Consider the following 288,358-nt stretch of genomic DNA (forward strand, 5'->3'; position numbering starts at 1 on the left):
GGGTGAGCCCAAAAGCTGAAAAGGAGGGTTGAGGGTGGGGGTTGGTAAAGGTGGCAGTGCCACCTGAACCTGATGAGGAGGCGGAGGAGCGGGAGAAAAACCGTGTGCGCCGTTGTCTACAGTGGTTATTCCCCGCAGGAGTATCCACTCTGCGAGATTTGCGGTCGAGGAAGCCCCTAAAACCAGAGGAAGGTCGATCTTGCGACAACAGCCTTTGAGACTTGAAGGGAGCTTTAACCAGAACAGACAATGATTTAGCCGTCTGAGTGCTATCTTTGGTTCTGGTGAGCTCTACATCAGTAGAAGAGTGAAACAGCTCCTTATCAAATGGAAGGTCCAGAACCTTGTCTTGCACCTCCTTCGAGAACTTAGTGGCATGCAGCCACGCTTGACGCGAGGTATCAACCCCAAGCATCAGACCCGAGCCGAGGTGTCTACGTGATGAGCCACAGCCTCCAGGAGATCCTGGGCCAAGACCCTGGCATCGGAAAGGCCTCCTCTGAAATCCTCCAGCTTCTCGACCGGAATGTGCTCCTCAAACTTCGACAGACCTCTCCACATCCGCATGTTAGCTCCCGCCAAATCAATTCTGCATTGGCCTGCCTGAGCTGTAAGGCCAAATTGGCAAAGATTTTCCTCCCTAGGGGGTCCAGGAGCTTGTCCTCCTTTCCCAAGACCTGAGTAGCCGGCGCGGAGGAGGATGCGGCAGGCCTGGATTGCAACGTAGCCGCAGCCACCACTGTGGAGGAGGGAGGCAGACAAGACAAGGCCACTTCTTCCGAAGAATGCAGCCTGTACCTCACGTCAATCTTTGACAAAAAAGTCCCCAGTGTGGCTTTTCCCAAACTCTTCGGATCTCAGCCAGAACGTCCTTCTGCAAGAACAGGCCGGTACGCTCCAAAGGAGACAAGGTGAACGCCCCAGAAAGCATGCCCTCCTGCGGAGCAGGTGCCTCGGGCACCGGAACATCTAAGAAACTCCTGTTCAGCAACCGGTCATGGACAGCTCTGATAGAGCGGGAACGTCCTTGTTGTCCTGATCGCCTTGAGGGTCACCTGACAGGTCAGGATCCTGCTGAGCCGTGTCAGGCACTGCCTTGTCCACTGGGGACAATGGTGGCACAAGCGGAAGCGCAGGGGGAGGTACCACGGGCAAGGGAGGTGCCGGCGGGACCTCTGTCGGACAGGTGGAGCCAGAGGTGCGGGTGGACATATCTCCTTGAAAAGCCCTTTAAAATATTCCCTAATGGGGTCGGTGCGCATAAGCGCTTGAAATTTACCGAAAAAAAAGCATCCTCAGGAGATGGTTTCGGAACCTGAGGAAGCCTCTCATGAGGTGGACAAATCCAGGGACGTAACGGAGAAGGGTGCCACACCAGCCCCTCCACCGACGAATCCACATAAATCAAGGGAGCCGCCCCCGCGGGCAACAAAACATTGTGCAGAAGAGGCATCCGGGCGTTCCAATCATAAACCGGTCGGTAAGGATGCGCACAAGGGACCTTAGGTTCACCCGAAGGACCGAACCCTACACCAGGGGCCGATGGCGTAGTTGTAGGAGGGGGGGGGGTAGTACCTAAAATGGCCGCCGTGGTCGTGGCGGGAACGGCCGCCATTTTGTCCTCATCCGAGGGGAACTGCGGCATGTGAGGAAGTGAGGCAGGGGTCCCCGTCAATGGGTCAGGAGTCTTAATTTTAGCCTTAACGTAAGGAACCTCGGCAGAGGCGGTACTATGAGGCCTGGAATGTTTCTGCGACATACCAACCGCCAACTAAGCCTTCGAAGAACGGGCCTCGACACTGCAGGTAGAAGAAACATTCTTCTTTGCCCCCTCAACAGATCTGGTGTCACCACAAGTGCAGGAACGGTGCGCTTTCACTGCCAGGGCCTTGCCCGGCCCCTCAGAACTGTTGGTATCCTTAGCCTCTGTACGAGGGACGTAGACCCGGTAGAAGCCTTATCGGCACGGACCTCGAACATCCGTTCGGTAACCTCAAGCCCAGCCAAGACCTCGGGGCGCACCCCGGTTTTTTCTTTGAGAAGCCGAAAGAGCGGCCTCAGAGCAAGCTCTGGTACCCCACGACTCAGTAGAACTGGGTCTAGAAACAGCCCCCACAGGAGGGGCCTCGGAGCGTACTCCGGTGGACACAGGCCCCTTACAGAGACCCTTGGAGAAAATTCTGGTAGAATTATTAGGCCCGACAGGCACCTTAGGGCGAACCCCGGTAACAGAGCGATCAACACCACTCCCGGCTCGAGAGGAACCCGGAAAGGTATCCCCCGGCCTGGGTGCTCTGAAAAATAAAGAACTTAGCGGGCGTTTTTTCTTCTCGTCAATGAACACCTGAAAATGCGAAGGAGGAGTCCGTCCGAACACCTCCTCCCACCGCTCCAACCGACGTTGAAGTGCCCGGACTGAAAGGGAGGCACAGTAAAAACAGGAGTCCCAACGGTGTTCAGGACCCAAACACTCTAAACAAAGAGAATAGGAATCCGCCCTCACGAAGCCACGGTGACACGATGAACAGTCTGGAAAATCTAGTTTAAAAGACAAACTAGTAAACGAATGCTAGCGAGAGCCAGAGGGAAAAAGGGAAGAAAGTCTTCCGAGGATGTAAGTGCGTCCGGCCCCGATCGTGCGGAGAAAAGGACTAATGGGCGATGCAGAGCCAAGGTGGGCGGGGTTACGGCTGCGTGCCGGGCCCTGCGCAGGAAAGAGGATGGACACTTTATAAAAAAAAAAATGTGGATGCTTTTTACAAAGTGCTCCGGTCCCGTCCCACAGGACAGAGAGATGTCCCATAAGTATGGAGGAAAGGGGACGGGACGTAGGAGTATATAAGAATACATAGCAGTACACACAAGCACAACCACGGGAGGTGGCAAGGCTCAACATTAAGTATTACATAAACTCAACATTAAGCAACTCTTACCTCCTCACCAGGCCCACCTTCAGGCAAACAGGTGGCGCAGCACTGCCTGGCCGACCCTGGAATCCCGATCGACGCAGTAGAATCTCGTGAAGGTGTGCGTCGACCTCCACGCAGCAACGATCGGTTTGCCAACCGGTGCCAGTGCATGATGCAGCCGGGAGAGCCATCTGGACATGGAATCCTTCGAGCGGGCCTTCCCTTGGTTCACAGGTCCAAAGTTCACAAACAGTTGTGATGTCTTCCGAAAACTGTGCGGTCCACGTAGAACTTCAGCACTCTAGCTACATCCAGCGAGTGCAAAGTCCTCTCGGCCGGCGACAGGAAGAAAATTGGTAACACCAAGGGCTCGTTGAAGTCCGACGGCACCTTGGGCATGAAGGAGGGGTGCGTCCTCAGCACCACCCTCGTCTCGTGAAAAGTGAAGCATGGAGACTTGCAGGGTAGGGCCTGGATCTCTCCCACTCGTCGTGCAGAGGTGATGGCCACAAGAAATGCTTTTTTCCATGACAGGAACTTCAACGGTGCTCAATGTAGAGGCCCGAAAGGCGCCCCCATGCGCCTGGTCAGCACCACGTTGAGCTCCCACGCCGGAGCCAGATGCTTCACCGGCAGGAATGAACAGAACAGTCCCTTCATAAACGCCTTCACCAGGCGATGAGACCACAGGAATGATAGTCCCGTAGTTCTGGTGTAGCGGGAGATCGCCTCCAGATGTATTTTGATCGAGGCATGAGCCAGCCCCGCCTTGGCCAGCGACAGCAGGTACGGCAGCACATGAGGGGCCGTAAATTGTAGAGGGTTAATCTTCTGTGCACGGCACCAGACAGAGAACCTCTTCCATTTGTGTCCATAGCACAAGAGTTGGGCGCCCTGGCCTTTGCAAGCACCTCCTTGCAGTCTGCCGGGATATCGTACCCTCCCAACTCTAGTGCTGCAGGAGCCAGGCCTGCAAGTTCAGCGACCCCAGGTTGTGATGGAGGATGGCACCTCCTTCTCTTGAGAGAAGATCTGCGTCCGTTGATAGTTTGACTGGGGGGTGGGGGAGGGGATGACGCTGACAAGTCCAGAAGGTCCGGGAACCAGATCTGTCTCAGCCACGCCGGTGCGACGAGGATCGTCCTGCACTGGGACCTCTTGAGTTGGTTGACGAGTCACAGTAGCAACGGCAATGGAGGGAACGCATACAGGAACAGGCCGTCCCAGGGGGAACGAGAAAGCATTGCCCATGCTCCTCAGCTGGGGTAACCTGTTGGCAAACCTCTGACGCTTGGAGTTCGCCGCTGTCGCAAACAGTTCAATCTGGGGTTTGCCCCATCGTCAAAAAAGCCGATCCACTTGGTCCTGACGCAGTTCCCACTCGTGGCATGAGCGCAGCTCCCTGCTCAGCAAGTCGGCGATGGTGTTCGTTATAGCTGCTAGGTGGAAGGGCACCAGAAACATCCTCTGGGCAACAGTCCAATGCCACAGTTCCTGGGCCTCCTTGGATAGGGACGGGGACCTGGTTCCCTTCTGCTTCCGGATGTAGAACATCGTGGTGGTGTTGTCGGTGAAGATCCTTACCACATTGCCCTTGAGGGACGGGAGAAACGACCTGAGATACCAGAACACTGCTCGGAGCTCCAGGATATTGATGTGGAGTAACCTCTCCTCCGGGAGACAAAGGACTCTCACGTCAAGATCTCGGTGTGCACTCCCCAATCATCCAGGGAGGCATCTATCGTCACAGTCCCCTAGTGTGCTGGGGTCTGAAAGTCTGCCGGCCGCGAGATGCGCGCGGATGCCCCACTACCGAATAGCTTGGCAGAAGACCTCGTTGAGCGGGATCTTGTCTTCAAAGCTGCCCGCCGCTTGCATCCAACGGGCGTCGAGGAACTCCTATAGAGGACGCATCCGCAGCCTGCATAGGCGCACCAGGTAGATGCAAGGGGACATCATGCCGAGGAGTGACTGGATAGACCTCAACCTGGCCACGTCCATGGCCAGCAGGTGCTGCACCTTGCCCAGGATGGCCTTCGTCATTTCCTCCGACGGGGAAGCCAATCGTGCTACCGTTTCAAGCTTGGTACCCAGAAACAGTGTGACCTGCGACGGAACCAGGTGGGATTTTGGGAAGTTGATGGAGAATCCCAGGTTGTGAGCAGTTGGACAGTCTTCGCTGTGTGCTCGACAGCAAGCTCCCTTGTCCTTGCTCGGATGAGCCAATAGTCCAGGTAGAGGTAAACCTGGATCCCTTGCAGGCGCAGCCACTTTCGCTAGGCACTTGATAAATACCCTGGGCGCCGACTTCAATCTGAATGGCAGGGCCTCGAATTGTTATTGCCGTCCTTGGCCTACGAATCTGAGAAACTTTCGGTGTCCTTTTAGAATGGGGATGTGGAAGTAAGCATCCTCCAAGTCCAGCGACGATAGGACGTCGCCTACCTCCAGCTGTCCCAGCACGTGCTGGAGGGTGACCATCTGGAACTTCTGGGCCTGGATGTATTTGTTTAACCGACGCAGGTCCAGGATGGGGCACCAACCGCCTGTCTTCTTTCTGACGAGGAAGTATCTCGAGTATACTCCGGAGCTCCAGAGCCTCTTCGGGACAAGCTTGATGGCCCCTTTCTTGAGCATCGTCCTTCCTTCTAACAGCAGTTGTGGGATGCGATCTTCCTTCCTGGCCACGGGAGGAATTCAGGGGCACTTTAGAAATTCGAGATTGTGCCTGTGGGCCAGGGCATCCAGCACCCAACGGTCGGAGATTACTCCCACACGCTGACGAACTTCGCCAGCCAGCCTCCCACCGGGGTGCTCAGGTGGGGGCCCGACACTACGGCCGGTTCAGTCTTGCTTGGAGGCCTCCTTGGCGACAGGGTCCTCCTGACTTGCCACGCCCTCTGTAGGCCTCTTGTGACGAGGAACGGGCTGCCTGGCAGTAAGTCGAGGAGCCACCACCAAATACTTTGGAGACACCTTGCTTGCCCCCGGAGTGCCGAAAAGGCGGCCGTCGTTGCTGCAAAACTCCCAAGGCCCGAGCCGTCTGTCGGTCTTGATGGCCTGAAGTGACCGATCTACTGTCTTTCCAAACAGGTTGTTCCCGTCAAAGGGCATGTCCAGAACTCTGGTTAGCACCTCGTGGTGGAAATCTGTTGCCTTGAGCCATCCCCGCCATCGAAGGCAAACACTGTTGCCCAACTGGTGGAACCCGGTGTCCGCGATGTCCGTGACCACCGTTATGGCGTGGTCCGACACCACCTCACCTTCCTGAAGGATCCCCAGGGCCTCCGCCCTCTTGTCATCCGGTACGAAGTTCAGCAGGGGGGGGGGGGGGGGGGGCGATCTTGTACCACAACTCCCTGTCATAGCAGGCCACAATCGCTAGGGCATTGGCCACCTTAATTGTTGTCGCCGCAGACGAGATGACTCGCCATCCCATGGCGTCCTTTCCCTTGCCGTCAGGTGGGGAGGTTGATGTTTAAGCCGTCGCCCCCGCCGCTTTCTTCTTGGCCACCGCCAAGACGACCAAATCCAGGGTCGGCTGCGCCCTAAGGCACAAAGGGGCAGAATTGGGGACCCAGTACTTCTCGTACCGATCCCTATTGGCAGGCGTCATAGACGGGTTCTTCAGCTAAGCAAGACCCTTGTCCCAGATGTCGTCAAGCAACGGCACCGCGAGGACAGTCTTCCTCTTGGCCACGCAACATTGATAGAGGAAGCCTTCCTTCTGTTCTTCGGGGCAGAGCTGAAGAGCTTGGATGCCCTGTAAATCATGGCGTGGAAGGAGCCAATTTTGTCGGGCGGGCAGGCAGGCCCGAGGGGGCGGTGATGGAAGGCCCATCCCGTCTTCACCACCGTCATCATCCGTCCCTGTCGTGGCCGTATCTGTTCCCGTGTCATCCCTAGGATCAGGGGAAGGAGATTAAGGCCGAGCGCGCCGTGGGGGCTGGAAAGGCGTGGGTCGGGGAATGAACTCTGCTTGTTTGGAGGGCTTCCCGATGGGGCCGGTTCTGCTGGGTCATCCGTTGGGGGTAGAGGCAATCTTGTCCTCATCTCCATACATAAGGTTTGGATTGCCATCAAATGGGCCGCCGAGTTGTCCGCCAACAGCTGCGATGGGCACGATGGTTGCTCCTCCTCCTCGGGAGCACCATCAGCGCCACCGTCACTTTCTTCGGCCGCCTCCCCGGGATTCCTCCCGTGGGACCCGACCTCCTCAAACCTCTTGAGGCTTTGCACGACTTCAACCAGCTCCTCCTCAGAGGCTGTATCCGTGTCCGTGATGGCCACCGGCCCTCTTTATCCACTGGGGTCTTATCGATGGGCTGAAAAGAGGATTCCCTCCGTGGTGGCAGGGAAACTCTGGGCCCGAGGTAGTCTCCACAAGCTTCGCCAGGGACACCACAACTCCCTCGATAGAGGTCATAGTCCTTCTCCACGTGAGTTTTGTCTTTGTAAAGGCAGTAGAGGCATCTAGAATGCTTGTCCTCCTTGAACACATTCTGCAATCCGCATCCTGGGCAGTTCCTGAACAGCTTGGATCCGGGCGTCGAGCTTCCTTTGTCCTGGGCCACGTCCACGGGGTAGGCCTCAAAGTCTTCTGGAATTCTCCAAGAAGCGTACTCAACGAAAACTTCACCCTTGAGAGGCATAGAAAATTCCCAAACGGGTCCCCGTTGCTCAGAAGTAGAACCGGTGGAGCTTGAGGCTCGATTGACCGAAAAAATTAGATTAAAAACTTAGAAAAATAACAAAACGCAGTAAAAGCTTGAACTATAGCACGAGGACTCCCAACACTTGAACATGCAGTAAAAATCTGAGGATGGCTGCCAGGGGAGGGGCTTAGGGAGAGGGCAGTCATTGGCTGGGGGGCAGTATGACCCAGAGACCAGTGATTGGTTACTACTAAGAAAGACAGATCAGAAATGAAACAGATACCGTTTCTCTTTACCACGGATTCCCAGCCTGACGACGGGGAATATTCATGAGCATGTGAATCCATGCCAGACCCCATGCTGGAGAATTTGCATTTTTCTCCTTTACAGTCATGCCATACACCTTTAACAGTCCTACAACCAGTTCAAGGGTGTCTGTGTGCTCCTAGTTTACTGTATACCAATAGGTCATCCTGGAAATACAAGACTACTCGTATCCCTTTAAACAGTTTACCAATTAAGTCTCTGGAACATAGAAGCAGCTGACGAAACAAAAGAAATCTTGTTAAACTACATGGTTATGAAAGTAAAATGTTTGCATTCCTCCAGCCATTTGATATGTGCTCCACAGGTCAATGGTGAAACATTGTAGCACCCTGTATCTGATGTAGCATTTCTGCTATGTTTAAAAACGTGTCAGTTACTTTGTTTGCATTCACACCTCAGAGGTATATACAGAAATGAATAGTTTGATCCTACTTTATCACCAACACCACTGGTGCTACCCATTCTGAACATTTTGCTTAAGTTAGGATACCCTGCCTATTCATATACTGCAGCACAGTTTTGGGAAGGCACAGCAATATCACAGGTACCTTCATTACTTCTCTTTTCATAGGTTCTGCACCTTAATTTGATTATGTTTTGTTGGTAAGCGTTTTAATGAACACGCTTCCTGCACAAGAAAGCAACGTCCAAAGTCACCCTATGTGGTACCAACACTGTTTTCATGACCATGAAGTAGTGATATCTTCAATTTTCTTATCTGAAAACAATTGAGATGTCCCTGAAGGATCGTTTTTCTTATATGCATTGTACATATGATTACACCAGTGTATTTGAGTAAAAGGTCCTATATATTATTGGAACTTAAAGACAACTGCTTCTAATTTTTACGATAATTAATCTTAAATTTAATGGAAATGAGTAGTGAATTAGCATATGTTTCACCCAGTTTGACAAGTAGTTGCCATAAAAGTGCAGCCAGTTCACTTCATTCTGAGAAGGAGAGTTCAGGCATAATCCAAATCTCAAATTCACACTATATAATCAGATTTACACAAGCTACTTAAGTGGTGACCACTTTAAACATGAATAAACTGTCTGGCAATACAAATTACTAATTTCGTTAAGAGGGAGGTTATGTGCCTCATTGTAGAGGCAGATTAATGAATGAACTGGTCTGTCCTTTGGTGGGGGGGGGGGGGGGGGGGGGGCGGCACTGATATGGCATGCAGAAACCATTTTCTTGGGTCCGACAACCTGAGTTGAACACAGGACCCATATTGGTAAGCTTTATTCTGAAAACAACTTGCATTTTTCTCTTTAGAGTTCTACCACCACCATTTTAAGTTCCTTGGCTTGAGGTCCATGGACTAGAATATTGGTAACGCACAACAGCCTCCACTACCCCCAGCAACATCTGCATGAACCTCATTAAGAGACTGTGCCACAATGTCGAAGGGGATGCATCAGAAACAGAACACACCCCAGGGGTTAATGAAGGTGTATTTTGTGGTATGTAGCATATCGGTTAAATGAAAAACACTTGTCCCGGTCACCAAGCTGATATGTTCCGAGTCATTGGGTACAGGGCATCAAGTATGGGCTACACTTTAGGCTTCCTAGATCTATGCAGATACAGAAATGTCACCTTTTTGCTCTAGGATGGATGAAGAGCCCTACTCCAGGGACTTCACACCTCTTCAATGATACCCCCATTATGGAGGTCTGCTTTATATTTACCCTTTTTAATGAGGAGTAGGGGTCAACCCCTGTGCCCGACTAGTACTAGAACCCTCTGCATGAGTTGGTGTTGGAAAACCTGCATAAATGAGCTTTTCTGTACAAACATCAGGAACTATTTCAATAGCCATCTTTTCACTTTCAGCTCAATCTCCTCTGCAAGAACATGTGGCTGGCCACCTCCAAACTCATATGTAGTATTGCTAGGTGCCAACTAAGCGAGAAGTCTTAGCTGTAACTCCATTTCTCCAGCGTTGGTATCTCATGGATTCACATGCTGTGAATATTTCCCCGTCATCAGGTTGGGAAACCTCGGTAACTTTAATTTAGCGTTTTCCAATGGAAAAGTTCATCACTTTAGTGTCCCATCAACGTCCTTTTTGGGTGCTTTAGTCCCCACCAATAGGACATGTGGTATAAATAGCCCCACCCCAGCGGCTTCCCTTCTGGGTTTGGTGTTCCATCTACTTTGGAGGTTAAAATCTGGTTTGCCTGTAGGGGCGGCCGGCGGGTGCATGTGAATCCATGAACTATACCAACGCTGGAGAAATGGAGCTACAAGAAACTACTCCCTTCCCCCAACATTGGATCTCATGGATTCACATTCTGTGAATAGATTACATAGCAGTACAACCAATTAGTGGTGGTGTGTGACAGGCAAACCAACAACCGGTACTTAAATCACATACATGAGACAACAACCCTAGCATGTTACAAGCACATAGAAAGCAAACCCCCTGAAGCTGCAGGGCCTACCTTATTGGAACAGGCGTTGGGACGACAGCTCGCCCCACCTGCACATCTTCCAAATGCTGCTGCCCCAGACAGTAATGCCTGGTGAAGGTATGCAGCACTGGCCAGGCGGCCGCCTGGCAAATGTCCACCAGCGGTATGCCAGACCAAAGTGCCGCCGACGAGGCAGTAGACCTCGTGGAATGAGCCTTCGGAGCACTCCACAAATGCTTCCCAGCTTTAGCATGGCAAAACAAAATTGAAGCGGAAACACATCTCGAAAGTCCCTCCTTGGAAATGGCCTGCCCCTTGTTGGATGGGCCATATGCCACAAAAAGTCGCTTTCATTTCCTTAAGTCTTGAGTGAAATTTAGATAAAACTTTAAGGCCCTCTTAACATCCAGAGAATGCAGGGCCCTTTCTGCTGGCGGGGATGCATTAGCAAAAAACAGGGGTAAAGCAATGGAGGCAAGTTTATGAAATGTCGTCGGCACTTTCGGGATAAAGTGCGGTTAGTGGCCAGGAGAACCTTGTCCTTCAGAAACCTCAGGCAAGGAGGGTCAATGACCAATGCTTGCAATTCCAACATCCGAGGTAATAGCCACTAGAAACGCCACTTTCCATGAGAGGAACTTCAATGAAGCCGTCAACATGGGTTCAAAAAGCGGCTTCATCAAAGCCGAAAGGACCACATTAAGGCTCCATACTGGTGCAAACTTCTTCACACCCGAAACAACGCTTTCATAAAGTGCTTCACCAAACGATCACTGAACAGTGGGGCAGCATGGAGTTTTCTCGTGAACCTAGAAATCGCCACCAGATGCACCTTAATGGATGATAATGCCAGGCCCCCTTCCACCAAGTGCAACAGGTACGGGAGAACCTGCGCCAGAGAAATGTTCAAAGGATCAACTCCCAGATGACCCTTGCACCATTCACAGAATCTCATCCATTTATGCCCGTACAAGACATTTGTGGAAGGTGCCCTCGCTGCCTCTAAAGTCAGTCAACATTATTGGCCGATCCCTAAATGCCCAAACTCTGAGTGGTCAGGAGCCACGACGTCAGGCTGAGAAATGCTGGATTGTGATGCTACACCCTGCCCTCGTCGTGAGAGAGTAGATCCGAGCCGCTCCCAACCAAATTGGCTCTTCCAAAATATGCAGGAGGTCTGAGAACCACATCTGCCTGGGCCAAAACAGAGCCACTAGTATCACTCGGCACTGGTACCTCCGAATCCACTGGATGGTCCGCTGAATGAGCAGGAACAGACATTCATACCCGAAGAGCCCCTTGCACAGGAACAAAAACACACCCCCTCCCACCCCCAGGACTCTGGATGAGCCCCTCTGCTGGCAAACTCCAGACACTGCTTGTTTTCCCTTTTAGCGAAAAGATCCAATGCCCCCCATCACCGAAGATCTTTGAGATGTGTTGCTCAGACAGCCTCCACTCGTGAAGCTGGATGGGGTCCCTGCAGAGCTTGAACATTCAGCACTCCGGGCAGATGGAAAGCGACAATGCTGATCCCTTGCGCTAGAGCCCAATGCCAAATGTCCTGTGCCTCCTTCAACAAGACCCAGGAATGTGTGCCCCCCCCAGTTTTCTTAAATTAAACATTGTGGTGGTATTTTTAGTCAACACCCTCACCACCAATCCACAGAAGAAACTACTTTAGGGCCCAGTGCACTGCCCTCAAGTACATTGATGTGGAACATAGCCTCCACAGGTCCTGCACCTGCGAGCCATCGAAGTGTGCCCTACCACCCCAACTGGTAGGAGTCTGCCACAATCATAAACTGGAACTCTAGCACCAGCAAGGGCATTCCCCTCACCAGATTGGTTATGCATTCCCACCAACGAAGGGCGTCCACCATGCTTTTGTTGATCACCAATCCTTGACTCTGCGACCATCTGTTTGCAAGGAAATCTTGCACGGGCCTCTTGAAAAGGCTGCAATTGGGCAGAATAGGGATACACAATGCCATGGCTCCCAACAGTGACATGCAACTTCGGACTGATACAGCTGCGCCCTCCTTCCACTCGCTTGCCTTGGCCCGTAACTTCCGCACCCACTCGTCGGAAGACCACCAAATTTTGCTTGGTAAGAAACTGCACCCCCAGAAACACCAACTCCCTGGACGGCATCAAGAAGGACTTTTCAGCAAATCTCAGCCGTTGCAAGAGCGGCATGGTTGCCACAAGAGACTCTCGTGCCATTCCCAGAGACAATCCCCTCACCAACCAATCGTCTAGGTAGGGGTACATATGATGACCTTCCCGCCGGAGGAAGGCCGCCACCAGAGCCATACACTTCGTGAGTACTGGGGGGTGGGGGGGAACACAACTTCAGGCCAAACAGGAGGATCCGAAACAGATAGTTTTCTACCACAAAACGCAGGAACTTGCAGTGCGCCTTTGCCGCATAGGGATGTGAAAATAGGCGTACTGCAGATCCAACGATGCCAGGAACTCACCCGGCTGCACTGACCGGATGACATCTTGAAGGGTGAGCATCTTGAACTTCAGGCATTGCAGTCTTGTTCAACACCCAAAGATCGAGAATAGGCCTCCACTTGCCGTTGGGCATTTTCACCACGAAGTACACCCCCTCCCATGCCCCGCTCTGCCACTGGAACTGGTTCTATCGACCCTTTCTCCACCTCCTGCCCCAGGATTGGAAGATGCGGCTGCAGAACATACACTGGCGGAATAGACCCCGAAGGACTCCTGAACTCCGAGTGGCCAAGACGCAGCATGTCCAGCACCCTGTGATCTGATGTTATTTTCCTCCACTCAGCGACGTTAATGGCGACTCTGCCCCCCCCAGCAGACTGTCCAAATGGCAGTCATTGTTTAGGTTTAGCTTGCCTCCCCTTAGATGCAGAGGACTGCAAACCCTTCTTCTGCTGAGCCTGGAAGCCCCAGCGTTTTTGCGACTGGACAGACCGCCTATACCGAGGAGTAGCCGAAGCGCCCATAACCACGGTCTCTGGTGGAAGTAAACCGTGCATTCCCCGAAAGGAGCGAAAAGAGCACCCACCCTGCAAGGAACCCAAGGATTTTGCGGTTTGTTTCCTCCTTCATACCCTTTAAGGCTTCATCGATTTTTTCACCAAACAAGTGTTAGGCGTCACAAGGCATGTCAATGACTTTATACTGCACCTCTGGCCGAAAGTCAGTGCACTTTAACCAGGTCTGGCGCCCAAGCACAACCCCATTGTTAATCTGTTTAAAAACCTGACTGCCAGGTCCACAGCAATATTTATGCTGTAGTTGGAGGCCTCCTCCCCCCTCATGCACCAACAGCATTGATTCCTTTCGTTGTTGCTACGGCAGATCTTCAAGAAGCGGAGCCAGCCAATGCCACATTTCACGATCATATCTGGCCATGATAGCCAAGGAATTAGCAGCCTTTACCGTCGAAGCCCCGACCGTCAAGACCATCTTTCCAAAAGCGTCCTGCCTCCTAGCCTTATTGTCCAGTGGCGTAATGTCTTTATGGAGGCTCCTGGCCTTCCGGCTGGCAGCCGTTGACACGGCAGACTCCGGCATGGGCTGTGACACCAAACAGTGAGGCTTAGAATCCAGAGCCTTGAACTTCTTTTCAAGCCGACCCTTCACTGCATAGTATGCAGGCCCTCCTGCCACACATGGTCGAGTATCGGCACGGAGACTACCGCCCTCCTCAGTTTGCCCATATGGTGAAAGAGGAAGCTGTCCTTGCGTTCCTCTTCAGGTGCTAATCCAAACGCCAGACCTGCTTTTGACATGGCACGCCCCAATATCATGTGGAGGCAAAGGTTGCAACGGGCTACGAGGCTACTCCACCTGCACGTCTGTGTCCCACGCGTCATCCCTTTTCAGCAATGATTAAACAGTAGAAAGGGTGTCCAACGGAACACTCAGCCTCTGACTCGGATAGCACGCCTTCTTCCAGATGAGACCATGGACGGCATGACTGCAACCGTGCCAGAGGAGACTTTCTAGGAGCCTCACCAGGCAACAACTCGATCACCGGCACAGCCGGACTCAGAGGGGAAGACAATCTCACATCCAGCTGTCCCAACAAGGATTGAAGCATCGACAGCACCTGCAACGACAGCAGAGATTGCAGGTTAACCAGCAGATAACCGGGCAGCCCAGCTCCTATTCCACTCGAAGGCATCACACACTAAACCCAGAGTCGACGGGTCAACCACCTGCTCCTGTTCCTCCTCCACTTCAGAAGAGAAAGAAAATGTAGTCAGATCCTGCTGCAAAATGTTCTCAGGTAGGATAGCCCAAAGGTGGTGTCCTGCCACACCCCACCTGACGACAAGTCCTTCTGATTCCATCTGTGTGGACAATAACAGCATCGGGCCACTTTCCGTCAGTGTCGTGGATGGCGCCGATGACCATCGTCAAGGACGGGACCGTAGACTGCATCACAACTGTTGATGACAGAACAACCATGGACGAGCTAGTCGTCAGAACCACATCCACAGGTCTTGATTTCACCAGTGAGCCAGATTTTTGGGAAGAACCAGACCGGTGCTTCGAGAACTCCCAGCTGCACGAAGACCTATGATGGTCCCTGGACGATAAGTGCTTCGGCGAAGACCCCTTCGGCTTTGCCAGGCCTTTTACCAAGTCCTTCGACTGTTCGGCCTACTACTAAACCCCCCTGTAATGGTCCGACCAACCCTGCTTGGACAACGAAGAACCACTCTTCGACTGCTGTGGCCTCGAAGACTTCCTGCCTTTCCCCACATCAGACGCAGACACTGCGGCCCGATGCTTCTTCGCCGGCGGATCAGTCGATGCCACTCGGCGATGTTCTGCAGACATCTCCGCTGTACCCGAAGACTGGCTACCTCGGACCAAAACCACCTCAGAAGCCGGGTACGTGCCCCAATTAAGCCAACATATGAGCCATCTATTGTGGTCCTTCACGGTCTTCTGCAAAAAAAAAACCCCTGACCTATCTTGTAGGTATCCGCCAAGTGATTTGGGGGGTAGAGACAGTAAAGACAGTCCATATGGCCATCTCTTTCATACACCTTCAAGCCACAGGTAGCACAAGGCTGAAAAAGACTTCTGGGCTACAGATGACATCCTAAACCACGAACACCAAACGCAAGTGCAAAAAAAAAAAACTTGATCCCAACAATTTGGAAACGGTTGAAATCTGAAGGGAAGCCGTGGGGCAGGGCTATTTATACCACACGCCCTGGTTGGTATTGGTGGGGACTAAAGCACCCAAAAAGGACATTTATAGGACACTAAAGTGTTGAAGTTTTCCATCGGAAAACACCAAGTTAAGGTTACTGAGGTTTCTCAGCCTGACAGGGAAATATTCACAGCATGTGAATCCATGAAAGATCCAATGCTGGAGAAGAGCTGCACACTTTTCCTTGCTACATATACTCAGCTCCATGCAGAATGTCCTTTATAAAGCAGTGGCACCATCTGTAATAACATCCCAGGTCAAAGTCGGCTGATTTGATATGACACACAAGGTGCTCCAAGTCCCGTTAAACAAGTCAAGCTCGATAATAGTGTACAAGATCCTGAATCTTACAGAGCACAGACAACACCTGCTATGCAGACTTCATCCTCTGGTGTGGGGCACAATCTTTCCCAGGAAATTGATGGTCCCAACTGCTGTCCCCTCTATTAGTTGCCCTGCATCATCCTCTTGGACAACCACTACTCACGATGTAAGTGATTTGCGTTACCATGAATTACATCTGGATTTGCAGTCTGAGGAAGTTGCCTAGCTTGCGGCACCCTGTGCATACCTGCAGCTGGGTATAACTGAACTACCCATGGTCCAGGGAGGCTTCCGATGCATTCTATTTTCATGCCCCAGAAGTAGGGGTTGTGGCGAAGGGGTAGTCCTCTTGGAGGCGTCTGCATTAACTTTGGCACTAGACACTTAATGAACTTTGGAGCAGGTTGTTGCAGGTTTTCTGTTCCATGGGCTTGGCTAGTGTCACAGCTTGGAAAAATGAGGGATTGCCTCTCTGCCCGCACTACGCCTAAGCTCACTGCCATAGGCACAAACAAGCGAACGAGTGCATGGAGGAATAGGTTTTATTTTGGGCACCAGTGAGAAAGGCCAGAGCTACAGATATTCCTTGGCATTTAATTGTTATAGGTTGCCAGCATTTGCATCCTAGGAGGAACGTGCCCTGCAAGGCCATGAGGGGGTTGAGAGGTCCCTGCAAAAAGCAATCCCACGAGAAGGAGGGCACGAGCGTCCAAGCCTGCTCTGTCCCAGCTTTAAGGAATAGCTGTCAGATGCCCTCATCTCAAGACCCCAGCATGCCAAGGTACCAGCCAGTCCCAGACAACCAACCATAACATTGTTAGACACCCCGAACCTCTCTTCTCTCCCCCCCCCCCCCGCCCATCATCAATCAGAAAGTCAGAATCAGTTGCCTTCAGAGGCCACACGAGTTGTGCTGCGTGGTGCCAGTAAGGGCAAGAAACTGAAAACTAGGTTGGAAAGCTTTGGATGGGAACGGACATGTCTGGAATAGTGTTGGTGTGTGTAAGATAACCTCCAAGTAGCCACTTACCTCTTGTCTGCAGTACCAGGTTCACCCTAGGACAAAGACTATCGTTTTTTCTGCACATAATGATCCATTAGCTGAAGCTCTAGGTCCGACGATGTGCAAGAAGAGGCCAACATGGGAGAATATGGACAGACAGGGCTGGGACCAATGGCCTGGCATCTCTTATGGAGCAGGTAGCCTATGTATAGAGTCGCGCCACCAGCCACTCGGGTCTGTACTGTAAGTAACTGCATCATTGCTGTATGGCTTTTTAAAGTGTTGCTCATGCTGATTATGCCAGACCGTTCCTTGGCAGCTTTGCTGGTGCATCACTGTTTGAGGAAATAAAACCTTGTTCTAGCAAGGGGTGTGCTGGCCTTTTTCCACCTAGTGGGTTGCATTTTTTCCTGGTGTGAGCTTTGAGGGGTTTCTCTACAACCGCAAAGCCTAAAAACACAACTCGTCAACCATTCCCACTACATTGTTCATGAACATCCTTTGTCCTTCAGACCCTAAACAAAAGACTAGCAGAGTTTTTTGCAAGCATCCGTGTAGCTCTGGTGCACACTGCATCCAAATGTCAGAAATTCTATTATTGTTTCCAGATTAGGGGTTGGGGCCAGGGTTTGTAGGTGGCTCTTTACATTGCATCAATTGGTTCTATGTGCTATTAACATTTTTTAAACCTGTTGTAGAAAGGTGATGGAAAAGAATAGCTTAATTATTGTGCGATTGTAAAAATATCACTTAGAACATTGTTGCAAATCGATATGCTGGAAATCAATTTTTTTTATGTGACAGTAACAGAAAAGTAATACCAATTTACCAAGCTGTGAAACTGAAAACCGTTTGGAAAAGTAGGTGAGAAGAAGAACACCACTTTGTGACGCAAGTCTGTTCTAGGATGAGAGATTTACAATCAAGCCCTCCAGAGCTTTAAAGCCACATTTCCAAAGGTAAGTCGTCTCAGGCCAGTGAACTAAAGCATGCAGGGTGCATTAAACTGAAGTTGTTCTAGAAGAACATTAAACTGATGGAAACAAACCCTTTTAAGGGGTCACTCACTGAACCCTCACATTCCCCTACTAGTCCTCTCTCACCACCCCTTTGCCACAATATTCTTTATTAAACAGAATATAGAACAACATTAGGTGCTACTATAACATTCCCGAATTACCTTTTGGGCTCGGTTTCTGTGAATAACATTGTGGGGAACGATTACATCACTGGCTACCCATCGATTCTCCCTTGGCAGGGCTTGGTTAAGATAAGAGCGGCTGAGTGCTTGTCTTGTAGCTCCTCCTTGGAGTTGAGGGTTGGCAGAGTGGTGTCCTTTACTCTAGTTTGAATTGCCAAGTGAAGCTGCAATCCTGTGGGGTCAGAGTAGGGGGACGACAACTTGCCAAGATCTGTTGATTCAGGATGGAGGCTCCATAAGGAAATTCATGTTTATTCAGGCAAAGGAGGGAAGGCCCTCTCTCTGCTGAAGCACTTAGCCAACGGATCAAGTAAAAAAAAAACCTCATGGGGTACAGCATTCCAAATGAGACAATAAGATGGTCATAACGAGAAAAACCTAGCAACAATGAAGCATGCAAACAGGGTTAGCAGGATGCAACAGCTGTCAACTGCCACTTTAAACCATTCCTTACTTGACCACATGCTGCAAGCGGTGTTCTGCTTGGAAAGTTTCACCATACACTTAGAACATGAAGGAAGCCAACAGCAAGCCATTAAACTACTTGGAATGGCTGGAATTTCGCAGATTTAAACTGCTCAGCAATTGTTGTGGCTGTATGATCTGCCTCTGGAAATACAACTGCCCTTTCTGTGGTAACTTACCTTCTTGCTAAAGGGGTACTTCCCTACAAATATTCAATTTCAAATACTTTTTGCAAAACTCAGGAGTGCAGTTTTAAACCCTGCTAATTGTTTAAGCCGCAGCAAGCCAGACCAGTGGCTTTGCATACCAGGAACAGACATCGGTTTGTGCAAATGTTTTTTATTTTTCCCACATTTATATCACAATGTGTCCACTTAAAGGACCAAATAGCAAAGTTGCTCCTTCTGTGTCCCAGGACCACAGAAGACTATGTACTGTACATTCACTAAGGCTCTGTTTTTTTGCAAATCGCGTCTTTTATGATGGTTCTCCATAAGGCAAACAATATCTAAAGGAATGGTAACAAGTGTTTCTCCAGCATACAAACCACTGGCCTTTTTCCACCCTCTTGTAGTACAGTGACAAACCTGGTTAGCACCCTTGGTTACATTTTATTTTTTTTAAGGATTCTAGCTGAAACGCATTCATAGAAATTTGCAGGTGGGGAGGAGAGACTATTTGGCTGGTGGAGTGAGGAAAAACATCTTAATCGTCAAAGCGCTATTTTTGCAGCTTATCCCTCAAACTGGACAATGACTGAAACCAGACTCAATATATGGATGCCTATGGAATGTGAAGCTTCAACCTGTTAACCAGCCTGCAGTTCAACACTGCTCCATGAACTAAAGAAAATTCTGTTGCACCACGTCATATATATATATATATTTTTTTAAAGAAAACAATGTTAAACAGGGGATGCGTGTTGCAAACTAAACAGAATTTGCACATCTTTGTGTCTCAGACACTTCACTGCCAAAAAGGAAGGGGAAAAGAAACCGGAGTGGGACTAAAATTCAAATAAATATATGCGTACTTGGTTACAAAAACTTTGTTTTAGTCTTTCCCCAGAAAAAGCTTCTTGTACCTGCCCATAAAACAACTCCAGCCCTTTAGGGAGGTGTCAGATCTCAGGTTAACCTCAAGGGGCAAGGGGGGAGTGGTTAGACTAACACTTTTTTTAATAGCTGGTTTGCTATTTAGTTCGGGACTCCTGGACTTAACGACCTTGGAACCTTCTTTTGCAATTTTCATTTTGTTAGTAAATTGGTAGCAGCATTTTACAAAAGAAGGAAGGATCTTCACTGGAGGAACAGGCGTGGCCCATTTCCTTTGTGACCCTCCGATTCACGAGGCCTAGACATCCGAGAGGATCTTCTCCCTACTGAGTGGCATGGTATCTGCCATTAAGTTTAGCTTGCCAGCTTGCAGATCGGAAAGCACAGGTCTTAGCACACCACTCAGTCTATGCAGACATAAGGCAGGACACTTAATCTACCATCATCCCCATGAGGATCTAAAGATATGCACTGCGTCCAATCGTACCAATTACCCTGTGTGTCATGACAACCATTTACACCCGGCCAGTGCTGTTCATGTATTTGGGTGAGGTCAGTGTTTGTGACTTCCCTAGTAAGCCCAGGGAGGTCTGTGGGAAAGTTGTTTGGTACTAACACATGAGTCTTTCGGGCTTCTCGTTTAGTGCTTTCTTCCTGCTTTAAAAATTCAGACATGAAGTAATGTGCACCAGGGATCTGGGCGTTTGAGATGCCAAGCACACTCTTCTGTGTATTAATATAGGACTGGATGATTTCATTCCTGGACAGCTCTTTCCAGTTTGTCTGTTCAAAGGGACTTTGAAGGTTGGTTTTTGGGTCCAGCGTGTCCACCTCTGTCCTGTGCTGCTCAACAAGTGCTGGGCTTCCCACCTGCAGAGATTCTTTCTGGGTTAAGGGTTTAATCTGTCCTGTCAAGGGATCAAATGTGAGCTTCCGCTCTTTTAACTTCACAGACTTGAGACCCCCTTCTAGAACCTGTCCATCCAAATTCACCATATGATGGTCTTTGGCTCTGGATTTGTGTTTCTTTTTGTTGTCCGAACCAGAAGTGGGGTCGTCGCTGTCCATTTTGGCAGAGTCAGGAGAAAGCCCAACACGTGCTGTCAGCAATTCACCAGAAGGGTGGCCGCAAGCAGTTTTGCACTGGGGTGTGTGCGGTGTCCCAACTCCAGGCCAATGAGAACCCTCAGGTGTGCCCTGCTCTTGACGAAGCGGCGATGCAATCAGCTGCACAGGCTCCAATTTCTTTGATGGCATTGGCGGTGTAGAGGGTTGCATTATACAACGTGGTGACTGCACTGGTGCAACATCTGAGCACTGGGACCTTTGTGAGGGGCTAGTCATTGAACCCTTCGGTGCATACGTTGTATGCAGGCGGGCAAGTGTTTCTTGCCTAAGGTGTCGTGGACTAAATGATGAGCAACGCGGACTCCTTGGCTGGAGGGGCACCATCCCTTCGTCTGACTTTTCATGCTGCTGAAGCACTGCAGTCTTTAACAAGGAAGTGCTTGAAGGCTTCGTAAGTCCTGGAGAGTTAGTATGTGGTCTCACAGCGTTCACAGGAATCTTGCTGTGCTTTTCATTTTCAGTGTGGTCCGTGCGGTTCCTTTCAGAGCCAGTGAGAAGGCTCCCATCTGGAGGAGTAGGGAAAGGAGATTCCGGACTCCCACCAATACCATTTGTTGGTGGAGAAGAGTTCTGCAACAGATCATGAGTAGTTTTAGAAACTTTGGAAGGTGGGGCCGGCAGCCCATCTTTGTGGTCAGCTTTTCTTTTCCGGGTTCCAACCTTTTCACTCTTCGGAGAGTGTAGTCTTTGTATATCATTCCGGCTTTTTAGCTCCTGAATGGGTTTTGTTCCCACAGAAATAATTGTAGGCAGTGGTTCTGGTTTACAGTTTGGCGCACCACCATTTGCAGACCCTGGCGGTATCTGCAATCTGTTTGGAACCGAGTCACCCTGGGTAACTGGTTCAATAAGCTTTTGCCAATTCCGCAGCAACTTCTTAGCACGTTTGGCAAGATCCTCATTTTTCGTTTTCTTGCGGACATCGTTGATAAGTTTTCCTAATCTTGTCTCCTACAAGAAATAAAGATTCTTTTAGATGCATATCACAAATTACATGTAATCTCAGTAATATTTAAGCAATACAGGCCAATGAGCATAGTTGTACAATATTTATGGAGACATTAAGGCTTTTCAAGCATCTCAACTAGCAGAACAGAAATTGACAATTTTAACAAATCTATAATTATCTGAAGGTGAAAGTTAGTAGGTGGCAGTTTGATATTTGGGCATGGGTTGATAGGACTCTAAATGCCAGAATCCCCAACTCCTCTGCCACTGGTCAGGCAAATGTCAAACACACTGGTCTGGCCTTTGCTCAATTGCAACCAATGGCTCGACTTGTGCCCTCTCAAAAGGCATGCCACTGGGTTGCTGCCTTTCCTTCTGCTGCCCGTTTACCAGTAGACCCTGTATTGGGGAGGGAAGACTTGATTCATCCAAAATATTGGTCTCTTCCGTGTTGGGCCTAAGTTGTGTGCAGGATAACCAAAAAGCATCAAATATAATTTTCATATGTGAAGTGTCCTTGCACGATTAGTAGTACAGGTTAAATGCAATAAAAAGCATCCTGAATGGAGGTATACAGGGTAGTGCTTACAATAAGACCAGTAATTTCAATAAACGGGTGATACAGTGCTCTGATAAATGAGTTTCGAAACAGTCCAAATGATTGGTGGGAAAACCGAGATCTAAAATGTTAGGGAAATCCGACAGCAGAAAAGATTAGTGGTCGTTAACTGGCAGAGTATGAGGTACAGTTAATGTCTTAAGAATCCAGGAAACATCCCATGAGCGTGGACTTTAGCAGGCGCCAATTCTTGGGAAGCATTTTACTAATATGGGACATTTAAAAATGATATCCACGATTCTAGAACTGTCAGCTCCAGGGATGGCAGCTTGATTGCTGTGCTCCTGTACCTAACCTTTTTCATGCTCCCTGATATTATACGGTGATTATTATTATAATAACTCGTGAAAAATGTCAACCCCTGCTACTCCGGATGCTAAACGGCAGAAAGGTGATGAGAAGAATATTTCTGGTGAGACAAGAGAGGACAAACTCTTTGAGATGCTGAGCAGAATGACACTGGACATTGGAGAAATAAAGACGGCCCTTTTAAAGTCTGAAGAGAAATTTTCCACAGTGGCCAAAAGAGTGGACTCTGTTGAAGATCATTTGAATGTGGTTGATGAAAAAACTTTAAAACTGATGGACCAGATAAGGGAATTGAAGATGGAAAATGAGAGGATTACTCAGAAGCTCTCAGAGCAAGAAAAGTTTTCACGGAGGAATAATCTTCGTTTTGCCGGCTTTCCAGAAAAAGCAGAAGGAAATAACATCATTGATTTTCTAAAAAAGACCTTACCCAATTTGCTAAACATTGATAAAGCTGTTTCACCGAGTTGGAGGGCCCACCGGTCTCCGGGACCTAAACCAGCACTGGGTGAGAGGCCAAGACATATTATTGTTAAATTCCTGAGATTCCCTGTGAAAGAGTTGGTGCTGAGGAAAGCCCGGGAACTGAAGGATCTTGCCTGGGGAGGAAACAAAATAATGGTGTTCATAGACCTGAGTAAGGATATTATGGATAAACGGAAAACTTTTATTGGAGCTAAGATTGAAGCACGTGAGAAGAACCTGAAATACTACATGGTTTATCCAGCAATCCTGAAGATTGTGGTAGATGGTCAACTGCACTCATTTAATGAGAGCAAACTGGCTGAGAATTTCCTAACTGGCTTAGATTTGGACCCAATGGAAGGCACTTCATCTGGTCTGGGGGCCAGGGAGAGACTGAGGAGGAGGAAGGGTCGGTCTGACACACATTAGTCTGTGGTGCTGGCAGATGCTTAATTGCACATATTTTATAATTTTTTATTATTATTACTTTGCTGTTGTTTTTAATGGACAAAAATGGCCGCCGCCTGTTTTCCGTTATTACAACGGTTTCGAACGTTATTTACATGTACCTTTTTCCCGGAATACGAGTGGAGTTGCCTTCCTGGATGGGGAATTTAGAGTAAGGCACCTTGTCCTGTTTTCGTTGCGTACGACGTAACGTGGCTCACATGGTACAGTCGTGATCGGGGTGGTGCGATGGAAGCGGAACTCGGCTGGATCACCTACAGCCTGTAGCCCGTCAGGATCAGTCCATCGGCCACTCGCATGTGCTCGCGTTATGTGGAGCCCCCGTTTTTCCTCTCCGGAACTTGGTAAGCCTATGTATTTCCATAATATTGTTACGGGGAGTTGCGTCGGCTCATGCATCCCGTAGCTGTCCTCCAACGAACTCACTGGTGCTTCCTGCTCATAGCATAACTTGAAAACGCACGTGTCCCTTAAATGCCTTGCTACATTTAATTGTGTGTAACTTGCCTATAATGCCAGTCATTGCCTATAATGACAATGGATGCATCGTAACCCCCAGAGAACCCCCTTCAGGAATTCTGCTGAACTTCGTTACAGGGACCGGAGTCACATCGGAAGGAGGGAGACTCTGGGAGACTCACAAGACCTAAGGTGGTATGGAGGAATTAACTGGCTTTCAGGCACCACCCAATACGAACGTGTTGGCTTTGAGGAATATTCTGGTTATGGGACTTTGGAACTGTGCACTGGAGCTGCAGCTGGGAAATTGGATATGGGACTGATGTTTTGCATGCATTTTTATAATAAGTATGTTATTTCTTTAAGTGGTTATGATTAGTTGCATTATACATTTCATGTAAATTCCACAGTTGCGATGTTCCCTGCTGGTTCATCTCTGGGATGCTGTTGTATATGGGGTACATGTGGTTTGTTGTTGATCTTTTGAAGGGGATGGGGAATGCTGAAATTTCATCCTGATTGACTTTATTGTTACTGCAGTACCCCTGAGGGATGAGTTATATGGTTGCAGATATTTTAAAGAAAGGGGTAGCACATAACTTTCCTTTGAATACGAGAGGTTCTTGGAGGCATACATCTTCAGCGGTTTTTTTTTTTTTTTTTTTTTTTTTTTTAGAGGTGTTTCTATGACTTCCGGCTGCTTATACTCATTCCCTCTTCCATCTTTTTCTATATTTTTTTTTTTGCCCGGAAGCTGTTATGAGAGTTTTATTTTTGAGTCAAATTAAATATGGGTTGAATGCTTTATGTGTTCTATGGGTCTACTTGGAAACTGATCTCTTTTCACACCCTCGTGTCCGGTCTCATAGGGGGGATGGGGTGTAGTACTGTGATTTTTGCGGGCTAACATGTTGATTTCATTGACCACTTGACTCATGTTGACTGTGGGGTTTAAATGGGGAATGGTCTATTGGGTTTATGGGGGTCTAGTAGTTGCCTTTGTATAGACTCTGGTTTTGTGGTTGGGGAATTGTATATATATGGTGTACTGAGTTTTTTTTTTTTACCTGATTACGTTGTGGGGGGGGGGTGGTAAAAAGGGAATTCACATGAGCTGGATTGATTTCGGGGGTGGAATATTATTGTGAATTACTATAAATAAGGTTTGGGTTGGAGATTCGTCTCTGGTGGGTATGGTTCAGAATGGTTTACTCGATATACATAATATGAAATGTGTTAGGTCCGCTGCTTATCGGAGTGGTTTTTTGTGCAAAGATTGTACTTGCTATCTGTTTGTTCGTTTAAATGTCTGGTTGTTGTGTCTATGCACTTTGTTTTTATTTTATTTTTTTGGAACTCTGCCTCTGATCTTGATGGTTACTGCTCCTATGATACTGTTCTAATTTGGGAGTTATGGTTGCGTTAACTTTTGTTTCTTGGAATGTTAAGGGGATTGGGAATGTTGTGAAAAGACGCAAGGTTCTAGCACGATTGTGGAGAAGTGGTGCTGATATAGTCTTTCTTCAAGAGACTCATCTGGATGAACAAACTGAAAAATACTTGGCCAACTCGAAATATTCTAGAGCGGTCTCGAATTGTTAGGATTCTAAATCTAGAGGGGTAAGTATCTTGTTTAGGAAGGGCTTGTTGTTTAAGATTGAAAAGACAGTTATGGATGGGGAAGGTAGAATCCTATTACTTGATGTGCTCCTAGATGGGGAAAAAATGACATTTGGATCAGTGTATGCGCCATGCTCGCCAGCTGTATCTTTTCTTGATCAATTGAGCCTTTTGTTGGATGGTATGGAGGGTGATTCATTAGTGTTGGGTGGTGACTTTAATCTAGTGATGGATAGTAAAATAGATCGTAGATCAGAGTGTAGGTATTATAATGAGAGGATTAGTGAGGAACTCAGGACATTTGTGTTCAAATACAATCTTATTGATTATATGGAGGGAACTCCATCGTGGTGAAGAAGAGTTTTCCTTTCATTCGCCTGTTCAGGATTCTATCTCCAGAATTGATTACTTCTTTATTAGTATGACTTTGAGTGATCAAACAATCACGACAAACATACTAGAGAGAGGTATCTCAGATCATGCTCTATTGGACCTCCAGCTGATTTTGGATAGTAAGAGTACTAAGATGAGGAGGTGGAAGATGCAAGCTGAAATGCTGAAGGATACTTTGGTTGTAGAGGGCTTGGAGACCTTCATAGGTCATTACTTTAATGAAAATTTAGACTCGGCCAGTATTAAGACTGTTTGGGACTGCTTTAAGGCGGTTTTGAGGGGTGAATTGATTAGTAGAGCTGCTCATCTGAAGAAAAAAAAACGTTTGATTGGTGATTTGGAGGACAAGATAAAAAATTTGCAGAGAGTCTGTGCTACCAATGGTTCAGGACAATCCAAACTGGAATTACGTAAGTTGGAGGCGGAATTGGGGACCCATATTCAAAACCTGGCAAGTAAGAGTTTGTTTTATTCGAAACAGAAGTCCTGGGAATCGGGTGATCGTAATGGCAAATTATTGGCGTATAAGCTTAGGGAGATGGTGTCTGATTCATGTGTCACTTCTATCCAAACTGATGGGGGGGGTTACTTTAAATAGAAATGGCGATATTTGTAGTTACTTTAAGGGTTATTATGAGGCATTGTATGGGGAAGATGGAGACCCGACTTCTGATAGGCTGGATACATTTTTTGGAAAAATTTTACTCTCAAGCCTGACTCAGGAACAACGTACCTCTCTTGATGCTGCAATCGAGGTTGCTGAGGTTAGTTTGGCTATATCGCAAATGAATGATGGAAAATCGCCGGGTCCTTATGGTATTGTCTCAGAACTTTATAAAAAATTTGATGTTCAGTTGGCACCTGTGTTGTGACCTTTATAATGATTTTGTAGTATCGGGTATGATGTGTGATTCCATGAAAGAGGCAATGATTGTGGTGATCCCAAAACCTAATAAAGATCACACTAGATGTGGGAATTATAGGCCTATCTCAATGCTAAATGTGGACCTTAAAATTTTCACAAAAATTTGGGCTAACAGATTGGGTTTTTGTATGAGCGATCTGGTTGATGGGTCACAGGTGGGTTTTATCCCAGGGAGATATGGCTATGACAATATTCGAACCGTGTTAAATGTGGTTGATGACCGATTTGGGAAGGACACAAATGAAGTTATAGGTTTTTTTGATGCTGAAAAAGCCTTTGATAGGGTAAACTGGAAATTTCTAGAATTCACTTTACTGAAAATGGGTTTTGGCCCAGTTTTTATGAAGATGGTAGATTGTATTCATAATGATGTTAGGGCCCGGGTGTTGGTTAATGGGGTGATTTCAGATCCATTTCAGTTGTTAAGGGGCACGAGGCAAGGCTGTCCGTTGTCTCCTTTTTTGTTTGATTTGGTGTTGGAACCTCTTGTTACTTATCTCAGACAATGTGAGATTATTAAGGGTATTAATGTTGGGAAGGTTGAAGTGAAAGTTCTGTCGTATGCTGATGATATGCTCCTTATGATATCAAATCCGGAAGTGTGTGGAGATTTAATAAAATCAATTTTTCAAGAAGTGGGTGAATTGTCGGGACACGACAGGTTTTTCCTTTGTCTGGTCGGCGTGTGAATACGGTTTTGAACACATGGAATTGTAAATGGTCTCCAGAGGGGGTTAAATATCTAGGAATTCATATTATTGGGGACTTGAAGAAATTACAGCAATATAATCTGAATTTGGTACATGCGCAAATGTCAATGTTAATTAGGAGATGGGAGAAATTGACTCTGAACCTGTGGGCAAAGATCAATGCAATTAAGATGGTTCTTTTGCCAAAAGTCTTGTATGTTATCCAATCCATCCCGTTGTTGTTGTATAAGAAACAGTTACTTAAGATTGAGAAACTTTTTTCTTCTTTCTTGTGGGGTTCTGGTAAGAGACCTCGGATTCCGAAATACATGCTAGTGCAAAGAGTGGAGGATGGAGGCTTTGGATTCCCTGACTTGATGAAATACTATAACGCGTTTGTACTTAAAAAAAAGCTCATATTACTTTAGGGATAGAGCGGTGAATGAACCAATTTGGTTGCGTATGGAAAGGGGTGTCTGTGCTCCCTTTGACTTGAGATCCATATATAGTATGGATAAATTGCCGATTAAGAGATTGAAGTTGCGCCCGATTGTGGCTACTAGACATGTAATTAGGGAGTGGTTTCGGGATAATGATATGAATTACGGATTCAGTAGAGATGCTTCTATATGGTACAATGCTGTTTTGCAGATTGATAATAAATGTTTGAATTGGCCTAGTTGGATTAATAAGGGTATCCTGAAATTGGCAGATGTGTTGGATGGGAATAGGTTATTAAGTTTTGAGGCATTAGTGAACAGATATGGTTTGCGGCGAAGTGAATTGAATAGATACTTGGCTTTTGAAAATTTGGTAACTTGTAGATTAGTTTTGGCTGATGGGTCTATTGGAAATAAACCGGAGATTGCTACCTTATTGGAAGGTCCGGAATATGGAGTGCGTACTTATATGCAATTTATGCCTATTAATGAGAAACTTCGGGAGGCATGGTCTAGATTGAGAATTACTTGGTCTGATGTTCTGGATGAGATTTCTGAATTAGATTGGAAATACATTCTAAAGGTTAATTTGCATTTGGGTCCTGATATGGGCTTACGGTTAATTCGACAAAAAATTATTGGGAAAGTGTACTGGACACCTGTTAGGATGTTTAGATTGGGGCGCCGACCGGATGATTTGTGTTGGTGTTGTAACAGGGATAGAGGTACTTTGGTGCATTTACTGTGGGATTGCCCGAGAGTGCTGGACTTTTGGACGGCAGTGATTGATAGAATTGATTTGATTTTTGATGTAACTTTGCGGAGGTCGGCAGTGAATGTCATCTTACTTTCACGTAAAAATAGGAGAGGTCGAATTGCGAGTCATTCTTGCTGGATTGATAGGGCCATTATGGTGGCTATTAAGTTGATTCTCAGGGTTTGGAAATCAAGGAAGAAACCTAATGTTGATGAATGGCTGACAGAATTGCATGTGTTGGCGCAGTATGACAAGGTTTCATTCCATAATAAAGATAAGGATGAAGATTTGAAATTGTGGGGTCCTTTTATGGACCTGTATGGCTGATGGGGATATTGCATTGCTTGGTGGTAATGGTATTCGAGGTGTAGAGAGTGGGGTTCCTCTTTTTTTTTTTTTTGTCTCGTCTTGTCTGGTGTGGTTGTGATTCTCTTTGATGGTTGTTTCACTATGGTTGGTTTTCAGCTTGAAATGAACTGTTTAAGATGCATTTGTCAGTTTGTATGTTTCATGCTTATACTCTGTGAAACATTGTTTCTCTTATTATTGTTTATGAGAAAACTAATAAAGTGTTGGAAAAAAAAATGATATCCACACCAGAGACTGGAACTTGCTTTACTGTCATGTAAACTCAACCTGGTAATTACTAAAGTACTGTTTCCCCAATGTCAACAGCTCATAGTAGTCAAAATGTGTCGCTGGAAACCTTTCTTGGTATTTCATAAAGAACCTACACTAATAAGACATTCTTGCAAATTAAATGTTAAGGAGTCACCAGACTTCAGTTGTAACTGGATTTTTAACTAATCTCCACGTCAGCCGGCTTGTTAGTATGTGATTACAAAAAGGTGCCTCAAGCAGAGAGCATAGCCTGGCAGGTTAGCCCTCGAACCATTTAGTGTATCCAAGCAGAGATCATAAGCTGGATCATTGTAAGGAAACTGAATACCAACCGACACAGGCACAAGCCGCAGCCACAATTCTGAGTTAAGTTGTAGAACACTTTGGACGAAAACATTTTACAAAAACAGTTTACTTTATTATGCAAGGTTCAATAAATTCAGCATGCAACTATCCAGCCACATCTGAACAAACATTTTGCCAAGTTTAATCATTGTTTTAATTTCCAAAACTAATTTTAAAAAAAAAACATCTTTGACTGTTTTACATACACATCTAATATTTGCTAGGCAATAAGACAGGGGTAAAAATGTTGCAAACTACTAGCCATCTATGAAACATCAAAATCACTTGCGACCTCAATCACACACAACCATTTTGTATCCGTCAAAACTCAGTTATCACTAGCTAATGCAGAGTACAAATTTGGTGCCCGTAGCAAGGTATTTAAAAAGCTCAATTTCCACAGACTGAAGATCTGTGCGTGGCAACAATGACAAAGCCTCAAGCAATACAGCAGTAAGTAATGGGTGCGAGAGGACTTCAAATGATGGAAGGCAAACTATACAAAAAAAGGCACATGTTGCTATTTTACAGCACCCACCCTACTCTGTGCAACTGAAGCTGCAAGCCAGGTGGGACGAGTTGGTGGGGAGGCATCAATCTCCAAAAAGAATGAAATTTAGTTGCTTTGGGGTCTGTTTGTGTGGGTTTCAGTACAACATTATATTTTCACAAGCTGCACCTAAGTGACCAATTTGTGATGCCGGCTTTTATAATACCAGCTGGATGGACAAAGCAGGAGTAATCTTGCAAGTTGCAAGCTACTAGCCAGCCATAAAAAGTCAATCACCCCAATTCTACACATACCCACAACACACTTGGGTGTAATCCAAACATGTTAGCACTGCCAAATACTGCTGGTATTTCTTGGTTTCTTTGAAATCTAGCGTTCTGCTCATCCCGTGCAGAATTTAACTGTGGTGGTGAACATTAATTAAGGAGCCACTTGGCCCAAGGGTTTTAGTAATGTTTTTTGAATTTGTGTGAAACATTCTGACAGGTCACAAAAGAATAGTAATGGAGGCTTAGTTATTGTACGTTAAGCATAGCAGTGATTTGAGCTACTCTGCATTACATTACAAAATGGCCACTAGGTTTACATAACCCTAAGTGCCAGTTTACTTCGAGTCATGTGACTTATGGGCACGTGACCCGACAGAATGTAGAAATAAAAAACAGCCCACCAAACAACTAATTTCGTCTGAAGTCCCAGAATGAGGGATGGAATGTGTGGCGTAAACTCTACACGGCAGAACTTTAAACAAGTTGTTCAGTCAGACCATGTTGGTTCATTTTTAATCATGTATTTGATATGCGGTTTTAATGATTTAATAAAATTAACGTTTTTCAACACTTTACACAGACCCAGTTCTCTCAAATTTGTGTTCACTTGTTAGTGCTTTTTGGTTATACCAAACATCTACAGCATCAGTAGGTGAACTATATTATATATGGGACACATTACTCGCCGTAATCATTTCTGATGCTTGCATCTGCTTAGATGATTCACATGCTATGCATAGGCTGACATCTGGTGGAAGCTGCAGAGTATTACAGTTGTTTTTGAAACTCGGAAAAGGGACATCGACGGGGCGTGGCAGTAATACTATCCCTAGTGTGACATCCACTGTACCCATGGTCCTCACGACGAGGTGCCTCAGATCGTTTTGTTTATGACACAAGGTAGCATGAAGTGTGGCACGAGTACAGGTGGAGACAAGCAGATATTTGTCGGAGAAGCTCAAACATCCATGCACCTTCTCTCCAAGGGGAGTAAGGATAGGCGCATGTGAATCTAATGATACAAGCATCAGAAATGCGATTAAGGTTAGTAATGTATCCCTTCTGAGGCTTGTGGAATCTAGTTGCATCACATGCTATGCATAGATTAGTGAGCAGTGTTAGAAGGTGGTAGGTTGTCAGAAGGTCCAGCGCCAAATGGATGTTTTAGAACCGCTTGTCCCACCTGTGTATCTGCTTTGGAATGAGTCGATGCAGTAGTGCAAAGTGAATGTGTACTGAGCTCCAAGAAGCTGCTTTGCAAATGGTGTCTAGAGGGACATTAGCGATAAATGCCAGAGTAGCTCCTGTGCCCCTTGTGGAGTGAGCTCTTGTGTGTTTTACTTGAATAGCATAGTTGCATGCACACAACTATCCATCTGGAGAGGCATTTTTGGAAATGCGGTCTCCTTCTCTGCCTGGTGCTACTGAGACAAACAGTTGGTCTGTTTTCCTAAGCGGTCTTGTCTTGTTTACATAGTAAAGGACTACCCTCCTTACAGCCAGTGTATGGAGTTCTCCGTTGAGCTTGTGGGGTTCTGGAAGAAGGCTGGTAGCTCAATAGATGGGTTTACGTGGAATTTTGAAATTAATTTAAGTGAAAAACCTAGGCTGTGTACGTACAACTAATTTGTCCTGGTGTATAGTAAAGAAAGGATCCTGCAACAACAATGCTTGTAATTCAATGACTCTTCTTATGGAAATAATAGCCACTAAGAAGGCAGTCTTGTAGGTTAGGTGTTTAAGACTAGACTTATGCAAAGGCTGAATGGGGGGGGGCCCTCACTCCCATGAGCTTTGAGTGTACTACATTGAGATTGCAGCCTGGCGGTGGGTTTGAAATCAGAGGGTGGAGTCTTTTTACTCCCTCCATGAATGCTTTAATGACTGGGACTTTCCACCACAATACCTTACTCTGAGAGGTGGTGTAAGCCAATAAAGCTGCCGGGTGGACCTCCGAGTTGAATACTAACCCCAAGTCTAACAAGTGGAGCATATAATTAAGAATGTGCGATTCAGTGCATTCTATGGGGCTCATTTATTTAGACTGGCACCAAATTACAAATCTCCACTTGTCGAAATAACAGTCTGGTGTTTGGTTTACATGCCTCTGAGGATATCCATACACTGTTGTGGCAATTTTTGATGTCCAAACGATCTCAGGAGCCATGCTGCCGAGTGAGGTTGAGGGTGAACTGGTACTGCCCTGCGTTGAGGTAGATTGGACTGGCATGGGTGTTTGATGGGAATCACATCACCAGCTTTCGCAGGTGTGCATACCATGGTTGTCTCGCCCACATGGGAGCAACTAGGATGAGCATGATCTGTGAATCTTTCACCACCCTGCTCAGATGGGTTGGGGGGGAGCATAAACAACTTTCCCTGGCCAGCTCATCCATAGGGCGTTCCCTTAGTCTGGCTGGGGAAACCTGGACACAGTCTAGCATGTGTGAAAAAATGTGGTCTACCACATTTGAGTCTAGTCGCCACTCGTGTTCTTGCGGTAGGGGATCTCTGCTCAGAAAGTCTGCTAGAGTGTCAAGCACACTTGGAACATGTGGGGAAGATAGGAACATCTCCCATCTGAGTGCCCATTTCCATACTCTGTGCTAGATTGGACAGATTTGGAGAATGTGCCCCCTGCTTGCTGATGTAGACTATTACAGAGGTGCCTTTGGTTAGGATCTGTACTGACTGATTTGTCAGCCGAGCTTCGAAAGCTTGCAGCGCTTTGAATACTGCTAGAAGTTCCAGCAGGTTGATGTGGTTCGGTCCTGTGATGCAAGTCCACAGACCATGTGCTGTGTGGGGAAGGTGATGTGCCCCCCCCCCCCCCCCAACTGGAGCGTGACACGTCTGCCTTAACGATTGCTTGCACTGCCGCATCGTAGAACGGTTTTCCCTTTAACAGGTTTTCCTTTGTCCACCAGCGTAGGTCTTCTACTAGTGTTAGCGAAACAACCACTAGATCGTCCCACTGACCGCTTGCCAGAGATCATGGTTTTGCCAACCATTCCTACATGGGGTGCATGTTGACATGCATGTGGGACCTGGTAAACGCACAATACCATCATGGATTGCCTCCCTGCACAGTTGTGCTGCCACCACCGCCAGTACTTTTCTGAATACCCTTGGAGCAGACAATTCAGAAGGGCAGCACCTTGAATTGGTAGTGCTAGTTTGCCATCTCGAAACTCGTGTGCTGGGAACATTTAAATATGAAAATAGGCATATTTCATATCCAGTGTTGCCATGTAGTTCCCCCCCCCCCGCTTTAGCAGAGGGATTACTTCCTCTAGTGGTGTCATACAGAATTGTGGCTCGTTTGCAGGGTGCAAATCTAACACTGGGCGCATAGTAAAATCGTTATTTTGGCACAAGAAAGTAAGTTGAACAAATACCCTTTACGTCATTCGCTGGTACGATCTCTATGGCGTCCTTGAGTAACAGCACTGCGACTTCTGAGAAGGACAAGTTCTTCCTTTGTGGTTGACCCGTGTCATGGGGGATGGTTGGATGGTCGCTGGATTAGCTCCACGTATAACCTCCCGGCACGGTCGATAGCACCCACTTGTCTGTCGCTGTTCCCTCCCATGCGTGGGTGAAGTGTGAAATACACCCTCCTACTGGAGAGGCATGGGAGGTGACCTGGAGCGGTTTGTCATTGTTGAGGTGTAGCTCCGCCTCTGGATGTGGACCACCTCCCCCAGCCATTAGATCGCGCTGGCCTCTGGAATCCCTGCGAGGCTTGTCGCACGTTGTTACCCCAGGATGAGCCTTAACCTGGTCCATAACCAGAACTCCTTTGCGAGCTCTGACCACGAAACAGGTGGCTTGTTAGTTAACTGGCCTAGAAATTTTATAGATATTGTACTCCTACTTAGCAGATTTTAATGCATCTTCCATGGCTGTCCCAAATAAGATGTTGGGTTCGACTGGCATGTTCAGGAGTGTTGCCTGTGGTTCATGTTTGAAGCCAGACTGGCGCAGCCATGTGCGGCATTTGAAGATGGTACGTTCGGCAATGATTCTGCTCACATTGTCTGCGGCATCCAAGTTGTTCTTTAATATGCAGCATTGACATCTGCCACTACTAGGGTCAGTTGCAATTTGAGAGGTTCTGGAGCAGAGGCTATTAGTGTCATCATCTAGTCCCACTAATGGCAGTTGTAGCTTGCAGGTAGTGTTATTCGCAATCCAGGCTTGCCCATTGATCCGGACCATTCTGTAACCTGGTCCAATATTGTATTTATTCCTGTGTTGCATTTGTCTCAGCTCCACATTGTAACCTATGCATTGCTACAAGTCTAATGCGCCCAGCTACCCCAGGGTTTGGCTCCGCTATGTTAAAGGATATTTTTACTGCACACTATCACCACCGGAGTGGTCCCCGGGCGGGTCTAGGGAGAGTGGGGGCGAGTTAGTGGGAATGAGCTGAAAAATTGCAAGTTAGCAGTGATGTGCAGTTGGCGGTCTCAGCCCGGTGGGTCCGTTGGCTGGGCTCAGGGTGCTTTCCATTCGGTAGCCATCATGTGCTGTTGTGCAAGTCTATGTGCGGTTTGTTTTGTTGTTGCAGTGAAGTTTGTGCGGTTTTCTGCATTTAAGGCTTGTGGTTGGCGTTTGAGAGCTGTGTGCAGATTAGGGCTGTACCGAATAGCATATTAAGTATTCGGCCAAATAGCGAATAGTTGCTTTATTTAATAAATCATGTTCCAAACTTAAAAATGCATTCTATACTTTTTATCTTTGTTGTAATTAATGTAGCATCTGTATTTAAAGTACAAAAGCCAGAAATAAAGCAGATTTAACCAAAATGGAGGGACCAAATGTACAGAAGATTGTTGCACATTTAGTGCCAATTAAAGTAGGAGGCTTCACAAATGCAAAAGGACTGGCTTTGTGAATCAGTTGCATTGCATTATCTATCCAGTTGCAAAGTCGATGCGGTCGAGTTTTGAAACTTCTTTGCAGCTGACATAGAAATGTATGAAATGGTTCATGTCGGCACATGCAGCACACAAGTCAAGAGGGAATCTGAAATGTGTGAACTCCATCTCACAACCATTCACTGGGGTGAATAGCCTGGGTGGGCCCAAACAAATGCTGCTCACTTTTCACTTATCCTAGCCTCTCCTTCTCGCCTACACCCAAACATATGCAACCAATTCCTGATAAAATATCAGATAATGTTAAACTCAGGACTCAAGTCTTTAAAAAAACAAAAGTAAAAGGGGGCGGGGAGACTGGCGTAGGCAATGGGAAGTGACATGACAGGAACTGAAAGTATCTATGCACTTTTATTGGTTTCTTTTCCAGCTGAAAAAAAGTGCACTTTGCATATAAACATTTGCCAAAAGAAAAGATTTTGCTGTATTGTTGCAGGTAAAGTATAAAAGATGAGCACCTTTTATGTCCAAGAATCTAACAAAACATGCCCTAAAGAGCAGATTACAATACAAGATATTTTTCAGCTGAGTGATAGCAATTTATCTGGACTATTTTTCTAGTATTGCAAACTGAAGTCTTTATTTGCCTTTCTGAGTTCATGTTGCATTGTATTCAAATGAGAATGTCAAAGTATTCGGCAAGAGCCGAACAGCAAGAAACTATTCAGCCGAATACTGATTCGATGCCAAAGTTCAGTACACCCCTAATGCAGAGGGATGACATTGTTAGTGGATTGGTTAGTTGGCATTGCTGTGCTTGCAATTATGTCTGGGTGTGGTGCCTGCTATCATTCACTATTCCATCGAAGTGTAGCACATACTAACATTATTGCTCTTGTCTGAAGATGACGCAGGTTGATCTTGACCACTCTCTATATGTGTAGCACTGGTTAACATTTGCTAGTATGTTAGTGCGTGATGCAATGCAACATTTACAGTCCAGTTAAGAATGGAGTTGGCCACCTTTCTCCCCATAGCATAGAATTTTTACTTTCCTTATCGGGGCACTTCCGATGTAGCTAAAAAGGTGTTCCGGCCCTCTTTCTAGTTGTGGTTACAAATGCGTGCGGTTTTAGCTGGCCCCTGATGTAAAGTGCCAAACTGAAGAGTTTTCCAGCATGCAGGTTGACTGCCAGTGTTTAGGAGAAGGTTGAATCCTTCTTTGGATGGACTGAAGGATAGGAATGAATTGGATGGCAGATTTTTCTGTCCCCCAATATATCATCCTGAAAATCTTTATCCAGCAGAGTCTCTTGGGTTTGCATTCTAAAGTGCTCAACTGCCTTTATAAGCATATCGTCAGAGGGGCTGATTGTCAACTGGTGAATCGGCCACTGGTGAGTCTTGGTGAACTGGTGAGGCTAGGTTATACACCTCGTCCTCATAACAGTCTGTACCTAGTAAGGTTTCATTGTCCTCAGTGTCTGTATTTACATCTTAAAGATCACTATCGAGTGGGTCAACTTGGGGCCTCTTAGCTGGGGGCACGACGAGGCCTCAGTTGCTGGTGGCATGGTTTGTACATTTTGTTATGCCTGTTGGTTCTTCTCCAAGAAGTTAGCCATAAAGGTCATCCTTGTCATCACCCTGTCAGTTTGTTCAGCAGTCCATGTGGCTGAACTTGGTAGGACTCCAGGGTACTGAGGAACAATCTGTACCAGAGGTATAAATTGGCCCTGGGGTGTAGGCTGGCCTTGAGATGTAGATTAGCCTTTGTTCTTTAAGGCCTCTGGTAAGATACTTTCCTCCTGTGATACAGTGCATCTTTCCCTGTGAGCTGTGGTAGATTTCTCCTTGCGAGAGTGACTCCTCTAAGCAGGCTCTCAGGGACATGCGTTTGCAGCAGGTAGGCTAATCAAGAGCTTTTGGTGCTTGTGGCTTTTTTCGATGAGGGATGTCGATCGGCGGTGGGTTGGGCCGCAGCCTCGTCAGACTTTCGCCAGTGGGTTTGGTCACATCTGATGAGTCTTGGGGCCTGTTGTGAGGCGATCGGGACCTCGAGTGCCAAGAGGACAGGGATTTGGTGGACCTCTCCCTTGACACCATGTGTGGGCGTTTGGTAGACAATGGCGTTGATCCTTGGCTATGGGCTTAGTGGGTGTGCTTCCACCTCCGGCTGTCGTCCCCATAACAGAGCTGCCGGCCCGTCTCTTGGGGTCGGGGGCTTGCACTTGGTATTCTAACAGTTCGCCTTTGCTGTCTGTAAAGATTGCCAGGCTGCCATCACTGCAGGCTCCCCCAACGTCTATGGCGGCCTCGGCCTGCATGGTGTGATGGCCTAGTGCTGTCCCGCAGTGTCTACAACTGGGGCAGAACAAAGTTTTCCATAGCTAAAGGAAATGGCAGCCAGGTGAGAAAAGCGTGTAAAGGGGAAAATGCATTCTCTAATGTCGACCCCCCTCCCCCCGAGTCTTCCTACTGTTGGGGCGAAGCCTGGTGCGGCCTTCCAATGGCAAAATGGTCTGTCGAATCAGGGACTTTGTCCGATAGTCGCCCTTCCCACCGCCAAAGATGTAGTCCAAGTCGGTGTAGAGAAAGGACAGAAAGAATATCAAAGTTTAATTTTTCAATAATAAACAGTCAGCCAAAAGGAACTCTGCGATTAAGTGTCCGTCACGATGGTGGAAAAAACAATGAGGGACATTGACGCATGAAGGACCATGGGTACAGTGGACACAATAGTATTACTGGCACGCCCTGTCGACTTCTCTTTGAGTTTTGAAAACTACGGTAATACTCTGCAGCTTCCACTAGATGTCTGCCTATGCATAGCATGTGATCTAAACCGATCCCACAAGCCTCAGAATAATAAGGTTACACTGCAGTGACCACCTTACTCCTAGTCCATAGTCCCCTTTCCTCCATACTTATGGGACATTCCTTCGTCCTGGGGGACGGGACCACAGCACTTTGTAAAAAGCATCACATTTTTCAAAAAGGTGTCATTCCTCTCTTTACGCTGTGTACTGCACGTGGCCGTAACCCCGCCCTCCTTAGCTCCGCCCAGCGCATTGCCCATCAGTCCTTTTCTATCGCCTTTAAGCAATAACAGAGGAGCCTCAGAGGGGACAACGGGCGTGTGTATCAAGGAAAGGGGACTATGGACTAGGAGTAAGGTGGTGAGTAACCTGGTTATACTCCTACGTCCCGTCCCCTTTCCTCCATACTTATGGGAGATTCCCCAAGCACTCCTGACAGGAATTATGGGCGGATGGAAAACTTACTGAACAAGGATTTTAAACACAGCCTGGCAAAACTGAGCATCAGCTCTGGAGCTCAGATCCAAACAGTAATGTTTACAAAAGGCTGATGGAGAGGCCCATGTAGCCGCTTTCGCGATTGTCTCCCAGGGGACATGCGTTTGAAAGGCAACAGCAGGTGCTTTGCCCCGTACCAGGTGTGTGTGAATCCCTTTAGGAGGTTGGAGGTCCTGAACAGTGCAAGACTCCATAATAAAGGCAGCAACCCATCTGGTGGTAGTTGCTTTGGAAGCCTGTTTACCCTGCGGATTACCAAAGGTCACCAATAGTTGAGAACTCCTAAATACAGATGTTCTATCCAGATAGAGCTTTTAAGTTCTTCTAACATCCAGGCAATGCAAAACCCTCTGCTTCCGAAGCAGAGTTTGGGAAGAAGACTAGCAAGGAGATTGACTGATTTAGATGAAAATGAGGGACCACCTTTGGCATTAAAAAAGGATTCGTCCTCAGGACAACCTTATCCTTGTGGAAGACCAAAAAGGGATGCTCCACCGACAAAGCCTGGAGCTCATACGTCTCGAAGTCACGGCGACCAAGGACACTTTCCACAAAAGGTGCTTAAGATCTACCATAGCCATTGGTTCAAAGGGCTTATGGCACAATGACGTAAAGACCACGTTCAGATCCCACGCCGGATGCAATTTGCGAACAGGCGGCAATTTGGAAGGGCGCATTAGACCCCGCAAGGTAGCTTTTAACCACTGGATTTGATAGTGAGTTCTCAGTGCCCACTGGAGGGATCTCATTCTCAGGCGAGCCTCTGGCACTAGGAAAATGCAGGACGCTATGAGGCCTAGCAACCTCAAAAAGTCGAAGGCTGGGAGACGTTGGCCATTTTGAAACTTGGTAACCATCTGTAGAATATCTTGAGCCCTCACCTCTGGTGGCGAGGCTTTTCCCAGGGAAGTGTCCAGGATGTTCCGTGGATAAGTAGGCGGCAACAGCCTAAGTCCTGCATGAGAGGACATGAATGCCCGACTCTAGGTGAGAGACGAAGGACAGCACCATGTCGATCAGCCACCCTGGGATCCAATTGTTTGACTAAGCAACAGTGGCAGAACCAAAGCCATTTGCTCCTGTATTGAGAACTCATCGAATGGGCTTCTTGGCTGCCTGAATAATGCGCATGTTATCAGCAGACAGATTGAGATGTTCTAAAAATCTGAACTCGGGCACCATGCTGCCAAGCTGAACGATTGTGGGGAAGGGTGCCACAGCTGCCGATCTCTGGTGAAGCAGGTCAGGAACCAACATAAGCCTGATCGGTGCACACACCAACAGATGCTGAAGCTCTGAAAACCAGAACCTGGCCGGCCGCCATGGAGCTATGAGCAGAAGAGAACAGTTCACTGTGTTCCTCAGTTTGCATATTGCCCGATGAATCAGAGGCAGAAAAGCATAGGCCCTCTTATTGTGCCAGGGAATCTCAAGAGCATCCCCCAAAGAGGAGGCTCCCAGTCCGTTTCTGGAGGCATACAGAGGAAGTTTCCTGTTAGCCGACGTTGCGAAGAGGTCCACTTTTGGAGTGCCCCAACACTGGAAGATTTGTAAGAGGACCTCCACTTTCAACTCCTGCTCGCAGCGAACCATTTTTCATCGGCTTAGGGCAACCACAGTAACATTCAGCTGGACCGGGATGTATACAGCCACCCGACAGATGCCTTGCTGCACTGTCCATTCCCAAATCTGAATGGCAAGATCCACAAGAGGGGACTTGGTACCCACCCCTGCTTGTTGTTGTAAAACATGGACACCACATTGTCCGTGCAGACACGGACCACTTGGCATTCAGGCCGGTCATTGTCAACCTTGAGCGCCAAAAGCTCCAGGTGATTTATATGAAGGAGCTTGTCTTGGGGCGACCAGCGATCGGAAACTTGAAGGTCCAACGTCACCCCACCCCAGAAGGGAAGAGTCCATCGTGACTCATCAGCGGAGCGGGGTCCTGAAAAGCTGCGCCCACCGACAGATTGCCGAGAGACGACCACCACAAAAAGGTCCGCTCTCATGAAAGCTGGAATCAATATTTTGGAGTCCGGATCCACAAGACGTTAAGAACTCCGAAGAGCCACCTGCGTCCGCCTCATCTTGAGCCAAGGAAGAGCCAATACACACAAGGCCATGAGGCCCAGAAGCCTCTGGAACCACCAGTCCGACATGCTCCCCAACTGCGCAAAGACCTGACACGTGGCCACCAGATTTGCCATTCTGTCCCTGGTCAGGTATACTCTGCAGTCGATCGTGTTCCAACGTAAACCAAGGAAAATCAGGTCCCGAGACCGTCGTGGAGGACTGCTGCCAGTTCACCGACAGCCCTAGGTGGAACAGGAGCTGGAGGAGAGACTGAAGGTTGCTCGAGGCTTTCAAAGGACAATGACTGCGCAGCAGCCAAAATGTCCAAATAAGGATACACGTGATAACCTGATGCTGAAGATAAGCTGCAATAACCAACATCTTTGTAAAGACACGTGGTGCCGAGCTGAGGCCTAAAGGGAGCACTCGGAACTGGAAGTGCTCCTCCCCCACAGAAAACCGTAGCTATCTCCAATGTGGACTCCAGATATGCATATACAGATCCTGGAGGTCCACCACGCTGAGCCAATCACCCTTCTGCAAAGAGGACTTTATCTGACAGGGTGTGATCATCTTGAATTTCTCTTGGGGTAGAGAGAGATTGAACTGGGAAAGGTCTAGTATGGTGCGCAGACCAGCCTGGTTGGTTTGGGCACCGTAAACAGCCGGGAATAGAAGCACTCCCCTCGACCCCACGACCCTTCCCCCCCCCTTAACTCCCAGGGGAACAGGTTCCACCACCCTGATATCCAGCAACTTCTGAATCTCGGCTCAGAGGAAGGACGACCCACTGCCGGAGGGAGGATTGATGGGTGGGGGGGGGGGGGATTTTTTCTCTAGAGGGCGCTGCGAGCCGACGTCCGCCGAGTCCATGTCCCTCGACAGCCGCCGTATCAACGTCATCCTGCCTATAAAGGCCGCGCGCAGCGTCTGTTGCTCAGTTCCGTTTTGCAGCCCACAATAATTCTTTCTAGACTAATCACCCTGAAGGAGCGTAAGCTGCAACAACAAGGGAAGTAGTACTGCGGGGATGGATCGGTCGATAAGGAATACGTCGGAGGAACATCCCATCGAAAGAACGTTACAAGGTAAGAAGTAACTTGTTCTTCAAAGGGATTGTGTCCTCCGACGTATTCCTCATCTTAGATAGGCTCCCATAGCAGTATTCTGTTATTGGAGGTGGGAGTACTGACTTCATGCTTATACTGCCCTTCCAAACCTAGTCTCTTGACTGCAGGAGGAATCCAAGTTGTAAAACCGTGTAAAGGTATGGACGGACAACCATGTGGCAGCCGCACAAATGTCTCTAACCGGCCGATGAAGTTGAGATACCTCTGGTCGAATGAGCCCTAAGATTTTGAGGGGGCTCTTTTCCTGCAAGTTTATAACATTCCAAAATGGCTAAAATGATCCATCTGGAAATGGTCTGATTAGTTATCGGTAACCTCAGCTTGTGACCTGCATAGCCTACAAACAGCTGGTCTGCTTGTCTTATCCTATCCAGTCTAATGTAAAAACTTAAAGCCCTTCTTGGGTCCAGCCTGTGTAACCTCTCTTCCTCTTTCCCCGGATGGGGAGGAGGATAGAAAGATGGAAGGGTAATCTATGCGATATGAAATTCAGAAACAGTCTTAAGGGTAAGAAACCTTAAGAAACAAGAGTGGAGTGGTTTGAAAGGTGTGCCCATCAGGAAAGTTGGGACTAAATTTAAATCCCATAAGGGGAACCTGGAACAGTCTTTGGGGATATACGTTAGTTAACCCCCTTTAGAAACTGTATTACCAAGGTAACTTGAAATAGGATGGTTCTTCCGCAGTGCGCTTAAAGATGGATAGCGCTGCGAGATAGCCCTTGATGGTGCGAACTTGAAGGCCTGAATTCGCTAAATAAAGTAGGAAGGACAAAACCATTGGTGTACCACATGAAAAGGGATCGATATTCTTATCCCTACACCAGTTGCAAAATCTGTTCCAACGGCAGTGGTATAAAGATTTTGTTGCTGGCCTTCTTGCCGAAAGCAACACCTCCATATCATCATCAGGGAGGTCCCAATCCTTGTACCTCAGCCTTTCAGAAGCCAAGCGTGAAGGTTGAGGGTTTTGATGTCTGGATGGAGAACCTGACCTCCCTTCTGTGAGAGCAGATTCTCTGAGTGGAAGTCGAATTGGAGGGCAGATGGACAAGTCTAGAAGGTTAGGTACCACGTTCTCCTGGCCCAATCCGGGGCAATTAGGATCATGGTTTTCCGGAATCTTCTCAACCTCCTGATCATTTGAGGAATGACAGGGACCGGTGGAAACACGTACAGGAGCGGAAACTCCCAGTCCACTATGGGCGCGTCTCCTAGACCACCTCTTGGGGGTTAATTCCCTTGAACAGAACAGATCGCACTTCCTGTTGACACTGGTGGCGAACAGATCCACCTGAGGGGTTCCCCAAAGGGCGAAGATCTCTTGAAGGACTTCCTGAGCTAGTTCCCACTCGTGGGAGACTGCTCTGCCTTCTCAGAGCGTCCGCTGTCAAGTTCTTCTCTCCAGCTAGGTGAACTGCCGATAGAGAGATTCCTTCTTGGATTGCCCAAAACCAGAGCTGCATCGCCTCTCTGCACAGAGATAGTGATCCTACGCCTCCTCTTGTTGAGGTAATGCATGGCCACTGTGTTGTCCATCATCAGGACATTCTTTCCTTGTACAGGTGGCAGAAAAGCCTTCAGCGCAAGTCTGATGGTCCTCAGCTCTAACAGGTTGATATGTAGTCTGGACTCCGATGGAGACCAACGACCGCTGATGGTCAAGTCGTTGGCGTGGGCTCCCAACCCCGTGAGTGAGGCATCCGTGACTACTATCATCTCCGGCCAGGGTTGCCAAAACTGCTCTCCTTTCAGAATGTTCTCCTGACAGGCCCACCACTGAAGGTCTCGAGCCACCCTGTCGGGAGCCTGAAGAAGATCTGTCATTCTCCCTGAGAATTGGGACCACTGAGTTCTCAGTGCCCACTGGAGGGATCTCATTCTCAGGCGAGCCTCTGGCACTAGGAAAATGCAGGACGCTATGAGGCCTAGCAACCTCAAAAAGTCGAAGGCTGGGAGACGTTGGCCATTTTGAAACTTGGTAACCATCTGTATAATATCTTGAGCCCTCACCTCTGGTGGCGAGGCTTTTCCCAGGGAAGTGTCCAGGATCGCTCCGATGAACTGGAGTCTCTGCGATGGTATAATTTGTGACTTCTTTAAATTGAGGGAGAAGCCCAGTCTGAAGGGAGTGGCAAACATGATCTAGCTGGATCTGAGCTTGTTCCGAAGATACAGCTCTGATCAACCAATCGTTCAGGTAGGGGTAGACGTGAATCCCTTCCCTCCTTAGACTTGCAGCCACTACCGACATCAACGTGAAGACCCTCGGGGCGGAGGTCAGCCCAAATGGCAGCACTCGAAATTGATAATGAGAGTTGCCAATTGCGAACCTCAGGTATTTCCTGTGTTTGAGATGGATTGGCACATGGAAATAAGCGTCCTGACGGTCCAGAGATACCAACCAGTCCTGGAACTGAAGGATCTGAGAAAGTTACCATCTTGAATTCGTCTTTCCTGAGGAATTTGTTCAATTCTTGCAAGTCCAAGATGGGTCTCAGTCCTCCGTCTTTCTTTGGAATGAGAAAGAAAGGGGAGTACCTGCCCTTGTTCCTCTCCGCTACAGGTACCGTTTCTATGGCACCTTTCTCTAGCAGGTCTAAAATTTCCTGCAAGAGGAGCGGATCTGGAGCTTTTTGAGAGCTGATCCCCGGTGGATGACTGAGGTATGCATAGGAGAGGCAGGCAGTAACCTTGTGCAACTGTCTCCAATGCCCAAGCATCTGACGTGATAGCCTGCCATTCCGCCAGATGTTGAGTTAACCTGCCTCCTACAGGTGTCTTGTGAGGGAAGTCCTCAGTGGTTTTGGGGCGGCTGATGCAGATGCTGATGGTAAAGAGGCACCTGCTGTGCTGCGGCTTTTGAATATCTACCCCGTCCACCTTGGGTAGTTCTTTGTCCCCTTTGAGCCGGTCGTCCTCTACCTCTTCCGAATGCGGAGTAGAAGTGAAAGGATTTGCCTCTCGCAGAGGTTCCTGTGGGACGAAAAGGTGTCTGACGGATTGCAGCGCCCAGGGATTTTGCTGCTGCAAAACCAGACTCTCAACCAAGCAAATCTCCTGGTTGTTGTACTTGCCGCCATTGCTCTGCTGATACTGTCAGCCGAATCAATGCCCATCTAGAGGGATTCGCACATAGCGTCTTTACCGTCCTTTATGATATTTAGGAACGCCTCCCTTAACCAGACTCTCAACCAAGCAAATCTCCTGGTTGTTGTACTTGCCGCCATTGCTCTGCTGATACTGTCAGCCGAATCAATGCCCATCTAGAGGGATTCGCACATAGCGTCTTTACCGTCCTTTATGATATTTAGGAACGCCTCCCTTTCTTCTCCCTCCGGGATGCAGTCAGCCGCTGTAGAAGCACACTCCCAAAGTGTATGGCTAAATCTAGCAAGGGTGCAAGTAGCATTAATAGATTTTAACGCCATGCTACATGCTGAAAAGACTTTTAACCATAGCATCATATTTTTTTATCGTCCCTGTCCTGTGGGACGGTAGGGTAAGCAGTCTTGATGTCAGTAGAAGATGCTGCCTGTACCACCAGACTTTCTGGGGATGGGTGCTTGGACAAAAACTCCGGGTCTGCAGAAGATACCCTGTATTTAGTAGACAGTTTTTTATTTACTGCCGGGACGACATCTGGGGTTTCCCAGTTCGTCATGATTTTCCTTTGAAGAGCTTTATGAAATAGGTACTACAGGATCCTCCTGTGGACCTTTGTCAAGAATATCCGTGAGGTCATCCTGTTGGAAAGCCTGTGAAGGTGTTGACCACCCCATAAATTCTGTGATCCTGGCCATTAAGGCTCTATAAGGGGTTTCAGCATGCTCCCCCGGGTCTGGCCTAGCGAACTCCACCTCTGGGGGAGTGTTTAAACCACTTGCCTCATGTAAGGAATCATGGAGTTCCTTCAATCTGCGTTCCTCTGAGGATAACTCCTCTTGAACTGGGGTTGCAGATCCCTGCAACTCAAATGTCTCTTCTTGGTCAGATAGTTCTCCCTCTTCCATAATTGAGGACATTGTTCTCAATTGGTCTGAACTCACAAAGGGTGTGAAACCCTTCTCCAAGGCAGAGGGTGCCAAACTTCTTGTAATCGGCCTCGAAAACGTCGATGTCGTCGATGCCGACGAAGGCTTCGAACGTGGCCTCGAAAACAAAGGCGGAGGCCTCGAGGTCCTCGATAGAATTGGAATTCTGCTTGAGGATGTTGACAATCTCGACGACATAGTCATCGAAGACCTGGGAATAGCCACTGGGTGTGCCGCAACCGTGACTTTCCTCGTCGACGCCGGTGTTGACGATGGCGTCGAGTCGACGGACCTGTGTGTCGAAGGTACCTTCGAAAAGAGCGAAGACACTGACCTCGGCGTCGACAGAACCTTCGAAAAAGGATTCGAGGTCTTTGCTTTACTCGAGGGTTCGTGACGCGCTCGAGAAGCTTCCTTCGCCGGGTACTGCGACTCGCTGCGCTTTGGACCTTCGGGTCTTTCGACCAGAGCATCGCTCTCGGCAGTCTTCGAGGGGGTCGAGGCCGCTTTCTCGAAGACGCTCATTTTTTCGGAATTCCTCCCATTCAGCCCGGGAACTATGTTTCGTGGGGCAAGGGATTCTCTTAGGTGAAACAGGAAGAAGGGGATCTTCGGTGTCTCCTTTTCGAGTGCTTCGATCTCGAGGAGTGATGGGACCCGCTTCGAGACCTGGAGCGCGAATGGTGACGAGAAGACGAATGTCTCGACTTCGTTGAGGAAGAAGCTTTAGAAGTCTTACCTTTTTCCAGCTTCCCCCTATGCTCCTTCAGGGCCTTAGCTGTCATGGACATACAGTCCTCGCACTCAGAACAATGGTGTTCAGCTCCCAAATACCACAGACAGACTATGAGGGTCAGTCAGCAACATCTTTTTTCACAGTCTCTGCATTTTTTAAATGCCGGACCGAGGGGTTGTCGGTTCAGACGAGGAAGCCATCGAGTATGGATAGAATATCTCGAGGAAATAGGAATAATTCTCTACGAAACTGAGCAACGATATTCCGAGGCACTGAGTAAGCGCGGAAAAACGGAACTGAGCAACGGACGCTGCGCGCGGCCTTTATAGGCAGGATGACGACGTAGATACAGCGGCTGTCGAGGGACATCGGCGGACGTCGACGTGCAGCGCCCTCTAGAGAAAAAAATTTCCGAGGCCAGCAAAGCTGGAAAGAGCTATCTAAGATAAGGAATACGTCGGAGGACACAATCCCTTCGAAGTAAAGAACTCACCAGGCGTTGGAACACATCCTCCCACTGCTCCAAAATACTTTGAAGCTCCCGGACCGAAAGGCAGTCGCAGTAAAAGCATGAGTCCCACCGTTGGTCCGGACCCAAGCCCTCTAAACAAAGATGGGGGTCTGCCCTAGCGAAGTGTTGCTGACAAAAAAGAACAAGTAGGAAAATCTAACTGAAACGGCATAGATTGACTTGCGACCGCTAAGCAGGAGAGGACACGAAGGAGAAAAAAAAAAAAAAAAAATCTTCCGAAGATGCAAGTGTGTCCAGTCCCAACTGAGCGGAGAAAAGGACTGATGGGCGATGCGCTGGGCTGAGCTAAGGAGGGCAGGCTTACGGCCGCGTGCGGTACCCCATGTAAAAAGAGAGGAAGGACACATTTTTGAAAAATGGGATTCTTTTTACAAAATGCTCTGGTCCCCTCCCACAGGACGGAGGAATATCCCATAAGTATGGAGTAAAGGGCACAGGACGTAGGAGTAATTACATTACTCACTGTAATTGAATTCCTGATACTTGTATCAGCTTAGATTCACATGCTCTGCATTGTCCAACACCTAGTGGTAGTCAGAGTATTACAAGATTTGTTTTCAAAACTCTAAAATCGGACGTAAACCGGGCATGTTAGTAATACTATACCTAGTGTGATGTGTACTGTACTCATAGTCCTTCGTGCGTCAAGGTCCCTTAGATTGTTTCTAACATGAGGTTGCATGAAGTGGAGCGCGAGTACAGATGTGATAAAGCGGAAACAGCGATAGACCAGAAAACATGTATGCACCTTTGAATCCGGAAGGGAGAGCACATACAAATCTAAGCATCTGCAAGCATCAGAAATATTACGGTGATTAACATCCCTTCTGTGGCTTGTGGATCTGCTTATGTCACATGCTCAGCATAGATTAGCAAACAGTATCTGGAGAATGAGGTTGGATGTGAGATGGTACAGCAGCAAATCGATGTTTCAGAACAGCTTGTCCCACTTGTTCACCTGCTTCAGTGTCAATGCAATAATGGTGTGGACGTATGAATGGAACGCCATGTAGCTGCTTTGCTAATGGCATTCAGGGGGAAGTTTGCAATGAAATCTAAGGTAGCTCCAATACCTCTGGTAGAGCCATGGGAGTGAAATGTAAAGTTCTTTTGGAGAGGGAACAGCAGAGTTGTATGCATTTGACTATCCATCTGGAGACAGCTTTTTTTAGTTAAGTTTGCCTTCTCTACCAGGTGCTATGGAAACAAAGCTGGTCTGTTTGCCTTAGGGTTTTTTTTTTTCACATAGTACAAGACGGTCCTCTGTACATCTAGTGTATGGAGGCTTCTTACAGCGAGTCTGATGGATTTTGAATGATGGTAGGAAGTCTAATATATTGAAAAATGTGAAACTTTGAAATGAATGGCGGTGAAAACCTAGGATGTGCTCTCAGGACAACCTTGTCCTTGTGGATTATGAATAAAGGGTCTTTTACGGACAAAGCCTGTAGCTCACCGACTTGTTTTATTGAGGTGATGGCTACCAGGAATGCGGTTTTGTAGGTCAGGTGTTTTAGGTTGGACTTATGCAGAAGATCAAAGGGCAGACCCATGAGTTTGGAGAGCACAACAGTAAGATCACAACCCGGTGGAGGGTTAGAAATGGGTGTATAGCCTCTTTACTCCTTCCATGAAGGTCTTAATGAAAGGAACTTTCCACCAGGACACCTTGTTCTGTGAAGTGGTGTAAGCTGACAGAGCCACCAGGTGTACCTTGGAGTCAACTACTAGGCCGGAGTCTAGTAGGTAAAGCATGTAATGCAGAATGTTTGCTGGAGACCATTCAAACGGATTTACAGATTGTGACCGGCACCATATCACAAACATCTTCCGCTTATTGAAGTAGCAGTGTCTCTGGTGTTGGGTTTCCACGCCTCCTTTAGGATATCGATATACACAGTTGTGGAAGATTTAAATGACCGAACTCTACGACTTCGGGAGCCTGGCTGCCAAGTTCCTAGATTGACTAGGATGAAGAGATGCTCCCTTGTGTTGCGTTAGCAGGTTGTAAGGGCATGGGAGCTTGATAGGGTTGCACATCGCCAGTTTGAGCAGATGTAGAAACCAAGGTCGTCTCGTCCACATTGGGGCAACCAGGATTAGAGACGCTCGTGTCTGGTGCATTTTGTGCAGTGGTTTGTGGAAAAACATAAGCAAACTTCCCTGACCAGTTCATCCAGTGTGTTCCCGTTGGACCCTTGTTGGGGAAACGCGGATGCAAAGTCTGCATTTAGGCTTGTAGCAAAAGTTTCAGGGAAGGGGGTGGCCCCATTGGCAGAAGAATCCATCTAGAATGAATGTTGAGTTGCCACTAGTGTTCTTCTGGTAAAGGGGTGCTGCCAGAGCATCGAGTTCCCCTGGAACAGGTTGAGAGGATAGGAATATGTTCCGCCCGAGTGCCCACTTACATATTTTCTGGGATAGCTTGGACAGATTTGCAGTGTGCGCCCCACTGCTCGTTTATGAAGAACATTGCAGTGGTGTGGTCTGTGAGGACTCTCACAGTCATGGAAGATTTTGCTGAAAGGCTTGTAGAGCCGTGAAAACTACCAGAAGTTCAAAGAAATTGATGTGTTTTGGGCTGTGGTGTGCGTCCACTGGCCATGAGCTGTGTGATAGAGGAAGTGGGCTCCCCAACCAGCGAGTGATGAGTCTGTAGTTAGGAGGGCTTGTGTTGGTGGAATGCAAAAGGGTTTTACATTTAGCAGTTTGTCCCGGGACCACCAGTGAAAAAAGCCTGTACTAGTGTTAGCGAAACAAAACTATATCATCCCACTGACCATTTGCCAGAGACCATTGATTTGTTAACCACTCTTGCATTAAGCGCAGGAGCACATGGAACCAAGTGAATGCATGATAACACCCAATTGGAAACAAAGGTTTGTTCTTTGGGTGTTTTGTCTGCAAATTTGAGGCGACTCCCCGGTAATTAGCCAGTCATCTAGGTAAGGGTACACAGGGATTGACCCTCGGCAGAGGTGTACTACTACTGCAAGCACTTCTGCTAACACTCTTGGGGTTGAGGTGATGCCGAAGGGGAGCACCTTCAACTGGTAGTGTACTCCTGCTATTTCGAATCGCAGGTATTTTCTGTGCACTGGGAATATTGAAATATGAAATTATGCATCTTTTATAGACAATGTTGGCATGCAATCACCCCTTTTAAGAGGAGAGGATTACCTCTTGAAGCGTGGTCACGCAGAATTGAGGCTTTACATATTTGTTCGCTGAGTGCAGATTTAGCACTAAGCACATGGACAGACTTTTTGGAACAGAGGTACGTTGAATAAATACTCTCGTTTTACTGGTTTGCTGGGACAAGCTCTATGGCGTCCTTTTCCAGCAGTCTTTACTTCCTCCAGTAGACTGAACCACTCTTCTGGCGTCATCCTTCTGCGTCTTTGCGGGCGGTTTTTGCAAGCGTCCAATATAATACCCACTTGCAACAGTGGATAATACCCACTTGTCAGACGCATTCCCTCCCATGCATGGGTGAAATGTGAGATGCAACCGCCAACTGTTTGCGGAGCATCCTTGCTTGGGAGGAGTGAATCCTCTTCCAGGGGAGGTTCTGCCCCTTCCTCTGATCTTTTATGGACTCTGAAAATTAGGAGGAAGACGGTCTTTGTGAGCGGCCCCACGATGAAGACTGTCCCTCTGATTGAATCCAGAAGAGCGTTGCGTGCCCTGTCAACGAAACCGCCTGGAGTTTTAACCCCCCATTGGAAGTAGGGTTTGTTGATTAATTGGCAGGGGGACTTCAGAGTATTATACACTTCCTTTGCACTTTTTAGGGTATCTTCAACAGCCTTGACTAAGATGGCATTAGTTTCCACCGGCATGTTAAGCAGGGTAGCCTGGGTTTCCTATTTAAAACCAAACTAAACCAGGCACGGTGCATAAGTGTGCGCTCTGCGATGATGCTGCGTTTAAGAATGCAGTTAGATACCTGCTTGCCTTCTGAGATGGTGCTCAGGACCCGAGACTTTACGGGTTCTGGAACTGCCTCAACTTGGTGTTCCAACTCATCCCACTTGTGGCAGCCATAACTAGCTAGGAGGGTGGTTTTATTTGCAACTCTAGCTTGATAGGCTGCTGAGGATGAGACTTGCCTCCCGAAAGTGTAGAATGTTTTACTTTCTTCATCTGGCGGGGCTTCAGCCGATGTCAGAGTGACAGCCCTCGTCCTAGTAGTGGTGACGAGAGTCAGGTTTGAGCTGAACTCTAATGTACAGGAGGGGGGGGTTCTTTTAGGCGCTGTCATAAATATTCTCAATACAAGGGTTAACCACCCTCATGAGATTTGGAATACAGAAGGCTGTATACACCTTTGTATGGACCAACAGTGGGAAGAACAGATTGGCAGATCTTGTGTCGCCAAGAATGCCCTCCACAAAGTCCTTATCGCCTTGGGCCTCCTGGGTATCAATAATGAAGTGTTCAGTAGCCTTCCACAGCAGCTAGTTGTATTGCAGCTGATCATCAACTGGGTAGTCTGCCACAGGCTCATCTTGGTGGTCAGGCGACTGGATGACAAGTCATAGAACTGATCCTGACTATTGATCTCCCTGTTCTCCGTGGGAGCTGGGGTCCAGGTACCCCGAGGGACTGATAGAGTACATGTCATGAGGGTTCCCGATACAGGGAGGCTGGTGAGCCCTGGACAGAAGTGCCCGGCTGTGGGGGTGCAGATGTGGTTTTTTGGAAGGGGGTTGATGTTTGGTAGCCCCCGACACAGGCATCTGAGGGACGCAAGTTCTTCAGGGTGTCTGTCCATTAAGTCAACAAAGCACGACAACCTCTTAATAATTTGATTGAATTGTTCAGTGGTCAACTCATTGGAAGTTGGCAAACCTGAGGGGCTAGAAATAATTAGGGATGGTGCCTGGCCTTTGCGTTGCATAGCCCCTGTGAGGGTATTTGCAGGGGCCGAGGAACCAGTATCCTGAGATCGAATGGTGAGGAGAAGCGAAGGAGTCAAGGATGCTGCTATTTTCTGCGGCTTTGTCTTTAAAAGGGTATCAGGGACATGTTTTTTTTAATAAGCTCTTGCATCTTCGGCATAGATTTAGGGGACGCTGATGCGCCTTTCGCTGCATGTTTTTCAGCACACGAAAAAAAAAGTTACTTACCAACTGTAACGTTCTTTCGACTGGATGTTCCTCCCATGTATTCCTCATCTTGTGATAACCGTCATCTACAGCTTCGCTGCTTCGGGAAAAAAAAAGAAATTCTCCGCAGAGGGCGCTGTGCTCGAGGTCGTGGCGTCGATTGTCCCCCGACGTACTCCGTACTCTGTCGACGTCACCGATGGTATAAGTAGCTCGAGCTGCGCCCGTTGCTTCAGTTCTGTTTTTTCGATTAAATATATCTAGGAGGAACACCCAGGCGTGTCCCATGACCGATACCTTCTTCGTGAGAGGAAAGTGTAAGAACACGTAAACTGAATGGATTGTGTCCGCCCACGTATTCCTCATCTTGTAATAGGCTCCCATAGCAGCATCAATTTTTGGAGGTGAGAGTACCATTTGAGTTTGTGGACAGAATACAGAACAGCCCTTGCAAATAAACCCTTGTTAGAGGAGGCAGTGTCCAGACAATGTTTAACAAAGGTATGTATTGTTTTCCAGGTTGCAGCTGCACAAATGTCTGCTGCCGGGAGTCCCCTCTAGAGCCGCAGAAGTAGCCATTCCCCTTGTAGAATGGGCATGAAGCCCATCTGGTGGTTCTTTCCCCGCTAATCTGTAGCATTCAACTATAGCTAATCTGATCCAGCGGGAAATGGTCTGTTTTGTTACAGATAAGCCTAATTTTTGACCAGTGTAACCCACAAACAGTTGGTCATCTTGTCTCAATTTAGCCATCCTAGATATGTAAAAATCTCTCCTCTTTGCCCAGATGAGGAGGATAAAACGTAGGAAGTACTATTTTTTGTGACAAATGGAAGTTCGAGACTACTTTTGGCAGAAATGAAGGTTTAACTTTAAGGACTACCTTATCTTTATAAAAAAATAGTATATGGTGGTTTGCAGGAAGTTTGCTAACCCTGCGGGATGATGATAGGGCCACAAGTAGGACAGTTTTTAGGCTCAAAAGCCTGAATTGACATGAGTGCAGAGGCTCAAAAGGTATGCAAGTCAAGAATTTTAATACTAAATTTAAGTCCCAGGCTGGTACATGAAAAGGGACTGGAGGGAATACATTAGTGAGCCCCTTTAAGAAATGAACTATTAACGGTATTTTGAAATATGAAACCTCTTCCGAGGAGCGCTTGAAAATGGATAGCGCAGCAAGGTATCCTTTTATTGTTCCTATCTGGAGCCCCAGATTAGCTAGATGGAGCAGAAAGGAAAGCATCATTGGGGTGCCACACTGAAAAGGGTCCATATCCTCGTCTTTGCACCAGTTACTAAACTTATTCCAGCGACATCGGTACAAAGACGTTGTTGCTGGTCTTCTGGCCGAAAGCAAGATTTCCATTAAGTCATCCGGAAGATCCCAATCCTTGTATCTCAACCTCTCAGAAACCATGCGTGAAGGTTGAGTGTTTTGACCTCTGGATGGGGAACCCGACCTTCCTCTTTCGAGAGAAGATCCTCTTTGCGGAAGACGTATTGGAGGGCAGATGGACATGTCTAGAAGGTCCGGGTACCATGTCCTCCTGGCCCAATCCGGGGCAATTAGGTTCATGGTTTTCTTGAACTTTCTCAAACTCCTGATTACTTGAGGAATCACAGGGACTGGAGGAAACGCGTACAGCAGTGGAAACTTCCACTCCACTACGAATGCGTCTCCCAGAGTTCCTCTTGGAGGAAATTCCCTTGAGCAGTACAGATCTCACTTCCTGTTGATCGCGGTGGCGAACAGATCCACTTGAGGGGTTCCCCAAAGGGCGAAGATCTCCAGAAGGACTTCCTGAGCCAGCTCCCACTCGTGAGAGACCATGCTCTGCCTGCTCAGAGCGTCTGCCGCCGTGTTCTTCTCTCCGGCTAGGTGAATTGCCGACAGATTCCTTCTCGTATTGCCCAGAACCAGAGCTGCATTGCCTCTCTGCACAGTGACCCTACTCCTCCTCTCTTGAGATAGTACATGGCCACTGTGTTGTCCGTCATTATCAGAACATTCTTTCCCTGTACAGAGGGCAGAAAGGCCTTCAGAACTAGTCTGATTGCCCTCAGCTCTAATCGGTTGATGTGTAGTTTGGACTCCGATGGAGACCAACGACCGCTGATTGTCAGATCATTGGTGCGTGCTCCCAACCCAGTGAGTGAGGCGTCCGTCACTACAGTTATCTCCGGCCATGGTTGCCAAAAAGAGTCCCTTGAGAATGTTGTCGTTGCAAGCCCACCATAGAAGATCCTGAGCAACTGCGCTCGGGACTTGCAGAAGATCCGACATATTCTCTGAGAACTGGGACCACTGAGTTCTGAGTGCCCATTGAAGGGATCTCATTCTCAGTCTGGCCTCTGGTACTAGAAAAATGCAGGATGCCATGAGGCCGAGCAACCTGAGAAAAATCGAAGGCCGGTAGACGTTGGGCATTCTGGAATTTTGTTACCATCTGCTGGATGTGGAGAGCTCTCACTTCGGGAGGCGAGGCTTTTCCCGATGAAGTGTCCACGACTGCTCCGATAAACTGGAGTTTCTGGGATGGTATCATGTGGGACTTCTTGAAATTGAGGGAGAAGCCCAGTTTGTGGAGGAAGTGGCAGGTGATTGGTTGATCAGAGCAAGTTCTCCAGAACAAGCTCAGGAACATCTTTCAGTCGTCCAGGTAGGGATATATGTGAATACCTCCTTTCCTGAGACTTGCTGCCACAACCGCCAACAGTTTGGTGAAAACCCTCGGGGCGGAGGTCACCCCGAATGGCAGAACTCGAAACTGATAATGAGAATTGCCAATCGCGAACCTCAGGTACTTTGTGCTTTGGATGGATTGGCACATGAAAGTAAGCACCCTGAAGGTCCAATGATACCAACCAATCTTGGAGTTGGAGAGCCTGAAGGATCTGAGAAAGTCACCATCTTGAACTTGTCCTTCCTGAGGAACTTGTTTAAGTTTCTCAAGTCCAAGATGGGTCTCAGTCCTCCGTCCTTTTTTGGGGATGAGAAAATATGGGGAGTACCAACCCCTGTTCCTCTCCGCTACAGGTACCAGTTCTATGGCACCTCTCTCTAGCAGGGTTAAAATTTCCTGCAACAGGAGCAGATCCGGAATTTTGATGGAATTGGCTCCCGGTGGATGAATGAGGCCTTTTTAGAAAGGGGAGACAGTAAACTTGGGCTACTGTTTCCAGTTCCCAAGCATCTGAGGTAATGCCCCGCCATTCCTTCAGATGTTGAGATCCTGCCTCCCACTGGTGTTTTGTGTAACAAGGTCTAAGAGGGATTTGGAGGCGGCTGCAGGAGTGGCTGTGGGTACAGATGCCGCTCCTGAGGCTGATTTTGCACCTCTTCCCAGTGTTCCACGAGGGAAGTTCCTTTTGCCCCTTTGAGAGGCCTGTCCTCTTCCTGTACCAAAAGAGGAGTAGTATCGAACAGAACGACCCCTCCAGGAAGATGAGCCGGAATAGGGTTTTAAAGGCTGGCGCAAAGAGGCGCTATGTGATTTAGCTGCCGCTAAGTTTTTCAAGGCTTTCATTAGCCTTTCTGCCAAAGAGCCTCGAGCCATCAAAGGGCATGTTGAGGAGTCTAGCTTGCACATCCGGGGCAAATCGACTTCCTCAACCACGCAAATATGCGTAGCACAACGCTTGCAGCCATGGATCTGCTGATACTATGGAGGCATTCCCCCATTGCCTCCTTCCGGTCTTTGACTATATTCAGGAAGCCTTCCCTTTCCTCGCCTTCCGGAATATGATCAGCCGCCACCGAAATACAGTCCCACAGGGTATGGGTAAACCTGGCTAGGGTACAGGTGACATTTGCCAAGTGCCATACTGCCCGACGTGAAAACTTAACGTGCCCAGGCGTCAGTTTTTTTTATTCTCTATCTGGAGGGATAGTTGGATAAGCAAGTTTGTTTTGAAGTGGATGCTGCTTGAATGACTAAACTCTCTGGAGTCGGATGTTTATTCAAATATTCAGGATCCGATCCAGCTGGTCTGTATTTTCTTGGAGAAGTGCTGTCTGCAGCAGCAATGGTTTCTGGTTTCTCCCAGTTTTTCTCCACAGTCCTTTGAAGGGCCCTGTGAAAAGGGAGAACAGGATCCTTCTGAGGTCCCTTGACGATAATATCCGTCATGTCATCTTGTTCAAAAATGGGTGAAGTATTACCCCAACCCATGTATTCAACTACCCTGGTCATAAGACCCCTGTACCCAGCATCTGCATGCTCTGCAGGATCAGGTTTGGCGGACTCTAATTCTGGGGATGTGTCAACTCCACTGGCAGATTGTAGAGTATCACTCAGGTCTCATTCTAGATTCCTGGTCAATAAGTTCTTCAGGAACTTGTCTTGTCCCATAAGTAACTCCCAAAGGAGTAACTTTGTCTTCTTCTGAAGCAGACTCTTCATAAATTGCAGACAGACTTGAAAAAGTCTGATCTGGGCAAAGTAGTGAATCTTTCTTCCTCTTCCATCTGCTTCGAAGGAAATGGCAAATTCCTCGAAGTTTGAGGATGTCGAAGTTTTTGAAGATGACTTCGATAATGGCGTTGAAATTATCGACGTCGAGGGCGTCGACGTAAGTCAAGTCTGACGATTTGGGTTTCTTGGCCGGCACCGGAGAGGTGCTCGACTCGAGGTTTCTTCGACGGTTTTTACGTCGACTCAAGGTTTTTTTGTATTCCTCGACGCTACTGGTCTCAGCCATAGTAGCCTTGGACTTCCCTTTGTCGTCCAACAGAGAGACCTTAGGGGTATGGCTTTTTTGAGGTTCTTTCGAGGGGGTCAAGGCCGCATTCTTGAAAACTTCCATCTTTTGCGGAATTCTTCCCACTTACTGGGAGAATCCGATTTAGTCGGACAACAAATTTCTTCGGTCGACTGATGAAGAAGATGAGGGAGATCTATGTCTCCTTAATTTTTTCGATGCCGAAGAAAGTCTCGATCTACTTCTAGATCGAGATCTCTTAGAGTGCCTATGGCGATCCAATCCCTTAGAATCGGTCGCTATGTTTTTTTGACGAAACCTTTTTTGAGGCCTCCCTCCCCACCGACAGTTTACCTCTCCTCACACAAAGCTTTTTCGGTCATCAATTGGCAGGAGCCGCAGTCGTCGGTTCGGTGACTGGAACCGAGACTAGAGAGACAAATCCGGTGGGGGGGATAGGTAATCTACATTAGATCCACAATCTGCACACTTCTTGAACCCAGTCCTGGGTGTCGAAGGTGTCGAAGATGACATTTTCTTCACAGAAAATAGAAGCGCGCTGTTCGATAGCGAAGCGATCGGAAAAACGGAACTGAAGCAATGGGCACGGCTCGAGCTACTTATGCCATCGGTGACGTCGACAGAGTACGGAGTACGTTGGGGGGACAATCGACGCTACGACCTCGATCACAGCGCCCTCTGCCGAGAAATTTTTTTTCCGAAGCAGCGAAGCTGGATATAACGATTATCACAAGATGAGGAATACGTGGGAGGACAATCCATTCGAAGGATGGCCTTTTTATGCATGGTGTCCGAATCAGCTTTCAAGGCTATTTGGAGGCCTGTCATGCAGCGAAAGCTTAAGTGATGGCTCAGAGGACAGAAGATTTAGAGGCTTTCTCTGCGGACAACACATGGGCTTCAATGGTTGACGGTCAGCTGTGGTTGTGTGCGCATGCTAGGGCCGTAGGGTGTAGTCTCCATTGCAGAGCTGCGGGCCTGCTTAAGAGTCCGGAGCGCACACAAAAGGTGTACCGACTAACCTCGGTCACCTTCGGCATCACTAGGGATGCTGATACGACCCTAGCTGGATTCCCCAGTCACGTCGAGGGAGGCTTTGGGCTGCATGGCGTGAACAGTCCAGCATTTAGTGCTGGAGCCTTTGAGGGTTTTAAGGCAGAAAAGTTTGCAGCACTTGCAATGCTTTTCTGGGTGGTCCTTAGAAAGACAATAGGCACACTTGGTGCATATCCTTCCACAGGAACTTGCTATGGCAGGAAGGAAAAATGTAAAAGGGGTATTTTCCATAATAAATGGAAAGGGCAGTTTGGCGACAAAAGGGAAAAAGGGGTGGCAAGATAGGCCCTCTAAATGATGCAGCTATATGAATCTCTCCCCCCCCCCCGCCCGCCACTCTCCCTACTGTAAGGGCTGAGGCCTGAACAGGCCTGTGAAGGCAGTGTATGCTCGCCAAGTCAGACGGGCGTGGTCAGCGATGGAGCCATCCGCCGAGTGCCATCAAGCAGTAGATGAAGCGGCAACAGGCGGACGGTGAAGGATAGAACGAGAAGTCTACCAATAAACTAAAGCTAATAAAAAAGGTATCACCTGAAAGCAACTCTGCAACTTGCTACCATGGTGGAAAGAAACGGACATCTCAACACACGAAGGACCATCGGTACAGTACATGTCACACTAGTAATAGTATTACCACCACCCTATCGACATCAGTTTGAGTTTCGAAAACAAACCTAATACTCTGCGGCTACCACTAGATGTCTGACTATGCAAAGACTGTAATCCAAGCAGATCTTCAGGCCTAAGAAATATATACCAAGCCACGAGTTGGTGGCAAAATGTATTACATGCAGCCTCTGCTGGTGATTTTACTGTGCTTCTGGAATAAAATCTTTCCATGAGTTTTTAAAATAAAATATATATTTACAGCACTTGGCACTTTATTGCATTTATCATGCATGGTGCACTTTTTGATTTGGTCATCCAGGTTATATGCACCTCATACTATCTGTACTATCATGCACTATGTACTTTGATTGTATCATCATGGGCTTTGTATTGTGAAGACTGCTGTTTGAGCCTATTTGCTGGTGCGGTTTTACCATTAGGGTTTTACTCTGATGGTATCAGCATTTTTTGTATATGCTTTTATATCTATGTAGCCTTTTTATTTTCCTTCTGGCCACTGGCCCCCGCACCCTTTCCCATAGTACTGTGATGCATTTATTTTTGGTCTGTATTCGACCTCGCGCTTCACACTTTAGTCTTAATTTTGCTTATAATAGTGCGCACACTACACGAGATGCTAGCTTTGCAATAAATCCCCACATGGAGTTTATTGCACTCATGTATTGATCATGTGCTTGCAGGGTATAGTGTCCTCATTAGCAATTTGCATTCAGCAGTTGTGGTCCCCCAGCACTCTGATCAGGCTGCATGTTTTGCCCACATGGATTTTTAAACAAGGGACCCACTATTGTTATTGCAACAGGAATTATAATTTTTATTACAATTAGCAATTATACCATATTCTGTCATTTTATATCCATTGTACTTTCTAATTTGTTGTACTGAAACAGCATGTTTACTCTATTGTGATCTTTTATGAGCTTATGCATCATGCTGTGAACCATGGAGTATTAATCAGCGTAACGAAGGCCTAGTAGGGCAGGAAACATGTAGCTGTTCATTTTTCTTGCACAGATTGTTCTGTGATTATTAAACGCGCTCTTCTTTTTAAACAGATTACTTACTGCGTCTGATGCCCTATTGTGTGACCTTGACACTAGTTTGTCAGTTTAGCTATGTAATATACATTTTCAGGCAACCTTTTGGTTCCTTTGCCACTGTTGCCAGCAACACTTACATTGAAGGTGGAAAGCCCCATTACTGCATTGGATTATAGTATAAAATGTGACTCAATACACAGCATGAACCCATCGTTTTTTTAATAAAACAAACCTTCAAAATACAAATAAACCAAAACATGTGGGTTTTGAATTTCTCGCTAGTGAATAGAAGGTGTTCACATACGCAGTTGTGAAGATGTTATTTTGGAGAAAACCTATCAGTGGGGTCCTTGGAATATGAAGGGACATGAGAACTACATACAAAAGCTGTGAGCAAGCGTTAAGTTATGTTAAGAAATTTTACTAGTGGAATACACTAGTTCAGGAAGGATATAAAAAAGCGAAAATATTGATTTCATTAGCAAGTCTTAAGATTTTGTACAACATGAAACTATAACAAACTGAATGTTTATTGCTAAAATAAGATCCTGCTCCTTCCGATATAAGTGTTACTCACCGGAATGACTAACTTACTCTTAGTCCATAGTCCCATTTCCTCAATCCCAACATGTGCGTCCCTAGCTAGGGATGGGAACAATCACCAAATTCTCACCAAAAAACTCCTTTTAAAATGTATACAGGTGCACCCCTGGAAGCATGCGCTCCCCTAACCCCGCCCATAGGTGCCAGACCTCAGTCCCATTTGAAGAGTCTGCTGTATTGAACTGTTCAACCTCGCTGCTTTTTTTTAAGGGGTGTGGGGAGGAAGGATGGTGGGACGTATGGAGGAAAGTGGCTTCTGGACTAGTAGTACATTAGTCACTCCAGTGAGTAACAATTACTATGTCCCGTCCCTTTTCCTCCATCCTGTATGGAGGACTGACACTGCTACAACCGCTCTGGGGAGGAGAGCTTGACACTAAGCGAATGGATTACGAAGGACAGCCTGGCCATTGCAGCGTCAGCCCTGGCACTGGTATCCAGACAGTGCTTGCAGAAGGCCGATGGGGTGGCCAATGTCAACACCCTTCTAATCACTTGCCACAGTACACAACACTGAAAGGCGACAGCTGCTGCCTTGGCCTTGATGGCATGAGTGTGCATGCCCCTTGGTGATTGTGTGTTGAGCCTTGTATGCCTCCTGGGTGGCTGCAGTCATCCATCTAGCTAATGAAGCTTTGGACGCTTGCCGTCTAATCCTTGAGTCACCAAATGTGACAAATCAGGCGTCCGTATTGCAAAAGTCCTGTTTTGTTGAGATAGAATTTTAATATTCTTCTGATGTGCAAACCGTGACAAGCCTATTCGGTGTCTTACTTGGGGTTTGGAAAGAAAGTGAGGAGCACAACATCTTCGTTAATGTGGAAGGTGGAGACCACCTTTGGTAGGAACCTGGTGATAGTGCGGATCATGACCTTGTCCTGATGAAATAGTGTAGGGCTCAGAAGCCACCGGAGCCTGAATCTCACCAACTCTGAGCTGAAGTAAGCCCCACTGGTAGCACCGTTTGTACCCGATCAACATTTTTCATTGGTCACAGCCTGGTTAACCCCACTAGATGACTCTTTACTATTGGACTGGCAGAGAAGGTAAACTTGTCAGTTCCTGTATGCGCCAATGGCCGCTAGATATGTCCGGCAGGTGTAGACCTGGACCCATTATCTGGCTAAATATGCAGAGACAGACACCACGTCCAGTGTGCAGGATAGCAGGATCCCCATCTCTGGACCAGAAGCAGAACCTGGTAAGTTTGCTTTTGTACTGCTTTCGAGGTCTGAGAACCATGGCCTGGCCGGCCACTGAGAGAATGAGATGCAGCCGCGGGGACTCCAATCTTGCAAACCACCTTGTGGATGAGTGTTGTTTGAGAAGCACATGACCACATACAGTCCCAGGGATCTGCAGCATGTCGCTTGAGTGAGCCAAACACTACCCCACCCATCCTCCACAATGCAAACTGCTGCCAAGTCCAGTTGCTCTGCCACAAACCGGCCTGTGACCAGGTGATCCACCACCTGTGAAAAAGTTGGACTCTCTCGTTCAGTTGCTACTCTTAGTCACCGGTGCCCAACTAACCGAGTTTGTCGCTTGGTCAGATTCCCCCAGCAAATGCACTGTTGAGATCCAGATGTCCTGTGCAATCACCCACTCCGACATGCTGGGGACCAGCCTGCATAGTTGCGGGGATCTGGTGCACCCCCGTTTGTTGAGGTAGAACATGCAGGTAGATTTGTCGGTCTGAGTGCAAACTGCACTGCTCCCTATCTGTGGGTGGAATGCCCCGAGTGCAAGCGAAATGGCCATCATTTCCAGCCAGTTGCTGTGATTTTGTTGGTCAGTCAGACCACAGACTGCATTGAATGTGCCCAAGGTAGAGCCCAAACTGTGGAGTTCGGAATGTGTAGTTCTAGTATGATCGCCTGAATGGTCTGCCCACCATGAGGGTCACACCCTGCCCCCACCAAATGAGGTCCTGCTGTAGATGAGCAGGTATAGTGACCGGGGCTCCTTCACCCGACTCATGGTCCCATGATGCGGAAAAATGAAGCTGCAGCCTACTCATTTGTTGCCTGGTTTAAGGGATGGCCAGGAGGCATGCCACCAGTACTCCTTGGCTGCTGGCTTTGCGAGACTGGCCAGGGATTTGGATGCCTGCAAGCTGCTCTTTTTATATCTGGTACCACCAGGCTGTAGTTCCTGTTCTGCCAAGGAAGTGAGCAACAAAGGAATTGATCAGGTGGTGGGGAGGCAATGGTCCGAGTATCCTGCAGCAGGCTTAACCACAGCAGTGTTTGTGTAGAGGAGAGACTCCTGGCAACTGATGAGAACCCCAGTTCATAGAGTGTACTCGTGAGCCTGCCTGCGGAGTACCTGACATGGAGGACTCTCCCCCCAGGACTAACCAGTCGTGGTAAGGATATACATGCAGGCCCTCAGACCTGAGCATGGCCGCCAGTACGTTGATCAGTCTTGTGAATACCATTGGTGCAGAGTTCAGGCCGAATGGCAACTCCATGTATTGAAAATGCAAACCCATGACCCACAACTTAAGGAAGGACCAATGAGGCTGCACTATGGGGACATGGGAAAATGAGTCTCAGATCCAGGGAGCGCATCCAGTCCCCCCCACCCCCCTCACAGTCTCAGCTATAAGAGCCGGCGTCACCATTTTGAACTTTTGCAGAGATAGGTACAGATTCAGAAAGGAAAGACCTAGGATCACTCACAGGCATGCCTGGTATCCTGGAGATAATGCCCCCCCCACCATCCCCTTGTTCTCCACAAGGGAACGTACCCCTGCCAAGAATGAAGGAGTTCAGATCTTGGAGGGATGGGGGGGAATGGCAGGGGAAAGCCGGAAGACAGAGGAGACAAATGAAATGACCCATGGATCCATAAAATGTGAGCGCCGACTGGGGTGCTGTGGATCTGAAAAGATCAGTCCTTGCTTTTTTGGGGTCAGAGGACCGGGAGGGGGGGGTGGGGACTGAAAAAAGCCCTTGTGCAAAGATTATTTGTTTTTGCCCATGTTGGCTGTGCAACCTGTTCGGATGCCTGGCCCGGCGGTCCTGGAAACACCAGAAACCGCCAAAGGATAGCCACCTGTTTGATCAAGAGTGGCCCTGTGTGAAGGTTTTGGCTGCTGGCTTTGAGAGACTGGCCAGGGATTTGGCAGCCTGCAAGCTTCTCTTTTACATAGAGTTCCTTATCAGTGGTGGAGTGGAAAAAGTCGCCTCCCTCGAAAGGCGGGTCTAGGATTCTGTCCTGATCAGGGTTGAATTGGATCGTGTGAACCATGCCGTCCTTCAGTCGCCACACAGATTGCCCTGCTAGCGGTATTTATGTGCGCCACAGTGGCTTCCATGACGTCCTGTGCCATAAGTTTTGCTTCAGCGAGTCCTGCCTTGAAAGAGGCCCATTCGGCTGGAATGTGCAGGAGGAAGTCTGCAATTTCCCTCCACAGCAGTTGATTAGTAGCTGCCAGGATGGCATCTGCGTTGGCCTGCTTGAGGTGAAGACCTGCTTGCGAGTACACCTTCCCATAGGCCTCAAGAATTATTTTTCTTCCTTGCCCAGTAATGCCGAAGTTGCTGCTCGTGGTAGCGGTCTGAAGCTTGGCGTGACTGACAGTGGCTGGGGCAGAGTGTCACCTTCCACCTGCCTGAAATTTAGCATCTAGCCTTTTATTTGTTAGTGGAGTGGGGCTAGAGCTGACCCTCATTCGCCATAGCCTCCACGTCCTTCTGCAACAGGATGCCAGATCTGAATTCTGCCTTGATGGCGAGTACTTCCACCAGTACCCCCGACACCGGCAGCTTCTTCTGGGGCCGAGAGATGCCCAGGTATTCAGCTAGGCCACCGATCCCATCATGGAATGCCCTTGCCGAAGGAGTGTTCTGCTCCTCATCGGTGTCTTGTTGGTCACCTTTGTTAGAAGGGGCTCCTGGGTCCGCAGGCATTAGTTCTGCCGCTGGAGTTGGCCCAGGTGCTTTTAAGTGGAGGTGTAGGCACTGCAACCGGTACTACTAGGAGCATGGGCAACAGTGGTGGAGGTACAGACTGTGCAGGCACCGACTGAGGTGGCACTTCGGGCGGCAGCATCTCCTGAATTCTACCTTTAAGGATGTTCCCATCTGCGGATACCGCACAAGGGTTAAAAAAAAAAAACCTGGTCGATAAACTATCCTCGCAAGCGGGCTGGGTGTGATCCTGCACTGGTGCTGGCGGAGTAAAGGCCGGTTGTCTCCCCCCACCTTGAGTACATGCCCTCATGGTACTGTGCTTGACCGTGAAGGTCAGTATGCAGCAGTCCACATGTGCCTGTTAACAGAGCTGAGCCCTTCGGGAAGTGTCCCGGTACCAGAGCCAGTAGGCTCCTCAGCGGCAGAACTGGTAGGGCCCTCAGACCCCCCGCCCCCTCAGCCGTTAAGCCAGTAGCTACAAGTCCCTTGGGATCCTTGCTGCCGGTACAAAGATCTGACTGATCCCTCCAGTCAGGTTTCCCTGGGAAGGAGTGTCCCCTGCGGGATGCTTTTGAAAAGAGTATGGTTACCTTCTTGGTCTTCCTGCGGACATAACTTAATGCTCTCTGGCAGAGTCCCGGAGAACAACTCTTGCCACCGCGCAAGCCAGTTTGGAGGGACCAGGGCATTGAGCGTCGCACACCAAGCCGCCTTGCAATCCATGGTTGTCCCCAAGACACCAGAGGCAGAGCGTGTGTGGATCTAAGGTGGGAAAGGAACCAATGCATGACGGGAACCCGCTGAAACCAGCCACAGCAGACATGCGCCAAAGACAAACTAGGGCACCGGTGGACTGTTCTCAAAACCTGAAAATTAAGGAAAAAAAGCAAAAAAATTAGGGAAATCACATGGAATTATGAGGCTTGAGGGCTCACCCAGGAGCGCATGCTCCCAGGGCCACGTGCGTATAAATGTAATGGGAAAGTGTCATTTTTATAGTGAAAAAGGTTCTGTTCCCATCCCTAGCAAGGGAGGCCGATACAGGATGAGGTGAAAGGGGACAGGACGTAGGAGCAATAAAAGAATAAATTGCAACTTCAAAAGAAGTGAACTGGATTTCAATAACAAAACTACTGGAGAAGAAGGTCACATGGTATATTAATACACAAGAATTCGGACAAAAAGCATATCAGCATGTATAAAATGTGGTGCGTCACCTATGGTAAATAACTAAAGAGGGGAAAAACATTGACACTCCATTATCTGGATAAAAACTGAAAGATGAAGTGTGTAAGGGTGGCTTGGAGAGAGGTATGACTGCAATATGTATAGATCATTTTTAGGGCAACCAATTATCTTACACGTAGAGGTGCAGGAGCGATAGAAAATTACTAAAGTTGGCCACTGCGTATTGTGGTGTTCAAGAGAAAATGCTCTAACCTCTTAAGAAAATAGTGTACTTTTTATGACAACACCAATCATACTGCGTTGAGTCCAATGTCTTTAGACTTTAATAGTCAAGCGTCATTACAATTTTCCAGTGCTCCCAAAAACGTGGAGTGTCATGACTAAGCCAACACGTGTTTTGAACAAAGTCTTTAAAGGCTAATTAGCATCCTGTTTGTGTCTGCACACTTCACTGAGTCGCCGAACACTGCTGACTGCATCACAGGGCACCCTGATTTTTCTAGCAAGAGATACTAAAAGCTCGCCACATTCATTGAAAACTAAAACATCTTGAATACTACTTTCAATTCTATTCTGCAAAACGATTACTTGGGACCAAACACATCATGCCGCCAACTAACGACCCAACTGAGCTATTTTAGGACAGATCAAACATTTCAGGCACTGTAACAAGATGCCAATTAGCCAAAAGAGACCTTATGGTTGAAACACGTGTTGGCTTAGCCATGAGAGCAGTGGAAAATTGGAATGACTTGAATATTAAATCCTAAAAAGAACATTGGATCCAGCGCAGTATGATTGGTGTAAACACCAACCTTACACTAACTGCATGTGACGGCCATTACAAAAGACAGGACAACAACAACCGAAAAATTGAAAACAGCACAGTAAAACTACCAAATGACAGCTGGGCACATTCACTCAACCTCACAAATTAGTAGAAGACAAAATCTACTTAACCAGACACTCCAAAATGTCCAAGAGACGTTTCAGATCCTCTGGTACCCAGCGGAAATATGTAAAAAGTACAATGAAAAGGGATTGCCTGTGTCAGGCGGATGTAGTAAACATACCTAATCCCAATCCACATCTATTTTTAGATGGTGATCCCCACACCATGAGCATGCATCCTGAGTGAGAAAAACAAATGCGGATATAGCTGAGCGTGGACCAGAGTCAGACTTGGTTCACTCAGTGCATCGGACTACATCCGCCTGACAGACCATTTTTCATTATACTTTACATTTTTCTGTTAGATACCAGAGACTTTACAGATCCTCTAGGACTCACCTGGGAGCCCCACCGAGCATCACCCCACCAAAAAAAAAAAAAAAAAAAACGCTGGAGTATCCCACTTCGCCCACTATTACAGGTTACGGGATTACTGAAGCTATATAGGCCTTTTTAATGAGTCCTGTCCTGGGACTAAAACACATACTATGTATTTCCAGGGTCAACAAAGATGTTCTGATAAAAGGAGACTAGACGTTTTTCATCGAAACGTGCCTGGTCAGGCATTTCCTTGAATTATTTGATATATCCCCTAAAGACCTTGACGCTACTAACACGCTACACATTAAACTAGTAAAATGAACTCTAGAACATTGAAGTTTCTAATTTAGGAGGCCGACATTCCTTGTAAATCACAAAATAAAAGTGGCCCCCTGGTTTGTTTTCATTTCATGAACACCATTTTCTCTCACCTTGTTTTCGGCATCATACCCTGTGGACATGCCATCTATCCCTATGCAAAACTATGACCTCACCCAAGGGCAGGGTAAGAACGTCTTCCTAAGGAAATCAGCTTGCTTTATGTTGTAGGTCGTTACACATTGTATTTGTTGACCAAAGAATAAGTATTTTTGAACTATTTATTGTTCACAGTACTTCATGACGGTCATGCCAGGAACATTCCATGGGATACCTGGTACAGATACTCAAACCTATGAAATCTAATTCATAAGAGTAAATAATGCCCTAGGGTGGAATTTAAATGTGTATGCATAAACTGCATGGTCTACACCTTCAAGCACACATTCCAGACTGCCTGCATCACTGACAAAGCACTATCATTATGGAGAGTCAGAAAAAGGCATACGACCACCACGAACCTGGAAACAAAACTGCAAGGGGGCGGGGCGTAGGGCAAACCAACCCAGAAAACAGGCTTTTTCCTGCTATGCTGCCCGTTTATGGAACAAGTTACCAACACAGATAAGACTGCCCTAATTCATCCTTGACTTCAGTAAGGACATGGATTCCCTACTCTAACATCTTGACAAATGTGGTCACTCTACCCAACCCCATTCTCCTGCACCCAAACATCCTGGGTGCGTCAGATTGCTTCCTACCTGGGTTCATAGGTCATGCATCCCATAAATACAAAATATGGAAGTTACATTGAAACATCCTTGAAATACTCCAACCTCCAAGCAGTCGACTGGTCTGTATTGAACCCCACTGAAAAACTCCATCCAAAGTTGCAATCACAAAAATTCCTATTAACCTAAAGGATAAAATAAATTACAAAATATAATTTAGAAAATGATAACACTGACAAGTTGTCAATGTTAACAGGTTTTACAAAACAATGTATATGAAAACCATTAACCAAAAAAAGCAAAATATTGCTGGTCTAGTTACATATTGGAGGATAGTATTACACAGAATCAGTTAAAAAACTCTTTATAGTCGATCAACAAAAATAAAATACTAACCTTGCCCCATAACAAAACAAAGCAGAATTCATTCTGTCGCAATTAGCAAATCTCAATTTATGCAAGAATATTAATGAAATGGTCTATTTCAACCATTATAGGAACAAATCTTGAAAATTAGTCAACGCTTTAAGAGGTAAGGGTTGTCTATTAAGCCCTAATCATATATGACCACTTTAAAACACCAGGTTTAGTTTTGCCTCTGGAAAAAGCGATTGTAAATAGTTGAGTTGATTTACAAAGTACGCAAGAAATTCACAGTTAAACTGACATACAAAAATTATACATTCACATACATGTAGATGAAGCCACAAGAGATACCGTTTCAAAAAGTAAATTTCACTTCAGCTGAAAATCTACAAAAAATAAAAACCATTCAACCACTATTCTCTTGCCATAATGAGTGAATCCAAAGAACTCAATGCGACAAATTGATCGAACTGAGCCACTCAGAAAAAAATAGAGTTAACAGGTTTGGCACAATTATTCCTAACAGTCAATGGTAGAAGCTTAAATGACAGACCAGTCAATGACTTAATACAGACCAAGTGGCATACATTGTACGGATACACAGTTTACACTAAATGACAACTATGCTGCACTTTCTATATCAGAGTTTGCTGGCGACTTTGGATACAGCTGAGATGTATTTAATGTGTCTGCTATGCCATAACAAACAGGGCTACATCAACATTAGTACAAAATCGTATGCTGCTTTCTGGGGCCATCTTGAGCATCAAACATGAAAACATTTATGCAATGCATGTATTGGTTTAGACGCTACTCAATTGCATGATACACAATTTAGGTACATTGTAACAACGTTGTGCAGAATATGTTTGGGAAGCACTCACTTTTTATGGCTGGTTCATTGCTTCCAACTTTACATTTATTACCTCTGCTCTAGTAAATATATGAAGCCACTTGCTACCATTTTTTACTAATCAATTTATTGCACTCAATACCGATTGCCCACCCATTAGATTGATCACACTATTTGTGGCATAAAGAGTACCCACACATCCATATGTTATTGCAGGAGAAAAGAAAACCCAGCTCTGGCAATACGTTGAAATGGCGATTCAATTCCTTGAAAAATACATTACATATGAAATTCACTCTTCCAGAACAGTCATTCAATACAAATGAAATGCATTTTGTACAATCCTTCAAAAAAGGAACATTGTAAACACCATTTGTTCTACAAAAATAATGCATTGACACTACAATGACCAATTTTTTTTTTTTTAACAGAAACGAAAAGTAAAAGAAAATGATTCATAAATCCTCCCTCCGAAGAAACCACCAGCAGCATTCTGGGTGTTAACACCATAGCTCCGGATCCCAGCGACTTATCATGGCCTACGCCATCTCGACCACTAAAAGGAAAGCCTGCCCTGGGGCCTGCTAGTCTGTGATTGGGCTACCTGCTACCCAAGAAGCCAATCAGACGCCAGGCGAAAGCCAACCCCCAGCAAAGGACTCGTTGGTTACGGTCAGTGCCTGGCCGTGCTCTGGCCCCACTTGCTCAGCAACATGCCCTGCAACTTCAGATTTCCATGCATCGGCCCTCAACTGTCTTCCGTAATGGTATTTTGACATGAATACAGCTACCTAGTCACTGCCTTCGCGCAACGGAACCGACTCCAGCTGCCTTTCAAGTCATCCACAGTTGGTTCTCCCTTGCACTGCAGTGACTTTCTGTCTTCATTCTGTCATTCTCGAGTTACCAACTGCTGCACTCTGATGCACGTCCTGTGCCATTCCTCCAACACCGTGTCTGAGAAAAAATTGATTTTCAGCCTGTGCCCCCTCCCCCCCTCCTGCATTGACAGTTTCCTGTTAGTGGGAGCACAGCTAAAAATTGTTTTTCACAGACTTTACACCCATCACCCATTTGGCCTACTATGCCAAGTGGATTAGGTTCAGAACCGCTTTGCAGCATACCGGCTGTGCACTGTGCTTCTTTCAGTTTTATCTAAAATTCAAACTTGGCTGTGTGCACTTGATGCATTGGGTTCTCTCTGCCTTTGCTAAACTCGAACTTTGTGTACATGATGTACCATTCTTAAAAATGGCTTCTTGCTGGTGCACAACTGTAACTTATTTTTTTTACTAACAGCCCTCGGTGAGTGCATCCTGCACGTCCTCAGTGTCCCCCTCTGCACCCCCTTGTGTTTGCCCCTCGCCCCCCTCCCTTTATGTGCCTCAGTACATCAGTCTGATAAGTGTCCTCACCACTGCAGCTAGCCATGTCGCTACACATCCCTATCTTCTCTAACTGCGTCTCTATTTCCCATCCCTCTCCTATCACAAAATCTGTTTGAAGAAACAGGACATACTGGGCTCCAACGCAGGCCTTCCTATTGCAGACACCTATGTCACAGCTTCCGCCAGAGACTCACAGTCCTACTCTTTGCCGTTACCTCACCTGACCAATGGACCAGGTTCATGGTCATACTCTCTCCTATTCCCTCTTCTCCCAGTAATGGTGGCACTCGCTGGTAGGTCCTTCACCTCTTTGCCATTTCCAGGGTTCATTATTAATTTCCATCGGAATGGAACCATCATGGTTCAGGATCCTCAACCCAACCTTCTCTTGACAGGCTCCTACCTCGACTCTCAAACCTTACTTTTCCACTGGACCGACTCCCTTGCCTGCTGTGCCTTCCTCTGCACAGGCACCCTTGCCCAACTGTCCCAGCCCCCTTGTCGGACTTTGAATTTCTCCCCCCACACCCTTTGAGGGTAGCAATGGAGCCAGAGGGATAGGGGAGGAGCACAGTCCCCTGCGCCACCACGCAAAATCTGCAAAGATGGCAAGCTGCTCCATATTGCTGTGCTTCATTCTCGCTCTGCTGTCACCCTTCTGCAACTGCCTTCAGCGCATGGATCTAGATGTGCTCGCCACCAGAGACATGGTTCAAGGACAGCTCGGTCACGAGATTTGACACTTCCCTGACAGATAAGATACTCTTTGCCCAGGCCCAAGGGGTTAGCAGGGGGAGTGGCGTTGATCTTCTCAGTATTGATACCTGTGTCCATTATCCCCACTCAGGCCTCCTACTCCGAGCACCTAGTCTGCAGGCTCTCACTACTAAATCTTCTCTCCTTATGGCCACCTATCAGCCACCAGGACAGTCCTCTCCCTCTCGGCATTGGTTGACCTGGCCTCCTCTAGCCCCCCCTCCTCCTCCTCCTCCTCCTCCTGCATCTGGACTCTCCCAACTCCTTGGGACCTTTCTGCAACCGATGCTAATCTCTCCCTCTCCATCATACCTTCTGGATCCATGCACACACAGGGCCACACTCTGGATGCTCTCATCTCTACCAACAACCCTCTGACTACTTCTCTTGGATGGACGACTTCACACTTTAAGCTCTCCTCGCCTCTTGCATCAGCACGGCCACTCCGTTTCAAAGTGACTAGACCCATGAAGAGTGACAGTGGCTGCCTTTGCCTCCACCTTCTGCCTCCTACTCTGGACAACCACCCTGACTGCCCTCGCCAACTTCAATCTCTCCATCGCCAACACCCTTTATATTCTTGCCGCCGTCATGAAGGTCTGACTGAAACCTTCAAAAAAGTTCAACTGTTGGCACGACCTGGCTGCCCTTTAATGTAAGTGTAGGGCAGCTGAGCTGCAGTGGAATTTGTCAGGAGGACCCTTTGACAAACTAGCCTGCCGCCTCCTTCAAAGGCAATATCGAGACTTCATCCACACCAAGAAAAGAGTCTTCATTCAAGTCTGCATCTCCTCTGCATCAAACACTGCTAAACATTTCAAAATCTGTAAGGAAATGGTCAATCCTGCAGCAGCCTCCTCTTCCGCCACACCCACCTATGACCTCTGCTCAGCCCTGGCTGCTCACTTTACCATGAAAAAAATGAAAACAAATCTGACTCCCACAGCATACACGAACATTTCAGGAGCCTCCCTTTGCTCCACCACTTCTCACTCTCATCACACCTGATGAGGTAGGCAGACAAGTCCTGTGTATGAAGGCCTCATCCAAACAGGTGGACCCCTGCAAAACCATGAATGACAACACAGACGCTCCTGGTCTAATCTCTAATCTCTTTAGCCACAAGTTTTCCCAACTGCTCTTAAGCATTCCCTTGAGCACCCTCTGCTCAAGAAACCCTCTGCCGACCCTGCCATTTGGCAACTTACTGCCCCATCTATCGGGCAAACTCCTCGAGAAGCTGGCCATCTCCCAGCTCACCATCCAAACTAAATCTGCTGGTTGCCTCCACGTCCATCTGTCTTTAGAACATCCAGAGGCACAGAAACTGCTCTTCTGAACACATGTGAAGACCTGCTCTCAAAATCGTGGCATCAACACCCCTTCTGTCCTCATTCTTGACCCCTCTTGGGCCTTTGACACGGTAACCCATAATAGCCTGATCGCACGTCTCTGAAACCCTGGGAATCACAGGTCAGGCTCTGGCATAGTTAACCTCCTTCCTTTCCGACCGCTCATCCCAGGTTGAGCTTGGGTCCATCCTCTCTACCATCACTTTCAACCTGTGGCGTCCTCCAGGGTGCTGACCTATCCCCCTGGTTCTTCAAGGTCTACATGTCTGCCGTGGCACAATGATTGCTACTTTCTCCTCCAACTTTGTTTTATGCAGATGACACGCAACTCCTTCAGGCTACCCTCAGCCACCTCCTCTACCTCGCTCGCATCAGACTGACCGCAATTCAGTCAAGGTGTGCTACAAACGACCTCTGCCTCAATGCCAGTAAGACAGATCATTTTCATTGGGATTCCTGCTCCCGCTTTCCCACTCACTGGGACCTGCCTCCCCTGGCCCAGCCACCAACACCAGCCTGCGAGGCAAAAACCTTGGGATCCTCTTCGACTCCACTCTCCTTCTCCACTCACATTTTGGACATTTCCGAAAAAGTCCAACTACCATCTGCACCTCCTCAGGGGAACTCTTCCTTTTCTCATCTTCCCCAGCGGCTCACTGTCTCCAGAACCCTGGTTCTCCATAGGCTGGACTACTGCAACAGCCTCTTTCTGCCTGCTTGTACTCTCCACCCTCTGCAACTCATCCAGAAAAGGACCACAAGACTTGTCCTTGGCCTCAAGCAGGTCTGCAATAGATCACTCATCCTGTCCTCGGTTAGAAAGACCCTGACCCCGACTGTTCCAACTAAAACTCAAGACAATCCGGTCCTGCGAGAATCATTGATGAGGAATACGTGGGCAACATCCAATCGAAAGAATGTTAGTTTAACAACCAGTAACTTGTTCTCCACTATTCCTCAAGTCGGCTGGGCAGAAAGAGGGAGAAACTAGGAACTGAGGCAACAAGCACAGTGCATGCTAATTATACTATGATCGCCTCATTCAGACGCAAGAATGGTAACAATCAAGGGACATTGACTCAATGCCTCACAGCGCCCTCTGCTGTTGAACCTTTTTTCCAAGACTGCAAAGCAGGATATGATAGATCAAAGATGAGGAATATGTGGGAGGAACATCCAATCAAAAGAACGTTACAATTGGTAAGTAACTTGTTCTTTGAATGGATTGTGTCCTGCCACGTAGAAATTTTAGTCATGTACAGAATGAAGTACTGGATTTAGCGAATAGACTTTGAAAAGAAGTCGAATCTAGAGCATAATGTTTTATAAAAGTGTGCATGGATGACCATATGGCTGTTGCCCAACTATCTTACACAGGGACACCCCTTTGAAGTGCTGTCGAAGTTGCCATGCCCCTGGTTGAATGAGCCCTCAGCCCATCTGGCGGTTCTTTCCCAGCCAATCTATAACATTCCGTTATAGCCAACATTATCCATCTAGATAATGTTTGTTTAGTTACAGCAAGTCCTAGTTTGCGGCTAGTGTATCCCACAAAAAGTTGATCACACTGACATATTTTTGCCAATCTTGAAATATAGAAGCTTAGAGCTCTTCTAGGATCCAATCTATGTAGCTGTTCCTCTTCCTTACTTGTTTAGTGGGAGGATAGAAAGTAGGCAGTGTTATTTTTTGTGACAGGTGAAAAACAAACAATTTTCGGCAAAAAAAGATTGTTTTACTCTAAGGACTACTTTATCTTTATAAAAGATGGTGTGAGGACGAAAGCGCCTGTAACTCACCCTGCGGGCTGATGTCATTGCCACAAGAAGTATTGTTTTTAAAGTAAGAAGCCTCAATGGACAAGAATGTAAAGGCTCAAATGGAATACATCTGAGGAACTTTAGAACTAAGTTTAAATCCCACAGGAACTTGAAATGGTATCGGCGGGTTTGGGGGAGGCGAACACATTTAGGCCCTTTAAGAATTGAATTAAAAAAGGTATCTTAAAGTAAGATTCTACCTCTGATGAGCGCTTAAAAAAATGGATAGAGCTGCTAAGTATCCTTTTATCGTACCAACCTGGAGCCCCAGATTAACCAAATTTAATAGAAAAGAATACTGTGGGAATATTACATTGAAATGGGTCCACATTCTTTTCACTGCACCAGTTACTGAACTTTTTCCAACGACACGGATACAGTGATTTAGTTGCTGGCCTTCTGGCTGAAAGCAAGATCTCCATTACGTCATCTGGAAGGTCCCAATCCTAGCTCAACCTCTCAGAAGCCATGCGTGAAGAACGTGACCTCCATCTTGCGAGAGAAGATCCTCTATTTTTGGAAGACGAATTGGAGGGCAGATGGACATGTCCAGAAGGTCTGGGTAACACGTTCTCCTGGCCCAATCCGCAGCAATTAGGATCATGGTTTTCCCGAACTTTCAACCTCCTGATTACTTGAGAGATCACAGGTACTGGAGTTGACCCGTACAGAAGTGGGAATTCCCATTCCACCACAAATGCGTCCCCTAGAGCTCCTTTCTGGGGCAATTCCCTTGAGCAGTACAGTTTGCGGTTGGCACCGGTCGAACAGATCGCCCTTCAAGAGATCTTCCACTTGAAGGGTTCTGCGAAGGACTTCCTGAGCTAGCACCTTCTCGTGGGAGACTGCTCTGCCTGCTCAGAACGTCTGCCGTCGTGCTTTGCTCTCCGGCTAGATGAACTGCCGACAGAGATCCCTTCTTGTATTGCCCAAAACCAGAGCTGCATTGCTTCTCTGCACAATGGCAATGACCCTACTCCTCTTGTTGAAATGGTACATGGCCACCGTGTTGCCTGTCGTCAATAAGACATTCTTTCCCTGTACAGAGGGCAGGAAGGCTTTCAGCGCTAGTCTGATTGCCCTCAGCTCCAACAGGTTGATAAGTAGTTTGGACTCCAATGGGGACCAATGACTGCCGATTTTCAGATAGTTTGTGTGAGCTTCCCACCCAGTGAGTGCGGCGTCCGTTACTGCTGTTATCTCCGGCCATGGTTGCCAAAAAGATTCTCCCTTGAGGATAGGTTTCCTGCAAGCCAACCATTGTAGATCCCGTGCTACTGTTTGGAACTTGCAATAGATCTGACATTTCCCCTGAAAATTGAGACCATTGAATCCTGAGAGCCCATTGAAGGGATCTCATCCTCAATCTGGCTTCTGGCATCAGAAAAATGCAGGAATTCTATTACCATCTGCAGAATGTGGGGAGCTCTCTTCGGGAGGCGAGGCTTTGCCCGAACAAGTATCCAGGACTGCTCCGATAAACTGAAATTTTTGTGATGGTATCATGTTTGACTTTGAAATTCAGAGAAACCCCTAGTTTGTGAAGGAAGTGACAAGTCTTGGACAGATGATCCTGGGCTTGTTCTGGAGAATGTGCCCTGATCATCCAAATAGGGGTAGATGTGGATCCCCCACCTCTCCGGAGACTCGCTGCCACCAACGCTATCAACTTGGTGAACACACTCGGGCGGCGGTCAACCCGAATGGCAGAACTTGAAATGGATAGTGAGAATTGCCAATCACAAACCTCAGGTACTTTGTGCTTGAGATGGATTGGCACATGAAAGTAAGCATCCTGAAGATCCAATGACACCAACCAATCCTGGAGTTGGAGCCTGAAGAAACTGAACGTGTGACCATCTTGAATTTGTCCTTCCTGAGGAACCTGTTCAAGTCTCTCAAGTCCAAGATGGGTCTCAGTCCTCCGTCTTTCTTTGGAATGGGGAATACAAACCCTTGTTCCTTTCAGCTGCAGGTACATGTTCTATTGCACCTTTCTGTAGCAGGGTTAAAACATCCAGATCCGCTCTGGTTGCTGGATGTTTGACAGTTGTATCCCGGTGGGTGATTGAGGTTTCTTTAGAAAAGGGGGACAGGAACCTTAGGATACTGTATCTAGTGCCCAAGCATCTGACGTAATGCCCTGCCATTCTTTCAGCCGCTGTGAGATCCTGCTGCCAACTGGGGTCTTGTGGGTCAAAACCTCAGAGTGGTTTTGCGGCAGCAGCGGCTGAAGGGACAGATGCCGCTGCTGGGGCAGATCTAGCCCCTTTTCCTCTCTCCCGAGGAAATTCTCTTTGGCCTCCGACTGGCCTGTCCCCTTCCTTTTCCAATTGAGTAATAAAATCGAAAGGGACTCCTCCAGGAAGATGAGCCTGTGTAGGGGCATTGTTGAGGTTGTCTTATAGCAGCACTAAGTGATTTTGGCACCGCTTTGGAGGTCTGCAGCTTCTCCAAACTTTCATCTGCCTTGCTGCCAAAACAACCTCGAGCCATCAAATGGCATATTAAGAAGCCTGGATTGCACGTCCGGTGCAAGCCTGACTTCCTTAGCCACGCAAATCTACGTAGCACTGTGCTAGATGCCATGGACCTACTGATACCGTCAGCTGTGTCCAAACCTGATTGAAGGCATTCCCCGTAGCCTCCTTTCCATCCCTTATTATGGCTAGGAATACATCACGTTCCTCACCTTCTAGGATGTGCTCAGCTGCCTCTGACATGCAGTCCCACAGGGTATATGTAAATCTTGCAAGGGTGTAAGTTACATTGGTGGATTTTAAAGCCATGCTTCCTGATGTAAAAATCTTTCTGGTCCATGCATCAACCTTTTTATCATCCCTATCTGGGGGAATCGTAGGATATGCAGCATTTCTAGTAGAGGTAGCTGCTTGAACTACCAGACTTTCTGGAGATGGATCCTTGCTTGGGTCTGAATTACATGGTATATACTTTGACACAAATTTCTTATTTACTGCTGGAATGGTTTCAGGATGTTCCCATGCAGTATTAACCAGATCCTCCAGCTTATAGCGATTTTGCAATCCCGCAAAAACCGCCGTTTTGTGCAAAAAGAGCATCTTTAAAAAAATAAAAAGTGATCTGCACAAATTACTATTCAGGGTGCCAGGTGCTCTACTTTTTTTAGGCAAGAAATGAAATGTGCCAACACATCATCACTTGCGCCCTAAAAAAGTGAAAAAGTGTAGCCCAATCCACAAGGGACACATGAATGGGCACATTTTATATGTGCAGCCATTCAGATGGCCTTTTTCACCTCCTTGATCAAATAAAGTGGCGTTCTGCCAATTTAAAAGCGCATCCCACATTTCCAAGCAAGATGCACTTCTAAATGTGAAGAAATTGTAGGCAACCCTACGTGCACGGGATGTGGGGCTGCCACTGCATGACAGGGTATTTCATCAAATGTACCCAGCGGTCCTATAAATGAGGTAGATCGCCAAGGTCTGAATTTATGAAGTGTGAGTTTGACAGTGCACACCGCGCAGGAGTTGGATTCTGGAATGACAGTGGTTCTCATATTTAGGCTGCCGCCTCGCATGTTATTTCTGTCTCGTCTCAGAAGGGTATAGCGATCTGGCATTGCTAGAGATAAGGGACCTGCTGCCTCATGCAGCTAGGTCTCTGACAGCAAGGCAGTCCAACTTGTTGGATAGTATAATCTCACAGTTGTCTGTGGCATGTGCCGTTAGGGATCTGGCATTTATTAGTCCACCTTTAAGAGGAAGGGCTGCGGTGGTGGTTTTGGTTTTAGTGTGGGGGTAGGAGGGGTCTTGGTTTTGCTATTAGTAGTGCTAACTTGATGAGTAATAGTTCTTTTGTTGGTGGCCAGGAGAGATCTAGTCAAAGGGTCGCATAATCTAGTGAGTCTTGCTCCAAGCCTGGAGTTTCAGGTGGATGGGCTGCAAGGGTTGCTAAGGCGTTCACTGATCGCTCCAATCCTTGGTCTAATGATAAGGTTAGCTTCCTCCATGGTGATGAGGAAGGCGATGACTATGCAGGATTGATAAGGTAGGCGATTCTTAAGTGTGGTGTTGGATATCGTCAGCTGTTAGGCCGGTTAAGTGCACTAGAGGGGCGATAGAATAAATTTCCCTATACTGATACACCATGAGCATCATAATACTTTGCCTCTGATCTAATATTTGGGCAGCACCGATGTGGGTATAGAAGGGAAGGGCCCCAGATGGTTGATTAGGTGCAGCAGATAAGTCTAAATTCAACAATCAATGGATGGCAAGGCACCTGTGGGCTAGATTCAGCCATCTGTGTCAAGGCACATGAAGGCTAGGTTTACCAGATAATGGCAAAGCGCATGTGGGCTAAAATCTTCATTGGTAAAGCACAAAAAGGCTAAGTTTGACACTCTAAGCAAGGCACATATGGGCTAAAAATCAACGGCAAGTCACAAATGGACTAGATCACCTTCAAATGGACTAAAGGTGGGGCACACATCTTCGTTCTATTAAGGCCTTATGGGTCATCGACTGACAAGAACCGCAGTCATCTACACGATGGTTGGAGCAGAGTCACCAGAGGCAATTTTTATGGGGATCAGTCAGCAACATCTTTTTCCCACATTTCTGGCATTTCTTGAATCCAGTTTTCGGTGTGGAAGGGTTCGATGAAGAAGCAGCTACCTCTACTAGAAATGCTGCATATCCTACGATATTTGTGCACTGAACGGTGCACAAATATCCAAAAAGCTCTACTAGACAAAATTACCACTCTCCAAACTAAAATCAATGCAAAAAAAAAAAAACCACCTCTCGGGCTCAACCAGCGCTACCTCGAACTATAAAATCCAGGCGCCTAAACAAGATCTTAAACCATTCAGCTTCTCTCCCCTTTCTATCAAGGAAGTAGAAAACATATCTAAACTAAAACCTTCCAACTGCCAAGGTGATGCTTGCCCCGCCGTCATCATTAAGGAAGCCGCACCTAAGCTCGCCCCATTTATTACCTCCTTCATAAATGCCTCCTTTGAATCAAGTACCGTGCCAGACAACCTCAAGGATGCCTGGGTCATACCTTTAATTAAAAAAGCCAATCTTGACCCTAGCAACCCTTCAAACTACAGGCCCATCACCACCGTGCCTTATCTGCTTAAAATCCTCGATCGTGCAGCCTATCTCCAAATCCAGGAGTATCTCGAACGCAACAATCTACTAGGGCTGAGACAATCTGGCTTCCGTCCCAGGCATGGCACTGAGACAGCATTACTAGATCTAAAAACCCAAATCGAGGACCTGAAAGACAAGGGCAAAATGGCGCTCCTACTCCTCCTTGATCTCTCAGCAGCCTTTGATTTGGTCGACCACCAAATCCTCTGTCATCATCTCAAAATTGCCGCCCACTTCTCAGACGCAGCCACTTCTTGGATCAGCTCGTTCCTTGCTAACAGAACCATGAGGGTTTTCTCTCCACTAGCAGCGGCTGACCCATCCCACGTCCTTGTGGAGTCCCACAAGGATCCTGTGTATCTCCCACACTCTACAATGTGTTCACTAAACCACTCTTTGATATCCTTGACTATCTGGGTGTCTCTTACACTAACTATGCGGATGACACCCAGATACTCATCCCTATCACAGGTGATTTTGTAACCGACTCAAAATCTCTCAATACAGTCTACACCGTCATCCAGGCCTGGATGGCTAATCACGGGCTCTGCCTTAACGACGAAAAAACGGAGTTAATCATCCTGGGCTCCCAAACTAAACTCTCGAAACTCGACTCCAACTATAAATCCTTCACTATTGACGGGAATGACATTAAAGTGGCCAATGTCACCAAAACTCTAGGAATCTACCTGGATTCCACACTGTCCCTCGTTCGACAAACTAATGCAGTTGTCTCTGCTTCCTCTTACACCTGCAAATTGATCACAGCCTGCAGACCATTCCTGACTCCGGACAACTGCCTGACCCTCGCGAGAACCCTCATCCTGTCCAAAATCGACTACTGTAACGCCCTCTATGTTGGGACCAGCCAAAGAAATCTGGACAAACTCCAGGTCACGCAAAACGCCATAAGGGCAGCACTCAACATACCTAGACTGAACCACATTTCCAATTTTAGACGCAACATCCAATGGTTACCTATTTCCCATCGCATATCACTCAAATCACTTGTGCTCACACACAAGGCTCAGAACAATGCAGCTCCGGCTTATTTAGTATCACGTTTCTCGCAACACACAGCCATTAGACCCTTGAGATCTGCCCAGATTCACACACTGGACATCCCCAGATTCAAACTACGCTCGGCGGGAGGGTCGAGTTTTCCTGTCCTTGCTGCCAAGCTCTGGAACTCACTTCCTAATGCCCTAAGGAACATTCCGCACTGCCTCGAATTTAAAGCCAAAGCTAAACTTTGGCTACGAGAACAAGATATCGCACCTTCCACCCCTGCATCCTTCAGCGGCTAGTATTTGTCTCTGCTCGGCTGTCTGCACATTGTCACTCTGGCTCTTACATTTGCCTAACGCGTTTAGGCTCGCCTGCCTGGCGATTCTACTGTAATTTAAACGGATCTAATGTATACTTTCTTGCTACCTGCAACTGCTCACAGCTTGTACCCTTCTCCTGTAACCGGGTGCCGCTACTTTGCTGTTAATATCTATGTTAATATCACCTCTAACAGTATACTGCATCACCCCTTCTGCAACCTGTAACCTCCTTTCTGTAACTTGTAACCTCCTCCTAAACATGCGCCCGCAAGCCTCTGGGCAAGGTGCGCAATATAAATAAATAAATACAAAATAAATACGACCTATTCACACGAAACTGAAGCGCTGTTATAAATATCCAAAGCGAAGCTAACGGAAAAACGGAACTGAGGACAACGGGCGCGCTCAAGGCATTTATACAGCGGATGAGGTCGGTGCTCGACAGATGCCACCGAGGGACATATACGTCGCGGCCGAGTGGAGTGTGCTCAAGTGGAGAGAATTTTTTTCCGAAGAAGCAAAGCTGAAGGTAAGGATATATCCAAGATGAGGAATACGTGGGAGGACACAATCCATTCTAAATATCCATTTGCAGATCAGCCTTTGTCCCTCCCACAAGAGCAGTCCAGCATTGAAATACTAGGCAATTCTCTGAACAAGCAACCCCAGACACGTGTTCGGCCTTATTGGGCCTCCTCAGTAAGGTGAAGCATAGCAAGAGATCCAAGCCTGGAGTAGCCTGGGTTACTCAGTGTGAAACCCCCAAGCTTTACAAAATTACAGAGTAGTATGGGAGCCTCTCTACTGAGCACGAACATGGGACATATACTGTGTCCTATGAAATTTCTTCTACTCCTTTGAAGGGTGCGGTGACGAGCTAAAAGGTGGTTGTAGACCACCCCCCTCTCCATTCCCGAAGTGGAAGAAATTCCAAAGAATAGGGTATTTGACATAGGTTCATTCTCAGTATAGGAGCTCCCAAGCCCTCGCTTAATCTTAAAGAGCCTCATTCTGGAGTGTGTTTGAAATCGATAACACGGCCAAGTAGCCCTTAACGGTAGCCACCCTGATAGCCGTGATGGGCTAGGTGCTGTAGAAAAGACAACACTGCAAGTGTATTGCAAGGGAAAGGATCTTTAGCCCTATACTAGCTGCAAAACAATGTCCAGCAGTATAATGCTTTTGTTGCTGTCTTCTAGCCGAATGCAACACCTTCATAACATCTTCCAGGAGGTATAAACACCTTCTTGCCCATTTTCCGAGAGGCTGATTCTTGAGTGAAGACTGCCTCCCCTCTTGGGAGAGTAGGTCCACTCTCTGGGGAAATGCAGAATGGAGAGCAGATGATCATGTCTAGAAGGTCCAGGTACCACGTCACCCTGGCCCAATTAGAATTATGGATTTCCTGAACATCTTCAACCTCCATGACATGAGGAATGTGACCAAGTCCACTACGAATGAGTTCCCCAGAGCACCTCTACGCAAATTCGATGAGCAGAACATGTCACACTTCCTGTTGATGCTGGATGCAAACAGATCCACTTGAGGGGTGGACTTCCTGAGCCAACTCCAATTTATGGGAGAGAATGCTCTGCCTGCTAAGGACGTTAATCGTATTCGCTATGTCAACAGCTGACAGAGCTGTTTTGTAGCACCCAAAAGAGGAGCTGCATTGCCCCGTTGCAGTGGTAGTCATCCTACACCTCTTTTGTAGAGGTAATGCCATCAGGAACTTCCCCTATATGGACAAAAGGGCCATCCATGCCATTGACTGCCCTTAGCTTCAAAAGGTTTATGTATAGTCTTGATTCTGATGGGGACCAAAGTCGGCTGATAGTCAGATGGCTCATGTGAGCTCCCTATTCTGTGAGGGAAGCATCCAATAGTCCTCTACGTCTAGTGCTGGCAAAAAACACCCTCCGCTCCCCATAATCACAGTCTCCTCGTAGGCCAATCACAGGAGACTGTGCGACCTTGCTTGGGACCTGAAGGTCTGTCATCCTGCCTGAGGAGTACGACCTTTGGTATCCAAGGGGCTTCTAGCACCAGAAAAATGTAGGATGCCATGATGCCCAGAAAATCGAATTCTGGCAGATATTTGGCGTTCTGAAATTTCAGCATCTGCAAGGAATGTTAAGCCCTCAACTCAGGAGGCGAAGCATTCCCTGAAGGTGAATCCAGGAGAAGGGTCACCTGGGACTGCTTTAAGTTGAGTGACAAGCCCAGATTGTGGAGAGTGTTGCAGGTGTTGAGAAGTTCCGGAGCCTGTTCAGGAGAACAGGCTCTGATCAGCCAACCGTCTATGTAGGGAAAGATGTGAATCCCTACCATCAACATGGTGAGGACCCTCAGGACAGAGTTAAGACCGAAAGGCAGTACTCAAAATTGATAGTAAAAGATGCCAATGGCAAACCTAGAGTACTTTGTTCTTGGGATGTATAGGCAAATGAAAGCAAGCATCTTCAAGATCGAGTGACACCATCCAGTCCTGGAGTATCTGCAAAAGAATGAACATTTTGAATTTCTGTTTCCCTCCGTTCCAGGATGGGTTGCAGTCCTCGGTCCTTTTTGGGTACCAGAAGTGGGTGGAATACCAACCCTGGTTCCATTCCAACACAGCCTTTCCCCAACAGGGAAATAATTTCCTTTAAGAGGAGCTGATCCCGAAGAGTTGTTTGGGGCACAATCCAAAGGCCTCGATTTAGTAGCCTTGGACTACTGTCTGTAGTGCCCATGCATCTGAAGAGTCAACTTGCCTTCCACCGGGGTTCTGTGAGAAAAGCATTCCCGAGGTTTTAGGGCTTTGGCTGCCGCAAAGGATGGGGTTGCTGCCTGAGCAGTTTCTCCTCCACGACCTCTGGGGCACAAATGTAAACCTTTTCCCAGTCCTCTTCAACTAGGACCAAAAGAGGCGTAATGAAAGGACTGTCTGCTCCAGGTCTGTGAGGGTGATGTTGGGGCATGGGATGGCTGACCAAAGATTTTGCTGTAGCCTTTGAAGCATTCAGTTTCTCTAGGCTGTCTGCCTCAGGTATTTTGATGGGTCCAACTTATTGTGCCCTATGTAGGGAATAGGACACAATAGGTAATTTATTTCCAGAAATTTCTGGAAATAAATTACCAACCCCACCAAAAGAGCTAAAAACACATACGAAAAGTTCAAACTATCAAAAGTTCGAACTTTGTGGTATGTGTTTAGGTCTTTTGGTGGTATCTGTAAAAAAAAAAACAAAAAAGCAGGGGACTGCAGGGGGTGAACCCCCGCAACACCCCACTCACTATACAGCCAGGTAGCTGACCTGACTAAAAGTTACAATAAAATATAAGACCCTGCAGCGCCGGGTCCCGATCACGGAAGTGCAAGGGGCTCGGCGCCGCAGGGACACAGCACATCGGAAGAAGGAAGGGTAAGTAGGGGGTGGAGGTGTGTTAAAGGTAGGGGTGTGTTGCGGGCGTGATTGGATGGATCTGGGGTTTTTTAATGGATGTCCGCATGGGAAATGTACAAACGTTTTTGTTTTGTTCACATTTCCCATGCAGACATTGCCATCGCGGGTAATTGAGCCGCAGGAAAATAAAAAAAATAGCACAGATCCCCATGTAGAAGCATCAGGGACGAACCCAGTTTTACAAAGCAGAGCAAACCGTCCGATTACTGCGCTAGACCACATGCATGCCTACGCAATCTGATGATTCTAGTCTCGACAGAAGGGATTGACAGGAAGCCTCCTTTCGGTCATTAATCAGGTTATTAAAACAATTGTGCATCTCCCCTTCAAGAATGTGTTGCGCAGCTTGTGCAATCACATTCCATAGTGTGTAGCTGTCTGTACATTGCAAGAGCACAAGATGTAATGACTTAATTCCATGAAGCCTGAAAATGCCCTTTTTGCAAGGGCATCATAATGCTCATCGTCCCCATTTAGAAGGATGGATTGGTAAACTGCAGCCTTGTAAGTGTAAGCCTGTACTACTAAGCTCTCTGGTTTTGGATGGATAGAAAAGAAAAACTGGGGGTCCACAGAAAATGGCCTACACTTTACCAGCTCCTTATTTACAGCCAAAGTGGTGTCTTCTTCCCCAGATTTCCAGAATGTTTAGATTTTAAGTGCTGTATGGAAGGGCAGCACAGGCTCCTTAGGAGTTCCCTTATCCGAGATGTCAAATGGAATATCTTGGGTATTCATCCAAAATATTTTAGCATCCTGTTCACAACAGTCCTATAGTCTGTATAAGGGTGGGAATGCACACCTGGTTTGTCAAAATCAACCTCAGGGGAGGTAGCCAGCCCACTTTAATCTTTCAGGCATGAGGCTAGGTCTTCTAGCCATGATTCTCCTGAAACAAAAGTCAATCTTCTGGAACATTTGGTGCTCCAAAATGTTCATACCCAGAGGGCAGGACATCCTCTTCCTCATCAAAAATTGATCTGAATTTAAAAGGAAGTAGATTTAGATTGCAATTAAAATGTTCAAGTGGAAGGTCCCTTAGACCCCTTTGAGGAGAATGTTACTGAAGTTTTTAGCTCCGATGCCAACTTGGCGGTCGGTCCCACTCAAGTAGATCTTGGAGGCCTTTTGACCCGTGCGCTAAAAAGCCTACTCTATTCCCGCCAATCTTGGACATAGTGGGATCAATAGCCTTTTGAGGCATCAGGATGCCCCCACCCAACCCCGTCGAAAACACCCAAAACATTTTCTCACAGAACTTTTCCAATTCGCCCGCCGAGGCTGCCTTCTTGGGAAAACATGCCAGATGTCTGTCGGGCGAGCAATTGGATGAACAATGGCGTTTTTTTACGCTTCTTCCATGAAGGAGTGACAGTAATAACTCCTGGATCTCAATCTCTTTGAATGTTTGGATTTTTTGGGGGACCTTCCCAGAGACTTGTCGCCAGTTGAATCCTGCATTGGGAGAATTCAAGGTGTGAAGGATAGACCCAGGGCAAGCTTCAACCTTACAGGCCTTTATGGTCGATTGGCAGGAGTCACATTCAATGACTTCATGATTTTCGGTGATGCAGACTAATCAATCCTGTGTGGCTCAATGATCGACCATGTCGAATCACAGTCCATGCATCTCTTGAAGTCTTCAGCATAGTAATCGTGATCAAATCACACAGATATCGCCCAATGTGAAGAAAAAAAAGACTGCAAAGCATGGTAGGAATATATCCAAGATGAAGAATGTGGGAGGACAATGCATCGAAACTACTTTTTATGGTACAGTTGCAAAGGGCCTCACAAAGAATACATTAAGATGCAATTTCACCTGACCTCAATGCACCTTAAGGCTGACAGATTCCACTGCAATTACGAACCCTTGGCAAACTAAACCCAGCTATAGGCCGTATACAAGACAAATGTCCTAAAATAGCAACAGTGAATTGAATACAAAGGTGTAGTAATTTACCACAACAAAACTGGATGAAAATGTGTATGTGTATCAAGGGGCAAGGAAATAGTGAGGGTGTCTGAGGGATCAGCGTGTATTTATAAAGAAATTAAGAGTAATTTTGTTGAAGTACATTACTAGAAGGTAATTTACTTGGATAAAACCGAGAACCAATAGACCCATTAACCTTTTAATCCTGACAATGCACTGGCATAGAAATCAAGATAGCCAATTCTGCCTATGCCAAAGGCTGGTGTAGTCCGTCTGAAAGGCAGACGTAATTTTGACAATGAAGTGTAACAGCTGTAAAAGCCACAGTTTTCTGTACCTCTGCAGTAAAAATATAAAATTACCGATTTACTGGGTCATTGTATGACATCAATTAAGTAACTTACCTCAAGTGCCTCTTTGGTAATGGGGTATTTCTCCAAACTGGAGATCACTTCCAGCACTGCCACCATGTTACAGATCTGCAAGGACAAACAACCTGGTCAGAAAGATTTCCTACTCTGAATACCTTTAAGAAATGAACTAAACCAGGATCCACTTATTTTTCAGAACCTCTGACAAAACAAAAAAGGTCACTCCTAAAAGTACAATCATTCAGCATGCGTAAGATGGGTAATAGTAAATGTATTTTCCGACTCAGCAAGGATTAGCTCTCCAATTAATATGAACGAAGAGGATCCAAGAGAGACAAGAAAATGTTGCATCATAGGAGACCACTCAGATTCTGCAGTTTACTTTGTCTCCATTCCAAAACAAAATGCCAGAATGCATGGCTACAAAGCTTGCCAATTTTACAAGAAACTGCAAGCTCTACAAAAGATTACCCAATTAAAGAAAACCATCCTTTTTATTGTGATCATCCACACATCAGGCCTTACAGTTTAGTTTTTATAAGTAAAAGTGATGTATAGAATGGATATGCTATTAAAAAGGTATATGAGCAGGCACAGGAAAACATTGCAATGAAATGCTTCATTGTAGAATTTGCAATAGTACATCTAATATCCAATCTCCTATCCCTCTGTTCTAGCTGAGATGTTACATTGCGCCAATGACCTAGCACCCCCAATTACTGCCTTCATTAACGCATCTTTACAAACAGGAACTGTCCCAAACAATCTCAAGGAAGCCTGGGTGTGGCCACTTCTAAAAAAAAAAAAGGCCACACTTGACCCAGTGCAACCCAAAAACTACAGACCGATAAGTCCCGTTCCTCCTAAAAATCCTGGACAAAGCAGCTCACATCCAGATCCAATCATATATAGAAGTCAACTCCATATTAGGCAAAAGACAATCTGGCTTCCGTGCCGGGCATGGAACAGAATCAGCCTTATTAGACCTAAACAAATCAAATCTCACAGATCATGGACAAAGGCAAACCTGCCTTGCTGCTCCTCCATCTATTAGCTGCTTTTGACCTGGTAGATCACCAAACACTCACCACCCATGCAGCCCATTTCTCTAATCAAGCAGCATCCTGGATCACTTCCTTCCTTGAAGGAAGAGCCATGAAGGTCTACTCCGACACAGCTAACGCAGATCCTACCACTATAAACTGCGGTGTCTCCCAAGGATCTTTTACAGCCCCCACCCTCTAACCTCCTCACAAAACCCCTCTTAGACCTACTGGACTCCATGGGTGTTGCATATACAAACTATGCAGACACTCGTATTTTTACCCCTATCTGGACCATCACCAAGACACCATGGCCCTTCACAACATCTATGCCACCATCCAAGCTTGGATGGCAATCAATGGCCTCTGTCTTAACGGGGAGAAGACTGAAATTCTCATCCTGGGCCAGACAAACACATTATCGAAACTAAGCCCCCAGTACAACAACTTCAACATAGACAACTCAACCATCTCCGTATCATCCCTCTGTCAAGACTCTAGGTGCTCACATTGATGCAAATCTATCGAACAAACAAGTCAGCGCCATAGCCTCTGCATCAGCGTTCAGCACCAAACTCATCAATGCCATTAAACCCTACTTATCCACCCCCCAACCGCTTGGCCAGAGCAACTATAGGAGCCAAACTAGATTATTTCAACGCCCTTCTAGCTGGCAACTCCGCCAAAAACATTGACTGCAAACCACACAAAACAATGCCCTCAGAGCTGCCATGAGCAAACCTAGAAGAGACTATATCCCACGCCAGACGTGAAGCCCGGTGGCTCCAGGTCAAAGACTATTACTCTGAAAATCCTCACCACCACTCACAGGTGCATCAACAAAACCGCTCCAGCATACCTATCTGAAGCAATATCAAGGACCACATCCACTCGCCCCACCAGAGTTCAGTACACCAACCAGCTACACATACCACGCATAAAGAGAGCCACAGTGGGTGGTCTAGGCTTCTCCTATATTGCACTGAAACTCTGGAACTCACTCCCTGCCACCCTTAGAGCTGAAACTTCCATCTCGGTCTTCCACAACCACCTCAAGCCCATTCTGCTCATCTAGCAAGTGGAGGACTGCCTCCTCCACTTCTGCCATGCATATTGTAATATAAACACAAATGTAATATAACTATATATTGCAACCTGTATATATATTGCTAATGACCATGTAACTAAGTAACTAAGCTTTATACTGTAACAAGTGCCACGATGTCCTCGGGCTGTTGTGCGCTATATAAATATGAATAAAAACAAAACATGTTCTTGGTTTGGCGGCCAGGGGAGGGATTTCAATTCTTGGCTGGATGTACTTCAAAAGAACCAGTGAACAGCACTCCACTTGTGTAGACTGAATGCACATCCTAGCATTTTTGTTGACTCACCATGGCAAGGTCAATCCAAACTAGCTAAAAAACCAACCTACATCCAAATCTGGAGAAACAGTAAAACTCATACTGAACTACCCCTGAAAGTCCAGTTTGGACGCTCCCAGACTTCAAACTTGGGGCTGTACACCTAGTACTGCAACTCCTCCCCCACTCACCTGCATTTCTCACCATCGTACCTGAGCTTAATCCTTGCTCCTCACATCCTCCTCAGGGTTCTCTTCATCCCACTACACAAAAAAGCCCTCCCAAGCAAGAGAGGGCTGAGTTACAGTTTTCTTTGCCTCAACACCTCAAAAGGCTCCAACCCTGTGGGAGAATTTAGAGAAGAGCAAAATGCACACACCCTCTTAAAACTGCTTCTTCTCATCATTTCCTTCGATGCAAGGCATTAGGATGTCTAATAAACAAAGTCAGATTAAAACGCTAAACCTCACCTTTAGTCTCAGGATGATAAACTGCTGTCTTTATATGTTTAACTCCTATCCCCACCAGAAATTCTTCCATAATCCTAGATGTATATTATACCCCATTGTCCGTAAGGTTTTTGTACATATCCCATCTAAAGAATTCACTACAGCTTTGGAATCTGCTTCACCCACTACGTCAAATATACATCCACGAAGGTGCATTCTGCGCCGTCCACAATTGGCCCGAAAATATATAATTCTACAAATTCCCATGGTATTGCCAGTAAATACAGGGTTCGAAATTGAGGGGAGATGAGCTATTTAGCTCTGGCTTCAACAGAGTCTGGTTAGCTTGAAACCAACAGCTATTAGGAGCTACATTTGGCTCCTAGGGCCAACAGGTGTCTTCCAAACTTGTAAATGTGTAATTAACTGAGTATTTGAGAATGTTAAAGAACAATTAGAAGACGTCCAATATACATTTAAACACAATGGGCCATACACAATGGACAAAAGGTGAAAGGGGCATCTCTGGTTCCCATGCGGTAGTTCCTGCCTACAGGGTGATGCCCTACACCCAGGAGCTACTTTTAGCTCCTGCTCATTGAATCTCAATTTCAAACCCTGTAACTCCAATGATCTCAATTGCTGCACATAACTCCTTAATTACCATCTGCCTCACACAACCTTTGATAAGTTCCTCAATGCGAGTACCCAACTTTGGCCACCAATCTGCCCTCCACCTTCCCTTAGTCTTGTTCACTCCCAAATGACCTTCATGCCCAACTCCAACTAGCTTTTACTCGCACCGAACGGTAGAACAAGCATCCCACTTTACACAAACCTGGTGAAATATTCCAAACCCATCTTCACTAGCCCAACCTGACCAATTATTCAACACCCAGTCCTTTACCACCCTGTTTAACAGCCTCACATTCTGCCTCTTTCCAGCCCGGTTCAATTATCACATTCTCAAATACTTGGAAAACATGATCATCACTGGCCTCATCTGTATCACCCTCCTTGGCTTGTTCACTGCAATCACTACACTCTGGGACAAAACAAACCTGCCAAAGTGTTTCTTACTAGGAATATGCTCTATATTAAACTGATGTCACCCTGACAACCCATCTAAAGCTTTAGACAGGAGCACGCCATCCAGAGGCTTGTGAACACTGAACGCCCTACCCAACAAAAATGCCTTGAATTTCCTCCAACCCACATGCACAAAGCCTCCATCACAGTACCATTCCTCAGCTCCATCCAACACTTGACGCAAAGGCCACAACTCTTTCCACTCCCTCCTTGCCTTTATAGCGGAATAGCACAGTGACCAATGTCACTAGCATCCGTTATGGCATAGAGATCACAGCTCATATCAAAATGACCTAATGCAGGAGCAGTCACAATAGCCTCTGAATTAAAACTGACAGTCTGACCATAAGAACGGAACACCCTTCTTGCACAACACTTCAATGTGAGTGGCACCTGCGTACAAATCTCTGTACAAAGTTCACACAGTACTCAATCATTATCCAGAAATGACATGACTACTTGTTTATCTTTGAGGAACAAAAGGGCGATTCGAACGCGTCCGTGACTTGGTACCGAAGGCCTTTTCTGAAGTAAGGCCACCAGCGAAACGTGTTGATTATTCCACATAGTTTCACTGAAGGTTTGCAAGTTGGGTTACCACATTGAAGATAACACTCTTGGGTGTGTCTTCAGTAGAATTAGATCCAATGGAAATAGTTCACCACACAATCTGAAATTTTGAGCCTGGAGATGATCTGCGACTTCCCGGGAGCAGTATTTGAGCCCAGCAACGTCTAGGTTGTGTTCCCAGCAAATAGCTCAGATCCGACCAGGATATTTTACTTATCCTGTTATGGGGGGATTTGAAAGGGGATGTCCATCATCTGGAAAAGAAATGGTCTATCCTGAAGAAGGTCGTACAAAGCATTGGTTGGAGAAACACTAGGGATAGTGTTTTCATTTCTAAAAATTGGCCGAAACATGTCGACACTTGACAATAGACTAGTCAAATAATGTAGTCTTGTATCTATAAACTATTGGAATGTGTATAGTAGTTGTAACTAAGACAATGAACCCCATTTCAAACACACTGTTTTAAGAAGTGAGCGAGAATAATATGTTGATGTATTATGATTAATGGATGTTGTGTTGATTCTCCCTCTAACAATTTTTTCTAAAGTTTTTCTAATTGTCTAAATTTGCCTTAAATATTTAATAAATTGACGTGGATTTTTCGAAGAAACGGTGATGTTTTAAGTGTGGACTAATTGAATGGGATGGTTCCGTCTCTTTACACCAAGTGTAAGATATGTCTTGTACAACTGTGGCTTACCAAAATTTGTAGGTGGTAGTTTGTCACAATAATCCTGTAGATTGCCATACCTGCCCTGGTTGGATCTAGAGTGGGGTAGCCAGTCTTCTCATTTTTGTATTTCTCCGTTAATGTGTCTCCTGTTTCGAGAGACTGGCCCCCCGAAAACAAAAATTGAGGGAGACCACCTTTTGTAGAAATAACTAAACAAAAGGGCAGACACAAACTTGTTCCGCTCAAGGCCCTTCTCACTCAGCCTGTGCCCTAGTGTACAGTTCCAACTCTTAAATTTGCATTTTTCCTAATGCAGACTCAGCACCACACTGTTGAGCGCTTGCAACACTTGAGCCAATCTCCTATTATGCTCTTCCACATAATTCCATGTGACAACTAGGTCATCTTGAAAACAGAAAACCCTTTGAATCCTTCAAAATATTGTGCATAACCATCTGGAAAAAGATGCTTCTGAAACCAGTCCAAACAGCATCCTGAATTCGTGTGTGCCCTCAAGCCTAATAAAAATAATAATTTGGCATTTATATAGCGCTACGAACCCTCAGGTATCTGAGCGCTGCTCATTATTACCCACGGTGTGTGGTGCTCATTTATCGAGCTCGGAAGGATGAAAGGCTGAGTTTGGCCCCGCCGGGATTCGAACCTGCGTTAGCAGGCTCTGCACGGATGTCAAAGCGAGCGCTCTACTCGCTGTTCCACTTGACCAGCTAAGAAATGTGTAGTCCCTGGAATCCACCTATAGTGCCACCAGATACACTGAAACTAAATCCTGTCTGCTAAAAACTAATCCTAGCAGCCATGCCGACTGATACCAATCACAACACATCTTTTCACACCCCTAAGATCTATACAGCCTTACACTACCTTTGGCCTTACTCACCACTACCACTTGTGACACCCATTCTTGAGCTTCTAAAAACCTAAATTATACACCCATGGTTCAACCATTTGATTTCTGTTGACACTTCCTCCCTTAAGGTTATTGGTACGCATCATGCTCTTGCCACCACAGGCACGCACCTCCCTTCTGTTTCCTTTTGTGCTGAAAACCTTTAAGGCAGCCGGGACCCTCCCGGAAGACAGCAGCAAACCCATACTCTGGCAAAACACCCAATGGTCGCCACATGCCCTGTAACAGATCAATTCTAATACCCGTCTCACTCTGCTTGTACCACCTCACCAACAACCTCCTTTCTTAGAAACAATTGTGTTCTTTGGTTCGTGTACCCTTACACCATAGCTCAGCCATGAAGGAGGACACAATTTCAATCCGTGCTACCCACACTCCCAGTAGGCACTGGCTTCTACATTAGGGGCACACAGGCTTATCTGTTTAAAAACACCTCCACCACCCCTCATCAATAATGGTATAATGTAAACTTGTATCAATGAGAAGGTTCAGACCAACTCCAGTCGCCATTGCAACTGCATGTGGTTTCTCACCAGTCTTACACCTTGCAGTTACTTGGCTCACTGACAAACATTTTCTGGTTCATAACAAAATTGTCAGACATCTTCATCCTCTTCTATATTGATTTCTTTAATGCCTGTGTGAAACCTTTCCACACAATGTGAAATGCCCTTACTTCCCACACTTCAAGTCCTGGACAGCTACCAGAGTGTGCAAAGTGAAATCTGCCACCGAAAACACTTCTGAATTCTAATGGACTCGACACGCCCCTTATGCCAAAATACCCCTTTAAGATGCTGCATTTTATTTCCAAAATTGTTTGTCTAGTTTAAGTAAAATAGTTCCATAAGCATTTGGCAAGTCACTAGTGGCATCTTCATCCGCACCACTACCACTTCCAGTTAACTAGTTCAGGCAAGCTTATAAGAATCCTTGTGCCCTCAAACCCTAGGCAATACATCAACGCCCTGCGTCGCTCTAGGCTTCCCACTGCAAAAATACTATGAGTCTGTATGTTGCACAGCCTACACAAGTACCACTTCCCAGCAACAGTGCAGGCATTATGTCACTTATTCAAATTACGGACACGGTCAGGTAACAGTATCTCAGTAAGCCCAGAACATTAAGGTGATTCCAGTGTTCGACTTCATGTCCCATTACTCCATAGGACAGCTCAGCTCATGAAGCACTTCATTGTAAATTCAGTGATCTGGGCATTGTTCTGCATGGACACGCTGTATCAGCCCTAAAGAAACGACAACTGCATGTTTCATGCCCCAAGGTGCTTTACTTTGGTGAAGGAGCTGTGCAGTTAACCGTGCTAGACTCCACAACATCCATCCTGTTATCGAATCTTACACTTCTAGCATGAGTCCCACAGGGGGGGGTCCTGTCTGTCTCCACTCGAGCAAATTCCTAACTTCCAAGCACTGTGGACAGAACAATCCATCAGCAAATCATGGCCCATGTCTCTTCACTCAGACTCAAAAGGAGTTTAAACTAGCTCAAATATCTGAGGGGCGGCCCTCCACGAGTCACTAGACACTGAACTCCAGAATCTAAATTCCAAGGAATTCACTGGTTTTTTGGGGTGGGGAGGGGCCTCAGGCACCACAATTGCAAGGATGGGAGATGCACAGAAAGCTATGTGGTCCCCTTCAGGGACATCCTCTTCTGTCTGCCTCCAATTGTAACTCACCCACAGCAAAGAAACTGTTCTAAACCACCATTCTAGAATGGAACTAACACAACAGGTTATCTACCCCTTACCCTCAACCCCATATTCAATAACTCAGCTTTAATGTTGTATAAAGTGAAATCAGTTCTAGCATCTAGTGCCAGGGTGCCGTATTGGAGCTAAAGCTAGCACAGTAGAATTTCCACAATCTTCCCGATGGCAGTGTGGAGCATGTCAGAAGGTTTTTCATGATCTGAGGGTGGAGCAGGAAGATATGGTGGAGTGAGCAAAGTTGTTGGTGCAGCCTGGTCTCGTTTTATTGCCAATGTGGCAGGAGCACCATGTTTTCGGGGACTTATAAAGTCTCTGGCCAGTGTTTTGGTGGGGGAGGAAGGGGCAAGAAAACAAAACCTGTATTGGTATACTGCATGAGATCAGAGGTCCACCGTCCTCTGCCCAAAGTTAAAGGATTGGGGGGGAGGAGTGGAGACGATGCAATAAGGGGTGAGAGTTGAGGTTTGTGAATGGGGCAGTCCAGACTGGATTCAGAGAGTAGACCAAGAACTGGTGTTCTGGGTGGCTTGAATAGACTATGGCAGCGACGGGCTGAGAAATGTGTGGGTGGATTAAGTAGGTAAAGGCTTCAGTGTGATGGGTAGCAATAGGTTGCAGATTGTTGCTTCTGTTCCATGCCACATGACTTTGCAGCATCTGCAGTTTATGCATTTTTGTAGTTTGTGGAGACCAGTGGTGGGCTGTGCCAGGTGTCGGAGGGTTCGGAGGCTGCATGTTATAAAAGGTAATGATGTAATCAGGTCTTAGAGTACCCCTGGGGAATGATTGGCCACTGATGGAGGCTGAGGAAAACCGTTCACTACCCAGGGGCTTTCTAATCACACTGGAGCATGCAACTCTTTGGAACGTAGGACCATGGCAGAAGTTGCACTGCTGAGGTGGTGAGCATTACATGATGTACAGAGTGTGTGCATTTCGTGGAATCAGTGAGCGTATGCCTGTGGTCAGATTGGCAGTTTAATTTGTGCTGGTTTTGATTACATGAGAAATTATATATATGTTACATTACTCACCGTAATCGTATTTCTGATGCTTGTATCTGCTTAGATTCACAAGCAATGCATAGGCCAATATCTAGTGGAAGCAGCTGCGTATTACAGTATTTGTTTTCAAAACTCAAAAAGAGATATCGACATGGCATACCAGTAATATATTCCTAATGTGAAGTCTACTGTACCCATAGGGCTTCTTGCATCGAAGTCCTTCAGTTTGTTTTGTTTCTGGAATGAGGTTGCATGAAGTATACAGGTGTATTAAAGCAGATTGTGTATCAGATAAAGCCCAGAAAACATCTATACACCTACTCCACAGGGGTGGAAGGGTGGGCACATGTGAATCTAAGCAGATAAAAACATCAGAAATATGATTTAAATGAGTAATGCATCTTTTCTGAGGCTTGTGCAATCTGCTTAGATCACATGCTATGCATAGATTAACAAGCAGTGTTTGGAGAAGGTGGTGGGTTGCGAGAAGGTACAGCAGCAAATGGATGTTTCAGCACTGCGTGTCCCACTGCCGAATCTGCTTTAGAATGGGTCAATGCAGTAATTGAGTAAAAGAATGTATGGAACTTCATGTAGCTGCTTTGCAAATGGTGACCAGCAGGACGTTTGCAATAAAGGCCAAAGTAGCTCCTGTACCCTGGGTAGAGAGCACTGTGTGAAAGGCAGAGTTGTTTGATTGGGAGTAGCAGAGCTGTAAGCATTTCAGTATCCATCTGGAGATCACGTTTTGGAAACAGGATTGCTTTCTCTGCCGGGTGCAATGGAGACAGTTGGTCCGTTTTTCTTCGCGGTTTTGTCTTGTTTACATAGTAAAGAACCGCTCTCCTTAGATCTAGAATATGGAGGTTCTCAGCTGAGCTTGAAGGGTTTTGAAAGAAAGCATTTAGTTCAATGGACTGGTTAACATGGAACTTGGGAAAACCTAGGGTGTGTTCTTAATAGCAACTGGTCTTTGTTGATAACAAAGAAAGGGTCTTGCACTGGAAGCTTGTAGTTCACAGACTTCTTATGGAGTCGAAGGCCACCAGAAAAAATGTTTTGTATGTTCGGTGTTTAAGGCTGGATATGTGCATGGGCTGAAAAGGACCCGTGAGCTTTGCGAGTACCACATTTAGATCCCAGTCTGGAGGCAGTTTTGAAATGGGGTAAAGCCTTTTTTTCATCCTTCTATCAATGCCTTAATGACAGACTTTCAACCAGGACACCTTGCTTTGTGAAATGGTGTATGCGGCTAGAGCCACTAGGTGAACTTTGATGGAGTGGAATACTAGGCCAGAGTCTAGTAAGTGGCGAATGTAATGAAGAATGTGTGATGGAGTACATTCGATAGGGTTTATGTTTTTGGACTGGCACCATATTACACATCTCCATTTGTTAAATAGTTTCTGGTGTTCATAGATTGAGGATGTGGGTGCAAAGTTGTACCCCCGTGTTGGGTGAGCATGTTGAAGCGGCACAGGAGTTTGATTGGATTGCACATAGCCAGTTTTCGCAGATGCGGAAACCAAGGTTGTCTCGCCCACATAGGAGCAACTAGGATTAGAGTTAATCGTTCCTGGTGCACCTTGTTCACCATCCTGCATTGGGAGCGTTGTTAGGGGGAGGGTGGGGGCAGGGGGGAGTGTAAGCAAATTACCCTGACCAGCTCATCCACAGGGCATATCCCTTAGATCAGAGTAAGGGGCAACCTGGATGCAAAGTTTGGGCATTTTGTGTTAGGCTTGCGGCAAACAAGTCTAAAGGAGGATAACCGCAGGAGGTAGAAAACTCTAGAATTCCACTGTCGAGTTGCCACTCGTGTTCCTCGGATAGAGGATCTATTCTTAGAGAGTCTGCTAGAGAATGTAGTCCCCCTGGAATGTGGAGACACTAGGAACAGGTTCTGCTAGAGGGCCCACTTCAACATTTTCTGGGATAACCTGAATAGAGTGCTTCCAAGCTAGTTTATGTAGAACATGGCAGTGGTGCCGCCTGTGAGTACCTGCACTGTTTGGCCAGTCAGATGCAGTTGGAAAGCTTGCACGGCTTTGAGCACTGGCAATAGTTCTAAAGGTTGATGTAGTTTTGGGTTGTGATCTGCGTCCACAGGCCATGCGCGGTGTGGTGTGGTGCAGGTAGTGGGCTCCCCATCCAGAGAGTGAGGCGCCTGCTGTAACAATGGCTTGCATTGAAGGATTATGGAAGGATTTCCCTTTAAACAGCTCTTCCTTTGACCACCAGCAGAGTGCTTGTATTCGTGTTAGCGAAACAACCACTAGATCGCCCCACTGACCGCTTGCCAGAGACCACTGTTACGCTAACCACTCTTGCATTATAGGCACATGTGCAATCATGCTTATGGAGCCAGATAAAGGCATGAAGCCATCATCCTGAGCCGGCACATTACTTTGCGTACGGTTATTTGGGGACTGGCCAGATAATGAGGTATTTGCAGCAGTAGGTTTTGAAGGGAAGACTAGCCCCTCTTCCGTTTTTATGATAGCTCCTAGGAACTGTTTGGTTTGCAACAAGGCTTCATTTTTTTCTTGTGGATTGAGAACCCCAATTGGAACAGAAGGCTGATAGTTCTTGGGGGGTTTTGCTTGAAAATTCCCGGTATTCAGCCATTCGTCCAGATAAGGGTACACAGGGATGGATTGTCTGGGTAAGTGCACTGCCACCACCACCAATACCTTGGTGAATACTCTTCGAGCAGAGGCTATGCCGAAGGGTAGCACCTTGAACTGATGGTGCCGATTTGCTATCTTGAAGGATTTTTCTGTGTGCTGGGAACATTGAAATATGAAAGTACGCCTCTTTCATGTCCAATATTTCCATGTAGTCCACGGCTTGTAGCTTTATGCAATTTCTGTTGCTGGCCATACGTTTGCAGGGTGTAGGTCTAGGACAGGGAGATTGTAAGGTCCTTCTTTGGCACAAGAAAGTACATTGAATACATACCCTCGTTTACCTAGTTTGCCGGGACGATCTCTATGGTGCCCTTTCCTAGTACTGCTTCGACCTCTTCCAGCAGAATGCGCCGTTCCTCATGCGTGGTCTGTATCTTGGCGGGTGGTTGAGTGGTTTTTACGAGTTCTATGCAATAGCCTCCCACTACGGTGGAAAGTACCAACTTGACTGACGCGATTGCTCCCCGTGCTTGGGTAAAATAACAAATGCGACCTACTGGAGAAGCATGGGAGGGGACCTGGAGCAGGTGGTCATTGCTTTGGTGGGGTGGAAGAGGATTAGCCTCTACATCTCAACCTTTTGTCCCCCCTTTGAAAATTTTGCTGGGAGGATTGACCTTGTGAGGAACCCCAAGAGGAAACTTGTCCACCCTGCTTGTAGTTAGAGGACAGGTGGGAGTTTTGTCCTTGGAAAAGGTGCATTAAATGCACCTCTGAACAAAGGGTTTATTCCTCAGCTGTTTCAGGGACATGAGGGCGTCATACTTCCCTTTAGGACTTTTCAATTATTCCTTGACTGTTTTCCCAAATAAGGAGTTTGATCGCCATATTTAGCAGGGTGGCTTGGGTTTCCAGTTTGAAGCCAGATTGTCGTAGCCATGCATGGTGCTTAATGAGGGTACCCTGCGCTACTATACAGCCTGCATTATCTGCTGCATCCAGATTATTGTTCAGGATGCAATTTGCCACCTGCTTACCCTCAGCTATTGTTTTTAAAAGCTGTTTTAAGGGGCTCTGTGACAGTATTTGATTGTCCCATGTGTGGCAACTATAAATTGCCAAAAGCATGGCGTTATTGGCCATCCTTTTTTGGAATGCAGCCGAGGAAGCTACTTTCCTATGCAGTGTATATATTTTCTTGCTCATTGTTAAGAGGGGCTTCGGCAGAGGCTAAGGGCGGGTCTACTCTTGTGGTAGTCACAACGAGCGAGTCTGGCTTTTGACCCCCGATGTACAATGGATCTGACACCTTTTCAATACGAGGGTTAACTGCCTCGTAAGATTGTGAGTAAGTAAAGTAGGCTGAATGCGTCTCTGGATTGACTGCAGGAGTGTTATGAACTGTGCTGCAGCCCTCTTATCCCCAAGGATGTCCTCAACAAAGTCCTTGTCGACGTGTGCCTCTTGGGTATCAATTTGAAAATGCTCAGCAGCTTTGAAGAGGCGTTCATTATACCGCAGCCGATTATCCAAACTGGAGTCAGCCATGGGTTGGTCATGAAGATCCGGAGATTGTATGATGTATACATAAACATAATATTGGTCTCATCTAGGTCCCCTTGGTCTGCCATTGAACCAGGGTCCTGCAAGACTGAAGTGTCAATGTAGTATAGGTCCTCAGGTGTGTTTTGTCAGGTACTGGGCTGGGAAGTGTCCAGATGGGGTTTTCTGGTGGCAGGCTTTTATCTGCCATTGGAGGCTGGACAGTTGATCAAGAAAAACAAAGCTAGACATTCTCATTACTGTCAAATTGTTCAGGGGTCCATTGAGTGGAGCCCGGGAAACTTGTGGGATCAGGGGTATGGCAAGTCTCTGATGTAGAGGGTAGTTTATGGAGCATTGCCGCTGAAAGGGTGTCACTAGGGGCAGAGTGATCCTTATCCTTTTGAGTGCCTAGACGTTGGACTCTAGGAGTGTCTGGGACATGTTTAATGAGCGCTCATCTTTAATTCATTAAAAAAGGGCCATTGACGTGTCTACCGACTGATGTTCACTGCTACCCAAGGATTCATTGGTTATGCTCGCAGTGTCAGAATCAAACAGTCTGTTTTGGAGGCTTGTCATGTGGCAATGGGCCAGAGGACAGGGACTTTTCGGACCTATGTGGCTTACTGGGCGATGACGCAGTCGACTGTCGGCCATGGGCGGTGTGGGTGCAGTGTGGGTACTTGAGCTGCCGGGTGTCATCTCCGTAGCAGAACCGCCAGCTTGCGTGTTGTCGGGGGCTCCCATCAGCATCGGATGCTGAAGCTGCCATTTCCTGGTCAGTGGCTGTGAGCGGTATAGTGAAGGAAGTGCGCACCCCACCCAGTCAGACACGACTGTTGAGTGGCCTTGATTGCTAGAGTGTGGACAGATTGTCCCTTTAGCAGATGGTTCTGTTCCACCACTGTAGCGACTGAACCAGAGGTTGCGAAACCACCACTAGATCGTCCCACAACCAGCTTGCCTGAGATTGTTTTGCTAGCCCATCTTGCACTGAACGCAAGACATAAGGCACTATGTAGATGCAGGAAGCCATCATTACCAGCAGGTGCATTGCCCTTCACACCGTCACCTGACGACCGCTACGTACTAAGGTTTTACGAACAGCATGGCTAGACAGATGTTGGTTTTGATTAGTGCCCCAGAAATTGCTTTACTTGGCTGGGCACTACACTCTTGTTTATGGAGAAGCCCAAATGAAACGGATTGTTTGCTGCGTGTTTTGAAGGCACCTCTGGAGAGTCTCCCTGTAACTTGCCAGTCTATGTAAGGGGATACTGCCTTCGCAAGTGTGCGGCCACCACTGCTAGGACCTTTGTAAATACACTCTGGGGGCTGATGCAATGCTGAAGTAGCACTTTGAATTGGTAGTGCTCGTTTCCCCAATTTAAAAATCAGCTCTTGTGTGCCAGCAACATTGGACGTAAATATGCATTCTTTCATATTTCAATGTCTATGTAATCCCCATCTTTAATATTAGGATGACTTCCTCCAACATAAGTCATCCTGAAATTGTGTAGTTTGACGTGTGTAGGGCGCAGATCCAGGGCTTCACTCGTTCGATTTCTTTGGAACAAGGAATTACATTGAATAAATAACTTGATTTTGTTACACGAATGGCACTAGCTCGATGGCTCCTTCTCCAACAGGATTTTGATCTACTTGAGGATGTCTAGGTGCAGAGGACATGCGTCCTACGTGAGGTGGATGGTAGTGAGGTGTTTCAAAGAACTCCATAGAGTATCCTTTGGCCACCATATCCAAGACCAAAGGGTCCGACGTTACCACCTCCCTTTGCTGGGTGACTGGGGAAGCATGGGAGGGAACATGGATCAGCATGTCAATTGGTATCAGCCAGGGCTGCCGCGTCCTTTCCTGTGGCGAAACCGATGATGCTGGCACTGATAGGACATCTGAACATGGGAGGCACCAGACGTGCTTGCTCCGGCTTGGCCTGGTTTTCCTAACCCTTGCGCCCGAAAGTTTCAGCATGTGTTCAACGCTCTCCTTGGGCTTGTTGGAAATCTGACCAAGGGTCTAGATCAGTCAGGCTTGTCCAACCTTTTTGAATGTGGAGCCGAATTATTAACTTCTCGTCCCCCAGTGTGTCAAATTCAACGACCTCAGCGAAAGCAATATCACATCAGAAAGCAATATTGTGTGACCTTGGACACAATAGCATCACAGGCAGTGATATGCCATCCAGTCCCAAAAATAACTTTTGGAGTCCAGGGCAGCAGGTATCTAAGAGGGGGCCCTCCATAAATTAACAAAGGTCAGCGGCTTGTGACTTTTCAGTGTAGGTGTTAAGAGTGACTGAGCATAGTGAGGGAGCTATAAGGATCTAGGGATTGTTGGGGCAGGGGGGAAGGTTACCACTCAAGAGAATTTTCAAATATGAGGTTCAAAGGGTGCATTTTACAGCAGAAAACTGAACAAAAAGCCATATAGTTTAAAATCTGTTCTAAAGGGTAACATGATAATTTCATATCACCAACAGCACACATTTTAAAAATACATTAATGATCAATGTGTCCACATTGTAAGCCAGCACTGTCACTGACAAACATTTTCATGCTGGTGGGCAAAGGCCTAATGAAAATGTGCTGGAAAGTGGTTCTTTTGGTAACTTGCATCCATTGGGGTTTTTCATGTGTAACCGTACAAAACTGATTGCAAACTATCTTTAACCATTTTTCACAGAAAGTGCTGTAAAATGCAAGAGGGAGGACAGGAAAGTGAGTGTGGAAGGGCAAAATGGTATATACCCCCAGCATAACACCACATTATTTCCAGTGATCCCTTGGGAAAAGTTACTCTATGGCCCACTCCATTGTAGAAAAGCTGAACAGAAAGTGAACTGGATGGTGAAAGTTAACACTGTTGGGCTACAATGCATTTCTGGGCCATTTTATTCCAGTCCTGCCAACTTGCACAGGTAAAGTTTGGACACGGGGATGCTAAATTCAGCCGGGTGACTTGTTCCACTTGGCATGGGCGTGTTATTATTTATTTGAATGAGTGGTCATTGTGTGTACACTTTGGGCAACTACTGTAAACCGGCCACAGGAGTGCATTGTCAAATTGCACATGTTGCCCAGACTGCTGAGCCTTCCATCTGTTTTTACTGTACAGAGACAATGGCAGCGTACAATACATTGAAGAGCTCCTAAGCTCTTGCCTGAAACACCATCTGAGGGACTGACTTGCCCCGCTCATTCATGCGCCTCACTCCATCCACCTACAAAGCCCTCTTATCACCAAAAGGAACTAAGGTTAATACAGAGACCAATCTGCCAATGGAAGATGATCGTATTAACCTTACCTTTGGTAAAGAGCCATGTGTCCCCAGCAGCCGGTACAGATTTCCAAGCCTATGCAAGCGTAGGATTCACATTGCCTTTATTAAAAAAGTATTGGTGAAACGTGCCTGCTGTTTGAAGTAGCAGTCACGCGTCACCAATACTTTTTTTTGTACTGCAATCATCAACTTTAGAATCTAAAGTTAATGTTTGCAGGGGAGAACATCATTTTCTCCAAAGTTTGGCTGCGAGACAGCAGTCCACGCACCACATGCTCAAGCCAATATGAACTGCTCCTGTGCATATGGATTGTATGGAGTGTAAACAAATTTCCCTGACCATGTTATCCAAAATCAGTTCCCCTTGGAGTGGTTCTGGGGGTACCTGGATGCATAGTCTTGGCATTGGGCATTCTCCTGAGTTGCAAACGGGTCGATCTCTGGGAAGCCCCATTCTGCGAAGATGTTGGAGACTATGGCTTCGTGCAGACGCCACTCGTATTCTATGGGCAGTGGGAAATCTCTGCTGAGCAAGTCTGCCAGAAGATTGAGTTCCCCTGGAACGCGTTGGGACAGCAGAAACATCTTGTGTTTGAGAGCCCACATCCAAATGTTTTGGGACAGCTTGGATAGCCCTGGAGTGTGTGCCCCCTTGTTTGTTCAGGTAATACATGGCTGTGGTGCCGTCTGTCAGAACAGTCTTCCCTTATAGTCGCCTCTGAAAGGCTTTCAGTAGCTTCAACACTGCTAATAGCTCTTGCAGATATATGGTTGGATGCTACTTGTGGGGACCACTCCATGCGCTGTCTGCTGAAGCAGGTGAGGGGTTCCCCCCCACCCACCCCGTGAGTTGCATATGTCATGAGAGTGGCTTCCACTGCGAGGGTGGCTTCCACCTCTCGATTCAGGATCTGCAGATAGTCCGGCGAGAGGCATTGTGAACGTGGCGGTCTGAACTGTGGTGGTCAGACGAATTCCACGCAGTACCTGTGGGCGACCATCTTTATAACCCACTGCTCTGAAGTTATCCCCTCCCATGCCGCGAGGAAAGATGTTAAAAGCCCCCCCCCCCCCCCAACCCCCTGACTAGGGGTGACATGGGACGGGACCTGGATCTGTTGCCCTCGAAAGGACCGACGAGAGCCACCTCCCCTCTGGGGGAAAGGTTTGAGTTATTTGTTATAAGGACTTAAAGGTCATGCTCTTTCTTTGCCGTCTTCAGCGCAGACCGTTTTCCCGAAGAGATTGGTCTCTTCTATGGGTTTATTACTAAGAGCGGCCTGTGTTTCAGGCATGAACCCCGAGTTGCGCAGCCAAGTGTGCCACTTCAGTAGAGTGGCCAGAGATCTGCCTGCTGTCTCAGCAGTGTTCAGAGTGTTCTTGATTATATTCAGATTTACTTGCCTGCCTTCGGCCACAATGATGAGAAGTCTGGACCTAGCGGGTTCAGGAACTTCCTGGAGACCCTCTTGTACGAGGTTCCACTGTGCATCTGCATAACTGGCAAGCAGTGTGGTTGTATAGGCTATGCGTGTGGTGTATGCAGCTGCATACGCTTACCTAAGGCGTACAACCTTTTCGATTCCTTATCCGGAGGTGCCTCCCCGTAGCAAGGGGTACCCCTGCTAGTTTCCAGGTGGTAGTGACGAAGGAGTCGGGGGTGGCGTGGCCTTTAATATATTGAGGGTCTGTAGTAACTGACCGAAATAGTTTTTCCACTCTTGGATTCACTGCCTGGGTCTGAGCTGGCGTGAACAGGGAGGGGGCCAGCCTCCTCTTAACAGAGTTCAGTAGGGGAATGGCTTGGCTTGAGGAGGGAAGGGGGGTAGGCGGTTCTTTGGGGAGATCTTCCACAAAATAGTGTTCAGGTACCACCTGATCTGAAAGTGCTCTGCTGTCTTCCTTAAGATGGCATTGAAGGCCATTTGATCGTCCACAGGCAAGGCCTTGCGGGCCAGAGTGGTGGGAGGAGAATCCAGGCATAGGACATCAGTGTCCTGAACTTGCGCGGGGTGGGCGTACATGGCTCAGTCTCCCCTTGCTGGCTTTCTTCCCAGTTGTCCATGGCATCCCCCTGGTCATCAGGGTAGACCTGCTGGAAGGAAGGGTCTTCTTCCTAGTCGTAGATTTCTTGGTAAGTGTCCATCTGTACCACATCTTCATGGTGGACAGAAGCCAAAGGCCGAGAGTCCAGATTTTCCTGGAAACGTGAAGCTGACCCCAAAATAGGGTCTTCACGAGATCTCTTACGGGAAGGCTGCTCAGAACGCGAGAATCTTTTCTAGACGGTCCATGCATCCTTCAAACTTCTCCCTGGTCCACTTACATGAACAAGAAGGGCGCAAAGGGGGGGGAATTGTGGAATTGTCGTCTTCCTCTTCGGCGTCGAAATTTACCCCCAAGGGTGTTGGACAGAGGCTCCCGAATGTCCTCTTAGGTTACACGAGTACTGGGGCACCATGGCGTGTCTTTAGACTGGTCCACGGCACGCTCCATGCGTTTCAACAGTAGCTTAGGCGTAAGCACAACCGCTGAAGTAATCCTTGCAATACTATCCTCAATTTCAGCCGAATCGGCGTGAGTCAATGGGTCAGCGGTAGATCTACCGCAGCATCATAGGGCCTAGCAGTAGATTTTGCCTGTGGAAAGGTAGGAGGCCAGAGGGTTCAGTCCGCGACATACTGTACACGGCCCACCGCTTTACACGGCACTCCTTAAGGGGTTTAGGCCGAAGGAGCTTACACACCACACACCGCTTCTCATCGTGATCTAGGGGTAGACAAGAACAACAAGTTACTACTTACCTTGTAACGTTTTTTCGACGGGATGTTCCTCCGACGTATTCCTCATCTTAGATATCTCCTTCCAGCTCTGCTGGCCTCGGAAAAATTTTTCTCTAGAGGGCGCTGCGCGTCAACATCCTTCGAGTCGATGGCGTCGATATGGCGGCTGTCGAGGGACGACGTCATCCTGGCTATAAAGGCCACGCGCAGCGCCCGTTGCCCAGTTCCGTTTTGTAGCCCACAAAAGCGCTTCCTGGACTAAACTAATCACCCTGAAGGAGCGTAAGCTGCAACAACAAGGGAAGTAGAACTGCGGGGATGGATGGGAGGGTCGATGAGGAATACGTCGGAGGAACATCCCGTCGAAAGAACGTTACAAGGTAAGAAGTAACTTGTTCTTCGAAGGGATTGTGTCCTCCGACGTATTCCTCATCTTAGATATGCTCCCATAGCAGTATTCTATTATTGGAGGAGGGAGCACTGACTTCATGCTGTCTTCTATTGATGAATAGAATGGAGTACAGCCTGTCCAAACCTAGTGTACTGACTGGAGGAGGAATCCAAATTGTAAAATCGTGTAAAGGTATGGACAGACGACCATGTAGCGGCCGCACAGATGTCTTTAACCGGCACACCTCTTTTGAGGGCCGATGAAGCTGCAATACCTCTGGTTGAATGAGCCCTAAGGTTTTGAGGGGGCTCTTTTCCTGCCAATTTATAACATTCCAGAATGGCTAGGATGATCCATCTGGAAATGGTCCGCTTAGTTATTGGTAACCCCAGCTTGTGACCTGTGTAACCTACAAACAGCTGGTCTGCCTGTCTTACCCTGGCTAGTCTACTGATGTAAAAACTTAAAGCCCTTCTAGGGTCTAGCCTGTGTAACCTCTCTTCCTCTTTCCCTGGGTGAGGAGGATAGAAAGATGGTAGGGTAATCTTCTGAGTGATATGGAATTCAGAAACCACCTTTGGGAGGAAATTAGGCTTCACTTGCAGGACAACTGTCTTTGGGAAAGATAGTGTGAGGGGTTTACAAGAAAGAGCTTGTAATTCGCTCACCCTTCTAGCAGATGCAAGTGCTATTAATAAAACAGTTTTAAGGGTAAGGAATCTTAACGAACAAGAATGGAGTGGTTCGAAAGGTGTGCCCATCAGGAAAGTTAGGACTAAGTTTAAATCCCATAGGGGAACTTGGAATGGTGTTGGGGGATAAACATTGGTTAACCCCTTAAGAAATTGTATTACCAAGGGTAACTTGAAATAGGATGGTTCTTCCGCAGTGCGCTTAAAGATGGATAGCGATGCTAGATAGCCCTTAATGGTGCCAACTTGAAGGCCTGAATTTGCCAAATATAGTAGGAAGGACAAAACCATTGGTGTACCACATGAAAAAGGGTCGATATTCTGTTCTCTACACCAGCTGCAAAATCTGTTCCAACGGCAGCGGTATAAAGACTTTGTTGCTGGCCTCCTTGCCGAAAGCAACACCTCCATAACATCATCAGGGAGGTCCCATTCCTTGTACCTCAGCCTTTCAGAAGCCAAGCGTGAAGGTTGAGGGTTTTGATGTCTGGATGGAGAACCTGACCTCCCTTCTGTGAGAGTAGGTTCTCTGAGTGGAAGTCGAATTGGAGGGCAGATGGACAAGTCTAGAAGGTCCGGGTACCACATTCTCCCGGCCCAATCCGGGGCAATTAGGATCATGGTTCTCCGGAATCTTCTCAACCTCCTGATCATTTGAGGAATGACAGGGACCGGTGGAAACGCGTACAGAAGCGGAAACTCCCAGTCCACTATGAACGCGTCTCCCAGAGCTCCTCTCGGGGGAAATTCCCTTGAGCAGAACAGGTCGCATTTCCTGTTGAGGCTGGTGGCGAACAGATCTACCTGAGGGGTTCCCCAAAGGGCGAAGATCTCTTGAAGGACTTCCTGAGCTAGCTCCCACTCGTGACAGACTGCTCTGCCTGCTCAGAGCGTCCGCTGTCAAGTTCTTCTCTCCGGCTAGGTGAACTGCCGAGAGAGATTCCTTCTTGGATTGCCCAAAACCAGAGCTGCATCGCCTCTCTGCACAGGGGTAGTGATCCTACGCCTCCTCTTTTGTTGAGGTAATGCATGGCCATCGTGTTGTCCGTCATTATCAGGACGTTTTTCCCTTGTACAGCTGGCAGGAACGCCTTCAGCGCAAGTCTGATGGCTCTCAGCTCTAACAGGTTGATATGTAGTCTGGACTCCGATGGAGACCAACGACCGCTGATGGTCAAGTCGTTGGCGTGGGCTCCCCACCCCGTGAGTGAGGCATCCTTGACTACCGTCATCTCCGGCCAGGGTTGCCAAAACTGTTCTCCTGACAGGCCCACCACTGAAGGTCTCGAGCTACTCTGTCGGGAACCTGAAGATCATCTGTCATTCTCCCTGAGAATTGTGACCACCGAGTCCTCAGTGCCCACTGGAGGGATCTCATTCTCAGACGAGCCTCTGGCACTAGGAAAATTCAGGATGCCATGAGGCCTAGCAACCTCAAAAAGTCGAAGGCTGGGAGACGTTGGGCATGCTGGTACTTGGTAACCATCTGTAGAATATCTTGAGCCCTCACCTCTGGTGGCGAGGCTTTTCCCAGGGAAGTGTCCAGGATCGCTCCTATGAACTGGAGTCTCTGCAATGGTATCATTTGTGACTTCTTTAAATTGAGGGAGAAGCCCAGTCTGAAGGGAGTGGCAAACATGATCTAGCTGGATCTGAGCTTGTTCCGAATAAACAGCCCTGATCAACCAATCGTCCAGGTAGGGGTAGACGTGAATCCCTTCCCTCCTTAGACTTGCCGCCACTACCGACATTAACTTGAAGACCCGCGGGGCGGAGGTCAGCCCAAATGGCAGCACTCGAAATTGATAGTGAGTTGCCAATTGTGAACCTCAGGTATTTCCTATGTTTGAGATGGATAGGCACATGGAAATAAGCGTCCTAAAGGTCCAGAGATACCAACCAGTCCTGGAACTGAAGGGCCTGGAGGATCTGAGAAAGAGTGACCATCTTGAATTTGTCTTTCCTGAGGAATTTGTTCAATTCTCGCAAGTCCAAGATGGGTCTCAGTCCTCAGTCTTTCTTCGGAAAGAGAAAGTAAGGGGAGTACCAGCCCTTGTTCCTCTCCGCTACAGGTACCGGTTCTATGGCACCTTTCTCTAGCAGGTCCAAAATTTCCTGCAAGAGGAGCGGATCTGGAGCTTTGAGAGCTGATCCCCGGTGGATGACTGAGGTATACGTAGGAAAGGCAGGCAGTAACCTTGGGCAACTGTTTCCAATGCCCAAGCATCTGACGTGATAGCCTGCCATACCGCCAGATGTTGAGTCAACCTGCCTCCTACAGGTGTCCTGTGAGGGAAGTCCTCAGAGTGGTTTTGGGGCGGCTGATGCAGATGGTAAAGAGGCACCTGCTGTTGCTGTGGCTTTTGAATATCTACCCCGTCCACCTCGGGTAGTTCTTTGTCCCCTTTGAGCCGGTCGCCCTCTACCTCTTCCGAATGAGGAGTAGAAGCGAAAGGACTTGCCCCTCGCAGAGGTTCCTGTGGAACGAAAAGGAGTCTGATGGATTGCAGCTCCTAGGAATTTTGCTGCTGCTTTTGAAGTTTGCAGTTTCTCTAAACTGTCATCCGCCTTTTTCCCGAACAAAGAGGAGCCATCGAATGGCATGTTCAAGAGACTGGCTTGCACATCTGGGGCAAAACCAGACTCTCAACCAAGCGAATCTCCTGGTTGATGTACTTGCCGCCATTGCTCTGCTGATACTGTCAGCCGAATCAATGCCCGTCTGGATTGATTCGCACATAGCGTCTTTACCGTCCTGTATAATATTCAGGAACGCATCCCTTTCTTCTCCCTCCGGGATGCAGTCAGCCGCTGTAGAAGCACACTCCCAAAGTGTATGGCTGAACCTAGCAAGGGTGCAAGTAGCATTAACAGATTTTAACGCCATGCTACATGCTGAAAAGGCTTCCTTTGCCATAGCATATTTTTTATCGTCCCTGTCCTGTGGGACGGTAGGATAAGCAGTCTTGACATCGGTAGAGGAGGCTGCCTGTACCACCAGACTTTCTGGGGATGGGTGTTTAGACAAAAACTCTGGGTCTGTAGAAGATACCCTGTACTTTGTAGACAGTTTTTTTATTTACTGCTGGTACGACATCTGGGGTTTCCCAGTTTGTCATGATCTTCCTCTGAAGAGCTTTATGAAAAGGCACTACAGGATCCTCCTGTGGGCCTTTGTCAAGAATATCCGTGAGGTCATCTTGTTGGAAAGATTGTGAAGGTGCAGACCACCCCATAAACTGCGATCCTAGCCATTAAGGCTCTATAGGGGGTTTCAGCATGTTCCCCCGGGTCTGGCCTAGCAAACTCCACCTCAGGGGAGGTGTCTAACCCACTTGCCTCATGTAAGCAAGCATGAAGATCCTTTAACCTGCGTTCAGAGGAAAATTCCTCTCTAATTGGGAGTTACAGGTCCCCGCAGCTCAAATGTGTCTTCCTGTTCAGACAATTCACCCTCTTCCAGTATTGAGGACATGGTTCTCAATTGTTCTGAACTCATAAAGGGTGTAAACCCCATTTCCAAGGCGGAGGGTGCCGAACTTGTCATAATCGGCCTCGAAAACGTCGATGTCGAAGGCTTAGAGCGTGGCGTCGAAAACAAAGGCGGAGGCCTCAAAGACCGTGACAGAATTGGGATTCTACTTGACGATCTCGAAGCCATCGAGGACCTGGGGATAGACACTGGGTGTGTCGTAACCGTGACTTTTCTTGTTGTCGACACTGGTGTCGACGCTGGCGTCGAGTCGACAGACTCGTGTGTCGAAGGTCCCTTCGACAACGGCGTCGAAGACATCGACCTCGACGGAACTTGTCGACGGAACCTTCGAGGAAGGTTTGGCAGTCATAGTCCTGCTCGAGGGTTTGTGATGCGCTCGAGAGGTTTCCTTCGCCGGGTACTGCGACTCGCGGGCGTTTTTGACCTTTGGGTCTTTCGACCAGAACATTGCTCTCAGCAGTCTTCGAGGGGGTCGAGACCGCTTTCTCGAAGACGATCATATTTTTGCGGAATTCCTCCCATTCAGCCCGGGAACTATGTTTCGTGGGGCACGGGATTCTCTTTGGCGAAACAGAGGAAGAGGAAGACGGAGAAGGGGATCTTCGACGTCTCCTCTTCGAGTGTTTCGATCGAGGAATGATGAGACCCACTCCGAGATCTGGAGCGCGAATGGTGACGAGGAGACGAATGTCTCGACTTCGTCGACGAAGCTTTAAAAGTCTTACCTTTCTCCAGCTTCCCCCTACGCTCCTTCAGGGCCTTAGCTGTCATGGACATACAGTCCTCGCACTCCGAACAATGGTGTTCAGCTCCCAACCACCACAGACAAACTCTGAGGGTCAGTCAGCGACATCTTTTTCCCACAATCTTGGCATTTTTTGAAGCCGGATCGAGGAGTTGTGGGTTCCGAAGAAGCAGCCATCGAGTACGGTATTGAATAACTCGAGGTAAATAGGTTTAACTGACAAAACTGAGCAACGGTATTCCAAGGCACCGAGTACGCGTGGAAAAACGGAACTGAGCAACGGGCGCTGCGCACGGCCTTTATAGCCAGGATGACGTCGGCGTCGATACGGCGGCTGTCGAGGGACACCGACTCGAAGGATGTCGACGCGCAGCGCCCTTTAGAGAAAAAAATTTCCGAGGCCAGCAGAGCTGGAAGGAGATATCTAAGATGAGGAATACATCAGAGGACACAATCCCTTCGAATTACACATTCTGTGCTCGTCTTTCCACGGGTACCTGACCCTACACTTAGGGCAGAAGGAGCACTTTCCATAGCAAAAGGGCTAAACAAAGATCAGAGCTAGAGGGGGAAGAGGAGAGACATAACGAAAGATATGGCCACCCCGACCCCAGTCTCCCTACTGTGTAGAGCAGCCTGCAGGGACCGGCAACGTGGCTGGCTCAGCCACCGATCTTAGGTGCCGAAATCCACGGCCGTCGAAACTTCCTGCAGTGTGTCGAGGTTGCTTGAATCGCTGTCAGTGACTTAAGGGGAAATAACCGTCAAAGTCGGTATAAAGATGAACAATGTCTTATGAAGAGCTCTGCTATAGGGCGATCAGTTATCTGGGCAGAGAAAAACAATCTGAGGGACCTTGGCACGTGAGTTATTTTGGGTACACTACATGTCACGATAGGGATAGGGTTACAGACATGCTTATGCAGACGTCCCCCTTCGGTACCCAAAAGACAAGATGGAATACTCTGCGGTTACCACTGGATGTCAGCCCATATGCACAGCATGTGATTCTAAGCAGATTAACAAGCATCAGAACATCCTTTACAGTTCACACACACACACACACACACGTCAATCTTCTTCACCCAACAGTCACTGCCTCTGAACTGCTCCAGCACTTACCTGCATGTCCATTTCAAATGCAGTGCGACACGCAGGAATACTGCCTTTTTTCTCATCAGACCCTGTGTACTCCGTTCCAAACATCAGGCATGCACAGGCTGGGAGTGGCCTATAGGGCAATGTCTGAACCAAAAATGCAAAACACTAGCATCAACAGTTTTTGGGTCACACTGGGCCACTTTTTTGGCACATGTAGGCCAGTTTGATAGTTACTTCACCATGCGGCTAGTAGTGTTGACCAGTGTTCCTGAAAAAAAACTTTCTAAATTAACACCAAACTTACCTCAACACCCCTGCCACTAGCATACAGTGACTAACAAAGTAACTTTGTATAGCTGACCACACCAACTCAATAGCCCTCTATCGCAAACCACCAACAGCACCCACCTGCCCGTCTGCCTGACTTTTGAGTTGCTCAGTCGAGCCCAGCCAGTCCTAGTCTGGCGAAAATGCACACATGCATCTTCCAATCTAAAACTTGGAACGCCCTCAGTGAGCGAAGTATGTGTTGGAGGTTCTAACTGCAAAACACATTGAGGCAATACAAATCGGGAAAGAGTGCTATATAAATAACCAAATATAATGAATAGTCCACTCCTGTTGGATAATTGTAAGTGTTTAAATCCATTTTTTTTTATAGAATATCTACTTGGGACATGCCTTTATCTTTGGTACTTGCTGTACTTTTGAAGCCCTGTGAACGCGCATCTGTAGATTAGCTTGTCCTCAGCTCATGCTAATAGAGGTACATAAGTATGCTATTCACCATGAATAGGAATTAAATGAAAACTCAGCAGAGTTGTGCTACAAGTCCAGGCATAGTGCATAAAAGGCTTACCCTCCTGTACTACTTCTGGTTAATAGACTGTCAGTAATAATGAGAATTAACCACGAAATTCGTTATTTAAAGTCTCTCACCAGGATCACATACTATTAACTGGGTTTCACTTTGCATTCTCTCATTTGAAGTTATCCACACAAAACAATTACATTTTAAACCAGTTTTCCTAAAGTACAATTTAGATGCAATTCATGCTCAAGACATTTTCAAATCCTTCAATATTCAGTATATTTAATACACATCAAGGGTATAACTTTTTTTCAACAATGTTTTAACCTAGATCAGATTTGAGGGGGAAAGTTCTATAGGTGATGGGTGTAATGTGGGTGTTGGATTGGTGCCAGCTGAGTCAATATTCATGGCAGGTGGGCAAGGATGAGAGGCACAATTGTATGGTGGCAAAACAGTCCAAGAGGCATTGACATTAAACCTAAAGGTTGCTTGGGTGGAATGCATAGAAAGCTACTGTAAAAAGCAGGAGTTTCGCCTCTGGCTTTTCACAGTGCTAGAGTAGATGACCCGTTTCTTGATCTGTGCAGCCAGCTCCAAAGACTGATTTTAAATAGTCGTAAGCCAGCATTTCATGTGACCAGTGTTGGCGATAAAAACCCCTAGATCGTCCCACTGACCAGTTGCCTGAGGCCATTGTTTCGCCAACCACTCCTGCATTGGTTGCATGTGCAGACGTGCATGTGGGACTAGATCTATGCACGATGCCATAATGCCTAGCAAAAAGATAGCTTTGCGTATGCTAACTGGAGACCGGATTGATACTGGGGCATTTGCCAAAGCATGTTCTGCACTCTTTCCATGGAAGGGACGGCCAAGCCTGTTCTTGTGACTAATATAGCTCCTAAGAACGGTTTTGATATGTTTGGCACAAGACTTTTTCTCATTTATCGAGAAGCCCAATTGGAAGAGAAGATCTATGGTTCTTTGCATGTTTAGTTTGTAAAGATGGGGAGTCTCTCCTGTGATCAGCCAGTCGTCCATATAGGGGGTACACTGGGATTGCCTCCCTGCTCAAGTGCACCGCCGCCAGTACCTTGGTGAATACCCTTAGAGCGGATTCCGAAGGGTAGCACCTTGAATTGGTAGTGCTGGTTTGCTACTTGGAGCCACAAATGTTTTATGCGCTAGGAGCATTGAAATATGAAAATGGGCATCTTTAATATCCAATAATGCCATGTAATTCCCACGTTTAAGCAGGGGAATTACTTCTTGTAGCGTGGTCATGTGGAACTTGTTGCTTTACATAACGCAGGGCGCACGTCCAATACTGAGCACATTGTTAGGTCTTTCTTTGGTACAAGGAAGTATGTTGAATAAATACCCTCGTTTACCTTGTATGGCACGATCTCGATGGCGTCATTGAGGAGCAGCACATCGATCTGTAAGAGGAGTTCTTCTTTTGATGCTTTCCTTTAGCGTGGCGGGAGGTTTGATAGTGTTCCTATGAGCTCCACACAATAACTTACCGCTACTGTTGATAACACCCACTTGTTCGTGGTTATTCCCTCTCATTCGTGGGTGAAGTTTGAAAATCGTCCCCCTACTGGGGAGGCATGGGAGGGGACCAGTAGCAGGTTGTCGTCGTTTTGGAGGAGTTCCTCCACCTCTGGAAGTGGAGGCTCGGCCCCTGCAGTGGCATCCTCCAAGATCGCCCTGGGACACTTGACCCCAGTTGCTGTTCCAAGAATTCTGGTTTTGTCCATGCCCCGAGCCTCTTTGGAAGTATTGTCTGAAAAACAACAAAAACTGATTCCGCCCCTCTGCCCAGTTTGTAGTTAAATTGGCCAAGAGATTTGAGAGTTTCATACTCCTCTTTGGCAAACTTTAGAGCATCCTCCACTGCTTTGCCAAAGACCACATTTGGTTCCACTGGCATGTTGAGCAACATTGCCTGTGTCTCCCGTTTAAAACCGGATTGGTGAAGCCAAGCATGGCACTTAGGAATGGTTCTTTCAGCAATTATGCGTTCGGCATTGTGTGCAGCGTCAAGGTTATTCTTTAGCAGACTTCTGGCAGTAGCTTTGCCTTCAGCTGCTACAAGCCCAAGTTTACTTTGTAGAGGCTCTGGAGCAGAATCACCAAGGATCGAAATTTCGTCCCATTTATTGCAGTTATAGCTCGCCAACAGTGTGGAATTGTTGGCTATTATAGCTTGGTACGCTGCCGAAGGTGCCACCTTCCTACCCAAGGTGTAGTACTTCTTGCTCTCCTCGTCTGGGGGAGCTTCTGAAGGGGCGAGGTGTACCCGACCCTTTTCCGGTTAGTTGTGACTAGTGAATCTGGTTTAAGCGGTCCTCGGATATATAATGGATCAAACTGATGGCTGAAATCCAAGCTAGACAGTGCCCTTCGTTATGGTCACAATTCAAACAGAGGTTACAGACCCGGTGTTTGTCGATCCACAGATTTTTTTTAATACAATTCGGCCAGAATTAAAAAGGTGTCTAATCAATGTCTGGGGAAGGAAGCCAGGCGATAAGGGGGAAATACATTGTATAATGACCGCCCCGCACTCTCCCTACTGTAAGGGCCTAGGCCTGTTGGGTCTTCCAAGGCCGGAAAGGGATCCGTCGACAGTTGACTGTCAGATGGAGGTTTGTCCTTTTTCTTGATCTTCACCACGTCGAGAGCACGGCGTCTAGCATAAAGGGACAGAAAAACTATTTTAAGGTTTGCAAAAGCAAAAAGGCGTTAACCGAAATTGAACTCCACTTAATGCAACCTCTCACAATGGCAGAAAAAAAAAACAATCTGAGGGACCAACGCATGAAGGACAATTGGTAAAGTGGACGTCACACTAGGGATAGTATTAATGGCACGCCCTGTCGACGTCCCTTCGAGTTTAGAAAACTACTAATGATATGATATGATATATGATATGGTATTTGTAACGCGCCTATACACGAGTGTTTCAAGGCGCGACGAGGCAGGGAGGGGGGGAAACAAGGGGAAGACAGACAAACGATCCTACTAGGCCAGGTGTCATTCAGATCGCGCAAGTGCAGAGGTAATGGGAAAAGGAGAAGTGCAGGGGGGAGGAGGTGGGGGGAAAGTGCAATACAGGGTAAGTAGCGTAATAAAATAATAAATAATAAATAAAAGGGCCAGCTGGTGGCAAGTGCGAGGTAAGTGCAGAGCAAGTGCTGGGAAGGCGGCTGTAGGGATGCAGTGACAGTCCCGCAGTGCAGGCGGAGCCAGGGAGGCAGTGCAAGTGGAGAGTGGCTGGGCCCTGGGCCGAGGTCACAGAGTGGCCCAGATGCAGGTTAAGTGCAGACTTCGAAGGGGAGTTAAGCAGGTTTAGCAGGGGAGAGGGAGAGAGAAGGCAGAAGCGAAGAGGAAGGTTTTGAGGTGCTTCCGGAACCGGAGATGGTTCTCCTCAAGTTTCAGGGAGGCAGGAAGGCTGTTCCAGAGGGAGGCCCCTGCTGCGGAGAGAGATCTGCCCCCAGCTCGTTGCTTCGAGAAGCGGCTGACCATGAGAGAGTTGGAGACGGATGAGCGAAGGGCTCGTGAAGGCAGATATTTAGGAAGAGAGAGTTGAAGGTATTGTGGCCCCAGAAGGCCTTGTGGACAATGCAGAGGGTTTTGAACTTAATCCTCGCAGCCACTGGGAGCCAGTGAAGAGATTTCAGTCCTGGAGAGATACGGTCCCTGGGCTTAAGGCCAAGGACAAGTCTCGCAGTTCTGTTCTGGATAAGTTGCAGAGGGCAGAGAGTGGAGGCAGGCAGATTAAGATAGAGGCTATTACAGTAGTCCAGCCTTGAGAGAACCAGGGCTCGGGAGACAGTGAGTTTCTGGGGGAAGGAGAGGAAGGGAAGAATACCTCTGAGGAGGTGAAGCTGGTAATGTGACTTCTTAGAGACGTCGGAAATATGAGGAGAGAAGGAGAGTGTGGAGTCGAAGATGACCCCGAGGTTTTTAGCTTTGCAGGTAGTGGCAGGAAGGGGGCCAAGGGAGGCCGGCCAGAGAGCTGCAGGAAAGGAGGGAGTGGGTGTGCCGATGAGTAGAATCTCAGTCTTACTGGCGTTAAGGCAGAGGTCATTGGCGGCACACCATTCCTGGATAGAAGACAGACAGTCGGAGATGAGGGAAGGAGAGGAGGAGGCCGAGGGTAGCCTGAAAATGAGCTGGGTATCGTCCGCATAGCACTGAAAGTGGGGGCAGAGAGCGGCGATGCGGTGGGCAAGGAGTGCCAGATACTGATTGAAGAGCCAGGGAGAGAGGTTGGATCCCTGGGGGACACCACAGGTGGAGAAAAAGATGTCAGAGAGGAAGGAGCCCATTTGGACCTGGGAGGGTCGACCAGAAAGGAAAGAGGTCAGCCATGCCAGAGCCTGACCAGAGCCTGACCAGTGATACCCAGGTTAATACTCTGCAGCTTCCACTAGATGTCGGTCTATGCACAGCATGTGAATCTAAGCAGATAGAAGCATCAGAAACAGGCTTGGTGGTGGGTGTTCGTGTTGCGCTCTCGCCACCGGCCTGTCCTACGGGGTCAGGGGCCTGCACCTGGGTAGCGGAAGCTGCCCAGTTGCTGTTCGATTCAGCAGCGGTGCTGCCATCGCTGAATGCGCCCTCCACGTCCATGGCTTTGACCTTCGAGCTGCCTGGCGTAGTGGGCCCAGCGCCTCGTGGAGTGGTCCTTTAGGGTTTTCAGCTTGAAGAGCCTACAGGCCCGACAAGATACCTCAATATGGTCTCGAGGGAGACAGATTACAAGTTCAATGTTTTTCTACCCCAAAGGGAACTCTTGTTACATTTGGGGCAGAATTTAAATTGAGTACTCTCCAGATGGTCATAGTACGGCAGCAGGGTGAATAATATGGAGGAAAAGGGGACTATAATCTATATGACCCTCCCCCCCCAAAACTCTGCTGCCTGGGTCGAGGCCGGCGTGGCCTTCAAAGGCCAAGGATCCGTCGCGGCAGTCTCCGACAGAAGTCTCTCCGATCCTCACTGGCGTCTTTCTTCGGCTTTCGGTGGACAAAGGATAGGAAGAAATCTAACGTAAATGAAAGTAGATAAAGGCTTTACACCAAAAGGAACCCCGCACACAAATGTCCGACTAGTATGGTGGAAAAAAAATCCGAGGGACCTACATGCGTGAAGGATCATGTTACAGTGGCCATCACACTAGGGATAGTATTACTGGCACGCCCTGTCGACGTCCCTTTGAGTTTCGAAAACAACTAATACTCTGTAGCTTCCACTAGATGTCAGCATATGCACGGCATGTGAATCTAAGCAGATACAAGCATCAGAAATATGATTACGTGAGTAATGCATCTTCTTAGATTCACATGCCGTGCATAGGCCGACATCTAGTGGAATCTACAGAGAATTAAAGTTTTCAAAACTCGAAAAGGGACGTCGACAGGGCATGCCAGTAATACTATCCTAGTGGGATGTCCACTGTACCCATGATCCCTCAAGCGTTGGTACCTCAGCTTATTTTTCTTACATGAGGTGTGTCCAAGCAGACACGTATCAGACAAGCTCATATGCATCCATGCACCTTCTGAGGGGAGGAAGGGTGGGACACATGTGAATCAAACAGATACGATTACGGTGAATAATGTATCCCTTCTGAGGTTTGTGGAATCTGCTTAGATCACATGCTGTGCATAGATTAGCGAGCAGTTGGAGGTGGGATGTGAGCAGGTTCATGAGCAAATAAATGTCTTAAAACCACTTGTCCCACTTGTGTATCTGTCATGGAATGTGTCAATGCAGTAGTGCTGCGTGAAAGTATGTATTGAGCTCCATGTAGCTGCTTTGCAAATACTGTCGAAGGGGACATTTGCAATGAAAGCCAGAGTTGCTCCAGTACCTCTTGTGGAGTGGGCCCTTGGCGTAAAAGGCAGCGTTTCATCTGATCAGGAATAGCACAGTTGGATACATCCGACTATCCACCCAGAGATGGCATTCTTAGAGATGCGGTCACCTTCTCTGCCTGGCACTATGAGGACAAACAGTTGATGTGTTTTTCTTAGCGGTCTGGTCTAGTCTACGTGGCAGAGGACCGCTCTCCTCACATCTAGTGTGTGGAGATGTACCTCAGCTGAGCTTTTGGGTTCCTGAAGAAAGCCGGTAGCTTGATTGACTGGTTTACATGAAATTTGGAGATGAATTTAGGTGAGAACATAGGGAGAGTACGTAAAACCAGCTTGTCTTTGTGTACAACAAAGAAAGGATCCTGTACTGACAATGCTTGTATTTCACTAACCCTTATGGAAGTGGTAGCCACTAAGAAGGCAGTTTTATAAGTCAGGTGTTTGAGACTAGACTTGTGCATAGACTCGAAAGGGGGTCCTCATGAGCTTAGCGAGTACCATATTGAGGTCCTAATCTTGCGGCAGGTTTTCAAGATGTCCATGTATCTCGGTGGCAGGTGGAGATGTCCAAACTAGGACTTCAGGAGCCATGCTGCCAAATGCATGGAATGCGGCTATGGGTGCACTGTTGGTCCCTCGTGCTGGGTGAGTAGGTTGTACTGGCACAGGGGTTTGATGGGATCACACATCGCCAGTTTGCGCAGATGTGGATACCATGGTTGTCTTGCCCACATAGGAGCAACTAGGATTAATGTTCCTTGTGCATCTTGTGCATCTTGTTCACCACTTTCCTCGAGAGGTGAAGGAGGGGGTGGGGTGTGGGGGGGGGGGGGGGCGTAAAACTTTCCCTGACCCGTTCATCCATAGGGCGTTCCCCCTTGGCGCCTGGCTGGGGGAACCTGGTTGGAAAATCTGGGCATGGACTGTTTTTGCTTGTGGCGAACAAATCGAAAGTTGGGAAACCCCATTGAGAGAAGGTGCACTCGTGTTCTTCTGGTAGGGGATCTCTGATCAATGAGTCTGCTAGAGTGCCGAGTTCCCCGGAACACATTAGGACGACAGGAAAATCTTTCGTTTGAGTGCCCATTTCCAAATTTGCTGTGCAAGTCTAGACAGATTTGGAGAACGTGTACACCCCCGTTTGTTGATATAAAACATTGCAGTGGTGCTGTCTGTTGGGATCTGCGCTGATAGGTTTGTTAAATGGGGCTCGAATACCTGAAGGGCTTTGAATACTGCCAGAAGTTCCAGCAGATTGATGTGGTTCTGAGCTACAGTGAGACCACAGACCCCATGCTGTGTGATGAAGGTAGTGAGGGCACACCCCACCAGTGAGGCGTCTGTCGTGACAATCGCCTGTACCTGTGGATCGTAGAGGGGTTTTCCTTTCATTAGATTTTCTCTTGTCCCCCAGTTAAGATTTTGTAAAAGTGTTGGCGAAACGACCCCTAGACCGTCCCACTGATCACTTGCCCGAGACAATTGTTTCGCCAAACACTCAGGCATGGGTCACATGCGCACGTGTGGAACCAGGTAAATGCAAGGTGCCATCATGCCTATTAAAAGCATAACTTTGCACACACTTATCTGGCGCCTGGCCTGATAATGTGGCATTTGAAGTAACACATTTTCGAATGGTCTGTGTCCTCCCACGTATTCCTCATTTTAGATACATCCTTACCTTTAGGTTTTGCCTCCGAAAATGTTCTCTCCCCAGCAGGAGGCGCTCCACTCGAGGCCGCGGCATCGATGTCCCTCGGCGGCATCCGTCACGCACCGACATCCCCCGTATAAGAGCCTTGAGCCCGCCCGTTGGCTTCAGTTCTGTTTTTCCGTTAGCTTCGCTTCGAGTGAAACAGCGCTTCAATATTTTGTGAGAAAAAGCGACGTCGTCTTCGAACCCTTCCACACCGAAGACAGGCTTTAAAAAATGCCTAAAATGTGAAAAGATGTCCCTACGGATCCACATAAGAACTGTCTATTGTGCCTCGGTCCAGACCACCGTACAGAAGACTGGTTTGTGCCAGTCGATGACCCACAAAGCCCTAAAAGAGCGTAGAGGTAAACTGGCAATGGGGGAGGGTGTTTCGAAGTCCACTTTTAAAAAGAGACTCACACGAGTCTTCAAAGTCATATCAAACATCATTCGAGAAGTAGATCAAGGAAGTCTTCTTCTTCGCTTCTAAGAAGGCTATGAAGAGACAGCATCGATCTCCCTCATCCTCTTCGACATCTTCGGAAGAGGTTATCACATGTCCATCTGAACATGACAGAAAATGGGAAGCTTTGAGTTTCCATGCTAAAAAATTGAGAATGCAGCCCAGACCCCCTTAAAAATAGCTAGGACCATGCTCCTGCTCACAAGAAAAGTTACAGAGGAAAGTCCATAACAAGAAAGGCTGATAAAAATATGTAGAGTCATCGAGACTCTTCTCGATCACCTCGTAAGTCAGATCCTTCGGGGCATAAATCTAAGGCAGAGGGAAATAAAATGGCGTCGAAAGATCATATGCCATCGAGGTCTACGCGGAAGACTTCGAAGCTCCTCGAGTCGACAACTCCCTCGAACTACGTCGAGCTCGTGCTCGAAAAATCACGAAAGCTCCTTTCACGGCCTCGACGATTGCATCGAGGACGTCGAAAGTTCCTTCGACGATGTCGAAGGAAACGGTTCAAAATTCGGCGTCATCAACACTTTCGTTGACGCCCAAACCTTTAACAAAGGAGACCTGTAATGGCTGAAAAGGTTTTTCATCCTGAGTCGACATGTTTTTTCAGGACCATGTCATCCATCTATGAGGGAGATTCATCAGAAGCGAAGGAAGTAAACTCTGCTGGTGTTAAATTTGGCACAAGATCTGTCCCACAGGAGTTAATTAATCCTCAATCAAGAATTCAAGATCTGCAAGAATGTTTGCAAACAGCAAGTGGCCTGGATACTTCTCCAGAATATGAATTTGACAAACCAGACCCATCAGAACAGGTTGATATGAGTTATAGAAGACACATGAGCAGAGTTACAGAATTTATGGGGTGGGGTAGTTCAGTCTCATGACATGACGGATATATTATCTGGAACACCCCAACAATACCCCATTCTACCATTTCATATTGCCTTACAGAGAAGGGTTAGTTCTGCATGGGAACATCCTGAAGCCATAGGGGCAGTCAATAGAAAGTTTGTGGCAAAATATAGACCTTGTACATCTGATCCTGAATACCTCAGCAAACACCCAACTCCGGAAAGTTTGGTAGTACAGGCAGCCCCTTCCACAAAGAATGCGGCATACCCTACAATCCCTCCAGATGGACGATAAAAAGGTGGATGCATGGTCTAGGAAAATCTTCACATCTGGCAGTATGGCTTTGAAGTCTACTAATGTAACCTGTACCTTGGCAAGGTTCACAAATACCTTGTGGGACTGCATGTCGGCGGCAGCTGAACACATCCCAGAAGGTGAACGTGATGGCTTTCTAGCTATTATAAAGGAATGGAAAGGAGGCTTCGGGAGATTGCCTTCAATCAGGATTGGACAAAGCTGACAGTATCAGCAGGTCCATGGCGACTAGCACTGTGCTATGTAGAATTGCGTGGCTAAGAAAGTCTGGATTTACTCCTGATGTGCAATCCAGACTTCTTGATATGCCCTTTGATGGCTCGAGGTTGTTCGGTAGCAAGGCAGATGAAAATTTGGAGAAGCTCCAGACCTCCAAAGCGGTAGCAAAATCTCAGTGCCGCTATAAAACAACCTCAGCAACGTCTCTACACAGGCTCATCTTCCTGGAGGGGTCGTCTGTTTCGCTATTATTCCTTAATTGGAAGAGGACAGACCAATCAGAGAGGTCAAAGAAAATTTCCCAGGGGACGAGGAAAAGGTGCTAGATCAGCCCCAGCAACGGCATCTGTACCATCAGCCGCTGCTGCAGCTGCCGCAAAACCACTGAGGTTTTGACCCACAAGACCTCGGTGGGACGCAGAATCTCACAGCATCTAGAAAAGGCGGGGCATTACTTCAGATGCTTGGGCACTGGAAACAGTAATCCATCAGATAGGAGCTCTAGGAGACGTGTTCGTGGTGGAATGGGAGTTTCCACTTCTGTATGCGTTTCCTCCAATCCCTGTGATCCCTCAAGTAATCAGGAGGTTGAGGAAGTTAGGAAAAACCATGATCCTAATTGCCCCGGATTGGGCCAGGAGAACGTGGTACCTGGACCTTCCCGACATGTCCATCTGCCCTCCAATATGTCTTCCAACAAGAGGATCTCTCGCGGCAGTAAGGTCATGTACTCCATCCAGAGGTCAACACACTCAATCTTCACGTATGGCTTCTGAAAGGCTGAGATACAAGGATTGGGATCTTCCGGATGACGCGATTGAGATTTTGCTTTCAGCTAGGCCAGCAACCAAATCTCTATCGGTGACGCTGGAACAAGTTCAGTAGCTGGTGCAGAGAAACTAACGTGGACCCATTTCAATGTAATATCCCCACAATTTTATTGTTTGCTCCATTTAGCCAATCTGGGGCTCAAGGTTGGGAAGATAAAGGGATACTTAGCAGCGCTATCCAAAGCGCTCTTCCGAAGAAGAATCTTACTTTAAAATACCCTTGATAATTCATTTTCTAAAAGGTTTAAATGTTTTTCCCCCCAATCCCTTTCCAGGTTCCAGTGTGGGATCTAAACTTGGTTCTAAAATTTCTCACTTGTGTTCCATTTGAGCCTTTACATTCTTGTCAATGCTACAAGGAGTATTGTTTTCAACGTAAGGAGCCTTAGTGGACATCAGCCTTCAGGGTCAGTGAGTTGCAGGCGCTTTCGAGCGGTCCTCACACCATCTTAGGTGGAAACCTTTTTTGCCAAAGATGGTTTTGGATTTTCATCTGTCACAGAAAATAACTTTACCTACGTTTTACCCTCCTCCTCATGCAAGCAAGGAAGAGGAGTGACTTCATAGACTAGATCCCAGGAGAGCTCTTAGTTTTTACATCTCAAGATTTGCAAAAATTAGTCAGTGTGATCAACTTTGTGGGATACACTGGACGTAAACTGGGCCTTCCGGTAAATAAACAAACATTATCCCTGGATAATTTTAGCCATAACAGAATGTTAGATTGGCGGGAAGAGAACCACCTGATGGACAGATCTCACTCGACCAGGGGCATGGCAACTTCAACAGCACTAAAAAGGATTGTCCCTGTGCAAGATTTGTGCAGCAGCCACATGGTCATCTATGCACACCTTTATAAAACATTATGCATTGGACTCGACTTCAAGGAGAATAGAAGAGATTCCAGGACTCAGCGCCATCAAAAATAACATGCGTCGGCAGTACTACTGTTATTTTTCAGTCCGTATGAATCAGACTCCTATTGGGATTATACCCAGTTATTACTACAGGGACAACAGTCCTATGGATTTATTACAAGACATTAAGGCCCAGATTTGAAAACGGCTCAGAGCTGAAACATGTTATCGTTTATGGGCTCTTGTTCAAGAAGTGTGAATATGTGATATAATTAAACATACACGCATTTTTTGATGGCGCCAAGTCCTGGAGTCTCTTCTATTCTACATTTATGGCGACGGTTAGGCTTTATTACCGTCCGGATCCAGTGACCTGCGACATCCTTAATTTCATTTTATGCTTGAAGATAGCATTATATGGCCAATCCAGTACTGATATTCATGTAAGTGATTGTGAGGTGTCGCCCTACAGAGCAACTTTCTCCAAAGCCATTTTCTTTTCAAGGTTTGCGAAATCTGTACTACATTCTGTACACGATTAAAAAAGATACTGAACTCCCACCTCCAATAGAAAACTGCTTTGGGAGTCTAAAATGAGGAAAACGTGGGAGGACACAATCCATTCAAAGAACAAGTTACTTGCCAACTAACATTCTTTTGATTGGATGTTCCTCCCACGTTTTCCTCATCGACCCTCCCATCCTAACCCCACAGTACAGTTTATGTGAATTACACTCTAAACTCTTAGGGCTTCGGTCAAAAGAGGCATGTCATTGACTATCAAAATCCATGGACGTTAATATACGAAAAAACAGAACTGAAGCCAACGGGTGCACTCAAGGCTCTTATACGGGGGATGACGTCGGTGCTCGACGGATGCCGCGGCCTCGAGTGGTGCACCCCCTCCGGAACAGAAAAAAATGTTCCGAGGCAAAACCTAAAGGTAAGGATACATCTAAGATGAGGAATACGTGGGAGGAACATCCAATCGAAAGAACGTTACAGTTGGTAAGTAACTTGTTCTTTTATTCCTATTCGAGTTCGTGCATTTACAGCATTAGGATTAGAACCAATTAGTTTGGTTTTGTCACAAGGGAGATTTCGGGCCTGTTACATTTTGCTACATTGCACTTCTATGAGGAACGCCAAAAGCAGCTTGGAATACAGGCCTGGGACTACGTCCAGGAATCACTAACGTAAGTGTACGAAGATTGCCAGTTATTTTTTTATGCTCGCCATTTTGTGAATGACTATAAGGCTCACTGCGATATTCAACGGGTGTGTAGTTTATTTCATCCACATTATATTTGATTGTAGCCTCCACCTTGATTGGAAGACTACAACCAGCATACTATTTATTGTGTGGCAGGTAACCTATTGCAGAAGCAGATATCTGGTCTTTTTGGGCAAGAGAAAGCCGTTATGTCAGGCGATCGCACAAGCTTCAACAGTGTATGCACACAATGGCGGTAAGGGTGGTTAGGCTAAGCCACAACTTTAAAAGCTTTAAGGTAAGAAACACATTATGGAATCCAAGCAGGATTATTTTCTGCCCCCTCGCAGAACGTTTTTGGCACCGCATTAATACCTGCAGTCTGCTGTTTTCCCAGGGAGGCCCAGAGAAAGCATCACACCCGGAGTCTCAGGGTAGTAGTTTGTGTGAAAAAACACCATTTTATGACCACCTTTTATATATTATGTGAGGTTGCATGGCTGTATGTGGAACGTTTTTAACTCAAAAGCGCTTCATAGGTATCGACAGTTCTTACATTTTTATCATTACAATATTCCTGGAAGCAATCTAACTACACTTTCCCCCTTCCTAACTATCTAGCAAAGACCAAGCAGTGATTGAGAATATATATATATATGATACATTAGAAGAATGGACCACTTCTCTCATGTATCCCAGGGAAACCGCGATCTCAGCCAGAATTAGACTGATCCAACTGAAAACCCTGCACAGGGTATATTATCCCAGAGAGGCACTGCATCATTGTGGAAGAGCAACGGACCCCAACTGTTTACGATGTCGCCAAACGAGAGGGACCTTCTTCCACATCCTCTGGGAATGCCCACAAATCCAAATATTCTGGCAGAAATGCTGCGACAGACTAGCAACAGTGATTGGTCGGGAAATATCAATGGACCCCAAACTGCCAATACTAGGGATAGATGAAGGTGGGATACATTACTCACCGTAATCATATTTCTGATGCTTGTATCTGCTTAGATTCACATGCGGTCCATAAGCCGACATCTAGTGGAAGCTGCAAGTATTAGTTTGTTTTTTCGAAACTCGAAAATGGCCGTCAACACAGGGAGTGCCAGTAATACCATCCCTAGTGTGACGTCCACTGTACCCATGATCCCTCACGCGTGTAGGACCCTCAAATTGTATTTTTTCTGACATGAGGTGTAGCGCAAGTACAGATTATCCAAGCAGATAGAAAGAAAAGTACAAGCATCCATGCGCCTTCTCTCAGAGGGGAGGACGGGCGCATGTGAATCTAAGCAGATACAAGCATCAGAAATACGATTACAGTGAGTAATGTATCCCTTCTGAGGCTTGTGGAATCTGCTTAGATCACATGCTGTGCATAGATTAGCGATTAGTGTTAGGAGGTGGGATATGAGAAGGGTCATGAGCAAATAAGTGTCTTAGACCCGCTGGTCCCACTTCAGTATCTGTCTTGGAATGAGTGTCAATGCAGTAGTGCTGAGTAAAAGTGTGAATAGAGCTCCATGTAGCTGCTTTGCAAATGGTGTCAAGGGGTACATTTGCAATGAAAGCCAGAGTGGCCCCTGTGCCTCTAGTACAGTGGGCTCTTGGCGTAAAAGGCAGAGTTCTTTCAGAAAGGAGAGTGACATAGCTGGATACAATTGACTATCCACTTCGAGATGGCACCTTTAGAGATGCGATCTACAGTTGGTCTGTTTTTCTTAGCGGCCTGATCTTGTCTACGTAGTAGAGGACTGCTCTTTGCACATCTAGTGTGTGTAGTTTCACCTCAGCAGAGCTTTTGGGTTCTTGGAAGAAGGCCGGAAGCTCAATGGACTGGTTAACGTGGAATTTAGAAATGAACTTCGGTGAGAACCTAGGGTGCGTTCGTAGAACCAGTTTATCCTTATGAACAGTAAAGAAAGGATCTTGCACTGACAGAGCCTGAATTTCACTGACCCTTCTTATGGATGTAATGGCTACTAAGAAGGCAGTTTTATAGGTCAGGTGTTTGAGACTGGCTTTATGCATGGGTTCAAAGGGTGGGCCCATGAGCTTAGCAAGCATCACATTAAGGTCCCATCCTGGTGGTGGGTTCGAAATTGGAGGGTGGAGTCTCTTTACCCCTTCCATGAAGGCTTTAACCACTGGTACTTTCCACCCCAAAACCTTGTTATGGGAGGTGGTGTAGACTGACAGCGCCGCCAGGTGTATCTCGAGTGAGCGAAATACCAACCCTGCATCCAGCAGGTGGAGCATGTATGTGACAATATTGGAAGGAGTGCAATCAACTGGGTTGATTTGCTTATTCTGGCACCAGATAACAAATATTTTCCATTTGTCAAAGTAACAGTGCCTCGTGTTTGGTTTCCTAGATTCTTTTAGGATGTCCTTACTAAGTTGAGATGTCCAAACTATGACTTCAGGAGCCATACTGCCAAGTTCATTGAGCTGGGTTGAGGATGCACTTTGACCTTAGTGCTGGACTGTAGGTTGTACCAGCACGGGAGTCTGATGGGTTTGCACACTGCTAGTCTGTAAGTGTGGGAACCACGATTGCCTCGCCCACATGGGAGCAACTAAGAGTGTCATCAATTCCCTGTGCATCTTGTTGACCACCTTCCTCATGAGAGGGGTTGGTGGAAAAGCATAGGCAAACATCTCTGACCAGTTCATCCACAGGGCGTTCGCCTTGGAGTCTGGCTGAGGGAACCTGGAGGCAAATCCTGGGCATTGCCCGTTTTCGCTTGTGGCGAATAGGTCTATAGTGGGGAAACCCCTCTGAGAGAAGAGGTCTTCTACGACCTCTGTAGACACCATTCGTGTTCTTCTGGGAGGCAATCTCTGCTTAAAGCATCTGCTGGTGAATTGAGATTCCCCTGGAACATGTTGAGATGACAGGTAAATGTTCCGTCCGAGTGCCCATGCCAAAATTCTTTGGGCAAGCCTGGACAGATTTGGCGAACGAGTCCCTCCCTGTTTATGTAAAACATCGCTGTCGTACTGTCTGTAAGGATCTGTACTGACAGGTTCAACAGGTGGGGTTTGAACGCTCGAAACTCTGAATACTGCCAGAAGCTCTAGCAGATTGATGTGATTCTTGGCCACTGAGTGAGACCAGAGGCCCTGAGCTGTAGGAGGAGGTGTGCTCCCCACCCTGACAGGGACGCGTCTGTAGTTACTACAGCCCGTACCTCCGGATCGTAAAAGGGTTTCCCCCTTTGACAGGTTCCCCTCTTGTCCACCAGTGAAGACTTTATACAAGTGTTGGCGAAACGACCACTGGATCGTCCCACTGACCACTTGCCTGAGACCACTGTTTCGCCAACCATTCTTGCATGGGTCGCAGGCGCGCGTGGGACCAGGTAAATACGCCATCATGCCTAGCAAACGCTTTGGGCACCCTTATCTGGCGACCAGGCTGATAGAGGAATTTGCAGTAGTAGATTCCGAATTCTTTCCTCTGATGGAATGGCCAACCCCTCTTAAGTGTTTAGGACAGCTCCTAGGAACTTTTTGGAGGTGCTTGGCACCAGGCTTCATTTTTTCAGGTTGATAGAGAAACCCAATTCGAAGAGGTCGATCGTTCTTTGAATGTTTGACCTGCAAATTACTGGGGTCTCCCCCATGATGAGCCAGTCGTCCAGGCAAGGGTACACTGGGATTGCCTCCCTGTGTAGGTGTGCAGCCGTCACTGGCAGTACCTTGGTGAAAACCCTTGGAGCCGAGGCTATACCGAAGGGCAGCACCTTGCCTGGTAGTGCTGACTGTCCACCTTGAAGCGCAAGAATCTTCTGTGCACTGCGAACATGGAAATATGAAAATAGGCATCTTTCATGTCCAATGTTGCAATGTAATCCCTTTTTAGGAGGGGGATTACCTCTTCGAGAGTAGTCATGCGAAGTTTTTGGGGCTTGACATACTTGTTTGCAGGGCGTAAGTCCAATGCTGGGAGCATTGTCAAATCTTTTTTGGCACAAGGAAGTACGTTGAATAGATACCCTTGTTTACCTGGTTTCTCGGGACGAGTTCTATCGCGTCCTTTGCGAGAAGATTGACGATTTCCTTGAGGAGGATCTTCTGGTGGTCCAGGGAAGGTTGGTCGTGGAGGGTGGTTTCGGGGGCGCTCTAGCAGTTCGATGCATTATCCTGCAGACAGGACCCATCTGTCTGATGTGATCCCTTCCCATGCTTGGGTGAAGTTGGAAATGCAGCCCCCTACTGGGGATGCGTGGGAAGGGACCCCGAGCGGAACGTCACTGCTTTGCGGGAGGCGTACCGCCGCCTCTGCCTCGACATCTACCACGGCCCCTCGTTACCTCTGGCGTAACTTTGGGTAGTCTGCTGGTTGCCACCCCATGATGTACCCTGTCCCTGTACATAATTGGAGCCCCTCTGCGAATTTTGGCCGCTTGAGCGACGAAAATTACTATTCCCTCTTTAATTAGGGGGCTTGTTTGTCAATTGTCCCAGGGACTTTAGAGTACCATACTAGTCTTTGGCAGTTTTTAGTGCGTCCTCTACCGCTTTACCAAACAAGAGATTCGGTTTGACCGTCAGGTCAATAAGGGTTGCTTGGGTCTCGGGTTTAAAACCGACTGTCTTAGCCAAGCGTGCCTTTTAATGAGTGCTCTGCTATGAGCCAGCCTGCATTACCTGCGGCGTCAAAGGTTGTTTTCAGGATGCAACCGGACACAGCTCTACCCTCCTACAGGATCTGGGCCAACTGACCCGAGTGGTTCCGGTGCGGAGTCAATGAGAGGAGCTACCTGCTCCCACTGGTGGCAATTATAGCTTACCAGCAGAGTGGTGGTGTTGGCGATCCTTGCCTGGTAAGCAGAAGTGGAGGCCACTTTTCTTCCTAACCCATGAATTCTCTTGCTCTCCTTGTCTGGGGAAGCCTCAGATGCAGAAGTCCCCGCTCTTTTCCTGTTTGTAGGGCTTAAGTTGACCACCTTATGTAAAGTGGGTCTGACTGGGCGGCCCTGAACTTTCTCAATTCTGGGGTTTACAGCCCTGGTGAGATTAGGGGTGAGAAGGGAAGGGTCAATTCTCTGTTGGATGGACTTGAGAATTGGACTGGCTTGAGCAATGGGTCTCTTGTCTCCCACCAGCTCTTCTGCAAAGCTCCTCTCTTCCTGCGCTCCCAGAGTGTCTATGTGTAAGTGCTTTGCAGCTCTACCCAAGACCTCATTTAGAAGGGGTTGGTTATCTACTGGAGTCGGTAACCTGAGGTTCTTTGCGAACAGGAGAGTCTCCTGTAGACTTCTGCGACGTCATCCTCCTCCCCATCCGGGCCCTTGTCATCTCCATAATATTCTACCCCCATTTGGTTGTCCAACATTACCAAATCTGGATCCTCATCATACTGTTGGTAGGGTTGTATGTAGAAAGGGTCTGAAATCAGGCACCAAGTTGGAGTCTCAAATCGAGGTTTCTTACTAGGGGGCTGAGGGTCCCTGGATCCTGAAGGCGTAGCGTTGTCTGGGGTATAACTGAGGAAATGTTCTGGGTTCTTAGAGTAGAAATCAGCCAGGGAGGACATTCTCCTCATTACCCTGTCTATATCTTCACAGCTCCATTCTCTGGAGCTGGGAATTACAAACTGCTGAGAAGTTTCCCCTTCAATGATTTTGGACTTAGAAGCAGGGACAGGGGTCTTGGATGTTTGTTTATCTGAAGACTTCCGTTTTTCCCTATGTGTCTGTGGTGCAGAAGTAGATGGAGAGGACTTCTGCTGTTTAGCGCAGAAGTGTTTCCCTGATGTTTAGCGCAGAAGAGTGTTTCCCTGAGGTTTTCACCTCCTCTGAGCTTTGACACCTGGCGTCGAGATTTGGGGGTACTTGAGTGTGCACGTCGGGGCTCAGAGGCAGACGCCAGATGGGCTGCCAGAGCAGACTTCTGGTGTGCGGCCTGGGGGTGGAGGTCGGATTAGTCTTCTGACTAACATACTTCAGTGACTTTGGGAAGCGAGGCACTTGGCAACTGTAGACAGTAGCCTTGTGTTGTGCGGCGATCTTGACCTGGAACGCCCAGAGGACACAGATTCCGTGGACCGCTCTCTTTGTGCCTCTTTCCGAGAACTCGACAGGCATATCGAGTCTCAGTTGGACTTAGTGTGTTTATGTGTAGTAGTGTGGGTAGCGCTCGTGTCGCCGGGTGTGTTCCCCATAACTGCCCTGCCGGACAATCCGCCGAGGTCAGGGACTTGCGCTTGGGCGTCTTTCGACACCTCTGTGCCCTCGCCGTCCGAAACTACAGCGTCGCTGCCATCACTGAAGGCACTCACCGCATCCATGGCCTCAAGTTGCCTGGCGTGGTGGTCCCAACGTTTAGTGGCACGGTCCTTTAGTGTATTCGCCTTGAAAAGGCTACATGCTCTGCAGTTGCCCTCGGGGTGATCCCTTGGCAAGCAGAAGTTACAGGTGGCGTGTTGGTCAACCCAAGGGTACTTGCGGTTGCACTTGGAGCAACATTTAAATGGAGTACTCTCCCATATGCACCTATGGCAGCGGGCTAGTGTGTGTAGGCAATAAGAGTGTAGAGTATGTTTCCACCCCCACTCTCCTACTTGCAGGGCAGAGGCCTGCCCAGGCAGAGGCCAGAGGCCTTCCGAGGCCCAAAGTCTGTCATGCAGCTCTTGACTGTGGTTTGTTCTTCGGACCGGCATCGATCTTCGATGTCTCGATGTGGGAGTGAAAGAACGGGGAAATTAATATTGACTTATTTGCAAAATGGCTGAAAGCCAGGGAACTCTAGTATGGCAGAAAAAACAATCTGAGGGTCCTACACATGTGAGGGATAATAGGTACAGTGGACGTCACACTAGGGATAGTATTACTGGGACGCCCTGATGCCCATTTTCGAAAAACAAACTAATACTCCGCAGCTTCCACTAGATGTCAGCCTATGCAAAGCATGTGATCTAAGCAGATTCCACAAGCCTCAGAATATATTAACCAGGTTACTCACCGTAGTGACCAGATTACTCCTAGTCCATAGTCCCCTTTCCTCCATACTTATGGGACATCTACGTTCTGTGGGATGGGACCGGAGCACTTTGCAAAAAGCATACAAACAAATTTTTCAAAAATGTGTCCTTCCTCTCTTTCTTACGCGGGGGTCGGCACGCGGCTGTAGCCACGCCCACCTTGGCTCCACCCTGCACATCGCACATCAGTCCTTTTCTATCGCCAGGCCGGAGACCTATTAGCAATAGCAGAGGAACCTTATTAGAGGGGACGGCGGGCGAATGGAGGAAAGGGGTCTATGGACTAGGAGTAAGGTGGTCACTACGGCAAGTAATCTGGTTATACTCCTACATCCCCACCCCCTTTCTTCCATACTTATCGAAGATTTCCAAGCACTCCTCACAGGAACTACGGGTGGAAGGAAATACCCCTTACTGAAAAAGCAGATGGGGAGGCCCAAGTAGCTGCCCTAGCGATGGACTCCCAGGGCACATTTCTGAAAAGCAACCGTGGCTGCCTTGCCCCACACCAGGTGTGCATGAATACCCTTAGGTTTCAGCCCTTGGATGGAGAAGGACTCCGTGATGCAGGCTGCGATCCAACGAGAAATAGTTGCCTTAGATGCCTGCTTACCCCGAGGGTTGCCAAAGGTAACAAAAAGTTGAGAACTCCTAAACTCAGAAGTCCTGTCAAGGTAGAACTTAAGAGCCCTTCTGACATCAGGACAGTGCAGAACCCTTTCAGCCCCTGAGGCAGGGTTTAGAAAAAAGGCTGGTAGGGAGATCAACTGATTCAGATGGAATTCAGTTACCACCTTCGTTAGAGAGGCCGGGTTTGTCCATAGGACTACCTTGTCCTTGTGAAAAACCAAGAAAGGATGCTCCACTGACAAGGCCTGGAGCTCACTCACTCTCCTCGCTGACGTAACGGCGACCAGAAAGGACACTTTCCAGGATAGGTACTTGAGGTCCACCGTGGCCATTGGTTAAAAAGATTTATGGCACGGCACCGTTGGAACTACATTTAAGTCCCACGGCGGGTGAGACTACGAACTGGAGGGTAGAAGCGTGTCAAGCCTGCAAAATGCCTCTTACCAATGCTCTTATTCTGAGTAACCCAGTGGTTATGTAGAAAGATAAGCAGAAATCGCTAAAAGGTAAATTCTGCATGACAGAATGTGAACTCCCGACTCTCGAAGGACAGCACCGTGTCAATCGTAGCCACTCTTGGATCCAACTGCTTTTCCAAATGCCAATGACAGAAAAGGAGCCATTTACTCCTGTATTTGGATCCGATCGAGGGTTTCCTGGCTGCCTGGATAATACGCATGTTATCCGTAGACAAGTCAAGATGCTCTAAAGACTTGAACTCAGGCACCATGCCGCCAAGCTGAGCGATTGTGGGGAGGGGTGCCACATCTGCTGTTCCCCTTGATGAAGATCGGGGGTCACCGGTAACCTGATCGGCAGATACACTGACAGGTGTTGAAGTTCTGCAAACCAAAACCTGGCCGGCCACCACGGGGCTATGAGCAGAAGGGAAAAGTTCACAGAGTTCTTCAGCTTCCAAATTGCTCGATTGACTAGAGGCAGAAGCAGGAAGGCGTAAGCTCTCATGTTGTGCCATGGAATCTCGAGAGCATCCCCAGAAAGGAGGCTCCCAGCTCCACTCTGAAGGCATACTGAGGAAGCTTCTTGTTCACCGCCGTAGCGAAGAGGTTCACCTCCAGTGTGGCCCAACGCGAGAAAATCCATGAGGGGACCTCCGCCTTCAACTCCCATTTGTAGCCTACCGCTGTCCGCCGGCTGAGGGCATCCGCTGTGACATTCAGCTGGCCCGGGATATGCACTGCAAGCAGCCAAATACCATGAAGCATTGCCCACTCCCATATCTGGATGACAGCTCCACGAGGGGGAGGGGAACTCAATTCACCCTTGCTTGTTGAAGTAATACATTGACACCACATTGTCCATGCGTATGCGCACCACCTTGTTGGCAATGAGCGGTCTGAACTCCCTGAGCGCTAGGAAGATCGCCAGAAGCTCCAAATGATTTATGTGCAGGAGCTGGTCCTGAGGCGACAAGAGGTCCAAAACCTGAAGAACGTCCAACGTTGCGCCCCACCCCAGAAGGGAGGAGTCCGTTGTGATTATCACCGGGGGGGCTGGGTCCTGAAACCCCGCACCCACCGACAGGTTGAGATGACCACCAATCCAGGTCCACTCATGGACTCCGGAATCACTACCAGCTTGGAATCCGGGTCCACAGCCAGACACCAGGAACTCCAAAGAGCCATCTGGGTCTGTCGCATCTTGAGACGAGGAAGAGCCAGCACGCACGAGGCCATGGGGCCCAGAAGCCTCTGGAACCACCATGCCGACATGCTCTCCGACTGCACAAACATCAGACACGTGGCTAACAGATCCGCCATTCTGTTCCCGGTCAGGTACACACTGCAGTCGATCGTGTCCAAGAGAAAACCCAGGAAAATCAGGACCTGCGAGGCCATCCTGGAAGATTTCCGCCAGTTCACCGACAGCCCAAGATGGAACAGGAGCTGAAGGAGAGACTGGAGATTGCCCGCTCCTGCCAGCAGACAAGTGCTGCGCAAGAGCCAGTCGTCCAAATAAGGAAACACATGGATACCCTGTAGACGAAGATAGGCCGCAATCACCGACATCTTCGTGAAGACACGCGGCGCCGAGCTGAGGCCAAAAGGAAGCACTCAAAACTGAAAGTGCTCCTCTTCCAAATAGAAGCGGAGGTATCTCCTGTGTGGGTTCCAAATCAGGATATGCATGTACGCATCCTGAAGATCCACGACGCTGAGCCAATCGCCCATCTGCAAGGAGGACCGTATCTGGCTGGGCATGATCATCTTGAATTTCTCTTGGGGTAGGAAAAGATTGAACTTGGAAAGGTCTAGGATAGTGCGCAGGCCAGCCTGGTTGGGTTTGGGCACCATAAAGAGCCAGGAGTAGAAGCCCTCCCCTCGTTCCAAGAGGAACGGGTTCCACAGTTCTGAGGTCCAGAAGTTTCTGAACCTCGGCTTTGAGGGAGGGCGAGCCAGATTGCTGAAAAGGAGGGTTGACGGGTGGGGTAGGGGGTAGAGTTAAGCAGAAGCCCATCCGAGCGACTAACAAGACCCATCTGTCTTCTGTGATGGTCTGCCACGCCTTCCAATGAGACGCGATGCGTCCTCCCATCGGGGTCTTGTGCAAGCGCGGAAAACCCTCATTTAGCAGCTTGATCGGCAGCGTTGCCACCTAAGGCAGAGGAGCGGGAGAAAAAAGACCACGTCCGTTGTGGTCTACAGCAGTTGTTCCACACAGGGGTATCCACTCTGCGAGATTTACAGTTGAGGAAGCCCCTAAAGCCAGAGGAAGGTCGACTTTCAGACAATGGGTCTCTGGGTTTTGAAAGGAGTCTTAACGATGACCAACAAGGATTTAGCTGTCTGAGTGCTATCCTTCATCTTGGTGAGCTCTACATCTGTTGTAGAATGAAAACGCTCCTTCCCCCATCGAACGGAGCCGCAGCCTATAGGAGATCCTGGGCCAAGACCCTGGTGTCGGAAAGGCCTCCTTTAAAGTCTTCCAGCTTCTCGACCGGGAAAAACTCCTCAAACTCCGACAGACCTTTCCACATCCGCATGTTAGCTCCCGCTAATATCAATTCAGCGTTGGCCTGCCTGAGTTGCAAGGCCGAGTTGGGAGCTTTTCCTCCCGAGGGAGTCAAGAAGCTTATCCTCCTTTCCCAGAACCCGAGTAGCCGTTGTGGAAGAGGATGCTGCAGGCCTGGACTGCCAAGTGGCGGCAGCCACCACTGTGGAGGAGGGGGGGCGGACAAGACAAGTCCACCTCTTCCGAAGAATGCAGCCTGTATCTCGCGTCAATTTTCTTATTGACAAAAAGTCCAGAGTGTGGCTTTTCCCAGACTCTGCGGATCTCGGCTAGAACGTCCTTCTGCAAGAACAGGCCGGTACGCTCCAAAGGAGACGGTTATGAAAAGCTCTGATCGAGCGGGGAAGGTCCTTGTTGTCCTGATCGCCTTGGGCGTCATCCGACAGGTCAGGATCCTGCTGAGCCGTGTCAGACGCTGCCCTGTCCACAGGGGACAATGGAGGCAAAGGCGGAAGAGTAGGGGGAGGCACCGTCAGCAAGGGAGGGAACCACCGAAGGAACAGGTGGAGCCGAAGGCGCAGGTGGGCATATCTCCCCGAGAAGCCCTTTGAAATATTCCCTCATGGGGTCGGTACGCATTAATGTTTGAAAAGTACTGAAAAAAGCCTCCTCCGGGGACTGCCTCGTAACCTGAGGAGACCTCTCACGAGGTGGACAGATCCAGGGACGTAACTGAGAAGGGTGCCACACCAGCCCCTCCACCGACGTATCCACATAAATCAAAGGTGCCGACCTCACAGGCAACTAACCATTGTGCGGAAGAGGCATCCGGTTATTCCAATCTTAAACTGGCCGATAAGGATGCGCACAAGGGACTCTATGCTCACCCGAGGGACCAAGCCCTACACCTGAGGCCGATGGCGTAGTTGTAGGGGTAGCACCTAAATGGCCGCCGCGGTCATGGCGGAAACGGGCGCCATTTTGCCCTCATGAGGGTAACTGCGGCACATGAGGAAGTGAGTTAGGGGTCCCCGTCGATGGATCAGGGGTCTTAACTTTAGCCTTAACATAAGGGACCTCGGCAGAGCCGGTACTGTGATGCCTGGAATGTTTGTGACATACCAACCGCCAAATTAGCCTTTGAAGGAAGGACCTCGGCACTGCCGGTAAAAGAAGCACTTTGCTTCTTTGCCCCCTCAACAGATCTGGTGTCACCGCAAGAGCAGGAACTGTGAGAAACCGCTTTCACCGACAAGGCCTTGTCAGGCCTCAGAACTTTTGGTAGCTTTAGCCTCTGAACGAGGGACCTCGGGTCTAGGTCCGGTACAAGCCTCATCTGCGCAGGCATCGAACATCCGTTCGATAACAGCAAGCCCACCCAAGGCCTTGGGGCACACCCGGTTTTATTTGAGGGAAACCGAAAGAGGCCTCAGAGCTAGCTCCGGTACCCAGCCCCCACAGGAGGGGCCTCGGTGCGTGCTCCGGTATCCACAGGCCCCTTACGGAGACCCTCAGAGAAAACCCTGGTACAATTATTAGGCCCAGCGGGCACCTCAGGGCAAACCCCGGTGGCAAAGCGATCAATGCTTCGTCACCCAGCCACGGCTACCTTAACTATTATCCCGTCCCTTGCCACCATACTTAGAAGGCAGTGGCCACATGTCCTGACCTGATGTCAGCCTCTACCTTACCCACATAGCCGTCCTAAGATCCTTATCCCTTATGGTACACACTCCCCACGCCAGCACTCCCAAGTCACACTACATGTATACCCATGACGTCCACCCCACCCCTCCCTCTACCATGCTCCACTGCTGACCTTCCCTCGAATCCTTACCTCAACGACCCAGCCCTGTGGCTGAAACACTTTGCCACCAAACCTACACCAAATCTTCCATGCACTGTACAATTCAGGAACACCAGACTTAGATCTAAACTGCCCTGAACACCTTGCACTCAGCGCAGCCACGCCGCCCTCCTACAGCCCATCCCACCCACGCCACCGAACCCATCATCCTCCACCACAACTACCTCAACACTCAAGGGAGCCCTTATTAATGCCAGATCCTCACGGCTCACGCCCTTGACATCGCAGACCTAATCACTGCCCAAAAGCTGGACTTCCTAGCCATTACTGAAACCTGGCTACATGATGCCTCTGGCCCACTCCTAGCCCTATCCTTACCTAAGAGTTACGCCATTATTAGAAATGATCGACAATCCAACTTGTCTAAAGGAGTCGCCGCCGCTTTCATACACAGTGACAAGACCACTATGAGAACTATTGCCAATGCCCAATTCAGCTCCGCAGAATCCATATCAGTGAAGCTATCCCTCTCACCTACTAGCACAGCAACACTCCACCTTATATACAGACCTCCAGGTCCACTTGGCTCTTTTACGGACGATGTTACATCTACATTATCTGCCAACACGAAGCCTAACTCTCAGGCACTGCCATTAGGTGATCTCAACCTTGGCCTCTCCGATCCTAAGGACCACATGGCCAGCGAAGTTGCCACTACCCTCACCAACCTAGGTTTCAAGCAGCGCATTCGTGATCCTACCCACAACAAGGGTAGACTGGATAGCAGACTTTAATTGCAACACCACTGTCTGCTCCAACACTGCCTGCATTGGTCTGACCATCATGTCATTACCTTCCTAATGCCAGCTACCAACCCCCAGCCCACACCTACCATAGCCCCCACTATGCCCACTAGAAATAAAAAGGACATTACCAGGGAGAAACTGCTTCCTCTCATCCTCCCTATTCTCAACACCTGTGCCACACTGCACAAGGACCCCACTATCTTAGACACTTTCAACAGCACTTTGCTCAAAACCATTGAGACCATAGCCCCGCTAAAATATGCAAAGCCAAACAGTTCCACCTGAACTCTTGGTTCACCCCGCAGCTTAATATATGCAAAGAAAAGCGTAAGGCCGAAGCACCATGGAAAAGTCATCCCAGTACGACTAATACAGCCTCCCTCCTGATCACCTCACTTAACTACAAGGAAGCCATCCTTCAAGCCAAGAAAGACGTATAACCTATGCATATCTCAAGCAGAATCCAACACGAGAGAACTTTTTACAATTCTCAAAGAATTAGAATCCCCATCTCCTGCCCCCCACTTGTGCACTAAAGGCAGCACCTGGTGCAACAATATACAAAATGCGCTTCTCAACAAAACCACTCTGCAACTCAAAATTAATGCTAAACAAAACTCACTCCACACGCCCCTCATAAGCCAAACCATGCCACCTAAAACAACCACCCCTGCCTCTCCCTTGCCTTTCAGCTTCATGCCACTCACCACCCTTGAGGTTGAAAAAAATCTGCAACCTAAAACCCTCCAATTGGCAAGGCCTGCCCAGCTCCTAAAGAATCAGCCCATGACCTCCCTCCCTTCATTACAACCTTTATCAACTCCTCATTTAAATCGGGAGTTGTCCCTAACAACTTGAAGGATGCTTGGGTCATCCCTCTTCAAAAAAAAGAAAACAACGCTAGATCCTGAGGTCCCAACTAACTATAGGCCCACCATGATGGTCCCATTTCTCTTGAAAATCTTAGACCGTGCAGCTTATCTACAGATACAGAAATAACTGGAAACTAACAATCTTCTAGGCACTAGACAATCCGGCTTCAGACCTAAGCACGGTACGGAGACAGCTCTTAGACCTCAAAACCCAAATCGAGGATCTTTACAAACAAAGCAAAACTAGCCCTGCTACTAATATTAGACTTATCCGCTTCCTTCAACCTGGTCAACCACCAAATCTTCTGTCACCACCTGAAAACTGCAGCCCATTTTTCTGATAATGCCACTAATTGGATTAAATCATTCTTGGACACCAGACATAAGGGTATTCTCCCCTACTTCCTCTGCCGACCCAGTGCCAGTCTCTTGCAGGGTCCCTCACAGATTGTACGTATCCCCCTACCATCTACCCTCTACAATGTTTTCACCAAACCACTGATGTGCTTGACTATCTGGGTGTCACCTATACCAATTATGCAGATGACACCCAGATACTCATCCCCATCACGGGTGACTACACGGTATACTCGAAATACTTAAATGACATACCATGTCATTCAAACCTGGATGGCACAACATTAGCTCTGTCTTAATGATAAGACAGAGCTCCTCATCCTTGGGACACAGCAAAGACTTAACAAGCTGAACCCCATGTTCAGCTCCTTCAATATCGATGGAAACTCCATAAAAGTCTCCAAAGATACTAAAACCTTTCGAATATGCTTCGACTCCACTCTCTCCCTTCAAAGACAAACGAATGCTGCCGCTGCCGCCTCTGCCTACACATGCAAGCTGATCACAGCATGTCGCCCTTTTCGCTCTACCCAGAACCGCACAACCCTTGCTAGGACTTAGGTCATCTCCAAACTTCACTACTGTAATGCACTGTACCAAGGCACCAACCAATGCAACCTTGACAAACTCCAGATCATTCAAAACAACGCCATCAGAGCAGCCCTCAACATCCCTAGATCAATCCATATCTCTGAAACTAGGAAGAACCTGCACTGGTTGTCAGTCTCCCAATGGATCTCACTAAAATCTCTTACCCCGACTTACAAATGCTTGAATAATCGGGCCCCCAGCTATCTATCCTCCCGGTTCACCCACTATATCCTACCTCACTCACTAAGATCTGCCTCTAGCCAGAGCGTACAGATCCCGAGATTCAAGCTCCAATCATCCGATGGGGCCAGCTTCCCAATTCTGGCAGCCAAACTGTGGAACTCTGTGCCACTCTCCATCAGAAACCTGCCCTCCCTGAACTCATTCAAACACAAAGCTAAACTTTGGCTTGTCTACTCCGACGACCAAGAGTCACTTAGATAAACATGTTTATGTATTAGTTGTCTAATCTGCAATGTACTCCTACGCGAATGTGCTAAGTAAATGTACTATGTATTGTCATTGTTATGTAACCACTGTCTCAAGATACGCGCCCGGTAGCCTCCGGGCCTGGTTTGCGCTATACAAATATAATACATAGCTCCTCCCGGCCCGAGAGGAACCCGGGAAAGTATCCTCTGGCCGGGGGGCTCTGAAAAGTAAAGAATTTACCGGGTGTTTCTTCTTTTCACCGATGAACGCCTGAAAATGTGAAGGAGGAGTTTGTCGGAAACACCTCCCACCGACGTTGAAGTGCCCGGACCGAAAGGGAGTCACAGTAAAAACAGGAGTTCCAACAGTGATCCTGACCCAAGCACTCCACGAAGAGGATGGTGGTCCGCCCTCACGAAACGACGGTGACATGAACAATCTCGAAAGTCTAGACTGAACATACAGACTAGTACACGATCGCTAGCGAGAGCCAGAGAGGAAAAAAGGGGAGGAAATCTTCGAGGATGCGAAGTGCGTCCAGCCCCGAACGAGCGGAGAAAAGGACTGATGGGCGATGCGCAGGGTGGAGCCAAGGTGGGCAGGGCTACATCTGCGTGCCGGGTCCCGCGTAAGAGGAAGGACACATTTTTGAAAATATTTTGTTTGGATGCTTTTTACAAAGTGCTCCGGTCCAGTCCCACAGGACAGAGAGATGTCCCATAAGTATGGAGGAAAGGGGACGGGACGTAGGAGTAATTTTCTTTTTTGTTTCCTCACACCTGTATTTTAACAGCTTGTTTTGCTTCCCTGCCTAAATACTAGACTGACCTGGGTTCTTTTTTTTTCTCCTTTATGCACATGTACTTCATTCTGTTGATCGAAGGACTCTGGAGACGAGTTTCAGTGAGGTACCTCAGACTAATGGGTGACAGCTTTGGCGATGATGCAGCAGGATTTGAAGACGATACAGGCTTGCAGCAAGCACCAGTGGGGTTTGATGGGGATCTGGCTGATGCTGTTGTAATACGCCGAGTCCTTTGAGCTGTGCTGCAGCATGCAGGACGCCTCTCAGGGGAGCCGGGATAGTCTCGGGAACGCTTTCCAACGGGGGAGACGAGCAAGGCTTTTACAGCAGATCTGAAGTTTTTTTTCTGGGATGAAGGCTTGATTTTCCACTCGAGAGAAAACTGGTAACAAGCCGTTTGTGCATTGTTATGTGTTATTTGAAGGACGGTTGTCTGTTGATATGAAATTTAAGGGACTTGGCAGAGGTGGTCAACTGGGGTGTGAAATCCTAGAGGTGTATAGCAGAAAGCCAGGTCTGGCTGTCCGTGTGTTGGCCAGCAGTCGGAAGAAATTCAGTCGTGAGGGGGTGAGCTTGCAGGCAGGTAAAATCTTGACATCCATGACTGGATCAATGAGAGGCAGGCTTTGAGTCTGGGGATGTCTGATGGAGGATATCTTGAGGTAGAGCTCTGTCTCATCTGCGTATTGGTGGATTGTGTGTGGAGGAAGGATTCCATGTAAAGATTGAAGATCACAGGGGGAAAAGAGTATGGATCCCTGCGGGACCTCCCAGGAGATGGGTAGCAGAGTTTGAATTGAGGGGAGATGGCAGCTATTTAGCTTCTAGCCTAAGAGCCTGGTAAGCTTGAAACAAGTTACCAGGAGCTACTTTGTCTCCCCAGCCAATTGGTTCCTTACAAACATGCTTTTTTTGTAAACAATTTATTTTAATACGTGCAGGTGTTAGCTGGCCCCCTACAAAGGCAATCCGAAAAAGGCTCCACCTGACAGCCTGGACGTGCTCGAGTGCTCTGCGCGACCCTAAGACTGTATTCCAACCATTCTAAGGTGAGATTCCACTCTAAGTCCATACTGCCGTATGACATTTGCCCTAACTGCCCAGGTAACTAGACAATTGATCTCAGCCTTGCCAAACCAACGCTAATGCCAACTTAGCCTCTAATGACAACCATAGGCCCATGAATAGTTTAACTAAGCATAGTAAACCTAAAGTGTTGCAAATCCATCACCTATCACCCTGAACCCTCAGATCAAGGGTGCCCTACTCGATTCTAGATCCTTTGTAGCACATTCTACAGAAATTGCTGACCTAATCCTAATTGAGGACCTAGATTTCCTAGCAGTCACTGAGACATGGTTACACCCTGCAGCAGGCCCCATGCTCGCAACTGTCAAGCTCATATCCTCGCCATCTCTCCACTAGATTGGACTGACCACCACCTTGTGTCATTCATGCTGTCCAGCAACAGACCCCCTGCCTCTACCAACCATTAGGGCTCGACCTACGCTAACCAGAAATACAAAATGCATTTCGACGGATAGGCTTATCCCTGCCCTACTCCCAACACAGATCCCGAGATTTTGGTTGAAGATTACAATAAAATTATGGACTACCTCGCTGGACTTGATCGCTCCCACCAAACTCAGACCAATTAAACCCAAGATGCACTTGAAATGGTTTACGCCTGCTCTAAAAAACAAGAAAAAAGAAACCAAGGCCACCTGGAAAAAGCCATCCTCAGCAGCTAATAAAACATATTCACCAAACTCTCCTCTCTTTGCAAAAAAAGAAATATGCTTAGCAAAACGCATGTCTTGACACACGTATTTCCCAAGCCGAATCCAATATAAAGGAACTATTCTCCATCCTCAAAGAAATGGAGACCCCCCATCGAACCACTCGACACAAGCATCAAAGACAAAACAGTGCTCAGAGATTCAAAATGCATTAGCGAACAAAATTCTCACCCTACAACATCGCTCTACTATAGGTGGTAACAGCTTCCCGGGGAAAGCAGCTAAACTGTGGAACTCCCTACCCCACACATTAAGAACTGACCTTCCCTATCAAAACTTCAGAACCAACACTATCCTATGGTTGAAAGCGAATGCTCAGTAAATGTAGTGCCAACTGTAATGACTGCCCTTCAAACTTGTATATTTTGCTATTGTAAATTTGTTGTACCATGATAGTGCTATTGTACATATGTTATATGACTTTACTATGTATACCCGGTATACATAAATAACTATGTAAATTTAAACTTGTCTAAGCTTCGCATATTGTTGTACTTGCTGCACACTGTTATCCCAGGGTATGTCTGCGCATTATAAACAATCATTGATTCCAACGTGTACACCATACAGTTTAGCAATGAATATGCATATCAATTCACATGAACAGTCTCGTTATCTTTTCTCCCCCTCTCGAGCCCATCAACCACTTCAACCTCCTTCAGCTTATACCTGCGGGCATTCCTCCTTCTGCCCCTCTGAGGGCTGTCTTCCTCCCGGCTTGCCCGATCAGACCCGGAAAGTGTCACCACTATTTGCTTCCAGGCAATCAACGTGTCCGCTTCCTCCTCTCCTCTGTTTGCTGCCTCCTCCCAAACGGTTTCTGCATTTGCCCATTTCTGAGGATCTCGCCACCAAGCTTCTTCTATAGGTCGCCTATTCACTTTCCAGCACATCGCTATCCTGCGTTTATCCAAAATGTATGCCAGGTCTTTTAAGTTTACTCACAAGTTTAAGTTTCCTCGGCCTGGGAAACAATGCTCCCTTCCCCGCAAACCGCTAGCATGCATATCTCCTTGCTGCCATGAGGTGGGCCAGCACTTCCCAGTATTTATTTCGCAGCATGCCCAGAACATATGTACCATTCCTGCATTCACCTCCCCACATTTCGGATATGTCTGTGTTCCAGCGTTTTTAAACTTGGCCATCTTCTTGGGGGTCATATGCTCTGTGGGTGACGTAACAGCCTGTTGCAACCTCACGTTCCTCAATTTTTTGTGGTATCCCTGATCCCCACAGCCTGTCGCACATTGATTGCCCCGCCTCCTCCCAGTCTAGTCTCGTCTGGATGACTTCCCTACCCCACCTTGGACATCAGCAACTCGGATATCCGGGAGATCTCATGACTCCCATCTTATACGTCATAAAATGTTTCTATGGCAGCTTCTTGCCGACACTACCTCAAGCCATGTACTTTATCATCTTCACTAGTCTAGCATATGTAATATATTCCTTACAAAAGGGCTTATATGACATTGGAGTACTTGAAAATGGTGGTAAAGAAGAATTGGGACATATTAGTATGCGGTTAAACACGATGTATCAAACAATGCCACACTCAGAGGGAATTCTTAACCTTAACCTGCGTCGCATCTAGATAGAAATGTGAATGTTAGCATGTGCCACACTTGGATGGAATTCTTAACTTTGACCTGCGTCGCATCTAGACATGATTAGTAATGTTAGCATGCGTCCCACTTAAAATGAAAATGTGAATGATAGCAAGTGCCACACATGGATGGAATTGTGATCACTAGCCTGCCTCACATCTAGACAGAAAATTGACAATTATCAAATACCACACTCCCTGGAATAGTGAATGATAGCAAGCATCTCACCTAGACATAATTAGAAGGACAGCAATGCCAACCAACCAATCTAACAATTTCACCCCTCTGCATACACCTCTCAAACCCTAACCAAACAACCACAAGCCTAAAACACAGCAACAACAAAACAAACCACACAGACTTGCACAATAGCACATGACAACTACCGACTGTAAAACACCCCAATCCCAGCCAACGGACCCACCAGGCTGAGGCTGCCAACAGCACATTACTGCTCTCTTGCACTTTTCCAGCTTATTCCCACTAATTCACCCCTCCTCTCTTTCTTCAGAGTGCCATGGGAACAACTCCGGTGGTGATAGTGCACGGTACAAATATCCTTTAACATTAACATTTTCCTCTGATGGAAAGACCAAACCCTCTTCTGTGTTCAAGACAGCTCCTAGGAACTGTTTTGAAGTGCTTGGCACAAGACCTGACTTTCCTAGTTGATTGAGAAGCCCAATTGGAAGAGGAGGTTGATAGTTCTCTGAATGTTTTGTCTGCAAATAAGGGGAGATATCCCTGTAATCAGCCAGTCATCCATGTAAGGGTACACTGGTATTGCCTCCCTGTGCGGTGCGCTGCCACCTCCGCCAGTACCTTTGTGAATACCCTTGGAGCCTATGCTATTCCAAAGGGCATCACATTGAATTAGTAGTGCTGGTTCGCCATCTTGAAATACAAGAACTGTCTGTGTGCTGGGAACATTGAAATATGAAAATGGGCATCTTTCATATCCAGTGTTGCCATGTAATCCTTTTTAGTAGAGGGATTACCTCTTGTAGCGTAGTCATGCAGAACTTTTGTGGCTTGACATACTTGTTTGTAGGGCGCAAATCTGGGCGTATTAGATCTTTCTTTGGCACAAGGAAGTAAGTTGAATAAATATTGTTGTTTACCTGGTTGGCCAGGACGACTTCTATGGCAGAAAAGGATACGCTGATGTTCTTCTAAGTGGATCTTCTTTCGTGGGGAGGTGGTCGTGGGGACGTTGGAGCAATTCTATACAGTATCCGCTTGCTACTGTGGACAGCACACATCTGTCTGAGGCGATTCCCTCCCATGCATGTCAAGCTGGAAATGCATTCTACTGGAGAAGCATCTGAAGCGGAAAGTCACTTGCTCTGAGGTGGTGTGCCCCGACCAGGACCTCTGCGTTGTCCTCTGGGATAGCCCTGGGAGGATTGGCCCAGATTAGTTCCAAGGAGGAACCCTGGCCTTGATAGTAGCTGGATCCATGTTGAGTTTTGACCTCAAAAACAGTGAAAATGTCCGTTACCTTTTGACCAGGAGGCTGGTTAGTGAGTTGACCTAAAGATTTAAGAGGGTCATACTCGTCGTTTGCTGTTTTAAGTGCCACTTCTACAGCCTTACCAAAGAGCATGTTAGGTTCCACTGGCACATTTATTAGAGTGGCCTGCGTTTCCAGTCTAAAACCTGACTGGCGCAGCCATGCATGCCTTTTTTTAACTGTCCCTTGTGCAATGACTCTTCCGACATTGTCCGCTGTGTCAAATAACCAGGTTATTCACTGTAGTGACCAACTTACTCCTAGTCCATAGTCCCCTTTCCACCATACTTATGGGACATCTCTCCGTCCAGTGGGACGAGACTGGAGCACTTTGTAAAAAGCATCCAAAAATTTTGCAAAAATGTGTCCTTCCCCTTTCTTGCGTGGGGCCCGGGACGCGGCTGTAAGCCTTCCCCATCAGCCCATCAGTCCTTTTCTATCGCCAGGTCTAAGACCCATTAGGAATAACAGAGGAACCTTATTAGAGGGGACGGCGGGCGGGCTTTTGGAGGAAAGGGGACTATGACTAGGAGTAAGGTGTTCAATGCGGTGAGTAACCCGGTTATACTCCTACGTCCCGTCCCCTTTCCTCCATACTTATGGGAGATTCCCAAGCACTCCTTACAGGAACTATGGGTGGGTGGAAATACCCCTTAGTGAAACAGGTTTTTCAGCCTGACCAAACTGAGCGTCAGCTCTTGAGCTCATGTCAGAAAGTAGATTGGGAGGCCCAAGTAGCTGCCCTCGCAATGGACTCTCAGGGGCCATATTTCTGAAAAGCAAACGCAGCTGCCTTACCCCGCACCAGGTGTGTATGAATACCCTTAGGAGGTTTCAGCCCTTGGATGGTGCAGGACTCCGTGATGCAGGCAGGGGCCCACCTAGAAATAGTTGCCTTAGACGCCTGCCTGCCCTGGGGGTTATCGAAGTTCAAAAAGTTGAGAACTCCTAAGCTCAGACGTCCTGTCCAGGTAGAACTTAAGAGCTCTTCGGACATCAAGACAGTGTAGAACCCTCTCAGCCTCAGAGGCAGGGTTCGGAAAAAAAGACAGGTAGGGAGATCGATTCAGATAGAATTCGGTCACCACCTTCGGTAGAAAGGCCGGATTTGTCCGAAGGACTACCTTGTCCTTGTGAAAGACCAAGACAGGATGCTCCACCGACAATGCCTGGAGCTCACTCATTCTCCTTGCCGACGTAACGGCGACCAAAAAGGGCACCTTCCAAGACAAGTACTTGAGGTCCACCGTAGCCATTGGTTCAAAGGGTTTATGGCACAGCGCCATCAGGACAACATTTAGGTTCCACAGCAGGTGCAGACTACGAACCGGAGGGTAGAAGCGTGTCAAACCCACAAAATGCCTCCTAACCACTGGGTTACTCAGAATAGGAGCACTGGTCTGTAGAAAGATAAGCGGAAACCGCTGAAAGGCAAGTCCTGCATGACACAACATGAACCCCTGACTCTGCCAGGAAGGACACGAAGGACAGGACTGTCAATCGTGGCCACCCTTGGATCCAACTTCTCCAAACACCAATGACAGAACCTGAGCCATTTACTCTTGTACTGAGATCTGGTCGATGGCTGCCTGCATAATGCGCATGTTATCCGTAGACAAATTCAGATGCTCTAAAGACTTGAACTCGGGCTCCATGCCACCAAGCTGAGATATTGTGGGGAGGGGTGCCACATCTGGTGTTCCCCTGGTGATGAATATCGGGAGTTACTGGTAACCTGATCGGCAGATACACCGACAGGTGTTGGAGTTCTGAGAACCAAAACCTGGCCAGCCACCATGGGGCTACGAGTAGAAGGGAACAGTTCACTAAGTTCTTCAACTTCCAGATCGCACAGTGTACTAGAGGCAGAGGCAGGAAGGAGTAAGCTCTCATGTTGTGCCATCGAATCTCGAGGGCATCCCCAGAGAGAAGGCTCCCAGCCCCCCTTTGGAGGCATACAGAGGAAGCTTCTTGTTCACCACCATAGCGAAGAGGTCCACCTCCGGTGTGACCCAACACGAGAAAATCCGAGAGGACCTCTGCCTTCAATTCCCACTCGTAGCGGACCAGCCGCTGGCTGAGGGCATCCACTGTGACATTCAGCTGGCCCGGGATATGCACTGCAAGCAGCCAGACACCATGAAGCACGGCCCACTCCCATATCTGGATGCACAGGTCCACGAGCGCAGGGGAGGGCTGGGGGGAGGGAGACTTCATTCCCCCTTGCTTGCTTGTTGATGTAATACATTGACACCACATTTGTCCGTTCTTATGCAGACCACCTTGTTGACAATGAGAGGTCCGAACGCCTTGAGCGCCAGAAGCTCCAAATGATTAATGTGCAGGAGCTTGTCCTGAGGCGACCAGAGGTCCGAGACCTGAAGATCTAACGTTGCACCCCCACCCCAGAAGGGAGGAGTCCGTCATGATCGTCACCGTGGGGGCTGGGTCCTGAAACCCCGCACCTCCCGACAGGTTGCTGCGAAATGACCACCAATCCAGGTCCACTCTCATGGAATCCGGAATCATTATCCGCTTGGAATCTGGGTCCACAGCCTGACGCCAGGAACTCCTAAGAGCCATCTGGATCCGTCTCATCTTGAGACGAGCGAGAGGAAGAGCCAGTACACACAAGGCCATGAGGCCCAGAAGCCTCTGGAACCACCAGGCTGACATGCTCTCCGACTGCGCAAACATCTAACACGTGGCTAACAGATCCGCCATTCTGTCCACAGTCAGATACACTCTGCAGTCGATCGTGTTCCAACGACAACCCAGGAAAATCAGGTCCAGTGAGATCGTCATGGAGGATTTCAGCCAGTTCACCAACAGCCCAAGATGGAACAGGAGTTGAGAGACTGGAGGTTGCCCGCTGCTGCCAGCGGACAAGGGCTGCGTAAGAGCCAGTCGTCCAAATAAGGATACACATGGATACCCTGATAGGCCGCAATCACCGACATCTTCGTGAAGACACGCGGTGCCGAGCTGAGGCCAAAAGGAAGCACCAGAAACTGGAAGTGCTGCTCTCCCAAAGATAAGCGGAGATATTTCCTGTGTGGATTCGAAATCAGGATATGCATATATGCATCCTGAAAGTCCACAACGCTGAGCCAATTCCCCCCATCTGCAGGGAAGACCCTATCTGGCTGGGCGTGATCATCTTGAATTTCTCTCGTCATAGGAAAAGATTAAACTGGGAAAGGTCTAGGATGGTGTGCAGGCCAGCCTGGTTGGGTTTGGGCACCGTAAACAGCCGGAAGTAGAAGCCCTCCCCTCGCTCCCCAAGGGGAACGGGTTCCACAGCTCTGAGGTCCAGAAGTTTCTGAACTTCTGCCTTGAGGGAGGGTGAGCCCGACAGCTGAAAAGGAGGGTTGAGGGGTGGGGCAGGGGGTAAAGGTAAGCGGAAGCCCGCTCGAGCAACTGACAAGACCCATCTGTCTTCTGTGATGGTCTGTCGCGCCTCCCAATGAGACGCAATGGGTCCTCCCACCGGGGTCTCGTGCGAGCATGGAAAACCCTCATTTGGTAGGCTTATCGGTGGCGGTGCCACCTGAACCTGAGGAGCGAGAGAAAAACCATGTGCACTGTTGTCTACGGTGGTTATTCCCCGCTGGAGTATCCACTCTGCGGGATTTTCGGTCGAGGAAGCCCCTAAAACCAGAGGGTCGACTTGGTGAACACGGTCTCTGGGATTTGAAAGGAGCTTTGACCAGAACAGAATGATTTAGCCTTCCGAGTGCTATCCTTGGTCTTGGTGAGCTCTACATCAGTAAAAGAATGAAAAAGCTCCTTACCATCAAATGGAAGATCCAACACCTAGTCTTCCACTTCCTTAAAAAATTTAGTGGCATGCAGCCACGCCTGCTGTGAGGCATCAACCCCCAGCATAAGGCCACGAGCCGAGGTGTCAACGTGATGAGCGCAGCCTCCAGGAGATCCTGGGCAAGACCCCGGCATCGGAAAGGCCTCCTTTGAAATCCTCCAGCTTCTCGACCGGGATATGCTCCTCAAACTCAGACCTTTACACATCGGCATGTTAGCTCCCGCTAATATCAACTCTGTGTTGGCCTGTCTGAGCTGCAAGGCCGAGTTGGCAAAAAATTCTCCCTAGGGAGTCAAGGAGCTTGTCCTCCTTTCCCAAGACCTGAGTAGCCGTCGTGGAAGAGGATGCTGCAGGTCTGGATTGCAACGTGGCCGCAGACTCTTCGGACCTCGGCCAGAACGTCCTTTTGCAGGAACAGGCCGGTACGCTCCAAGGGAGACAGGGTGAACGCCCCAGAAAGCACGCCCTCCTACGGAGTGGGTGCCTCGGCACCGGAACATCTAAGAAACTCATGTCCAGTACCCGGTCATGAAAGGCTCTGATCGAGCGGGGAAGGTCCTCGTTGTCCTGATCGCCTTGAGGATCATCTGACGGTCAGGATCCTGCTGAGCTGTGTCAGGCACTGCCTTGTCCGCTGGGGACAACAGGCACAGGAGGAAGAGCCGGGGGAGGCACCACGGGCAAGGGAGTCTCTGGCGGAACCACAGGAGGAACGGGTGGAGCCGGAGATGCAGGTGGACATATCTCCTTGAAAAGCCCTTTGAAATATTCCCTCAGGGGGTCGGTGCGCATAAGTGCTTGAAATTTACCGAAAAAGGCATCCTCAGGAGATTGTTTCGGAACCTGAGGAGGCCTCTCAAGAGGTGGACAAATCCAGGGACGTAACGGGGCAGGGTGCCACACCGGCCCCTCCACCGACGTATCCACATAAATTAAAGGTGCCGTCCCCACGGGTAACGAAACATTGTGCGGAAGAGGCAGCCGTGCGTTCCAATCATACCCCGGCCGGTAAGGATGCGCACAAGGGACCTTAGGTTCCCCAAAGGGACCGAGCCCTACACCAGAGGCGATGGCGTAGTTGTAGGGGTAGCACCTAAAATGGCCGCCGTGGTCGTGGCGGGAACGGGCGCCATTTTGTCCTCATCTGAGGGAAACTGCGGCACGTGAGGAAGTGAGGCAGGGGGTCCTCGTCAATGGATCAGGGGTCTTAAATCTTAGCCTTAACATAAGGAACCTCGGCAGAGCCGGTACTATGAGTCCTGGAATGTTTTTGAGACATACCAGATTCCAAATTAGCCTTCGATGGAAGGACCTCGGCACTGCCGGTAAAAGAAGAACTTTGCTTCTTTGCCCCCTCAAAAGATCTGGTGTCCCCACAAGAGCGGGAACGGTGAGCAACCGCTTTTACCGACAAGGCCTTGTCCGGCCTCTCAGAACTGTAGTTAGCTTTAGCCTCTGACCGAGGGACCTCAGACCCAACCCGGTAACATCCTTATCTGCACAGGCCTCGAACATCCGGTCTTGTTTTTTAGGGAAGCCGACAGGCCTCGGAGCGAGCTCCGGTACCCCACGATTCAGTAGAACTGGGTCTACAAACGCCCCCACAGGAGGAGCCTCGGAGCGTACTACAGTGTTCACAGGCCCCATACGGAGACCCTTCGGAGAAAACTCTGGTAGAATTATTAGGCCCAACAGGCACCTCAGGGCGAACCCCGGTGGCAGAGAGAACAACGTCCCTCCCGGACCGAGAGGAACCCGGAAAGGTACCCCCGGCCGGGGTGCTCTAAAAAGTAAAGAACTTACTGAGCGTTTTTTCTTGTCGATGTATGCCTGAAAACGTGAAGGAGGAGTTCGTCGGAACACCTCCTCCCACCGCTCCGACGTTGAAATGCCGGGACCGAAAGGGAGTAAAAGCAGGAGTCCCAACGATGTTCCGGACCCAAACACTAAACAGAGGATGGGGATCCGCCCTCGTGAAGCGACGGTGACACGATGAACAATCTGGAAAGTCTAACTTGAAAGAGTCTAATAAACGAATGCTAGCGAGAGCCAGAGAGGAAAAAAGGGAATTCCAAGGATGCAAGTGCGTCCGTCCCCGATCGAGCAGAGAAAAGGACTGATGGGCGATGCATGGGGCAGAGCCAAGGCGGGCGGGGTTACAGCTGCGTGCCGGGCCCCGCGCAAGAAAGAGGAAGGGCACATTTTTTGGAAAAATTTGTATGCTTTTTACAAAGTGCTCCGGTCCCGTCCGACAGGACGCAGAGATGTCCCATAAGTATGGAGGAAAGGGGACGGGATGTAGGAGTAGAACAAGTTACTTCTTACCTGGTAACGTTCTTTCGATGGGATGTTCCTCCAATGTATTCCTTATCTTGATAGATCTCCAGCTTGCTGACCTTGGCAAAATTTCAGTAGAGATGCTGCGCGTCGACGTCCCTCGAGCCGATGTCCCTCGACAGCCTCTGTATCGGCGCCGACGTCATCATGCATATAAATGGACTCGCGCAGCATCCGTTGCTCAGTTCCATTTTGACGTTAACAGTTGTTTTACATGAATTGGTTAGTGACCCAGAAGGAGTGAAAACTGTAACCACAAGGGAAGTTTTACTGAGGGGGATGGGTGGGAGGGGCGATGAGGAATACGTCGGAGGAACATCCATCGAAATAACGTTACCAGGTAAGATGCAACTTGTTCTTCGAAGGGACTGTGTCCTCTGGCATATTCCTTATCTTGATAGACTCCCATAGCAGTGGTGTGTAACTGGAGGTGGGAGTAAAATTGCTATGTTTCCCTTCAAGAGTGAACAGAGTGCAACACAGCTTTGCCAAATCTAGTCTCTTGGCTAGAGGAGGAATCTAGGTTGTAAAATCTGGAAAGTATGTGATAAACAAACCATGTGGCAGCTGCACATGTGTCTCGAATCGGTACTCCACTCTTTGGAGGGCCGAAGAGGCTGCGATACCCCTGGTTGAATGAGCCCTAAGATTTTGAGGAGGCTCTTTCCCTGACAGTTTGTAACATTCCAGAATGGCCAAAATAATCCATCTGGAAATGGTCTGTTATCGGTAATCCCAATTTGTGCCCTGAGTAACCTACGAACAGTTAGTGGGTCTGCTTGCCTAATCCTAGCAAGTCTGCTAATGTAAAAGCTCAAAGCCCGCCTTGGGTCCAGCCTATGCAGCCTTTCTTCCTCTTTCCCTGGATGGGAAGGGGGATAGAATGAAGGCAAAGTAATCTTTTGAGTGATGTGGAATTCAGAAACCACCTTTGGGAGAAAATTAGGCTTCACTTGTAGGACAACTTTATCTTTATGAAAAATTGTATGAGGGGGTTTACAAGATAGAGCCTGTAATTTGCTCACCCTCCTAGCAAATGTCAATGCCACTAATAAGACAGTTTTAAGGGTGAATAACCTTAGTGAACAAGAGTGGAGTGGTTCAAAAGGAGTACCCATCAGGAAATTTAAGACTAAATTAAATCCCTTCAGAAATTATATTACTAAGGGTTACTTGAAATACGATGGTTCTTCTGCAGTGCGCTTGAATATCGATAGCGCTGCAAGATAGCCCTTGATAGTGCCAACCTGAGGGCCCGAATTTTCCAAATAGAGTACAAAAGATAACACCGTTGTGTACCGCATGAAAAGGGGTCGTAATTCTTTTCTCTACACCAGCTGCAAAATGTGTTCCAACGGCAGCGGTATAAAGTCTTAGTTGCTGGCCATCTTGCCGAAAGCAACCCCTCCATGACGTCATATGGGAGGTCCCAATCCTTGTATCTCAACCTTTCAGATACAAAGCGTGAAAGTTGAGGGTTTTGATGTCTAGATGGAGAACCTGACCTCCTTCTGCGAGAGAAGATTCTCTGAGTGGAAGAGGAATTGGAGGGCAGATTAACATGTCCAGAAGGTCCAGGTACCACGTTCTCTTGGCCCAGTCCGGGGCAATCAGGATCATGGCTTTCCGGAACCTTCTCAACCTCCTGATCATTTGAGTAATGACAGGGACTGGAGGAAACGCGTACAGAAGTGGAAACTCCCAGTCCACTACGAACGCGTCCCCTAGAGCTCCTCTCGGCGGAAATTCCCTTGAACAAAACTGATGTCACTTCCTGTTGATGCTGGTGGCGAAAAGATCCACTTGAGGGGTTCCCCAAAGGGAGAAGATCTGTTGAAGGACTTCCTGAGCTAGTTCCCACTCGTGGGAGACTACTCTGCCTGCTCAGAGCATCCGCTGTCAAGTTTTTCTCTCCAGCTAAGTGAACTGCCGATAGAGAGTCCTTCTTGGATTGCCCAAAACCAGAGCTGCATCGCCTCTCTGCACAGAGGCAGGGATCCTACTACGCCTCTTGTTGAGGTAGTGCATGGCCACTGTGTTGTCCGTCATCAGGACATTTTTCCCCTGTACAGAGGGCAGAAAAGCTTTCAGCGCTAGTCCGATTTCTCTCAGCTCTAACAGATGGATATGTAGTCTGGACTCCGATGGAGACCAACGACCGCTGATGGTCAAGTCGTTGGTATGGGCTCCCCCACCCCGTGAGTGAGGCATCTGTGACTACGGTTATCTCTGGCCATGGTTGCCAAACAGTTCTCCTTTCAAGATGTTCTCCTGGCAGGCCTACCACTGAAGGTCTCGAGCCACCTTGTCCGGAACCTGAAGGAGGTCTCATTCTCCCTGAGAATTGCGACCACTGAGTTCAGTGCCCACTGAAGAGATCTCATTCTCAGGCGAGCCTCTGGCACAAGGAAGATGCAGGATGCCATGAGGCCTAGCAACCTCAAAACGTCGAAGGCTGGGAGACGTTGGGCATTTTGAAACTTGGTGATCATCTGCAGAATATCTTGAGCCCTCACCTCTGGTGGCAAGGCTTTTCCCAGGGAAGTGTCCAGGACCACTCCAATGAACTAGAGTCTGTGATGGTATCTGTGACTTTGTTAAATTGAGGGAGAAGCCCAGTTTGTGAAGGAAGTGGCAGACCTAATCTAGCTGGATCTGAGCTTGTTCTGGAGATACAGCTCTGATCAGACAATCGTCCAGGTAGGGGTAGACGTGAATCCCTTCGCTCCTTAGACTTGCAGCCACTACCGACATTAGCTTGGTGAAGACCCACGGGGCGGAGGTCAGCCCAAATGGCAGAACTCAAAAGTGATAATGAGAGCCGCCAATGGATGACTGAGGAATGCGTAGAAAAGGTAGACAGTAACCTTGGGCAACTGTCTCCAATGCCCAATCATCGGACGCAATAGCCTGCCATTCCGTCAGATGTTGAGTTAGCCTGCCCCCTACTGGTGTCTTGTGAGGAGAGACCTCAGTGATTTAGAGACGGCTGATGCAGGTGCCGAAGGTAAAGAGGTACCTGCTGCTGCGGTTTTTGTATTTTTACCCTGTCCACCTCGGGTGAATCTTTTTTTACCTCTTTGAACCGACTGTCCTCTGCCTTTTCCGAATGCGGAATAAAAGCGAAAGGACTTACCTCTCCACAAGGTTCCTGAGGGGCGATATGGCGTTTTTAGGGATTTTGCTGCTGCTTTGGATGTCTAACTTTTCTAGGCTGTCATCCGCCTTCTTACCAAACAAAGAGCCGTCAAGGGCATATTTAAAAGTCTGGCTTGTACATCTGGAGCAAACCCAGACTTCGCAACCACTCAAACCTGCGTGTTGTAGTACTTGCCGCCATGGCCCTACTGATGCTGTCATCAGAATCGATGCCAGTTTGAAGGGATTTGTGCATTGCGTCTTTACCAGCCTTGATGTTTAGAAACGTTTCCCTTTCTTCTCCCTCCAGGAGGCAGTCAGCCGCTAATGAAGCACACTCCCAACGTGTATGGCTGAACCTTGCGAGTGTACAAGTAGCGTTAGATTTCAACGCCATGCTACATGCAGAAATAAACCTTTAGCCATAGAGTCGGAACTTTCGTCATCCCTGTCCTGTGGAACAGTAGGGTATGCCGATCTACTGCCTGATGCAGTTGCTGCTTGGACAACGAGAGTCTGGAGTTGGATGTTTAGACAAAAATTCAGGGTCAGTAGTAGATACCCTGTATTTGGCTGATAACTTCTTGTTAACCGGCGGGATAACCTCAGGAATTTCCCAGTTCGCCAATATTTTTCTTTGAAATGCAGCGTGAAATGGAACCACAAGATCCTCCTGTGGGCCTTTGACTGAGATGTCTGTAAGGTCATCCTGCTGGAATGCAGGTGAAGGTGTAGACCAACCAATGAATTCTATGATTCTTGCCATTAAAATTCTGTAAGGGGTCTCAGCATGTTCCCCTGGGTCTGGCTTGGCAAATTCTCTTTCTGGGGAAGTATCTAACCCACTTGCCTCATGTAAGGATTCTAAGGTCCTTCAACCTATTTTTCTCAGAGGTAAATTTCTCTGGTTCTGGTGTTGCACATCTCTGCAACCCAAAGGGTCTTTCTTGATCTGAATCCTCCCCTTCCTCAGACTGAAGACAAAGGTCTTAAATGATCAGACCTTGGAAATGGCTTAAATCCCATTTCCAGAGCAGAAGGAGTTAAATTTGTCATAATCGGTTGGGAAAACAGACATCTTCGACACGGATGTTAAAGGCTTCAAAAACACTGAAAAAGTTGTCCAGAAGATTGGAAGTGGCCTCGAAGAACTCGAGAGGATCGGGATCCTACTCGAGGTTGTCGATGACCTCGAAGTCATGTTAGAGGTTCTGGGTATGACCACAGGCTGCTAGGTAGTGACGGCCGTGGGTTTGCTCTTTTTCGGCATCGATTCGATCAACTTATGCGTCGATGAGCCCTTCGACGCTGGCGTCGATGGCACAGTGCCTTTTCTTGAGGGTCTGTGATGCTAGAGTAGTTTTTCGCCGGGTGCAACGACTCGCAGCGTTTAGATTTTTCGGGTCTTTCACCCAGGGTATCACCCTCAGCTGTCTGAGAGGGATCGAGGCCGCTTTCTCGAAGACGTTAAGCATTCTTTTACGGAATTCCTCCCACTCGGCCTGAGAGCTATGTTTTGTGGGGCAGGTGACTCTTTCCGGAGAAACAGAAGACGAGGAAGGGGGATCTTCGACGTCTTACTTGAATGCTTGTATCGAAGAGTGGTGGGAACTGCTTCGAGACCTAGAAGGTTTCCTGTGTCGGTGAGAAGACTAATGTCTCGACTCTGCTGAGGAAACTGTCGAAGGAGTTTTAGCTGTCTTACCTCTCTCAAGCTTCTCCTTAAGCTCCTTCAAGGCTTTCGCGATGGACATGCAGTCCTCGCACTCTGAACATTGGTGTTCCGATCTCAGGCACCACAAACAGATCCTGTGAGGATCCGTCAATGACATTTTCTTTCCACAGTCTCGAAATTTTTTGAAGCCAAGCCGGAACGTGGAGTCGTCGGTTCTGGTGAGGAAGCCATCGAGTAAGTTGGTTTATTCTCGAGGAATAATGAAGAATATATTCTCTGACTAATGAAATGAGCAACGTGATTTCAAGGGCCACGAAGCGCGGAAAAACAGAACTGAGCAACGGACGCTGCACGAATCTATTTATACGCATGATGACGTCGGCGCTGATACGGAGGCTGTCGAGGGACATCGGCTCGAGGGACGTCGACGCGCAGCACACTACTGAAAAAAAAGATTCCGAGGCCAGCAAGCTGGAGATCTATCAAGATAAAGAATACGTTGGAGGACACAATCCCTTCGAATAGGGGCTTCTAAAGATGGCTGTATTCTGCGCTGCACGGATTTCAGTAGCGGGATAAACTGGGCCACTGTCTTTTTGTCCCCAAGGATTTGTTCTGAAAAGTCTCCATCCTCCTGTACCTCTTGGGTGTCGATCTGAAAGTGTTCTGCTGCCTTGGCCAGTACTTCATTGAGAAGGGGTTGATTATCAATAGGGGAACAAACAACTGGAGTGTGTTGGTTAAGCGGGGAATCTATGGAGTACATATTAGCCTCTTGATCTGCCTCTGGGTCCTAGTCATCCCCATAAGTGTCCTCATCAATAAGCTGAGGGTCAGATATCTCTACAAAGGCTACATCTTGGTCTGATTCAGCGTCATAGAGGTCTATGATTGTACTCTGTAAAGGAGCATTTGAACGAGACCTCTTAGATGGGGGTCGAGTAGGCATGGCAGAGGCCTGAGAGCCAGATGGAGCTGTGGTGGGAGGAGTGGAGTTGAAGCTCTGAAGATAATCAGGATTCTTCCAAAAAAAAAAAAAAATGGCCATAAAGGTCTTTCTTCTCATCACTCTTTGAAAGTCCTGTGAAGACCATTCCATGGAATTTGGGATTACTACAGATTGAGGGGAAAGTCCTAGGTCCTCATCTGTGGGAGGTACCACCTTAGGCCTAGGTTCTGTAGCTTTTGTTATGGGCTTGGATGATTTAGACTTTTCCTTCTGAGGGCTCTTGTCCCCGAGGGGTTTGAGGTCTTTGTGATGCCCCCCAGGCCCAGGAGTGTTTTACAGACTTCTTGGGGCTCACCACCTTATGACACTGAGCATCCAATTTCAGCTGTTGGTAATGCTGAAGCCTCGTCCGCGGACGAGCGACCTTTGGGAGTTTTGCAAGCGTCACTCTTGCTGTCTTTCGACGGTTGGGCCCTGTTGTGTGGCGCTCGAGCGAGATTGCCCAGAGGACTGGGACTCAGTGGACCTTTCCCTTGGTGACAATCGTGGTCGATTACTCGACCCATGTGTCGAGTCTCGGCCTGGGCTTATGTGCTTACTGGTTTGAGTTTTTGTAGCGCTATCGCCACCGGGTGTAGTCCCCATAGGACTGGCCGGCGGCCATGTTGTGGGATCAGGGGCCTGTGCTTGAGTAGCTGGAGCAACTTTCGCCCTCCAAAAGGATGGCGTTGCCGCCATCGCTGAAAGCGCTTTCCACCTCCATGGCCTCGAGCTGCCTGGCGTAGTGGGCCCAGCGTTTCTACGTGGTCTCTTGGAAAACACAAATTACAAACTAAGTGTTTGTCTAACCACAGGGTTACACTTGGGGCAAATTTTAAAAAGGTGCATTTTCCATAGTTATAGGTTATGGTTAAGGCAGCTGGGCGAACAAAGTGTAGGAAGTGTAGTACATTAATTCCTAAAATGGCCTCCCCCCCTCTCCCTACTGTCTGGGCCGAGGCCCAGGGCAACGTTCCAAGGCTGAACTGTCTATCGCCGTAGTCTTTGATGGGCATTTTTTCTGTCTTCACCGGCGTGGTGTTTGAGGTCGGTGAAAGGATAGAAAGAAATTCTATTGTTAATTATAGTCAATGGCTTTACGCCGATGAGCGACCTAGACGCGCGAGGGATCATGGGTACAGTAAACACTAGGCGCACTACTGGCTATTTTACTTTGCTATGATGTTGGTTTTGGGTTGTTCGTAGAGCATTGGGTGATGAGGGTATGTATTGAAGTGTTTGTGCGTTGGTTGTAATTGTTTTAGCATGTTAATTGAAGTGGATAGGTATTGAGGTGGATGTGTTATGCTTTTGGGGTATCAGGTAATATCATCCCCATATATATGGTCGCAGTAAATAATATCGCTGGGAAAAGGTTGTGGTGATATTATATGGATGACCATATATATGGTGACAGGGGCAAAAAAAAAAAAAGAAAAAAGGTTTGGCGGCTGCGGGGGTGCCCCCCACATGTTCCATGCAATGTCGCCACAAAAAACAGCAATTTTTCGGCAATATTTTTGCGGCGACATTACTACATGGAACCCTTTTGGGTTGTGGTCATTTGGTAGGTGTTTGCTTCCATGCGTGTTTTATGCTGCGGTGGTTGTGTCCAGGATCTAAAGTCTTGGGTCATGGCCAAAGGCTTCGGCCATGTACCCAAGATTCTAGGCACTGGCCACAACCGCCGCAGCATACAACGCATGCTAGCAAACATTGACTGTGGAATGTGGGCTGCTTAGGGGCTATGTTTTCAAAGGTTTGTGTACTGATTGGCAGTAGTGTGATAAGTGTTTATAGGATAGTGAGATGTGAGTTAGTTTGTTGGATTGTGTTTAGAATGTTGGTATTGAAGACTAAGCATTTTGGCTAACATTTATTGGTGAGGTGTTAGTTTGCATGGCTGTGTTATGTTGCTGTGTTTGAGTCTAATTCTATACTGTTTCCTTTGTTCAGGCTGTATGTAGAGTTTTGGACAGGCCATGCAGTCAGGATTGTAGGGTTTGACAACAAGCACTGCAGCATAAGATACTCATGGAAGCAAAATGTTTGGATTGTGGTCTATGGTCAGGTGTTTGCTTGAATGGGTTTATTATGCTGTGGTGTTTGTGAGTCCAATCATATACTTACTGTTTGACTTTGTGGTGGTTTGCAGTTTTTTCATGACATGGGTAATTGGAGCAGACATTCATTTTCAATCTGTGATAAAAGAAAAGATCACATGTTAGTGTAGTTAATGAGTTATTGCATAGACATTTCTGTATTTTGTCGACCGTAATAGTACTTTACAAGCACTATAGTTCAAACCAGTCTATTGTGCATTTTGCTCAGTTCCTGTGCTAATCAAATCATTGGTCTGTGGGAAAAACAAATCCATGCTGATTTAAAACATTCTAAGGTGTGGTACAATATATTTCTTTGGTTGATTTCAATCGGAGGAATTGAATAGTTGTACGGTTTTTGATTTGGAAGTGGTGGTAGTAATATTGCAATTAGATAGCAGTTGGTGTATGCCAATTGTTTATTTCTTGTTCCATTTTAGTGGTATTCATCTGTTTGCTTGTTTCAGAATTTTGGGGCAGTTGGATACCTGTTGGCGTATTCCAAATGTTGCTAGTTTTGAATTTTTGTTGATGTTCATACACAGATTAGTTATTACATTTTGGTTAAGAATATTAAGTACGCATTTACAAGATTTGCCAGTAATATCTTTTAGAGATATGGTAGCATCATTACATTAGAACCATCCATCATTCTTTTTTATATATGCAGTGTAGTGACCTGCATTGGTTGTGGCTCCTGCGTGGTAGATTATACCTTTTGTTGCAACGGTTTTCTTACCAAGCGATACTTGTCCATGTGTGAATCCACTCAGCTTGCAGTTTTTGGTACCATCTGCGTTGTAACGTAAAAGCATTACTATTACGTATTTACTGTGTGTCTGTTTGTAAGGTGGAGCGATCTGAATTGCAGGTAGTACATAATCTGACATGGTTTGCATTTTGTACAAGTTGCTGAAATGGATGGATTCACAGTTAGTGCAAAGCGTTCATTAGGGACTTCTTGTGCCACATGGCTGCAAAGAGTGCATGTATGTTTCCACGTTTGTTTTCCAGTATTTATAGTAAGTACATTAGATTTTCTTGTGGATCTCAGGTGTTTATAGTGAATTTGTTCATTCCAGCACAGTAGTCCAATTCTGCCTTATTGCAGAAACACCAAGTGTTATCAGGATTGTTGGTTGCATTTCTGTGAAGGACTAACATTTGCAAACACAATTGGCCTGTCCCGTTTTAAGTAAATGGTGCCAATTGGTGGCAATTGGAATATTAATTGCTACATTTGCACATCAATTTACACCAGTTGTATTTGAAAATTTGAATGATGTGACAGTTGTGTCTAAGTCATTTGTTCGGAGCTTGTGCCGTTTCTCTGACGAGGTAGACTTCTTTTTGTGCACTAGATCCTTCTTTGGTTGTGGTCCTTTATGAAGTATTAGCAATTCCTCCAAAGAAATTAAAAGCAGCTATGAGATCCTGTATAATTTGAGTTTGAAGTAGTTTGTTTAATAAACTATTCCTTTTTGAGTAACAGGATAGGTTTTTAGATTGGGTGTAGACTGAACGCAGTCCATTGTATTTTAGAATGCAAGGAATCAGCGTTTACTTGCATCAAAGTTGATTAGAAATAGTCCAGTGTACTTAAGCGTGTTAGAGCTACATAGCTCATGCCATCTTTAAACACTGCTACCGATATCTATCAATGCTTTATTTAGGGTAAGTGTGATGCTGGAAATGCATCGGAGGGACAGGGCCTCTGTATCCTTGTCCTTTACTCCTTTTTATCGTGTGTTCCGTCGTGTTTTCCACGCAGGAGGTCATGTGGGACTCCTGGCGGTGCAGCTCTCTTGGTTTGGTGAACAGACCCATGGGATAACCTTATGGCACCCATGGGTAGGGGTGCAACCCTGTGCCCCTAGTGTATGTTTTTGGGCAGCTGTGTGCGACCCACAGAGCAGGATATGGGCTGGTGGCAGCTACGTGCTGAATTGACTGTTGCCCTGAGCGTCCTCCATTTTGGGATGCCCAGGCCCAGTCAATGAAATCGGTAGATTCCTGATGGAGACAAAATGGCCCCCCATGGCCTCTTGCCTTCCATCGCCTGTTACCTTGATCTTCTGAAGTCCCGGGAAGCCCTGACTGGCTGTTGGGTGGAAGTTCCATATATGGTCGTGTGGGGAAGTGCTGACCAGACTGGCTGGAGCTTTCTCAATGACCGTATGTTGTGGGTACACCTGTGGGTGGGACCTGGGTGAATGGAGTGTGCCGAATACGCATTCTGTGTTGTGGGTGTCTAGTATCTGGTGTTTGACACAATGACTGAGAGCCCTCCCCGAAACCGGTATGAATGCAGTGTGGAGTGTTGAATGGCTTAGTACTTGTCCCAATACACATAACTTGCGAGTGCCTGGAGAGAAGTGAATGGCCTGAATGCACTGTGTGCCTGATTGGCTGGCTGCCTGCATGCCCTTAGTCGTGATTGGATGCTTGAGTGACCCAGCGGGAGATCAACAGTATATCTGGGGACCTCTCACTGCTAGGAATCGTGTTCAGAAGCTGAAGTCCACTACAACGAGTAACTGAAGCTTTACCTTGAAGCCCTGCTGGACGAGAATTGCTGTGGCTCTCCTTCACAATCTGAAAGCTGCTGTGCCTCCAAGGACTGACCCAGAGAGGACCTGGTAAGGCGCCCTCTTCCCGAGTTACGAGGGACCATAGTGCACCAGCAGATCTTTGCCAAAGCTCCATGGTAGACAGACCTTCCACAGGCTGCCGACCCGCGAAGGGAACCGCCGCGGAATCACAAGGAGAAGCGCCCGGACTGTTGTCCGCCACTGTCGACGACCGCCGTCTGGAGCCGCTGTGCTCCCGTTTGCCCAAGAACGTAATTGATCCAAGGACGCCCTCATCCGCATCGTCGCCGTTGTATCGTGCTGGAGAAGGCCTGACCATCGAACCGCCGAGGAGAGTCCGCCGGTGGGTTTCCTGCCACCAAAAGACCACAGAGATGCCGACGACTCGACGCCCTTGCTAGGCCACAGTGCTTCAAACTCTTTGCGGTCCAGAACTATCGACATTGAGATGCCCCGCATGCGTCTTCGTTGCAGGATGTTTACGCTTCCCTGTCAACGAGCACCGCTAGGAACAAAGCTGCCACTTCACCGTCGTAGCTCAGCCCATTCTCGTTCTCAGTCGGACGTTCGACAACCCGCGACTCCTGCCTTAAAGGGAGGGCACTCAAGAAGGGCTGTCGATTCCCCGACGAGGAACGCTACAACACCAGGTACTTTAGGGTTGCAGAACTATTGGGAAGTCTAGTGTCTGTGCCTCGCCTCTACCATATAAAGAGCGGAAGTACAGACACCCACCCACCGGTGTCTTTACAAAAGACCTTGTGATTTGTGAATGCATACGCTCGAGTCAGAGAAAATTGTTCTCTGTGTACATGCAGGTCTTTGACAAACTATCAGAAGTTAAAAGGATAGGACGCTCAACAGCCTTCTTTTCAAAGAGAATATTCACAACTGAAGGTCATGTGGGTATGTTTGAAAGCCAACAACTGTACCAAGGGCTACATTAACAAGTCCTTGGTCCACGTCAAGGTTACGTTTAAGCAATACTCTACAGTTTAAAGATAATTTTAATATTTTCTCCAAACCAGCTGTGTTAGAGATAGAGTGTAAGGTATTCAGCCTTGTGGCTTGTTGACACATGGTAGTGTTATACCATGTACATCCAGTTTGTCTGTGGAGCAAATTTCAATTATTGATTGAATTTCTTATTTTAACATTGTTCATTGAATTTGGAACAGCTAGCAAGAGTTGGCAGCAAGGCCATACAATTGACCTTTTTGTGCGCCAATTGTTCCATGACATCAGTAGGCCATGACTTATGGCCATAGAGTGCATGGATGTGCCTTGTTTTTAATATAGATTGTGCTTCTTGAGAGAGTACACCAACTTTAATACTTTTTAAAATGTTGGCTTATGCGAGGTCTGCAGACGACAGGTTTCAGTTAATTCTTTGTAGTGGAAATGTTGCCAAAGGTTGACATTTCCCTATGCTGCCAAGAGTTTTACAGCATAGTTTGTGCCCCAAGGTTTTTAAAAATAGGTTCACCTTTAACTGGTGTTAATTGAAGATCTCCAAAAAGTATAATGTGTTTTCCTCCAAAGAGTTCATAGTCTGTTTTCAGGACCTCTTGTAATCTGAGGTGAATGAAGGCTAACATTAAATTGGAAACCATGCTCAGCTCATCTATTAAGAGCATTTTTATTTCTTTGAAAACTCTGCATAGTTCCATTGAAGCTTCTGGAGAAAGTTTGTAATAGTCTAATTTGTTTTGCTGTTCTACTGGAAGGAGTAGTAAATCGGTGTAAAGTGATACTGCCTATGTTGTAGGCAGCTAAACCTGTGGAGGCAGTTATAACAGCTGACAGTTTGTGTCAATTGTTGGAGGACCTTGATGATGATTTTGATTAAGAACGTTTTGCCTGAAACAGCTTGACCACTCACATATAGCAGTATAGGTTTGTAGGCTTGGCAGGTACAATTTTTAGTTTAATGCTGCACACCATGTTCTATTTGTTTTGTTTCTTGGAAAATGCTATGCTGCTCATTGTTTAGTTGTAATTTTAGTAGAGCAAAGTCTCCTGTAGATTGCTCATACTGATCCATTGTGTTTTCTACTTCAGTCATGGCTAATTCTGCCTCATTTGCCATTAGTGGCTGTCCAAGTGGTTCTTGGCTTCCTTTTACACAAGGTCGACTACTGTCAGGAGTGTCCACATCTAGTTGCGCCTGGAGTTCTCGTTGCTGTTCATTGTGCTACATTGTTTTGTATAGTGTAAAGTTCATTTGCTTTGAAAGCATCTTCATGTCATAGGTATCTAGTAAATCTTTTCTCCATGGTTTTGGTTGTAGCAAGGACATGTAATACAGTTCTTTATGTTGAGGAGTTTTTAATGACAATTTGATCTGATTAAGCTTCGCTCAGTAAGTTTCACTAAGCTGCCTTCTCATCTGGTTTACTATTTTTGTAGGTGAAGTTTTGGGCTATGTGGTATAGACACATCTGTTTGGGTAGTATGTGTCTAGAAAGTTTTTTCAAAACGTCTTGGCTGTTGGGATCATTTTTGGCTATTGTTTCTATGTCTTCATATGATTTGAGAACTCTTTTCTAGATTTAGCAGGACCAAGGCTTAGCCATTCTATATTTTCCCTACAAGGCAGTGCCGGTTAAAATGTCTGCAGCTTCATAGCAGCCACATTCTCTATGATAGAGCATTTTTATGTCCAAGCTGCACAATGGCTGCGATAGTGTTTTGTCAGATGATGTCATCCTAGAAGTCTGAGCTCTGTTTTTTCTGCTTCGGTCAAGTAGGCTGTGACATATCGTGCAACTGCAGTGGAATTGTCTGCAATGTACTGCACATCTATTTGCATTCCAAAGGAGCGCAATGATTGCATTGTAGTCACTGATACATTTTGATTCTGTTCTTTTTATGTAATGTGTTCTTAGGTGGTTTACCTTTGACACTATGTCTAACTGAATACATGAAGTGGTTTACTTTACCTGTTGTTGAAACTGGTCTAGGGAAACCAAAGCAGCATTTGGTGTAGTATTTCCCTGTTTTTATAATTGCAGTGACAATACTTCCCACATTTGTGACTTTTAAATGCTAAAGTTCGTGCATGAACGTCACTGTCGTTTTTGAAGGGATTTCTCAAGTGACATTTTTTGGATGAACTGCAAAACAGTGGCATCACTGTCCTGACCAAATTGAAGAGCACCTTTAATCCACAAAAGCATGTGCAGTGCTCCTCTTGCTTGGTATTCTTTTCTCCCAAAGTGTTGCACTTTTCCGAAGAGAGGAAAAGTTTCATTACAAATAAAGCGTAGCATAGCAATGAAGCGATGGTGGAAATATCTTGATACATTTACAGGATCTAGAGAGCAGAGTTCACCTGGTGTTTTTTATATCTATATTTGTTTTTGTTTGCTATGCGTAGGAAATAGTGTAACTCTTCCCATGCATATTCTGCACAAGTTAATGTCACAAACCAAGTGGGTGGGCCAAGGTTTCTTATGATACAGCGTACATCAGCATGACGTCGGAACCAGTATTCTTTTGTACCACGCATGTTTGCTAAAAGATTAGTAATGCTTTACTGTAAAACATCTTTTTCTTGCACATTTTGTAGTAATTGGGTAGCTGACATTTTGAAAATTGATACCCGATTTAAATGTGCGCAACTCTGTAGCATACAGTTTTTAGTTCACTTTCAAAGAGAAGGTGTAATATGTATTCAGAATACATTTGTAAAAAGCGGTATTCTGATGCTGTTATTTGTGTGGCTCTTTCATTGTACCTTCCTCCTTTTCCAGTAGGAAAGAGTAGAGGAAAGGCTTGTGCCTCTATACTTTTTCCCCCATATGCCTTTGGCAATTGGCAAGTTTACAGTGCATCATCTATGGTGTCTTTAGAATGCAATGGGTGAATTGTATAATGGTGTAAAATATTGGATTCTGTAGCAGCATCTAGAAGTTGAAATTAACCAGTCTGACAAGTCTGGAATTATTTCGGTTTCTTCCCTCAGGTTTTCACTATTTATTTTTTGTAGTATTCATTGCTGTCTTAGCTATTGCAGGGCTTCTCTAACTTTATGTAAGTCCATGAGTTGTTGCCAATTATTTTGTCTTTTGTAGGTACGCCATTCACTAAGATAATTAAAGATTGGTCTATTGGACGTTGTACTCCCAGAGTATACATTTTCTTTGAGAGTTAATGGCAAATAAACTACTTTGCCACAAATGCCCTTCAGTAATTCAGAGGGAGGTAGTTTTGCTGTTTATAGTTGAAGGCGTATTATTGCTTGAAATGGGTACACCGTTTGAATTATGATGCTCTCATACAAGTTAAGTAGTTGCCGGAGTTTTGGTAGTGGGAATAAATGCGAAAGCACATAAAGGTATTTGGTGGTTGTCAAGTTTTGCAATGCAGTAACTGCAAAGTAATATGGGGTCAGTCATTTCGTATTTGTTTTCTGCTATAAGAAATAGCTAATTGGACCCACTTGGAATCTTCATTGTCTATTTTGTAAATTATGTCTACAGTTTGTGCTATTCTTATAAAAAGTCCTGCAGCAACACATGGTTTGGTACTTCAGCAGATGTGCTTTTATACTTCAGTATTTCTTTCATGTATGTGTGTAGAAGAATAAGAAAAATAAGTAAGCCATCTGTAAAGTTGCTGCTAGTCTGTTGTAAAGCGATTGCATTTTTTAAGTGGCGTTCACTTCCAAAATATTTTCTCTGGATAAGCTCCATTTCTTCGAGTAGTTCTTTGGCTGTACCATGTAGAAGATGGTTATTTAAATTGGCGATGCTAAAGCAGGATTTTTGGCATAGTAGTTTATTAACCAGATTTCTTATAGTTGAATGGTGGGTTGATATTTTGATATGGTGGAAGGTGCTTTTGCAAATAGGTCCAGAAATGCAGGCTAATGATATGTCCTTGTAGTCTTGTGTATTTTTGCACTGGGCAGGAGTCCATACTTTGTAATAGTTTTATTTTCAATTCGTCTTTCACATACTGAAGAACTGGTGTAAAGATGTGAAAGATTTTTTGCCTATGTTACACATTGATGTGCACGGCCATTTGTAGACTGGACGCATTGGTTCAGTGGAATGGAGCGATAAGTTTTCTGGGGATATTTTTGTGAGCAGCGTTTCTTGTTCCATAATGGTATTGTTTTTCCTACCCTTGTCCAAATCGTAAAATCTGAGTGTGGGGAATGAAAATTTAAATGGTGGTCCCCGCTTCCCCTTTGAGGTTGGCTCTGAAAAGAGCCTTTTTTTTATACTGCTTATAAAAAAGCAGTCATTTTGTAATTTTTTTCCCACTTATTTTCTTCCTGATGTCTTCACATTATCCTCTGTAAAGCACTCCTTATATTTTGAAATAACATGGCATTTCCGAAAATGAATAAAGAAATGGCATCTGATTTAAAATAGTCACCATTGACAAAATCAATGTTGTCTTATATTGTCATTGTTATAAGACAACATTCCACTTAAACAAAAACAGGCATCCATCTGTTCAAACACCTTGCACCATTTTGCTGGGGACAGAAAACATTGGAATTGTTCCATTGTGCCCTAGGCAGTATTGGCGAAAAGAAAAATCACTTTCCCATTTGGAACAACCTCCGTCACTGCCTGAAGAAAGTTTAAGACTACTCAACAAAGTAAGAGCACCGGTGTATCCTAAATGGACACCACCTCAATGCAGTACCACATCTGGACTCTTCCACATGCAGAAAGCTCCAACCACTGCCTGCATATTGCAACCAGGCAGTTGACCAGTAAACCTCCACTCCATCAAAACCAAAACTGGCAGCCTTATGTTTAAACATAGCATACCTCTAAACCATCTCCAACCACCAACACCCGGACTTTCTCCACCTCTGCCATCTTCACTACACACAACCTCTCTCAAAACAAAGCAGAACTTTAACACCCGATTAGCTAATCCCCAAAATACACTCCCATTTCATGCTCAGAAGCCCCGGATGGGACATGCCGTGTCCGTGGAGCGCGTAACACTGGGGCAGCCCTACCCTTTCCACTTCACACTCTGCACCATTCCCTCATTGGATACTGTTAAGCAGTCACAACTATCCACCAATCACATCCAATAACTACATCTAACTCATCACAGTTCCTGCACTTTAGATGTACAGTGATCCCTCTGAGTACAATTATGATGTGATTGCAAAGCACCTACAGTAACTCCTCCTATAAAATTGATTTCTGCTTGCAGATTCATGCACATCCATGAACACAAACTACAGATATGAATATTTTCTGCACAGCACATGGGCGGCTCTTGTATACATGCATATAAGCAGGGTCACTGCCACTTAAATTTTGATTTAACCATATTACTAACTAATGTGCAAACTGTTATTCTCTTCATTCTATCATTTGTGTAACCACTGCCACCTATTCATCCACATTTCAACCATAATAGCATTTTGTGCATTATAGTGCATAGGATGTACATATAATTTACTTTCTATATACATTCTAGATATTTTACATACAATATCATTTGAACTTCCTTTAGGAATTATAATTGTTAGACAGCTGTGTGTTGTGTCTGATTACCAAGTCATTTCATGTTAAAAGATGGGAGAATAATAGTAGGAAAAGGCTTTGTAGGGCGATAGTGACATGCAGCCAGGATGAGTACATGCATCTTTATTCGTGCACACAGATAGCCAACATCATTGGAAAGACTCCCAACTGAAACACCACCACTGCCACTAAAACTGTTCTTCCAATCTAGACAGCTCCCATTCCAGCTGGTTGCCCATTTCGTTCCAGAATTTACAACCGCATTCAACTACACAGGTACAGTCATGTCCATCACATCAAGTACAACTATGTAAAAACAGTGTAGTAAATCAACACATAACATCTCCCACTTTCCTTCAGTCTGCAACACAAGCACCAGACACTTCATTGCAACCCTTACTTTATTTCAGACTCCCATCTCCAAGCACCACAGGATCACCCAGTAGTTTGCTAATCACCTGCAGTCTGGTAAACTTGCTTTGTCCCTTTGGCACTTTTCCAGGTTATTTAAATCTTCTCCCCTACAACTATCCTGGAGAGTAATAAGCTGTGAACCCATCAACTCCTTCGGCTTTATTTCCACACCTTCACAAATGCATACATTCCATGCTTTTCCCCACAGTTCCTACCATTTACCCTGTATAAATAGCAAGAAAAGCAGACGGTTAATTCTCCTATCATCCAATAACACTGCTTTAAAAAGCAGTGTTCTGTCTGCTTACTATTGTAATAATTTCTAAGGCAAGTTCAACTGACATATTCCAAGTAAATATTCCAAGTAAAATATACAGAATACACAGACAAACGAAACTGCATCTACATGCTATGCAGTTATCAGAAAGCACTACTACTGCAAAACAAATGAATGTCCACATCAACAGTGCTATTTACACATTTACTAACCTTTCTTTCACAAGTGCAGTGAAGACCACTCTCCTGAAAACCAGTAGCGTCTGAAGTACGAACCAGAACTCGGAAGAAACCTACTCTTTCCAACCAAAAATGTGCAATACTGCCTTGATGTTCTGTTACTCAAACACTGTAGAATTCTAGTATTGCAGAACAAAAAGAAAATTGTATTAACCCTGCAGCATTAGATTCAGCAGGTGCACACTTTGTATTGTCATGTGAACACCAGTATAGTAACAGGAATACGATAATAGCCTTCCCAACCTGAAGTAACAGCCCATTACACAATCGCACACATACATGCCTACCATCATACTCGTTCATGCACAAAGCACACATCGCACAACGTCCCAACCCACACTTTTCTCTCTCCAACAGACCCCAAAGAATGCCTACCAAAAAGCAACTCTGTAGAAAGCAACGCAGTAGTAGACAAAATCAAAAAAGTGTGCAAAATAAGGATCCACCTCTAGCAGAATTTATACAAACAGTTCAAACAAAACAGCTTATACAGTCACTAAGCGAAACAAAAGCAGCTTCCAGTAAAGAAACGTTGCTTCCTCTTTCAAAATGTAAAACTAAAGTTATTAAAAAAGACTGCAGCTACCACTAGTGCCAACACTGCACCTATAAATCTTGATGTAGCCACAAGTAAGCATGCCAAAAAACTTTACAAAAAATGTTCCGCCACAGCACCCTATACAAACAGGAGAGAAATCAAGCACAACCCTTAAAACGTACCATAGAAAATTAATCCTAGAAGCTGACTGTGCAATCCTTCTCAAAAGGAAATTATTTTAGTGTTAAACAGAATTAAACCACTAACAAAACTAACTACTAAACTACAAAAAAGACTTATCAATAAATTGAATATCAACAAAGATAGCCTTGCAAACATCTGTGGGGGTGAATGGAGTCGCTCCACCAGCACAGAACCATATTTCATGGAAGAAGCATTCAAACAAAAAGCAAAGAACCCAATTGCCATATCCATATTACATATGGGAATTTTGAGGCTGACAGTCATGCTGTGTCGTCGTGGTAGGTCGGCTCAGCTTCTCCCTCGTCCGATTCTCAGTCCTGTGGTGACTTCTCAAGTTCCAGTCCCCAAAGCCCTGCTTTTATGCAGAAAACCCCCCATTCACTCAGCCTAGCTGTCACTCAAACATGCTAAGTGGCGAGCTGGCCGCCTCACCACTTGGGCCAATCACACAAGAGTGCGACTTGAGTTACCAAGGTAACTCAGTCCAGAGGGCCTAAACCCCCTCCCACACCTCCTGTGGTTCCCAGACAGAGTGGCGCCACTTTTGGAGGCTTCTGTGGAGAAGCCCACCAAAAAGTGGAACAAAGGGCTCGACTTGGGTTGGCGTCACAGAAGAGAACACAAACGCCATTTTAGAATAGAGTCCTGGCAAAAAATACCAACCGGCGAATTATTATTAAACCGGCGGTATGTTCGAGGCTATGAGAAATAATTAAAGTTGGTAGCCTCGAACAATGGGAACATCCCATAGGAAAATATTTACGGTTGAATAGTTTCCACTGCCACCAGCCAAAACTCGATCAGGGGGGACGGAGACATGCCCCTCGACCAACAGAATTGCCCCGACCAGTACGTCCACAATATGATGGTTTGTACTGGTTTCTGTTAATAACTTGGGACTAGTAAAGCCAATGGTGACTTTACATGCCCTGGGAGACATTAGTCAGTCCCAGGGTATGGAGTCTATGGCGGGGTGTCACTATGACACCCCTGTGTTACTGCACGGAGGGTGCTGTGTAACACATAGGAAAAACACATGAGACCCTATGAGTAAAGGACCCCGATAGCCCATAAAACACATTACCAGTCAAAGGAATACCATAATCATGTCCAAGAGTGGGAGGAAAAAAAAAAGTCTCACTCTTGGCAGGAGGAAAAAAACAAACTCCAGAAATCCAGCAAAGCTGCTTGGGGACTCACTAGGTTAGGAAATTCAGCCTAAAGAGAGAATTCTTCCCAACACCGATTACCCTTGCTACGGAACACATCCAACCAACGAGACCCTAACCCTCTCCCCACCAGGGTCTCGGAGGCTTGTGTAAGTTTCAACTTGCATGCACCTAGACCGTGGAGGGGTCGGTTGGTTCGTGCCATTTCTGAGCCTGGAAACTGAAGCCGTGACACTACTAAAAACTTCAAATTCATGATAGCTATATACAGTGAAAAAAATCTTTAAGTATGTTATGGTTAACTTGTGCTACTAAAAACCTATGAAATTCAGTGAAAAAAAAAACTGTTAAATGGACGTTCTGGTTTTAAGTAAAACCAGAAAACACTAGAAATGCACCAGTTGTGGTAATCTAAGCAACCAATACTCGCGCCACCACCATGCACTGCTAAGACGAATACCCATGACATCACAAATAATTACATATGCATTTAGTTTTTATGTGCAGTCTACAAGGGATTGTTTTTATAATGTTGGCATGAAAAAGTAAAAAAAAAAAAATCATTGGAAGAAATCATTTGCCAAATAGTTAATTAGGTGATGCATTGCTATAAACAGCGTTACTGATTTCCAGTACATGAGTGAACTTGTATAGAAATGTAGGCATTCTCTGCAGCATAGAGCTGCACTATTCAATACCTTACTAGGTTGGATAGTAAAATGATGAATCCTTTAATTTAGCATTTTGTGCACTGTGACATATACTAGGTACCTAACAATGCCTTCTTTACTGCATAATTGTAGTACAAAATATAAAAAGAGCAATATGTATACGAATACGACTATATACAAGGAAACAAGTTACTTTCTTACCTGGTAACGATCTTTTGGCGGGATGTTCCGACGTATTCCACTTCTTTGACAGCGATTACCACAGCTGTGCTGCTTCAGAAAACTTTCGGCGTGGGCGTCCTGCATCGATAGGCTCCCTCGAGGACCTCCGACAGTTGACTGCACCGGATGCTATATCTAGGACGCCCGTAGCCCCAGTGTAGTTTTTTCCCCCAGAACGTGTGGCACCAATCTCCTGCCAGTATAACTACAGAAAGCCTTGCGGAAATGGAAGCTGCAATCTCATAAGAAATTCTGTAGAGGGGCAGGTAGGGAAGGGTACAATGTGGAATACGTCAGAGGAACATCCCATCTAAAGAGCGTTACCAGGTAAGAAAGTAACTTGTTCTTCGAGGGGATTGTGTCCTTCAATGTATTCCACATCTTTGACAGACTCCTAAATCAGTACCAATGTAAGGAGGTGGGGGAAAAAAATGTTTAGAATAATCAAATTGCAGAATAGAGAGCTGCCTTACCAAAGGCCAAATCTCATGGATAGATTCCAGGGAATAATGTAACAAAGGTATGGACAGAGGCCCAAGGTATGGACAGAGGCCCATGTGGCTGCTTTGCAAATATTGCGAATCGGGACACCTCTGTAGTGCAGTTTAGGCAGCCATACCCCTAGTAGAATGAGCCCGTAAGCCTACTGGAGGGTCCTTGCCCGCCAACCGATAACACTCAGATCGTCAAAAATGAACCATCTAGACAAGGTCTGCTTGGAAACAGCCTGACCTAAACATCTTATAGCGTAACCAATAAATATCCAACTGTCCACTCTGACCCGGGACATCTCCTAGGGTCCAACCTATGGAGCCTCTCCTCTTCCTTACCAGGATGCGGAGGAGGCTAGAATGCCAGAAGAATTAACTTCTGGCTCAGATGGAATTCTGACAACCTTTGGAAGAAAGGAATGCCGTACCCTCAGGACAACCCTGTCCTTATGGAACACAGTGAAGGGTGGTTTGGTGGAAAGTGCTTGCAACCCATACACACTGCGCGCAACCGCAACTAAAAATACAGTTTCAATGGACAAGAATGCAAGGGCTCAAACGGAGCTCCCATTAGGAACTTTAAAACCAAATTCAATTCCCATGCTGGCACCTGGAAAGGCAACAGTGGAAACACATGAGTTAGCACTTTTAGAAACTGAGATAAAGGGATTTTAAAATGAGAACATTCCTCAGACGAGCGCTTAAATATGGACAGCGCCGCCAGGTAACCCTCAAGGGTACCCACATGCAGGCTCTTGTGGGCTAAAGAAAGCAAAAAAGACAAAAACCAAAGGAATGGAACATTGGATTCACATTCTGTACCCTGCACCAGTTGCAGAACTTCCTCCAATGACAACGGTACAGGGATTTCATTGCGGGCCTTCTGGCCGAAAGCAACACCACCATCACGTCTTCAGGGAGGTCCCAATCCCTATATCTCAGCCTTTCAGATACCAAATATTAAGGCTGAGACTTGACCTCTGGATGGAGGATGCAACCCCCCACACAACACCTCCGCGAGAGCAGATCTTCTCGGTAGGGAAGATGAGGTGGAGGGCATATGCACATGTCTAGAAGGTCCGGGTACCATGCTCTCCTGGCCCATGCCAGAGCAATGAGGATCATCTGGGAACTGAACCTCTGCAACACCTGCAGAATGATGGGGACTAGAGGGAACGCGTACAGCAGTGGGAAGGACCACTCTACTCCGACCCTGTCCCCTAAGGCTCCCCTTGGAGGAAATTGCCACAAGCACAATCTCTCGCACTTCCGGTTGACACTGGTGGGGAAGAGATCCACTTGTGGGGACACCAAAGGGTGAAGATCTCCAAAAGAACTTCCTGAGCCAACTCCCACTCGTGAAAGACCGTGCTCTGCCTGCTCAGAGCATCCTCCGCCGCGTTTGTCTCCGGTCAGATGAACTGCTGAGATCGAAAATTTCCTGCTGGATGGCCCAGAACCAGAGCTGCATCGCCTCCCTGCACAGTGGGAGTGTGCATGGACACTGTATTGTCCGCCATACTCAGGATATTCTTCCCCCGCACAGACGGCAGCAAAGCCTTCAGGGCTAAACTGACAGCTCGCAGCTCTAACAGATTGATGTGGAGTCTGGACTCCGACAGAGACCGACCACTGGCTGTCAGCCAGTGAGGGATGCGTCCGTCACGATAGTCACCTCCAGCCATGGTTGCCAAAATAGAGCCCCTTTGAACAGATTTCCTGCGACATCCCACCACAGAAGGTCCTGGGCGACCGAGGGCAGAATCTGAACCGGGTCCAACATCCTGCCGGAGAACTGCGACCACTGCATCTCGAGTGCTCACTGCGGAGATCTCATCCGCAGCCTGGCCTGTGGCACTAGTAAAATGCAGGCTGCCATGAGGCAGAGCAATCTCAAGAACTCTAATGCCGGGACACTGAACAGGTTGAATTTTGTCCCTCTGCAGAATGTGGCGAGCCCTCAACTGGGGAGGCGAACACTGTCCCAGGGATGTGTAGCACTGCCCCGATTTACTGGAGCTGCTTGGTCGGTGTCACATGAGACGACTAAGATGAGGGAGAAGCCCAGCTTGTGAAGAGTGGCAGGTGACATACAGATGATCCAGGACTTGCAATCGTCCAGGTAGGGGTAGACGTGAATCCCCTTTCCTGAGATGTGCTGCCACCACCACCAGCTTGGTGAAGATCCTGGGGGCGGTGGTCAATCCGAACGGCATGACCTGAAACTGAAAATGCTAGTCGCCAGCCGCGAACCTTAGGTACTTCCTGTGCTTGGGATGAATTGGCACATGAAAGTAAGCATCCTTGAGGTCGAGAGACACCAACCAATCCTGAAGCTGAAGGGCCTGGAGGACTTGAGAAAGTGTCTTGAACTTGTTCTTCCTGAGGAGCTTGTTCAAACCACGCAAGTCCATGACGGGTCTCCATCCTCTGTCTTTTTCGGGATCAAAAATATGGGGAATACCATCCCTTGTTCCTCTCCGCTACAGGTACCAGTTCTATGGCACCTTTCTCTAACAGGGATAGGATTTCCTGCGCAAGAAGCGGATCCCGACGCTTCAAAGAGCTTCCCTGGTGGATTGTCGTGAGGCCTCTGCCGGAAAGGAAGACAGTAGCCGTGGGCTATGATCTCCAGAATCCACACATCTGAAGTAATGGCACACCATTCTACAAGATGATGCACCAGCCTTCCCCCAACCAGCGAACCATGGGACATGGCCTCATGACTGAGCAGTAGCGGCAGTGCCAGAGGGCAAGGAAGCAACTGCCCGAGCGGCTTTGGCACCTCAAGTACCTTGCTTTCCACCTCTGGTACTCCTACGGTGGGCCCTTTGACTGGCAGCTCCCCTCGATCTACCAAAGGAAGAGTAGTATCGAAAGGAGCCTCCCCTCCTAGGCTGAAAATGCAGAGGTTGATGCACTGCAGCGCTCAAGGACTTCAATACAGCTTTGGAGGTCTGCAACCTCAAGGCTCTCGTCTGTTTTGCTGCCAAAAAGATGGACACCATCAAAGGGCATGTTGAGAAGCCGGGACTGAACGTTAGGAGCAAACCCCGACTTGCGCAGGTTTGCGTGGTTGTGGATCACGGTGCTCGCACATAGCATCCTTGCCATCCTGAACGAGGCCAAGAAAACCATCCCGTTCCTCCTCTTCGTGAATATGTTCAGCCACCAACGACAATTCCACAGAGTGTGCATGAATCTTAAGGGCACAAATGGAGTTGGCTGCCTTTAAAGCCATACCCCCCCAGAAGAAAATACCTTCTTCGCCCAACCATCAAAGCGTTTGTCGTCCCCATCAGGAGGGATTGTAGGGTATGCAGCCTGCTTTGCTGGGGCCATAGCCGCCTGCACCACCAACTCTCCGGAGTAGGGTGCGTAGACAAGTAGTAGGGGTCACCACTGGCTGGGCGTTATTTTTTCCACAATGACTTATTCACTTCCGGGAGACTCTACGGAGCAGTCCAAGCCGCCGCCGCCACCCTACTTTGTAAGGCCATAGGAAATGGCAACACCGGGTCAATAGGTGGACCCTGGTCCAAGATATCTGTCAGGTCATCCTGCAGAAAATCCACAGTTGGAGCAGACCACCCCCAGATACTCCGTCACCCTCGACATGAGGTGCCTGTATGAAGAGTCAGCATGTGTAGCAGACCCAGGCAAACTCAACCTCCGGGGAGGTATCAAGACCACTGGCGTCATGCAAAGATTGACAAAGGTCTTCCAGTTGGCTATGACCAGACAACAGGTCATCAGGAACCTCAGGAGGCACAACTCCCTCTTCTTCAGACCCTTCGTCCACCACTGAAATGTACTCCAAGGGTTGGAACAAGTCCACCCTGGGAGGGGGGGAACAGGGTATGGGTCAAACATAGGCCGCACAGACTTGCTAGTGCCTTTCTCAGAGCTTCCAGAGCTTTCTGGGGCACCTCTGGCAAATTTTCCTCAAAAAGGCGTCGAGGGCGCCGATGGAAGAGGCGTCGACATCGACCGAGGCACTGACTACTTTGACAACGGCTTCGAGGCCGGAGCCCCGAGCGAGTCCTTCAACAGGCTCGGCGCCGATTACTTTCTCGGAGCTGGAGCAAGTCCTGACGGACATGGCATTGATGCTTTTTTTGAAGGCTTCACAGGCCCCAACGGTCTCGACGGTGTCGACCGGGACCTGGAGAGGGCGCGATTATCCTTGTCCGATCGTGTCCGCGACAGTTCCCGATGTTTGCGCCGAACACCCGAGCAGGAAGGCATGCGAGCGGTGGCCCTAGCGCGTTCCTTGCCGGTTTCTCTCAAAGGCGCGGACGGAACGGTGCACTGCGATTCGAAAATCAGCATCTGCCGGCAGAATGCTTCCCATTCAGATGGCAACGAGTGTTTCGTGGGACAAGCCATCCGCCGTCTGGCAGAGTCCTCCGACGAGGAAGGCGACCGGTGATGGCACTTCCGTGAATTCCGTGAAGAGGCAGAGGAATGGCGGGACCCCACTCCTGGAACGAGACCCTCCCTGGACTTGCGCCGACGCGGAGAGTCGCCCCTCAAATCGTTGGTCGAAAGTCCAGCGGATTTCAAGTTACAGGGTTTGGAAACTGTACCTGCCGACATCAACTTCTGCTCCCGCAAGGCCTTAGACATCAACGGCTAGCATTCATAGCAGTCATCGGTGGAGTGGCTCTCGCCGAGTCACCAGAGGCAGACGGTGTGCGGGTCCATAAGACATCTTGTAACCGCAGTCCAACACTTCTTGAAGCCCGACTTCGGGGTAGCAGAAGACATATTTCTCGAACAATAGAAGAACCAATTCAACCGAGGCACACCGAGATTTCGAAGCAAACACGTTCTCGGAAAAAACAGAACTGGGCTACGGGCGCCGTGCGTCCTACATATAACATCCGGTGACATTGACCATCGGAGGAGGTCCTTGAGAGAGTTTAACGTCGGTGATGCAGGACGCTTACGCCGAAAAAGCAGCACAACAAAGATGTGGAATACGTCTGAGGACACAATCCCCTCTAAGTAAAGTTAACAAAAAAAGAGCAGCATTAGCAGAAAGTGTTCATAACCTGCCTATTTAAGTTCCTGCACAGACAGGATTGCGGTATCTCAAAGCTGTGTATTCCCTTATGTTTATGTTGTATAATGTGAGTGAATTCTAAGGAACTTCGTGTAAGTACATAAAAGACGAGTAAGGTATAGAAACATTATCTTTTGCATTTTTACTTCCTGACTGTTACTGAAAAAACCCACCTGGCCTAGATAGGATAGTGAACATAGTAAAAAATAAGGGGTAATAAGATATGTAATTTTATCAGTGATCTTATGAATGACATTTGTGATGTCATCTTTGATGTCATGCGTAGTCTTAGCAGTACAAGCTTTTGGCGCGAGTTATGGTTGCTTAGCTTACCATAACTGGCGAATTTCTGGGTTTTTTCCGTTTTACATTTAACCATAACATCCCCTTAATGTCTTTTCAGTGAATTTCATGGGTTTTTACCAGTGCATGCCATTTTCCTACAACTTACTAATATCATACTTACCCAACATAGCAATATTTGTAATTTACAAAGTGTTAAAACTCCCACCTTCTAGAATTAAACATACACTTTTTGCATCCATAGACTACGAACATCTGACTTCATTGCGGACCTTCCAGACAGTGACACGCGACCATACGCTGGCATGTGGCATGACGTGTCCGAGAACACGTCTGCACTTTACTATAAGATGCGTGCTTCGTTGACAGTTCAGAACTGCATTTTCTACTGATCAAAGAGAACTTTCAACTTCAAAATTTCCATTGCACAGCTCCAACACCTAATCCATTAACAATCTAGTACAGTACATCCTTTTAGCAAAACTGCCATTTATCTTAAAATGGCATCAGCTAATGCCATCCCTCCTCCCCAAGAGCCACCCTCCACTGCTGTAATCAAGGAGCATGAGAAACATTGCCCCCTACCTTAGAAATAACACGCACAACATTTTCCCCTGTCCACCTACCCATCCATATTAGTGTTTGGTGCATCGAACCTCATTTCCCTCCCCACCTTTAGTTCTCCACTCTCCTTAACCAAAAAAACAGGAACCGCCTTTCACATTTAAAAAGTAGAAGTAAAATAAATCAAAAAAAGACTCCATATACTTTATTTCTCAGTAAATTACATAGACTCAAAAGATTTTCCAACATTCCCATTTGCATTTTGTGTTACGCTAATGGGAATATCGTGGCGTTCATCCTCCGTTCCAGGGACTGGACCAGTGGATACCGGCCCGGCAGACCAAGTGAAGCGAGGGTGGATAACAAGGTCTCAACCATTATTCCCGCATTCCAGCCCCTGTAATGGGGGGGATGAAGGCCATTAGCACCCTAGGTTCCCAAAGCAGGAACCCGGGGTGGTAAATAAAAGTCTTCCTATGGCGTCGTGGTGTAGGAAGGAAAATCCTTTTCCAAGATGGCTGCCATGGAAAGTGAAGGCAGGGTTCCATACAGGGCCCCTTTTCGCTTTCCATGGAAGCCTGCAAAAGGCAAAAAACTGACCATATTACCACAAGCACATTTTTCTTAATTTTCAAATTTATCCCAATTTCGAATAAATTCACCACAAAGCCAGTCCCAGGTGGACATGGCCACTTTAACCCATGTTTTGTCCCTCATGGTCATGGCCAGTAGCCAGATTGTCCGGATCATGACCTTATTCCATAACCCGGACAATCTGGCCACTGCCCATAGCCACAGGCTACACCTCAGTCACCAAAAGGTATCACTATTTTTTGTAGCTACATTATGACACTTAAAAAATAAAACACGGGCACATTTGCAAAACCATGCGTTCCGGGCCTTCTGAATGCTCCGTACACAAGTTTGCTGGAAATCCACCAATGTTTATTTTTTCAATAGTGTCAAATAAATGCACATTTACACCAAATTTACAAAAGCACGCTTGCGAGACCAAGCCGCTGCTCCTGCCGCACATTTGGTGAAAATCCATCCAGCGGTTTCAGCGGTAGACTGAATGGAGAAAAACTTTGCTCACGTCTATGGGAAAAAAAGACATTTTGGGACCCCCCCATAACTTTGATCCCCCCCCCCCGAACCAAACTTCACCAAACTTTGCAAAAAATCTCAGTGGGCAATATACTTTTTTTGCAAAGTTGGGTGAGGATTTGTTTAGGGGGAGCTAAGTTGAAAGAATAACTTCTTTAAGATCATAGCCAGAGACTGCAGCATCCTCTTGCTTCACTACATTCCCATTCTATTCACTCCAACCTAAGCTGTTAGCATAGACAACAAAGATACAACGCATCTCCTTTCCTCGCAACATTGTTCATTTGATTCCAACTCGTGAATGAACCATCTACAGTATCTAAAGTTGGCACTTCTATAAAAAAAAAAGACAGGCAATTGGTCCCAACTAAAACTATATACACAACCAAAAATTATGTTACTAGAAAAATGGTGGACTTCAGTTGATTAAGAATGCTGGGTTCATTGGCTGAGAGGAGAAGGCATGAATTACTTACTGGAATCTTATTTCTGATGCTTGTATTGCGCCTTAGATACACAAGCTTTGCATAAGCCACCATCTAGTGCTACATGCAGAGAAGACTTGTATTAGAAAGTCGAAAAGGAATGCCGACTGGGCGTGTCCGACGTGTGAAGGACTATAGGTACAATGGATGTCACACTAGGGATAGTATTACAAAGTCCCTCAGAAGTTTGGTTTCCAACATGAGGGAGCATGACGTGTATATGTCAGTACATAAGAGCAAGTGTAAGATGTTTGATGCACATGTACCTTCAACTCCAAGGAAGTGTGTGTGCATGTGAATCCAAACATCAGAACTATGAATATGGTAAGTAATGTATGCCTTCTGAGGCTTGTGGATCGGCTTAGAACCACATGCTTTGGACAGACTAGTGAGCAATAGCTGGAGAAGGCAGTGAGATGTTTGACGGTACAGCAGCAAATATGTTTTAAGACTGCCTGGCTCAGCTGCAACTTCTTTGGAATGTGTATCCAGACACTAGAACAAGTGCCTTAGCCCAGGTAACATTCTTTCGACTGGATGTTCCTCCCACGTGTTCCTCTTTGACACCTTATCTAGCTTCAGAATGTTTTTTTTTTTTCGGCTGAGGGCACTGTGCTTCGAGTCTGTCACGCGAAGGCCTACGTTGTCATCGGGGAATTAATTAGCGCATGCAGCGCCAATTGGCCCAAGTTCTGTTTTCCCCTCCTCTTGCAGCAGAGATACCCGTAAAAACTTGGGAGTGACCATACTCAGCCTTGATGGAACGGAAGCTGTAATAGCATGTGAAATTCTACTGAAGGGTAGGATAGCAGGTCGATGAGGAATACGTGGGAGGAACATCCAGTCAAAAGAATGTTACCAAGGGTATGTAACTTGTTCGTCGAATGGATTGTGTCCTCCACGTACTCCTCATATTTGACAGACTCCCAAAGCAGTGTAAGGTTTGGGGAGGCAGTAGAATTGGAATTCATACATTTTCATGGACAGAGTGAAGGATTGCCTTGCCAAAAGAACCATCCTAGCCAAGGGAAGAATCCAAGGAATAATGCTTAGTGAACATGTGTATGGAAGACCATGTTGCTGCTTCACAACTTGTTCCGATTGTTACACCCCTTTAAAGGGCTGTAGATTTAGCCATGTCGCAGGTGGAATTAGCTCTTAAATCTTGAGGGTCTTTTCTTGTGAGCCTATAACATGGATATTGTCAGAATTCCCATCTAGACAAGGTCCGTTTGGAAACGGCCTGACCCAGCTTGTGTCCTGTATATCCGATGAAGAGTTGGTCAAATTGCTACTCATTCTTGACATGTAAAAGCTTAATGTTCTCAGTGGGTCTAACCTATTAAGTGTTTTCTCCTTATTACCAGAGATGAGGTGGGGATAGAAAGAATGTAGAATAAGGTTTTGACCTAAATGAAAGTCAGAAATGATTTTGGGCAAAAAGGAGGGTTTACCAACCCTGTCCTTGTGGAAGATGGTAAAGGGTGGAATGGATGAAAGTGCCTGCAACTCCCTCACAGGCTGACGTCAGAGCTACCTATAGGGCGGTTTTAAAGGTTAACCTTCAAGGACATGCGTGCAGAGGTTCAAATGGTGCACACATCAGGAATTTTAAAAATAGATTAAGGCCCCAAACCAGAACCTGGAAAGGAGATGGACCATATTAGTGAGCCCCATTACGAATTGAGTCACCAGTGGAATTTTGAAATCGGAACATGCCTCACACGATCGCTTAAAAATGGACAGCACTGTGAGGTAGCCTTTAAATGGTACCAATCTGGAGCCCCAGATTAGCTAAGGATAGAAGAAAGGATAAAACATCTGGTGTTGTACATCGAAAAGGATCTACATTATTTTACCAGTTGCAGAACTTGTTCCAACAGCACAAAGGCTTTGTTGCCGTCTTCTGGCTGAAGGAAACACCTCCATAACGTCGTCCAGGAGGTCCCAATCCTTGCATCTCAACCTTTCAGAAACCAAGTGTGAACGTCGAGTTTTGACCTCTGGATGGAGAGCCAGACCCTCCTCTCGCGAGAGAAGAGCCTCCCTTTGAGGAAAACGCATCAGAAGACAGATGACATGTCCAGAAGGTCCAGGTACCACATCCTCCTGGACCAATCTGGGGCACTTAGGCTCATGTGTTACCCGAACCTGCTCAACCGCCCGATCAAATGAGGAATGAAGGGGGACTGGAGGAAACTCGTGCCTAGGGCTCCACTTGGGGGAAATTCCATGGAACAATACTGTTAGCACTTCCAGTTGAAATACCATGCCAACAGATCTACCTGAGGGGTTCCCCAAAGGGTGAAGATCTCTTGAAGGATTGCTTGAGCTAGTTCCCACTCAGACTGTACTCTGCCTGCTCAGAGCATCCGCTGTTGTATTCTCTCCGTCGAGGTGAGCTGCAGATAGGGCGATTCCTTCTTGAATTGCCCAATACCAGTGCTGCATTGCAGCTCTGCAGTGGTAGTGACCCTACATCCCTCTTGCTGAAGTAGTGCATGGCCACTGTGTTGTCTGTCATCAGGACGTTCTTTCCCCGTACAGAGGGCAGAAAGGCCTTGAGCGCTAGTCTGATCGCCCTCAGCTCCAAAAGATATGCAGTTTGGACTCTGATGGAGACCAACGGCCACCGACTGTCAGATCGTTGGTTTGGGATCCCCACAGTGAAGCGTCCGTCACTACAGTAATCTCTGGCCATGGCTGCAAAAAAAAGCTCTCCCTTCAGAATATTGTCCTTGCAGGCCCACCACAGAAGGTCGTGCTCTGGTTGCAATATGAAGTTGGTCCGACATCTTTCCTGATAACTGGGACCATTGCGTTCTTAGAGCCCATTGTGGGGAGCCTCTAGCAACAGAAAAATGCAGGATGCCATGAGGCCGCGCTAGCTCCGAAAAATCGAAGGCCGGTAGACTGGGCATTCTGAAATGCCACCATCTGAAGAATGTATTCAGCCGACACCTCAGGTGGCAAGCTCGTTCCCAACGATGTATCTAGCACTGCTCCGATGTACTGAGCTTTTGGAAAGCAGTCATAAGGGACTTCTTGTAATTGAGGGAGAAGCACAGTCTGCAGTGTGGCAGGTGACGTCGAGAGGATTCAGGCCTTGTTTTGAGTAACGCACCCTGATCAGCCTATCATCCAGGTAGGGGGTAGACGTGAATTCCTCTCCTGCGACTCACTGCCACCACCACCATCGGTTTGGTGAAAACCCTTGGGGTGGAAGTCAGCCCGAATGGCAGAACTCAAAACTGATAAAAAGAACCACCAACTGTGAACCTCATGTATTTCCTGTGCTTGAGATGGATTGGCACATGAAGATAAGCATCCTGAAGGTGCAATCAACCAATCCTGGAGTTGGTGGGCCTGAAGGATCTGGGAAAGTGTGACCAGCTTGTACTTATCCATCCAGAAGAACTTGCTGAAGTATCTTCAGTTCAAGATGGGTGTCAGTCCTCTGTCCTTTTGGGCATCAAAAAATATGGGGACTACCAACCACTGTTCCTCTCCGCTACTAAAAGTACTGGTTCTATAGCACCTCAAGCAGGGTTCAAACTTCTTGCACAAGGAGCGGATCCGGAATCCTCAAAGAGCGGTTCCCCGGTGGATTGTCCGGAGGTCTTTTTTAAAAAAGGAAGACAGTAACCATGGGCTACGATTTCCAAAGTAATGCCTCGCCATTCTTCCAGATGCTGAGAGTCTGCCCCCCCACCCACACCCCCACTGGTGAACGGACTGAAGACCTCAAAGTGGTCTTGTGGCAGCTGATGCAGAGGCCCATGGTAAGGAGGCTGCTGCTAGAGCTGGCTTTGCACCTCTACCTCGTCCACCATGAGGAAATCTTCTCTGGCCTCTTTGACTGGCCATTCCTCTTGCCCTTCCAACTGGGGGGGGGGGGGGGGGGGGGGGTAGTAGCGAAAGGATCTACCTCCCCCCCCCCCACCAAGGTTGTCCGCTAGGACGAAAAGGCAGAGGTTGCCTAATGGCGTTACCTAGAGATTTGGTAGCCGCTTTGGAGGTCTGCAACTACTCAAGGCTCTTGTCAGCCTTGTTGCCAAAAAGGTGAGACCCGTTTAAAGGCATTTTGAGAAGCCTAGATTGCACATCAGGTGCAAAACCCAACTTTCTCAAGCATCCGCAAATCTGCGCATAACGGTACTGGGAGCCATGGACTTGCTGATGCTATCCACAGATTCCAATCAGTATTGAAAGGACTCGCACATGGCCTCTTTGCAGCTATCTCTCATCTCCTTTGGAATGTGGAACTACAATCCCATAGAGCACGAAAACTTTGCAAGGGGACAAGTTGAGTTGGCAGATTAGTGCCAAGCTCCCTGCAGAAAATCCCTTCCTCACCCATCAATCTACACGCTTGTTGTCCCCATCCGGAGGGATGGTAGGGTACAGTGCTTGTTTAGAAGTAGCCGTAGCTGCCTGCACCACCAGACTCCGGAGTGGGGTGTTTGACAGGTAGTCGTGGTCGCTACTGGAGGGGCGGTCATTTGTCAAGTTCTTGTTGACTGCTGGATTAGATTCCGGAATCTCCCAGTTCCTAGCCACTCTTTCAGTGCCAAATGAAAATGCAAAACAGGATCAGTTTGTGGATCCTTCTCCAAAATGTCTGAGGTCGTCTTGATCCTAGGGCAATGGGGGCCTACTCCAACCCATGTATTCAACCGCTTTCGACATGAGCCGTCTATAAAATGGATCTGCATGCATCCCAGCCTCTGTTTTTCCAAGCCTCACGTTCAGGCGAGGCATCTACCCCACTTGCTGTTTGCAAGTGATCATAAAGGTCCTTCATTCTGGACTCTTCAGAGATAAAACTCTGGTACATTGGGTGTACTGTAATGCAAGCCAAATGGGGCTTCATCTTTAGAATGCTCCTCTTCAAAAATTGGAAGTCAAAGATTTAAAGAACTTGCTTCGGGAGTGGAGCATATATTTTGCCAGGTTTTGTACTAATAGGCTTCAAAGTCGTCGATAGTTTCGTTATCGGCACCTATTTAGGAGGGGCGCTTGGAACAGACTGCATAGCTAGCAAGTATGGTGCTGCAGGCATTGGCGTCAATGACAATAGTGAGCCTGGCAGCTGTTGAAGGCACCGCTGGCAAAGGGGTCTATGGCGTCAACAACCGACTTTTCTATGTCTTGTATGATCCTTTGTTTTTTTTTTCTCTTCAGATTGCAGCCTCGAGGGCTCACGATATGCAGGTTTTTGGACAAGAGCTTTCCGGCTTCTTTCGAAGGATCGGGAGGAGCATGGCTTTGTTTTTCAAAACTCGAAGGACTTTTGTAGGGCAAGCAACCCTACTGGGGGAACCTCAAGACTACGAAGTTGATGCCTCTCGACTAGGCCGAAGGTTCAGCAGATCAGGTAGGAGATTTTTGGGGGATTTTTCCTACCTTTAGTTTCCCCTTCTGTTCCCTCAAGGCTTTTCCCGTGACGAGTGCCATTTCGAACAGTCTGAGGTGTCGTGGGCCGCTCAGAGGCACCACAAAACAGATAGGTGTCTATTAAGACATTTTACTAGAGGGGATTCTGTAACATCACAAGATGGTGTGCTGAATTTCGCTCGAAGCGGTCATGGAAAAACAGAACTGAGGCCAACAGGCGGAGCGTGCCATTTATACCCCCGATGACATGCTAGACGGAGGCCTTTGAGCAACATCGACATAAAGCACCCTCTGCCGAACGTTTTTTCCGATGCAGCTGAAGCTGGATGACAAAGTGCCAAAGATGAGGACTAAGTGGGATGACAATCCATTCGAGAAGTTGTGTAAAGGTATGTATGGATCTCCAAGTATAAAGGGACATTTGTGATAAAATCCAAAGTAGCTCATGTGCCACTAGCCATTTTGAGATAGACTTGGAGACAGGACCCCCCGCTCTTCCAGTAGCTATAGAAACAAATAATTGATCAGTCCTTCCAATTAGATTGGTCTAGTTAAGGTAATACTTAACAGCCCTAACATCTTATTTATGTAGGCTTCTTCCTACTGAATTGGTAGAGTTTTGGAAGAAAGCTCGAAGTTTGACTGGTTGACATGCAACTTTGAAATACATTTTGGTGAAAAACTGTTCTTACCACTGTCTTTATGGATGGCAAAGGGATCTTGGACCTTTCCGGCCGTTCACTGACCCTACTACTGGATGTGATGGCAATGAGAAAATCGTCTTGTAAATGAGGTGCTTACGAATGATTTTATGCATCAGCTCAAAAGGGGGACTGCGAGTTGAGTTTCAAATAGGTGGGTGTACATGTTTAACCCCCCTCCATGAATGCTTTAACCACTGGCACCTTCCACCATGACACGAGAGGTTGTGCATGCAGATCGTTCAGCTAGATGACCTTTGAGAGTTGAAGACTAAAGCCTGAATCAAACAGAAAAAGCAAATGGAGAACAATGTAAAGGAGAGCATTCAATTGGACGGATGAGTCTAGCTTTAAATGGAAACGGTTTCTTTGGTTTATTGCAAACGATGTCTGGTATTAGGTTTGCGTGCCTCTTTAAAGTTGTCCATGCATCTGTGGTAAGTTGAGATGACCAAACTAGGACTACACCACTCCCAACTTACCCGATGTGTGCTGCCTTCATTCTCAGCCTGAAGAGCATGAAGAGCATGAACCCAGAAGCCCAACACACAGCATGTGTTAATTAGAAAGGTAAAAAAGTGTTACCGTAGTGTACTGTACTCCTAGTCTCCTTGCTTCCATACTAGTGGGGATATTTCATCCTACAGGATGAGAATGGAGCATCATACCAAAGGAATGTCATTTTGACTTTACAGTGGCCCGGTGCATGCACAGCCACAGGCTCTGGCTCCCCAACCCCATCTCCAGGCCACATACCTCAGTCCTTTCTGACCAGGTGTTCACTAACAGATAAATGAAAAAACATCATTCAAATATGCCACAAACTGATTCCTTTGCTTGTCAAGACACCAGTGGCAAAACACCTAGTAGTCTTTCTGGGCTGCTTGAAGAATCTTCATGGTCTCTTCCAAGGGGCCCAAAGACACAGGGCTCCACCCTCAGAATCCACCAAGCTCCATGATTGGATGAAGGGAGGATCGTCCTCTACTCCCCACAGAGAACATAGGTCCAGACAAACCGGGAGGGGGGTTGGGGGGGGTCCCCTTGGAAAGGTATCTGGCTGGCCATCACGGAGCAATGAGGACCAGAGTAGATTGCTGCTTCCTGAAACTTGTAGAGAGCTCGATGCAGTAAAGGAACATTGGGAAAAGCATATGCTGTCATTCCATTGTATGAATGACCAGTGCATCCTGAGGGAATCTACTCACTGCCCACTCTTAGATGCGTACATGGAATGGATAGAAGAGAAGTCCACTGGGGGCAACTACCACCTAAATGTGGCCTGAATCATGTCCTCTGGTCCGGTCCTCTCATATGTGGGAAAGGACATGAATGGGGTGAAGTCCCAGCTACTGCCTTAGTCTTGTCCCTCAGCACCCCTCCAATAACTCACTAAGAATGAACGATGGAAACCTGCAAGACTTGGGGTGGGGAGGTGGAAGGGAAAGATAAGCAGGGTGCATACGCCCTATTGGCCATGCCATATGAGAAGATATTAATAATTTAAGCCACCATTAAGAAACATTTTACCCCAATCACTAAGGAAATACTAAAGACAGCAGTAATCAAAATGGTAGAATACAGAAATATCAAAACTGCAAACAAAGAAAACAAATGGAGAATAAAGCAATTTCTTTACACAAGTAGAATACTCAAAAAGCCTGCATATTATTCACTGGGGGACTAGAAGGTGCCTATGGATGCATTTTGGCTACGAGTCAACATGCGGGTGTCCATGTGCAACACAAGTTTTTAAGCACAATGGCATGATCTATTCATGTGTTAACTAGCTAAGACCAGCTGATGCCACAACAGCTAGCATCCAATCAAGAAAAAAAAAAAGTTGCAGTATAGTATTAGTAATCCTAAAGGAAGGTTAATGCAAATCATTCTAAACCCAGAAAAGTCGACAAGGTTAGCAAGACCTGAAAAAATAGCCAACCTTCAAACACCAAGTACTTTTATTAAAGAGATCGTATCATTAAAAAAAAAATCTTAACCTTACTCAAAAAACAAGAGTACAAAGTCATACAAATTCAAATGAATGTACCTTCCACGTGCATAAGTACCCAAGGCATACAGTTCTTGTTTATACACTTTAAACACTGTGGGAGCTGACCCTAATGGTCAATGTTTCTCTGTACACTCCTTCAAAGCCTTACATACACACGTTTGTCCTAGAGACCCCAATATGCTGGACATTCCTGAAGGGCTGTACTACACATGTACAAGATAAAAAAAAAAAACGTTTTCTTCCAGGAATTACACAAACGGAAATATTGCTTAGTTTACTTTTCTACCCCTTTTCAACAAATTGATATATACATAGTTCAATACATCTTATTGGTGTATCTGGATGAAATTTCTCTGGTCACCATCAACTTTTAATGTTGTGGGGCGTGGCTAAGGAGCCATGTAGGCAGAATCCTCCTTCCTGAGGCTCCGGCAGATCCGGACATAATCCTGTGCAAAACGGCGTGTAAAACGCTGCAAGAGAACAGCAATCGAAGGATCAAGCATATGATGACACATGGTGACGTGAAGGCATGTAACAGCATTGAAGATAGGAGCCTAAAATTAAGGTCCCGACCGCTGCAATGGAAAAGATGGCCACCACCTAACAAAGAACAGACAGGGACGGTTCGAGTGCGCTGCTATCTGATCCGCGGTGAAAGTGCTCAAGCATCTGTGCAGCGCCAGCCGGGAGCATCGGTATGATATGACACGAACGCCCGAGCAGAGGGCACTCTGCTAAGTCCCCTCTGGCAATGAATAGGTGCCGAGAAGGACATCAAGGACCTGGGCGCTGCGAGAGGGAAAAGATGGCCGCTGCCCGAGGACAAAGGAGAACGTCAGCAAGGATGGATAGAGTGTCCGGACAGTGAGCCACAACTCGATCCGGAACAGAGGTGCACATGAAGCTGTGTAGCCCTAGCCGGGTGCATTGTGGAGAAGCAAAATAGAACTCCCGAACGAGAGTTAAGGTGGGGCCACGATACACACAAGCTGTGCCGTAAGAGCCTGCATAGCCCTTTGGAAGCAGGACAGTGGGTGCAGTAAGGAAGCCACGCCCGCCCCACACCCAAGTGAGGACCCAGGCGGGGGGACACGGCGTAGGCGGACAATGCTAAGAGGCACTCGGCCGACGGAGTTACTAGTCACAATCATAACAATGCAGGTGACCGGCAGTGAACGCTGACATTCGAGCAGTGTCATTAAACTGCGCAGGATAAGTGAAGAGGTGACTAGGTGTGGAGAATGTATGCGCACATAATAGAAACAACTGGGCTGAAGCACAAGTGACCCAAAGGAGGATTGGGAGGAGCCTGCCGGAAGCCATTCTTGTTGGAAACAGAACATTTGAAGGGAGGCACCCTACACATTAGAGCCAGACAACTGCTGCATTAGAATACTGGGAGACATTAAAGTACCCGGTGGGGGAACAGCCAAATAAAGAACCGACGACGGCCATTGGCCTGGTGGTCGCAGAGACATCATGCACTGTGCGACCCCACATGAATATAAGCTGGCTCCCAGAGGCGATAGGGGAGCAACTACCCTGCCTGTAGGGGCATGGACATTGTAACTACACTGCTAATAAACTGGTGCTAAGGTGCCACGGGACACACCCCGATTTGGAACAGGACAGTTGTGGACACTACTGGAGAAGCAGGGAACAAGCTTGGTGGTACACCTAAGAATACAACCCAAGTGCCCTGAAAGACAAGCTGAGGTCACAGGCATGTCTTGCCGACAGCTCGCCCAAAAGAGATATGGCATCCAAATTGCCCAAAGCCAAAGGTAAGCAACCCACCATCGAGGAGTATGCTAAACCACCACAAGTCACGGAAAGAGCCAGTGGGAAGGAAAAGAGCTCTAACTAAAGAACACGACGGCGCTCAACCACCAACAGATACTGGACGCCATAGCGGAACTGAAAATATTGATGGGAAGGATGACACAGCCATCTCAGACGCAAGGTCTGCTCTGCAGTCTAAAATGGATGCTGTGAGTATTGATGTAAATCTGCCGCGGCAAGATGTGCGTGCACTGGCCGAGCGCACAGGGACCCTGGAAAAAGAAGTGAAAGACTGCACAAGCTCATGTAAAACCAACACAACGGACGTCCACGTGCTGCAACAGGTGCGGAACCTTCAAAATAGAGCTGAAGAAGCAGAAGGGTGGGCTTGCAGAAACAACGCGCGCAATTGTGGGGCTTCCGGAAGGGGAAGAGGGATCGGACCCGACGAACTACATCGAGAATATGTTGCTGCAGGAGATAACGGGCTGAGCACTAAGCCAAGGGTTCACAGTAAAAAGAGCGCAAAGAGCCCCGATAAGAAAACCGCCACCAGGAGCCCCACCACGACAGATTATTACAAAGATCCTGAACTATAAAGACAGAGAAAAGTCCTGCAACACTTCCGGAAGGGAGGAATAATAAGCAGAGCAACAGTCACAATATATCCGGACTATACACTCATGGTACAAAGGCACGCCTGAATTATCTGGCAGTAAAGAGAATGCAAGAGGCAGGCTGTAGATACATGCTGCTATACCCAGCAAAAATTAAGGTGCTCCTAAAGCATAAAGCCCTATTCTTTGACTCACTAGAGGAAGTAAGGACATGGCTGGATTCAAGGAATTGGTCAACTGGAGAGGCAGATCAGATATGGCGTGAAACAGATGTGAACTGGAGCCTTGAAGCCATTGCACTGAGACATTAGACAGACACACGGCGTGACAAGTATGTCACACATATTGACATTGGGACTAGATTATAGCAGATTGCACACGGGATTGATGGTACAGAGCCTACACTATGATAAGCTGTCAGCGCAAAGCAGGAGGTAATATCAGGAGACGCACTACCAACCCCCTCGAGGTAGTTTAGTTGGGATACTCTAGTATCCCCCTGCAGAGTACGGAGTATCGTTTGTACCGAGAGAAGGGCTAGATGCAGGGTAGCCTGAGATCCAGGGATGGAGCTGGGCAACTGTTTGGGGAATTTGAAAGGGGGTTGGGCAACCATTGGGGTCACAGTTGGGAATGGAGTTGGATGGTGTGCTGTGATTTTAACTAGGGAACAAGGCAACGTCCATGCACAGCAGTGCAAAAACGAAGGAGGGGGGGACAGTGTCTGGACTGGGTATGGATGAATGATGGGATACCTGAAGGTAGTTACCTGGAATGTCAGGGGGCTTAACAGCTACCTAAAGAGAAAAAGATCATGATGTATCTAAGGAGGCAGAAAATAGATATCGCTCTACTAAAAGAACCCACCTAACGAAGGAAAAACAAGGTGATAAGGAAGCAATGGAAAGGTACCACCGTGGGGCAACTTATTCGGCATATGCCAGAGGGGTAAGCACCTGGGTAGCACTGCATGTCCCCTTTCTGTTACAATCTACGTGAGAGCCGGATGGAAGGATGTTGCGGTACGGGGAACTGATAAAAAACAGTGATGTGTGTATTAACCAAGTAACCAAGATACTGTGTCCTACGTCAAGACCTTATATAGTAAAATAAGCCTGTAATGGGGGGGGGGGTGCGGTCATATGGGGAGGCAACTTTAACTGCACCCTGGATCCCAGGGTTAACAGGTCAGACAGTAAACTAGACAAACCCACCCCTGCAGCCAAAATTCTAACGACCCTGTTGAGGGACCTTAAGTTGGAAAACATGTGGAGGCTACATCACCCATATGATAGACATTACTCGCATTATTCAGCCCCACATAACTTGTACACACAGTTAGATGATATAAGTTTGCCTCTCCGGAGGTGACGGGAGAGTGCAGACTGAATATAAAGCGAGGGTCCTTTCAGACCACTCGCCACTGATCTTAACATGGCAGTATCAGGCCCCTAGAGCCAGGATTCCAACGTGGCGGCTGAGAGCTGAAGCATTGCAAGTCAGTGCTTAGAGGGGACCTGAGGAGGGATATTGTAGAATATTGCGAACACAATACTGGAAGCGTAAAATCAGCCAGCACCCTATGGGAAGCATTTAAAGTGGTGGGGGGGGGGGGGGGGATTTGCGATAGCAAAATCCCAAGGGATGCAAGGAGGCATAATGCAAGAACTACAGAAGGCAGAGGAAAAACTAGAGGCATTCATGCGCAGAGGGGATGATGCCCTAGGAGAGGCTGACACGATAAACCAATTACAGCAAGAATGCCAAGTGAACTGGGAGAGGCTATGTAACTTGCATAGCGAGGCAGCGCGCTGGCGGGGACAAGCCGGGGAGGTTGTTAGCATGGCTGTATAAAAGTGAGACGCCAAGACCAACGAATAGAGCAATACAGGGGGGGAGAAAAGGACAGATTCTTGCTACCCTGTAGGGAGTGAACGAAGGGTTCCTAGAGATCTACAAACAATCGTATGAAGACACAGATGGGGGTGAACTGGGTGAAATAGTGGAACCACTAGAGGACATTGGCCTACCCAAATTGAGTGCAGAGGAGAGAGAGACCTTAGACGCCCCAATCACATTGGGGGAATTAGAAACAGTGATTGAGGAATTACCCACTTGCAAGACCCCGGGCGCGGACAGACTCCCTAGCGAGTTCTATAAAACTTAAGACCGAAGTGATTCCTCCGCTACCGGCTATGCTAAATGAAGCGTTTGAAAGAGGAATATTGGCAGAATCCCTAAGAGGCGATAATCATTCCGATTCTTAAACCGAATAAACCAAGCACGGACCGCAGATCGTATAGACCACCATCTATGCTGAACAAGGACAGTAAGATACTCACGGCAGTGTTGGTGGTGAGATTGAGACAAGTCATAAGCAAACCTACATCCTGATCAGACTGGATAGGTCCCGCACAGGAACATATCCGACAACCTCAGAAGGCTCCACCGGGTCATAGAGCAAACAGAAGGATGCGCAGGAAGTCGCAATTGTTTCATTGGATGCAGTGAAGGCCTTCGATTCTGTTAAATGGCCATGGCTGATAGCCTTACAGGAATATGGAATAGGGCCAGAGTATCTGAAGTGGGTGAAACTATTATATAGCTCACCACTAGCCAGGGTGAAGATGGGAGCAGTTATTTCAGGAAGATGGCAACTTAGCAGAGGTACTAGACATGGGTGCCCCTGGTCCCAGATGCTTTATATTCTTGCACTGGAACCCCTAGCGATATACCCGAGACAACAGTATGAGGTGGGGATTTTTACGAAAGGAGGGTCACACCCAATATCATTGTATGCAGTTGATATGTTGCTATACTCTAGATACCCGGAGGAAAACCTGCAATACATCCTAGAAGTAATGGAGCGATTTGCGTCGCTCTCTGGCATTGCAGTCAACCCTAAGAAGTTGTGTATATTTCCCATGGGGAGATATAAAGGGATTCTGCGGGAGAACCTACCCATTCTAAAAATACCCCGCGAGACCGAAACGTTTAGATACCTGGGGATAGATATCTATCACGCGGTGGAGGACAAACATAACACAGAAGGCGGTAGAAAAAACTGAGAATAGCATGCGATTCCAGGCTAAGCTCCCTCTGGCCATGGTAGGGAGAGCGGCTTTGTTGAAAATGGTTGTCCTACCGAGACCAATACACTTCTTGGTAATATACCGTATATGATACCTAAGCGATTCTTTATTAAACTCCAGAGCATGTGTAGCGGCTTTATCTGGCACAACACCAGGAACAGAATAGCCCTGTGGAAACTACAGAATATGTATGACAAAGTTGGCATAAAACTTCCCAATTTTGAAATCTATTATTGGGCCAGCCAATATGTGGGCAGGTGGCTAACAGAAGACTGAACATCGGAGACTGGAGGTCAGAATGCTCAGTTTTTCTTATAAGAATGCATATGGGTGCCTAAAATCAGAGTTAAAGGGGTGTCCGGGAATGCTGGACTTGGGATGGCAAACGTGGCGGAAGGCTTGCCAGGCCATGGAGAATCCGACTCTGTGCTCCTTGCCAGTACCGCCAATAGCACTGACCAAAGTGGATGTGCAATTGAGGAAGACTATACGCGAGTATTGGGAACTGGTGGGTATTGCAACAATGGGAGACACATGGCAAGATGGGAAGATATTAGAATTTAACGCACTGGTGGAGGAAACAGGTCTACATCTAGGGCAATATATTGCATATACCAGACTGGTGCGACGGGCAAAAGAAACATGGTCTGAAATAGTACTGGATGACCAACTCAATACGGCCATAGAAACAATCTAGGACATTGCAGAGGGGTGGCATGAGGTTTCCTGAATCTATGAACGGTTGATGACCAGGGTGGGGCAGAAGTGACCCAGCTAAGACGAGATTGGGAGGAGGAAGTGGGAGAAAGCATGAATGAGGAGCTGTGGGAGAGAAAATAGGTATCACAAAAAGGTGTACAGGAATGCAAGGCTGCAACAAATACAGCTATACGTGACCCACAGAGCGTACATGACCCCCGCCCCCAGAGGATGGCCCGATTTAAGAGTACAGAAATACAAACATGTCCCAAGTGTGGAGAAGTGAATGCTGGGATGACATATGTTCTGGGACTGCCCAGAAATTAGTAAATTTTGGAAAGAAGCAGCCCACCGCCTGACAGAGAAGGGGATCACGTTAGATGTGGAATCGGTATGGTCGTGTGGGGGGAAGGGGAGGTTTCCTAGACCACGCAAGCTAAAGCATGTCAGTAAACTTAAAGACCTGGCTTATATACTTGCCAAACGCAGAATTGCAATGAGCTGGAAAGCATGCAACAGACTAAAAGTAGAGGTTTGGTGGAATGAGCTCAAGAAGTGGGCTGAAACGGAAAAGGCACAGAAGAGGGAATATCCCTAGAGGACATAACGGCAGAAGCGAGATGGAGTAAGATCAAGTTGGGGGGAGAGTAACTGGTAAGCAGCGGTCATGGTTTGAAATGACACGAGATACCTGGAAAATGCATAATATATACACCACTACGTTTGTTTATATGTTGATTGGACGTTGCAAACGTTCATTAAAATTGTTTTTAAAAAAAAAAAACTATGTTGTCAAAAAACACCCTCATTACTGTTCAACCCTTCACATACGGCTACTCTTGAAATATAAACCACAAATACCTTATGTAAAGTGATGTCTGAGTGAATGGTAATGCTTTGCGCTTCGCTATTCCAAAGGCTAGGAGGTTGTTCATAAAAATGTTAGGCCCATCTCCTGGTATTCCTTTCTATCTCTTGCAAAGTATCTGCCAATTAATTGATGTGGAGAAGTGGGTACAACACCCTTAGACCAAATATAGCCTCACTGTATGTATTTAAAAAAGGCAAACAGTATTGGCCTCAGTTATCCCCACCAAGCTTACTTGTAATGGTTTGCTCTCTAAAATAATCAGCATGTCCCCAAAAGACCAACGAATTAAAACAAATGCTGTGAACATCACCATCAGGCATGTTTTAAAAAAAAGTGGGTCTTGGGTAGGGTAGAAACTATCCCAACTTACTTTCAATATGCTGAAGGATAGCAAACACATTGCGACCTTTGCTCTGCTAAAAATCACACCCGACCATTGAAAAGGGATGCCGTAATATTCGCAGCATGCTCCAAAGCGAGGGCATCACAGTGTGCGTATCGATGCAGGAGGAACCCCCAATGTAAATAAAAGGGTTCCAATTGCGTTCTAGTGACAGTGCGTTCGGGGGCCCTAGTGATCACATGAGCTGATCCTTGACTCATGGTTCGTCTACCTAATTGGCCTGTCACTTTAAAGCAACACAAGTGTCAGCAAACCACAATTCACTACGTAATTTACCCAGCTCAGATGCTTTGTGTAAACTTCTAGTTGGCGACTAAGCAGAATGGATGGCATTGCAACAGGCAAGTTTGTTGCAGTAGGTCTGCATATTTACAGACTGGATGCAAAATTATACACCAGTCTCCAGATCTTTCCTTCCTCTGTTGTGATTAGGACGGTTATATAGTAGCACCTGGAGTTGAGGTACTGACCAATCAGGAGTTCTGCAAGGCAGGTTGAATCCTCAAGTAACTCACTGCACTGTGTTCACTCCTCGAGCAACGGCTGCCATCTGAGTGCTGGTTACCTGAGAAGTCTCCCCATCATCCGCAATGGAATCCCTCTCCCTTCAAACTAGAACTGTACCGAATAGCATATTTAGTATTCGGCCAACTACCAAATAGTTTGTCAACCATTATGCTTTATTTAATAAATCATGCTGCAAGCTTCAAAAAACAATTATACAGTTGCAAAGTCCATGTGGTCGAGTTTCAAAACTTCTTTGCAGCTCACATAGAAATGTACAAAATGGTTCATGTCGGCTCATGCAGGACACAAGTCAAGAGGAAATCTGAGATGTGTGAACTCCATCTCAACTATTTACCCCAACGAAACAAATGCTGCTCACTTTTCACTTAGCCTAGCCACTCTCTTGCTAATACACAAACATATGCAACTTATAATTTTCGGATAAAATATTAGAATGTTATACTCAGGACTCCAGTCCTAAAAAAAAAAAGAAGTGGGGATTATGATGTACGCAACGGGAAGTGACATGACAGTAACTGACAGTATCTATGCACATTTTTGTTTATATATTCGCCAAAAGTAAAGATGTTCCTGTATTTTTGCAAGCCAAGTATAAAAAGGTGAACACATTTTTTGTCTAAGAATCTGTAACAAAACATGCCCTAAAGAGCAGAGTGCTATCACACAGCTGAAAAATATATCGTAATTTGTCTGGCCTAATTCTATTCAGTTTTGCAAACTGAAGTCCATTTACCCCCGAGTTCATGTTGCATTGTATTCAAAAGAGAATGTCAAAGTATTCGGCAAGAGCAGAATAGCAAGCAACTATTCGGCTGGAGCTGAATAGCTTTTTTTCAGCCAGAATTCGGCTGAATACTTACTCGAAGTTCAGTACACCTCTACTTCAAACTGACCGGCACACAACCCGTCCCACTTCCAGTTCATAGAAATATGCGTTTCCAAACATTTCTTTGTATTGATTGTACAGGTATGTCAGTGCACGTGAACCATGTAAAGAGGACTTCCCTAAATGTAGAAAGCATGAGCAACCCTGATGGCAGCGTGGGCTGCTGGGCAGATACCGGTCCTGCAAACTATTTGTATCACTATTGGAATCAATGACCCTCAACGACAGGCAAAGGCCATCTGGCCTAGCAGACATTTCCAATAAACCTGCCTACCACAATACCATACTGCAAATTTAATCTTCAGCATTCTCTGGTTATTGAACTTTCTGATTTCTGAAATGTGTAAACTTCATTACACATGATGGGGCAGGCATAAAGTATGCAGTAGCACTGTACTGTACAACACCGACTGCACACAGCTCTAAAGTGCAATGCACTGAATTCAGTTTTTTATTTTGGGGACCCCTACATGCACTAAGCATTACATTTTCCAGGCAAGCCTCTCACTTGTGTTCAGAAGTGCACACAAATGCTGCATTGCTGTACATTCAAAAATGTGGGTATGAAAAACCACCAGTAACATTAAATATAGTAGCAAATTGCTAATCAAATATGTTTGTGAAAACCAATGAAATGTTAATTAGCAAACTCAGCGAACCAATTTTTTTAAAACTAATTTATGCCTGATCTTTTCCTCTTCCCCTTGCCCTCCACACTCTCCTTCAAATCTCTTCTGCAGAGTAAGCACTTATGTAAGGATGGAAGTGTTGGGAGGCCCCCCCACCATCCTCTTCACGCATAGATCATTCCTTAGAGCCTGGGATTCAAGGAGCAAAGGTATGAACATTAACACATTTGATTCCTGGCCCCCACCCAGGTAGCCAGGCAGCATGCCCAGATGGCCTGACATCCTTCCAACATTCCGCCCCATTTAGGTCATCCAAATAAGGATGGGCCAGAGTTTTAGCCAGACTTGGCCTTGACAAGTATTTAGATGGGAGCAGATTTTTAACTTTCTATTCGATGTTTCCCTAAAAGTTGCCAGCATCCCTAGGAAAACCAGCAGTGGCACCACCAGACTACCACGAAGTAGCTTACAAAAACACAAAACGCTCCCAACCCTCACTCCCATACATATATCAAAATAACTCCCTCCGTTGCCCCAATTTCCAACAGTTCTCCACTCACCTTAACAAAGGATCTCCCCTTGAAAAGCAATCCTTCTCTGATGTTTGTATTCACGGAACTTGTATTTCAACAGTGGAGGATCTAGACAGAAGAGAGAAAATTCACTCACTCACATGGAGCGAGTGTGTGTGCAGGATGAGGTTTTGAAGGGACGTGGGGGGAGGAGACAGGGCGTCGAAACCGGAGTCTATTGCGGACGTGTGTCCATTTTATTTAAAGTATTTACTAAGCTTCGCATTTGAGAAAAAAATAAAGCTCGGTGAACTATGCATCAAACATTTAACAATGTAAAATTACATATAGTGAATGCAATAAACATCTAACAGTTAAAGAGAATCTGGCACGACACGAGGAAAGGATCAATGTTTGGGGAATATGGAAGCTTTAAGCCCCTGCCAAATACTGCAAAAAAAGGAGTCAGTGGTTGGAGATTAAAAAGGGGGGCAGCAACAACAGACTTACTTTAGTCACGTTAGTTTACAGGCCAAATAACTAGGTTGGGTTAAGACCTGAGGCTTACACACTTTTTAAACTAGCCTGCCTAGATTACAAAGATCATCAATACGGAGATAAAAAGGGAGGTTGCATGTCATGCAGTGTGTTGGGCATGTCTTGGGAAGGAGCATGCAGTGTTAAGCAGTAGCAAGTGAATTTAAAATACAAAAACAATCGTTCAGGCAGATATTTTGCAAAAGCAAGCAATAACCAGAGACCTGAACTGAAGTTCCAATGTCTGACATGTTACTAAATGCAAAGTCCCATCACCCCATTCATCATGGGGATCCTCAAATACAAACTCGAAAATCTATTTTTCCACAGGAAAGAGGAGAAGCACTGCTTCATAGTGATTTAATTTTTATCAGTGCATAGTTAAGGCATGTAATATTTTCTCCAACACATTTCAATCCTTCAATAACTCCCTCCAGCCCCCCTTAAGGCAAATCTTATACCATAAAATCTGTACCAGGATATAAAACCAGGATTTACAACTAGCACTACAGTGTCTTTGTACTGAAACGGGGCTCAGCTTTAGCAATTGCAGAGAAATTATTTTAATCTAGGCAACAGAGTGAACAAGCGAGCACAAGTATATGGAAAACCTAGCAGTTTGAATATGCAGCACTAAGCAAGGACAAAACCGAAACACAATTTTCATATTTTGTTTTTTAAACTAACAAGGTCAAAGAAAAATACATGCTCCAGTTATGCCGCATTTAATTTAATGCTGCGCCAAATCACCACGAGTAGGCCAAGCACCTACGCTTGTACAAAGTGTTTTGTCCCCCGTCAGGCATTTTCAAACCAAATTCTGAAAGCAACGGGAAAAGGGGGAGAGCGTAGAAGAAAAGTAAACATGGGTTATAAATTAAGGACAAACAAGGAACGAATCTAAGAGGTAAAATGAAGAGCTAATGTTTACGAAAACCTCAACTTGATGTTCCAATAAGCACAGAATTTGAAAGCAGTGGAGAAAGTTTCGTACAAAAGGAGTCTGATAGGTGATCATTTATTTATTGTGCATTTGTAAGGTGCTCATGTTAATTGGGATTCATTGGAGGACAGGTGCAAAATAGAAAATTATAAATTGTGTGTATAGCTGTGTGATGATTTCTCAAGTACCTAGAGACCCCTTCAAGTGCAGAGGCTTTCGTTATCCAAGAATGCATTATACTAGAACTGCCTATTAATACTAGGAATGTCAAGTCAATCCGTCCAAGTCCAGGATAGGACAAGTTACAGAAACATGTGGAAAGACATGGCTAGAAGGAAAACTGACTTGCGTCACGCTGTGCAAGTAATGGCAACATAATCCTAAGAAAGGTCATACAGCATTCTGTGTCCCTTGTTACCATGTAATAACATAGGGTGAATAAATTGTACCTAAACGAGGAGTAGTATTGTACTGCATATGACCAAGGCCATTTAATGCTCCAATGGTGCGAGTATATTTGCTCAGATAGTGATAGCATGGGCAATATTTCAGCATAGTCATAATGACAAATGGCTAATCTATCACGATGAGAAGGATTGAATACATTTGTGTTTTACAACCACTAGACGCAGTGTTGTCAAACCAAAGGCCTAAAGACTAGGATTTCAGGATATACATCAATATTCATGAGGAAAAATGCATACATTTGGAATCGTTGCACCCAATTTCTCATGCCCATTGAGGGGTATCCCGAAAACCCGACATGGATCTGGCCCTCAAGGCCAGAGTTTGAAAACGTGGCAACTAGATCTTCAATCCACTTGTAACCAGCGCTGAGCCACTCTTGCATGGGTCTCATGTGCAGTCATGCATTTGGCACTACATAAAAGTAGATGTCCTGAATGTCAGACACGGCAACCATGTTAAAATGGCACTTGTTTGATTCCACCAATTACAGGCTGTCGTGTTAGCAAGGGGGGTAAATAGGTAATGGGATCACAACATTGTTTTAATGGTCATTTGAGAGTTTACTTATCTGGTCATGTTCAATCAACACAGTCATTACTTCATTAGAAACAATTTGAAATATAGGCACTGCAGGAATCAATTTGGTCTCTTGTACTAGGTCTCTACGTTTTATTATGCTACCATCTGTTAATGTGATCATGCTGACCAGACTTTAAATAAAGTTATAAATAAATCAAAAACCGAAGTCTAAATTGGCAAAGGGCTGCAATGTCTCCTGCAAAGAGAAGGACAGTGGACGTTGGGAGTTCAGCATTACGCCCACAAATGCTTGTTCTGTATTAAAGTTAAAGTGTCCACATCAATCTTGAACCTCATTTGGTGTGGATATCACTGGTGTATTTGTACTTGGCATGTACCGCAATGCTTTCCAGTGGTCAGCAAGGCATCTGGGTGCTTATGAAATAACGTCTGCGTATATGTGCCTACTCATCCAAATTACACTTGGTTTGTAGGTCATTCCGAATGAATTAAAAGATGATTGCACCCACATCGAATCTCAAGTACTTTCAGTGCATCTGACGTATTGAAATAAACATGTTCCATGTCCATTGTGGTCATGTGTCTACCATGTTGTATTGAAGGGATAACTTCTTGCAGCGTTACATACTACAGTTCTGGAGACTTGAGTGATCTCTGGTCCAGCATCAGTATTCATGTTGGGCTGTCTTTAGAATGGAATGGCATAGATAAAACTTTTCCCTTCCCAGCTTGTTACTTCCCTTATGATACCATAGAAAGAGCTTTGACATTTGCTAGTAACAGAGGGTGATGTTCTGTGATACTAACTATGCAGTAGCTCCTTCTTACTGTATTATTGTCATTTATATAGCACCATTTCCCCATTTGTATGGCCTCAAAGTGCTTTGTGGCTGGCCTTGGAGGCCGAAGTCCAGGTGAAGAGGACAATTCTAAGGGGTTGTTGAAGATGCGTGTCTGCATTTGGCCAAGAACAAGTACTTTGTGTTGGCTAAACTCCATTAAGCATCCCAGGAGGTCAGGTATGTTTGGGTGCTGCAGGGGGAGTGACAGAGGGCTAGTGAGCCAGATTCGATGTGTTGCAGCTAGACCGAATTTTTTTGACATAGGCTGTTGCTGAAATTTAGTGCAAGGAGTGTTGACGCAAGTCTGGCATTTGAGTGCATAACCTATGTGCCCAGCTACGCAGGAATAGGTGTAGCCATAGCTTTATTCTAGAGCACGTGGATGCAGAGCCATGCCTGTGGCGGATGCCCACCCGAGTGGTGCGTATATACATACCTGAAGCTTGAAACTGGGCTCTTTGCGGCTGTAGCCTCCTTCTGGTGTTCTGTGGGGAAGAGAAGGCTAGCTACTCTCGTAGGCACGGTCTAGCTTTGTGTACATGCTCGAGCAATAAGCTACTTGTCTGCCAAGTTAGAGTTTGGCGCCAAGTAGGACCCCATGGGCATAGTCTGCATTGACTATTAACTGGCTGTGGTAATGTGATGCCTGTAGTCCATTATGGCGTTCATTTGGTTGTGGGTCTGCAAAATGGATGAACACTTCGATAGGGTAGCACAGAGGTTGAAATCTTTGGTTTGAGATACCACAGTAGTGGGTGAACCCTCTACACACCCATGTACGGTCCCTGAACTCCAACTTGGTTCGTCATATTTCATATCCCAGAGAATCTCTTCAGGTGCATCGTATTTCCCACCCCTGAAGGCCTTCTAAGTATCTAATTTCCTTATCCCTGAAAATCCATTGAAGTTCAACACCTTTCCTACACTCCAGGTGCATTAAAGCACAATATATTACCTACCCCAGAATTCCATCTATGTGCATCACTTTTCCAACCCTCGATTGGTTCGTGCTATTCGTGGTTTCACTGGTATGAAGTCCGAGTGGTGCAGGGCCAAGGGGATGACGGGGTGGGGCGCTAAAGAGTGTCTCAGTGAACACTGCCGGCCTCCATAGGGTATTGGTGGGTAGGAGTACAGAGTTTGGGTCAGTGATTGTGTGCCTATCGAGTGTGGAGTGGAGAGGGTTTTGAGGAACAAAAGCTAGGCGATTGTCAAGATCGCGAATGTACTCTGGAAGGGAGTTCCAGATTTTCGGAGCTTGGACAGAATTCTAGCCCAATTGTACCTTGGGACTACTAGGAGGGATGTTGAGCCTGATCTTAGAGTCCTTGAAGGGTGGTAGCGGGTGAATTTGTCATGAAGGAATTCTGGTCCTGTGTTGTGGATGGCTCGATGAATGATAGATTCACATGGCTTTAAATGAGCAGGTAGCAGCATTTTGTATTCTTTGCAGTTTCCTCAAGGTGCGTCTAGGTCAAGGAAGGCTAAAGCGGGAGAGGATGGAAATGGCAGAGAAAAGGTGAGGATGGGCGAGGTAAGGAAAGATGTGCCCAAAGATGCGTAGGTCGAAGAAACAGGAACTGGAAATGTGATTGATTTGTTTGGAGAGTGATAAATGTGCCCAGTGTGCATACAAGGTTTGTCACCAAGATGGAGGTTGCCAGTGGGATTGCCTAAGGATTGTGGCCAGGGAATAGGCGGAGGGAGGAGTGATGTTTTCCTGCAGACTAGGATTTGAGTTGTCCTGGGATTGAGGATGAGGCAATTGTCATCCAGTAGTCAATATTAGAGAGGCATTATGACAGATGGACTGCTGGGGCCTCGTGTTTTAGAGATTTTAAGGATGATCTGGGTGTTGTCTGCGTAGTTGTGGCAGGTAAGATTGTGGTTTCAGATGAGTGAGGGTAGAGGGCTTAGATGGATGAAGAGCATGGGGAGATGGGGATGCTCCTTGTGGACTCCTTTGGCTACTGGTCGTGAGGTGGATGTGAGCTAGTGGTAGCGCATTCGAGAACAGATCCATGAATGGGTTGTGTCCACGAATTACAATGAGCATAGCTGGTCCAGGAGGATAGTGTGGCGATGGTGTTGAAGGTGGCAGAGAGGTCAAGGATGAGAGCAACGCAGCATTCTAAGTCAGCGGTTCTTTTAAATCATTCCAAATGGACACTAAGAGTATTCAGTTAGCGTGTTTGTTTCAATGAAAAGGCCAAGTTGCTTTTACGCTGCTCTTGTCCCTGACATTACCCCCCCCCCCTGTTGCCAAGGATGAGATAGCTCGTCCTTTTTTGGCACTCCCCCGGAGTACCATACGAGATCCCCCTCCCCACCCCATCCATTTAGGGTGGGGGAGGGCCACCAGACAAGTGTGGGCAGGGGGTGAATATCTGCTCCTAGGAAGGGGCATCTGACCCCAGGGAGGGCTGCATGAGATGCCCCCATCCATTTCGGTTGGTGGGGGCACCATAAAAAGGTGGGAGAGTCCACCCCCCCAAAGGATGGGGCAGTAGGTGTTGGGAACCCTGGGGTCAGATGGCACACTAATGTGCCCATGTGCCGCAAGGGAATTTAGCACGAACATTTTTTTTGAAATGGTAGGATGCATTTTAGGTGGGCTGAGGGTCACCCTAAACCACCTGGGAATTTTGTAATAGCAAAGGTTTGGTGGGCCCTTTGCACCCCCCCCATCCCAAGTGGAAAAAAAAGGGGCCTGTGATCTGAGAGTAGTAGTGATTTGTTTTCGCTGGGGTCACCGTAGGTAACAAATGTTTCTACACGAGTAGCTGCAACGTTGTGCAAGTACTGTTCATTATTCTACAGTTAGGGCCCATTGTCAGTGGGGTGGGTGAGACTGGGGGCTGGATTGTTGGTGTGGGCGGGAGTGGGCCGTCTGGGGAGATATTTTGGTGGGATGGGACACAATTGCAGGGGGCAGGCCACAAATTGCCCCCATGCCAGCAGAACATTGGCGTTTCCCTGGGAGAGGCTGTCTCCCATGTGGTTTGACCGTCTGAAAGTCCAGTGGCAGTTCCAGCAGGGTCCACATTCTTCCGGAGGGGAAAGCTGTTAACGCAGCCCAGCCAGAACTCCAGACTGGGCTTGGGCAACCCACATGGGAGAAGGGTGCCTGGGACATCACCCCCGACCATCCTGGATGGATGGCTGGGATGCGTTACAGAAATTACCTCCGGGAGGGGGACCCTGCCGGGGCTCCCTGGGACTGCTGCTGCACTTGAGGGATGTCAGCCCACATGGGAGATGGGTGCCCAAGGCCAGGTACGTGATTCCCCAGCCTTCCTGGTATTCTGGCTGGCCTGTGTTACAGCTTCTCCCTACGGGAAAGGGCTGGGAATGTTCCAGGCCTCCCTGGAACCACCGCTGGGCTTAGGGACACTCAAATCACATGGGATTCAGCTGCCCAAGGCCAGGGATGACCCCCCCCCCCCCCCCAACCACCCTGGAGCTCTAGCTGGGTTGCGTTACAGTTTCTCCTCTGGCAAAGGATGGGAACCTACTTGGAGGGCATGGTAGATGGGATGAAGGGCTCTGTGGGGGCGTGGTGAGACTTCAGGTCTGCTGGTGTGCCAACATGCGGCTCTGATTACACTAGTGTGGCATGGTGCGGGACGACCTATGAGAAGGGTGCATCAGATTATGCAACCATGTATGGGGCACGTTCAGTCTCTCGATGCGAGATATGGCTGACTAACAACCTATATAGATGCGAGATATTGTTCAGTGATGGTTAGCTTAGGTAAATACATCAATGAAATAGACAGGGCTTTCAGAGCTTTACATAACATTATTAGGAAGTGATAACCAAGCCTGGGGGGCCCGTAAACAGAACTACCTATCCCCTCATTGGACACACCGGTAAGACTGTATATCTTCAGTAGTTTTTAATCCACTGACCCTTTAGTCACTCTAGCTGGTATTTAGGGTTGCCTGTTAAGGTGGCGTTAGCATAATCTAAGTTGGGGTTTATCAAAGAGCCTACAACTACTGGTTCTGTCACAAATGGTAAAAGTGACAGGAGTCCTTGAAGAGTAATGCATATTGACTGAATAGAAGCAATATGATAATTACAGATCAGACTGCTAGTAGCATCCAAGATTCATGATTCAACCTGTATAAGTAGAGGGCAGTCCAACCAGATTGGGAAGGACTGTTGCAGGATTCATTTGCCATTTGTCTTGCAAAATGATTACCGTTTGTGGGAGTAAGTTGCAATCTTTTCAGGTTCACACATAGTGCAATGTCCTCAGTACCTTGTAATTGCTCCTAGGTATAGCTGGGTGTCATCTGCGTAAGAATCGAATCAGATCAAATTTAGATATTCTACACTTCACTCCAAATCAACTGTATAGTGATCGAATAAAGCTGGTAAAATGATATTTTTTTTAAAAAAAATTGTTCATTACATCGATCACTTGCCCTGATGGCAAAAGATTAACCAATGAAAAGGAAACTAGTAAGGGCTTCCTAGATTTCTATTCCAACTTTAATCGGCAGATGCCTCCATTAAGTTAACCAAAATCAAATCCTTTTAAACGGCACAAGAAAACTACTGACCGTCTTCCTTGTAATATCCATGTCTCTTTACTAGAAATTAAAACAGGCCATCTTAAGCTGCAGGCCCAGATGGGGTTTCCATTGACTTCCATAAGGTGTTCATAAACTCTCCCCCAAACGTCTAAAATGATATACCCACTTTGCTGACAATGGCAAATCGCTTAACTCCTTTGGTCAAGCTCTAATATTTCCCAAACCCTCACTCAATATTATAGAGAGCAATTTCCCCAATTAACTCAGATTCCAAAATATTTGCAAAAATTCCTAGCTAAAACTACTGAAGTCTACCATCCCAAACGTATTCATAGTCATCAGGTTTGATCAAATATCGTTAAAATTCCAATACTAGATTACACTAAGGTCTTGACCCCATTCCCAGAAATGAAGATTGCTTAGCCCTTCATGAATTAGAAGCGGAAAAAGCATTACAGAGTTTTCTGGTCTTTTATGTTGCAATCCTGTGGCATTGTCCTCCATATTTCATTAACCTCGTCCAAATTCAAAAATGCTACACCCTCAACTCGGCACATACCAAGGTTGCCCGCTTACTTCATTACAGTTTAGCTTGTGAACACCTTTTACAGCATATCAGCTCAAATATTACTAAGAGGTATTCTTATAGGGAATAGAGAAATGAAAATGTCTGCTTCTTATGTAGATTATTTTCCTCTACCCATCTGATCGCACCTCTTCAATATGAAATTTATAGTACAGATTAGGTTCGGGATATGAGTACAAACTAAACCTCAACAAATCTGAAATCATGCCACTCACTAATGCTTGTACCTCAACACCCCGTTATCTGGAAGGTCAATGTTCGGATATCAAATATCTTGGACTACATATAGCGGAAGACTGTCACACTATTGCTCTCAATACTAATCTTGTGCTAGAGAAAGTCACTGAGATGCCCCCCCCCCCCCCCATCATGGAGGCGACGACCTGATTCAATAAAAATGCTCAGCCCCACATTTGTAGATGGCTATTGCTACACACTTTTTTTATTTTTTAAACTGCTTTTTAAATTCTTACAGAATTTAGAAACACCCACAATCGCCACCAACAAACTTACTAGACATGGGGTGAGTAAAATTCCTCAACTTTGTTAGATCATAAAGCCTTTGTTCTAAAACAAATTGCCTCATTTTGTTATGAAAAAAATCTATGTGGTGTCCCTACTTTGATATTGAAGGCAACATTATTGCCCCACTTACCTTATCACCCAGTTAGCCGCGTGGCCAAACAGCAATTCATATCACCCTATACTTATTTAGGGTGAACGCCCTGCTAGCCTTTTCACCCCCCAAACTGACCTAGGCAATATATTCTTTTGGTTCAATAGGTATTCGTTAGGGAGAATTCTCATTCTATGGCTAATTTCCCCCTCACCTAGTGAATCCCCCAGCAGCTTTGCTTGATTTCTGATATTTATTTTTTCCACCGTATGAGCGTGTGAGCGTGACATGGACATAGTATCGTTCCAGACTATTAGCCTCAAACATAAACCCACTTGACCAAATACTCTGGCTCCAGTCGGGTTTATTCGCCATTTCTTTTTTTGTTAAAGTCCTTCTTGTGTTTAACTTTGCGCAGCAAACCAGGTTTGCCTTCTTTATTCACAGTCTTCTGCAGAGAAGCCCTTCTCTTGGCGCCTGGGTGTCTAGGTGGGCTGAATGCGAGGGAGGGGTGTAGTCATCCCCCGCACAGGGTATCCTAGGAAACCTAGGACGCACTTTGCCATGATTGACTGGGGTGGTTGCCCGGCCAACCCCCCCCTGCTGCATGATGGACAACCAGGCTGTGCGAATGGGAGATTTTTGCATTTAAAGGCAGGACTCTTGGGCTGGAAGTCAGAGTTGCCACTGGAACTACAAGGAACCAAAGAAGAAGACGGCTGCTGCAACTACCAAGTCCCAGTGAAGCCCTGCGGCAGTCCTGAGCCATCTACCCTTTGACGACCAGAGACAGATCCAGCCCAGAGTCTTCTTCCATTGAGCCTGGTGGGGGTCAACCAGCTCATCTTCCACAGCCAGAATCCTCTGGTCGAAGTCACTGCACCCCGCTGTAGTGGTCCGGATAGCCATCTGAAGAACCTCTCCCGTTTTACAGGAGCGCACCTTTTATTCACTGTTGCTGGCCTCATCCCTGGGCATTGCAGCTCGCTCCAGACGTCGTCCTTGTCCCCACGACTGAAGAGCCAGGAACGGTGAGTCTGCAGGAAACGACCAGGAACTGCCGTGGCACCAGCTTCATGCGAGAATAAGCTACTGTCCGACTTTGAAACCTTGAGTCAGTGTTAGCTTGAGTCACAGTAATTGTGGTTCCTGTGTGTAATCTCCACTACTGCTCATTTGCTCTCGAGATAAGTCTGGCTGCTCCGCTACTGCTACCACTTTAACAGTGTAGTACAGGCTTGTACCAAAGGTGAACTTGTATTGCCACATATAGTCTTAATTGTGTGTAGTGGTCCCAAGGGCACTGCACAGGATTCTGCCTAACAGTATTTTCCTAACAAATCAAACTCTAGTCACTTCAATAGATGGTACTCATCAGGTATTACATGTATAAAAACGTACTTCATAAAGTTGCTAAAATTCATGTTGTACAGGTATATCAATATAATGTCCTTAAATCCAATCTTTTCTTTCATCCATCATCAATTTGTTAACCAAATCTTTACCTACATCAAAAATGTATCACATCAAATTACACTCCTTTTAAAAAAGATGGTAGGGTAGGACGCCTGCTTTGCTAGAGCCGTAGCCGCTTGCACCACCAAATTCCGGAGTGGGGTGCGTGGTCAAGTAACAGGGGTTGCTGCTGGCTGGGCGTTATTTTCACGGCAAAGATTTGCTCACTGCATGGAGACTCTCCGGGGCAGTCCAAGCCGCCACCACCCTTCTTTGCAAAGCCATATCGAAAGGTAGTACCGGGTCAGTTGGAGGTCCTTGGTCGGGGATAACCGTCGGGTCACCCTGCAGAAAATCCACAGGTGGCACAGTCCACCCCAAGTATTCCGTGACCCTCGACATAAGGCACTGGTACGATGACTCGGCATGGGTGCCAGGCTCAGGCCTACAGAACTCCACCTCCGGAGAGGTGTACAGACCAGTGGCGTCGTGCAGCGACTGATGCATGTCTTCAATCTGGCTATGACCAGACAAAATCTCATCGGGCACCATACCTACCTCAGAAATATAATTGAGGTTGGAAGGAGGGCACAGAAATAAGGTACAAAGAGCCTTTCTGGTGGGGTTCCACTTTGCCATGGGGTACCTCTAACAAAGCGTGTTGATGACAACTTCGACGGTGGTGACAGTCCTTGAGGGCGGAGCCCCGAGAGTGCCCAACAGCCTGGGTGCCGATGGCATCAACTGCTTCCTCGGAGGCGGAGCCTCGAGAGTCCCTCAACGACGTCGAAGACTTCGCAGGCTCCGACAGTCTTGAGGGCGTCGAGGACTGGGGCCTGGAACGGGCATGCCTAGAGCGACCAGCCTTGTCCGACCGGGACCTTGAAGGCGCCCGGTGGAGGCGACGACCGCTCAAGCCCAAAGGCGCACGAGTGGTGTCTCTAGCACACTCACGGCCGGCGTCTTTTGACGGCGCAGACGGAACGGAGCACTGCGACTGAAAAAAAAAAAGAAAAAAAAAAAAAAAAAAAAAAAAATCGCCATCATCTCCTGCCGGTACGAATCCCATGCCTCAGGAGTGGAATGCTTGTTGGGACAAGCAACCTGCCGACGGGCGGAGTCCTCCGACGAGGACGGCAACCTGTGACGGCACTTCTGTGAGTGCCTCGAAGAGGCAAAGGAATGGTGAGACTGACTCCTGGACCGAGACCCCCCCACTCCCGGACTCACAACAACGACGATGCAGAGAGTCGCCCCTCGAATCGTCTGTCGAAAGTCCAGTGGATTGCGACTTCCGGGGGTTGGCCACCCTACCCACCGACAGCAGCTTCTTACGCTCCTGCAAGGCCTTTGATGTAAGCGACTGGTGTTTACAGTCATCCGCATCGTGGTCCTCTGAGGCACCAGAGACAAGCGTCGTGCGTGTCCGTCAACAACAACTTGGACCCGCAAACCTGACACTTCTTAAAACCCGACCGCGGGGTGGAAGAAGCCAAAGACATGTTAATACACAAAGTAACAGGTTCGAAGAACCGAAATAACAGGATTCAGTAGAACCGAGGCACGCCGAGATCTCCGAAGCAAACACGTTTGCGGAAAAACAGAACAGAGGCTACGGGCGTCGTGCGTCCTAATTATAACATCCGGTGACGTCGGCTTGACGGAGGCCCTCGAGGACAGCGTTATCGATAGACGCAGAAAGATTTTCCGAAGCAGCACAGCTGTGGTGATTACCGTCATAGATATGGAACACGTCGGAGGACCAAAACCCCTTGAACAAGGTTTTTGGCAGGAACATCCTCATGCAATGGCATGGCAAAGAAATTAATCGCCTCAGGCTCTTGCACCATTCTTAATACCTGGAAGGTATTCTGGTTGCACATTCCACCTTCACATTGCATGCAGCTCCTGCAACAGAATAGCAACAGCTGGCTTCTTGCCGAGAGCAAGAGTCTTTCATGTATACATTCTGTAAATGTGCCCACATTCACCCTGTGAGGAAACAGACTGAATGTGTGCTCTTGCAATGGAATACCTTTGAGCTATCCAATTTGGTCACCACCACAAGATGGCCACTCCAAACAGAATATTGAGGAACTGCAGATTGCACATGAGACTGCAAAAGAGTCCAGCACAATGAGCATGAGAAGGATTCAAATTGATAAACCAATACAGTGGGATTGGAGACAGGCATGGTGTAGCAAGAGTGAGGATTCGAAGCTCTGTGGCAGGTCAATGCAGTCATTTAATGTCATCCCAGTTCCCTTCCATGAAATCATATGGCGAGACCTACTAAACCACGGTTTACCCATTGTCAACCAGAAAAGCGGTTCCAAAGGATGTAAAATAACTAGTCTATGGTGAGATCATTCCAATTATTTTGACGGAAAGTGATCTGGCTTGGCAAAGTAAAGTGGTTGGATGAAATGTTTAGCCAACTGTGAAAGGCCAGTTTAAATACTTCCCGAAGACTGTCCTGAAGCTGGTGGTAACACGCAAGTAACCACCGAAACCAGCAGACAGAAGTAGTGAAGGCCTACTAACAACTACCACACACTACAAACCAGTTAGCTTGACTAGCTAGTATGCCATCCAACTGACTCAAAACACGCTTTCATTTTTAACTTTGTTTAAATCTCATAAAGGTATTGGCTAAGAGTCAAATACTGCCAGACACTACTGGGGTTATATTCCATATTCTATTCTTCCTTAAGGTTAAAAAGGTACCTGGCACATCTGGCCCACTGTATCTGTACTTTCCGCTCCAACTCTTGTCATGCAGATAGACAGCCAGCTCTCCATCAGGCTCCCTAGAGCCTCTTCGGCTCCCAGACTGTCCGCAATTCAGGAATGGTGCGCCTACAACAATCTCTGCCTTGATGCCAGAATGACCGAGATCCTCCTCGGGACACCTGCTCCTGGCATTCGCTCACTCTGGCCACCCACTCTGGACCCTCTACCTGCGAGGCCAAGAACCTTCGGGTCATCTTAGTTTCTACCCTCTCCTCACGTCTCCTCCGTCAGTCACCATCAACTGCACCTCAGAGGTATTCTTCCTTTGCTCACTTAAGCTCACCATCTCCAAATCCCTGGTCCTCTCAAGGCGGGACTTCTCCAACAGCCTCTTTCTAAATCTGCATGCCTCGACTCTTCGCCCTTTACAACTTATCCAGAACAGGACTGCAAGACTTGTCCTTGGCCTAAAGCCCACGGATCGCATCTCTCCACTGTCTCCCCGTGGCTGCAAGGATCAAGTTCAAGACACTCTGCATTGTGCACAAGGCTTTCTGGGGCCAGGGTCCACACTACATCCAACTTTTTCTGACTGAACGTCTTCCTTCTAGAGCCCTCTGCTCATCCATATCAAACTCTGATGGTCCTACACTTCTCCAGGCAGCGAGTAGGTGTGTGGGGGGTAGATCTCCCTTGTCAACTGGGGCCTTCCTCTCGAATAGCCTCCATGCCTCAAGCTTTAGTGGGACCCTCCAAAGTTCCTGAAGCAAAAGACCTTCCTTTTGCTTCCGTTTTCTCTCCCCTGCTGTGCACTGTGATCACACCAATTTAAGGGACCAGGCTCCTGCATGACAAGTTGCCCTTGCACTGTCTCCGGACCTCCCACTCACTTAAGGGACTATCTGCAACCCTACAGTCCCGACTTTCTGCACTTCCGAGTCACCAACCGAAGCAATTAAGAGCTACTTGCACTCTCTACCCTGCGCGATCTGTCTAGGATGATAGCTGTGTCTGGTCCTCCTCTGCCCCCCCCCTTACAAGTGTTTCTAGGTGCATTATAAATGACCCATCATATCAAAGGTAGACCCAGACCACTACTTTCTATTGGAAAACAGTACTGAGAGAAATAGAAAAGGCAGATAATGGGCCTACAGTCTAGTATATTCAAAATAACAGTTTTCAGTATTCTATCCAATATACAGGCGGCCCACCAGCATACGCCAGGGTTAGTACCAAAGATAGGAAGGGTGGGTTATAACTTCTGTCCCCCCCCTTTCCTAGATCTCATTGACTGCTCTAGTCCCAATTCAAAAATTGGGAAACAATCAGCTGGCTTCATATTGAAAAAACAAATTCGCTTTGTTTAAGCCACAATTTCTCCTAGTAGAGACGAAATAGGTCTTCTGGAAATTATTTTGATCACAACTACCTTGCTGGGTTTGTCGGTCAAAGACTGCCAATAACTAGGTTTACTGCCCTTCTTTCGTGTTACAAATAGGCATGTTGACCTGCTCCTCAGTGACTGGATCATGTCCTGCAATTTAGTGTTTATGCGGGTGTCCAAAACATCAACGGCCGAGTCTTTGTTAGTTGTCCTAGGTGCAAACTATCAGTCAGCCTTTCAGGCCAAACTATGCAAAGTGCATACAGTTCAACCAGGACAACAGTTTCCACCTGCACGTCATAACAGCAGTTGAGCAATAAAAAAAAAAAAACACCTCCACAACAACATTCATAAATGTGCATAATTCAATTAAAACCCTGAAGCAATGCCTGCACTAATGTACTAAGCATACATATGCAAAGAACTGCATGCAAATGACCCCCAAAAACATTGTGATTTGCACTCTGTACATCTTTCTGCACCTTGGTCTCATCCTTCCACAATGCGCAGTTCTGCATTGGTCAAGTAAATAGGCCTACACCAACACGATTTTCATAACCAGACCAAACAGCCCACCTGCTCCCTTAGCAAACATGCTTATGCTCCCAAGCGCCCTTCGTATTGTATATCTTCCATTTATACACACGTTGTCTTCCTGCCAAAACATCCCCCTATATTTCTGAAGATTGTAATTTACAAATTAAGCACTATGTCATTAGCCAACATATTTTCTTACCATCTTCTTATACAGGAGCAGTACCCACCTGTCTCTGGAAAACTACTGGAGTGTGCACTTCAAAATACAGCCTACAATAAACCTACTCAATCAACAAATACCCGCATGCTCTTGTATGTCTTAAACGAGTGCACTATGGTTGTACTGTAGCATATAGATGTGTGCCCATCCAGCAGTATGCACTTCATGGTTACTGATCACACTTCTGCAGGTGTTTGTGTTATGTCGCCACCATTAGAATAATGCCCACATACTAACATGGTGTTAGTAACCTTACACACCACTGCACAGCCACACACTTGCACTTACATACCTCCCATTCACCCATTGCACACATACATGTGAAGATTTGCACACCCACCCTTCCTTTTCCAACAGCTACTACACAAAGCCTACCAAACGGCAATACCATAAATACATGTACACTACATCTAAGAGAGCACGTACAAATGGTAATCGCAAGCAAGCATTCTAAAAAAGTAATTCTACAAAAACAAGTGTTCCACAACAGAGTCCTTCAGCACCTTACAAGTAGAGGGCAGAAATAACGCTCAACCCTCAAAACCTACTGCAGAAAAGTCGTCCTAGAAGCCCTTGTAGACAGTGCTATAAACACGAAGCAGAAATTGTTTATAGTAATTTTGAAGAGAATGATGAAACCACTAACAAGATACTTTGAAACAAACGCAATGCGACCATAGACAACTTTGGCCACATGTGTACAGGTGAGTGGAGTCGCACCACCAACACAGAGCCATACTTCAATGAAGAATCATAGAAACAACAAACCAAATTGCCTTACATCACAGTGGACGAGGGTATGACGAGATACACACTACCATAATGGAAGAGAAAACACCGGTTTCAGAAATATCCCCATCAAACTTCGATGCCACTCTCCAATCCACCAAAACACGCCTCACCTACAAATGGCCTTGCACATCAATGTTTGCCAATGCTTAATCAAAAGTTTGCAGCAATTCCTCAATCAGTATGTCAAAGCAAACAAAAGAAAAATCAAAATGGACTCAAGTCCAGAGCGCAACTACATTGGAATAAGAGGGCATTCCTTGGCCTGTACTTGTAGACCAGCTTGCAAAAGCAAACTTCCACCACATTAAAATGTTACCAACCACCATTCAGTCAGATATCTAGTGTACAAACTGTACTATGCAACAACTCCAGCTTTAGCACTCCAATATTTAAATGATATTCTACACGGAACAGCCAAACAAGTGCTCTATGAAATGGAACACATCCAAAGGAAATACTGTGGAAATTAAGAACACTTGCCCACTCCAACATTTTCAGACAACAGTACTGACAACAGTGCAGCTATCAACTTTTTATATCACACATACAGGAAAGAAATACAAAAGTTCAAAAGCACTTCTGCTGAAATGCCAAACCAAGTGTGTGTGGTCATAGAACTTTCTATAAAAAGGAGCACCAAAACTAATAATGAAGAAAATAGAAGGCAATGAGGAATCCCAATGGTTTCAATTAGCTCTGTACCTTCTAGCAGAAAACAAAGATATTACCAACCCCTCCATACTGTGCACATACTGCACTGCAAAACTTTTTTCAAGCAATAATACGTCTTCAACCAAAAACTGCAAAATTACCTCCCACCAAATTACTGAAAGGCATTTGTGGTAAAGTAGTCCATTTACCCTTCAATCTCAAAGAAAATGTAGACACTACAAGTGCAAAGACCAATACATAAATCTTTGATTATCCTGGCAAATTGGTCTACCTACAAAAGAAACATTTGGCAACACCTAGTGGACTAAAGTTGAGAGGCATTGCAGTACCTTAAAGAAAACAATGAATACTACAAGTAAATAAATGTTCAGGAAAACCTGAGAAACTACCGAAATAATTCAGGACTCCTCAACAAGTGGCCAATTTGAACATCTAGATCCTAGCCCAGCCTCCAGTATTTTAGACCACTATACAATTCACCCACTGCACTGCAACGACACCATAGGCGATGCACTAGAAACATGAAATGAGGCCAGCCAAAGGAGCGCCAATCAGTATATGGGAAACAAGCCTTTCCTCTACTGTTCCCCACTGGAAAAGGTGGAAGAAATGAAAGAAGCACTCAAACATCATCAGAATACTGCCGTTTATGAATGTATTCTGAAGACCCTAGATTTAGACAAAACGTGGAGTACATATTCCACCTGCTCTTTGAAAGTGAACTAGCAACACTATGGAGTTGCCCAATCATTAAAAATAGGTTCCCATTTCCAAAACATGTCTGTTTTACAGTCAAGTCTTCTCTTGGCAAACATGTGTGGTACCAAATAGTACGGGTTCCGACAGCATGCAGATGTACAGTGTATGCTACACAACCTTGGCCCTCCCACATGTTTGACACCAAGTTGTGCCGAGTATGCATCAGAAGCCTTGCACACTTTCCTATGGATAGCAAACAAAAACAAAACAGGTGTAGACATGAACACCAGGAGAGCAGTGCTCCCTCGATCCAGTAAATGTTTCATGCTACTTTCATCATCACTTCCTTGCCATGCTGCACTTCAATTGCCATAAAGCATTTCCTCCCCTCGGAGAAGTGGAACACTTCTTTTGGCGAAAAGAATATCAAGCCAGAGGAGCACCACACATCCACATGCTTTTGTGGATAAAAAATGCTCCTAAATTTGGTGAGGAAAGTGATTAAACTGTTTTGCAGTTCATTCACAAATCTGTCACTTGCAAAATCCCTTCGGAAAACACCCATAGTGACCTACGGGCACACATTTTGCAATTCTAAAGACAAGTGTGGCAAATATTGTCGACGCAAATATAACGGAGGCAAATACTACACCAAATGCCTCTTTGGTTTCCCTAGAACAGTTTCAACAGGCCAAGTTTACAGCTTCATGTCTTCGGTTCAACAGTGTGAAGGGAGGCGAATGATCTCGGCATTCACAGTGCTCGAAGGGTGGCAGGCGACGTCAACAATAAGAATTCGAATAAGAACCGAATAGGTGATCAAAGAGGCATCTACGAGAAATTTCAAGCAATCAAAAGGAAGTCAAGCCAGAAATGACCACGATAAGAAATTAAGGTAATGATAGAGCATCTTGACTGTAAAGATAAGTTGATTCTTAATCATGCAAATATCAGACTATTTGACCTTATTCCTAGTCTAGGTGCAATAATGTCTAATGACTTAAGGATTGTTGAATTCCCAAATGAAAGACGCAATGATAAAGTAATTCTTCACGTGTCATCACTGATAGCTATTACAATTCTTGATGCTAACGTAGCACTGTTCTCGCTGGGGTTCGAAGTATACAAGTTGTAAGCACCGTGTATGTATCAACTTACTCCGGGTGACTGGGTTAACCCCGACACGCTAAGCTGCCTACAACAGAGTACAGTGTTACGTGTTCAAAACAAAGGAGAAAGCCTGCCCTCAATTCACTGAGACAAGGAAGGCTGGAACAGGACACTTTGCGAGTATTAAGGGTGAAACTGCACAGATCGCCAGAAAAAAAACTCCTAAAGACATGAGGAGGGGAGTTCACCTGATGCTAACATGGACATAAGAATCACCATATGCGGAGACAAAAGTTCAGAAGGGCCGCTAGATAGTGGCATTCATTGTTCAAAAACGCAAAGGGGTCCAGGGAGAATGGGGATGGTTAGCTGCATCACTCAAGAAAGCATATCAATAATGCCAGGAAAAGCAGACATCAGGCGTATGTACAGTTACCTCTTGGAACATGCGTGGCTTCATGCACCTGTTAAACATGAATTGGTTGAGTGGCCTGAATATTGTTTGTTTGCAAGAAACATGGTTAACGGAAGTACCAATTTCATGCGACCATGAAGTGGCCTTGAACCCTGCAATAAAATTGGAGCAAGGGCGCCCGATGGCGGGCCTGTTAACACTAGTCAGCAGGGCCTCTGGCTTAAGGAATGTAAAGTCTGTTAACCACTCCCCTTTTATTCAAGAAACAACGATTGTAAGGAGCCCTCAATGTGACGAGGACACCGACGAAATAACACTCTTAAATGTGTATTGGAATCAGATGGCGGGCAAACTCGAATTTTTGGAGCAGATTACAGCAATAATTGATCACCTATATGATTCTATGGCTAGGGTGAACATTATGATCTGCGGAGACCTAAATATTGACATTTTTATACCTGCGGGGGTGGATAAAAAGTTGCTAGCCAAAGAATGGCTCGAAGAAATGGACTCAAGGCAACTGCTGATGCTGAACGGGAACACACTCGGCGATATGCCACCGGCAACAACTCGGCATCGCGGTAACTCAGCATCCACAATTGACTACGTGTTTGTGTCTCAAAACCTGCATGCCTGAATTAAATAATTCAGGATCACAAAAAACCTTAGTAGTGACCACAATATGCTAACAACTGAGTTTGTAACGTCATTGAAAGAGGCAACCTCAAGGTGGCAACACAAGGTTCTGGCCGAAGCAAACCGGGTCAGACTATGCCTCGAGGAGCATGAGGTCGCCCAGCTGTCAACCACTTACTGCCAGTACAGCACTCAAATGGAATACGACCAGTTACTGTATATAAAACTCAGAATGTAGGGCTGAAAAATTCGAACTTCGCCCGAATTGAGATACAAAAACAGTTGGTGAGACATGAGATTCGTCACTCGAAAGCTTTGGACTTAGAAGCACAAAAGTCCGAGCCATAAAACAGGTACAAGAACTGGCTAAGTCCCACCTACACCTGACTATTCAAAACGATGCCGAAGTAATGCTAGCAGCACTAAAGAACAAAGACACACAGGACTTTGGGGGTCTTATTACCAATGCAGGCCCCGCATAAATCCCTGCAAATGTGCTTGGTGAGTGAAATAAGAGTGAATTTCTCATTTTGGGGCCTTATATAAAAAAGGGAAATAAGGCAGAGGATAGTGGGAATGTACCAAGTTTTCCGCCACAATCACTTTCCTTTGTAAAAAGGACATTGTGACTAAAATCTTGAAGGCAAAAAATTTGAGAGCTCCCGGCCCGGATGGTCTCACAAACTATACCATCAAGCAGCACCCCGAGATCTGGGCTGAGATTTGTGTGGCTTTGTTCGAAAGAATAAATTTGGGTCGGTCTCCTAAATCATGGAAGTCAGCAATTATCGTGCTGATATTTAAAAAAGGGGATAGATCAAACCCTAAAAAAAATTATCGGCAGATAGCGTTGCTAGATGTATTGGGAACATTTTAGGCACCTATTCTGCAGCAAAAACTAGTAGAGTGGGCATGTTAAACAAGTTGCTAGTTAAACCTCTTGTTACTCAATTTGATAAAAATGGAGGCTCCGAAATCAAATACAACAGTATACTTGGCGTTAATTGATTTCAAGCGCCTTTGATACTGTTTATCAGGACCTTCTGTGGTCCAAACGGAAACAGTGGGGGTGCCCCCAAGATTTAGCAGAGGCAATTCAGGAGCTCCATCTATTAAGATCTGTTTAGATCAATCTGGGTCACTATCAACTACAATTAAAACACACAATGGTGTAAAGCAGGGATGCCCTCTTGCCACAGCTATAATTAGTCTGTTCATATCTGACATAAGTACCTCGATAGACGCTGTGAATTCATTCCCGCCTAAAATAAACAAATCGAACGTAAGCTGGCTCCTACATGCCGACGACTTAGTCGTGATGGGAGTAACACCTGTCGGTTTGCAAAGGAAACTGATGCGATTCAGTGTTACGTAAAAGATAATCGACTGATTGCACCAAAAAAATGTGAGATCCTAGTATTTAAGAATTTGAGAGGGGGTGCCTCGAAAGGAGCAAAAAGCTACAGTTGTTCCTAAGTGGGGATGTGAGAATGATTTCAAAAAGCGTAAAATATCTGGGAATGGTAATATGCGCCTGTATCAACGATGGCCCATGGGTTGCAGATACCAAAAGGAAATGTGTTCAGCTAGCGAGTCAAGCATTAATCATGAAAAATTAATTTGGGAAATTTTCACTTGAACCTTCGCGGCTGTTCTACCAACAAAAAGTTATTCCAGTTTTGATCTACGGGGCTGAAAAAGGCGCTGGGCTGCTCCCATGAAGTATGGTCCTCACTGGAGAATCAATTCTGGGCGAAAGTCCTGAGCTTAGCAAGGGGGACAAAGACATGTATAAGATATGAACTCTCTCTCATATCACTTCAGGCAAGGATCAGTTGGAACTGGTTATCTCTGTTTCGTAAGACTCGTGCCAGAGAAAACATCCCACAATTTGAAATTCACAGTACTTCAGCATCCGAACAGAAACCGGTGTCAATGTGGTTGCAGAGATGTGAAGGTTTGTTGGCAGAATTTGACATCACAACAACCATGCTCCACAAAAACCCCAATGCTGCAAAAGTGAAAATTTGGCACCTCGATTGGGAGCGAACTTGCACAAAAAAAACGATGGCGAACTTGATAGATGTGCCTGCTGAAGCCTGTGCCTTTAATAATGCCCAACATTATATTACTGTGTTCCCAGACCCTAATGCACGCAGACGTTTTATGCCATTTCGTATGAACTTGTTTAAAACTAAAGAACGTCTACGAATCGAGATGTAATAAGAACTTAAATCCAACGTGCAGATTCTGTACAAAAGCACAATCACTAAAGCACCTAGTGCCATTTTAAACCCACTTCAACATGAAAGAACTGCACTTGGGCCATTGGAGCACGTTCCACCCATGTGCGGACGAATGGTGGGGGTCACATGTTCAACAGAATCAACCTAAAACTCCTAATCCCATTGACGCATTTCTTAGCCATAATTGAGACTTGGTTGAGTTTGGACCCTGGGGCAAAGGCTGCGGACCGTGACTAAAGGAGCCTTGGGGAAGTTTGACGCAGGAGGTTTCCAGGGATTGGGGACTTGGGATCAGGGATTATTGAAGTATGATGTATGTTGCTGCTTGATCGAAAATGATTTTAAAAAGGTTTGTATAAACCAAGATAGTCCAGATATCGTACACTATTACATTTCCTCCTACTTTAAGAGTAGACCTTAAAAAGTGCTGCAACCACTCCAAACTCCACGATCATTCATTGTGCACCATAGTAGCAACGAAATTTCTATGTTTTTTTTTTTTTTTTTAAATCCAGCATGGATTTGTTTTCCCCACAGATCTAATGATTATGCAAAGAACCACAGGAACAGTGCGGATTGCACAGTACACTGGTTCAAAGCATAATACCTACGAAAATCTAGTTATGAGGGTCCACAAAAGAAATGTATGCTATGTAGTGGGCTGCAAACTAACAAAGCTCCTACGCTAACATTCGGTTCTCTTTTCTCACAGATAATGCAGCAACCAGTACAACAACGTTTCACACTCCATACACAAACCACAGTGCAGACCCTCCTCAATCCAAACAGTAAGTCTGCAACAATTGCTATTATACTTCTCTACAATAGCCACAGTTCAATAAGTGCACTTATTTCTGCTATACACATACCAATACCACCATTTACAATGCACACCTATATTACACTATGGAGCTTCTGCCTACGCCCTACATGCTTCACTACACCCTGTATATTGTAGGGCCTCCCGCCATACACTAAACATTGTACACCCTGCCCACTATTGCCGCTGCACTGCAGCTATACAAACATCTATCCACTAACCCTAAACGCAGCCACCTTATCCAATACAGTTCACATTGGGTATTTCTCCCACAGAATACATAACCGGTTTCCTACATACACTGGTCACCTAACCCCATCATAAGTACACACCCTGAATTAACACTACAGTAACCTACACTACAGTAACACAATCTGCACAAAACAATACAACTTCATGCATGCATCAATACATCTTACATAACTGTTCAACATTTGGCTCCTTGCTTTCCACTGGCACTGTGTAAGCCATTAGGTCATTTTCATGGTTATGTACACCATTTCCAAGAAATGTATCCAACCCATATTTCACTGCAGCGCATAGATCATAGCTCCCAGCTATATTGCAACCACTGCCTTACTGCTTACCTTTTTTAACTTAGTTTTCCCTTTTTTCTTGTGTAAAGGAAACACCATTTAACACCCATAACCGCCTTACAATGTTAGACAAACGTTGCAACTAACTGCTTTCCTTGCCGCTTTCCTTACCTGAAAAGTACCCCTCGTAACACACTGCACATATAACTGGTCCTAACCCACTGTAAAAGCACATTTTACGTATCTTGCCATGTGTGCATTCATGAGACCATTTGTAGGGCACCATCATATCAACTTTTATGTTGCACTACCTCCGCCGTGATGACACTACCAACATTCGTAAATACATGCTACAACCGAAACACGTTGCAGGCTGATTCCTTCCTTTTTTTCCTGCATCATCTCCGGAAATCGAAACCTAACATACCTCTCCTTAAACAGGACACGCTCATTATAAAACAGCCTTCAGGGGGCGAGGGGCGGGGAAGCATGTTTAGCCCCAGGGTCAGATATTGTATGGAGGTCTAGCAAAAAAAGATAAACACTGCAGTTTCTCTGTCCATGAGCCAAAGATAGTCTGCAACTATCCGATACGCCGTACATTGCAACTGACGCCCACCAAATAGAAGCATGGAGTTTGCAGAAATTATGCAAGTACACCTGTACATCACATGTGTATTACTATGAACATTACTTAACGTGCTCCTCAGCATGCACATTTCAAAATTTACTCTACCGCACACTTTCTCTGTAAATTAGAAACCCCTGCAACCCCTCCAAATGCAAACATACAAGGCATGACTAGCATGGAACGCAAGTCGTACACTAAAGCACCACACCTTCGGCACACTCACACTGCTACATTCCCTGTTCTGCCCTTTTAGCCCATTCACACAATTACATCTACGCACAGTGTACTGTATGTTATAACGGCCACGGGTGCACGCATCGGTCAACCGACACACACAACCACAGCTCACATTTCATCGACGCACTTCTTACCCACGAAGCTCCTCCATTCTCTAGCAATCCAAGGTGACCCCCATTACGTTTCTTATTTTATTACTTTCTTTGCAGACACATGTGCCCTGGGTCCAACTACAAAACAACATTTAGTCCCAACGGTTATAGACATTTTCTTGTGTGCAGCCGTACAATCACAGTATTACCTACAAACCAGACACCAAGGCAGTGGCAAAAAGGAATAGGGCGCTCCGAAATATTATTGTCATGATGGTTCGGGAGTGTGTTTTTAAGCATACGTCTATCGATCGTACAAACATTTCCTATGCACCTTCCCGTAGTTTCTCACTTTTACAAAATGTGAAATCGGGCAGCAGGGCACGGTCATCTTGTGCCAATCTTATCTGTTGATGCAGCGCCCTAAGGTGAAATGCCCTGGCGGCACTAAATCATATCGCCCGCCCTGAGGCTGACATCACTAGACGCGTATGGCCAACTTCACAACGCCAATGTACGTCTTGTGTCAACACTATGCACGTCAGCTAATGACAAGTCTCTATGGAAATGGCAGGACGCCTCTTTCCTCAATAAGTACAAACAAACCGCTTCTCATTAGACATCAGATTTGCTTTACAATCTCACTGTCTGTGTATCCTGTGCCTCGTTTCTGCTCTTTTCAGCTATCTTCGTTGCTCATAGACCATGCTAACAGACGATCATTACCATCTATTTTAATTTTGTCCCATAATGGCAACAACACAGCCCTACCAGTACGAGCCCGAGTATTCCGAGGTGGAATTACTCAAAAAAGAGAAAGATGCAGAAACGTTGGGGCTTCAGGCAACAGTTGGGAGGACGAATCACCAGATGAAGAGCCTGAGCCTAGCCGCATGGGCGACATCTCCACCTGTGTACCTGCAATAGGTGCGTGGTAATGCCAACTGCAGAGAACTGCTGCTGCCGAGAAAACTCTGGATGCTTGTCCTACATATCGAAGACGAGGCACGGCCGCTATGCGTTACCCAGCTGCATGACTTCGGGCAGCCTGCCCCTCACGGTCTGTGTTGAGGATTATGATGGTGATTATGCACAAACTTCATGCAACAGTTCGCCCACGCAATCCAAGTAATGATTAAGTGTACTCTAGATGCGATGTAATTTAGGCCACTAACATTTTAGGTTTGTCTCCTTAACTTTGATCCATCACTGCCAAATGAATGTAGTCTTGCAATTCTATACATCACTGGCGATTTGGGGAAATCGTAGTGGTCATCTTATGTTTATTTCATGTACAACCATGAAACAATATTTGTGTCCCAAATGTAATGGAGTGCATAGTTCAATATTTTATGTGTCTACACTTTAAAGCCCAAGTGGATTGATCCGTGAAGCAACATTTGTACTGGCAACAATGCCATAAGTTACAAGATTGCATTTTCAACTAAGGTTTGTTCATTTAAAAAACAGTTTGTATCTTTCTCTTCTACAGGTGGTACAGGCCGGTGGCCTATCGTTAGTTTACATGGTGGCTTGATGGGAGGCTTGGACAACGCGTCCGACGTGTAATACCCGCCTGTGTCATTAGTGCCATTAGAGACACATTCCCCAGTGACAGCGGTCAGTACAGGGGATTTTCCCCACACTGTGCTGCAACCAAAGTATATAATGTGTAGTACATTTGTGCCATCAACATCAGCAACAAAATAAAACTGATATGAATGGTTGTTTCAATTTCAGTGAATCAAGTGTGTCTCCATTCAGCAGTGCTCTGGCCCTTTTCTGCATGTCTCATGGCCCTCCATCCCCCCTCCAGAACCAATGACTTCGCACTTGTGGCTGTGCCTTCCCAGGGAGGCTGGCAGGGTGGGAACAGCCAATGTGCGAAACACCATGTACACTTCAAAGGTATCTTATGCGCAGGGGCCATTGTTCACATGTCCTCCTCAGACCCAGTATCCCTAGGCAGGCTCCCCTTGAAGCAGGCCATGCCATATACACGTCACTCATTCACATACACACCCACTTTTCAAATTCTTTATAAACCCCATTGATATTTATCATGAGAACATCTGTGAGCACTGCAAGTCCACTCGTGATCGTGTTACATGTGAACATCTGACCACTGAAAATCAGTCACCAAAATAGCTCAGCCTACTTTCTCCATTATCGCAGGCTGTTAATGCAGACTTATGTGAGGGCAAACATGAATTAAGATAGCACATCACTGTGCCCATTTCACCATTTAAGGAGCCTGCATTCGTTAATGTCAAGTTTGCCATGAATGCTACAAAGTTGGAGCACACTGGGTTCTAATAGAGGTTAACCAATACTAAACTTTGCAATATGTGATCCATTTGAAAGTATATACTCTCGTTGCAAGGATACAGTGGGAATGTGTTGGTAATTTTCTAATTTCTTTATAATTGTATTTCGGGTGGCAATTAATCCTCCAGATGGGCAGCCACCATTTTAATGATTGGTTTTTTGATCTACATTTGTAATTCCAGTCCATTTTGAATCCAAGTTAACCTTGTGTCTTGCAGCAAGATTAGATTATAACCAATATTTGAGATATTAGTGAAACTCCTATGGTCTCATGTGTTACAACTTAAAGCAATAACCCAATTTACTCAAGCATCATTGCTTTCCCCTAATTTCTAAACACTGGGGACAAATATCTGGGAGTAATGACCATACTTTACTCCTCCAAACCAAGAGCAGAATTCTGAATTAAGGCACGCCCTCCATCTCTTGATCCCATCTTTGCTCCCCGTTAGAAACATGGTGTCAACAAATGCACTCCTTACCTTCCCATCATTTATATTTTCTAGCAAAACTGTACTTCTTTACAGGCATATAATTTGAAGTCAGGAAACCCAGCTTCAAAAACTGATATATGCACTAGAACAGCATTTAACCCTATTCTTGATTTCATCCCCACTTCAATAATGTTTGTACATCCTTCGTAAGGGAAGTGGATATAATCAATGAGAGGTAGACTTCTGGGGTATATTTATATATGTTATGGATCGTACTTCTATTCAGACCCAGGTGTTCCTCCAATCGCAAAATGTGTTCAAGCCACAGCGGGTGGTGTTTGTTATTGGTTCCACACCTTTAAAAGCCTCCGCTGATGATAGAATTGGGTGCTGAAGATTGACTGGATGGATTCTGTGCAACATTACTATACATGCTTAAAAACAAAAATGCACTCCCTCCCTCAATTCAGCAAAAAGTACACATTTCACAACATGGCAATGTGCAGAGTGGGCAAACTTGCTTCCCATGGCATTTAAGATGTCAGCAAAGTCCACTATAGGATAACCCAATTCATAAACTGTTTAATTCAACAATTGAAAATTCATTTAAAAAATTCAATTTTAGACATACAAATATAACAGGACCAACTTGTGCGACATTGTGGATTAGCAAAATGCTGTGATAATTGCATATCAAACCCTGCATTGAAATTAAAATTCTATCCATCAAACATCGATGCCCCCACAACCTAGCACCCTCCTACCTCAACCAACACATTATCAAGAGTGCAAAATCACAATACTTGCGCTCCTCCCCCACCCCATCACTAGATTCATAAGGAAAATAGCTAGTGAGGTAAGCTTCACAGTCATTGCCCTCCCGCTCCGGAACTCCTTGCCCCACTCTATCCAAGAAGCGCCCTCATACCACACCTTCCACAAAAAAATTCCTTGTTTAACAAGTATGCCTAAAGTGATTACTCGATTTATATATTTCCGATTGTCCTACTGTACCTCAACCATGTACAGTACATTAGTGCTGTGATACATCTGGGCGCTACCAACAAATTAAATATATTTTATTTATTTCTCATTTGTATAGCGCACATCAGCCCCTGGGTATCACAGCACGGGTACAGAGGGAGGAAAGATGCAAGAATGCATAGTGTACACAGTTCATATGGTTACAGTGAACGTGTGTTCTTGACTGCAAAGAGGTAGATTACACAGTACAGTGGAATACATACACGGGCAAGTACATTTGGTTACAGTGGGCACCCATGGCTAAGGGGAAGGGGTGTAAATAGGGCTATTCAAACAGCCAAGTTTTCAGGGGGGAATGCACAATGGGATGGTTCATTCCCGAGGGTGTGTGCCACAGCGATGAAGGAGAGGCAGGCACCTCCAGCCCTGGCACGTTTAACTCTGGGTTAAATGAGTGTGGGAATTTGGGAGTTTTTGTTGGTCGGGACGAGTCCGCTCTGACAATACGAGGATAGGTGGGGTGACGGGGGTCCGGTTGATTGATGCATTTGTCTGCAATGGAGAGGACTTTGAATAGGACACGTTCTTTAACGGGAACCCAATGTGCATCACGTCTTGCTGCAGTGATGTGTTCTCTTTGGGAATGTGGAGGGCAGCTCGGAGGGCGTTTTGGACAGTTTGGAGATCAGTTTGAGGATGTAGCAGTGAAGAGGGCATTGCAATAATCCAGTCTTGAGCCGTATCGCTCTTGCGATGGATGCAGTTTTTTGCTGGATAGGAATGCTCTGGTTGCGTTAGTCAACTTAGCGTGGTATGCTGGTGAAGAAGCAATGGCACCGACTTGTGATTTGAATAGGGTGGCATCTAGACAGACTCCAAGGTCCTAACAGAGGGTGAGACATGGAACTGGGTGTTGTCTATAGTGAAGGAAGTGTATTGGTTGTTGAGCTTGAGGGTTTCCTGTGGTCTGACCAAGAGGATTTACGTTTTGTCCCAGTAAAGGCAGAGCCAATTGGCTGCCATCCAAGCCTGATAGTGAAGTAGATTGAATTGTGGGCCTTGATATCCATTTTGTAGTTACCAGAGAGTGGGAGTAGGACTTGTGGTCATCAGTATAGTTAGCTTGGCAACGATATAGAGCATGGCAGAGATACAATGTGGTGTCCCGCAAGGATCGTGTATGGTGGCTGGGGTCACGCAGGGTTGATATGAATACTCTCGTGGCTCTTCCTTCCAGGAATGATGTGATCCAGGCTGTGGCATTGGGGGGAGAAATGTGCTGAGGCGAGGCAATGACACTGAATTTTGTGGTCTACTAAATCAAACGCAGCGGATAAGTCTCTGAGAAGGAGTAGGGCTGACTTGCATGCATCCTTGATCTCATCCAGTTGATTTTATTGCAAGTCGAGCAAAACCAAGTCAGTGCCGTGGGCGAAAGCCAGATTGTCGAAGACCAAGTAGGCCATTGGATTCCAGGAAATGTTAACTTACAGTTTAGCTTTCTTTGGGGCTATGGAGCCCACTTCATTTTTTAGTCCCTGTTAAGACGGATTTCTGAACTCTGTCCTGGTGGCGCAGAAGTTCAGAAGGCCAACCTAGTTACTTGGAACAGGGTAACCTCTGGACGAGCCAGACCAATCAAGGTAGCGAATGCGGCGGCCAAGACTAGGTCTCAAGAGGGGTGAGGGTGACCGAAAGCCCACAATGAGCACACAAAGCAAGATCACTTAAAAACTACTCCAAACAGTTGTTATATTAAAAATATATACACATGTATTCCAAGGCCTTTAAAACAATGACCGTAGCGAGAAAATCACAATATAACGATAGTAAACCAACACATACCATATCAACACAATATATATACAAATACAACAAGTCTCAAGCGTTATATGCACGAAATGTGTAGTCCACCTAAAAGGGAGGGAAAACAGGCAGTGCGCAATAATGCTTAGACCCAGTTCGCCTTCAGAGGCACCTAACTAGATGGAAGTCCGAGCCCCGCGAAGAGTGGAGCCTTGTGCTCAAAAGTGCCTGCACGCGCTGGTGCCAACGGGCAAAAGGAGAAGCTCTTCGAGGGAACTCAGGCAGTTCAGTTTAGTGCACAAAAGAAGAAGAACAAGTTTCGCGACTCAAGTGCAGCCTCCACAGTGGGCAGAAGCAAAGCGCGAGTACGGAAAAGGGTGCTGTTTGACACAGCGGGGAAAAGCAATGGGCTCCTGCAGGAGGGCGACCAGATCCTAGCTATGCTACTCACCGGTCCCCGATGCAAGCAGACCCAGGCTTCTCCGCGTCCGTTTCAGTAGCTGGCAGGTTCAGAAGAGCAGGGAATGCCTCGTCGTCGTGTTGAGTAAAAAGACGTCCCAATCGAAGAAACCCGCACAGTTCGTTACCACAGCAGGGCAACGGAGCGGCCGTGTGTATCTGAGCCAAATGTACACTACTCACTTCAGACTTGGGAACGCCAAGTGTACGAAGCGTGTGAGAGTGACAAGGACTCGAAATACTACACAACCTGGCGGCGGTTACAGAGCAAGATTCCCGTGTAAGCTGGTCAGTCAGCTGGATGGCCCAGAGACGCTTCCGAAGGCTTACTGGCAGGAGATGGTGAAGATGCCGAGAATAGCTGTTCCCGCTATTCCAAGGGTCGAAGTACCAGTACAGGCCTTCTGGTTCGATCAAAGGTGATAAGGGTTTCACAAGGCGACAGCAGTGCAGAGGAGAAGTCCTTCCGCGGGTCACCAGCGATTCCTCAGTCCAGCCTCTTGGTTGCAGGATACTGGGCTCCTGTATTCCTTAGTTCGTGAGAACTCAGGAGATCGACATGGTAGTGGTGCTTCCAGCCCCCTCTTATCCACGGTTCCCTTCGCGCCAAAACGGAGGGGACCCAATGGGAGATCCGCACATCAACACTCACACCATTCGTGGACCAATCACGGACCACGGTGGTCCCAGGCATTCACACCACCCTAGACTCTCTGGCACCCAGGATGTGTATTGGGACCAGACATCCCAGCCCACATCCTGGAGGCACACACAAGACATGTAGAAGCCCGCGAAAGCATCCGTGTTTCGCTGGAAAGTACATGCCCAAATAAGGAAGGCCCGGGTCGGCTCGACCTGGGGGAAGGTGAAGGGAGCAAGACGGTCAGCGGACAGGACAAAGGAGCCTCGTGGTCTGGCCATTTTGGGAGCCAGGCCACCATTTTGGGTTAAGGGCGAGAAACGCGCTTAGAACGCCAAAAGGAGCTCAAAACACAAGAAATGATCGCTGCCACCATTCCCGTCCCTGAATCACTTGCACCGATCAGATACAATCCTAAACGAGTATCTAGGGCCTGTAGAAGGCTAGAGACCCAAGAGAGCTGTAACTTAGCTTACAGTGCCCTCTTGTGTCATGTTGCACGAAAGCCGCAACATGATAAAAGAAACTACGGGAAACAGCGTTCCCCGGTACTGACTGTCTTAAGGGCATGTCAGTTTCCCAGTAAGAAAGGAGCGAAAGCCCAGAGGAGTGCGGCAGAAGGCTGCACTTCTCTGGCAAAGTCAAGAACAAGGTGAAAAACAACAGCAAAAAGTTTAGGGGTTGCCACATGGAAGGAAAATTACCTACAGTTACGAAATCTTTCCTAGCACTCGCCCCTCCCAGACTATGGACAGGGGGAACTAATCCACCCCTGGATGAATCTCTTGTTCAGGTCGGTTAAATATTCTGGACAACCCATCAGCATTGCTATGTTGGACACCTGGCCTATGCTCAATAGTGAAGTCGAAGCCTTGTAGACTTATGGACCACCTAAGCAACTTTGGATTCTCCCCCTTCATGTTCATTAGCCACTTTAAGGGCTTATGGTCAGTTTGCACAGTGAAGTGGGTCCCATAGAGGTAGGGCCTCAGCTTCCTTAGGGCCCACACAACAGAGAAACATTCTTTCTCTACCGTGGACCATCTGAGCTCTCTGTCCTTAAGCTGGCGGCTAATAAAACCAATAGGGTGTTCCTTACCCTTCTCATCTACTTGTGATAGTACAGCTCCTATCCCAGTGTCAGAGGCGTCCGTCTGCACGATAAAAGGTCTTTGATAATCAGGGGCCCCGAGGACAGGGGCCTGGCACAAGGAGTCTTTTAAGCCATTGAAGGCCTTCCCACACTCGTCGGTCCAAGTTACCTTCTTGGGTTTCTTCGGAGTTGTGAGGGCAGTCAGAGGGGCAGCTATGGTGCCATAGTCTGCCACAAAATTGCGGTAATACCCCGTGAGTCCTAAGAAGGCTCTCACTTGGGTTTGCGTAGTGGGGGTAGGCCAGTCTTGTACTTTACTGGGAAGAGGCTGTATCCTCCCTCCACCTACTTCATGTCCAAGGTAAACCACTGAGCCTTGTCCAATCTGGCATTTACTAGCCTTTATGGTCAGGTGTGCTTTCTGAAGAGGCTGGAGCACAATCCTGAGGTGTTTCACATGGTCTTCCCAGGTGGCACTGAAAACTGTGATATCGTCCAGATATGCAAGACAGAATTCGTCCAACCCATTCAACACATGATTCACAAGCCTCTGGAAAGTGGCAGGTGCATTCTTCAACCCGAACGGCATTACCCGAAATTGGTAAAGGCCGTCTGGAGTAGAAAATGCGGTCTTCTCCTTGGCATGTTCTGCTAAAGCTATTTGCCAATAGCCAGCAGTGAGGTCAAACGTGCTGAGGTACTTGGAGGCACCCAAAGTATCCACCAGCTCATCTGTTCGAGGCAAGGGGTGTGCATCTGTCTTGGTGACAGCATTCAGAGCCCTGTAATCCACACAGAACCTCAATTCAGAAGTGCCTGCCTTTGGAACCAAAACCACAGGGCTGGACCAAGGACTACTAGAGGGTTCAATCACCCCAAGGTCTAACATCTTGTTGACCTCGGTCTTAATATAAGACCGTACTTTGTCTGACATCCTCTATCCCCTACTTTTGGTAAGTACACTGTCTCCTTTGTCAATGTTATGTTTGCACCAAGGTGTCAAACCAGGCGACTGTGAAAACAGGGGGGAAAACTGCCTAAGCAAACTTTTCACCTCAGCCTGCTGATCAGAAGTCAGGTGAGGGGCCACTCGGACACCCTCAAAGGAGCTATCTGAAGGACCGCTTTGGAACAGGTCGGGGAGAGGTTCAGACTCCTCTTCCTCAACATCTGAAGCCAGTAGCAGTGCTGCGATTGACACTTGGGACGAAAGCCTTCAGCCTATTCACGTGAAACACTTTGAGCCTGTCCAGGCCTTCCAGGGTCCACTAAATAGTTAACCTCACCCAGGGGCTCCACCACTGTGTAAGGGCCTGACCATTTGTCCTGTAAAGCTCGAGGCCTTATGGGATTCATGATCAGGACTTGCTGACCAGGTGTAAAGTTGATGAGGGAAGCTTTCTGGTCGTACCAATGTTTCACCAGCGCTTGTCCTGCCTTCAATTTATCACTAGCCAAGCCCATCAGAAGTACCATCCGTTTTCTGAGCCCTAGCACATAATCAACTACGTTGGTAGAAACAGGGGGAGTGGGCATCTCCCATCCCTCTTTGACGATAGCTAAGGGTCCCCGTACGGGATGACCGAACAGAAGTTCGAAGGGGCTGAAGCCAACACCCTCCTGTGGTACCTCTCGTTAGGCAAACAGTAAGCATGGTAAAAGAAGATCCCATTTTCTTCTCTGAGGTTCCTCCAGAGCCCCAATCATGCTCTTTAACATTCTGTTGAAACGTTCCACCAGACCATTGTGACCCCACATTCTTTCCACATAGCGTGCATATACTTCAACATAAAGTTGCTGCCACGATCCGACAACTTCTTTAGGGAAGGCAACCCTAGTAAATATGGCAAGTAAAGCTTTTGCAACTGACTTGGCAGTTACAGTGTTCAATGGGATGCCTCAGGATATCTGGTTGCATGGTCGACCAGCACCAGGATAAACCTATTGCCCGAGGATGTTTGCGGGTCAAGGGGACCAACGATGTCGATCCCTACCCTTTCAAATGGTACCCCCACAACTTGGAGCGGTACCAACGGAGCTTGGATTGTCGCGCCAACCTTACCAGACAACTGGCAGGAGGCACAACTCCTGCAGTGACTTTCTACTTGCACCCCCCATCTTGGGCTAGTAGAAGTGCATGGATAACCTTTGCTTGGTCCTCTTCATACCAAGGTGACCAGCAAGGGGAACTTCATGCGCCAACTGCAGGAGGAAGGGCCTAACAGCAAGGGGAACCACCAACCTCCTATGGTCTCCTTCTGTAGACTCTGTGGGCTCACTATAGAGGAGTCCACCTTCCCAATAAATCCTATGCGTCCCAGGAGGTTCACCCTCAAGCTGGGAGCAGGCCTGTCTCCTTAGGCCTTCCAGAGATGGACACTCACGTTGGCCTTTACTGAATTCGTCCCTATCAGGACCTCCTTCAACTAACAAGTCTTTTAGTTCAGCATGATCGTTGGGGTGAAATACTTCAGGCATCGCCACCTCCTAGTCAGGCCCGGGCGATTGACCAACTTCCTCCACCGCAGTGGTAGGCGAGCTCGGGGGAATATTCTCTTTCCCTCGTCTTGACATGTCGACTCCGTTCGCCTTGGGTTTCCCCTTCGGCTGGGGCAGCGTATTGGTCTTGGCCAACGCTGCCCGTGCTTGAGACCGTGTGTAGGGTCTTTCGGCAGTGTCTCCTACGAGTCCTAAAGCTCTGAGATCAATACCTAACAAGACCTTTCCCGGGATGTTTCTCTGAATGCTCACTGGAATCCTGACTGCTGTACCATTTAAAGTAAGATTTACAGGTATTACTGGGAACATACAGAGAGGGCCGTCAGCCAACTTAGTGGCCATCAGAGTAGCTCTGGCAACTTCCTCTGAGTCTACCAAGGTAGAATCCACTACAGTGCGACTGCACCCACTATCCCCAAGAGCTGGAGTATCTACTCCATTGATCAGCACACTGTCTTTAAAGTAGTGCTTGGTATTATCCGGAATCCTAGCATAAGCCTCTGCGACTTTAGGCTCCCAGGAACCCAGGGACACTAAAACTACCTCAGCCTCTATCCCGCTGGGAAATGAGTCTGAGGAGAAGGATGCTCCTGTAATCTCTTCTTCCTCGTAGTAGGAGAAGGCCAGATTAGCGGAGTGGGCCCCCAAAGGTCTAACCTTACACCGGGGATCCCCCTTCACGTGGTCAGTTGCTCCACAAGCAAAACAAGATCCATTGGGTCTGTTTACATAGGGAGGCTTATTGTAACCAGAGTTCTGTTTCGGAGGCTGACCTCCACTACCCTGCGAGTTCTCTTGTGTCTTACCCTTATTTTTCATTTTGTGGCCCTTATGAGAAGATTTATCAGATTCTCCACCCTCCTTATCTTTGGACTTTTTCCCTTCCTCCTGCTTACCAGGATGAGTTTTGTCCTTATGGGACACTCGATGTGACACCCATAAGTCGGCTGCAATGGCCAGCTTCTTAGGCTCCATCTCCTTCGAATCGGCCAAATGCTGCTTAAGCTCCGGGGAAGAAGATGCAAAAATGTGTTCCAGCATGACAAGATTTATCATGCCTTTGAAGGTAGAAACCTTATAACCTCCGACCCAGCCAGTTAAGTTTTTCAAGGACTCAGTGACATAAGATACCCAAGTACCACCTTCCTTTTTCTTATACTCTGAAACGTTTCAAATATTGGGCCGGAGTCTTCCCAAACTTTAAAATGAGAGTTTGCTTTAACATTGCGAAATCAGCTCGCTCAGCCTTCGACATTTCCATAATGGCACTACAGCCAGAATGGGGCAGTCTGCTGAGTAACCAGGCAATCTTATCAGCATTGTTGAACTTCGCATGCATACTCAAACGCATTCAGCCAGTCCATAATGTCATTCCTTTCCTCATACACACTGAGCAGATCTTTCGGAAACCGTGGATGAGAGGAGGCCCCAGACCCATGTCCAGGACCCTTGGACCCATTTGCAACCTGAAGCTTGGCCAGTTCCAACTGGTGATCCCTGTCTTTTTGTTTTTCTGCCCGTTCGATTTTTAGTTTGTAAATCTCAGCTAAGGCTGTAGGGCCATTGGAGAAGAGATGTCTAAGGGCAGGGTCATCTAAGTATGGTAGTAGCTTCTCTTTGGTTACCTTATATGAGGCCCCGACTAGAGCGTGCGGTAAGATAGTGGTAGGGGGTATATGTTTAGTTGGCATGGGGATGGATAAGATTATGATGTGGTCAGTCCATGGGCAGCTACATCTGATGGATGGGGTGCAGTTATGGTCAGCTATCCAATTCAGGATGCAGCCTTTTATGTGCGTGAGGTTGGTGATGAACTGTTTGAAGCCTGGTGCTTTAGCAAAGGGTTTGGCGTGAGGACGCCCCAGATGGTTGAAGCCAAAGTTCAAATCTCCTAGTAGGATAGACTTGGATGAGGTTTTTAGGTTGTCGGATAGGAGATTGAGTAGATTCTCTTGGAAGTTGGCTCTGGGGCCAATAAACAATATGTATTGTGATGGTGTAGTTCAGGGAGATAGTAAGCTTGGGGACAGAATGTCACTATTTCCTTCGAGGGTGGTGTTAAGTTGTCCAAGATGGAGGTAGTCTTTTAGCTATGACGGAAACTCCACCCCTTTGGGGTACTGGCAGTAGATACTGTAGCCTTGGGATGGGCTAGAGCGATGGCAGGGCCCTCGGCTTCGTGGAGCCAGGTTTCGGAGACAGTTAAGAGGTCCAAGTTGTGCGCTGTGAGGTCACAGACTTCTAAGGCATGCACTGGGGGGGGGGGGGGGGGGGGCAGGGGAGCACAAATTGATTAGGGCACAATGGAAAGGGGTCGAAGGTTTCTAGTCTCGCTATGGGAGGTGGATACTGGCTGCATCTAGGAAGGTTGAAGGTGTGGGCTGTTCTGCACTTATGGTTAGAGTGGCCAGTACTGGATAGCTGAGGGTTGGCCGGTGAGGCATTGGCAGCTATAGGACCAACTTTCTTCAAGGTAAAGGAACGTAGTAACGGGATGTGATTGACAGGGTACTTATGGGTAACTGCAGTGGTAGGGTTTGAGTAGGGCTAGCCAGTGAGTCGGTCGGATGCATGGGTGGTACCTGCTGCATGGGTGGCCGTGTGCGGGAGTTGGAGCAGGTAGAAGATGATTGAGTCTTGCAACTGATGGGATCCAGGGATGACCAAGGTGAGTTTGGGGAGGCGTCTGTGGTAAGAACAGCAATTGACTGGATGGTGATGCCAGTAAAAGAAAACATGGGAGTGCCTGGATTCATGTGCATAGAGTCGAGTTCTTTAACTTGGGCAGGGTACACAACGCTGATATAATGAGCGCAACGGGCTTATGCGAGGCAATGTATGGCGTTAGTCGGTGCTTGGCAGCACTACAAGAGCTGAGGCATTAGTTGGATGTGGCTGGCCAATGAGTTGGTGTGCTGTGGAATGCGCAGTCGGTTGGCGTCCAGGGGAGTGCTTGTCTGGAGTAGATGCAGTGAGTTTGGGTGGCGTGCAGGTCAATGGGCGGGTTACAGATGTATATGGTTGCCAAGGAGCTGGCTTTAGGGTGCGCAGGCCAAGTAGGCAGTTTCTTGCAGTTCTGTGGATAGAGGGGTGGGGGGACTGGAGAGGTACAGACGCGCAGCATTGCGAGTCAAAGGGCATGGGATGTATAAGCCTTAATTGCGTTGATGGTAGTCGAAAGAGTGATCAGATTCACAGCAGCCCAACCTATATAGCCAAAAAAAATGGCAGGAAACAACAGGGTCAGTAGAACGAGCGCGAGTTTAGATGCAGTAATGGCAACATGTAAAATCACATCAGATCAGCCTTTCACATGCAACTCAGCCCCATGTGTGCACATCAGCATTTCAGAGACACACACCAACTCTTCACATGTGCACACGCACCACTTCACATGCATGCTCCTCATAGCCTTTAACGCGCACAATTTGAAACCCCAATCACACCCAAGGACACTAGACTGAGCGGAATGTAGAGCTCAAACGGTGGGCAGTGCAGAAACGAAATAGGAGACAATTGATTTAAGAGGAAGAGAAAAGGTGAGTAATAGATAGAAGAGCAAGTGATACAAGTAAGGGAAAGCAAATACAGAAGGGGTAGAAACCCCAGAAAGCATAAAATACCCGAGCAATAAAGTAATGAGAAAGAGGAAGGAGGAACAGGTAAGTACATTTAGTCCAATCCTGACAGCAGCCCCCTCCCAATGTTTACAACCCATGACAGACAGGCTCCCACACAACAGTCGTAGCACCAAGTTTTCACCTAGCAGTGTGCTCTTTGAACGGATGGGAGTTGGCCTACTGACCCAATGTCTGCGTTCCTCTGTGATGTCCAGGAGCTGTGACCAGAATTACAGATGACCTCATAACGTGAAATCGTGTCGTAGTTTTTCAAAATGAAAAGTAATAAATTACGAATGCATCATCAACTGTGATGCAATACCACTTATGTTATGCCTTTTAGCAGAACTAGCGGTGACTAGAAGCAACCATTGAGAATCAGGTAAACAAAATTTCCAAATGTAATTAACCAGAGGGAGGACCCGAGCCACAGTCCCTCCCTTACCACGATTAACTTCGATCATACTACGTAAGGTTTCTAAAACCAAGGAAGTTTCACAGCTGTGTAACAGAACGAGCCATCAATGTACACCAGCTCCAGCCCGCAAGACCAACACCTCTGACTGAACTGTAGCCACCACCGTGTTACTTGTGCAGTTGTCACTCCGACGGTGGCAACCACTTTTCAGCACGTGACATCAACATAGTAGTGCACCCCCCCCCCCCCCCCCCACGCCGAAGTACGGTGCTCAATTCACACATTGGTGTTACCAGCCTTCAAAGAAACTCAAACCTTGTCCGCTGTGGGTTCCGGTAATAAAGACAGGACATAGATGCCCACAGTATTAAAAACTGCTTTCTAGATAGTATGAACCACTTCCTGATAGTACCCAGTACAAGCTCCTCATCCAGTCGTAACATGTCCATTCTCCTAGCAATACACTTTCCCCAGAAATCCTATGTCCTAGTCTCTTGGGCTCCGCTTGCTGGCACCCTCCGTGTAGAAAGAGGATCACCTTGTAGAAGTCTCCATTCCACCTAGTAGTAACACCATGTCTTAATTGAAAGTAGTATAGCCTTCCATGGAAGCTGTCAAGCAGTTCTAATGTACATTATTCACAGTTTTACCCTCCCCGGAAGAGCCCGATCTTAGGTGCACTCTCTCAGACACTCACATTGCTCTGGGGGTCTATAGCCTGCAGCAGCCGGTCCCTGATCTGCTGCGGGGTTGCCGGAGCCGCGGTCATTGCCCGTTGCTGCTGCCTGCGGCCTGCGCAGCGGAGGCGGCGGCAGGGTCCGTCCTGGGGCTGGGGGCTGAGTCCTCGGCCGGCCGGGCCCGCGGCTCACTGGCCGGCCCGGGTTCTTCGGGACCGCATGCTGGAAGAGGGGACGTCCGCGATTTCAGACGCCGCAGCCGCTGCAGGCCGCCCCCTGCGGCTGCCTCGCCCGCACCAAACCACCACTGCTGCCTCTGCTGCTGCCTCAGAGCAGGGGCCACCGCAGGGGCCGATGGGTAAAATCCAAGCACGGCACGCTTTGTGACGTCATACGGGCGACTTGCGTCCGCCCCGTTGAGCACGCACGGCACGCTCTTGTGTCTTCTAGAGGACTCGTGCCTGTCACTGTGGAAGGAAACGATGGACTACAGACGTGTATTTGTAGTTATCAGAACTAAGCAAAGCCTCTGAAAAATAGAAGACGGACTTCGGCAGTAAGCATGGCAAAATACTTCACATCCAGTTGAATGTCCAAGTCATGTGAAATTAGTAATTTTGAGCTGTTGATCACATTTAAGTCAATGGAGCAATAATATACGTTTGGCTAGTAAGTCGAATTTTCTAGGGTGCGTCAACCAATTGAGATTTATGGAAGACAAGTTAGGAGGGTGAAAATGTATTCATGCTTGTGACATATTCCAAATGAGGCACAATGAAAGGTCGTTTTTGCATCAGTCTTTTTTCACCTGAACATTTCAATCCCACTCGTCCATACCTCTCAATTTATTGGGACTCCAAGCAGGTGAAGCTCATGCTCTTTTTTGGGTGGGTGAGCCCACTGAAGTCTGTGGCAGAGTATGGGGCTTGCCTTCAGTATGAACTGAATGAGGACAGGTGACTTTCGAAATGGTGTGAATAGAAGCAAATAGGTATGATATATATTTTTTAATTTTATTTTTTATTGTGTTTTGGTTTTTAATTACACCAAACCTTTCACAATTCGCTGCATGCTGTCTCACACACATTTAATACAATAGAATCATACAAACCACTTAAATGTATTACAATTCAGATTTTCAACACATTCGTTACTGAAAGTCATAATTCTATTAAAGACACAGAGGCGAAGGATTATGCTTTCTCTTCATCTTTACTGTCAGCAGCAAAGAAAAAACAAATATGCAATAACCATACAAAAACCAATAAAAACTACAATAACCATGAAGTTTTTGGATTTTGTAGTCCATCCCCATTGGTCTTCAAACTGACCATGTGTTCCAAGTAACCAATAAAAAAACAGTCCTCAAATAAAAGCTCTTGTCCTCTTTCTATTCTTCCTCTTTCTTTGATCCTGTGAGGATGTGTTAAGTACTTCTTCGAAACTCTATCTACGTCCTGACTCAGATCCCGGCTTGCTTGTTATCTGTCGCCCCTCCTACAGAAAACATACATTTAAAAAGGTGACTATGGACCGAAACAAGGGTGGGACAATCGTATACAGAAGCACCATAAACCATATCTTCAATAAAACTAGTACAAATATTTCCTCATAAGCAGTAAGCATAACAGATAAAACATGATAAATATCAACTAAACATTCATACGATTGATAGGGTGGGATAATCCTTCGCCTCCGTGTCTTTAATATAATTATGACTTTCAGTAACAAATGTATTGAAAATCTGAAATCTATGTCAAGACCGGAGGCTCGGATTATGCTTGTTCAAAGCTTACCTACCACCAATGATGTCGCACTTTCCATGGGTTTAAAATAGAAAGTTTTAAACGTCGATTCATTCGACCGATCTGCAGCTCTCATAATATCCTCTACTCTGGCTCCTATATTATACGCTTTAGTAGCCATTGCTCCTCTAGCGGAATGGGCGCCATACCTCTCAACATCTATGCCCGCTTGAACCATCACCCATCTAAGCCATCTAGCAATGGTGGCCGGTGTAACTGCTTTATAAGGTCTACAAATCGCTATCAACAATTGTGACACTCCCGGGGTCTAACCTCCCTCGTCATCTCTTCATAAGCCTCTATGCATCTGACTGGACACAACTTTGGTTGAGTCGGGAAAGACTCATAGGAAATAGATCTCAAACCTGTTTTGGTCCTTTTTACTATAAGGAAAGTCACCCCGTTCAGAGATATACTCTTCCTATTAACCTCCAACGCTCTAACATCAGATGCTCTCTTGAATGCTAAAAGACATAAAAGCATAGATAACTTGCCTGAAATCGCTTTCCGTAACAATTCCTGATTATCCGGCCAAGATAAAAACAATTTCAAAACTTTATCTACATCCCACAACCGATTATATTTAACACTGGGTGGTCTTAACATCCTTACTCTCCTTAACAATCTACAGATCAAAGGATGTTCGCCAATCGCTATACCCTCTACTCTAGGGTGCCCAGCAGATATCGCAGACCTGGCTGTGTTGATAGTCCTGTAAGCCTTTCCCTGCGCTGCCATCTTAGCTAAAAAATTGGCCACATGAACTACATCTGCTCTATCGGGGTGAATATTCCTTTCCAAACACCAGCTATTCCATTTATCCCAAGCTCATCTATAAGCCTTGTGAGTCCCTGGGACCCATGATTCATTAATGATGTTTTCAGCCTCATTCGATAATCCTGGCCTAGCCCAAGATCTCCTGAAATCGCCCATGCCACTAGCCTGAGTCCTCCTGACCTCACTAGTGGATGACTGCCATCTCTGGGATCTCGAATGATAAATTCTGTGTCGGGTAGAACTACTGAGTTATGATATGTCGTTTCCAGCAGACTGGGAAACCACGCCTGCCCCTTCCAGTCCGGCGTAATTAGAATTATGGATGCTTTTTGACGTCTCACCTGCGCTAGCGTCCTCGCTATCATTGAAAAAGGAGGAAACGCGTAATTCTTCTGGTGTTCCCAGGATTGAAGGAAGGCATCTGTCACCTCTGCTTCCGGGTCCGGTCTCCAGCTGAAGAACCGAGGAAGCTGTTTGTTTAACCTCGATGCAAACAGATCGACCTGGCAAGGACCCCATCGTGTCATAATTTCCTGGAACACTACCTCGTCCAGCTTCCAATCGCTGGCGTCTCTGAGGTATCTCAAGTTCCAATCGGCCACTTCGTTCATCTGACCCGGCAGATATTCCGCCGTCACCGAAACTCTTCTCTCTAGACAGAATTCCCAAAATTCTTTCGCCAGATCCGCCAATAACCTGGACCTCGTCCCCCCCCAGTCTGTTGATGTACCTGACTGCGGAGACATTGTCCATCTTTAACAGAATGCAACAATGTGCTTTCTCTTGGGTCCAGCATCTCACTGCAAAAGACCCCGCGAACAACTCCAGGCAGTTTATGTGGAGTCTGGTCTCCTGGTCCGACCACCTGCCTCCTGTGGACAGGTTCCCGCATCGGGCTCCCCAGCCCCATCTGCTGGCGTCGGATTCGATAATAAGGTCCGGGGATGAACCAAATATGGCTCTCCCGTTCCATGCATCCATATGAGTGAGCCACCATTCTAACTCCTCTCTCACCTCCTGTGAAATATTCACTTTTGATTCGTAAGAAACACCCCTCCTGAGGTGAGATATCTTCAACCTCTGGAGTGCCCTGTAATGCAGAGGTCCTGTAAAAATCGCTTGAATTGATGCCGCTAGACGGCCCACCAATCTCGCGATGTCCCTCGACGACATCTCTCCCTTCGCTAGAGTATGTCTCAACTGTTTCTTGATATCGTTCACCTTGTGAATGGGTAAACTGAGAGTTCCCTGAATCGAGTCCACTATGAAACCCAGAAACTCTATTGCCTGAAGAGGTACTATACTGGATTTCTCCCAATTTATCAGGAATCCCAAACTCTCCAACACCTCTATTGTTATCTGAATCTGCTCTATCAACATTTCCTGACACATCAGACATATGTCGTCTAGATAAATTATCAGTCTTATCCCCTGAGCTCTGAGATGAGATACTACGGGTTTCATCATTTTGGTGAAACACCAAGGTGCCGATGCCAGGCCGAAAGGCAGACATCGAAACTCCCAAATCGTTCTCTCCCATCTGAACCTCAGAAATTTGCAGTACTCCTCTGCTATGGGAATAGTCAGGTATGCATCTTTCAAATCTATTCTGGCTAACCAATCTCCCTGAATGAGGGTATCTCTCAACAGATGTATGCCTTCCATTTTGAAATGTCTGTACACTACATAACTGTTTAGGCCTCTCAGATTTATGATTGGTCTCATCTTGTGTCTTCCTTTTACTATGAAAATATTGCTTATGTAACCTCCTACCTGACCTGCAGCGGGTTGAATAGCTCTTTTGTTTTCCAAACCCTGTAATTCTCTTTCCAGTAAGACCTTGTCTTCTCTGCTCATTTCTAAACATTTTGGCGGTTCTTTCTGATATGGAGTTTCTATAAAATCTATATAAAAACCTTGAGCCGTCTGAAGTACCCAGGGATCCCCTGAAATGTTCAACCAATTTTCCAAAAATTGCGTAGTCCTCCCCCCTACCTCTGGGGTCATAGGAAGTAGGTATGGTAATCTCACCTGTGTTATTCTGCTGACGCTCCCCTCGCCAGATCCTGCCTCTTCCCCTACTCCTCGATGGGAAGAAAGGTGTATGTCTGCGCTCTTCTTGTTCGCGCCAATTCGCTCTGTCTTGGAAGGATCGGTTGCATTGGAACCGACCAGCTGAGCGACCCCTACCTCTGCTGGCCCGTCCAAAAATTTGCCTCCCGAAAACCCTCTTAAGAGAGGCTTGTGCCTTATCCAAGGCTGCGTAAGAATTCACAAATTTGGTGAGTTCCTTGATAAAGGAATCCCCAAATAACTTTCCCTTTGCCGAAGAGGCTGATTCCGAGGAGGCTAATTCACTCAATTTTGGGTTGATTTTAACCAACAAGGATCTCCTTCTTTCGGTGGTTATGGCATGATTAGCATTGCCCAACATGCATATCGCTCTTTGGGCCCATCCTATAAGAATAGCCGGATCTATCGGCTCCCCTTATATTTTTGCCTCTTCTCCCATCTGGAGAATCTTTGTGAGGGGTCCCGTCATATCAAGCATCTTATCCTGACATGATCGCCAGGATCTATCAAGGCCTTTCCTCACATCTTTAGTGAATTTACTCATAAAGGTTATCATTTTATCATCTATTACAGGTGTATCGGCCGCACCTTCCGGGAGCAGTGGTCTGGGGCATTCCGCCCTCATCTTGCTTCTAGCCTCTTTGGCTAGCGGCGCCCTCAGGCGTTTATTTAAATATGCCGCAATTCTTTTGGGTGGTTCCCATTCTGATGATCTGGGATGGATCAGTGCTTCTGGATAGAAATCCTCCTCATCTGCACCGTCCTCCTCTGCCTCCTCCTTCTTTCTTTTCTTTAACGCCTCATAGCTTTCCTCATCTGAAGAGGATATAGATAGGACTTCCTCCTCTTCTGGGTACTCCTCCTCCCACTCATTCTCACTCTCATCTGAGGTATGAGATGATTCTCGTCCCCTGCTAGGCACCGCCTTGCCTTTCCTTTTCTTTTTTCCACCTTTCTTTCCTGGTGGCGTGCCCGGGGGGTGTGGGCTTCCTCCGCCCTACGGGCTGATTTACTGCCCCCTTTTGATTTCATACGAGCCTTAAGACCCTTGACCTCCTCCAGGCCATGAGAAAAACAGAGCCAATCCTCCATCAGCGCTCTTTGCTGAGGATCATGTCCCAGTGAAGCCCCCAGGGCTTTGTGTAAGACATCAGTCATGGCTGTGTGGCTCCTCTTTTGGCTAGCACTAGCCTTCTCCTCATCACTGGAGGAACTCATGATTCTCAGTCCCTGGGTAGTTATGAGGAATTGAATGTTATGAATATTTTTATATATATATATATATATATATATATATACACCAGGGGTCTCCAAACTCTCTCAGTACAGAGAAAAACCAAATAGTTTTCCCCCTGGTTCTGCTTATGTCACCGATATAATGACAAATATTAAATCACAGGTTTTACCTGGGACTGTGCCTGTAAAAAGGTGCGGTATCAGCTGACAGCCTGCAGGGGCGCTGTTGACCTCTCAAACAGGATGCTACGTTCGTACGATGCGTGCTGTTTAGGATCGAATGGGCAAATATATATAATCTTTACTGGAGTAACACCACTCGTGTAGACACCTCAAAACAACTCGAATATAGAATGAAAAAACGAAGGAGAGAGCGCCGGAACTACGCGGTCCCGTCGCGCCGGTACTACGCGGTCCCATCGCGCTCTCCCTTCCGTTATGCAGTGCCCTCTGTGACGGATCGGAGGACCTGCGGCCGCCGGTGCACCAGCCCCGTCGCGGCCGCAACTCCCTAGAGCCGACTCCCCGTAGCGGATATGCTCCGCCTGAATAGATAAACACTCGCTTGTTACATGAAATTCATAAAACTCATCAATTCACACACACAACACTTCACTGAATAAAAGAGAAAAGTACTTAACTCGCTGCCGAGCAGCAAAGAAAGAGGAAGAATAGGAAGAGGACAAGAGCTTTTATCTGAGGATTGTTTTTTTGAGTGGTTACTTGGAACACATGGTCAGTTTGAAGACCAATGGGGATGGACTACAAAATCCAAAAACTTCATGGTTATTGTAGTTTTTATTGGTTTTTGTATGGTTATTGCATATTTGTTTTTTCTTTGCTGCTGACAGTAAAGATGAAGAGAAAGCATAATCCGAGCCTCCGGTCTTGAAATAGAATTAAAACAAGCCAGCCAGACCATCTGAGACGTATTACACAATGAAGTGGCCAATGATTCAGACCCATATTACTCAGTTCAAATTTACAGAGAAAAAGTGCCTATTTATATTAATTTATTGTGTATTCAAGTGCTTAATCTATATTTCTAAAAGTGAAGGAAAATGCGTGGGTTTGTGGCTTGGCGAAGAGTTGTTCCTTATACAATTCCACATGTTTCACCAATCTGCACCAAATTTTGCATAGTTACTTGTTAGGACCCTCCGGACATTACTAGCTACATAACATTTGCGCCCCCCAACCCTGGAATTCAGCACCTTCGCACATGAGACGGTTGCCTGAAATCAGCAAAACATTAATGTGGTCGTAGAAGGACCGTTCTCGACACGAAGGACAAACCTGGAGGTCAAAAACCACGTTTCAAGACCCTAGGATGCACGGTTTCTGAGATATATGCACCGCAACAAACTGCAACACGCCAGGGTGAGGCGACAGGAAGTGAGAGAGCACAGAAGGTCGAAGTATCTAGCTGCACACCAACTGTCGCCTGCCACCCCAACATCCGCATATGTCAGCCAACCAAACACGCCCATTCTCTGTGCAGTTTACTTCAGGGTGCAAAGCACATCAAGCGGCAAGCAAATCGAAACAGTGACCTACAGGATCATTGATTGTCAACAAGTGATGAGTGTTATCCTGTCTGTGTACACCTTTTGGTAGTGCTTTATATAATTCCAGTACTTAAACGGATCATTACTTCAACAAAGTGACTTGTGCTCCAACTTTTAAATAAAATGGCAGCTATAGAACAGGTAATATCTGCACACCCGATTATTTAAAGAACAAAGAAAAATCATTATTAAGATATTGCTAATTACCAGCTTGATCCTGATTGGAAACCTTAGGACTCAAAAAACGATTCAAACCTCTTGTGTTCCAACTCAACCACTGGTGATGCACTCCAATTTGTTGAAACATCACGTAAAACAGATATATCTTTTTCAAGACTGGGGTGTCTTGTGGTTGACATGTCTATTGCAAACCTTGTACATCAAGTGTTAAGATGGGGCAAATGAGGGTAATTTGTTTGGACACAAAGCTCCCACCCCTTCCCCCTGCACCACTTCACTATAGCTTTTTGTTTCTTGTTAGGGAAAGAAATCCGTAATATTTGAATGAGGGGCAGGCAAATCGATTGTTCAAGTGCCAGTCTAGGCACATACAGATGCTAATCTGGTTTCTTCTCCTACCCTCTCCTGGCGGGGGAGACCCTTATACTTGCTAGATTTTGACACCTCTATATCTTTACTCCTAAAATTGCAGTTTTAGTGTAAATCTTCAATTTCAACAACAATGAGATTTATCAAAGAGAAGAGTTACCTTAAAAACGTGCCTGCAGCAAGTGGGGCCACCGCCACACTTATCACACATTTACTGACGGCGGCTCGAATGACCCTAGCCCTAAATTGGAAAATAGTAGAGGGACCTATACTGGCATGTTGGTGGGTAAAAAGCTGGGGCGTACTAGCTATGGAGAAGGTGTGCACTCTGAAAGCAGTAACATACCAGAAGTTCTTAAAGATTTGGCTCCCTTTCCATGAATATGTTAAGGACAAGGAACATCATTTCCACAAGCCGAATTTGCTTAAAAACATGAGTGTAATATAAGACTGGAATGTGAATACCACATGGAGCGATGCTTAAGTAACGATTGCCTGTGAAACTTGAGATCTGTATCAAGCCACTTGTTGAGTTAAGGAGGAGGGTAATGTTGTGTCTTCACTGTCGTGTAGTCAGAAGAGTCCTCTCTCCACAAGTGCCGCACAGAGAGAATCAAAATCACTCTCTGTACAACCTTTGAGGCCACAGGTGGGAGATGATCTTCCGGAGCCGTGGACTTCTGGGAACCCCTGGACCACTGCAATTAAATCACTGGTTAAGTATCAAGCCTAGACAACATTCACAAACCAGACAACAAAGAAGTGGAACGGTCTTACCAATGGGTGACAGTGATGTTTCTTCTGAACCTATAGGAGGGGTTCGGGGACCCACCAGTGCCTTGTTCCCAGCACGGGGCAGTAAGCTCCGGAGATAGGTGGTGATGCGTGTGCCGGGCCCACCTGATGTTAGAATCCAGGCAAGGAAACCAAGAAACGTAGTACCAAAGGATGTAGCCAGTAGTAGTCCAGAAAAGCAGTCTGTAATCCGTAACAAGAGTTCCAAATAACCAAAAGCCGGAAGCCAGGGAAATCCGATAGCAGTCCTTTAATCCAATCCGAGGTCAGTTCCCAAACAATCCAAACGTGGGTGATCGAAGTGCCGAACAGTGTCCAAGTAAACAGCTGTGAAGCACCGAGAACTATGATGCGGCTGTTTAAATACTGGCGCTACAATTGTTTTCCGGTCACGTGACCCGCGACCGCATCACGTGATCGTGCCTTAGTAACATGTGAGCGGGAGGCGTTGGTCACGTGACACGGAAGCCGGGAGCGAGGCCAGTCATGTAACCGCCAAGGAATACGCCAATGGAGCAGGCGTCTCTGCGAGCGGGTGACATGCTGAAACACACGCCTTGGCACACGGGGAGTCGGGCAGAGCACACGTGGGTCCCGGACCCGGGCAAGAGGACGGGGTGGAGTGGAGGTATGGGGACTGGAGGTTTGGGGAGGGACTTTGGGGATACCGGGAACTCTGAGGGACGTGACAGGTAAAGGTGAGGGTTTGACAAATTCTCATATGTTGGGATTATTATCCCTTGTTTAGTTTGGTTATGAAAATGTAAAAGGAACTCATTCCACTGACAGCAGCCCTAGCAAAGGGCACTGAACTGCATCCTGGGAAAACTTATTTTATGTTAAGAAGATTATAAGCAAATGTATGTAATGCAACAAATATGATATGGCAATGAGTTTATATAAATAACGTTTTTTTTTTTAAAAACCTGACTGCGGGCGTGTGCGATTCCAGAGCCAGTCCGTCTTAGGCTTCTTTGAGGGAACTCCAGGTGTTTATGGCAACTCCAATCAAATTGCACAATACCTGGAGAGCTGGAACCTCTGCATTCTGGAACCTCATCAGGTGCATTGTATGGCTTACTGCATTAGTCAAAAGGTGGGGAGTGGTCTCTGTGTTTAAGTAGTGCTTTCAAATTATTGGTCTTGCTGTCACTTGCGTTATGGTGAGAGGGGTTTGGCTTTAATGGGTGATGTGTGTAGATGTCCTGTGTTGAGGTTTAGATATTCCAGGAGAGTGAGAAGACATTCTTTTAAGGCTTTGGCAGTCCCTTGATGTGATGTCTTCTAGTCGTTCTAGTTTCCTGAATGCCATACGTTGTGTCTTAGGTGGCTGGAAAGGAGCCAGTATGGCGTGCCCTTAGATTGTGTCTGCTGTGAAGGCATCATGAAGTAAGACACAGACAACAGATCCACTTTTCTAAAATTAAGGCTTATCTTGCCCTATGCTAAGGTGGGATTCCCCTAACTAAAGAAATTAAGGAGAGTCTTTGTCATAAAGTGCAACTTAAAAGTCAGCCTGTGTCCAAAAACTTGCCCTCACAACTAAATCTATACAATGTGTACGGATGTCAACAACCAAAGAAATAGTGTAGTGTAGTAGAGCTCTGAGCTTCTTCCAGCTCCTGTTTCTCTACACTTCACTCCCCGGGTCTCCCGCTCTCCCCTTTACCTGAAGTGTCAGGGGTCTGCATCACCAGTTCAGTGTTCCTTTCTTCTTCTCCGTACTAAGCAATGATCGAAGTGAGGGGAGCGGCTGGGAGCAGTGCTCCTCTACTTTATTTTTTCTCTGTTACCATTCCTATACTTATATTTTAAAAAGAAACCTCTCTGAAGTGCTTCTTTTTAAAGTAAAAGTATAGGTACGGTGGGAGGACAAGAAAAGTCGCAGCACCGTAATATCTGATGCAGGCAGCAGCAGACTGGATCGCACAGCCTTGGCCCATGCCTGCGCATTGAGCAGTGCCGTTCTGTAATTTCTGCATGTGCCCTCACTATGCGCAGGCGTAGGCCAAGCAGTATTGACCCAGCCTTAAACACTCTAGTTGCAGTTGCGAAGCTGAGTGAGCCTCCGAGTGCCAACAGCAGCCAGGTAGGTAAAGGTGATGGTGGAGGACTGGAGGCGACGGCCAGTGTACTAATGGGTCGGGAGAGGGGGACGGTTCAGTGGACTGTTGAACCGTCTCTCTCTCCCGACCCAAGCATATTTTGAGTGCAGGGAATGCGGGATGGAACTCACGGGACCGTGACCATCACCTTACAGCCTGCTTTTCATTGCTCTGTGCAGAGGCAGAGCAATGCAATAGATTCTTCCCATTGGGTGGTGCTGTCAAGTTGATAGCATTTCCCTGCTGAATACAAAGTCAAAAGAACAATTTATAACACTATCAGCAGCCTGCCTTTCATAGCTCTGCAGAGCGTTGCTGAGGACGTGTTAAAAATTGGTTGTTAATCGTTCAACGTTTTGCATTACATTCCAAATAAGTGCTGTAAAATGTGTTTGGCCAGGGCATGGGTTGAGCTGGTGGTCGCTTACTTATAGTCAGGGAGGAGGTGGGGGTATTTCTGCCCCTGTAGTGAAAATCAAAAGTTGGCACCCGTGAACCCCACAGTTTATTTGTGTTTAAATATTTTATTAAGGTCATTAAGAATGCAAAAGTTGTACATTCAGTAAAACATCGAAATGAGGTCCAAATAAGCATTATGAATAAACTAAAACAGGATGTCATTTACAATACGATTAAACACTATATGAACCTTTCATAAAGAATGTAAAAGATATGCATTAGTGCAGTAAACTGCGAGTTAATATAAACTGGTAGTTGTACAAGAAATGTATGGTAAAGAACTTTAAGTACAAACATCAGACACACAGGACTAACATAAACATAAGGGGGGGTGGTAATTGTTAATATGAGTGGTACCAGTAATGTAATATTTCCTATTAACAGGGCACTGCATTACTTACTTAAGAAATCCATAAACGGTTGCCATTTTAATTCATGTTTGTGCAGTAATCGTGGGGTTGAAGCATTGCATTTTTCCATTCTATGGATGTTGCATACTGAATTCCACCGTAGTTTAAAATGAACATTTGTGATATCTTTCCAGTTAGAAGTAATAGGTTGGATTGCTATGACTATGACGAGATCAAACAAATAACATATATTCTTGTCAGTGGCAGGTTGAATAACCTTGCTCCCATGAAATAGGACTGTAAAGGAGAAAAGTGACTGAATCTGAAAAAATGCACTCTAAAGTTGCCCACACTTTCTTCCAAAAATCTTCTACATGAATACATTCAAAGATAATATGCTTAAACGTTCCTTGAAATCCAAGGCAACTCCAACATTTGTCATCTTGGGAAAAAAAAAACTTAAAAAACATTGGTGGATGCCCTGTGGTGGAAGAAAAACATTGTTTGAAGTAGGTTTGCTGAAACAATCACCTTGGAAATATCAGTCCACACGTATGGCCAGAGCCTTTGGGGATCATTTAGATCTACGCCTCTAAAAATTTATGTAGGATTTCAACAGTTGTTGAAGATGAACTATTTATATACAACGTGGCCGCTATGACATTGGGATTGGATAGAAGAAATAGTCTTTGTGCTGAATAATTGTTAACATTGCAAAGTAGTATACTATAATTTTCCATAATAGCATCTAATGACCTTGCATATTGTTGTCGCAAATTTAATACCACGAGATAGCCATGGTTTCCAGCACACAGTTATTTTGTGAATTTTTGTTAGGGGGTTCATCCAAATATATTGTGATACAAACGTGGATCTTTTTGAAGTTAACGAACACAAGTAAAATCGAAGGTGCATAATAGAAACATTAATACTAGCACTATTGAAAGATTTATTTATTATCGTGTTTGATATATGGGCAGTCCATAAGAATATGGTGGGAGACCATCGCTCTCTCTATGACATACCAATTGGGCACATTAGGATTACTGGGGCTATACCACAATTGAGCTTGTCGCAAAATAAAGGCTGAGTGGTATTTTTTATAATCCGGGAAACCTACCCCTCCTTCCGCTCTGGGCTGCTTAAGTTTACATAGTGATAGTCTCCGTTTCTTTTCCCCCCAGAGAAATTTAAGGATACAAGATTCCATTGATTTAAAAAAAAAAAGAAGCAGGGGTATGGGAAGGGAGCATAAATAAATAATAAAGTATAATAGGCGAAATCATCATTTTAACAGCTTCAAGTCTACCCCACCAAGATAAGGAAATGGGGGACCATGGGCCTCATTGTAACTCAGGCGTTCTGGAAATAACTGTGGCGGTAAACCCGCCGCCACCGTTGTTTCAGGACCGCCTGATCCCGACTCCTGCAGGCGGGAGGTGATGTTCCCGCCAAGTCTGACCTGGCGGGTTTAGCACCGCCCGCCTGCAGGCGGACGAGGAAACACCGGCAGCATTACGAGATGCTGCCAGTGTTTCCATTATCCCCATTCCCACCGAGTCCCATAGGACTCGATGAGAATGGGGATTAACACCATTCCGCCTCCGTGATTCCCGGAAAACCAGGGTTGTAATGCCCCGGTAATTCCTGGAATCACGGAGGCGGAATGGTAATACGAGTCCGGCGGTAACCAGGTGGTTTTACCGCCGCGGTTACCGCCGGACTCGTAATGAGGCCCCATGTATTTGTGAGTTCCTTCACCCAGAATATTAGCTGTATTTTGTTTAATAATTGTATTATTGGAAGGTGCTATATGGATACCGAAGTACTGGATACCATCTGGGCACCATTTCATTCCAGACCATAAAATATTGTGTTTGCTGCAATGTATGTTAAGTGGTAGAATCTCAGATTCATCAGTATTAAGTTTATAGCCTGATGTCAGAGAAAAACGTGCTACCTAGTCAGGTGAAGCAGACAAGTATCTGATATATTCAATAAGAGTAAAATATCATCTGCATAGTCAGCTGTTTTGATTTTTATATCTTTATAATAAATACAATATATATTGTCATCCTGTCTTATAACTTCCAAGAACAGTTCCAATGCCAAAATGAATAAAAGGGGCAAAAGGGGGCAGCCTTGACGAGTACCTCTATAGAGAGGAAAAAGGGGAGATCAATTATTATTTATAAACACTGAAGTAGTGGGGTTAGGGTAAAGTACTTTGATCATGGATATAAACGGATTGGGAATACCGTGCCAGGTAAGGGCTTCAAACATAAAGTTCCATTCTACTCTGTCAAAATCGGCATCAAGCGCTATTGCTGCATACGGATATGGTGAGTTTTGAATGATGTTAAGAATATTGGTAAATAATCTAATATTGGCGGAAGATGATCTACCCTTGACATAGCCTACCTGGTCACTTTTAATTATATTTGGAAGAAAGGGAATACGTCTGGTGGCTAGGATTCTGGCAAAAATGTTACAGTCGGTATTAATTAAAGATATGGGCCTATACATTTTAACCAATTCACAGTCTTTCAGTCTTTGTTGGGTTTAGGGAATACAATAAGCATTGCTTCAGAAAAAGATGAACAAGCTTTTTCATGCGCAATGAAGGATGTATAGAAGTCATCAAGGGGGGGCCTGGCTTAAGAGCCATGGGATAAGACGTGTTCCAGAGTGTGCCTGCTGATCCTTTAACATCCTACCGCACAAAGACACTAAAACGGAGGCATCTGCACTACAAACCGAAGCTGCTGATGTCTGAATATGCTGGGAACAAAAGGAGCGCACTTCCGTGAGCACTGGGGGGCCAGGAACGTTACTGTGCCAATCGGAAATTTTGGTTTCCCCCGAGACTGATGGGCTGAAAATAGCGCTGCCCTGAGGCAAAGGACCCTGTAGTGATACGAAGGAACGAAAGAACGAGACGACACGGGATCGGGCCCCGAGGCTGCTACACCCGACACAGCCGTGAAGACTCCAGGATTGTGCAGGGAACCGGACCACCTCAACCCGCTGAATACACAGTACCGCGAGTGTCGGTGAGAGGGCATATCAGAAACGTTGTGGGGCTCTCTGCCCTAAGGGCAGCTTAACAAGACGTGTGTACGGCAGCCCCTGGATGCAAGGGAGCAGAGTCAAACTGATGCCCATCGTGACGGGAGCGCAGAGGGGAAACGAAAGGATGGACACAGAGCCTCCCGTGGAATAAACAAGATGAAAGCGGTACGAAATGCACCGGGGTCTGACACTGTGCAACAAAGGGAGCGGACTAAGGCGCAGTGAGCGAGAAGAGGCTTACATCCATAACAGACGCATCGGCTAGGAGGAGAGAGAGGTCCCCAGCTGACACGTGCGAAGGCTGCCACCTATTAGCTGCAACGCCATAGAAAGAGAAATCAAGTATCCACCGGATGGTCGCAGAGTGTTACACTACGGCAGCAAAGAGTTTTCTTACGAAGAACTTCCAGACCATGGAATCCACTTTGGCATCGTTACAAATTGCCTTGGAAACTGTTCAGGTCACGTAAACGTGCTAGTCAGCTGATCGGACGTGCTTCACTTACACGGAAGCCACGCCCCCTTGTTCTTTAAAGCCTTCAGCCGCTGGAACTTCGTTGATGCTAATTGTATGTTACTACGTGCCTTTTCGCAGCCGGCCTACGGCACTCTTTGCCTTCCTCGGATTACCCTCTGTGAAACTTTGACTCTGAACTCTCGTTCCCAGACCTCGGCTTTGTACTCTGTTTCTGCTTATCTGGATTACCCTAAGGACTTGTTGCCACGGTAGTTTTCCTTTACTGCCGTTAAACCGCAGGAGCCTCCCCGCTCAACCTTCAGTTCTACGGGCTCTGCGGCTCTTCACTTCCGCTCAAAACTGAACTCCAGTTCTCATTCATCTTACGCTTGCACGAACGCCTTTGCTTTCCATCTGAGTTCCGGCTCTACGATCAAGATCTGCTTTTCATCCTGTTCTATCTGAATCATCTATTTGGAATATAAGACCATTCCTACCAGTGGGGCTTATCAAGGACTGCCTTTGCTCCAACTATCTGATTAACTGTGTTCGCATACTGAGAGACTGTTTGTTTTTTCTACTGAAGTGCATTTACGAACGCTTTCCAGGACATACACCAACCCAGCCCTAGTGCGTCCCTCGTGCCGTTCGGGTTGTCCTCCCTATACTAACTTTCCCATTTTATTATTTTTTCCTGCCGTTTTCATCAAACATTTGGATTTTGTATTCCTTATTGAAACTGGTCGAGGATTTCCTCTGAGTTCTACTCACATACACTATCTCAGGTACCGGCAGTTCTATTGTGTTTAATAGAATTAGTTAAAAAGAAACAAGTTAGGCATAATACTCAAAACCTTTCTGTATCTCTTGCAGCATTGGTCTGTCGGTGCGCTCAATCCCGCTCTTTTGCATTATAGACTACTCTGTCTGTTCTTACATAAATAGCAGAGTGGTACATCGTGAAAAAGAGCCCCTCTCGAAGAGGAAGCCTGATTCTTGAAATCAGGGGAACTGGGTTTTCGGAGACGTCTACGGCTCATCCTACATCTCGATCCAGGTTGGGGTCACGCACACCTTCCGGCTCGGTGAGTAACACAGAGCATGTAACAAGGTGCTACAGCAGACGCCTATGTGAAGTCAGGTAATCACACAGAGCTCTGAATGCACCCGAGAAACCTGACCCGAGAGAAACGACGTGGCAGGTTATTGCAATACAAACACCCTGCAGCTAAAAAGGACACAGCTGATTATTATATTTGGAGATACAAAGAGTTTAGGAAGTATCCCATCACGCTATGATAACTCATGGCAAGAGGATGCATGCGGTGAGGCCCACCCCGGTTTCAGACAAAAACGAAATATGGCAGCAGCGTTGTGAGCGGTGAGAGCTCCCCCACGGACAGGTGTTGGGGTGTTGTGGAACAGCAATGGTAGCGCCCGAGAAGGTACTGTGAGCGACACACGAGCCTAGGCATTGCATCAACAGAGGAGTTGGCCCAAACACAGGTGAGTGGCACATTGAAGACAGCGCTAAACATCATAGGAGCTACAGACGTGCGACTACACGGGAGGCAAGACCAGGGCGGATACCAGAAGGCGATGCAGTGCAAGGGGGCAGGTGAATATGGAAGGTTAGACCGCACCACCACAAGCCCTGCGGATGTGTAGTCACACCACCACGGAGGAGCCGCAAATAGCGAAGGCGGACGGAGGGATAGCCCCTAAAACTAGAGGAGAGACCAACAGGAGCAGCAGCGCGGCAAGACATTGTGACATCACAGCCATAACGGGCAACTGCATGAATACACAGGAGGAGCCTGGCGCAATAGGTGACAGATTGAACAAGCTACGACCATACCAGGGGTGGCTAGTATCGGGATATAACTGCAAGCTGAACTGAGACACATTAGAGACGGGAAAATATGTAATAGGTGTGTGCTGTAGTCGAGGAAACCGGATGCCACAAAGGTGATGTTCGGATAGGAGTCAAGAAGAACAGATAGGGGACCTAGGCGGCAGCAGCTGGACATACAAACACACACAGCCAGAAATGGCATCCAAGGTGAGCAAGCCGAAAGGGAAACAACAAAAGATGGAGGATTTTGCAAAGTCGACTCCAACTGAGGAAGTGGTGAGGCCGAAAAAGCAAGATGTGCAAAGCGGGGGAACCTCAGCGCGGAATGACCAACCTATCCTGGACGCCATTACAGAGCTGAAGTTATCAAGCTCGACACGGCTATCGCAGAACTGAAGGCCTCATTAGAACTGAAAATTGACCCTGTCAGTGTTGATGTCAACCTTCTGCGGCAGGATGTTTGAAGATTAGCAGAACAAACAGGAGAGCTGGAAAAAGAGGTGCAGGCTAACACGGAACCTGCACTACGAACGCTAAAGAAGTCTCAACATTACAACAAAGAGTGCACAATCTTGAGAACAAGGCGGAAGAGGCAGAAGGGCGTGCGCGCAGCAATAACATCCGCATTGTAGGGGTCCGGAAAGCACAGAAGGCTTGGATCCGACGAACTATGTTGAGAACATGCTACTACAAGAAATAGATGTCAAGCACTTAGACAGGGATTTGCGGTGGAAAGAGCACAGAGCGCCTCGACCAGGAGACCGCCGCCGGGGGCCCCTCCACGCCCACTCATTGCCAGGATACTGAACTATAAAGATAGGGAGAAAATACTGGAGCATTTCCGCAAGGGAGGGACCATCAACAGAGGATCCGCTACAGCCACAGCGTACCCGGATTACAACTTTCTTGGTACAGTAGCAGCAGCTAAACTATGCAGCCATTAAGCGGAGACAGCGGGAGGTGGGGTACAAATATATGTTGTTATACCCTGCAAAGCTGAAAGTGATGCACAACAACAAGGCGCAATTTATTGAGAATCCGGAAGAAGCAACGGGATTGTTGGATGCACGTAACTGCCCGACTAGAGCAGATGATCGGACGAAAAACAGACCGGACAAATGATCCTGGCTCCTCAGAGAAGTACTCGGGGCAGCATGGGGGGATGGGGTATCACAGCAAGGACATTACCTTTGGACTGGAATATAGTCAATATAGTCATAGGGGGCGGGTACACACATAAGAGTCTATTGAATACGAGTGCAGCGACCTTGATTATCAATGCAGGAAACACGGATGGGATTAATTATAATCCCCTATAATTAGTTTGTAGTCAGGATAATGGTAGGGTGGTATCCCCCTGCTGTGTTCCGAGTACCGGCAAAGCTGAGAAAGGACTAGATGTGGGGTAGCCTGAGATCCAGGGTTGGAGCTGGCACTCAGTTGGGCAAGAAGGGTTTGGGGGTGGGGAGGGAGTTGGGGAGTTTGTAGGGGTGTTTAGAATAGTTTGGGAGCAAGCCTACACCGGTAAACCACTGCGAAGGGAGCAGAAGACAAGGGAGGATAAGGGAGGAATGGGGTATGGGTAAGATGGGTGACCTCAAGATAGTGATCTGGAATGTAAGGGGGCTCAATAATTATTTGAAAAGGAATAAGGTCATGATGTACCTGAAAAGACAGAGCATTGACATTGTCTTACTATAGGAGACTCATTTGACAAAAGAAAAACAGGAGATGGTGGGAAAGAAGTGGAAAAGGACCACCATAGGAGAAACATATTCGGCATACGCCAGACGGGTAATTACATGGATAGCACCACATGTCCCCTTTAAACTATTACAGTCTACCATAGAACCAGACGGGAGGATGGTGCTGCTGAGGGAACTAGTGGAAAATAGAGTAGTGAGCATTATCAATACGTATGCCCTGAACCAGGATACCACCAGCTACTATTGGACCCTATATGGCAAGATCAGCCCATATATCGGGGGGTAGTCATATGGGGAGGGGACTTCAACTGTACGATAGAACCCAAGCCTGATAGGTCTGATGAGAAGATGGAGAGGCCCGCCCCAGCAGCTAAAGCCTTGAAGACCCTGTTGGGCAATTTTCGATTAGAGGACATATGGAGGATAACCACCCACAAAATAGACAATATTCCGATTATTCAGGCCCACAGGACCTACACACGCGGCTAGACTATATATGTGCCACACAAGAATTAATGGGGGAACTAGTGAAGTCAGAATACAAAGCGAGGGTCCTTTCAGACCACTCGCTGCTGATGGTCACATAGAGGTATTCGCCTCCCAGAGCGCGGATCCCGACATGGAGACTTAGGGCAGAAGCCTTGAAAGACACAGTGTTCAAAGGTGATCTAAAGAAAGACAAAGAGGAATATTTTGAATTTAACACAGGAAGCATAGAAACAGCTGGCATATTGTGGGAGGCATTTAAGGTGGTGGTGAGAGGGGCGGCGATATCTAAATCTAAAGGCCTACAGGGTGGAATAACACACGAACTACAGGAGGCAGAAAAGAGATTGGAGAGAATGATGAGCAAGGGCGAGCATACTGGGGGAGAGCCTGAGACGATACACCAATTGCAACAGGAATGTAGAGGGTACTGGGATAGATTATGCAACTTGAATTTTAAAAAATATGTTGAAAGACAGCACGCGGAAGGGGATAAGCCAGGAAGGTTGCTAGCCTGGTTGTATAAGAGTGAGACACCCAGATCGACAGTTAGGGCGGTGAGAGGGATGGATGGACAAATATTAGATACCCAGGAAGGGGTAAATAAAGGTTTTCTAGAGTTTTACCAACGACTATATAGGGATGCGGGAGAAGGGGAAGAGATGGATGTGGTAGAAACATTGGAGGACATCAGCCTTCCTAAGTTAGGGGCAGTGGAGAGGGAGAACCTGGAGGCCCCAATTACACTGGAAGAATTAGAAGCAGTGATCTTCTTACCTCTTACTACTCTTACCTACTAGTAAAGCTCCTGGGCAGACAGACTCTATAGCGAGTTCTATAAAACGTACAAAACAGTGCTGCTCCCCCCACTATTGGCAATGCTCAATGAAGCTTTAGATAAGGGGTCGCTACCGGAATCTCTGAGGGAAGCAATTATTATCCCGCTCCTTAAGCCTAATAAACCGTGCATGGACTGCGGGTCATACAGACCGCTGTCCATGCTTAATCAGGATAGCAAGATACTTATGGCAGTGTTGGCGAATAGGCTGAGACCGGTTGTTCATAAGCTCATACATCCAGACCAGACCGGGTATGTCCCACACAGGAACATATCTGACAATCTGAGAAGGCTTCTTCATGTTATGGAACAGATAGAAAGAGACCCCCAGGAAGTTGCAATAATTTCATTAGATGCAGTGAAGGACTCTGTCAAATGGCCCTGGCTGATGGCGACTTCGAAAGAATATAGGGTTGGGCCCATATACTTGAGGTGGGTCCAGTTGCTGTATAGTACGCCATTGGCTCGAGTCAAAACGGGGCGACCATTTCGGAGCGGTGGCAACTCAGTAGGGGCACCAGACAGGGATGCCTGTGGTCCCCGATGTTGTTTTTAAAAAAAATCTTTATTACTGACATTCCGCGAGTTAACAAAAGGTATGTTACAGCAGTTTGTGCATATATCATATTGTCTTTTGGCATATTGTAATATCTACACATATAGGGGGAAGGGAGAAGGGGGAGGAGGAGGAGCAGGGGGGGGGTGGGAGTGGAGGGTGAGGGGAGGAAGGATTTTGGGGGGTGGGCGGGATAAAGGAGTTGGGGGGAGGAGGGGATGGGGAGTATTTTAGGATATAATGTCATTCGGGAGATGCTGTGACTCTTCTCGACTCTTCTTCTTCGGCAAGTAGGTATGATCTGAGTGGGGCCCATATATCCTTAGGTCTCGAGGGCGAGTTTATTCCCCGGACATAAGACTCTTCAGCTTCCTGTGTATTGATTAAGTCTCTTATCTAGTTTTGGTGCGTGGGGGAATCTTTAGATTTCCATTTCTTTAGGATATTCCGTTTAGCCACTGCACCTCCTATTGCGAATAGTCTTCGGGTCTTGGTGGAAGCCTTTCCTATGTCTCCAAGGAGGTATTTCAGCGGTGTGGCTGGGATATTGGTTTGTAGTATAAGATTCATTGTATTGGCAACCTCTTTCCAGTATTGTTGGATCAGTGGGTGGATCGGTTAAGTGTCCCGCATTTGGGGCATGGTTGTGGCTTGTTGGGGTTGAAATGTGCTATTTGTTTGGGTGTTATATGGAGTTGGTTCAGGATCTTGAATTGTAAAAGCCTAAAGTTGGCGCAAAGGTATATGGCTTTGGTGTATTTACAGTAGTTTGTCCATTGTTGTTCCTCTATCTGTGTCATGATGCCTGCCCCCGGGAAACCAGACCAGGCCCAGCAACCCCAGAAGCAGGCATCATGCCATTTGGAGCAAGCCCAAAAACCCCAGCTAGGGGCTGTTTGGGTGCAGTCCTGGCACCTATGGCGTCAGGCTCATAAGAATAGAGTCAGTCCTGGCGCCATGGGCGCCAGGCTCATAGTAGAAAACCTACCTGATGCAGACCATGCTGCAAACTTACCTGATGCAGACCATGCTGCAAGAAGCCACAAGCCAAATGAGGCTTAGGAGGGACTATTTTACCTAAGGGACTACTTTTTACTCGGGTGGGGCTGTGGAAGAATACTTACCTGGGACTACTTCCAAGGCTATTTAAACCATGCCCGGACAGCAGCACACGTTTCGCGTTATTCTGCATCCAGCAGCGTAACGCTCACTGTGCCTGCAGCAGCTTACAGTCTTCAGCCACGCCCGCCTCGAGTCCGGAGCTCCTGGAAACAAGAAGAAAGAAGGAGGAAAGGTCAGAACAGGAGTTTTACTTTTAATCCTTACCTGAATCCTGATCCATCACGCCACGGAGCTGGAGAAGAAGTCTTTAAAAACGCCTTACTTCGCATCCTGCAGCGCCGCGCTGTACTCACCTGCCTTGCAGCACTTCAGCATTCCATCACGCTCTTCTCCATCTTGCGGCCGCTCTCCGACACCTAAGGAGACAAAAACAGCAAGGTGAGCCAAGGGGATACTCTAAGACTGTACAAGCTACCCCCCAAGACTTACCTGATTTACCACTGGGGGTACTTACCTCATTTCGGGTCGGCACAGCCTCCGCTGCATCTCCGCCGTGCCCTGGCCCCTATGGGGAACAACAGAACAGCAAGGCGCAATAAGGGGAAACCGATTTTTTCCCAATAGACTTACCTGGTTTTACCGCTGGAGGCATCAATCCCCAAGACCTCATACCACATCAGCGCCTGAATGGGGGAAAAGCCACATGTTATACATTGACACCATTTTATCGAACTGAGCCGGATAATATAAACCCTTACCTGCATCTTACCGAACTACAGATTTACGGCGTCTCGCCGGCATTCTTTGAGTCAATACCATTCTGTAACTCCCCGACTCCTCCACGCCAGTGAAGAAACTGGTCATCTACGCGCTCCTGCGCTCAAAGCAGGATGGAGAGCTCATCTTTCCAAACCATCAGGTGAGAGCATAGAGGGAATCCAAAAGTGACCTGTGGGAAGAACTACGGGAGAGGGGAAGGTGGGGTTAGCGCTCGAACTCCACAGGTGGTTAATTCCCTTTCTCCATTACAGAAGGATATTCCTACGAGTCAAACAAACAAAGCTGGGTGGGTCAGTCCATCATCTCGGCACTACGCGTCTCACTGGTGGAAACAACAGCTGGCCAGTCAAGATCGACGCCCCCGTGGGAGCCAGGTGAGCGTAACAGAACGCGAAGCCTACCCACAAATACCCACCTGGGCATTATGGAGACCTCGGAAACCGATCAGTTGGCCCAATTATTAGGGGAACTGAGGGCCGAAGTGCATTCCGCCCGCCAAGAAACCAATGCCCTCAAGAGAGAACTGATTGTATCAAAAGAACGAACAGATGATCTGGCCAGACAACTATTGCAAAGCCAGGCTGGGCAAACACCCCTACCAGGACTCGGGGCAAGTCCAACTCCTGTACCATCAAGTAACCCGGTGCACATAAACCTACCAGGAACCGTTCCATTGGCTCCGCCCGAATGTTTTGCCGGAGACCCTAAAACGTTTGCCGTATTTATGAATCAATGCCACTTGCACGTTTTATGCAGACCTGGAGCTTTCCCAAATGATCAAGCCAAGGTAGCCTTTGTACTGTCATATCTCAGCGGCAGTGTAGCAGATTGGTCCATTCCACTATTCAATCAGGATGATCCAATTCTTTGGGATTTCCAGGGTTTTCAAACAAGCATGGAAAGACTATTCGCCCGACACTTCCAGGGACAGGCCCTGGATAACAAACTTTTGTCCTTGCGGCATGGTAATCAGGATCTTCTATCTTACATTGCAACCTTTAATAGATTAATAGTGGAAACCGAATGGCCTGAAGTAAAGCGAATCACATTATTCCATCGAGGGCTTCGGGGAGAACTCAAAGATGTCTTGGCCCAAATCGTGAACCCGCCTCAAGACTGTGCAGAATACATAGACTTAGTGGTCCAGTTAGATCACAGACATCAAAACAGAAAGGCTGATCGAGCCAAGTTTGAGAATAGGGTATTGGTCAAAACCCACGCTAGTCCCAAGCGAACAGATGCCTCAGAACCCATGCAAATTGGAGGGGTTAGAGGACCCTTAACTCAGAAAGAAAGAGAAAGAAGACGGCAAATGCAATTATGTCTATATTGCGGGACTACTGGTAATTTTTCACGGAACTGCCCTGTAAAACCACCCAAGAAGATTGTAGGAACAGCAGATAAAAACCATTTGGAACCTGACTCGGGAAACGACCACGCCCGACAAGCGTAGAGGTCCGCTTGCCGAGCTTGAAGAAGGACACTCAGACCTTGCATTTCATCATACCAATGGTCCTTGTAGATCCAGAGCAGCCATCATGTATGCACGCGGTAAAAGCATACGTTGATAGCGGAGCCATAGGAAACTATGTTGACTATGAATTGGCTTCCAGGATGAATCTACCTCTCACCCAAAAGACCACCTCAGATGTCATCACCACAGTAGATGGAACGGAAATTGCCTCTGGGCCCGTAACTCATTCCACCGCAGAGATGACATTGCTGGGTCAGGATGGGCACCGAGAGGGTATGGTGTTTGATTTAATCAAGGCCCCACAGTTCCAAGTAATACTGGGGATACCTATGTTGGAAAAACATAATCCCTGTATCGATTGGCGAGAGAAGAGAATAACCTTCCCAGAATGTGCGCACACCTGTTACCCAAAGAAAACACTAAACGCATTCCTGGCCCCAGTAACCCCAGCCGCCGTGCAATTACCTGCAGAATACCAAGACTTTCAGGACGTCATCCAAAAAGAACAGGCAAACACCTTACCATCTCACAGATCGTATGATTGTCAAATAGATCTCATACCCGGCGCACAAACCCCTTGCAGCAGGATCTATGCCCTTACGGAGCCTGAAAACCTTCACCTGCGCCAATACTTAGACCAGTACCTTGCTAATGGCTTCATTCGCCTGTCCAAGTCCCCTGCATCTTCAGCTTTGTTCTTCGTGCCCAAAAAGGAAGGTGACCTCAGAACGTGCATAGACTACCGCACACTGAACCAGATAACCATTAAGAATCGATACCCATTGCCTTTGATCCCTGAACTACTAGACCAGGTGAAGGACGCTTGCATATACACTAAACTGGACCTTCGGGGGGCATATCATCTGGTATGTGTCAAAGAGGGCGATGAATGGAAAACTGCTTTTCGCACCAAGTACGGGTTATTTGAGTACCAAGTGATGCCTTTCGGACTATGCAATGCACCAGCAGCCTTCCAATTCTTCATGAATTATGTCCTTCGAGAACTTATCAACGTTTGTGTTGTCGTTTATATCGATGATATCCTAGTATACTCCTTATCAGAATCTGATCATGTGAAACACGTCCGAGCAGTCCTAGAGAAGCTACGCCAGCACAAACTATATGCTAAACTGGAAAAGTGCGTCTTTCACGCCACAGAAGTGGAATTCCTTGGGTTTATTCTGACCCCGAGAGGGATCAGGATGGATACGCGTAAGGTGGACGCAATTCTTAAATGGCCTTCGCCAAGTTCAGGCAAAGGAGTACAAAGCATGCTTGGCTTTGCCAATTTCTACCGCAGGTTTATCCTGGACTTTTCACACATTGTACATCCCATTACAGCACTCTTGCGAAAAAATAAACGCTTTGTGTGGGCAGAAGAAGCCGAAAACGCCTTCCAAGAATTAAAAGCGAAATTCACATCTGCCCCTGTATTAAGGCACCCGCGTCCTGAGCTCCCATACATAGTGGAAACTGATGCATCCAGTCTAGCCATGGGAGCTGTCCTATCTCAAAAGGACCCCAAAACTAACCAGCTTCACCCAGTGGCATTTTGGTCTAGAAAGTTTTCAGCTCCCGAATTAAACTATGCCATTACCGACAAGGAGCTGTTAGCCATCAAGTCCGCCTTCAAGGCTTGGCGGCACTATCTACTTGGTGCCAGGCATACCATTACGGTCATCACCGATCACCGAAACTTGCAATATCTAAAGACAGCCAAGGCCCAATCATCGCGCCAACTCCGTTGGGCATTGTTCTTCGCCGAGTTTGATTTCGTGATAACCTATCGACCAGGTTGTAAGAATGGTAAAGCAGACGCCTTGTCCCGAATTGGTATGGGAGAAGCAGAAATGACCCTAGAACCCGTACCCATAATTCCCGAACAGAGGATTCTTGGCATGACAACTGTACAGACACTGGAGGACATTCAGGTGAAGATCCAACACCTCTTTGATCCTATTGCCTTACAGGACTGGGCAAGGAAAGGCCCGGAATACTCTGTCACCAATGATTTGCCTCATACCAAGGGCGGCTATTTCTGCCACAAAAGGAACTACAAGAGCTAGTCATTTCCCGTTACCATGATACCTTAATGGAAGGACACCCTGGTATTGCAAAAACTGAAGCTAAAATCAAGAAACAATTCTGGTGGCCCACCTGGCGAAAAGACATTAAGTTATTTGTCATATCTTGTGGCATTTGCGCCCAAAACAAAAGTCAAAAGAAAAAACCAGCTGGACTATTACAACCTTTGGACATCCCACCTACTCCTTGGCCCACCTTGTCATTAGACTTTATCACAGATCTACCCCAGTACAATGGTTTTAACACCATTTTAGTTATTGTGGATCTTTTTTCCAAAATGGCCCACTTTATTCCTTTAAAGGGAATACCTTCAGCTTCAGCCCTGGCCAAAGAGTTCCTTGAAAACATAGTTCGCCTACACGGTTTTCCATCCGTGTTGATTTCGGACCGGGGCAGTCAATTCATTTCACATTTTTGGAGAAAATGTTGCCAACTGGCGCAGATAGATGTTAGGCTTTCGACCAGTCACCACCCTCAGACCGACGGTCAGACAGAGAGGACCAACCAGACTCTTGAACAATACCTGCGTTGTATGCTACATCAGTCTGAGGGTAATTGGAAAGACATTCTTTGGATCGCTGAGTATGCGTACAATAATTCTGTACACTCGGGAACTGGACAAAGTCCTTTTTATACCATATATGGACACCATCCTCGAACCTCGGACCCTGATTCGCCCCAACACTTAGAGCTGCCCGTGGTGGACCATCTCCACGCGGTTATTACACAAGCCTTTAAAGAAGCAACTGCACATTTACGAAAAGCTAAGGAAAAATACAAGAAAGATGCTGATCAACACAGAAGTGAAGCACCGCAATACCAGATAGGGGACCAAGTATGGTTGGCCACTAAGCACATACCACTCAAGGGAACACAGACCTTTAACCCTAGGTATTTGGGACCTTACTCTATCAAGGCCATTATCAACCCGGTGGCCGTCAAGTTGGACCTACCTGCTCATATGCGAATTCATCCCGTCTTTCACGTGTCACTTTTGAAGCCAGTGCAACCAGGAACAAGGCTAACCAAACTACCAGATCCCATCCTCATAGACGGGGAACCCGAATTTGAGGTTAAGAACATCTTGGACTCAAAAAGGGTGAGGTCAAAACTCTTCTATCTAATCGACTGGAAAGGTTACGGACCACAGGAAAGGTCTTGGGAACCTAGTGACCACGTGCATTCACCTCAATTGGTGAAGAGATTCCACAGAGATTTCCCAAACAAACCAAAGCCAAGGGGAGAACGACTTTAGGAGGGGCCTTGCGGGGGAGTGCTGTCATGATGCCTGCCCCCGGGAAACCATGCCAGGCCCAGCAACCCCAGAAGCAGGCATCATGCCATTTGGAGCAAGCCCAAAAACCACAGCTAGGGGCTGTTTGGGTGGAGTCCTGGCGCCTATGGCGCCAGGCTCATAAGAATAGAGTCAGTCCTGGCGCCATGGGCGCCAGGCTCATAGTAGAAAACCTACCTGATGCAGACCATGCTGCAAACTTACCTGATGCAGACCATGCTGCAAGAAGCCACAAGCCAAATGAGGCTTAGGAGGGACTATTTTACGTAAGGGACTACTTTTTACTGGGGTGGGGCTGTGGAAGAATACTTACCTGGACTACTTCCAAGGCTATTTAAACCACACCCAGACAGCAGCACACGCTTTGCGTTATTCTGCATCCAGCAGCGTAACGCTCACCGTGCCTGCAGCAGCTTCCAGTCTTCAGCCACGCCCGCCTCGAGGCCGGAGCTCCTGGAAACAAGAAGAAAGAAGGAGGAAAGGTCAGAACAGGAGTTTTACCTTTAATCCTGACCTGAATCCTGATCCATCACGCCACGGAGCTGGAGAAGCAGTCTTTAAAAACGCCTTACTTTGCATCCTTCAGCGCCGCGCTGTACTCACCTGCTTTGCTGCACTTCTGCATTCCATCACGCTCTTCTCCATCTTGCGGCCGCTCTCCGACACCTAAGGAGACAAAAACAGCAAGGTGAGCCAAGGGGATACTCTAAGACTGTACAAGCTACCCCCCAAGACTTACCTGATTTACCACAGGGGGTACTTACCTCATTTCAGGTAGGCGCAGCCTCCGCTGCATCTCCGCCGTACCCTGGCCCCTATGGGGAATAACAGAACAGCAAGGCGCAATAAAGGGAAACCGATTTTTTCCCAATAGACTTACCTGGTTTTACCGCTGGAGGCATCAATCCCCAAGACCTCATACCACATCAGCGCCTGAATGGGGGAAAAGCCACATGTTATACATTGACACCATTTCATCGAACTGAGCCGGATAATATAAACGCTTACCTCCATCTTACCGGGTGCCACGTGGAACTCTTCATAAGGGCAATACAGCAACCTAAAAGGAATTGGACAGAGTGAAGGTCAGACGTGTTTTGAACTCTTACGAACTACAGACTTACGGCGTCTCGCCGGCATTCTTTGAGTCACTACCGTTCTGGAACTCCCCAACTCCTCCACGCCAGTGAAGAAACTGGTCATCTACGCGCCCCTGCGCTCGAAGCAGGTGGAGAGCTCATCTTTCCAAACCATCAGGTGAGAGCATAGAGGTAATCCAAAAGTGACCTGTGGGAAGAACTACGGGAGAGGGGAAGGTGGGGTTAGCGCTCGAACTCCACAGGAGGTTAATTCCCTTTCTCCATTACAGAAGGATATTCCTACGAGTCAAACAAACGAAGCTGGGTGGGCCAGTCCAGTCCATCATCTCGGCACTACGCGTCTCACTGGTGGAAACAACAGCTGGCCAGTTCAGATCGACGCCCCCGTGGGAGCCAGGTGAGCGTAACAATCTGGATATTTAGGTCTTTTTCCCATTCGGTTTTCATATTGTTCTTGGATGGTGTGTTTGCTTGCACAGTTCTGTATAGGGTGGACACAGTACCCTTGAAGCCTTCTTGAGTGAGAATTTCAGTTAGGAATTTATGTGTCGGAGACGCGTTGGGAAAGGATGGCCATTTTTTCTTGCACGCGGCGTTCAGCTGGTGGTGGTGTAATGTTGTGGTTAGGCTTTTCCCTGTTCTGTTTTGGATTTCCCCTAGCGTGAGGAACTTTCCTTCTGGGAAGAGGTCACCGATCTTCGCAAGTTTGTTGGGGTCCCATAATATCTGTATGGTGTGATCCATTGTGGGTTCCAGATCTGGGTATTGCCATAAGGGGAGATGCGTGTCACGCCCCTTCGGAGACGTTGATCTTTGTGGCATTGTTGGTCCCATGGACGACAGATTTCGGCCACTTTTCCTTCCAAGATGGCTGCCACAACAGACGATGTGGGTCTAGACAATGCACAACCCAGCACCAGGGACGCTCCGCCCTCCTACTCGAGATTCAGTTTATCTGTCCCTGTTGACAATGCACGGATGCGTTGCTACTCCTCACAGACAACGCTATGTAAGTTCGTATCTATGGATCCCTTTCCAATAAGTCTTGCTTACTTCCAAAACTTTATTACACCTAAAGCTGTCCTTCGTTCTTTCCGACTTTTAGACTCTGCATTTCTACTCGCCTCCTCTCCGACCACAGAGACTCCAGCTTCCTCTCACTCGCACCTAGTCAGGAATCCGGCGAGCAGGCTGTTAGATTTCATCGGTACGAATGGATAGCAGTAACAGACACCCCCTGATTCCAACAGTAACCTGTAGTTGACACATTTCTTTCCCTTATCCAATATCTAGGGATTCCGAATTCAGTCTTCGGACCCGCTTGTTCAACACCTGTGATAGTGGGTTTACAGCCAAGTTCCTCTCTCACAACTTGCAAGGTAAAGACCCCTTACTGTACACTCTTGCTCACTCTATACTCTTGCTCACTCTATACTCTGTACTGTGCTAATGAAATTCCGTACTTCATCAGGTGGAAACCAGAAATCTCCTCTTCCAGCGTTATACACCTCCTAATCCTTTTTAAGGGTAACCTGAGAATACGTACCTCCACTTTCTATCACTCACTTACCCTCATATACTTATCAAACTCTCTTCTTCTTTCTCCGTCAAGACCGCCTTCCACCAATCTTCACCTGAATCTTCGCTGCAACAGACGACATTGATCCTGCAGTCGCTGACACAGGGATTTCTTCCCCAGATGGTTTCCCTGAGACCTTTTCTCTCCTCTATTCTTCTAGAGGTAGAGAAAGGGGTTTAGGGAGGCTTTCGTATTCATCCCCTTGTTGGAGGATATCCGAGTCAGACAGAAGGAGAGAGAGAGAGAAGGGAGAGGAAGAGGAGTATCGGTGAGTCATTGAGATAACCTGTCAGTTACCTAACTTGTTCTGAATCAGTAATTACTACAATGCGGCCAGTAAGGTATTTCGCATTTCACTCTTTTCAGGATTTTTGCCCATGCTCTTGCTGATGTTTCCATAGGGTCAGCCAGTGGTTTTTCTCTAGGTACTTTGGCAAATATCATACTGTTAAGGTTTGATGGAGAGGCTGCAAACTGTTCCACGTGTATATGGGCATATTGTTCTGTGTTATCGGTCCAGTATTTGGCAAAGTGTGCCTGCGCTGAGTGATAATACAAGTGAAAGTCTGGAGCAGCCAGGCCACCCATGTCGTAGTTCTCGCAATGTTTGGTCCAGCTCATTCTGGGCTGTTGTATCCCACCCCCCATACAAATCTAGTGGTACATTTTTGCAGTGTCTAAAAATTTCGTGCCTGACCAAATCAGTATGCCGTTAAATAGGTACAGGAGTTTTGGAACTATGAGCATTTTCAGCAGGGATATTCGGCCGTATAGTGACAGTGGTAGGTTGGTCCAGGCGTTGAGTTTGCATTCCAATTGAGCCAGGTATGGGGCGTAGTTGTTAGCATACAATGTTTTTTTGTCTGGTGCCATTATTATGCCCAAGTACCTTGCTGAAGTGGGGGACCAGTGTAGGTCTTCCATGGCTGCAAATTTTTTTGTGGCCTCTGTGAGAGGGATTACTTCGGATTTAGTCCTGTTGATTTTGTATCCAGAGTATTTAGTAAATTCAGCTATATCATGCAGCACAGGCGGTAAGTGGATTTCTGGGTTCCTAATGTATAGCATCGTGTCGTCTGCATAGAGCGATATAAATTGGGGTTTTCCTACTATATGGATTCCTCTCCAGGCGTGGTTATATCGTAAACATGCGGCCATTCCTTCTATTGTTAGTGCAAATATTAACGGGGTAAGTGGGCAGCCCTGTCTGGTGCCTCTACCTAGAGCGATTACAGGTGAAAGGGTGTTGTTGGTGCGTACTGTGGCCATGGGTTTGTGGTATAGGAGTTTTAGCCTTCTGAGGAATCTTGGTCCGAATCCCATTTTCTCTATGATCCCGTACATGAATATCCAGGAGATAGAATCAAATGCTTTTTCAGCGTCTAATGAGACTGCCACTGCCTGAACTCGTTGATCCAGTTGGGATGTGATAGCGAAGAATCTTCTAAGGTTCAGGGCGGTAGAACGTCCTGGTATAAAACCAGTCTGGTCTGGGTGTACCAGTTTGGTCATGTAGGGGGTCAGTTTATTGGCCATTGCCTTGGCAAAAATGTTGGTATCTACATTGATGAGGGATAACGGTCTGTATGAGGATTGGGAATGAGCTCGCTTGTGCGGTTTCAGCAGCACTGTAATGATGGCTTCCCTCATTGATGGCGGGAGTATACCGCTGTCCATCGCTTCTTCCCATATCTCTAGCAGTCGTGGGGCAAGTTCATCTATATAGATTTTGTATAGATCCGTTGGTAGGCCATCCGACCCTGGTGCTTTGCCTGACTTGAGGTCCTTAATCACTTGCTTAATTTCTTCAAGGGTTCGGGGCAGATCCATGTTACCCCTTTCTTCCGGTGTGAGTTTAGGGAGAGGGAAGGAGTCCAGATAACCTTGCAGTTCTTCTGGTGATGCTTGGTCCGCATTTGCAAACAGCCCGCTGTAGAAGAGTCGGAAAAACTCATTGATTTCTGTATGGTCCACATGTGTTGAGCCTTGGTCATTCATTATACTGGTAATCTGTCTGTGACCCTGTTCGGTCTCGATAAGGTTCGATAGCATCTTCCCAGATTTATTACCTTTGCCATACTTCTTGGCTTTGATTGGCTGAGAAGTATACCACACCTCCTGTTCCGCCAGTGTTTTAAACTTGTCCAGATCTTCGTTCAGCGCGAATAGTGTAGCTGGGGTTGGTGTCCTGGTATATATTGTTTCTGCTTCTTTGGTTTCCCATGTCGTGTGATTTGATTCTACTGAGACTTTGTTACGGTCGAAGAAGTCCTGTATTTCTGTGCGGAGTGATTCGTGTATTGAGGTATCTCTGAGGAGATCTGGAGGCATTCTCCATAAACGATGTGCAGGGTTTGGTGTGCCGATTTGGATGTCCAGGATCACTGGCGAGTGGTTGGATATCAATCATTCTGGGTAGAATCGTGCATTCTGGTAGGTCAGTGGTGCATCGTGTGGAACAAAGCCAATCTATCTATCCTAGTACTTGACCCATGGAAGTATGAGTGGAACGTATAGTCTCTGGTGGTAGGATGCATTTCCCTCCAAGCATCCGCCAATGGGACAGTGGTCATGGCCTGCCTTGCCAGTGCTGCTTTGGTGCTATCTCGTTGGCCCGTTGATGTCCTGTCGAGGGTGGGATCAAGGATGGTATTAAAATCTCCTCCCCATATTATTATTGCTTTTCCTGCTGGGGATATTAGTTTAACAATTTGTCGGTAGAATTCCGGCGTGTCTATGTTAGGGCCATATGTATTTATGAGTATCAGGTCCTGGCCTTGTAGTGTACCCCATAATATGACATATCTGCCTTCTTCATCTATTTTGGTGTTATGGACCTGGAGTCCCAGTCTGCGATGTATTAATGTAAGGACCCCTCGAGATTGAGGTGAATAATTTGTTGTGTATACTTGCGGACCCCAGGAGCGACCAAATGCGTTAGTATTTTGTGACATAGTGCGCGCTTCTTGTAATAGTAGGATATCTATTCTGTGCCTGTTGGCATATGCTATTTCTTTCCTGGTCTTAATTGGATTTAGGAGTCCTGTTACATTCCAGAATAGTAGTCTAGTGCTTTTGGTCATTTGTTGGGATGCCATTCGGTTCTCTTCTGTGATGTGTATTTTAATGTTGCTGTTTTTCGAGGGTCTTCATCCTCCTGCGACTTGCAAGATTTTTTTCTTTTTTTTGTTCCAACTGTTTGTAACCGAACCAACTTGTCGGTGGTGCGGGTTAACATAACTACCGCATTTTACTGTTTTCACCAGGCAACGGGCCTGTTCGAACCCCCATATCCCCCCCCTCACCATCCCCCCAATCGGGCGGTGTCTCCCTATAAACCATTGCTACTTTGCAGTAGAACTTGAGGGCGCGTGAGCGGCCAAGTGGACCTGTCCTGTTGGAGGGCCATGGCTATCATTGTACGGTGAGCTGCTGCTTGCGACTTGGGTTTGTTTCAGGACTCTTTAGGTGTTTTTGGGATGTGGCGTTCAATGTATGTCATGGCATCTTCCGGCGATTTGAAGAACTGTGTTCTACCTGCGTGCTGAATACGTAGTTTGGCGGGGTACAGCATTGCATATGTTATTTGTCTGTCTCTGAGTGTTCTTTTAACTGGATCGAAGGATCTTCGTATGGTCTGTACTCCCATCGAGAAGTCCAGGTATATGTGGATACGGTTGGATTCAAAGGTTAGAGGACCTTGATCTCTGGCCAGGCGAAGGATATGGTCTCGATCTCTATAGCTGAGTAGCCTGGCTATCATTGTTCTTGGTGGTGCTCCTGGTTTGTGGGGGGGGACTGGTGCCTGATGTGCTCTCTCTATCAGGAATTGTTTGAGAATTGTGCGTCTGGGAATAATGAATGAAGTAATTCTTCCAGAAAGTGCTCAATGGGCACATTGCTCTTGTATTCTGCCACCCCAACCACTTGTATGTTGTTCCGCCTAGATCTGGATTACAAGTCCTTGCATTTGGTTTGGAGGGCTTTGATTTCTTTTTGGATCCTTTCTGTGGTTTTATTTTGGATGTTGGCTGTGTCTTCTAGATTGGAGACTCTGTCCTCCACCTCGGTGACCCTGGTGTTTAGTTTTTTGATGTCGGTACGGATAGAGGTGATGTTTTCACTTATGTCATCCAGTTTAGCATTGATGGCAGCGAATCCTTTTTCCATGGCCACCATGTATGGGACCATATTTTGTGTTGTGGGGTCTGAAGGGGGATTGGCGGATGGTTGGGCGGTTTCTGTGTTGTTGTCACAAACGTCGGTAATGTCCTCTTCTTCAGACGATAAAGTAGACGCTCCTCCTCCCCCCAACTCCTCACCTTCCACTTTCTTCTTAGGTTTTCCTTCCTTGTGTCTTGAAGGTCTCTCTTTTTTTTTATGAAGGTAAGGACGCCCTCGATAGGATGCCACCGTGCCACTAAAATAGGGGCAACGGGGGTAACCCCACCGGGAGCGCCAGCAAGGGGAAAAAGCTGGAGGCACAAAACACCCCTAAGAGACTTCCTTCAGATAGATGAGGCGAGGTAGGCTGGTTAAGAAAGCACCAGGGCTGGACGAAGCACTCCAGGAGTAGGCAGAAGAGTGTAACAACAAAGTCCAGGAGGTTAGAGGAAAAGGCAAAGGCAGTCCAGGAAACAGGCAAGGATCGGGATACATAGCAGGTAAGGAGGCAAGACGAAGGCAGTCCAAACAGCAGGCCAAGGTCGGGTACACAGCAGATCAAACAGGTAAGGAGGCAAGACGAAGGCAGTCCAAACAGCAGGCCAAGGTCGGTTACACAGCGGATCCAAATGTAATCAGGAAAGAAGAAAACAAAGAAGGATAAAGGGAAGAAGACGAGAAGAGAAAAGTTGGGACCGAATGAGAAGAAAGAGGGAAAAAAAAGGAAGAAGTAGAGAGAGAGAGGTGGAGAGAAAGCAGGGAGGAGTGGGAAAGGCAGAAAATACTAAGGGCTAGCGAGAGCAAGAATACAGAACACCCAAGAAACGGGGTAGCAAACGAGCAAACACGGAGAGGAAGCGAGAACACAGTGGGAGCGGCAGCAACACAGGAGGAAACCTGGAAATGTTGCAACGCGTATGTAACCGGGAAGTGATGGAATTTATACTTCCGGCTACGTGCGTGTGCAACATCTAGAATGGTGCAGAGAGAAGCCGTGCCTGGAAGCGCAATGGCGGACTGTAACGCCAGCGATTCCGCACCAGCGATTCCACACCCGCCATCCCTGCCGCGATATGACAGTATGCCCCCTCCTAAGGAGGACCCCTCCCAGGTTTGCCAGGATGCAGGAAATGGAATCTGCGGACTAGAAGTGGAGCATGGACGTGAGAGGCTGGTTTCCATGAGTTTTCCGACCAGTGATAACCTTTCCATCGTACCAGATACTCCAATCTACCCCTGCGGTATCGGGAATCACAGATCTGGGCAACCTCAAATTCCTCCTGGGTAGTTTCAGTGGGCAATGGGGCTCTTTTGGGGTGATGAGCCCAAGTGTCTTCGTGAAAAAGTTTCAGTTGAGAAGCATGAAACACTGGGTGAACCCTATGTAGGCCTTTGGGGAGTTTTAATCTGAAAGTCACCGGGTTGATAACCTGTGTGATCTCGTAAGGACCTAGATATCTAGGGGAAAGCTTGGAGGGGTGTGCCCATCATGGTAAGTATCTAGTGGACAACATGACACGAGAACCCACCCCCCATCCAGGGACCGGGTTACGAAGTATGTCGGCCTGCATCTTGTATCGTTCTTGGGCTTCACTAAGATTCCGTTTAGCCTGCAGGTGGATGTTCCGCAGAATGATTAGAGTGGAATCCACAGTGGGTAAACTGGTAGGTATGTCAGAGACGGGCAATATTGGCCATGGGTGATAACCATAGTTACAGAAAAAAGGGGTTAGACCGAGAGTAGAGTGGAAAGAATTATTGTAGGAGAACTCTGCTAGAGATAGTAGAGAGACCCAATGGTCCTGTTGGAGGTTAACATAGCATCTTAGGTATTGTTCCAAGGTGCCATTGAGACGTTCCGTCTGCCCATTGGATTGAGGATGGAATCCGGACTTCAAGGCTCTCTCAATGCCTAATCGGTCGCATAGGTCCTTCCAGAATCGGGAAGTAAATTGACTTCCTCGATCGGAGATGATCTTCTTAGGTACCCCATGGAGACGGAAGATATCTTTGATAAATGTCTCGACCATACCAGCCGCTGTCGGAACCCCTGGTAATGGGGAGAAGTGTGCCATCTTAGTGAAGAAATCGATCACCACCATAATGCAAGTACACCCCTGAGATGGAGGCAAGTCAACAATGAAATCAGTTGAAAAGATGTTCCAAGGTCCCTCAGGAACGGCATTGGGTTCCAAAAGTCCCACAGGTCTTTGGCGGGTACCCTTGCTACGAAGACATGTCATACATAACGTAACAAAGCACATCTTTTTTCATATCTGGCAAGTAGAAATTACTTTGCAGATAGTCCAAAGTGCCCTTAGTGCCTCTATGACCAGCCATCTTGGAATCGTGACACCAATTTAAAGCCAACTTCCGAAAAGCGGGTGTAGGTAAATATAACTTACCTTCCACAAGGTAGAGACCTTCCTTGATGTCGTATAAGATGTTCCTGGGATGTTTCTCCAACTCAGATTTGCCTACAGAAGCTTCTCTCACCTGTCGCATAAATGTGGTTACTACTCCGATCCGCTTGGGAAGAGGAAACATCAGGTCATGAGCACAATCCGATCCTGACATATAGTCTCCTCGGCGAGATAAAGAGTCTGCGACTAGGTTTTGATGCCCAGGAATTTAGGTGATATCGAAATCAAACTGGGCAAAGAAGTGGGCCCAGTGTGCTTGACGTGTATTGTAGCACTCAAATTGTCGTAGTACTTGTAGGTTCTTATGGTCTGTTCTGATAGTTAAAGTGTGTTTACCTCCCTGCAGCAAATGTTGCCACTCCAAACAGGCTGACTTCATAGCTAACAGTTCGTGCTCAATGACTGAATAGTTCTTTTGGCTGGCATTGAGGGTTTTAGAAAAATAGGAAATCGGGTTTTCCACTCCTTGGTGTTTTTGCAGTAAGACCGCCCCAATGGCAGATGAGGAGGCATCTGTCTCGACAATGAAGGGTCAGCTTTGATCTGGCTGTTGGAGAATGGGAGCGGTACAAAAGGCTTCTTTGTGATTGCAAAAGCTGTCTTCTGCTTTGTTGCACCATGAAAACGGGTTGGGTGATTTCTTGAGTAAGGTGGTAATCGGTACTATCCTGTGGGAGAAGTTGGAGATGAATTTCCGATAGAAGTTTGCCAATCCTAGGAATCTTTGTTCGTCCTTGATGGATTTTGGCGAAGGCCACTCTAGCATGGCAGATACCTTGCAAGGGTCCATGGCGATACCCTGATTTGATAGAATGAATCCCAGATAGGGAATGGAGGTTGCAGAAAATACACATTTGTCAAGTTTGACCGAGAGACAATTGTCCCCTAATCTCTGGAAAAAGTCTTTGACGTGTCATTCATGTTCTTCTGTTGTTTTTGAGTACACCAGGATGTTGTCGAGATATACTATGGTGGTCTGACACAGCAATTCGGAAAACAGCCTGTCCATAAAGCGCTGAAATATCGAAGGGGCATTAACTAACTCAAAGGGCATCACCTGGTATTCGTATAACCCATATGGAGTCCTGAAAGCTGTTTTCCACTCACCCCCCTTTTGAATCCGGAGTAGGTGATAAGCATTCCGAAGATCCAATTTTGTAAAAACCGTGGCACCCTGGACGGCTTGAATGATTTCTGTAATAAGTGGCATTGGATATCGATCCTTAATGGTCACCTTGTTCAATCCCCTGTAATCTATGCAGGGTCTCAACTCCTGTGACTCCTTTTTGGGGATGAAAAACAGGGAAGCACCAGCCGGAGATTGCGAAGGTCTGATTAGCCCATTGGCCAAGTTATTATCCAGGTATTCCCGGAGGAAGTGTCTCTCCTTGAGCGATAGAGGAAACATCCTACAAAAAGGTACTAATGCTCCTGGAACAAGGTCTATGCAGCAATCTTCTGGTCTGTGGGGAGGTAGATCACTAGGAGATTTCTCTGCCACTACCTCAGCGTATTCCTGGAGGTGGTGAGGAAGGCAGTGAATGTGTCTGGACTCGTAGATACAGGTGGTCTGGACTGTCGCGAACCTTGGCTCCGGAAGACATTCTGCCTTACAAAAAGCGGATTGAAAGCTTAGTATGTTCTTAGCCCAGTCTATGTGAGGGTTATGTCTTCTAAGCCACCGTATCTCCAGTATGATGGGGAAGTCAGCTGCTCGAATGATATCAAATGAGATCCTTTCAGAATTCTGCTGTATGCGTAGGTTCAGTTCTTCAGTGGTGTGGGTGATCATGCCAGAACTCAAAGGCTCTCCGTCAACTCCTTCTACCTTCTGGTCCTCTTGTTTAGCCACTCGGTTTATACCCTTCTGTTCTGCCCATAAGGTGTCGATGAAGTTGCCGGCAGCACCACAGTCGAGCAAAGCCTGAGTTATGATTTCTGTGTTGCCCAGCGTTAGGGTAACAGTAAGAACCATCAGCGTGGAATCCTCTGGTGTCTCAGAGGAAGACACCGAAAGAGTTGCATAAGGACGTGGGATGACCGCTCGGGAGTGCGTCCTAACACTTACCGGGGGCGCTCGTTTCCAGAACGTCTAGGAGGGACATCTGGACAGTCACGTAGCAAATGGGTAGAGGCTCCACAGTACATACACAAACTGCCATTCCGTCGTCTCTTACGTTCCTCTGGGGTGAGCGGGGCTCGAGCCATACCAATCTGCATCGGTTCGTCTTTGCCTTGGCGTGAGGATGGTAAAGAGGAAGGTGGCTGAGTCTCTGGGGGAGGTATACTGTAGACTTGGTCTTCTTTCTTTCGGACCGTCGTTCCGATAGTTGGAAATCAATCCGAAGAGTGGCAGTGATGAGATCTGAAAAAGATGTCGGACGGGCTATACGTGCCAACTCGTCCTTGAGATCCTCTCTCAGCCCTCGACGAAAAATGGCATATTGAGCCTGTTCCTGCCAGCCAGCTTCTGCGGCTATCTGTTTGAAGGTGGTGATGTAGGTCAGTAAGTCAGAATTTCCCTGACGGATGTCCAAGAGATCCTCGGATGCAAGAAAAGTACTTTCCGTGCGCAGAAAAGTCTGCTGTAGTAGAGTCTTGAAAGCATCATAATCTTGTAAAACAGGATCGGGTTGATTGACCAGAGGGGTGGCCCAAGCTAGGGCATTACCCGTCATGTGGGTAATCATAAAGCCTACTTTGACGTGATCCCAAGCGAAAGTCTGTGGGCGGAAGGAAAAGTGGAGATTGCAAGCATCTAGGAACTCCTTCACTCGCTTAGGCGAGTCATGAAAATTGCTTGATACCAAAGGGAGCGAGGGTAGGTCTGCAGAGGATCGTTCTCTTTCCGTCATTCGCTGTTGAAGTGCTGTGTTGGCAGCCTTGAGGTTCTGGACCTCCAGGTTAAGGCTTTAAACAGCAGCTACAAGTTCCTGTACTTGCTGGGGAGTTGCCATATCTTTTTCTTGTTGGCGTTGCAAACTGTCACAAACGTCGGTAATGTCCTCTTCTTCAGATGATAAAGTAGACTCTCACCCTTCCCCCAACTCCTCACCTTCCACTTTCTTCTTAGGTTTTCCTTCCTTGTGTCTTGAGGGTCTCTCTTTTTTTTTTAATGAAGGTAAGGACACCCTCGATAGGATGCCACCGTGACACTAAAATAGGGGCAACGGGGGTAACCCCACTGGGAGCGCCAGCAAGGGGAAAAAGCCAGAGGCACAAAAAACCCCTAAGAGACTTCCTTCAGATAGATGAGGCGAGGTAGGCTGGTTAAGAAAGCACCAGGGCTGGACGAAGTACTCCAGGAGTAGGCAGTAGAGTGTAACAACAAAGTCCAGGAGGTTAGAGGAAAAGGCAAAGGCAGTCCAGGAAACAGGCAAGGATCGGGGTACACAGCAGATCCAACAGGTAAGGAGGCAAGACGAAGGCAGTCCAAACAGCAGGCCAAGGTCAGGTACACAGCAGATCAAACAGGTAAGGAGGCAAGACGAAGGCAGTCCAAACAGCAGGCCAAGGTCGGTTACACAGCGGATCCAAATGTAAACAGGAAAGAAGAAAACAAAGAAGGATAAAGGGAAGAAGACGAGAAGAGAAGAGTTGGGACCGAACGAGAAGAGGGAAAAAAAAGGAAGGAGTAGAGAGAGAGGTGGAGAGAAAGCAGGGAGGAGAGGGAAAGGCAGAAAATACTAAGGGCTAGCGAGAGCAAGAATACAGAACACCCAAGAAACGGGGTAGCAAACGAGCAAACACGGAGAGAAAGCAAGAACACAGTGGGAGGGGCAGCAACACAGGAGGAAACCCGGAAACATTGCAACGCGTATGTAACCAGGAAGTGATGGAATTTATACTTCCGGCTACGTGCGCGTGCAACATCTAGAACAGTGCAGAGAGAAGCCGTGCCGGTAAGCGCAATGGCGGACTGTAACGCCAGCAATTCCGCGCCAGCGATTCCACACCCGCCATCCCTGCCGCGATATGACAGTTGTAGTCTTGGTTGGTGGAGTTGGCGAATGCATCCATAGGCCCCTTTCTTTTCTGTTTGTTCTTGGTGCCACCTGCCATGTTCATGTGTTGGTGGGCTCGAGTAGGAGTTGCAGGGGGGTAGTGTATGCTGTTTCGGATAGTAGCGTTTTGGTGCCGGTGTCTACGCAGGCTTTGTCCACCGGGGGTGTGGGCCCCCCCCCGCTCCCCTGGCCTTAGTGGTGGTAAGTCTGTGGTCTGTTGGTGCCGGAGTTAGCGGGGAAATGGGAGCGGCCGCAAATTTGTTGCAGGAGATTATAAATGCTTTTAATTTTTTGCAGAATATTCCCCCAATGGGCGCGCTGTGGTCCGTGGTGGCTGCCTTTGGCAAGCATATTATGTGTGCCCAGCAGTCTGTGGTGGGTTGAGGGGGAAAGAGGGCCCGCGGTCTAGACTCCCAGCGGGGCCCATTGGCCATTGTGTCTCAACCCCGCCTACCTTCTGGAGGTCCATGCCCCGAAGAAATGGCCAAGTTTGCAGGGGGATTGGTCCGCAGCCAGGGAGCGGTGTGGCTTGAGTGTGAGTAACACGTTCAGCCGTGCCCTAGACGCCCGGTGCGGTGAAATGTGGAGTGGCTCCGTGGTTGCAGAGGGTTACCGCCATCTCCCACTTCGGTCCTGCAGAGCCATGGCCAGCGAGAGGCCGCCCCTCCCACCCAGCCCCTCCGTGGGATCGCAGCAGTGTGTTGTTGCTTGGAGGAAGTCAATCGTGGAAGGAGGGAGGTCTTGTGTGCGTCCTTTGGGCTCCGTGCTGGGCTCCGGTTTCTGCAGGGGATTTCGGCGCGGTGCCCAAGTCCTTCAGGAGATTTCGGTGCTCTCAGGTGTGGACCGTCAGGCAGGTCCCAAAGTCGCTCCTCTCCTGCAGGGGATGTACACACGTCTCCTCGTTAGCTTTGAAGTTTAGCAGCAGTGCCGTTCAGCAGGATATTATTATCAGGATTTATTCAGCCGCAGAGCTCCTCGTTCAGGCGGCCATCTTGATCGGCGCGTCACAGCGCCCCTCCATCCCCGATGTTGTTTATCTTGGCACTAGAACTCCTGGTGATATATTTAAGGCAACAGTATGAGGAAGTGGGGATTAGCACGAAGGGAGGGCAACACCTTATATTGATGTATGCAGATGACATTCTGTTGTATTTGAAATATCCTGAAGAAAACCTGCAATATGTTCTAGAAGTAATGAAACCGTTTGCGACACTGTCTGGCATAACAGTAAACCCAGAGAAATCATGTTTATTCCCCCTAGGTAGATATAAAGGGATACCACAGGAACGACTGCTGGTGTTACCAATAAAGTGGGAGACAGAGACTTTTAGATACCTGGGGATTGATGTATACCACGATATCGAGGCCGAACACAAACAGAATACAGAAAAGGTGATAGCCAACATTGAAAACAGCATGAGGATTTGGGTGATGCTCCCTCTATGATGGGAGGGGTGGCACTGTTGAAGATGGTGGTGCTGCCTAGGTTGTTGCACTACTTTGCTAATATACCACACTGGATACCCAAATGTCTCTTAGTTCAAATCCAGAGCATATGCAGGGGGTTTATAAGGCACAACACTAGAAACAGAGTAGCATTAAGGAAATTACAGAATACATATGATCAGGGAGGTATTAAATTGCCCAACTTCGAGATGTACTACCTGGCCAGCCAATTACAATATGTGGCGAGGTGGTCATCAGAAGACCCCACATCAGAGTGCACATTGCTGAGGGCTGAGAGTGTTCAGTGTTTCCTGAAATAATGGATATGGGTACCAAAACCACAAGGAGATGGGTGTCAAGATTGTTAGACTTAGGACGGAAGATATGGCAAAGAGCCTGCCGAGCCGTAGATAACCCACTCCCATGTTCCCCACAAATGCCGCTAGTGGCACTGAATGGCGTGGATGAGCAATTACGAATAACAGTCCAGGAAACACTGGCAACCGATAGGCATAGCGACGTTGGGAGATGTGTGGCAGGTAGGGGGGGAAGGGAGATGGCGGACACAGCATAGAAACTGTATAAGAGACTTGAAACATATAATTGTTGTTCACTGTAAGGTTCTTGTGTTTTGGTTGGTGTTGTTTGTTGTTGAAATCAACATACATTGTTTAAAACAAAAATGTATAGAAGTCATCAAGTTTGGGGGCTAGTATGTCTTTAAAATGGGCAAAGTAATCAATTGGGAAACCATCTGGACCTGGTGCTTTCCCCCTTTTGAGGTCATTAATAGCTTTATGTACCTCATTTGGGAAAATATGAGAATCTAAAGATTGTAGTTTAGAATTTGCATAAGACATACAATGTCTATGGTTAAAAAAATCAGTAGCATTAGTACTATTGGGCACTGCCTCAGAGGAGTATAACTTTTGGTACAAGTTCGAGAAAACGTGCAGAATGTCCTCATCCTTCATGACTCTGTTACCATCATGATATTTAATAACAGTCATTTTTGTTTTGTATTTTTTTATTTTGAGATATGACGCTATTGATTTCTTGGTTTTGTTAGAAAACTGATAAATCTTGGCTTTATACTTTAAAAGATTTGCGCCTAAGTATTCAGTCATTAATTTATTATACTGTATTCTAAGTTTAATAATATTTTGAAGAATAGGGATGGAACTAGTCCGAATATATTCTAGTTGCAGGGACTTGATAGATTTAAGAATATCTTGAGACTCTTTTTTGAGTTTTCTCTTTTTGGTGGCGGTGTATGATATCATTTGACCTCTTAATACTGCTTTATAGCAGTCCCAGTTGTTATGTACAGATGTATCGGCTGAGGAGTTCTCAGCAAAGAAGTGGATATGTTGATGGATACATTTCACAAATTGTTCATCTTTGAAAAGAGCTGAGTTGAATCTCCTTCTGTTATGATGATGTACAGTTTGTGCATTGGGGAATTTGATATGAACAGAAGCATGATAAGACAACGTAATACCATCTATTTTGGCCTCTAGTAGACGATTAGTTAGGGATTTAGATACAAAGACATAATCAATTCTCGAAAAAGAATTATGTGGAGGTGAATAAAAGGTATAACCCAGATCTGATGGATGGGTGAGACGGCAAGTATCAACGAGACCTAATTCAGAGATAAAGTTGATTAAATTATATATGGGATTTAATAGGTTTAAATCACACATTGGACTTTTTTTTTATCAAGGAGAGGGTCTACAACCTCATTGCAATCACCACATACAATGTGGGTATTAGAGTGGAATTTGAGAATGTGCTTTCTTAAGAGTCCAGAATATAGGGTCTAGATTAGTGGGACCGTAAATATTTAAAATAGAATATTCAATTAATCCAACCAGGAGTTTAACCAAAATCCATCTACCTACGTCATCTGATTCTGTAGATAAGACTTTGCATTGAAGATGTTTATTAATGAGAGTGAAAACCTGTTGTTTTTCCCATCTACTGCACTCAAAAATACTTGACCCACCTATAGATGTTTGAATGTGTTAGCTTCCGCTTGCGAAAGGTGGGATTCTTGTATACATGCAATAGATGGTTTAGCTCTGTTAAGGTGTGAGAGGATTTTCTGCCGTTTAACAGGATTATGTAATCCTTTAACATGCCATGTGGCAATATTAAGTGTTATGGATAATGGTAGTAGAAGTATAAGCATGTTTCTAGTCAATAACAAAGCACTGGTAGTATGAGAAATAAATGAATAAGAAGCACGGGGGCATGGCCTGGTGCTCATGGAGTGAGGAGGCACTGACAACGAGCTCCAGCCGAGATCCTGTATCTTGATCCAGACCCAGCAGCCAAGCGACACTTTTACCAATGAAAAGAACCTCCAGCAGAATATAAAGCGATTCCAATACTTTTCGGCACAATCGGGAGCGAAATCGAACCCGTGGGAGCTGAGCTGGACCTCCAACGCTGACCCCACCACCCCCGACCACACAAAATGGCGCACGCAATCGAGGGCCTGCGAGGATAAGGGGGGAAGGGCTGAGTGCTGCCGCTGCCCTGATGGACGAGCACTTCAGAGTCCCTAAACAGTACTCACTTGAATTAGGTGAGCGGCGGAACAGACGACCCCGGGACAAGAACGGGGAGGTGCCCTAACACTGAAGCGGCATTGCAAGCAGCCGTGATCTGCCCCGAATACGAAGAACCGGGAGAAGCCTGCAGTCTGACACTGAACCTGAGCACTAAGAACTTTGCGAACGCACTGAAACCAGAGCTGCAAACTCAAAGGCAGGCAGGCAGCAAAACTAAACATGGGGCAGGCTAGCTCAGTGAAAGACTCAGCGCCCACAGAACGAGTAGCCGGGGGGACTAAATAGACCTGCAGATCGCCCCAGAGAGAACTACGACGGCGATGGCAGACTGAGGGGTGTCATGAATCCTGCCCTTCATGTCCCCAGCCCTCCAAGATTTCAGGCTGGAGTCAGGCCACAATCACCTATATGGCCCTCAAGGGCCTCTCCATCCCTCCAAAGACCCACTTGGAGTCAGACTTGGCGCTTGTGGCACCAGACCCACTCACTAGGATAACATTGGGGATTGGACTTGTAGTGCATTGATGGGGACAAGATGGATGCCCCCACATATTTCGGTTCCCAGAACTGCATGTGCAGTCTAGGCTTTTGGGTGTGGTTCAGCCCAGAGACACCTGGGATACCCAAAGACTATTTAAGCCACATCCAGGCTGAGAAACATGCTTTGTGTTTTCTGCACCTGCAGCGTGACACTCACTGTGTTCGGATCGGTCTCCAGTAGGCCTGCATCTTTCTTCTGCGCTCAGCTCCTGCAAGAACAAGAACACTGTTAGGAACAGCCTTACCTTGCGGCGCTTCTGCCCATCATTCATCGCTCCTTCTGTTCTGTGGGCATCTTCGGCATTGTCATTCCCATCCCGGCACGCCGCTTCCTAAGGAAAAGGGAAAAGAACAGAAAAAAGGCATTAGTAAGCATTCAGAAAATCTTCGCTTATTTTTTAAAGACTGTACGAGCTTCAAACGCTTACCTAAATCCCAGCCGCTCTGGGAGAACTCTGTCTCTGGAACTTCTCATCCATCTGCAAGAGGGAAAAGACACTCCAGGTTAGCGTGGAAACATCTAGAGGCGCCGCATGCAGCGCTTACTCACTGCATTTCTTCTTCATAACCGGCATCCACGCTGAAAACATCACGGCACCTAAAAGACACAGAAAAATAACTCAGTTCAATACAAATACGAAAGGGTTGCATCGCGCTCTCACTCACCTTCAGCGCTACTCATCTCAGCAGCACGTCGCCATCCCCGGACGCCGGCCATCATCTAAGGAAGGAAAGGAACAAAGTTAGAGAACTGTTCAAAAGACTCATTATACTTACCTGTCGGACTCTTGCCATTGAAGTAACTAGGCAGCAACAAGCCCGCATCAATCAACGTGCCCCTGCGCTGAAAGCAGGACGGAGAGCACACTTTCCAAGAAAACAAGGCCCAGTCTCCAGTCGAGTAGACTCCAGGGAAGGGTTCAAGGTCGTAAGAGGTCAGAACTGACTGAGTGACGTCCCCGTGGATACCAGATGAGCGTTACAGGGGGACTATGTGAGCAACTAAGAGGAACACAAAGGCCTGCACGAGAGACAACCTGCTGCTACAAGCGAGCTGTTGCAATCTCGAGTCGGAAGTGCTGGTACTACGTTAAACACAGCTGCAAACTGCACAAGCGATAAGGCAGGAGCTCTATCTCAGAAAAATGAAATGACATAGACTTAAAACTAGCAAAGCAAAACCGGGGTCTGGCGCCTCACCCAGGGACTGCTGGTTGATAACATTAACTCAGTTACCCGAGTCATTGAAGGGTGCCCCACTCTTCACCTGGGAGCTGTCTTACACAACTTGGCAACCCGTTCAACGCACGCAGGCACAGAGGAAAGTAAAAACACCCACTGATGCATGCAGCAAACTATCGGCAAAGAGCAAGACACCCAGCAAGCGCGGACCGTATGGTCCAAGGGCGAAGCGCGAAGAGGCACATCCTGCAGGCAAGAGAGCCAGATAAGGTGCTGAGGACTTTAGAAGGCTAGGACTGGGATGGTGGTTGGCTCAACAGGGTAGTCTGGCTGCCAACATTGTGTGAACACTGACGAGCAAGCATCAGCAAACAAAGCCTCTTCAACTAGAACGGCGTAGTCCAGTAACGCAGGAGGGTGATGTAAGAAGCGAGACCGCACAGTAAACAAATGCAAGGTGGTGGAGCTCGTTTCACTACAACAACGAGAGCTAAGTGCAGTTAAGCAGACGGCAAGTCACCTGGCATTGGGCAGGACAGGCACAAACAAGTGAAACGTAAAGGAGCCCTGCCAGTAGGCACAACCGTACCGCAGGAGCAACAATAGGGAGAAGCAACTGTGCGAGCAAAGAGCTTGAGACAGGAGATATCAAACTAATATACACAGAGCCCAAAACGAAAGGTGGGGCACAAACAACAAAGACCCGCTGCCCTGATAATCACCCTGTGGCACACTCAACCAACAATGGCGTACAATAAAGACAAAACAAAGACCACCATAATGAACTCCTTCGCGGCGACGAAATCACGGTCCACAAAGCAGGAAGGCGCAACTGTACCCGGGACCCACAAAACATCAGATGCAGAAAGCCGAGACAGTCAAATATTAGAGGCCATTGCAGCTTTGAGAACATTCGTAGACACGAAGATAGATGAGATCAAGTCAGATATGCAACTGATGAGCCAAGATTTGCGAAACTTGGCGGAGAGGGTAACAGTCACTGAAACTGGACTCCAAGATAAAACAGAGGCCACAGTGGACCTGAAAACCAGAGTACTTGAGCTGGAAAGAAAAGTCACGACACTGGAAGCGAGATCTGAGGAAGCAGAAGGGCGAGCTAAATGCAGCAATATACGACTACTGGGGATTCAGGAAGGCACAGAGGGCCCCAATCCGACAAGATATGTGGAGACCCTGATACAGCAGGAAATAGGCACGGGCAAGCTATCACAGGGTTTTGCTGTTGAACGAACTCATAGATCACTCCAGAAAAGACAGCCACCGGGCTCATATCCATGCCCCATAATCGCAAAGATCCTCAACTTTCAAGATAGAGAGATCATACTCAGACATTATAGGGAGGGCGGGGTGATTGAGCGTAACAATTTTAAGATAACCATCTACCCTGACTACACGCCGACTGTACAGAGAGCAAGAAACTCCTTTGTCCCGATCAAGGCACGACTCAGACAGCTAAAGCTGAAATATATGCTACTGTCCCGTCCAGATTGAAGATAAGCCGCAGAGGGCGAGCCATATTTCTGGAGACACCAGCAGCAGCCCAGATGTGGTTGGAGCACAACAACCTAGCAGACGGGAAAGAACCAGCCACGTGAAGACCTGGAATGCAAACTGACACGTGGCCATTGGGGAGAGCGGCTGTACTGGAATGTTACTAACGAACTGCATATTGAAGATCCACAGACATCGAGATACCACACTAAGCAGAAACGGCTGAGAAACATGCTCGGCCTCCCTGCTGGAACACCAAGATCTAACACACGAAACAACTAGTGCGGGCCTGTTGCCAGCACGTGAACACTCGCATTCGATGCCCTGGAAGGGACAAGACGGTGCGGGGCGCCTGACCACGGCACACATGATGCAGTCGCTGGGTGCAGTTATTTGGTTTGTGTTTATTGTTATTATTGCTCTCAATGTTTTAATGTCTTCGGGATGAGAAGGGATGGGGGGCATAAGCAACGACAATAACTGGGCAATGGGGGACTCAGGTCATAGAGCGAGTGGCTTGAAACAGCGACCATGATGATGCGCAAGAAGCGATTTGGGACGCCGACTAAAGGTGCGAACGCAATGAATAATGGCAGCACAACTTCAAATAATGACCTGGAATGTGAGAGGGATGGGCACCTACCTACACAGGAATTGAGTCAAATCCTACCTGCACAGAAAAAAGGTAGACATAGCTTTACTCCAAGAAACCCACCTCATGGCAGAAGCCATGGCTAAATTAAAATACCACTGGGGGGGGCGGATACGGGGCAACATACTCTAAGTATGCAAGGGGAGTGTTCACTTGGGTTAATCCCAGGGTGCCCTTTAGATTATTGGGTGTGGAAGCGGATAAAGAGGGAAGGGACCTGGTACTCTGGGGCGCCATTGAGCAGACGGAGGTCTGTGTAGTGAAGTCCTATTTTCCTAATCATGGTATACCAGCACATCTCAATATGCTACATGCCAAGATAACCCAAAACAGGGAAGGCCTCTTTATATGGGGGAAATATTAACTGTGTAAAGGATCTGGACCTGGACAGATCTGACCCACCACAAATACGGGCGGAGGCAGCCCCTCAGGCGCTTAACACAACACTAGCACAACTAGATCTGATGGACGTCTGGAGAGAACGGCATCCCACTGATAGAGTCTACTCGTACTACTCCTCCCCGCATAGTTTATACACAAGGATAGATTATATCTTTATAGACAGTGCACACATGAGACAAGAAGAGACATCACAATACCTGGACAGATCAATCTCGGACCACTCACCCTTACTAATGCACTGGGCCATGGCAGGGCCCAGACCCCTAATTCCACTGTGGCGTATGCCAACGGAGGCGCTCACAGATCAGATCTTCAAGGACGAACTAGGGGATAAACTGGAAGAGTTCACAGAGAAGAATCGAGGCAGTGTAGACCAATGGAACACAATATGGGAAGCCCTGAAGGTGGTAATGCGCGGCGAAATCATAGCGTGAGGCATTAGGAAAATGCTGAAAGGGGAACTAGAGGAGCGGGAGGAGGAAATAAAATGGGTGGAGAACAACAATCTGAGGACCAGAGAGGAAGAATTGAAACTAGCTGAAGCCAGAACCAAATGCCAAGAGGCGTGGGGGCGGCTCTCCAGGTTT

The 288,358-nt window shown here is 47.0% G+C and overlaps 1 protein-coding gene across 3 annotated transcripts; it reads right to left on the reverse strand.

Moving 5' to 3' along the window:
- Positions 1 to 18,849: 18,849 nt before the first annotated feature.
- Positions 18,850 to 239,168, reverse strand: MED26 (mediator complex subunit 26). Of its 3 annotated transcripts, none has more exons than XM_069649198.1 (4): positions 238,827 to 239,139; positions 160,599 to 160,667; positions 86,645 to 86,719; positions 18,850 to 21,660 (listed from the first exon to the last, which is right to left on the reverse strand). In XM_069649198.1, exons 3-4 carry the CDS (start codon positions 86,708 to 86,710, stop codon positions 19,984 to 19,986), a joined length of 1,743 nt encoding a protein of 580 aa, XP_069505299.1. In that variant the 5' UTR covers positions 86,711 to 86,719; positions 160,599 to 160,667; positions 238,827 to 239,139; the 3' UTR covers positions 18,850 to 19,983. The 3 variants fall into 3 exon arrangements, with proteins under 3 accessions (XP_069505299.1, XP_069505300.1, XP_069505298.1); XM_069649199.1 differs by lacking the exon at positions 160,599 to 160,667 and adding an exon at positions 199,605 to 199,685; XM_069649197.1 differs by lacking the exon at positions 160,599 to 160,667 and having other exon boundaries at positions 238,827 to 239,168.
- Positions 239,169 to 288,358: the final 49,190 nt, after the last annotated feature.

This window comes from Ambystoma mexicanum, chromosome 1p (assembly GCF_040938575.1).
Source record: "Ambystoma mexicanum isolate Mex_15411 chromosome 1p, UKY_AmexF1_1, whole genome shotgun sequence".
In the NCBI taxonomy this organism is placed as follows: domain Eukaryota; kingdom Metazoa; phylum Chordata; class Amphibia; order Caudata; family Ambystomatidae; genus Ambystoma; species Ambystoma mexicanum.

Excerpts from the sequence above, each read along its gene's own strand:
- MED26 (XM_069649197.1), bottom strand. The coding sequence starts at position 238,898 with ATGACCGCGGCTCCGGCAACCCCGCAGCAGATCAGGGACCGGCTGCTG. Across the intron at positions 86,720-238,826 it reads CTATAGACCCCCAGAGCAAT|ATCTGTAACATGGTGGCAGT; the intron begins GTGAGTGTCTGA and ends TTGTCCTTGCAG. Across the intron at positions 21,661-86,644 it reads TTACCAAAGAGGCACTTGAG|GAGACAAGATTAGGAAAACT; the intron begins GTAAGTTACTTA and ends TATTTCTTGTAG.